The 227,500-nt window shown below is 29.5% G+C and overlaps 12 protein-coding genes across 12 annotated transcripts in view; 5 read left to right on the top strand and 7 right to left on the bottom strand.

Moving 5' to 3' along the window:
* LOC113367381 (glycerol-3-phosphate acyltransferase 1, mitochondrial-like) overlaps nucleotides 1-4,925 on the top strand; it is a 47,648-nt gene extending 42,723 nt beyond the window's left edge. Inside the window, exons 16-17 of the mRNA XM_026608993.1 lie at nucleotides 3,562-3,771; nucleotides 4,719-4,925. Coding sequence (XP_026464778.1) covers nucleotides 3,562-3,771; nucleotides 4,719-4,925 — 417 coding nt within the window. The remainder of the gene's footprint in view (nucleotides 1-3,561; nucleotides 3,772-4,718) is intronic.
* A 13,827-nt stretch (nucleotides 4,926-18,752) lies between these two features.
* On the top strand, nucleotides 18,753-31,802 carry LOC113367380 (extensin-1-like). Its single transcript, XM_026608992.1, has 5 exons — nucleotides 18,753-18,764; nucleotides 18,885-18,971; nucleotides 19,104-19,587; nucleotides 26,324-26,703; nucleotides 31,248-31,802. The coding sequence occupies exons 1-5, from the start codon at nucleotides 18,753-18,755 to the stop codon at nucleotides 31,800-31,802; spliced, it is 1,518 nt and encodes a 505-aa protein (XP_026464777.1).
* A 2,955-nt stretch (nucleotides 31,803-34,757) lies between these two features.
* LOC113367379 (cuticle protein 16.5-like) lies at nucleotides 34,758-35,406 on the bottom strand. Its single transcript, XM_026608991.1, has 2 exons — nucleotides 35,395-35,406; nucleotides 34,758-35,327 (listed from the first exon to the last, which is right to left on the bottom strand). Exons 1-2 carry the CDS (start codon nucleotides 35,404-35,406, stop codon nucleotides 34,758-34,760), a joined length of 582 nt encoding a protein of 193 aa, XP_026464776.1.
* A 3,811-nt stretch (nucleotides 35,407-39,217) lies between these two features.
* Nucleotides 39,218-39,880, bottom strand: LOC113367378 (cuticle protein 16.5-like). Its single transcript, XM_026608990.1, has 2 exons — nucleotides 39,869-39,880; nucleotides 39,218-39,787 (listed from the first exon to the last, which is right to left on the bottom strand). The coding sequence occupies exons 1-2, from the start codon at nucleotides 39,878-39,880 to the stop codon at nucleotides 39,218-39,220; spliced, it is 582 nt and encodes a 193-aa protein (XP_026464775.1).
* A 2,726-nt stretch (nucleotides 39,881-42,606) lies between these two features.
* LOC113367377 (cuticle protein 16.5-like) lies at nucleotides 42,607-43,272 on the top strand. Its single transcript, XM_026608988.1, has 2 exons — nucleotides 42,607-42,618; nucleotides 42,703-43,272. Exons 1-2 carry the CDS (start codon nucleotides 42,607-42,609, stop codon nucleotides 43,270-43,272), a joined length of 582 nt encoding a protein of 193 aa, XP_026464773.1.
* A 9,473-nt stretch (nucleotides 43,273-52,745) lies between these two features.
* Nucleotides 52,746-187,610, bottom strand: LOC113367957 (cuticle protein 21-like). The gene is made up of 3 exons (XM_026609527.1): nucleotides 187,579-187,610; nucleotides 97,647-97,672; nucleotides 52,746-53,417 (listed from the first exon to the last, which is right to left on the bottom strand). The coding sequence occupies exons 1-3, from the start codon at nucleotides 187,583-187,585 to the stop codon at nucleotides 52,758-52,760; spliced, it is 693 nt and encodes a 230-aa protein (XP_026465312.1). The 5' UTR covers nucleotides 187,586-187,610; the 3' UTR covers nucleotides 52,746-52,757.
* On the top strand, nucleotides 54,365-55,108 carry LOC113365791 (cuticle protein 21-like). Its single transcript, XM_026607333.1, has 2 exons — nucleotides 54,365-54,376; nucleotides 54,449-55,108. Exons 1-2 carry the CDS (start codon nucleotides 54,365-54,367, stop codon nucleotides 55,106-55,108), a joined length of 672 nt encoding a protein of 223 aa, XP_026463118.1.
* LOC113365790 lies at nucleotides 59,810-71,563 on the bottom strand. The gene is made up of 5 exons (XM_026607332.1): nucleotides 71,552-71,563; nucleotides 70,832-71,442; nucleotides 64,119-64,324; nucleotides 60,591-60,685; nucleotides 59,810-60,519 (listed from the first exon to the last, which is right to left on the bottom strand). Exons 1-5 carry the CDS (start codon nucleotides 71,561-71,563, stop codon nucleotides 59,827-59,829), a joined length of 1,617 nt encoding a protein of 538 aa, XP_026463117.1. The 3' UTR covers nucleotides 59,810-59,826.
* Nucleotides 67,755-68,724, top strand: LOC113367959 (cuticle protein 21-like). The gene is made up of 3 exons (XM_026609529.1): nucleotides 67,755-67,763; nucleotides 68,110-68,202; nucleotides 68,278-68,724. The coding sequence occupies exons 1-3, from the start codon at nucleotides 67,755-67,757 to the stop codon at nucleotides 68,722-68,724; spliced, it is 549 nt and encodes a 182-aa protein (XP_026465314.1).
* LOC113365788 (histidine-rich protein PFHRP-II-like) lies at nucleotides 76,400-81,936 on the bottom strand. The gene is made up of 3 exons (XM_026607331.1): nucleotides 81,909-81,936; nucleotides 80,904-81,722; nucleotides 76,400-77,041 (listed from the first exon to the last, which is right to left on the bottom strand). Exons 1-3 carry the CDS (start codon nucleotides 81,918-81,920, stop codon nucleotides 76,400-76,402), a joined length of 1,473 nt encoding a protein of 490 aa, XP_026463116.1. The 5' UTR covers nucleotides 81,921-81,936.
* Nucleotides 104,759-111,876, bottom strand: LOC113367958 (larval cuticle protein A2B-like). Its single transcript, XM_026609528.1, has 4 exons — nucleotides 111,865-111,876; nucleotides 111,666-111,709; nucleotides 110,960-111,455; nucleotides 104,759-104,776 (listed from the first exon to the last, which is right to left on the bottom strand). Exons 1-4 carry the CDS (start codon nucleotides 111,874-111,876, stop codon nucleotides 104,759-104,761), a joined length of 570 nt encoding a protein of 189 aa, XP_026465313.1.
* Nucleotides 144,027-146,625, bottom strand: LOC113367960. The gene is made up of 2 exons (XM_026609530.1): nucleotides 146,519-146,625; nucleotides 144,027-144,448 (listed from the first exon to the last, which is right to left on the bottom strand). Exons 1-2 carry the CDS (start codon nucleotides 146,528-146,530, stop codon nucleotides 144,068-144,070), a joined length of 393 nt encoding a protein of 130 aa, XP_026465315.1. The 5' UTR covers nucleotides 146,531-146,625; the 3' UTR covers nucleotides 144,027-144,067.
* Nucleotides 187,611-227,500: the final 39,890 nt, after the last annotated feature.

Genomic DNA, 227,500 nt, shown 5'->3' with positions numbered 1-227,500 from the left:
ACACACACATACATCCATTTTTTCTAAGGTATGCCAAAATGTTCAGAAACCTCTGAAACGTAAAGATATATAAAAATTTTCATTTTCGATTTTTTTGCGATTACTATAACTTGCCCTACGGGAAGTTAATTAAAAAAACATTTTTTTTCAAAAAAAAAAAAAAATTTAAAAATTTTTTTTAGAATTTTTTTTTTTGAAAAAATTTTTTTTTCAAGAAAAAGTAATTCTTTGTCCAATTTATAGTTTCTCAAAAATCTTATTTTTGCAAAGTAAAATTTTTTCAAAAATGTTAATCGTTTTTAAAAAAATAATAATTTTTGGTACGGGAAGTTCCAGCAATTTGCCTTAAGGCACGATGCCCTAATTGCCTTAAGACAGAATTCCACTTACAGCTAGTTTTTAGTTAGATTCAACAGTTTTTATTGTATAACCTACATAAAAGCTTGAACGTGGGTGAGTTAAAAAGAACCAATTAAACATTTACACTGAAGTGCAAACTATAAAAAATAGTAAAGAAAAAAGTAAATTAAGTTAAAAAAGCAATTTTACAAAAGTTAAATTAACTAAATAGTTATTCCAACTCTGCTGTTGAATATTTCTGACAAAATACCAGATCAACATTATATACAGTGTTATCTCTGAAAAAGTGTATCCATAAAACTTATATTTTGCACTGGTTAAATATTGTAGTTATATATATATTTATTATTTCGTAAAATCCTTCTAAAATTAGAAATAAGACTTTGGACGTGTTTGTCCCCTGGTCGTCGCATTTTACTCATTGTCAGTGCATGGGGTAAAAGGAACCAAGGCACAACTGTTTGAAAAACTGCAAACAACATATTCTACAAGGATAAATTAGCTGGAAATTTGAATGTACAAAATATGAAAGTTGTCATAGTCAAATAGGACGTTTGTGCCCGCCCTACCTTAAGTTATATTATTTGCATTAATTAAAAAATTTAAATGTTTCAGTCTATTTTAGGCTATGAGTTGTATAATAAATAACACAGTGCTTAAAATGGATTAAATATAAAATATATGTATTTTTCAAAAATTCTGTTTTGTTATATATTGTTATAGTATATTATATGCATATATATCGTTTTTATTATTTTTAGGCAATAATTAATACTTTGCATATAGATATATTTTTCCTTATCTAAAATTGAAAAAAAATATAAGTCATTAGTAGTCATTAGTTTATTTAGATATGTACCAAAACTGAATTATGAATTCCAAAAATACTTATTATTCCCTATTATAAGCTTAAGTCAAATTATACAATTAGATTAATTCGTCTAGATTTTCCCGAAAATATATTGAACGATGATATTGAAAATATTTCAAATCAAAATCATCATATGATAGTAAAATGGTTTATAAACGAAATAAATAATATAATGAAGCAACGAGATTGTTTGAACGAATTACATGATCATGGTCATTCGAGTGCGACTCAAACTACCAAAACATGGCCCAATTATGCACTAATTTATCCACAACAAGATGATTCATCAAATTTCCATAATTTAACCAATAACAAATAAAATATGTAATATCTGCTTACTTATTTCATTTCTCTACTTTTCGTCAGAAAATCAGTTACGGTACATTTCTGATTACTAAAATCAAACTGTATTTGCGTCATTGAGTAATAAGAAAGATATTTAGTTTAGCTAAAATTCCGTATTTAGACAGATGATTATGTGATTATTCTTGCGGATTTTGATGTGTTTTTAATGTTAGTGGAAACGTTGATTTATGAAAATCTGGTTTATAAAAGTACATCAATATACGTTAAATTTATTTCATTTTACAATGTTTCGATGTAAACCACAAATTATTTACATTGTTCAACTGTTACTGCTTAATGTTCAGTAAGTCTAATAAAAATTATAATATATTTTAAGTCGATTGCATTTAAACAAATAGAAATTAAATTTATATTTTTTTCAATTGTATCATTAACTCTAACAATATTTTTCAAATTCAAAGTTTGTGAAATTCGTGTCGATTAGTGTCATATATGGTTTACTTACTATTTAAACATTTGCATTAATTTAAAAGAATTTAAAATATTGATTTGCTTTAAAATAGAATTATTTAGTAATTAAATAATACTTTCCGAAGAGCACTGGATAACAGTCTTTAAACAGTTATTTTTATCTAGAAAATTTTGCAAATTAACAAAATTTAAAGTAAAGTTTTAATTTTATTTTTTTCAAAAGATTATCTGATTCGGAGGTCGTGTTCAAAGTAACAAGAGTTGGAAATTGTCCAGGTGAAAATAATTTGAGTATCAATGTTCCAGATATGCGCATAACTCAGGTAACAAACACAAAATTTATTTCTTTATTAGCCTCATAAATTATAGATGAAAATACGAGAACAGTATATATTACATTATAATGCACCTTATTATTACAAAGTAACTTATTAATATATGTATCAAACTAGTGGGGTGTGTGGCATCGTGCCTTAAGGCAAATTGCTGGAACTTCCCATACCGTAACAAAATGATCGAGGAATACTGAATGTTTTGAAATATTGTAACATTGTCTAATATTTATAAGAATTATATAAACTGAATTGCAAAGTTGAAATTATTTGTTTATAGTATATTAGAACTATAAGCAGAATTAACAATAAAATCTGAATTATTTTCGATATACAAAAAATTAAAAAAAAAAGTTGAAACAAAAATTTTTATTTCCAAAATCTATTATTCCGTTAAGACAAGCAGAAAGTTTTTTGAATCAATTAAATCGGACGCTTAGTTTTCTCAAAAACTGCCATTTTTTGTACATTTAGCTCCGTATCTTTGAAATGGCTGGGCCTGCCTTTGCCAAAAACTAATAACCACTTCTCCCAATCATTACTAATTGAATGTATTTTAGATCATTCAAATCGGATGCTCCGTTCTCTCAAAAACTCGATTTCTATTTTCTGCACTCTTTGCTCTTTATCTCCGTAACTGCTGGACCTGCTTTAGCCAAAAACTAATCAGCACATCTACTTATCAATAGAAATCGAATGCTTTTTGAACCATTCAAATCGGTTGATCCGTGCGCCCGAAAACGTGGACGAAAAATTGTATCCATACATACATACACACACACACATCCATTTTTTTCTGAAGTATGCCAAAATGTTCAGAAACCTTCAAAACTTCGAGAGATGTAAAAATTTTCAATTTCGATTTTCGGCCCATTACAATAACTTACCCTACGGGAAGTTAAAAATCTATTTTTACATGCTTGTTAATTTTATTTTTTACTGATCCTAATCTTGCATAATTGCTGTTAGATTAGCTTAACTATATTAAATACAGATTTTCATACAAAAATTAATTTTCCTATCCCACCCTCATACCACTTTCGATATGAATTATGAAACTAAAAATTCATATTGAGAAAAATAATAATAATACACAAAAATGTTCAAAGTTTCTACTTAAAGTTGTGCTTGTTTAATTAGAAATCCTTTGCATATTTTGTATTGTAGCAATGAGAATTGGTGTTATTAACAAATTAATAAATTTAATGAATTTCATTATAGATAGATAAGAACAGTTTTGTGATAAATGGAGAGATACAATTCATGGAAAATATTACAAAACCATCTTGGGTTGGAAAAGTATCAGTTCTTCGATGTCAAGATGCTACAAATATAAACAAATGTATACCTTTTATCGAAGAACTAAAGGAAAGAGATGTTTGCAAATTGTTGGAAGACGAGAAAGCTTTGTACTCAAAATTTATGAGAACGGTAAGCTTACATTAAATATATCTGGAAATTTAATTTCTTGTTTCCATACAGGGTAGGGTGGATCACAAAGGTCCATTTTGATTTCAAGTAATTATAGTAACAAAATCAAATGAACTACATCACAACACATAACAAGGATCAAACAAACGATTATCAAACTATGCCAGTAAAATTTCCAGTTAATTCCTAATCATAGAAATGCGTGTTTTTAATATTTCTCCTAAATTTTTTATCAGTTCTTTTTACCCCATAACCGGGGTAAAATCGGACAACCAGGAGCAAACAGATCCAATGTCTCATTTTTATTTTTAAGGGGATTTTTTGAAATAGTAGGTACATTATTGATTTATTAAAAAATATTTAACTAATGCAAAATATAAATTTCATGGGTACTTTTTTATAAATATTGCACCGTATATAAATACTTTTGTTATGGATTTTCAAACATTGCCGTGTATCTCCAGATAGAGACGTCGTAAGAATCAAGAGAGTGGCTGGTTTAAAAGTTTAGCGGAGAGTCGAATTTTCAATAAAAAATGACACAAATTTTCATTCATTTGTCGCTAAGTCATACCTAAAAAATTTTTTTTTTAATTTTCAAATTTTTTTCCATGCTATTTCCATACGAAGTTTGATTGAATTGCGCACTATCTGAGAGTTAATATTAAGAGCTAAAACTTCAGAGAATTGTTTTTCATCAATTTGGAACCATTTGAGCCCTTGGACCATTCTAATATATATACATAAAATAAGTGAAAAGATTTATGCAAGTTACATGAACGTAACGTGAAAATTAATGACCTGTCTAAAGACATACGACCTTTATTACGAAGATACGAGTTTTAGCTTAGTATATTTTAATTAATTTTATAATTATAACACATTTATATAGACTTGTAATTTGGTTATAAATACCTTTGTGTATAATATTAATATTTTTTGAATAGGTAAACCCACGTATAAAATGTCCAGTTTACGCAGGCACTTACCGAATAAAAGATAGTCCAGTATACTCGGATATCGCAAATTATATGCCTATGATCAGTACCAAAACTACATTTGTTTTGGTAAATGTTATATTATTTTACGAAAAGAGGCGTGTAATGTGTGTTCAAGCTCGAATCAGTGTTATACCAAGAAGAAATCATGGATAAAACATATAATAGCAGAGAAGAAAAGTGACTAGGCTTTTTGATAAAACATCAAATAGCCAATAAAAAGTAGGATAAGTTAAATTTGTTATTTGAACTTAATTTTAATTTTTATTTTCGTAGATAACAATCAATACACAGTTTGATCTTATAAGCTATTTTGCAAAATAAATGTATGCTTAAATAAAGAAATATTTTAAAGTCAGAGAGAGAAGTCTATGATTTTGGTAATTGAACTTTATCATTAACATCAACAACAGTCTTTAATATTCTTTACTATTTTGTCATCTTCGGTTGTAAATTTGTTTTAATTGTAATGGATTAAAATAAGCAAAACACAATTGTAATATTGTAATTATAAACATAAAGCTGACATTTTGTGATGTCATAACTAGAAACTTATGAACGTTCATAAGTTTCAAGCAATCTTCAAATATATCTATTAACTTTCCTTAAGGTAAGTTATAGTGATGGGCCAAAAATCGAAAATGAAAATTTTTGAAAATATATTTACGTTTCAGAGGTTTCTGAACAATTTGGCATACCTCAGAAAAAATGGATATGTGTGTGTGTTTTGTGTTTCCGCAATTTTTCGTCTACGTTTTAGGGCGCACGAATCAACCGATTTGAATGGTTCAAAAAATATTCGAATTCTATTGACAGTATAGAGAAATGTGCTGATTAGTTTTTGGCAAAGGCAGATCTAGCCGTTACGGAGTTACGGAGCAAAGAGTGCAAAAAATAGAAGTCGAGTTTTTGAGAGAACCGAATATCCGATTTGAATGATCCAAAAAACATTCAATTTGTAATGATTGAAAGGAGGGGTAATTAGTTTGTGAAAAAGGCAGGTCCAGCAATTTTGTAGATACAGAACTGAATGTACAAAAAATGGCAGTTTTTGAGAAAACTGAGCATCCGATTTGGATGATTAAAAAAACTTTCTGCTTGTGTTGACAAAACAATTGCTTTTGGATTTTTTTTTCAAATTTTTTTTTTCTGACCGTTTTTCATTAAAATATTACCAGCATGTAATTTTTTATTGATTATAAAATCAAAATTAACCAAATTCAGCATTTTCTGAAAAAAAATTATTATAAAAATTTTGACGTACATTTTATATTTTTGTCATATTTAAAATATTTTTAGCTCAAACATAACTGCCTACCTATAAATACACACAGAAAAATTTATTGCAAGTATATATATATACTTATTGCAAGTATATATATATATATATATATATTATATATATATATATATATATATATATATATTTATATATATATAATATGTATATCATGCTAGTGTATAGATGATTAATCAGAACTCATAAGAAGATTATCTCACAATCAGATCATTCCAGAAGAATTTTTAGGGTAGCTTATTATTCTATAAGACTATTATTTTAAGAATTGAAATATTGATTCAAGAAATCTTATCATATTGATGACCACGTAGAAAATAAGCCCCGTTAATATAGAGATAAAGTATATGTAAAAATAGTAAAGCTGATATTGAAGCATGAAATTGACCAACATTAAAAATCCGAATATTATTAACTTATATGCCTAATATTTACCTCTTAGTGTTGTTAATCTTAATAACTTTTACACAAGCTTTTATAAACTTTATTAATTCAGCTACTTATATTTATATAGTTTGTTACTATGATTTATATTATGAACTGGGTGTTAGTGACATTTTATTATTATTATCGGCTTATGGCAAAGTTTATGAACTTTATTAATAAAAATTTAGATTCAGCTATGTATTTAGGTAAATTTTCGAATTTTTATTTCGCTTTCACTTAAAACCAATCTATGCAATTTACAATTGATATCTCTCAATTAAGCTTATAATTTCCGTTATTATTAATTAAATTTAATTATTAATTTAAACATAGTATAAAGCCATTAACAATGATATGACAGTGAATAATGATAAATGTTTCAGATAATTTTTTGTTATGGTGAAATTTGAAAAAATTACGAGTCAAGTTATAAATTATAAGAAGTATGTAATACCTATATAATATACCATGCATAATACTATTACGCTCATGGAAAAGGTTAAAAGCAAAAAAAAACATACGGATTTTAGTACAGTGTTTTTTTAAAAATTGGTCTTAAATAAATCAAATAAATGAATTAAAAGTAAGAAAATGATTTTAGATCTACTATTCTTGAATACTACAGTGCAGCATCATGAAGAAATTTAAGAACATCAATCTCTGAAAATGTGTAGTACCTTAAATTAGTTTGCCCTCGACTCGTAAATGGTAAGGCCCTGCAAAACTTGTTTTTTGCAAGCAACTTAAGAAAAATGAACCTACCATGACCTTTAGTATCAATAAATTGTTTTTATGTCCGCAATACACAATAAAAATTATTTTTTGCTGCGAGTAATTATGTTTTATTGTGAAATCGTGGAGAAGCTCTTTAAAAGTCATTGTTTGACGTCGTATCTTATCAAGAAATCTGTTTCGATATCTGATTTACAATCAAGTATAATTAATGTGACCAAATCATTTTAAGCCAAAACCGGGACGGTAATTTTTGTTATGCTATTCCGGGACGAAAATAATATTATGATTTTAAAATAATAAATAATATTTAAGAATTCAATAAAAATTTGTATTTTTAACTGACAAATTATTTTTTGAACAAGAATGATAAAACTTCTTATCATTTATCGATTCTATGTTTTATTTTATATTATATTTTGGGATCTTTATGTTTTTCTCAGCGTTTAAACTTATTATGAAATTTTATTCAATTTTCTTCATAATTATTTAAAAATTAGCGCTTGTTCCGGGCAACCAAAAAGTTCATTTTCCTAATTTTTGTTAATTTTTATAAAATTGAAAATCTAAGTTACGAATTGCAGACTATTTTAACCCGCCTTTTTCATATAAGCATACTAGTTATACATAATATTTTCAGACATTTGAAATTAGCGTAGTTGTAATTTTATCATCAAGTTAGAGCAAAGTTTCAATTCAGTTCTATAGTTTTCGAAAACTCGGAACAATCCGGGACAATAGATCTAAATTTGGGACAAACACTGCTTTTAGAAAAACCCGAGACACAAGGTGGATTCAGGAACTGTCTCGGCCAAACCGGGACGTTTGGTCACTTTACGATTAGAATAATGCATACAACCAGATTTTTTTTCACAGAAATATGTAAAATTTTAAATTAGTCGATCATGATTACGCAAACCAAAACTTTGATACAAATTTTCAGAAGTGACGCACCTGCGCAGTTCTGTTTATTGCATAGACAATATCTATGACAATATATATAGACGCTTTACATGTCCAATGGAGACAAAAGAATATTTTAATATCATTTAAGATTCTATTAAAAAATTGAGCAAATGTTTATAAGTTGAGTTATATGTGAAACAGGGTTATTGCTTTTATTAAAACCATATGAAAAATGCATAGAATATGTAGAAAATTATGCTATTAATATAAGAGTCTACATTACACTTTACTTTTTCAGTAAACTTCATACGTATTGCGCTTTTCTGGAACTTAAATATTTTGATTCACGATAACTAATATGAAAAAAATATTTTTAAGCCAAAATGTAATATAATAGTAGGTAAGACACATTTCATAATATCATCTCATTACACAATTACTGATTCTAGTCAAATTTTCTGAAAAAAATCTGATTATGCAAATTGTTATGTCCTATTAAACTGTCGTATTTCTAAGAAACATTAAAGTTATTCTATAAAATAGAGCCTAAATTGCATAGAACTGAAATAATAAAATTATGTAATTTTGATTTTATCACGAATGCAATTGCAACTTTTCCATCAAAAACAAACAAAAAGTAGAGCTGGGCGCTTGTAAATTGTCTGAGGTCGTTTGACCTTCGTCTTACTTTCGATGATGAAGTTTTAATAACTATCACAACGACATGAAGAATAAGAAAACGTAAAAAACAACGGCAAGATTACAATTTTTATGTTACAGTCCATTACATGCTCAGATAAAATGATTTTAACTTTTCATATTGTTATGCGAACACAAATGTAGAGCCATATACTTGATCTTTCCAAGTGCGATATTGCGCACTGATATGAACTTGATGGACAGAGAAAAAATATGTTTTTGTTTAATATAGTAATCTTTAGACAATTTATTATATTTTCAAAGCCATCTATGTGAAAGTGCTTCCCGATTCTTGGAACGCTCTAAACGATCGAACAAGAATCTATAATATTAACCACAATAAACACCTTGATTGTTATTTATTAAACAAAGTTAAACTTTGCGTGTTCGCTCATTATAATATTTTTACGAAACAATTTACTTGAATTGCTAAAATCAGATATAAGGGCTCCTAGGCTTATTGTAACAGGGGTAAGTAGTGAAAAGCATTTTTCAATAGGATCTCAAACGATATTAAATTTTTTTTCTAATATTTTTAACATATAATTAATTGTCATGATATCATTAATGAACAGAACTGTGCAGGTCCGTTATTTTTGTCAGGTAATACGATATTGATCTATCATAAAATTTCGTTATTGCGTTATTATTATCGACTAATATTAAATATTATTTGTCTTATTTTGCTTCGAATTTATCAATCTTTGATAATGTGTAACAATTTTTGTGATTATAATCAACGTTTAGTATACTAAACTGTTAAAATAGTTATTGTGATTATTGTAAAATAATAGTTATTTTGATTTTTGTAAAATAATTACAACTGGAGTTAGTTGAAATAAAACTTTGAAACAAGAGAATTGTATAGGGGGAGGTCCCCTAGTGGCGGACACCTAAGGTTATTTATAAATAAATCAAACAATATTTTACGAAATGTTTATTAAATTATGATTTAAGTTAGATAACAAAGTTAGAAATCAAACTAAATTAACAAAACCGCAATCTCTGCTAAAAAATAATTAATATTATCAATCAAACATTGGTATCAAAAAAAAAAGATTTTAAACAGTTGCAATTAGTACCGGACATTTTAAAATAACCTGCATTGATCTGTAGCCATCTCCACACTTTGGAATGTCTGCACATGTGTGTTTGACGAATATTCTTAGATATTGCAAAAAAGTCACTATTCATCCACCCTTTTGGCTGGGCCACACCGATGCTGTCAGCTGGAACATGCATCATAAGATTTTCATTCTTTGACTAGGAAATACGAAAAATGGTAAATTCTCACAAAAAATATCGATATGTTTACTGTCCGGCACTAAGGGACGACTTAATGTTTGGTGCTAAGGAATAGATATTTTCGTTTTATATACCTTTACGATTCAAAAGTTTCTGAACATTTTGGCATACCTTAGAAAATTGATGTATTTATGTGTGTGTGCGGATACAAATTTCGTCGACGATTTCGCGAACACGGATTAACCGATTTGATTAATTCAAAAAACATTCGATTCCTACTAATAACGAAACGTGCTGATTAGTTTTTGGAAAAGACAGGTCTAGCAGTTTCGGAGATATTTCGGCCGTCTAGCCGTTTCGGGTCAAAAAGTACCGAAAATGGTATTTCAGTTTTTGAGAAAACGGAGCGTCCGATTTAAATAATTCACAAAACATTTTACTTGTATTGACGAAATGAACAACTGGTGAAATTTTTGTAAAGGCAGGTCCAGCGTCTCCGGAGATCCAATAAAAAGTGAAAAATAATGCCATTTGGCGGTCAAAACTGAACATTAGACATAAATATGTACATCGTATTATCAGATACCCTGTACAGATTATAATAATAAGTACAAATATTGTGTACATTTACATAGGTTCCGTATCAATGTTTGCACGTTAGACGACTACGCAGCGCTCACGAGCGTTGATATTTCGACTTCAAATCAGTGCGATTGCTTAAAACAAATCAAAATAAAAAAAAATTTCAATAAGGTCAAATTTTTCCAAAAATTTCAAAATTTCTCAAAAATCTAATTTTTTCAAAGCTTTTTTTTTTAATTTAGTTTTTGGTACGAAAAGTTTTAGCAATTTTCCTTAAGGCGCGATAAAAAGAATTACTTGTCAATTATCTTAAAAAATAAGCAAAGAATAAATTCTCAGTGGTATTATTTTCAATTTAGTACTTGTCTCGGTAGATGAACCCCAAACAAAGGGTGAGTTACAATACCACACTTTTTATAGAAAATGATAAATTGTGAAATAATGAACAATAGTTGTAGAACTATTTTTACTTGATTCAGTAGAGAAATAGTTCTAGCATTCATCCATCTTTACTTCGTAGAAAGATAATTAGTGGATCTCAACATATATAATTCAATAAAAAAACTGTTACAACAAGACCCTAGTTACCTTATTTTGAATATCAGGTGATATAAACCCTCTATACAATATTATTCCAGCATGAGAATTTATTTATAAAATTAGAAACAATCTTTTCGATTAATTTAAAAAACTCGTTTTTCAAGATAGAAATTGCAGTAAAATTAATTGACTGTATCTTTATTTAATCTATTAAATAGAAATTATTGCGCAAAGTTTGACCACTGACCTTACGCAGACATTTACGATTTCTACATAAATCAAAATCAATTTAAGTATAAACGGAAGAGGAAGTAAATCAATAAAATAAAGAAAAATGAAAGTATAAACACATGCCATATCTATAAGATAGATAATTATTAAATTTATCAAAGGTTGGTATAGAGAAATAAAATATGGCTGGATTTATTAAATAAATTTTAGTACAAATTAAAATTGAGTATAAAAATTTCAATTATCAATATTTTGTATTCCAATGTTAAGTTAATTTCACCGCCTATAATATATTAATACTATACCTTTTTTATCCTCCACAAAAGTTTTGCAAGTTTTACATCGGAAAATGCATCAATTATTATGCTTTCACTATTTTTTATTAACCATTTTAATTAATATGATTACGTATTTGAAAAGAAATATTATCATATTTAAAACGAAAGATATTTTTGTCGTCTCTAAATCTTGTAATTTAATCAATTGTTTTATGTTGTTTCAAATATACGGCATATAACGTATTCGCAAAATCATGAAAATTTATTAGAAGAAAACGTATAAAACAATACTTATTTTTGAAGAAAAAAACATAAAAAACATAATAAAATAGTATTAAATAACAACACAAAAGAAACATTAAAAAAATTACCTTATATTCTTTGTCAAAAATATCACAAACGTCTATATAATTAATACAATCGATGACAATTACTAAACGTCTTCAGGGATAAAACTCAGAAAAGCATTTTTATGAGCTATTTAAATTTCTTGTATTATAGTTTAACTATTAAAGGTACTTTCGATATTCACTATGTTTTTTAAAAATAATAAAGACATATTAATACGTTCATTGCTACGATAACATCAGAAAAAGTTTCACAAGAATCATGGTGAATTTATTTGATAATTTAGTTAAAAATTATATTAAGGAAATTAATGTATCAAATAAAACTTTTTTTCGCCAAAATTATTCGATAAATATTATTTTTCATGCTATACATATAGGAATGACCTTCTACCAAGCCACGTATGTCAGACATATAGAATAGGGTGGGGCACAAAGATTCAATTTGAGAAATGTGTTTTTTGCTGTTTATCAAAAAGGCAGGATAAAATAAGACGGCCAGCTTAAATGCCTTATTTTTATTTTTAAAGTAATTTTAATCTGGAATAAGAGCTAAGTTTTCATGAGTATAAATTTTTTACAGAGATAACATAGTATATAACCTTGATCTGGTGTTTCGTCAAAAATATTCATCAGCGGAATGAAATTGAAATAACTAATCATTTAATTTACGTAAAACTCTTGTAAAATTGTTTTTTTTTTAAACTTAACTTACTCTTTTATTCACTATTTTTTATTGTTTATACCTTTGCCTGAATAAAAGTTCAGTTGGTCCTTTTACGGCACACTTTTATAGAGGTTATATAAAAAAAAAACTGTTGAATCCGACTTGAAATTAACAATACATCTTATAAAGCAATTAAATAATTATTTCACCTTTGCCTGAATAAAAGTTTAGTTGGTCCTTTTACGGCACACTTTTATAGAGGTTATATAAAAAAAAATATTGAATTCAACATAAAATTAACAATACATCTTATAAAACAATTAAATAACGTAAACTTCAAAATTATATAAGGTCTCATAAACTAAACAACAATGCTCACTACCAAAAGAACTAATAACAAAAGAAAATACTTTTGTTATAGACTTTCAAACATTGTCGTTTATCTCCTGATAGCAACGTCACAAGGATCAAGGTAATAGCTGTTTATATATCTTCTTCTCTCAAATTTGAAATATTATCAAAAAGTTCTTAACTATTATTTACGTTGTTGAGATATCTCTAGTGGACTCTCGATATTTTTATATAATTTTATTAATGCTGATGCATCAATTAATTTTGCGAAAATCAAAAATAGCTCAGATTTAAAATCGATCACAAAAATATTGTTAATTAGCATTAAATTATACAAAATGCTTTTACTTTCGTTCGCTTGTAATATAATAACCGGATAATAGCTCGTGTCAGAATGTGATTGAGACGATTTGTCTGTCGGTAGCGCGATTTGAAACGCAGAAAAGAAAGAAGCGATTCGATTGAGACCTTTTCACACTGGTAAAACTTTATGATACATGATACATAAATACATAATATATTTATTTTACCATCAATGGCAAAGTTAATTAAAATCATGCCATATTTTATAAGCAAATTCCTTGAACAGCAATATTGGCTTATTGGCTACTTTTGCCAATTTTATTACCAAAATAGTAATTAATGATTCTTCTAAAGTATATATTGAAAATTTAAGATCTATAAAATAAACGTAGAAAAATATTCAGCCATAATGTGGGAAAATGTCTGTATATGCATATGCATATGCATATGCATATGCATATGCATATGGATATGCATATACATATATTTATAGAGTCATATACTCTATAAACCCCAGAAGAAACATCATCTTTCTGATATGTAAAAGTAATACAGTTATTCAAAAATAATTTGTTTTCTATTTTATATTTATATTTGATTTACCTCACTACCTGTCTGCCTGTCTACATTTATTTCCGCCTAATTGTTTACTTCTATACCAGTCTACCTGTCTAACTGCTTAAATTTGCATGAGTTTATCAGTCTACCTGCCTCCATTTCTACATTTTTCATGATTACCGTTCACTTATCTAACTGCTTATTTGTTTACAAATGTCAACCTGCTTACATGTCTACTTTTCTTTGTTTTTACTTTTTACCCGTTTACCTGTCTACCTGCCTATATGTCTACCTATTAACCAATTATTATATTTGTATATGATTCAATAATAATAATTTGTAAAGATCATATTTAACCAACAAATTTGTATTTTCTCTCTACATCTCCAAAACCGCAAGAACTTCCTTTACAACAAGGTAACTAATGCTTCATTTACTCAACACGAGTAGAATATATTTAGAATCATTTGAATCGGATGCTTAAATATCTTCAAAAATGTACAAGTACCTGGACTGTTTTTAAAATTGGTGCGGGAGAAGAATTGAGAAGATAAAATGAACAAATGAAATACCAAATGCATACTGAAGAGAATAAGAAAAATAGAATTTGATCATGAAATGGAAACTGCATCTAACCAACGTTGCAAAAAGAGTACCAGTTGTCCGATGTAGTTAAAGTTTAAATAGAAGTACTAGAAAGACTAAGAAAAAAAAATGCAGATGATTGTCGACTTACGCGAGAGGAGAAAATAAGGGACCTAAATGCCAAAGCACAGGACTGAGAAGTATGAAGGCAGAAGTTCAGAAATGTGAATAATAATAATAATAATTAAGAAGAGAGGGTAAGAAAATGAATAATATGTGGTGATTTGACATCATAGACCTGTTTTCGTGTACAACACTAAGAATTGTAATAATAATACATTTGACAAAAAATTCATATTAACTGGTAGTTCAAAGTTTAATTTTTGAATGATTTGACACTGGTTCATATTAATTGATCACTTAATAGATTTTTCCTAACTAATAAATTTAATTAATTAATAATATTAACTTGAATATAAAGCACACTATCTTATCTTAACTGCCTAAACAATATTTAAATAAATTTACTAAAATGATTAAACATATTTTTATAACATTTCGTTTAAGTTATTATAAATGCTTAAACATTTATCTATATAGGGCTTGCCCGTAAGTAAGCGGTTAAGAGCGACGGGACTCGTTTTAGAGGTCCCGGGTTCGATAATCCACTTAGAGCAGCCTGTTGTCAGGCAACAGTGACAACGATTTTCACTTGGAAATATAAATAGCAATATGTTACCAAGTGAAAATAGCCCTCACCCGGCATTGTTGCACCATACTTGCCCTATTACAGAGATTGTAATAAAAATTTATCATACAGAGATGTGACAACTGTTTGGGTTGCCATCTGTAATAAAACAAACGTAGTTCATCAGAACATAAGTTCTGATCGCTGTTCAAATAAAATTATAAAAAAAAATATCTATATATTTGAAGTGAGTAGTGAAAAAGATGCCTTATGATCAAGTTCGCATTCACACAGGCTCTGCACCAGTTACATCACCTGTTCGCCCGAGGGTTTGTTCCGTGACACATTTACCGAGCGCACCGTCCGCTGGGCGGGCCAAATCAAATATCAACTCTCATCTGAGCAACAATTGCTCCAAATCTGAGTAACCGTGACGCACTATGTCTTCCAAGGTCCACATAATTACAACGGTAGGTCAACGAATATTTCAATAATTCATTTATTTATTTATTCATATGCAAACCCAGGTTGATAGATACGAGTTATATGTACGATTTCTAACTTTTCTTATGGCATGTAAGATCGCTTAAGTAGGACCAAGTAGAACCAAAATTTTAAAATTGAACATTTTAGGTAATGTTACCTTTCGATAAAAAAACAATGTAAGAAAAAACACACAGCATAAAACAAATTGATATCATACAAAAAAAGTCTCATGTAAAACTTAAAGTTTATCTATAGTATTTTTTATTTACTTTGTATCTGGTATTTCATCTATTTACTCATTAATATATCAATTGCTAATATTTAAATTATATAAAACAAAAATTTTATCTACTCTGTTAGATTTGGATTTGTTTGCAGATAGGGTAGAGAGGGGTCTTAAAGATCCGCGAGTGAAAAGTTGACCACCTATATCTTAAAAACAAGTAAAGTTAAATGAAGCAAATTAGCTCCAATTTATATCAAATTATATCCATAAGTGTGTCATGACTTATACATAAATATAAAATTATCGATGTTTAATAAAATCGTCATTGAATTGCAAATTATGGCTAATCCGCCTAATTAGCGAAACCAAATTAATACAAAAATAAAAGCGTTGCAAACACAACCATGAAATTGAACAAAAAAATATTCATGGAAAAGCCCTCCAGTTTAGAGTTTTTTAACAACAGTATTTAAAAGTATAGGAAAAGATATATAGCCATCATCTAGATTTTTATGTTGTTGCTATTGGGAGAAAAATAGCAATCCCCAGTATTTACTTATGTTGTTAGTTTCTTTGTCTGTGAGCACTGTTGTTTAATTTACGAGACCTTAATTTAATTTTCAAGTTTATGTTATTTAATTGTTTTATAGATATATTGTTAGTTTCAAGTTAAATTTGACAGTTTTTATATAACCTCTATAAAAGCTTACACGTGGGTGGGAAAAAAAGACCAACTGAATCTATACACTGGTAAAGGTGTAGCAATAAAAAATAGTAAATAAAAAAGTAAATTAAGCTAAAGAAAGCTATTTTCTAAGAGACAAATTATATAAATAGTTATTCCAACTCTGCTGATAAATGTTTCGACAAAATACCTGATCAAGGTTATATACAGTGGAAACATTTATTAACTCTCTAATAAATGTTTTCATGAAATTTATATTTTGCATTGGTTGAATAATGTAGCTTTTAGTTCGTAAAATCCCTTTGAAATTGAAAGTCTCATTCTACCCGGCCTACGGAGTAAAAAGAACCAGATGACAAAAACAGCAAAAAACACATTCATCTACAATGATGAATTAGCTGGGAGTTTTACTGAACATAGTCAAATAGTTGTTTGTTTGACATGTGTTATTTGTTGTAATAATATTGCTTTGGTTTGCACAATATAATTGCTCAAAGTGAACTTGGATCTTTGTGCCCCGCCGTACTAATAATCATAACGCTTATATTATAAGATCATGGTGCTAATGGTAAGCTAGGCGGTTAATAAATAAGCTTTTCAAAATAAATTGATTTTTTACTCTATATAAATTATTGCAAGACTGACAAATTGAGAAACTATAGATGTTGCACGTAGTTATAATAATATATTTCCAAAAAATAATATTCCGAAAGGTGAGAATTGAAATTTGAACTCTATATATATATATACATATATATTTATATAAATATGTATATATATATATATATATATATTAATACATCCATAATAAAAGTAAGTTTTCGGAATTTCATTCATTCAGACAAGTAAATATTTAATTATAATGTAAATGCTTCGCCGCACTTGATAATTGATTTAAACGCTCGTTGTGAACAGGAAAAAGTTCAAAAAGTTCACAAGACCGATGGCATATGGGAAATAGTTTTAATTATATTTATAAAAACTGAATCTTACATAATATAATATATGTTGAAAATAATACATAAGGAATATATATTATTCTGTTGAAATAAAACAGTTGAGATAGACGGAATTATATATTGTATGCTTTATAGGACTTTCATTGAACTTTTTTTTATGAAGATAGAATATATTAATTTTGAAGATAGGTGTCTACAATATTTATTTGATGGATAAATTTCCTGAAAGCTTGATTCTTTGTGCACTTGTACCTATTGTTAATCGCGACGTATCAAGGCTCGACAATGTAATGAAATAACCTTAACTTTTTTGTTAAGCAACCTTCATTACTAAATGAAGAAATTGGAACTTTACCAGTACAAAAACCTAATATTATGTTATCTATAACAAAATCTATTAAACATTGCAAAAACAATTAAAATTCTAACAAACACAAATAATTGGGAAAGTATTTTAAAAAATTAGCATATTTTATTGAATAATTTGATAATAAATGGTCGCAGTAGTATTCTATTGATAGTTTTTGTTGTTTATCCTAAACACTTTGAGGAAAGTTCAACTATTATTAGTGTTTTAAGTATTTGTTTTTCTCGTGATCAAACTTTGGCTGGTATAAATAATAGAAAATTATTTTCGCATTAACAATTTTTCTGATGAAGATTGAAGTAACTTAGTTATTATTTATAAGAAAATATTTATTAGTTTATATTATTATCATTGAAATATTGTTAATATTATTTATAACGAATAAAAAAACAACTATTGAGTTGTTTTTCCGACAAGTCATTATGATTTACAATGTCTCTATTAAGGCTGACAACTGTAAATCAACAAATTTGCTAAATGTCCTTAACTAGACAGTTGTAAAAAATTGATATATTTTTAATTCAATAATTTATTTTCACTATTAAGTGATTATAAGCGACTTTAAATCAGTTTTTCAAAGTATTATTAAGTTAGCGATAATAAAAAAGTGGTTGATATAATATGTCATGCATCAGTATTGCCATAAAAATGCCATTAGCAAAGTCGTGATTTAAAAAAAAATGAAATATAATTTCGTAATATGCAGTGCTGATATTAATCCAGTACACGGTTACATATGACAACAGACTGTATGACTATAAAAGAGACGTATACCGTTACTCGATACGATTCTAAACCCGCGTCTCGTCCAGCACGCATCTCACCATGGCCTTCAAGGTACACGATCGAAAATATATTTAATTGTGATTCAAATAAAAATATTAATATACAAAAAACGATAATGAGAGGATTTAGTGACAGTGTTTTTGTGTTTGTTAGTAAATTGAAATATTTTCTTTCCAGCTATTCGTGTTCGCCGCTGTAGTGGCTATCGCTAAAGCCGGAGTAGTACCGGCTCCATACGCTGCGGCTCCTGTAGCATACGCCGCACCTGCACCTGCTCCCTTTGCCTACGCAGCTCCAGCCCAATTCGCTGCACCTATCGTAGCCAAAGCCGTAGCTCCAGTATCTTACGCCGCACCAGCCCACTATGCACCTGCTCCAGTATTGGCTAAGGCCGTAGCCCCTGTAGCTTATGCCGCTCCAGTTGCCAAAGCTGTAGTTAAAACTGTAGAATACGAAGCAGCCCCACAATACAGCTACGGATACTCCGTGCAAGACCCTTTGACCGGAGACTCCAAGAGCCAACACGAGACTCGCAATGGTGACGCCGTACAAGGATCTTACTCTGTTGTAGATGCCGATGGTACCAAACGTACTGTGGAATATACCGCTGATGATGTGCACGGATTCAACGCTGTCGTACACCGTGAACCCCTCCACGTGAAGGTCGCTGCTCCAGTTGTTGCCAAAGTTGCTGCCCCAGTTGTCGCCAAAGTTGCTGCTCCAGTAGCTTACGCTGCACCAGCCCACTATGCCGCTCCAGTTGTAGCTAAAGCCGTAGCTCCAGTTGCTTACGCTGCCCCAGCTCACTACCCCGCCCCAGCCCACTACGCCGCTGCCCCAGTCGTAGCCAAGGCTGTTGCACCAGTAGCATATGCTGCTGCTCCAGCTCATTATGCCGCCACTACCTACCACCACTAAATTATCATTCATAAATTCGACTCTAAATTATTAAAAAATTAAATAAAATTGTAAATATAAAATAAATTTAGTAAAAAAATTAAAATGTGAATTTCATTCATTTGCTATGCTCGAATTTAAAACTATTATAGTAGAACTATTTTATAAGTAGCATTCAATTATAAAAAAATATTAAAAATTAATAAAAAATCTGTTTAAAATTAAAATACCTTTAGCAACGCTTAATTAAATAAATTTTCGAAAAAATACAGATCCTCTCGAAATTGTTATTAAATTTTTTCTTATAATCTCATGTTTTGACACCAACCGCTCTTGCGTCTGGATTTCTTCTTCTACGCATTATTTAGATGTAGAATTAATGTTATGAAAGCTTCAGAATATTTCAGAAAAAAATAATAGATGCATTAAATTGATGGACTTGTTTGCCCATCAGTTTTTGCAACTTTTACAATATCTAAGAATTAAAAGTTATTCTTTAGAATTAGATAATAATCTGGATTTGCGAGTATTTAAAAGTAAAATAGTAATATATCTCGGCATTTTCATGAAAGAGCGATTTAGTTACATCATTAAATTAGCAAAAGATATGCCAAACAAATATTGTTAATATAATTTATGTTTAAAACAAAATTTTTAACAATATTTTAAACCGACCTGCTTAATATTATAATAGCTGTCCTGCAGGCCAACGTAATAAACAGAACTGTGCAGGTTTGTCATTTTTGAAACATAAAATATAATTTCGGTAACGTAATATAGACTATATTTGCTTTATTATTATCGACCAATTTTAAATATTATAAATATTACTTTGTTTTAAATTTATTAATATTTGATAATATGTGACAACTTTTGGGGTTAGTTGACACAGAATCTTGGAGCTAGTTGAAACAAAACCCTGGGGCTCGTTGTAATTATATACAGGTTCAAGTGAAAAAGATTGAATGCAATGAATAGTTATAGAAAATAGAAAAATAATGAACAACAGTTATGGACTTAGTTCTACTTGATTCGGTTAAAAGTTACTCCTACTATGAATTCTTATTTTGTAGAAGTATAATATAATCAGCGAATTTAAAGATATAATAATTTAAAATGAAAACTGTTTTTTTATTTATTGATATATTATTTTCATACATCAGTCAAATGAAAACTCACTTCCTTTCTTCTAACAATCCCTTTCTTCCTCAAGATTTGATTATTATATAAAACTAAAGATATATATTTCATATTATACGCGCAGTTAGAAGTTGCCCAAATAAAATTTAATTATAATTTATCCACAACAAAAATCATAAACGCTTCATTAAATACAACAAACATAATTATACAAAGTTAATAGAATGAATATCATATAATTGTTTCATATTTATCATAATTATTATTCTATAAATAGAATTGAATAACTTTGAGTGAGACAATCATCATTTGCATCTTATTGTTATTAAAAATGATCATCTCAAAATATGTCCTAATTAAATCCTCGATTTGTTACATATGATAAATGTTACTGCACTTGATGAAAATGATTTGTATTTTTATCATAGTTCACATTCAATTAACAAAATCATTTTTACAAAAAACCCAAGCAATGTTTTACAAGGTTTTAAGGAAGTTACCATATTAGGGACCGGTCTTAACATTTAAGTCACTCATTGAAGCGTATTTCACTTTGATAAAAGTATTTATTTCACTACAAAAGCAGCACATCAACTTTATGACATTGACAATGATTTATAATGCAAAAACTGGTAATTAAACTCACTTTGAGTATCAAGGATTCAATATGATTGACACAGAAGTAAAGAGTCAATTTTTTATATTGAAAAGTGATATCAACATTAAAAATAAATATCAGAAGCATTCCTTATTTCTCCCTAAAAGTGTAAAAAACAAATGCGCAAAAAATTTATATTCATTTAGTTTTAGAAGTTGCCAAGATATTTAAGAAAAAAAAAAGATATTTATTTGGATTTTTAAATCCCTAAACATATCAAATAATAAAAAAAATTAGGGTTGTATTCATATAGATACTATCAAATTGATACTATCAATCATCTTATATATATTCATTTAAGTATTTGAAGAAATATGCTTATACAGTTTATTCTTGAAATTACTTCACTATTTGAAAAATTATAAGTCTATGATTCATAATAAATTTTATATTATTTCAAAACTTGAGCAATATATAAATGTTAGGCAATACAAAATTTATTTCGAAGCCTATATCAGAATGTTATTGACCCTGAAATAATTTTATTATTGTTTTTATTGCACATTTATAACTAATTGGCAATTACAAAAATATATCTCTAAATTAAGCCGAAAAAAATATTTGAATAACTTCTCGTAAGGTAAGTTATTGAAATCGCAAAAAAATCTAAATTGAAAATTTTTGCATATACATATTCACGCTTTGAAGGTTTCTGAACTGTGTGACATACCTTCAAAAATGGATGTGTGTGTATGTATGTATGGATACAATTTTTTGTCTACGTTTTCAGGCGCACGGATCAACCGATTTGAATGCTTAATCAAATATTCGATTCTAAATAATAAACAATAAAAATTAAAATTAAAAATTTTTGCGTATACATAATCACGTTTTAAAGGTTTCTGAACTATGTGACATACTTTAATAAATGAATGTGTGTGTGTATGCATGTATGGATACATTTTTTTGTCCACGTTATCGGACGCACGGATCAACCGATTTGAATGGTTAAAAAAATATTCGATTCCTATTGATAGAAAGCTGTGCTGATTCGTTTTATGCAAAAACTTGCAGATTTTGAGAGTACTAAGCACCCAATTTAAATGATTCAAAAAACTATCTGCTTGTTTTGACGAAATAATTGCTTGGGGCAAGATTTTTTTTCTATTTTTTTAATAAAAAAAAATAAATTTTTCTAGCTAAAATTCTAGCTAAAGTTCTAAAGCTCTCTTAAACGCTTCGAACAAATAATTTTAAATTTGCAATTTAGTTTACATAATTCTTATAAATATTAGACAATGTCCTTTATTTTAAATCCGGTTGATTAGGTTTCGTCGTTTGTAGTTCAATTTATAATAAATATAAGGTATTTTGTCTATAAAATACGAATCATGGAAATTACAATATTTATAATAATATATTTGAAAACATTTAATATTCTTTAACATTTAATCGATTATGGTACGGAAAGTTCCAGCAATTGGCATTATGGCACGATGCCATACTTTACTAGTTTTCAAAATCTTCTGCATCATTTGTATATATTCAATTTTTAATTATAGCAAACCAAAACATCTGGCTTTTGGTTACCTGTATATGATAACGTCTACGACTATATTAAAAAAGTTAAATTTTTAATTAATTCAGAGAACTTACGCACACTTAACATAAAAAACTGTATGTGTTGTAAAACATTATATAGATATTTTTGTTATATTTTTGCTTACTACATCATCACTTTATACTAACGTAATTTTAATATTAAAACTATTTTTAAACTATCAAATTTTGCTCCCAATTCAACTCCCCGGCGTAGCAATCTTCTGGTATAAAAGCTTAATGAAATGAAGATCGCTGTTTTTATAGCCAACACAATAATTTCACACACATTATTGAAAATTGCTTGCAATTGATATTTCTTTAAATATTACAGGAAACAATTTCTATCCTCGTTTTTCGCACAACATACGTTTGGAGTTGCAAAATATTAGCTTAATTTCCTTTATATGTGTCTATTACATAAGTATCTGTTTCAATCAAAACGCAACCGTGTAATAAGTTGTATTTAAAATGTGCATGTCACCCACGATGATGTTTTTCTATCCACCAGGAACAAACAATCGACATTCGAATATCACGACAAACATTTATAGCCAAATTTCTTACAATGTATAGGTAAACGAAAGCGATATTAAAAAACATTTCTAGTACGTGATAAACATTGCAATGTGCTGAAACTATGACGGTTTTGGAATGCATTATACATAAACATTTATTTGGAGAATTAAATTTGATCTTATATATTAACGTAGGGGAGCTTGGGGCTATTTGAAACAGGGTAAACAGTAACAAGCGTTTTTCAATAGGATCTTAAACGATATTAAACTATTTTTTTGTTTCCATTGGACATGTAAACCTGCATAATATTATCCCACAGGCTGGCTTAATATACAGAACTGTGCAGGTCCGACATTTTCGGTAATAAAGTTTTGGTTTGCGTTATTATTTTGGAATGATACTAAATTCAATATTTCTTATATTTTTTTTAATTTATCAATCTTTGATGGCGTGCAACAATTTGTTGTAATTTCTAAATTATATAAATATAGTTATCTTGATTATTAAAAAGGACTCGAAGGAAAGATGGTAATTGAGGCTAACCATTGAAAACAGTTATAACGAGAAAAATTTTATACAGATTTAAGTTAAAAAGATTATATGGAATGTATAGTTTTCATATTACAGGATACGCTAGATCCTTTATTTGTATCAAGTGATTGTAGTTTACGTTGATTTATGATTAATTTTTGTATTGAGAATAACTTACAAACAAGTAATTTTTCCTAAAAATGAGTATGTATTATCAATCAATTACTACAGACATTATTGTTGTTTTTTGTCGTTACTGCTTTCTTCGGTAGATGTTGCAACTACCCTCAAACATGAGGTAACACCGCACCTTTTCCAGAAATTGATTAATTGTAAAATAATGAACAACAATTGTGAAATTATTTTTACTATAGTGATTTGGTAGAGTAATAGTTACATCAACTATCTAAATTTATTTCGTAGATCTTAAGATATATTAACTTAAAAAAAACTTTTACAACAAGCTTCTAAATTCCGTACTAATTAAATAAAATTCAGACAGAACACAAAAGGATGTAGACTTTATTTCTATAAATTATGTTGAAAATTCCAAAGTTAAGAACATAGCGATGCTATTCTGAAGTATTCCAATATATAAATACAAAAAAATAATTGAGTTGATATTAATTTTTTTTTAGCATTCGCATTTCTTGTTCAGAGCATTATTTTCCGAATATTTGAAGTTACACCTTGATTCATATGGTATTTAGGTACATCACTGTAATATAAGGTAACGAATGGCACAAAAGTTCAATTAGATTTTTAGTAATTATTCTTTCTAATCAAAATAAACTACATAAGAAAAAATAACACGTATCAAGCAAATAACTATCGAACTACAGTTCCATAAAATTACCAGTTAATTCCTAATCATCTAGAATTTGCCATCTGTCCTTTTATATGCCAAAAACTGGGTAAAAAGAAATAGCCATTGGGCAAACAAATAAAATGTTTTATTTTTCATATTAAAGAAATTTCACAAAATAATAGCCAAATTATTTAACCAATGCAATATATAAATTTCAGGAGCATATATTTACAAAGTATATAACATTAATATCCATTTCCATCTGAAGGGCTAGAATAACTATTAATTTAATTTATCTCTTTGCAAAATCGATTTCTTTAACAAAATTTGTGTTTTCATTTACTATTTTTTATTGTTTACACCTTTGCCAGGGTAGAAGTTCTGTTGGTCCTTGTAACCTATCCAAAAGTGAGCTATTATAAAGGTTATATAAAAACATCTGAATCTAATTTAAAATTAACTTTTATATTTCTTATAAAATAATTAAATAATGCATACTTGAAAATTATATCAAGGACTCGTAAACTAAACAACAGTGCTCACATCCGAAAAACTAACAACGCAAGAAAATACTTTTGTTCGAAAAAGGTGGTGACTGGTATTACATCTTTTGGGTGTATATGTGTAATCTGTGTAGGTATACGTAAATTATCAACGGCATTTTATAATAAACATATATAAATATTTATATATGTATATATATAATTTATATACGGTTATTTCCAAATAATTTACTATTTGAATTTTTGTATATGTGGGTTGATGTTGATGATCTATATAAACTATTCATAATAAAGAAATTATATTACATAAATTACATCTGGTGAGAAGAGTATTAAAAAGAAAGTTGTTAATGCAAATATATCTAGAGTAAAAAACAAAAATTAAAAAAATGTATATCAATACAGATACAATCTTGTTAATTTAAATTAACTATTTCACAAGTAGTTTTTTAGCAATGTCTCATACTCTTCACTATTCTGCGAACGTTTAAATTTTGTAGTGATTGTTCCGATGTATTGTTGCGTAAATACAACTGCACGCGCGGTTCATATAAAAGAGCTTGTTTTATCGTACAGAGTATAATCGAATTTCATCTTTCGTACAACAAACACCTCAACATGGCATTCAAGGTATATTATAAAATATATTTTAAATGAAAAAGTTTCTTAGCAAGAGAATCTACTGTAAAATTTATTTTGTCTAAAATTAATTATTTATTACAATAACAAATGTATAATTATAAAATTTACATTAATAAACATTTCTTATATTTCCAGCTTTTCGTATTCGCCGCCGTTGTGGCCATCGCCAGAGCCGGAGTCGTTGATTTGCCAGCAGCATCTTCTCACAGCTACTCTCACAGCTACACCGCACCCGCTGTGCACGCCTACGCCGCTGCTCCAGTCGTCGCAAAGACTTTAGCTGCTCCAGTAGCCTACGCCGCCCCCGCACACTACGCCGCACCAGCACACTACGCCGCACCAGCTCACTTCGACTACGCCACCACACACTACTCAGCACCAGTCGTCGCTAAAGCTGTTGCCCCAGTAGCTTATGCCCCAGCTCACTACGCCGCTGCTCCAGTTGTAGCTAAATCTGTAGCTCCATTGGCCTACGCCGCTCCAGCTTCATTCGCCTACGCTGCACCAGCTCACTACGCTGCTCCAGTTGTAGCCAAAACTTTATCTTACTCTGCACCAGCTCACTTTGACCACTACTCTTACGCTGCACCAGCCCCAGTAGTAGCCAAAGCCGTAGCCCCAGTTGCCTACGCCGCCCCAGCTCACTATGCCGCCCCAGTCGTAGCCAAGGCCGTAGCTCCAGTTGCCTACGCCGCACCAGCTCACTACGCCACTGCCCACTACGCAGCTCCAGCCCCAGTTGTAGCTAAAGCTGTAGCTCCTTTGGCATACGCCGCACCAGCTCACTACGCATCTTACCATCATTAAGTGCAATACGAAAACATCGCCATGTTTTGACTGTTATTATTTATAATAATTTTTTAAAACAAATAAATTTAATTTAAAGTTGAAAGATTTATTTAATTATTGTTATATTTTATTAACTGCACGAATAGTTCATATTCTCCAGAAAATCCAACACTCTAATTTTATATTTTCTCAAAATTGGAAAATGTATGGGTGTGTGTAAGTGTATGTGATAAGATTTTTGGCTCTTCGATGAAAATAGATAAAGACTCGTCTTGATTACTTTTGTGAGAAGAGCATTTCATATAATTAGCAAAAAGTGCAAAATATTTTGTCCAAATTTTCACAAAATACTTGAACCGATTTTAAAAAATTTAAAACACTATTCAAAAGGCATCTGTTGACAATCGTTTTGATTGATTGATTGTTCATTAACTTCCCGTAGGGTAAGTTATTGTAATCGTCCAATAATCGAAATTAAATTTTTTTGCATTTCTCGACGTTTTGAAGGTTTCTGAACATTTTGGTATACCTCAGAAAAAATGGATGTGTGTTTGTGTGTGTGTATGTATGTATGGATACAATTTGACGATTTGAATGGTTCAAAAAACATTCAATGCGTAATGACGGGAAACAGAAGTGATTAGTTTTCGGCAAAGACAGGTCCAGCGGTTTCGGAGATACAGAGCTAAATGTGCAAAAAATGGCAGTTTTTAAGAGAACGGAGCTTCCGATTTTAATAATTCAAGAAAGATTTTACTTGTATTGACAAGATGAAGAACTGATTAAATTTTTGGGAAAGCAGGTCTAGCGGTTATGGACTCTCAATAAAAATAAGTTAAAAATATGTCATTTTGAGGTCAAAAATGTTTATTGGATGTATATCAAATTATCAGATATTTTATAGAGATTTTATCAATGTGTACACATTTTGTGTGATTTTTTTTGGTTCCGTACCAAGATATTTAATTACGGTACGGGAAGTTCCATAAATTTGCCTCAAGGCACGATGCCATGCACCCCACTAGTTTATATTTTGAATTTTTTGAAAATTTTGAACGTTTTACTTATAAATATCTACATACATACACACATACATCCAATTTTTTTAATGTATGCCAAAATGTTCAGAAACATTTTCATTTCCGATTTTAGTTGCGATTGATATAACTTCTAGGTAAAACTACTAGTTAAAAATTATCTGTAGATCAAATGAGTAAAATGTGTACGAGTATAAATTAAGCTATAAATTAAGATTATTAAAACAAGCCAATGTAGATAATAATTTATCTACTAATGTAGTAATAGAACACATGTTTATTTACATAATATTATATAAATTTCGGAGAGTATGTGATGCTTTACAACCACAAAGTTTAGAGTTCAAATCAGTTGCATGCGTTTTGATGTCAAGCAGTAGTGATCTCTATTCTCACTAGAGAAATGTAGATCAAAAATATGTTTTCAAGTGAAAATACCCCTTCCTACCGCTCACACCAAAGAAATTTCATCAAATAAATAAGCCGAACAAAAGTTTCTGAATAATTGTTATCACATAACAAAAAAGATATAATTGATCCTTGATCTAGTAAAGTAAAAATAATATTTCAAAGAAAAAGTATTTTATGAATTTTATACTAATGATAATATTGACATTGACATTGATAACATTAATATTGATAATAATAGTGAACGGTTTTGTAATACAAAAGTTGTACACGAAATGTTAAAAAATTTGAGTTGATTAATCTTTGATAAAGTAATAATTGGTAAATCAAATTAATTACTAAAGTATTAATGAAGTCCTCTCACGAGTTTCATTTTTACCTCACTGTTATATAGAAAATCTGTAAATAGAACTCTACTTTTGAATACAACGAAATGGCGGCTAATTATAACCAATAAATAGTTCAGTAAAATTAGTTTAATGAAAGTTGCTGTATTGTAGAACTATTCGCATGAGAATATTCCAGAAAAGCTTTTTATGTGTTTATGAAGTTTGACTGCATTAATCATTGGTATTGATCAATTACACCTACACAAAAAATTCATATTCTCATCAAGCATCCCCAAATATATATTAATTTTCTTAAAATCTAGCTTTAAATTTTAGTCTATACTCTTTTTTAAAATGCAATTAATTGATTTAATACATTAATTAATTTAATGTATTTGTGTTCAATTTATCATAATTAGAATAATTGCTTATTGAAATACAATTATTAAAAATAAAATGAATACAACTTCTGTTTGAAACAAATTTTATGGGCATATATCTTATAAAGATCGCACTGGATACAACCTTTATATGGAACTTTGTCAGAAGAATCCATCATCAGACAATTCGCTACAAAATTTATAATATGGCTTGGTCGTCTGCTGGTAGCGAAATCGCACTATTTAAGACTACGGCAGATTACACAGCATTTTCCATCTACCATTAAATATTGTTGTTTAATCAAATCTAACCTTAGTTCTTTTGAGATATTGGTAGTGGAATTTCAAGCCTAACCTAACTTTACTCACACGTAGTATAGTATTGGTAGTGGAACCTTAAGCCCCGCTTTATCCCATAATTTTAGTATTTTTTCATATCAATATAAACGCCATTTAATTCAAATTACACTAATTATAGGGGACGTCCATTAATCACGCGATTGCCTTTTCAGCATTTTTGGACCTCTTTTCCCCTTGGTGATATTTAAAATTACCCCCCTCCCCCAGGAAACATCACGTGTATATTTAGCACTTAGGACAAATTTAGCATTTTTTTAAAATTCAGGTAAAAAATAAATACGCGTGATATCTTGCTAGACCCCCCTTCCCACTACGTGATTATTCGTGATTTTTTGTCAAACCTCCCTTTCCTCCTTTAAGCCTCATGTGATTAATGGACGCATCCTAACAAGTTCTATATATTTCATCATACATACTGCAACTATACTACATGTGCTGTATATTCAAATACAATACAGAAATACATGTTATAAATTCTGCAAAAGCTTTGCTCAAAATGTCAACAAATAACATATTTTGTATAAACTTACACAAATTCAAATATTTTTATCAGCATCTTATGAGAAAGTCTCCAATATTTTAGACCAAAATATTACTAGGTTAGGCCAGTTGGCTAATATAGTTGTTTTCAACTGTGGATTTTAGATTTCCCAGATTGTTTACGAGCTGTAGATGTGAAAAGAAATTGTACTTGTAACTAATTACTTATTGTTTGATTGTTCTAGTCAACAACACTTAAGTCAATAAATCAATATTTAAATCACCTTTATTTAGTGAATTGACGACTCTATTGCACTCTACATTGCAATTATCCAGTAGAAGGGAAAAACGCCGAGAGAGGCCGGCAAGTAAAAAGACGCGTAAAACTTGCAAGAAACATCAATAATCAATGTGTGTATATGTTTAAGTGCACATACATATTTATATGAATATTATTATGATAAACTATAAATTATATTTTTAATCCAAGGGATTTTTTTAAAATCCTCATATCTTAACAGCGATCAGTCTTATGAGCTGTTGGGTTGAATCTTAACCTGACTACTTATTTTTAGATGATAACCCAATGGTTAATCTATCCATATTTGATGATTCTATTATTAGAATTTATCTAATAGGACTGACTTATATTTAGCAATGCCGGGCAAGGGTTATTTACACTTGCAAACATATTGCTATTTACATTTCCAAGTGAAAATCGTTGTCACTACTGCTTGACAACAGGCTGCTAATAACTGCTTACCTATGGGCGAGCTCGAATCCGAAGAATAAATGGTAAAATCGAAAAGAATGAGTGAAATATGGTAACAAAATACGCCAAACAGATTTTACACTTATCATAATTACGATTAATAATCACAATCTATAAAAAGCTAAAAATGTAATTTTTTCTACTCATTCAATGTGTATGCAACTGCAACCATACGCAACTGCAACCTATATAATTTAAAACACTATTATCATGTTCAGTAATTGTACAATTTTTTTTAGTAAGTGTTTATTCAAAACAAATTTGTTTAAATAATACGAAATTTATGAGAAAAGGGACATTCCATATCACAAAAACGTAGAAACTATTTACAAATGAGAAATTAAATAAATAGTTTTTTGTAAAAAAGGGATTTATTTCAGTAAAAAATCATTATATATATATATATATATATATATATATATATATATATACGTTTACAATTAATATCCATATATACAATTAATGTAAGTTGATTGCTCCATATTAAAGTAATCAAAATTTCTTCAATACGCAATATCCGACGGCTCCAGTTTGGTCAAAAGCGATGTGTCATGTTACGTAAAAAAACGTTTTCATCGTAATATGAAACATATAAAAGCTTACGCACCTCGTTCACCGATACAATTCACACATTGTGCACCGACTGCTTAACACAAAAATGGCATTCAAAGTAAGAACAATATTATTAATATAGCCGCACTTAATATAATAGTTGAACTTATTAAATTTTTATTATTTTCAGCTTTTCTTATTCGCTGCTGTTCTAGCTGTCGCTAGAGCTGGATACTTGGGATCCGCAGGATTGTACTCATCCGCCTACGCCGCACCTGCCCTGCACAGCTACGCTGCCCACGCTCCTTTAGTGGCTAAGACTGTAGCTCCTTTGGCCTACGCCGCACCAGCCCTCCATAGCTACGCAGCACCAGCCCTGCACAGCTACGCAGCATTTGCTCCATTGGTGACCAAGACCGTAGCTCCTCTGTCTTACTCATCTCACTACGCACCATCTCACTACGGATACTCCCACTACGCTCCTGCTGCACACTATGCTGCTCCAGTTGTTGCCAAGGCCGTCGCTCCTTTGGCCTACTCAGCACCAGCTCACTTTGCACCTGCTCCTTATGTAGCCAAGTCTTACGCTGCACCTCTTTCCTACTCTGCACACTACGCCGAACCTGCTCTTTCTCACGTTTCTTATGCTGCTCCACTCCATTACTCCGCTCCAGCTCACTACGATGCCGCCCCTTTGCTGGCTAAATCATACGCACCTTTGCCATACTCCGCCCCAGCATGGTAAAGAACAATTTCCCAAAGCCATTAGAATGTGTTCAAAAAGACAAATAAATTGTTTCTATTATTAAGTAACCATATGTTTTTTTTTTTTTTTTTTTTTGTTTATGTTGCAAAAGTTTCAGAATGGAATCGCAAAAATACCTAGTGATTTGTTTTGGTTAATATATTTTTTTAATTGCAATTCAAAATTACAATTGATAATAATTATAATTAGTAAATTTGTTTTTCTAACCAAACAAAATAAGAAAATATAATATATTTGATGGAGATGATAATAATGAAAATTTCAAAAGTGGTTAAAAAAATAAGTATAAAATATTGAAAAAAAGTATTTAATACATTTGTTTTTATATAAAAATTAAATATTTCTGAATAAGGAAGTATTCTTTATCCCGATGCCCGATGGCCGATAAAATTTTATAAGATTTTTTTAAGAGAGATAAGAGAAAACAAAACTGGATGGTATCATGTTTATTAATTAGTGGTTCATGGCATCGTCTTAAGACAAATTGCTGGAACTTTCCGTACCGTAATAGAATATTCGAGGGATATTAAATTCTTTTAAATAGACTATTATAAATACTGTAACTGTCATCATTCGTATTTTATAGACAAAACATCGGAGCTTATAATTTTGATATCGACATGTTTATATGAAAAATAAATAAACAAATTGTAAACAAGCGGAATTATAATTAAAAGACCTTTATTCATATTTCCAAAAATTATATAAATTTATTTCAAATATATAAGAGAGCTGTAGAATTGTGGTTAGAATTAGAATTAAAATCCGAATCACGTTTTAGATATTTAAAAAAAATTGCGAATGAAAAAAATAAACTAGTGGGGTGCATGGCATTGTGCCTTAAGGCAAATTGCTGGAACTTCCCGTACCATTAAAATTCCAATTAAAAATCTTGCTACGGAATCCCAAAAAAATTACACAAAATGTTTACGTATTATTAAAATCTCTATATAATTTCTGATAATTTGATGTACATATGTCCAATAAACATTTTTGACCGCCAAATGACATTTTTAACTAATTTTTATTGAGAGTCCATAACCGCTAGACCTACCTTCGCCAAAAACTAATCCTTAATCCAGCACGTCTTCTTATCAATACAAATCGAATGTTTTTTGAATTATTCAAATCGGTTGATCGGTGTTCCCAAAATCGTCGACAAAAATTTGTATCCGCACACGCACACGCACACACATACACAGATAGACACACACACACATGCATCCATTTTCTCTAACCTTTGAAACGTAAAGATATATAAGAATTTTCATTTTTGATTTTTTTGCGATTACTATAACTTACCCTACGGAAAGTTAAAAAAACAAAAAAAAAGTTTGTCTTCTCCAAAAACTAATCGTTTCATTATAAGAGAAAAGTTTTTTGATTCATTTAAATCGGATGCTTCGTTCTCTATTCTTCAGCTCCTGTTTTTGCCAAAAACTGAATGTTTTTTGAATTATTCAATTCGGATGGTATGTTCTCTCAAAAACTTATGTTCTATTTTCTGTACTGTTTGCTCTTTATTCAAATTTTTGCTCTCCGAAACGGCTGGACATGTCTTTTGCCAAAAACTAATCAGCACCTATCAGTAAGAGTCAAATGAAAAATAAATGTTTTTGGAATTATTCAAATCGGTTGATCTTTGTGCCCGAAAACGTAGACAAAAAATTCTATCTATACATACACGCACACAAATCAACTTTTTTAAGGTCTGCCAAAATGTTCAGAGACCTTTAAAACGTGATGATATGCGAACATTTTCAGTTTCGATTTTTGGACGAATACAATAACTTACCATACGGGAAGTTAATAAATTTTGTTTTACATGATTAATTACCCAGAAAAACATAATAGAGGGAATATAAGAGCTTTATGTAACAGGGGTAAGTAGTAATAGGCGCTTTTCAATAGGGTCTTGAACAAAATTAAAATATTTTTGCGATTTAATTGGAAAACTGTGCTGGTCCCTCATTTTTGATGTCAATTTTGATATCAAAATGAGGGACATGCACTCAATATACAATTATACTAACATGAAATTTCGATTTGTATTATTATTATCGACTAAATTTTTGTTTTATTTTATACTAATTTTGATTTTAATGTCAGAATACATTAAAAACAAATTAATAAAAAAATGTTTTAATTCGCATATTAAATGATTTATACAAAAATAATTTTATTGAATATTCCTCTTTCCATCTAACTTTCGCAATTTTTGCACATTCCAAAACGTTTTAATGCTGTTCAAGAATTTTAGTTATCAATTCTCACAGGGTATTATTAAAGTAAGTCCTAAAAAAGTATCTGAACAGACGATTTATAGCTATAATTACAATCCTAATTTTAATGATAAGTAGTGATCAATCTAAGAGCGATGTTGAATGTCATTATTGCTTAAAAATTCAATTATGCCAATGTCACTTTGTTATAAAACTTGACTTTGACTGTGATTTAATGATTGAATAATCTCACAAATATTTTAAAGATTTTAGATCAAGGTAGAGACTTGTTCAATGAAAAATTTAATTTCAAAAGAAAGAAAATATTAAATTACAGTGCATGTTAAAGTTGTTATTTTTTGCACAAATATTGAAACCATATTTTAAATCATACTTATTGTGCATAAATATATTTTACTAAAATGTTTGTATTGAAAGTGTAGCAATTATTAATATCTAGTCATTTCACATAAAACTGCACTTTATGCATTTATTTTAGAAAGGATTTGAAATATTTTATACCACATAAGCAGTAAAAAATTTCACTCCTTCTGAAATGCATCTGGAATTTATTATCCAGCTGATAAAACTGTGTTTAAGTAAAGCATGACATAATAATTATAATAGTTTGTTTGTAAATAGTTAATAATAAAAAAATATTTTTATTGTAAATAATTTATTATTTAAATATTTAATTATTCAAAATAATTATTTACCATGATGGAGCAGAGTATGACAAAGGAGCGTAGGATTTAGCCAAAAGTGGGGCGGAGTAGTGAAGTGGAGCAGCGTAGGAAGCGTGGGAGAGAACTGGTGCGGAATAAGACAATGGAGCTACGGCTTTGGCAAGGAGTGGAGCAGGTGCGGCGTAGTGTGCGGAGTAGGAGAGTGGTGCGGCATATGACTTGGCTACGTATGAAGCAGGAGCAAAGTGAGCTGGTGCTGAGTAGGCCAAGGGAGCGACGGTCTTGGTCACCAATGGAGCAGAGTAGTGTGCAGCAGGAGCGTAGTGAGAGTAACCGTAGTGAGATGGTGCGTAGTGAGATGAGTAAGACAGAGGAGCTACGGTCTTGGTCACCAATGGAGCAGCTGCGTAGCTGTGCAGGGCTGGCGCAGTGTAGGCTGGTGCGGCGTAGGCCAAAGGAGCTACAGTCTTAGCCACTAAAGGAGCGTGGGCAGCGTAGCTGTGTAGGGCAGGTGCGGCGTAGGCAGATGAGTATAATCCTGCGGATCCTAGGTATCCTGCTCTGGCAACTGCCAATAAGGCGGTGAACACAACAAGCTAAAATATACAAAAATATTTGTGATTTAAATTATATTTAATTTATTTCCAAATCGTTAATATATACCTTGAATGCCATTTTGATTTATTGTTTGATTGATAACACACTACCACAAACTGTGAAGAACATCGAAAACGTCGGTCTTATATATGATGCCGATTGCGATATATTTGGTTTTACGCAACTGCACGCAAAAATCGATTTTTGGTAGGGGCAGTAGTATCCAAGTTGACATAATTTGTCATATAAATTATTTTACAGGAAGATTTAATACGCCAATTAAAATTAATATAATGTAAATAGATATGTTCAATGATGTTCCAGTTCACTTTCACAAAATGAATAGCGATAAAATAGATAATTCACTTTTGCCTCGACTGCTATATTTCCAATGACCACCAATTTATCTTAAATTTATATCATTTTTAAAAATGTTTTGAGGTTATTATTAACATTAACCTCTAAATTTTTGAGAAATTGCATTTTATTGCATTGTATTATCAAACGATACAAAATATTTATGAACCTATTAATTATGAATGATACAATTATAAATAATAAATATTATTTATAAAAGATATTTGCGGATAAATGAGAGTTTCGTATTCAAGGAATATATTATAAATTACATTGTATTCACTTTAAGTTTAAAATAGATAAGGTTACCGAATCTCTCCTTTTAAGAGCTTTTAGGTGGAAAATTTACACTTTTTATATAGTTATATTTTTTATATAGTTATATAATTACGTATATTTGCTCGTCCGTCTAATTGTTTCTTTCTTAGCTGGTCCATTATAATTGTTTTGACTAAAAAATTTGTATAAAAATCTAAATCCTATGATTGAATAATAATTGGAATAAGTAAGTAATAACTATACTGTATGTATCAATTACTTGTTGATACTGGCATAATATTTATATCAAAATCAACAAAGTAAAATATGAACTACGGCATCGTGCCTTAAGGCAAATTGCTAGAATTTCCCGCAGCGTAAGAAAATGTTCGAGGAATATTAAATGTTTTCGAATAAATCAGATTAATATAAGTATTGTAACACTGTCTAATATTTATAAAAATTATATAAACTGAATTGCAAAGTTAAAGTTATTTATTTAAAGTATATAAGTGAGCTTTAGAACTTTAGCCAGAATTAAAATTATCATCTGAATTATTTTAGATATATAAATAAAAAAAAATTTTTGAAAGAATTTTTTTTCAAAAGCAATTATTTTGTCAAAATAAGCAGAAAGTTTTTTGAATCATTCAAATCGGAAGCTTAGTTCTTTCAAAAACTGCCATTTGTTGTACATTTAGCTCTGTATCTTCGGAATGGGCGGTTCTGTCTTTGCCAAAAACTAATCACTTCTTCTTGCAATCATTACAAATAGAATGTTTTTTGGATCATTACGAGATACCCCGTTCTCTCAAAAAATCAATTTCTATATTCTGCACTCTTTGCTTTGTACCTCCGTAACGGCTGAACCTGCCTTTGCCAAAAACTAATCAGCACATCTATCAATATGAATCAAATGTTTTTGAACCATTCAAATCGGTTGATCCGTACGCCCGAAAACGTTGATGAAAAAATGCGGACACACATACACACAGACACAAACACATATCCATTTTTTCGAAGATATGTCAAAATGCTCAGAAACCTCTGAAACGTGAAGACTTGCAAAAAGTTCATTTTCGATTTGCGGCCCATTACAATAACTTACCCTCCTCCGAAGTTAAAAAAGTATATAAAAATTAGAACTATATCACCAGTCTATTTTTACAAATTGTTCTATATTATACTCTTTTGCAAATAAATACATGTGCAAAATGATTGACAGTCCTTTTATTGTATTTAATTAAGTTTGATAAAATGATTTTAAAAAAAGAAATTTTTACTTTCTGTATGACTGATAGAAAAAATATATAGAAGTAATGTATATTTATATAAATAAAATTCTTCTATATATAAAAAAAATTTGTACGGATCAAATAACTTTAGTTTTTCCAAATTTTCTTGAACAAGTAATGATTTTAAAAAGTTCCAAAAAAATTCTGCTGTGATTATAGTTCATCAAATAAACATAATTCTTTAAATTAGAAGAATGTGTTCGACAAAAATTTTATAGAAGAACTCATATACAGATAGGTTATTCTAGAGATAACTAATTTTGTAAAAGAATATCAAGGAAAAATTTTATGCCCGCTTGTACAAATTTAATAATTCAATTTATGTGTATCTATATAGATGATATACAAGAAAAATTAGTATAATCCGTGCATTATTTATTGTACACCTCTTTAAATATTTTGACTCAAATAGAATTATCATAAAAGGTAGAAATTAATAAGATTTTTTTTTTTTGCACAAATTACTAATATTGCATTTTACATTTTTTTATTCGGTACAGAATTTTGTGCCAAACTATTTTTTATAAACTTAAACACCCACAGAAAATCTACTGTTTTTTGTATTTTCTCTACACTAAACAAAAATTTAAAAACATAGTTTTCAGTAGAATTAAAAATTTTATCATGCACTGAATTGACACTGATATAGATTTTGGTAGCTCACAAAGTAAAACATTCATCCGAAGAAAATTTCTTCTTGAAAAATAATTTTTCGTGCATAAACTAAATGAATATATAATATAAAATTTATGTATTTATATTAATAATATATATTGTTTCAATATATCGATAAAATAAGATAAATGTAATAAAATGAGTAAGAAAACCAAAATTATCTAAATAAATGAAAATTAAGTCTTCGAAAAGAATAACTTTAACGCTATACATCTTTCTTTTATATTTTATGAATAAACTTTCATGCAAAAATTTCTTACATTATGATATTAAGATTCAGATGCGTTTTCATTTAGGCTATTGAACCGACGTTAACATTAAACTAGTGGGGCGCATGGCATCTAGCCTTAAGGCAAATTGCTGGAACTTTCCGTATCAAAAATTATTATTTTTTTAAAAACGAATAACATTTTTGAAAAAAATTTACTTCGAAAAAATTAGATTTTTGAGAAACTATAAATTGGACAAAAAATTACTTTTTTTTGAAAAAAATTAAAAAAAAAATGTTTGTTCAAATTTTTTTTTTTGAAAAAAAAATGTTTTCTTTATTTTGACATATTTTGGAAGATCTGAACTTTTTTTGAAAGTAACTGCATAGAGACAAAATATAAAGCGCGTAAGCGCCGCGTCGCTATCTAACGGATAAACATTGGTACGGAACCCATAGGAATGTAAACAAAATTTATACTTATTGTTAAAATCTCTTTAACATATCTGATAATTTGATGTGCATATATCTAATGATCATTTTTGACCGCCAAATGGCATTTTTATTTACATTTTTCGTTGGATCTCCGAAACCGCTAGACCTGCCCTCATGAAAATAGTTCTTTAGCTTGTCAATATAAGTAAAATGTTTTTTGAATTATTAAAATCGGACGCTCCGTTTTCTTAAGAACTGAGTTAACGTTTTCGGCACTTTTTGCCCCGTATCTTCGGAATGGCTAGACCTGCCTCCGCCAAAAACTAATCAGCACGTCTCCTTATCAATACATATCAAATGCTTTTTGAATTAATCAAATCGGTTGATCCGTATTCCCGAAATCGTCGACGAAAATTTGTATCCGAACACACACACACACGCGCACACACACACACATACTTCCATTCTGTCCAAGGTATGCAAGGTCCAAATGTTCAGAAACTTCTGAAACGTAAGATATATAAAAATTTTCATTTTCGATTTTTTTGCGATTACTACAACTTGCCCTACGGAAAGTTAATAACATTTTTATGTGTTTTGGTATAAATAATTTATTTAAATTAATTATCTAAACATGTTCATAAACTGGTATAATATTTATTTACCAAGCTGGAGCAGAGTATGACAAAGGAGCGTAGGATTTAGCCAAAAGTGGGGCGGAGTAGTGAAGTGGAGCAGCGTAGGAAGCGTGGGAGAGAACTGGTGCGGAATAAGACAATGGAGCTACGGCTTTGGCAAGGAGTGGAGCAGGTGCGGCGTAGTGTGCGGAGTAGGAGAGTGGTGCGGCATATGACTTGGCTACGTATGAAGCAGGAGCAAAGTGAGCTGGTGCTGAGTAGGCCAAGGGAGCGACGGTCTTGGTCACCAATGGAGCAGAGTAGTGTGCAGCAGGAGCGTAGTGAGAGTAACCGTAGTGAGATGGTGCGTAGTGAGATGAGTAAGACAGAGGAGCTACGGTCTTGGTCACCAATGGAGCAGCTGCGTAGCTGTGCAGGGCTGGCGCAGTGTAGGCTGGTGCGGCGTAGGCCAAAGGAGCTACAGTCTTAGCCACTAAAGGAGCGTGGGCAGCGTAGCTGTGTAGGGCAGGTGCGGCGTAGGCGGATGAGTACAATCCTGCGGATCCTAGGTATCCTGCTCTGGCAACTGCCAACAAGGCGGTGAATACGACCAACTAAAATTAACAAGTAAATTTGTGAATAAAAAAAGCAAATTTTTGGTTATGAATTACTTATTATATTTCTTTATATCTTACCTTGAATGCCATTTCGTTTCGTTTACTTGAGATATGCGACGAAGAAGTGTGCTGTGATGAACATCAAACACGTTTGTCTTATATATGTTACCGAGTGCGATATCGATCATAATTTACGCAATCACACGCAAAAATAGATATGGAAAGGGATATCGATTTTAAATTTATTAAATTTATCATTTGTTTTATATATATATATATATATATATATATATATATGTATATATATATATATATATAAAGTCGAAATAAACAAAATTAATATATATATTTATATATACATATATATATATATATATATATATATATATATATATATATATATATGTATGTATGTGTGTGTATGTACGTGTACAGTAATAAATTGAGATGTAAAATAAATTCCGAGTATTTTATTTTATATATATATATATATATATATATATATATATGTATGTGTGTGTATGTACGTGTACAGTAATGAATTGAGATGTAAAATAAATTCCGAATATTTTAGAAAATACAAGAAAAACTCAGTAGTAATTAATAATCAGTAGGAATTTTTAAGTAATAAGTTAATAAAATTTAATAAGTTTGCAAAAGATTTTATAAAGTAATATAGCATAACACAAACATATGATTAATTGCAAATATGAATTTTAATTATTTAGATGAAAGCAACATGCTTAAATTATATTTAGTAACTTTATTTAGTACAAAGAAATATTAACTTATAATAAATTATTTTTATTTTTAAGGATTCAAAAAATGAATGAAAGAAAAAATGATTCAAACAACTTTCTGCTTGTGTTAACGAAACAACTGCTCTTAAACAAAAACACTTTTTTCCTTTTTTTTAAATTTCAAAAAAACTATTTTTTTTTGAATATCGAAAATAATTCGGATTTTAATTTTAATTCTAACTAAAGTTTTGAAGCTCACTTATATACTTCAAATAGATAATTTTAACTTTGCAATTCCGTTTTTCATAATTCTTATAAATATTTGAGAATGTCCTCCATTTTAAATTTGATTGATTGAGTTTTGTTTATTTACTTTTCTGTGAACATATATAAGTTATAGTATTTATAATAATCTATTTGAAAACATTAAATATTCCTCGAATATTTCATTACGTCTCGTGGGTATAGTTGCATATATAATAAAAATGTCAGCAAATACTTCGAGTATAGATAATTAGTCATAATTGGACTGGACACCTACTGGGTTGCCATCCATTCAAGATTCATATAATAAGAAAAGTTAAAACAATGACTGTATGTCCTAAGTATGACAGATTGCAATTAAAACTAGTGGGGTGTGTGGCATCGTGCCTTAAGGCAAATTACTGGAACTTCCCGTACCGTAACGAAATGTTCCAGGAATACAGAATGTTTTCAAATAGATTATTATAAATATTGTAACATTGTCTAATATTTATAAGAATTATATAAACTGAATTATAAAGTTGAAATTATTTGTTTGAAGTACATTAGAACTATAGTCAGAATTAAAAATGAAATCTGACTTATTTTTGATATATACAAAAAATTAAAACAAAAAAAAATGTAAAAAAAGTTGAAACAAAATTTTTTTTTTCCAAAATCAATTATTTTGTTAAGACAAGCAGAAAGTTTTTTGAATCAATTGAATTGGACGCTTAGTTCTCTCAAAAACTGTCATTTTTTGTACATTTAGCTCCGTATCTTCAAAATGGCTGGGCCTGCATTTGCCAAAAACTAATAACAACTTCTCCCAATCATTACTTATTGAATGTTTTTTAGATCATTCAAATCGGATGCTCCGATTTTCGGCCCATTACAATAACTTACCCTACGGGAAGTTAATAAAAACAATGAAACGATCATAATAACTTACCCTACGAAGTTAAAAAAAATTTAAAAAAATCATTACGGTACGTGAAGTTTCAGTCATTTGCCTTATGGCACGATGCCTTACACCACTAGTTAGAAAAAATAATTGCAAAGATGTATTTCAATTTTAATAATTAATTAAGCATCTTCTATTATTATTCTTTATCGTTTATTTAATTCGTGCACTGCAGTAGAGTTGTATACGAAATACACTTGATATGTTACTTGGGTTTTGTCAAACCAAGAATAAAATAAATGCCTATGTTTAGCCACAAGTTCGATACGTTTTCTAAAAAGTGAATCAAATTTTCATATCGACTCGTTTCAAATAAATAAAATTAATCAAAATTGCTAAAAAAATACGTAAAATATTTTAATTTGATTAGTGTATATTTTGTTACTTATTATTAGGTTTCCATGATTTGAAGTGTTGGACAAAACATAAAAGAGTATCTGTATTTGCTACTAATAAAACAATCCCAGAATTTTTAAAATCTATAAATAAAAATTAAAAGTTCGCAATGAATTGTCTTTTATTTTGCAGAATTCTACGTCAAAACGTATGAAAAAATAAAGATGTTTTGAAAATCTTTAATTTTTACTTGATGTTACGCCCTCCAATAAATTAAGCATATATTTTAACATCAAATTTAAACACTCTCAACACACACACATATTATATATATATATATATATATATATATATATATATATTTAATCATATGTGAATGTAATGTCCATGTCCATGCCCCTTCCCTCAACAAATTTTGCGTGTTGCTGCGTAAAATATGATTCATTTCGTAGACGGTTATTAAAGTATAAAAGACCGTCATATTGAATACTCTTCACAATATCAATCTTCTTCTACAAACTCAAATATCTAAAATGGCATTCAAGGTAAATAATCAATAAAATCAATGTTACAATTATTAGATAACAACTCTTGCAATTAATCTATATTTTATTTATTTGTTTGTGCAGCTGGTCGTATTCACTGCCTTGTTGGCGGTTGCCAGAGCAGGATACCTAGGATCCGCAGGATTATACTCATCTGCCTACGCCGCACCCGCCCTGCACAGCTACGCTGCCCACGCTCCTTTAGTGGCTAAGACTGTAGCTCCTTTGGCCTACGCCGCACCAGCCTACACTGCGCCAGCCCTGCACAGCTACGCAGCTGCTCCATTGGTGACCAAGACCGTAGCTCCTCTGTCTTACTCATCTCACTACGCACCATCTCACTACGGTTACTCTCACTACGCTCCTGCTGCACACTACTCTGCTCCATTGGTGACCAAGACCGTCGCTCCCTTGGCCTACTCAGCACCAGCTCACTTTGCTCCTGCTTCATACGTAGCCAAGTCTTATGCCGCACCACTTTCCTACTCCGCACACTACGCCGCACCTGCTCCACTCCTTGCCAAAGCCGTAGCTCCATTGTCTTATTCCGCACCAGTTCTCTCCCACGCTTCCTACGCTGCTCCACTTCACTACTCCGCCCCACTTTTGGCTAAATCCTACGCTCCTTTGTCATACTCTGCCCCAGCTTGGTAAATAATACACCAGTTTATGAACATGTTTAGATAATTAATTTAAATAAATTATTTTACACCAACATAAAATACACTTTTATTTATTAAATGTACTAATTAGTTACTATTATTGCATTAAGAAGGCTGCATAAGATCATTCATACTATATTGTTGAATTTCAGTAACTTTTGAATAATGATAGCTTGAATAAATATAATTTTTTCAAGAATTATGACGTAAGTGTATTTAATAACTCCTTATAGATCCAAAATATTTTTATATTATTAACACAATTCACATGAGTGGAGTTATAAAATATTAATATTAATTTTATGTTAAACTAAACCACATTATTATTAGTCGTATCCTTGTGAATATATGTTTTTTGCCTTGTAAAATATTGATATATGGTGCATAAATATATTCTGACGAAATTGTAGAATCTTGACTATCAATGTTACCTTCAGTCAATGTCAATATATATGTGTGTATGTGTGTATGCATATATGAATTTATATACAAATTTCAAATATATGTATATGATTGAGTGATTGATAAATAAATCAATATCACATGGTAATAAAAATTTATAATAAATCACGAATAAAACGAATCAGCAGCATTGTCTTTTTTCATTTATAATTTTGACTTTTAAGTTTTTGCATTATGTACATGTCAATGAACATGGTACAAAATATAGGTATGATTCCAAAGACAAATTCAAGATAACTGTCAATAATATAATACAATATGATAACAATAAAAAATATGGTACTCACTCCTGATTTATATATTATATTATAATTATATATTATATTATATATAACTTCTGTAAAATTCTGTTATTTGAGATAAAATAAATCTACAGTAGTTGAAAACATACATTTTATGCAATCAAAACAGTTTTTTGAAAAAAACTTTTTTGGGGCCAATTCTGTGATAACGTGGCAGATAATATAGCGTTGTTATGGCAACGCTATCTCACCCTTCTTTCTTGGTACTAAAAACTGTAAAAATGCTGTCTATTTGCTGTACCATCAGGCGTATTTTACATATAAACAAACCTAGAAAGAAAGTTATCATAACCGAATTTTTGTAATGCGCATAATATAATACATACAGTTTTATGTGTGAAACGCCTGATCGCACAAAAAATAGATAGACATTTTCACCGTTTTTAGTACCAAGGAAAAAAAAGATGAGATAGCGTTGCCATAACAACGCTGTGTTACCGGCTATGTTATAAAATAATTCTTGAATTTTTAAAATCAATGTGGACATTTTGAAATGAATTATTATAACAATATACAAAGAGCAAGTTTTTTACTCTATTGATGAGTATTTGAGTTATAACTTTCAGTAAATTATTCTGTGAAAATTAGAATAAGATTTTAAGTGAACATTTGTTTTTTTAAATTATATTTTATTTAATATAGTATGTATTATTATCTATTAATTTAAGTTATGTACCATTAATATCTATAATTGTACAATTGTGTTGTATAAATATAAATATAAATATAAATATAAATATAAATATAAATATAAATATAAATATAAATATAAATATAAATATAAATATAAATATAAATATAAATATAATATAGATAATCTAAATATAATCTAAATATAAATATAAATCTCTATAAATCTCTCTAAATCTATATAAATCCCTCTCCCTCTCCCTCTCCCTTCTCTCCCTCTAAATCTCCCTCTCCCTCTCCCTCTCCCTCTCCCTCTCCCTCTCCCTCTCCCTCTCCCTCTCCCTCTCTTCTCCCTATCCCTCTCCCTCTCCCTCTCCCTCTCTAATCTAAATATAAATATAAATATAAATATAAATACATTTTTCAATCAGAATTGTTGTTACTAAAAAAAATTAAAAGAAAAAAACTAGACCAAATATTATGTGAATTAAGTCTTTAAAGTTCATCGTAAATACTACATATTCAAATTAGACTGAATTTGAATTTTGTCTTGCAAAAAATCGAGTTTGTCAAAATATTTTTTCATTGAATCTAAATGTTAATTACGAAGTGTCCAATAGTGTTTTTGCAGAATATTTGAATCATTGAGCAATATATTTGCTCTTGAATGCAATGTTTCTCAATTATAAAGTGACAGTTTCGTGATTTTTAATCACTTTTTTATTGTTAGTAGAAGCAAATTTTGAAAAGTCCAAAATTAAGTATGTATGTATCAATTAATGTGTTTCAAGATTGAGAAACACATTTTACATGTCTCGTACTCGTAATAGCTAGAATTTTTTTTAATGATATTTTATTATTATTAAGAAAGTACCATTCTGGCAGTCATTCCGCGATTTCGTCATCATTCCTTCGATTTGTGAAAATGTCAAAAAATTTTTTTTCATAACTTGCTCCCACAAGGCTCAAATTTTGAGGGTGTATTTTTTTAACTGTTCAGAAAGCATATGTAAAAAGCCAGCCCATTCTGGCGATTGCAAGGGTCTGCCAGTCGAGTGCATAATAATCACAACGCAAGGGTGTGGGCGCATTGCCATACATAATCGACTAATATCCTTGTATTTGAATAATTTATACGCCATTTTGAAGATCTATTTGAAAACATCCGATATAACAAACTTCAACTTTGTATCTCACCTTATGGCCGAGATATCATTGAAAATATTCCAAAGTGGCCCCTTTTTCAAACTCAATTTTTGTCGTAACCATAGAAGATATTAAAAAAAAATTACGTGATTCTACTCATATTGGCTTAGACCACATAATGTATATTAATATATGCTAAATAATTGTTCAATTACTGTTTTCGGACAGTGCGTTTTGTTTAATTACTTTATCATTAGCGTTATTTAAAAGCCTATTGTTTTTTCTTTTAGTACTGCAAATATTGTTCAAATCAAATTTGTGGAGCTCATTGAAAAATTGAACAAACCAGAGCCAGTATACCCGCGCGTAAAGCATCGCGCACTGCTTTCCGACCGAACGAATTCCATGCGGGCTACTATTAGCGTTATGCGCGGGTGTACTGGTTCAGGTTTGTACAATTTTTCAATATGTTCCACAAATTTGTTTTGAACAACATTTGCAGTACTAAAAGAAACTAGCTGTAAGTGGAATTCTGTCTTAAGGCAATTAAGGCATCGTGCCTTAAGGCAAATTGCTGGAACTTCCCGTACCAAAAATTATTATTTTTTTAACATTTTTGAAAAAATTTTACTTCGAAAAAATAAGATTTTTGAGAAACTATAAATTGAACAAAAAATTACTTTTTTTTGAAAAAAAAATTTAAAAAAAAAAAAAAAATTTTTAATTTTTTTTTTGAAAAAAAAAATTTTTTTCTTTATTTTGACATATTGTGGAAGATCTGAACTTTCTTTTCAAAGCAATCGTACTGCTTTAACTGCATAAAGACGAAATATCAAACCGCGTAAGCGCCGCGTCGACGTCTAACGCGTAAACATTGGTACGGAACCCATAGGAATGTAAACCAAAATTATACTTATTGTTAAAATATCTGATAATTTGATGTGCATATGTCTAATGATCATTTTTGACCGCCAAATGGCTCATTTTTTTACTTTTTCCTCCATATCTCCGAAACCGCTAGACCTACCTTCATGAAAATTTCATCGATTCTTCATCTTGTCAATACAAGTAAAATGTTTTTTGAATTATTCAAATCGGACGCTTCGTTCTCTTAAAAACTGAGTTACCGTTTTCGGCACTTTTTGCCCCGTATCTTTGGAACGGCTAGACCCGCCTTCGCCAAAAACTAATCAGCACGTCTCCTTATCAATACGAATCGAATGTTTTTTGAATTATTCAAATCGGTTGATCCGTGTTCCCGAAATCGTCGACGAAAATTTGTATCCGCACATACATACACACATACATACATACATACATACATACACACACACACACACACACACACATACATCCATTTTTTCTAAGGTATGCCAAAATGTTCAGAAACCTCTGAAACGTAAAGATATATAAAAATTTTCATTTTTGATTTTTTTGCGATTACTATAACTTGCCCTACGCGAAGTTAACAATAGGCTTTCTCCAATGTGTGTTTTTCTTGAATTTCCAATTCAAGAATACTTGGTAGCTTTATAGTCCCAAGTTTTAAATGACTTTAAACAATAATTTCGAATTTATTCAATTCATTAATATCGCCAAAGTTATTTTTTTGCCCAAATCTGAATCTTTATCAAGTTTTTTGAAGTGGATTTTAAACTATTTTGGCGCATCCTTTTTTGAAAAAAAAACGGACGAAAAGTCAAATTTTATCTCATATACTTATATTTACTTTTCGCTATTTGAGTCACAAAGACAGGCCTAGCCGTTTCACAGATACGAAGCAAAAAGAGCCAAATAAAAGAGCTTGTATTTTTTACTTTTTCGCTGGCGATATAATCTCATTCTTTCATATAATATCTGTCTTGCCTAAAAAATATTTTCCATTTAAATAACTTCTAAGATTTATAGAAACTACGAATAATATAGAAATAATTTCTAATCAATAAACTTACGTTTAGTACCCGGCACAAATGTTTAATTTGTTTTATAACTTTCAAGGAACAGGGTAAAATATTCTTCTGATTCAGGCATTTTTCATTAAATCAAGATATGTACTTTAAATGTAACTTTAAAATATTTATTTATCTATGCCGATATCCTTGTTGGTATCGGTAAGCATACAACGTTGATTTCGTACGCATACAACGACAGATACACGACGACTAATTACAATCGACCCGTATTGAAATGATTTCATTGAAAGCGAATGAAGTACAGTTCTGGCGTAACGCATTTCCGTTGCATTTGTACAAATTTATAGCCTAGTCGCGCCTAAAGAAGTTTTACTGCAAAAATAAACTAAAAATGAATGCGAAAAGACTTTAGGATAAAGTTTATTCATAATGAAATTTTATTATTTAAAAAACCAGCATTTTTGACGATTGAGTCAAATTGACTGCACCAGGTAAAATAGGTATACAACCAACCTCTGTCCTTGTAGTGTTGAAGACGCGCATTGTGTTTTTTTTTACGAGTCTAGAGAAATAAAGTCTATTACTACGTACTTTAATACATTCATTGTCATATATTTAAGAGTTTAAGTAGGCCTTATATATATATATATATATATATATATATATATATATGTTTGGGTAATATTGATAATAACAAATCATTAACCTTAAACCTACTTATTCTGACTGCCGCAGGTTACATGTAGCTTATTTGCACTCAAACAATATCGCAATCAATTTGTTATCAATAAATATCGCTTCGACAAAAGTGATTCGATACACATAGTGTCCCCACATTTTGTCAAATGCTCCATTTATGATGCAACAAAGGTGATCCCGTTTTAATGCGACACATGCATATTAATGTCTCTCATTGCAATATTCGGCGATATTTGGTTCTGCACATGTTCGATTTGGTAAACCAGTTTGCAGAACTTGCGCTCATTGTGGATCAGCGTCCACTTTCTCATTATATGCTAATACTGTTCGTGCGTGTGATCTGCGTGACGGGCGCGGCGCGGCGCTTTTACTTTTTATTCCATCGGCCGACCAGGGCCATCAAGGACCGGACGACGATCCAGATATCATGAATTCATGCATTTCGATATCCGTTCCACACAATCGTTATTTAAAATCGATTCAGATCAATCGTCTTGTAACATGTTATGTCACAATCTTCTGATCCGAATTCAGAATGAATTTTCAATTATTGGGTTACATTCATAATAGGGTTCTAAAAAAATTTTGTAATTTGTAGAAGGGTAGATGTATTGTTATTTCTAAGGCACGTTCAAAAATTTTTTTTATATGAATTCTAAAATAACTTAAACCCCAAAAAAATACACAAAATGTGTACTCATTATTATTAAAATTTCTATAAAATATCTGATAATTTGATGTACATATTCCAATAAACATTTTTGACCGCCAAATGGCATTTTTAAACATATTTTTATTAAAAGTCCATAATCGCTGGACCTGCTTTCCAAAAATTTAATCAGTTCTTCATCTTGCCAATACAAGTAAAATTTTTTTTGAATTATTAAAATCGGACTCTCCTTTCTCTTAAAAACTGAGTTACCGTTTTGGAACTTTTTGCCCCGTATCTTCGGAACGGCTGAACCTGCCTTCGCCATAAACTAATCAGAACGTCTCTTTATCAAAATAAATCGAATGTTTTTTTTAATTATTCAAATCGATTGATCGGTGTTTCTGAAATCGTCGACGAAAATTAATATCCGCACACACAAACACACATATACACACACACGTACACACACATACATCCATTTTTTTGAAGGTATGCCAAAATATACAGAAATTTTTGAAACGTAAAGATACATACATATTTTCATTTCCGATTTTTTGGTGATTACTATAACTTACCCTACGAGTAGTTAATTACAATAGATTATTTAACTTAATAATAACAATTCGAAATCTGCTGACGAATATTTTAGATAAAATACTAAATCAAGATTATAGGCAGCATGATCTTTGTAAAAAAAAGTTGCCCACAGAATTTGTATTTTGTAGTAGTTAAACAATGTAGTTATTATTTCGAAAAAATCCTTTGAATTTTAAAATAAGAACATTTTAAAATATCTGTCTGCGCCCTGGATGTTTTTTTTTACCCAGTCTATAGAGTAAAAAGGAATAGATAACAAAGTTTAAAAAAATAGCTACGAAAACATATTTCTATGATTATAAATTAATTGGAAATTTTACTGAACATAGTTCGATAGTTGTTTAATTGATCAGTGTTATTTGCTATGTTGTAGTTCATTTGGTTTAGAGTGTTATTACTGAAAATCAAATTGGACCTTTTTGCTCCGCTGTACTCTGTTTAATGCAATCCGAATTTTCTTTTTTTTTTTATTGAATTTTAAAAGTAAACTATTATAATTAGATAAAAAACAATCAGCTAATTTAAGTACCCTGTTTTCTCATAACGTTTTTTAATTATTGTTCTATATTAGTATTTTATTCAATATGGCAGAAACAATATAAAATGTAATATATGTTGTTCTTTTCATATTTGAACAGAAATCAGAATTGGGAGTCCTGTGAGCTATGGTTATCTCGTATTTATAATTACGTTGCATATTTTGAAGGCAACCATAAGATTTGATGTATAATATTTACATTATCATATTTTTTCTCATATTGCTAATTTAAAATATTATTAAAAGAACTGATTTCGTTTGGAAATTTATTTCCAAATATATATTCATGTAAAAATCTATGTCACTTTATCTTGACACCAAGATAGGTATTAAATCTGATATTCTGGTTGGCAAACCATAATCTCAAATTATGCTCTAGCTAAATAATGAGCAATGGGACAACCCTAATATTTTTCTGAATACAAAATTAACTATGTATAGCATCAGCATGAAGAAACCGAAAAACAAAAATATAATTCATATAACTATGTCATATAAATCTATGTCACTTTATCTTGACACCAAGATAGGTATTAAATCTGATATTCTGGTTGGCAAACCATAATCTCAAATTATGCTCTAGCTAAATAATGAGTAATGGGAAAACCCTAATATTTTTCTGAATACAAAATTAACTATGTATAGCTTCAGCATGAAGAAACCGAAAAACAAAAATATAATTCATATAACAAAAACAATATTCCTCTAGTCAAATTACTTTGTCCGCGAAGAATAGGATAATATAATACTATATATATATTAGGGCGGTCCTTAATATGGACATTTTCGAATTTCCTTGCTCCCAAGGTCTCGAATGGTTCCCAATTGATAAAAAACAATTCCCTCAAAGTCTTAGCTCTTAATAATGTAAATGTTTTTAGATATAATTTAGCGAACAAATGAATGAGTTTTATTTAAAATTTGTCGCTAAGTTCTACCTAAAATTTTTTTTGTTCAATTTTCAAAAAAAATTCCATGCTATTTTATCCATACGAAGTTTGATTGAATTGCGCACTATCTAAAAGTTAATATTAAGAGATAAAACTTTCAGAGAATTGTTTTTTATCAATTTGGAACCATTTGAGCCCTTGGAAGCAAGAAAATTCAAACATGTCCATATTAATGACCACCCTAATATATATATATATATATATATCTAACAACCCAATTTACAGAATATGAATCGGGTGAATAATATAAATCGTGTAACCCGTATGCAAATTTACTTTGAAACAAAAAATGTAGAGTAAAAAATTAGCACAAATAACGCTTTTGGTTGTTATACAGAATAGAGAAATGTAAAAGCACCTTGATGAATATGCTAATATTGCAAACAGCAAATAAGAAGTGGATATGTTCGATACCGAAGCGCACGATCAATTCGCAAGATGGCGATATTAAATTATAGCAATAAACAATGAGATTATTATTGATTTAAAATTTGGAACATAGGGATAAATTTAAAACGTTATGTGTAACCATTTTGCTAAGCGAGATAATGTAGTATATAATTAAATTCTTAGAAAGTAGATTTGTTTTCGCCAGAAAATCCGAAATATATAGGAGTAATACGGACAAAATGGTATTTATGAACATAATGACACATTGTTCTTATTTAAAAAATGGGCTGGTTTTATTAACGTTTTAACAACTTTATAATACTAAGAGAACCATAATTACAACCCTGGCAGATGTTAAGAGTATTTGTCACAGCCTTGTCACAGTAATCGGTTTAAACGTGTTTATATTTATAATTCTTTCAATTAAAATCAATTAACATATGCTACAGTACTAGTAATTTTGATCAATTTCAGTGCAATAATCAAGTTTTTGGTGAAATTTTGATTAGTTCTTCATTTTTTATTTAATTTTGGACAAAATGATATATTCAAACAATGGACAATATGTCATATATTACTATTACTCAAGTGTTAAGGGCCTAGAAAATGAATTAAAACCTATCAAAGGTGATTAAGCAAAAAACAGTTGCTAATGACAGACCAAAAAAGCAACCAGTAAAATAAAAAAAACTGCATTTATTGCAAAACCTTTCTTATCTGTTGTTAGCCCGGCAAATATTGATCAAGACGTGTGACGTGAACTTTTTGAATTCATGCTTCATGTACTAATCTCCGAAAAAGGACGAAATAATTTATTTGTGATCTTCTTTCTCAAAAATTAGCATCTGAAGAATATTCATATTATATATGTCATTTTGTCCCTGCAATACACAAAATGGTTTTTGTAATTGGTTGAATTTTTCCTTAATAAATATATTATTACAGTTCCTGCTTAATTAAAATAAGATCTTACCGGTAGTCAATGATAAAGGTGAGTAAAAAAATGTTGAGACTAGTTATAATATTATTGAATTGATAAATTTAATTGAAAAACCAATAACCATGTTGTTCGTATTTCCTCCTTATTTAAATTCCCTATAGAAAATAGATTAAATTGTAAGAAAACAACATATTCAATAAATAAATTTTATTCAGAGAGCATTTAGAATTTAACAGTTGTGTTCAGTTAAGAAATAGATCAGTGGTGGTAGTAGTGTGCTGGAGCAGCAGCGTAATGAACAGGTGCGGCGTAGGCGACTGGGGCGACAGCTTTAGCTACGACTGGAGCGGCATAGGTGACAGGAGCTACGGCCTTTGCAACAACTGGGGCGGCATAAGCAACGGGAGCAGCAACTTTAGCTACAACTGGAGCAACAACCTTAGCTACGAGAGGTTCACGACGTACTACGGCGTTGAATCCGTTGACGGCATCGGCGGTGTAATCCACGGTGCGTTTGTGTCCATCGGCATCGACAACTGAGTAGGAGCCTTGCACGGCATCTCCGTGGCGGGTTTCGTGTTGGCTCTTGGAGTCTCCGGTCAAAGGATCTTGCACAGAGTATCCGTAACTGTACTCAGCTGGGGCTTCGACGACAGTCTTGACGACAGGGGCGGCGTATGCAACGGGAGCTACGGCTTTTGCAACGACGGGTGCGGCATAGTGAGCTGGTGCGGCGTAGGCAACTGGAGCAGGTGCGGCGTAGGCAACTGGAGCAGGAGCGGCATAAGCTACTGGTGCTTTAACAACTGCTGGCGCAGCTGCGTAAGCCACTGGGGAAGAGTAACTGCTTGAGTAACTATGTACTTCAGGCAAAACTCCTGCGCGAGTGACTGCCAACACGGCGGCGAATGCAAAAAGCTGTAAATAAATTTAGAAATGTATAGACAATACATTTTTACTTAATTTGAATAAATAAAGTAAGTTTCATTAAGAAAATAATTTATACCCTGAATGCCATTGGAATAGTTGTTAGAAGAAATTCTAATGCAAGAATTAGATAAAATTCTATGCGACTGCGCTCTTATATACCAAACCTCTCATTCTGATGTTAATGAGATTGTGTAATATCGATCGGATCAATCAATGAACGACATATTCATTGTCATGTATTTGCACGGCTTACAGTTATGATCTTTGAAATATTTATTAACTTATTTATACATATATATATATATATATATATATATATATATATATGTATATGCCGTTGTATATATATATACATCGACGTTGTATCTCAAAGGATTTGGGGCATATTTCAATAGTTTTAATTAATATTGATTATAATACATATTTCTCTTATATTGAAAATAGATTTTATAATTCAGTCAGGTTATTAAATGAAATATTGGAGAAAATAAAGTTTTTGCCAATATTTGAAAATAATATTATAATTTTGGAACGTAATTTTTCAAAAATTACACACACACGTATATATATACATATAAATATATACATATATATATATATATATATATATATATATATATATAAAGAGGTTGTTTATTTTGCGTTGAGCCTATTTTGATATTTTTCATGAAAATACATTAATAATTAATATTTATAATTTTATTATAATTAATGAAATAAAATCATAATTTTTGATAATGTCTCATATATTTATTCAATTTTATCTTAGTTGTTTCAAGTTTGTGTTTCTATTATTAGTTTAGTTCATCTTTACTAGCATTTAAGAGATTGTATGTTCTATTATGAAATCATTGATAGGAGACATGATTTGCTATATATAAGCTCAGCACCGTATGATCAATTATCATTCCAAACGATTGTATCGATTTGATAATATGGCATTCAAGGTAGTCACATAAATATGAGTAGTAATTTTAAAATACATAAAATAATATGTCTAACTTTTAATATTGTTACAGCTTTTTGCATTCGCCGCCGTGTTGGCAGTCACTCGCGCAGGAGTTTTGCCTGAAGTACATAGTTACTCAAGCAGTTACTCTTCCCCAGTGGCTTACGCAGCTGCGCCAGCAGTTGTTAAAGCACCAGTAGCTTATGCCGCTCCTGCTCCAGTTGCCTACGCCGCACCTGCTCCAGTTGCCTACGCCGCACCAGCTCACTATGCCGCACCCGTCGTTGCAAAAGCCGTAGCTCCCGTTGCATACGCCGCCCCTGTCGTCAAGACTGTCGTCGAAGCCCCAGCTGAGTACAGTTACGGATACTCTGTGCAAGATCCTTTGACCGGAGACTCCAAGAGCCAACACGAAACCCGCCACGGAGATGCCGTGCAAGGCTCCTACTCAGTTGTCGATGCCGATGGACACAAACGCACCGTGGATTACACCGCCGATGCCGTCAACGGATTCAACGCCGTAGTACGTCGTGAACCTCTCGTAGCTAAGGTTGTTGCTCCAGTTGTAGCTAAAGTTGCTGCTCCCGTTGCTTATGCCGCCCCAGTTGTTGCAAAGGCCGTAGCTCCTGTCACCTACGGCGCTCCAGTCGTAGCTAAAGCTGTCGCCCCAGTCGCCTACGCCGCACCTGTTCATTACGCTGCTGCTCCAGCACACTACTACCACCACTGATATATTCCTTAACTCATGACAACTGTTAAATTTTAAATGTCCTCTAAATAAAATTTATTTATTGAACAGTTGATTTTATTTCATAAGATATTCATAGAACGTTAAATATTGTTCCCATAATAAGAATTTTACAAAGTTCCGTACTCGTATTACGATAAATTCTTTATATTAAAAACAACGGAAAATGTTTAATCTACATAATGCAAAATAGGTCGACATGTTTTTGTGGACGTAAAAAGTTAAGTCGTAATCAAATTTAATTATTTTCTCTTATTTTTTAAATATTGGCGCGAAAAGTTGATATTTATTTTGTGTTTCCTAAGTTAAAATGTCTATTTTCTAGTTTTTCCGGGTAAATTGGAACGGATTTCACAAAATAATAGCTACATTATTCAACCAATTCAAAATATATGGTTCATGCGTGCACTTTTTACACTTTAAATAACCTTGATCTGTTTTTTATCAAAAACATTTATCAGCAAAGTTGCAATAACAATTTATAAACAATAATAATTTATTTAATTTATCCCCTGTAAGCATTTTTTAACTAAATTTAATTCCTTATATGCTATTTTTTATTTTTTACACTTTACCCCACCCAGGTGTGAGCTTTTATAGAGGTTATATAGAAATAACTGTTGAATCTAACTTAAAATTAACAGCACAACTTGTAGAACATATGAATAAAGTATACTTCAAAATTATACTAAATTTGCGTGAACTGATCAACTCTCAACCCGAAAAAATATCAAGGACAAAAATGCTTTTGTCGTGGATTTTTAAACATTGCCAATTGTTTTCTGATAGCAACATCATAAGAATAAAAGTGGTGTCGAGTTTTCTTTTTCCCTCTACTTTCAAACATTTTTGTTGAAAAATTCTTAACTTTACTGGTTTTTGAGATATGGACCTTTTTACCAATGGGCCCTTAACCCCGCTCTTCCCTATGTATATGTATATATATACATAGTATATATAGATAGTATTGACCTTAACTGCCTTGAAAAAAATTAAAAAAAAAATATTTCACATTGTTTGGAAATTACGAGCTTTCCAGTTTCCAGAGCTTTGGTAAAATTATGAGCAATTTTCGGTTATTATGCTCAAATTTTAATATATTTGTTCATTTAATACTTTCGGTCGTTTGTCCACTCTCAGCCACCAAAGCCTTTTTACTAGGCTTGCAACAAATAGTGTATTCGGCAAAATGCTGAATACCAAATATTCGGCATGGTCCCGGGACTGAATACCGAATATTAGGTAATTATTTGGCAGGTTTTTGTCGCCTACTCCCATTTGTATTAAAGTAATTATTATAAGTAACTAGCAAACCCGACAAACTCCGTTTCGCCACCAGATAGTTTCGTGAGAAAGATGAAGAAATTTTTTGTTTGTTTTATATTTGAAAAGAAAAAATTTGATTTTATTACACAATAGTAATTTATTTATTTCGATTACAAAAATTAAGTGTTTGTTAGTTGAACTTCTCTAAGTGAATGAAAGTGAATCCGCCAATTATCCGTTTCATTGAATTGCTCTTTGGTAAACCTCATTTTTTGTTTTTTGGTCTGACGTTAACACAAACAAAGCGGATGGTTTCCCAATTTGTGAACAGGCAACGTAAAACTGCCCATGTAGAAAACAATGATTTTCTAAATAATCTATTTGAAATTTATCCCGCAAACACTAAGCGATTGGCCTTGCGACATGTTGATTGTCATTGCGAACGCAAGGCGAACTGGAAATTACAATCGTTTGAAGTCAAACGGAATCATTGGTATGTCACCAAATCGCCAGCAATTTTTGATTGAATGGTAAAATTCAGGGCGTGTACATCATTTTTATTTGTGGCAAGAATTGCTCGTTTACTTAACCAAGCATAATTCTGATAATTCTCACTAAAGTCATTACACGAATTTTTAATTATGGTGCGTGAAGTTCCAGCAATTGGCATTAAGGCACGATGCCATGCACCACTAATTTTCTTGGCTATAAACCTTGCGGAGCCCGAGACCTTTCCAACGAATGCAAAATTGTCGAAATCGGTTCATGCGTTCTAGAGTTATATCGTCAGGAAGGAAAACCCGACTTATTTTTATATATATAGAAGATTATTATATTACTAGCACTCTACATGTTTATTCAAGTTTTATGCCCAGACTTGCAACCACTATTTTGTTACTCCGTGTTATTTAGAAAATTTGGCACCATTTACACCAGTGTATCCCAACGTGGGGCGCACGCCCCACCGGGCGGCAATTTGTAATTTCAGGGGGGCAATTTGAAAATTTTGGTGATTTTAATGTAATGTAGTATAGTATCGGTAAAACATTTAATAAAAAAACGCTTCTTAGATTTAGAATAATATGGTGTCCCGGTTTGGCCGCGACGGTTTTAGTTTTCAACCATGCTTTTATTTCCATGTTTTTTCTGCCGGGTTGACTTGACTTTTCCTCATTACTTTATAATAAAATTACAACTACCCATTATAATCTGAAAATGATATATAAGCAATAAACTTTATGTAAATCTAACAACAACATTATGAAAGAGAATATTGCGGGATGCATCAATTCTTTGGGTTCCAGTTGCCCTTCATTAATTATTTTAAACTTCTATATTCCAATTTACGAAAATTACTAAAAAGTAGGTAAATCAAGTTTCTGACTGCTTGGCATAAATGCTTTAAGGTCAATGACAAGACTCGACTTGAAATATGCACAAGAAAAGTGATATTAAATACTAAAGTTAATTGCGAAGCTTTATGAGAACAGAGTTTTATATAAGGCTTTAAAAGCAGAAAAATTGTAAATATGATGTGAGTTTTTTAGTCACTGTCTGTAACTATAGCTAAAGATGGAATTAATTTAAAATAAACTAATTCTTATTGTATCCTTAAATAGTACAAGGTTGACACTACGCGCGGCTTATACTCTAATTGTTGGATTGCTTCAAATGATTCTTTAGGTTTGTTGAGGTTGAGGTAGTAATGTATAGTGAGAAATTTAGCTTTAATTTTTTGATCGGTTATGCAGAGTGTTTTTTGAAGGATGGGATATCAAAACAAACATTTCAGTCAAATTTTGAATTTTTATTTCTGCAAATGGTAAAACGATCATCCCAAAGAATAGGTGCTGTTTATGGTGTCGAAGCATTATAAAACAGCTATGTTAAAATTGGTTTTGAAAATATCATTCTGTTTTTTTTCCACTCAATGCTCCTCTGATTGTCCAGTTAAAGTTTTGGACCAACTAATTAAAGCAATAATCGATGGGGCTAATAGAAACAATTTGGCTATGTTTAAAAATTATTTGTGTTGGTGAAAATTATTTTTCACATCCACCAAATGTTCCTGGCCACAAACCATCTGATTTAAAACCCTTGAATTTAAAAAAAAATCATGATGGTGTCAAATTGTGTCTAATTTAGTTTTTGCTAATAAAAACTAGAAGTTTTATAAACTTGGGATAATGATGCTTCTTGGAAAATAACAAAAGGCCATCGATCAAAATGGTATACATAACAAAGTTGTTTAATTCCACGCAAAAATTGTCAACGATAACTATTAATTTCTAGAAAAATATGCGCACTTACTTAGTAGCCAATCTGATAACTAAAAAAGATTTAACAAAAAATATATATAAAATTAATATATAATTCGATTCTAAGTTAAGAAAATGTCAAGTAGATTCGTTAAGAAATGGCTTTATGAAGAAACTGAAACCAAATGCCCAAATGTAATCATATGTACAAAAATTTGCTATAATTTATTGAAAAAAAAAGCTTAGATTAGAATCTAATATAAAATCTTTGTTTTAGCTTAAGTATTGCATTAAATAAATGTCGAAAAAAACAGTAATAAAATTAGTTTGAAATTGGCTTATTCCGAAATTTTACTTATGACGTTTAATAACAATTTAATAGCGATTTCATCTTAAAAGTTATCATTCACATTTTTTCTGGGAAAAAAAATTGTATGGGGGGGCATAACGTTTTTATAACCCTCAAGGTGGGGCGGGGCCCAAAAAAGGTTGGGAATCACTGATTTACACTATTCCGCCGAAATCCGAATACTTGAATACCGCATGTAATAAAGAAATAAATGGTAATATCATTAAAAAGCGATTCTTCACCTATATAATGCATTTACAATTATTTCCTTCATAAATATTCAATACTTCTTTTCATAAAATGTAAACCTAAAATTGATATGATTTTCCCTAGTACATTTTAATCGCAATCGGTTCAAATGCTTACAAAGTTCGAACGAAAAATATTTCAACTGATTATATAAAGAATCATTTAATTACCTCTTATATAATAAAATAGAATATGAAGGAATAATTTTGTTATTTTTTGACATAAGTTCTTCTACTAAAAGTAGAAGTAAAATAAGCTGAATGTAATTTGAAGTGAATCAAAGAACATTTTAAATTCATTCAGAACCAACCCATTAAATACTCTTATTCACATTATAATTATTAGTATTATTCTGAGTGAACTTTTAAGTTGCAAAAAAGAAGCATCATTTATTTCCACAAGATTTTATTTTAGTCAAAATAATAATAATAAATTTTTACAAGTTCATAATTACTTAACAATTTAAAATGTTGACAGATGGTCTGAAACCATTAGGGGAACTTCACTGGCTGTACAATAAATAATTTTTATTCAGCATTAATTTAGAATTTAATGGTTGTTATTGGCTGAGAAGTATATTATAGGTGGTAGATGTGTGATGGAGCAGCACCGTTTTGAACAGACGCGGCGGCGTTAGCGACTGGGGTTACAGCTTTAGGTACGGCTGGAGCAGCATAGTTGACAGGAGCTGCGGCCTCTGTCGAAACGGGAGGAACAACTGGAACTGCAATTTTGGCTACAGCGACATTGGTTTGAATTTGATCAACCATTTTAGATTCAACTGGTGTAGGGTCTTTGGGTTCGAGGGGTTCACGATGTAATCCGGCGTTAATTGCATCGGCAGTGTAATCCACAGTGCGTTTGCGCCCATCGGCATCGACAACAGGGTAGGAGCCTTGCATGGTGTCTCCGCTGCGGGTAGCGTGTTGGCTCATAAATTCTCCTGTCAAAGGATCTTGTACAGAGTATCCGTACCCAGATGGGGCTTCAACTACGGTCTTGACGGGGACGGAGTATGAAACGGGTACAGCAGGTTTTGCAACGACGGTTGCGGTAGATGCAACAGGAGCCACGGCTTTTACATCGACGGGAGCAGCATAATGAGCAGGTACGGTGTAGGCAACTGGAGCAGGTGCGGCGTAGGCTGCTGAAGCAGGGGCGGCTTTAGCAATTGCTGGCGCAGCTCCATAGCCCGCAGGGGGTGTGTAACTCTGTACTTCAGGCAAAACTCCCGCTTGAGCGACAGCAAATACAGCGGCGCATACAAAGAGCTATAACATTATTGAATGTTAGAAACATTATGAATATCGTTAATTTACCACAATGTTTCTTTAATAACTACCTTGAATGCCATGTTTTCAAATTGATATAGTCGTTTGGAATGATAATTGATCTTGTTGCCAAGCAAAAGTATATCTAGCAAATCGTGTTTTCTAACTATGATTTATTGACAATTGATAACTAATCACTACATTATACATAAACAAAATATAAACTTTAATATTTACTAATATAATTATTTTGATTTCTACTATTTTGATAATGGCAAGAAAGTTACAGCTGATATTCTAAACCATATTCTGATATTCTGAAACAAAATAATAAACATTATATAAATACAAGTATATATGTATATAGACCCGTAGACGGTCTCAAAAGTAACATAAATGAATAAAAATGTGAAAATTAGAAAATGAAGTTAACTAAATAAAAGAACTTTTATTTTGTCATTTATATTTTTTAAACTATGTATCTACAAATGAATGTAGAATGCAAATGAGAATAGGATAAATAATAGAAATTATATTCATTTCAAACATCAAAATCAAATCAAAACCCTTGGACAAAATTTAACATAATCGTTTTTATTTACTCTAGCCAAGATGATATTATGTCCACATTAGGCAAACGGATAAATAGAACGTGCATTTAGAAAACTGTGTAATATACCGACTGAAGCTATAATTATGAACAATATTAAATATTTTGACGGGATTATCGGAACGACGTTGACAGGCACATTTGAATATGCCTTACATATTGTCAAATTATTTTAGCGTAAATAGTAGACAATTTATTTTTTGTATATTTTATGTTTATTGTAATCTAAATGATTAATATTAGATTAAACTATTTAATATGAACAAAAACTTACATGGTGTATGAAAATTTACATAATTTATTCCTAGGATTTTGTTTGAACTACTGAAAAAATAACATTTATGATATAATTTGAATAAAACAAAAGCAATACTTTGTAAATCCGCTGTAGCAAAGGCTACTGATCTACAAACTTACAATCTTTTTTTGTTTCATTTTCATTACAGCCTGTCGTACTAGGCAATTCGATAATTTGTTTTTGAAACTAGTTGGTATTAGTATTTTGCCTTTAGGCAAGTTACATGAATAAATAAAAACAATAAAAAATAAATTAATTTATGAGTGATTATAAGTATTCCGAGTGGATTAATTAAACAGAATTAGAAAGGAACGAACACGTTTACTCGGAGTATTTTCTAAAAGCAAATTTTCACAGATCAACAATTTTTGTAATTGAACCAGTTTCCGTAGGACTTTAATGGTTTAGTATGTTCATTAGGACCAAGTACTCTATCGTTATACCAAGTAGATCGTCTAATCGTCGAATTTTTTAAATTAAACTACTTTACTTTTACTACTACGATATATAACGCCAAAAAAAGTTAATTACAAGAAAGCGGCTCTGTAGATTTTCACCTAAAACTAATCAGTAATTAGTTCCCAACTAATATCTTTCAAACAGTTTTTGAATTTTTAAAATCGATTCGGTAAGCTTAAATGTGATCGAAAAGTTTAACACTTTTTTCAAATTACAAAGAAATGGCTCGACAAATCGTCGCACAAAACTCAGGAACGCTATTCCTCATCGAGATGCATCGAATGGCTTTTAAATTTTTGAAATCGGTTTAGGCGTTTTTTCAAAACATCAATTTACGGTAAAAAATCTCTTCACATATACGTACACATACACACACATACACACACACACATACACACACTCATACGTTTTCCAAATTTGGTCACATTCGATTCAGAATGACTTGAAACGTCGAGAAAACATAAAATTAGCGTGTTCGATTTTCGATGATAACAAACTTCTCCTTCGGGAAGTTAATTATATGGCTTTGTTCAATAGATGGCAACTACATACCTTACACACAGTAGTTGTGACTAATTAAGTATTTGTTGACATTTCTATAATTTATATGCAGAAATATAACTACGAGAGGTAATTTTCACTAGAGAATTGAGATTATATAGTTTATGCTAAGCCCATGAAACAATTTATTACAATCACACTAATAGGTAATAAAATATTATCAAAAATTGTAATAATAAAAAAATAAACATTAATTCAGTTCAACGGTATTCAGTAGAAATGATGGTTTATAAAAGTAATGACTATACATTAATTTATATTGAAAACATGATAATATATAAGAAAGTTTTAGTTTATGTATTGATTTATAAACTACGTTTTGCAATCTATTTTTCTTGTAATCATTTGTGAAGAAGCAGTGAATTTATAATCGCATTATATATTTTTTTAAATAAGTGACATTTAGTTGCATATCATCTGCAGCTCTTCAAATCTTAAGCTAGGAGCTTATTGTAATAGTGGTAAGTATTAACATACTTTTATCAATAGGATCTTGAACAATAATAAAATATTTTGTTGTATTGATTGGACATGTAAACCGTCCCGCAGGCGGACGCAATTTACAGTACTGTGCAAGTCCGTCATCTTTGGCATGTAATGAAGAATTATACTAACATAAAATTTCGGTTTGCGTTGTTATTATCGGTAAATTTTGAATTGTATATATCTTAATTTGCTTCGAATTTATCAATCTTTGATAATAAGTAACAATTTTTGTGATTGCTAAATTGTTTTAATAATTATCTAGATCAATGTAAAAAAATTATATCTGGGGTAGATGTAAGAAAATCCTAGCGCTAGTTGTAACATGCTAAATATGTCCCAAGTTATATCGTTCATTGCATTTGTTCCTGCATTACGTGCATATTTACTATATCTTTATTTCGTAGAAATAACGATGTTCACACGTTATTGTAACACGCTCCTAACCCCCATACAAATTTTACGAATCTATGTTTAATGCATTAACTCTTTATGTATGCGTTTGAACATATTCTGTATGATTTTTTTATATCTTGAATATGATCCAGTTATTGCAATAATATGTTACTTATTTTATTGATATGTTACCACGCCCAAAAATGTTGCATGGTGATTGTCTCCATGACATTGCGTAAAATTTCACGGACACACTTTCAGAGTATATAACCAGAGTGTGGATAACTTTGAATATAATTCACTTCTGTATTTCACGTACAACACTTCTTATAATGGCATTCAAAGTAAGCATTACCGGAAATTACATAATAATTTTTATTCTCTAAGATTTTGCTAATTTTTAAATATTTTTTCACAGTTATTCTTATTCGCTGCCGTAGCAGCTGTAGCCAGCGCCGGAGTTCTCCCCGCACCAGTTTCTCATGGATACTCTGCAGGATACGCCGCACCAGTGGCTTATGCCGCACCAGCGCATTACGCAGCTCCTGCTCCAGTCGCCTACGCCGCACCTGCCCACTACGCCAAAGCCGTAGCCCCCGTAGCATATGCCGCCCCCGTCGTAGCAAAGACCTTAGTGAAAACCGTAGAATACGAAGCACCAGCCCAATACAGCTACGGATACTCCGTGCAGGATCCTTTGACCGGAGACTCCAAGAGCCAGCACGAGACCCGCAACGGTGACGCCGTACAAGGATCATACTCCTTGGTCGATGCCGATGGTCACCAACGTACCGTCGACTACACCGCCGATGATGTGCACGGTTTCCAAGCTGTTGTCCGCCGTGAACCTCTGCACGTGAAGGTCGCTGCTCCAGTCGTAGCCAAAGTAGCTGCTCCAGTTGCCTACGCTGCACCAGCCCACTACGCTGCACCAGCACACTACGCCGCACCAGTCGTTGCCAAAACCGTAGCTTACGCCGCACCAGCTCACTACGCCGCTGCTCCAGTGCATTACGACTCATATCACCATTAAATATAAGACAACGAATTGCTTTATTTATTATTTACAATTTACCAAATGAATAAATAAATTATTTTTTAAATATGTTATTTATTATTTAGCTTTTAATTGATATTTTATTCTCAAAATTATATTAAACTAGCTGACCCGGCAAACGTTGTTTTGCTAAGTAAGGTATATTCTAAACAATTTCTAGAGAATCAAAAATATTAATATTTTAAGTGTACAAGAATGTGTTGTTTGAATGCTATATACAATGAGGTATTATAAAAAAATAAACCACATTAGTTTGTCTATATTGTGTCAATACAATCAAACTGGAAGCTTTATACACTTTCTATAGAAAACATGGTATAATCCAATCCAAGTCATTTTTGGTCTTTCGACTTATTGATTACGTTTCAAGTTATTCAGATTCTTTTTGGATTCTGGATTTTGTGTATAATTGTAAATAATACTATTGAGCTTATACAAAATTTTCAAATTTCTGCGAGGAGAGAGGAGAGAGAGAAAATGAATTAAGTATTCTTTCTTTGAACTGCTTTTTGAAAAGTTTCAAGTAACATTCGATGAATTGAAGTAAATTTAATAAAAAGTATATATGTAAAGGAATTTGACTTTGAGCAAATATAAACTATATTATGAAAAGCAAACCAATTATATCACAACAAATAACACATTTCAAACGAACAATTATTTGACTACATTCAGTAAAACTGCCAGCTACTTCATAATTGTAGAAATGTGTTTTTTTTTGCTGTCTTTCAAAAAATTGTTATCTAGACCTTTTTACCCCATAGACAGGGTAACTTGGAACGGCCAGGTGGGAAACAGGTTTAATGTCTTATTTTAATTTTAAAGGTATTTTACAAAATAATTACACTTATAAATAATGTTAAAAAACTATCAACGGAAGAAAATACTTTTATTATGGATTCTCAAAGATTACAGTTTATCTCCAGGTAGCAAAGTCATAAGAATCAAGGTTATAGCTGGTTATACATCTTTTTCCCCCTACTTTCAAATATTCTTGTTAAATAATGCTTAACTTTACTGGTTTTTGACATATCGGTGGCGGACCTTTTTAACCCTGGACCTTCACATATTACAATCTATTCTTCGATAAATTCTGGGAAATTATAACTGGGAAAATATTATACGACAAAATGCTCCTTTGATCGATACCAAATTTAGGTTCTGAATTTAAATAACATAAATAAAAAATAATAACTCAGTAAACGTTTTATAAATACCAATGAGTATATAATTATACAAATGAGATCATTTCGAGCACCGTGTTTGAGAAAAATATGCCAAAAAGTGCATTTTCATATTAACATTTCAAAAAAGTTGATATTTTGAGTCTCTAGTAACACTTGCAGCCCGTTTACTAACGTTTTTGTATATAAATAAAACTACAAACAAAACTCTTACCACATTTTAATCATAATTAAATAATATTCACGGAGATCATCCTATTAAATATAATTGAACATCATCTGTCAAAATCGTTTGACATTTCACGTATTTGCCACCGTCTATTGTTTTATTTAAATTGCGCTTCTACAAAAAATTTCAAATTAAAAATGTAAAGTTTCTACGCGATTTTGAAATATCTCACCTTTCCGACCATCTCTGGATTGGCACTAATTTTTCAAGACTAAGACTTGCCAAATCGGTTTATCCGTTTTCGAGTTTTACTCGGACATTAGAGCTCCATTTTTATATATAACATTATTATTGATTTATTTTAATTACTCGAATTTTGAATTGCGGTACGAAAAGTTCCAGCAATTTGCCTTAAGGCATGATGCCCTAATTGCCTTAAGACAGAAATCCACTTACAGGTAGTTTATTTTGTAACGATAAAAATATAAAAATATGAAATTATAGAGACAACATACGCCCGGTTAACAAGTTAATTTATAATAATTTTGTTTCATTGTTTCAAGTAGAATCGAGTAACTAAAATAAATGCTTGTTTTGAAACTACTATATTTCCCTTATAAGCTTTCAGAATAATTTAAATTTTTATACCCTATAAATGTGTCATGGGTACACGGAAGCAAATATGTATTATTTGTCATTAACCTGTAACAGTTTAAAAGACGGGAATAAAATACTGCAACCAATTTCACGTGTATGTAAAAAATACCTCTCTTTGAAATTAAGCTGTGTTTCAACAGCATTATTCCTTGTAAACATTTTAAAAATAAATTATCACTAAAGAATCATATAAATATACATATAAATAATGTAATTTTAAATTATAGAAATAATTCTAACTCTAAATTCTAGACCAATTTATGTTATAGTGTACTTATAGATCACACTGTATTATAATCACACTGTATAATAAAAAAAATTAGATGTCTGTTTCTCAAAACCAAATTAGTAGAGGTACAATTTATATGTGTTTACATCTTGCCAACTGTATGTGTCATTTAATTTCCTTCGCTTAAATTTGTATATTATCAGCTAATTTATTATTAGAAAAATGTGTATTTTTTGCTGTAACCTGGTCCTTTTGAAAAATTTGTAACCAGGTCCTTTAGTTTCCATAGCCGGGGTAAATTTGAACGGCCAGAATCAATCAGGACCAATGTCAAATTTTAATTTTAAAAGATTTTACAAAATTATAGCTAAATTATTCAACCAATGCAAAATATAATTTCATCGGCACATTTTTTACAGACATGACACTGTAATAACCTTAATCTGGTATTTCATCAAGCAAATCATCAGCAGGTCTGGAATACCTATTTATTTAATTTATCTCTTGTAAAATACCCTTTTTTACCTAAAACTACATTTTATCAGCAATTTTTCATTCCTAAACTTTTAAGCTATACTCCTTTGATTGAAAAATGTTATTTATATAATGTTCTTGCTTATATTTACTCAGAATTATCTTGTATTATCTGGTCGCTAATAATATAACATAATTAAAAAAAGTTGCATTATTTTAGGAAAGCATGTGAGTAGATATTAAGTAATAAACAGAGCAGAAAGAATGAAATAAATTAAAATAAGGAAAAAACTCATGCATATTTAGTGGATTTATTTTTCAAAAATTACTGAAAGGTTTTGAAAAATAAAAAAAACCTCTCAGATAAATAATAATAAAGAAATTTGCTGAAAATATTTTATGTTAATCCGTTTCTTTTTATCATTATAGTTTTGGGACAAATATAAAATAAAGTGTACCAAAGACTTGAGTATTACTCTATTTTATATATGATGACTTTTATTTTATATATCATTTACATCACTTGAATATCAAAAATTTCAATAAATGTTTTCGACAATAATGAATTAACATTGTGTAAAAGTTATTTTATTTATAGAATTATTTTAGAAATACCGAACAATATTTATTATCTTCATAAACCTAATGTTAAAGTTGCATGTTTGAAGTTTGAAAATTAGTGCAATTTGATAAAATTAGAAGAAGGTAAGTGTTATTCGTACATACATTTTAATAAATAATGCTCATGCATTAATCCACAAAAGTAAATTCATATTTTCACTTACACTGAACCGCAATCAATTATTGCTTAACATATCAACATTCACAATGAATGCATCGGCAGTATATAACCACAAAGCCGAACAGTTTCGGTATATTTTGTTTCTGTGCTTCATACAAGATACATCGGAAATGGCATTTGAAGTGGGTTGTGCTTAAAACTTATAGTTAAACTTAAATATTTAACTGCTCAAAGTGAAATGGATAATAATTTAATAAATCCTTTTTTGTAGTTATTCATATTCGCTGCCGTAGCAGCTGTAGCCAGCGCCGGAGTTCTCCCCGCACCAGTTTCTCATGGATACTCTGCAGGATACGCCGCACCAGTGGCTTATGCCGCACCAGCGCATTACGCAGCTCCTGCTCCAGTCGCCTACGCCGCACCTGCCCACTACGCCAAGGCCGTAGCCCCTGTAGCATACGCCGCCCCCGTCGTAGCAAAGACCTTAGTGAAAACCGTAGAATACGAAGCACCAGCCCAATACAGCTACGGATACTCCGTGCAGGATCCTTTGACCGGAGACTCCAAGAGCCAGCACGAGACCCGCAACGGTGATGCCGTACAAGGATCATACTCCTTGGTCGATGCCGATGGCCATCAACGTACCGTCGACTACACCGCCGATGACGTGCACGGTTTCCAAGCTGTTGTCCGCCGTGAACCCCTGCACGTGAAGGTCGCTGCTCCAGTCGTAGCCAAAGTAGCTGCTCCAGTTGCCTACGCTGCACCAGCACACTACGCTGCACCAGCACACTACGCCGCACCAGTCGTTGCCAAAACCGTAGCTTACGCCGCTCCAGCTCACTACGCCGCTGCTCCAGTGCATTACGACTCATACCACCATTAATGTTATGTAGTTTTTAACTGATTTGTACGCTTAATAAAATATTTATTAATGAAAAATATTCATGTTTTTTGAATACGTCATGAAGAAAACTTCGAATATATTTGAGTAATTCAAAGGAATAAAGATAGACATTGTTGCATATGGAACATTAGTCGATGTGCATGGTGCGTGCGTTCAAATGTGCTCATTATTTAAATATATCAGGATTTATAAAATACTAAGGTCACAAAACATTTTGTCGATATATCTTTAACGGTTGTTTTACGTTTGTGTTTTATATGATTTCTTAAAATTTCATATCATGTTTAGTGCAGCATAATACTTATATAGTCTTATATGACAAAGCATAGCTAAAGTGTATAAAACAAAGATTCTTAAACAAATCATTGATATTTTTTATAATGTGGTCCGTTAAAGTCGTATAAGTACTAGAAATAAATACATGACTGTTGTTGATTAGATTCACTAATTTTGTTCGATATTGCAATGCATTCTGAAATGCTTAGCATAAAAATAAAAAAAGATCTCAATTCTGACTAATCTCAATAATAACTAGATTTTGGTGCACGTCAAACCATCTATATATTTACAATTTTTTTATAAGATTTTAATGCCAAAGTCCTGAATCGATGATAAAATTCATGAAAAAGCTAGGAGTCGTACTGATTTAAAGTAGTTTGACCAATGATATTAGTTACATCTTTAGGACCGTTAATAAAGTTTATTAACGGTCCTAAAAATAATAATGAAGGTTATTAAGCTTGTTAAAGTTGTTGAAGATCAAAAAATTTTTAAATGCAATAGTTGAAAAGACGGTTAATTATCTTTCTCATTTTTTCGTCATATTCTAACCCAAGTTGAAAATTTCAAAGCCCATTCAAGGGTATCGTGTCGAATAATATTTTGGTGAAGATTGTTAAAGAAATTTCTTCTGAATTAACCATAGAAATTTCAGATCTAATATTAACATTAACCAACTTTGACAGTAGTCCAACCCTTAAATTTTTATCTTATGAATAGTTTCAATGTCAAAAAAGTTATAATCTGTTCGAAAAATACCGGTTATTTTATTATTCTAATAATGAACAATATTTATTTTATATAGTTAGAGTTACAGTTATAGAAATTATTTTTGATCAGATGAAGTGCATGTATTTTGTATTTTTATTACGATTCATAATATCTAGAAGAGTGTCAATAGGAGATTCGAATATGGATTTTACAATATAGTTTTTTTCAATATCATTCAAGAAATATATAACATTATCTTCTACTAATCTTTGACAATACTTTTAAAACACGTTTGATATTTAACTTTAAACAACAATCTGATACATTATGTGAAAGTAAAGATGTACTCTTACGATAGATGGACTCTTACGATATTAATTAGGAGAAGTTTACTATGCAGTTTCGGATACTTTCGGATAATAAAAAACTCAATTAAAAAAATTGAACATGAAGTACGAGTATTTTGTTTATTAATGAAAGGCTAGAATTTTTTTGCTTTTTGGCACAATTTGCTCAATAGAATAAATCACATAAAATCATCATCACATAAAATAAGTTAGTAAAATGTTTCAAAACCCTATTATTAATATTACACGTGCATTAGAAACATTTAATAATTTGCAACTAGTTTTGCAAATTTTTGGATGTTCTAAAATGTTTGGATAAAAATAAGAATTTAAAAATAGTTCGGTAGTGCGACAACAAAGGAAGATACGACACTTTGAATTTAAAATTTAAAATTTTAAATTAAATAACAATAAATTTAAATAAATTTAAAATCTTTCAAATAAATCTAAAATAGATGTCACGCTTTAGATTATATAAAATTAGCGTAAATTTTCTAATAATTTTAATAATAAACTGTTAAAACAGTTAAAAGGATACGGTGGAAAGCGCTAGAAAAAAAGGCATGCGGGCGCCGAGAACCCAAGAATCGACTTTATATATATACCCACATATATAAAATTATGTAGCTAAAGTTGAAGCAGATATCTGATACAGATTAAAAACAATACATTTATATTTGGTGTATATTTATTAAATAACTAAGTAAGCGTTGTATTTACAATAGTGAAAAAAAGTCTAGTGGTGGTATGAGTCGTAATGCACTGGTGCAGCGGCGTAATGAGCTGGAGCGGCGTAGTGAGCTGGAGCAGCGTAAGCTACGGTTTTGGCAACGGCTGGTGCGACGTAGTGTGCTGGTGCAGCGTAGTGGGCTGGTGCAGCGTAGGCAACTGGAGCAGCTACTTTGGCTACGACTGGAGCAGCGACCTTCACGTGCAGAGGTTCACGGCGGACAACGGCTTGGAAACCGTGCACGTCATCAGCGGTGTAGTCGACGGTACGTTGGTGGCCATCGGCATCGACCAAGGAGTATGATCCTTGTACGGCATCACCGTTGCGGGTCTCGTGCTGGCTCTTGGAGTCTCCGGTCAAAGGATCCTGCACGGAGTATCCGTAGCTGTATTGGGCTGGTGCTTCGTATTCTACGGTTTTCACTAAGGTCTTTGCTACAACGGGGGCGGCGTATGCTACGGCTTTGGCGTAGTGGGCGGGTGCGGCGTAGGCGACTGGAGCAGGGGCTGCGTAATGCGCTGGGGCGGCGTAAGCCACTGGTGCGGCGTATCCTGCAGAGTATCCATGAGAAACTGGTGCAGGGAGAACTCCGGCGCTGGCTACAGCTGCTACGGCAGCAAATACAAATAACTGTAAAAAATATTACACTAATAGAGTACAATCCTCGTTTTGCACTTGACTTTATTCACATTGCTAAATATAAACATATTTTTATTTAACATTTTTTAAATATTCTTACTTGGAATGCCATTTTGGAACTGTCCTGTACAAAACACTGTAAGTGAATATGATCAAACTGGGCCACAACGCGATTATATACTCTCAATGTAGAGCCCGTGATATTGAAATATGCGACAGAAACAATCACTAATAATACAATTGGGCGTGGCGTATTTCTGATATTTGATTTTTTTTATCTTAGAGACATAATAAATAAAAAAATAATTTTTGGACAGGTTTTTGATTAATAGATGACTGAAACTTTTGACAACAAGTTCAATATATGTGCCGAAATAATAGATTTTTATCTAGAACTTTAGCCTCTATATGTACAAATAATTAAATTCTGGTAGGCGCACGCTTTACCTTTATATAAATATACATAATTGTGAAAAAACTACCACTACAAAGTTAAAAATTATCATTCCAAGAAAAATAGATTTCTAGACAAAAACACATTATTAAAAATATTGTTTCAAACTGAAACAATTATAAATATCAATGTAAAATATTGATTTTTGCAGTTTTGTTAAGAAGTTTTTTTTTTATATATTTTGGTGTTTTGACCGCCAAAACTATTTCTAAAACATTTTTTTATTTAGTGTGTTTTTTCATAAATGTTTGCATCAATTTGAAATATTCAAATGTTGAATTGAAATATGAATGTTTTACATATTTTCATAATAAAGTATATTTTACACTTTTAGATGTTTGTTGATACAATATAAGATAAAAGGCCAGACCTTTTTTATCTTTTAAAACCATACATTTATTTTAAAATGATAAATTTAATTGAAAAAATCTCAATAGTTAATCTTTAATAGTTAATTTTATGGTTTTTCTAATTTTGTTTAGCAAATTGAATAAATAAAATATAATCAAACGAAACCTTCTTTGATTGAAAAAAAGATAATTTTTATAATACCGCTGACAAACAATTAAATCAAAATTATTTTTAAACTCAGGAATTTTGAACTATTGAAAATTATAATATCTTTACAAGAAATTTATCGTTTAAACCGATTCAGGACATTACATCAGTTATAACTAATAGAATAAATTTGAAAAACATTATATAATGATTCAAAACTTTTATGGTATGAAAAAAGAATGCATGTTCAGTTGGGAACCTCAAGTTAGATAAAAAGTAAACACTTATAAGTACTGCATTTTCACTTGAAATACTTAAATAATTTGTTTGAATTAGGAAAAATCTTAACATTGGTGCGGAATACAAATTAACTAAGAAACTTGGTGGAAATACAAATTATGTGTATTTATTTCAATAGAAATGTCTATTCATAATCCGATAATTTCATTTTCTGTTTCTGTATGATTTGCATTATAAGCCCTGCGGGAAGTAAAGACTGCGTAAAGTTAATACGTTACTCCAAAGAACAAAATATTTAGAAAATTCATTAACATTTGATTTGTTAACATTTGTTAACATCTTAGTTGTTGTGAAAAAATCCATAATAGATTTTTAAAATTTTGCGAATAGAATATTCATGTCACTATAAACGATTATATTTTAGTTGTGAAATACTGGTGGTAAGCACAATGATATATATGTTCTATTATCTTATTGATTTATATTATAATTGTCTTAAGCCAACAAAAAGTCTAGTCATAAAAATTTGCTAGCACCAAACTACCAGTCCCAGATTCGCTGGTTCGATTTTCGCTACCGCCAAAGCTCGACATCAGGCAGTTTTGATGATACCACTTGAGGTTATGGATCTCAAATATAGCTTCATTTGTATAATATTGATTTTTGTGAATATGTCAACAAATACTTCGAGTTGAGTTAATTAATATTGAAGATCTTTAGCACTACCATATCCTTGCACATATGAACAGTATTGGTGAATTCACTTATTAGAGTGATTCTCCAATTATCGATAAAATATTTATTACAATGATTTATACGTGGCTTTGTAAGTGTGTGTCTGTACATGTGTGAGTAAATGTTATAAGCCAAATAACTCATTGAACTCTGGGTGGCCATCCATTGAAAAATCTATATAATAAATGTCAAAACATTTACTGAATATCTTAGTACGACAGATTGTAATTAAAAAGTGTAAAAAAATCTAGGTTTGTTAAGTTACAATTAATAATATATTAATTTACTTCCCGTAGGGCAAATTATAGTAATCGCAAAAAAATCGAAATGATTGGAATGAGACGATGCGTCCAACTACCCTTCACTGCGACATGGATGTACATGTGTGTGTGTGTATGTGTGTGTGTGCGCGTGTATGTGCGTGTGTGTGTACGTGTGTGTGTGCGTGTGTGTGCGTGTGTGTGCGGATACAAATTTTCCCGAGTTCCCGACGATTTCGGGAACACCGATCAACCGATTTGAATAATTCAAAAAACATTTGATTCCTACTGATAAGGAGACTCGCTGATTAGTTTTGGCCAAAAATGGTAACTCAGTTTTTAAGAGAACATTTTACTTGTATTGACAAGATAAAGAATTGATCAAATTTATATGAAGACAGGTCTAGCGGTTTTTGAGATCTAATGAAAAAAGTAGAAAAAATGCCATTTGGCGGTCAAAAATGATCATTAGACATATGCACATCAAATTACCAGATATTTTATAGAGATTTTAACAATAAGTATAAATTTTGTTCACATTTCTATGAGTTCCCTACCAATGTTTATCCGTTAGACGGCGACGCGGCGCTTACGCGCTTCGACATTTTGTCTCTATGCAGTTAAAGCAGTACGATTGCTTTGAAAAAAAGTTCAGAATTTCCAAAATATGTCAAAATAAAAAAAACTTTGTTTTTTCAAAAAAAAGTAATTTTTTGTCAAATTATAGTTTCTCAAAAATCTAATTTTTTCGAAGTAAAATTTTTTCAAAAATGTTAATCGTTTTTAAAAATACAATAATTTTTGGTACGGAAAGTTCCAGCAATTTGCCTTAAGGCACTTAGCCATGCGCCCCACTAGTTTAAATTTACTTCTAACTAAAACTTTAGTTTGCAAAGATTATATATACATATAAAAGTTGTGTAGTTGTGACAAGTGGTTGTGGGCCTTGCACTTTTTGTGTAAAGATTAAACAGTTAAAAAAATCTAATGTAACAAAGACAAATTGCTAAAGACAAATGGAAATGGAAGCTGAATAGAAGAAATAAATATTACACAAAACTTTTGTGTTAACTTTGTTTTAAAAACTATGTGGTCAGAATGCGACGTGCCTTGGCGCTGTCGAGTATTCCGTTGCACTTCCTAGAATATCGCAGCCTCTGGCCTGTGTCATTCGCACAAGGGCTCATTTTTTTGTACCTAAATACTTCCTGTATGAACACTGTACCAAGTAATTTTAAGTTAGTCTTAGACAATGCAGCGGAATAGTCAACAAGTATATTCAATAACCGCTGTATTTGTAATAGTTTGAAGATATTAATATAGATTTATACCAATCACAGTGTTTTTATTCAGTAAGATTCAAATTTGGAACGGTTATCGTCAGATAACAATTATTTACTTACAGTCCGCTTTATTGTTAATTACTGATGGTAGCCAGCCCAACCACTATGTTTTGTTATATATTGTTATGTTATACACATAAGCTTTGTTTAAATGATTCTGTTGCGCCGTGTTACATATTTCTGATAATAAAAGTCGTTATAACCATTACGGTGTTTATACCTAATGGTTTTAACATATTTTTGTGCCTGCCGCAATCGTCCTTTGGGTGTGGACGATTGTGACGACAATCGCCCTTCTATTGTATTATTTGATTTTATCAATAATCAATCTTATTTCAGTATGTCCACATAGACAAATGTTCAAATCACCATTTAATTAACTTCCCGTAGGGTAAGTTATTGTAATGGGCCGAAAATCGGAATTGAAAATTTTTACATTTCTCGACGTTTTGAAGGTTTCTGAACGTTTTGGCATACCTCAGAAAAAATGGATGTGTGTGTGTGTGTGTGTGTATGTGTGTGTGTGTATGTATGTATGGATACAAATTTCCAGTCACGTTTTAGGGCGCACGGATCAACCGATTTGCATGGTTCAAAAAACATTCGATTCCTATTGATAGGGAAAAGAGCTGATTAGTTTTTGGCAAAGGCAAGTCCAGCCGTTTCGGAGATACGGAGCAAAGAGTGCAGAAAATAGAAATTGAATTTTTGAGAGAACGGAGTATCCGATTTGAATCATCTAAAAAACATTCAATTAGTAATGATTGGGAGAAGTGTTTATTAGTTTTTGGCAAAGGCAGGCCCAGCCATTTTGAAGATACGGAGCTAAATATGTAAAAAATGGCAGTTTTTGAGAGAACTAAGCGTCCGATTTAAATGATTCAAAGAACTTTTTGCTTGTCTTAACAAAATAATTGATTTTGGAAAAAAAAATTTTGTTCCAACTTTTTTTTTAATTTTTTTTTTTTTTTTAGTTTTTTGTATATCGAAAATATTTCAGATTTTATTTTTAATTCTGACTATAGTTCTAATATACTTTACAAATAATTTCAACTCTGCAATTCAGTTTGTATAATTCTTATAAATATTAGACAATGTTACAATATTTATAATAATCTATTTGAAAACATTCAGTATTCCTCGAACATTTCGTTACGGTACGGGAAGTTCCAGCAATTTGCCTTAAGGCACTATGCCACCCACCCCACTAGTTTTTTTTTCTCTCATCAAACTGGTAAATTAACAAATTTATAGCTGATATATATAAATAATTAGGTTTTTCAAATGTATTTTCAAATTCATAATTAATTATCCTGGTGATAGTTAAAGGGCATAATAAAACTAATGTATTTTTAATATTATTTTTCTTATTTTGTAAAAAATTTATAGAATAAATAAAGCGTTTTGTTGTCTTATATTTAATGGTGGTATGAGTCGTAATGCACTGGAGCAGCGGCGTAGTGAGCTGGAGCGGCGTAGTGAGCTGGGGCAGCGTAAGCTACGGTTTTGGCAACGACTGGTGCGGCGTAGTGTGCTGGTGCAGCGTAGTGGGCTGGTGCAGCGTAGGCAACTGGAGCAGCTACTTTGGCTACGACTGGAGCAGCGACCTTCACGTGCAGAGGTTCACGGCGGACAACGGCTTGGAAACCGTGCACGTCATCAGCGGTGTAGTCGACGGTACGTTGGTGGCCATCGGCATCGACCAAGGAGTATGATCCTTGTACGGCATCACCGTTGCGGGTCTCGTGCTGGCTCTTGGAGTCTCCGGTCAAAGGATCCTGCACGGAGTATCCGTAGCTGTATTGGGCTGGTGCTTCGTATTCTACGGTTTTTACTAAGGTCTTTGCGACAACGGGGGCGGCGTATGCTACGGGAGCTACGGGAGCTACGGCCTTGGCGTAGTGGGCGGGTGCAGCGTAGGCGACTGGAGCAGGGGCTGCGTAATGCGCTGGGGCGGCATAAGCCACTGGTGCGGCGTATCCTGCAGAGTATCCATGAGAAACTGGTGCAGGGAGAACTCCGGCGCTGGCTACAGCTGCTACGGCAGCGAATATGAATAACTGAAATAAATATCTTTATGTATATATCGTGAAAAATAGTATAATACACACACACACATATATATATATATATATATATATATATATATATATTCACATGTGCACTTACTTTGAATGCCATTTTATAAAGTGTCTTGCACAAAGCACAGAAGTGAATTGATATCAAACATGAGTTCCTCCAGTTTATATACTCTCTATATGTTGCCCGTGAATATTCAAACAATGTCACGGTTACATTGTTTCTCAGCGTATGTATCGGTAATTGAGATTACTGGTATCATAAGCATTGTAAAAAAATATGGTGTATTTATATTGATAATTACAATTAGTCAAAAAATTAAATATTAAAATGTTGTTATGCATGTAATGAATATTTAAATCGGTTGATATAGGTTATTTGAAATAAATATTTGTTTTAAATTTAATTAACATTTTCTTAAAATTATTTTTATGAATTTAATGATAAGTGAATAATTTCACTTGCATGTAATGTAATTCAGGAAAAATTATCAGTGATATATTCGAATAAAAATTACAAGCTAATAAATGATATATAAAAGAAATAGTACTTTTAGTAATTTGAAGTTAAAATGGTTTGTGCAAAGGAAATTTTCCAACTTGTAGACAGTTTAGACCAAAAGCAATTAGGGGGAACGTTTCTTTGACGAGTACCTCAAGAGGATTGTTAAATTATCAAAAAAATCTTCAATGTTGAATAAAGACTGTAATTTGTGGACATAAATTGAAGAATATAAAATATATTATAATGTCATATAAAAAATTTCATAAAATTGTAGTGGGTAAGGTGAAGAAATCACTAGTTTAATAATGTTAACGCGTAAGAATGATATGGTTGTATTATAAAAATTTGTATCATAAAGTAACTAACTTGTTGATAATATATATATATATATATATATATATATATATTATCATATAATTAAATAACAATAATTTAAATCAGAAGCAATTTTATAATGTTGTGTATAATGTTGCACTTCACGTACCATATAGTTCTTCAACATATTTCATTTTGAATTTTTCATATTTTGTGTACTAGTTTCATGATTATATGTATTAAATATAAATTTTCATTATTGTCTTTCAAATTTTATACAAATGTTTGCATATTTGATAGTTGCATCTTTTGAAATTTACATTATTTTCTAGAAAAGATGAAGTGCGTTTGCTCATAGTGAAAACTATGTTGAATGCCTCTATTTAGTTGTACGTAACTCAAAATTTCGTTGGTAATTAATTTATCAGAATCAAAAGTTTACCCGTATTCTAATGTGTAAATAAATGAGTAAGTAAAATTAATTAATAAATATTTATTCTACAATAATCAACAGGTAAAAATCTTGAAAGAAATTGGTTATAAATTTACTCGAGTCGTAGTACATTAGGAAAATTACATTGAAATAATCTTGTTATATTTATTTGATTTTTCCATTTCTAATGTGAATATTATTTGTTTATTATATTTGTTTTTGATGAATCATACAACATAGCTCATAGAAATATATTGAATTTGACTATTGCACATAAGTAATTTTTACAATTACTATTAGTAAATTTAGTTAAAAAATCATCTACGTATCATGAGACATTCAAATTATCTAAATATTGTATGTATGTAATATCATTTAATGCGTATAATTAAAATTTGAATCTAAAATCTAACAAATACCCCTTCAAATAAAAAGTATATGTTTATAATACGTCCATTATTTACTACCTGAAGAAAAAGCTCATACTATCATCAGAAAATACTATTTTTTAATTTTATGTTTTTTTGACGATCCATGTCATTCTGAATAATTTGACATCGAACTTGTAAAAGTACGTGTATGTATGTATGAGTATGTGTGTTTGTCAAGCCAAATTTTTTTGTCAAAAACGGCTGCACAGTTTCAAAAATTTAAAAGCTACTTGATAGGGCTTGATAAGAAATTGCGTGATTTAAACTTGCGAAAAAATCGGCGGAGCCAAAATTGCCAAATGTCTTGAAAAGATTTCAATGCTTTATATTATATTATATTAAACACAATTCGAAAAGTATCATCAAAAATCGGCGAAGCCAAAATTGCCAAATGTCCTGAAAAGATTTCAATGCTTTATATTATATTATATTAAACACAATTCGAAAAGTATCATTTGGAAATCAAATTGATTGTTCTTAAACGATTTTTATAAAACTTTGTATGCTGAGAGAGTATATAGGGTTAATAAATTTAAACCTGAAGAGACGTCCATTAATCACGTGGGGAAGGGGAAGTTTGAAAAAAAATCACAAAATACCACGTGGGTAAGGGAGGGCTATAGTAAGATATCATTTTTATGTTAGGGTTTTATGTTAGGGCTATAGTAAGATTTGTATGAATATTCATATATAGTATGATATCACGCGTATTTATTTTTATCTGATTTTTTTAAAAATTCCAAACATTTTCAAAAAAAAAAAAAAATTACAATTTTTCACGTAACTAAAAATGCACGTGTTGTTTGGTTGGGGAGAAGGGATAATTTTGAATATCACCGCGTATCACCAAAGAGAAATTAAGAATTTCTCTTTTTAGTTAATAAATTAAAATAAAAAAATCGATCACGTGATTAATGAACGCCCCCTAATATATGACAGGTTTGCAAAGAGCATTTATTAGAAAAAGTCATCAATGTTTGAAATAATGTGTCTTGTTAAAGTTACAAAATTCTATAGTCAAAATTTTAAATGTTTCTAAATCTTAATTCTTCTCGATTGAGTCGACTATTTACGTACATCGGAAAGTTCTTGCACTTGCCTCACTTACATCAAGTTTTATTCGCATCTCATTTTAAAGTTTAAAAAAAAACGCATCAAAATTGGTTTTAATTCAATCATAAAAATAATTATTATCACTGCCTTTCACATATTGTTTGATTGTAAATTACAATTCTCGCAGAATTTTCTAAATAACTTAATAAACTCATTAAGTTCATTATTATCTAGTATTTTTATAGTAAATGCTAAATCCGTTTCCGTTACTATCTGTTGTTGGAACAATTTCATTTTAATTGCAGTACTTAATAACATGCAATAGTAATTTAAAACATATTGCTCAAATTCGTTTTTTGTAGTTTAATAAGTTTTAAATAATACGCTTCTAAAATAGCTAATTAGCGCATATTAATGTCGCAACATACAACTAAAAATGGTCTTTTTAATAATATCATCACATTTAAACAAATTGCATCATTGTCATTTTCTACTATATAACATAATTTTTATTGTTTTTTTGTATGAATATTCATCTGTATCCGTATTTCTATGGATAGATTTACAATATTTTTTTCTATATTTCACCATAATATTTATGTCATTATATTCGTATCAAACGTATTTTTTATATTTGTGTCAGTTATATATTTTTCATTATTAGTATCCATTCAAAGTATTAAGATATTAAGTAACACTTTCTGAATTATAAAGTATGTAAATATATTGAAAAAAAGAGGGTTGTATGACCATTGACAAGTTACCCGTGTGATGATAACATAAAAAAGTAAGAAAGAATTGTTCTTAGCACAAAAATCAAATATTTGATAGTAATATTGAACAATAATATTTATAGTAGTAATGACTAATAATAAAATAACGATTAATAATGAACAAATAAAAAATAATAATTAAAGATAACTTAAAATTTATCTTGAATAATTAAATTAAATAATTAAAATTTGGATAATTTTTATGTAAATATAAATTATATAAATCTGAAGTAGAAATTAAATCATCAAATATTTTTTTCAATTTATTTTGTTTCTATATTTATTTACAATAATTATAAACTATTTTATGGCAAGTCAGGCTTTAGTGATGGTAGGTGGTGGTAGCGTAGTGAGCTGGGGCGGCATAGTGAGCTGGTGCGGCGTAGTGTGCAGGTGCAGCGTATGCTACAGGTGCTACGGCTTTGGCTACGACTGGAGCGGCGGCGTAGTGAGCAGTAGTGTAAGCTGGGGCAGCATAAGCTTTAGCTACGACAGGGGCGGCGTAGTGAGCTTGTGCGGCGTAGTGAGCTGGTGCGGCGTAAGCAACGGGGGCTACGGCTTTAGCTACAACTGGGGCAGCGTAGGCAACTGGAGCAGCAACTTTGGCAACAACTGGAGCAGCAACCTTCACGTGCAGAGGTTCACGGCGGACAACAGCTTGGAAACCGTGCACATCATCGGCGGTGTAGTCGACGGTACGTTGGTGGCCATCGGCATCGACCAAGGAGTATGATCCTTGTACGGCATCACCGTTGCGGGTCTCGTGCTGGCTCTTGGAGTCTCCGGTCAAAGGATCCTGCACGGAGTATCCGTAGCTGTATTGGGCTGGTGCTTCGTATTCTACGGTTTTCACTAAGGTCTTTGCTACAACGGGGGCGGCGTATGCTACGGGAGCTACGGCTTTGGCGTAGTGGGCAGGTGCGGCGTAGGCGACTGGAGCAGGTGCATAATGGGCAGATGCGGCGTAGGCTACTGGAGCAGGTGCGTAGTGTGCAGGTGCTGCGTATGCTACGGGTGCTACAGCCTTGGCGACTACAGGTGCAGCGGCGTAGTGTGCGGGAGCAGCGTATGCCTGGTATGCTGGAGCTGCGTATGTAGCGACTGGGGCTACACCAGCTTTAGCAATAGCCACCACAGCGGCGAATACGAAGAGCTATAGTTAACACAAATATAACTTTATTACATTATATTGATAAATTAAATTTAACACGTTGTATCGACCCATAATCCTGATTCTATAATTGCACTCTTATTTTTAATTTATAAAAAGCACTTTTCATTATTATTATTAAAATATAATAACTTTCATATTAATTTGTCACTTCATTTTTTGTCTTACCTTGAATGCCATGTTAAGATGTTTACAGTACGAGAAACAAAATACAAATCGTGTCGAGTAAAGTCGCATGTGTCTTTTATATGCGTTCAAATCTCGTTATGTTGTGAAATTATGCAACAACAATATATCGGCAAGGCGGCCTCTGCTCTGGTTTTCTTGTGTAATTATTAAACCTTTATTTGTATCATTTAAATATGAAGCAACAAAACACTTGACTCTGTGTTTATAATAATAACAAATCTAAGCGGGAAGAACACTGAGGGTATAAAGCATAAGATATTATATTTTACAGTTTATGTTGGATTTGATATCTTGGAATCAAACAGTGATTTCTAGTAATATTTATTATTTATCTTTATGACCTTCTATAATTTTTTATGTTCTTTCATATTTTTCAAAAAAATTATAATAATATTCTTATTCATCAAATAATTGAATTTTTTAAATAAATTACATTAGTTATGTCCGACATATTTTATGAATAGATCTATAAAAAAATTATCTTTTTCCATATATATATATATATATATATATATATATATTTAAAACAGTTATTAGCAGTACAATCCAAGCAGACTTCTGCGGTTTGATAATGAAAAGGACACAGCTTTCCAAAATAAATATGTTTAGATTTTATGTATCAATCCATGCGTTATATTAACTAACTACCTAGTAGCTTATATTATATCTAATGATTTTTGAATAAAATTGCTATAGATATAAAAAATGTCTTAGACCATAAAATATTCTTAAAAATTTTGAAACATCGGAATTCAATATTCAGACGTCTGTGCTGCTTTCGCGGCCAAATAAGTTTCTGCAATTGAACCTTTCTCAACAATATCAATGTGTGTAAAAGTGTAAACCGACTATAGTAATAACACCGCACTGAATTAATTAGAGATAAGTGAGTCACATTAAAACGCCTTATATCATCGCTGGCACATTCTTCGAACGCCGACGCGTCGTGCCGGTATCTAGAAATTATGAAAGGTGGTAGAGCGAGCGCTGATAGATAGATAATATTTGGATGGATCAACAATACGATATCTAGAACAATATTAGATCCATTAATTTGTTTGTAAACTGGTGGTGCATGGACTCGTCCCTTATGGCAAATTGTTGAAACTTAGAGTAGAGAAAATTAAAATGTTTAACAAGCTAACAAGCTAAGTAAACTTTGAACGAAACAAATTTTTCAGAATTTTGAATTTTTTCAAATTTTTGTTTATTGAATTTTCTTTTTTTTTAATTTTGAACTTTTTTCGAAGCAATCGCCCTGCGTAGCTGTTTTATCGAAGCGAGTAAGCGCCGTTCGCTGTCTAACAGATTAACATTGATAAGGATCTCATAGAATTTTAAACAAAATTTGTACTTATTAAAATCTAAATAAAATATCTGATTATTTGATGTGCATATGTCCAATGATCATTTATTTTTTTTACTCTATCTCCGGAACCACCAGACCTGCCTTTCCAAAAATGTAATCATTCATTCAACAAATAAAATATTGTTTGATTCATTCAAATCCGAAAATCCGTACTCTTAAAATTTGAATTACAATTTTTGGCACTTTTTGCCTCGTACTTTGTAACAGCTGGACCTGCCTATCCCAAAAACTAATCAGTGTGTCGCCTTATCAATACAAACCGAAGGTTTTTTGATTTATTCAGTTTTTGAGTTCCGAAAATTTGTATCCGAACACACATACAGGCGTACATCCATTTTTTCTGAGATAATCGATTTTTTTGCAATTACTATAAGTGGCGGAAGAGTTAAAAATAAATTCATCAAAAATAAAAATCTATGGAACGTTAAAAATTTCAAGAATAATTTCAAATACAAAATAAATTCAAAATTTTTAATGATGTCATATAAAAGAAATTTTTATAAATTTTCAATATTCTTGGAATATTATTACTTTTACTTTTAATTTTTATTATACCTGCAACGTAGAAATAAATGATTTATTGCTATTCATAATTTTATACAAACTAAGTGTAAGTGGTATTTCATCTTAAGGTAAGTTACAGAAACTTCTTGATATGTGTAACTATATAATTTTCATAATCAATATGAATTAAGCAACTCTTAAATTTATGACGATAAAATTTTGAAATCTAGACACTTTATATTATGAGTTATTTTATAATTAAACATAGTATTTTAGGCCTATAATATTTTAGGTTCGTTAAGACCCCAAACTATAAATTTTATCATCATAAAAATTTCAATAAAATTATATAGAAAAAGTCCAATGTTTAAGAAAAAACTAGTGAGGTGTATGGCATCGTACCTTAAGGCAAATTGCTGGAACTTTCCGTACCGTAACGAAATGTTCGAGGAATGCTGAATGTTTTCAAATAGATTATTATAAATACTGTAACATTGTCTAACATTTATAAGAAATATATAAACTGAATTGCAAAGTTGAAATTATTTGTTTAAACTATATTAGAGTATAGTCAGAATTAAAAATAAAATCTGAAATATTTTCAATACACAAAAAAAATTTTGTTTGAGAAAAAAAAATTTGAAAAAAAAAGTTGAAACAAAATTTTTTTTCCAAATTCAATTATTTTGTTAAGACAAGTAGAAAGTTCTTTGAATCACTTAAATCGGACGCTTAATTCTCTTAAAAACTGCCATTTTTTGCACATTTAGCTCTGAATCTTTGAAATGGCTGGGCCTGCCATTGCCAAAAACTAATCACCTCTTCTCGCAATCATTACAAATTTAATGTATTTTAGATCATTCTAATAGGATGCTCCGTTCTCTCTAAAACTCGATTTCTATTTTATGCACTCTTTGCTCTTTATCTCCGTAACTTCTGGACCTGCCTTTGCTAAAAACTAATCAGCAGATCTCCCTATCGAAAGGAATCAAAATTTTTTTGAACCATTCAAATCGGTTGATCTGTGCGGCCGAAAACGTGGACGAAAATTTGTATCCATACATACATACACACACACACATCCATTTTTTGTGAAGTATGCCAAAATGTTCAGAAACCTTCAAAACGCCGAGAAATGTAAAAATTTTCAATTTCGATTTTCGGCCCATTACAATAACTTACCCTACGGAAAGTTAATAATAGGTGTGATCTTCATCAAATACCAAACAATTTTTAAATTTTTAAAATAGATAAAGCGTGAACGAAATATTTATCTCTTAACTGCTAATTGTAATTATAGCCTCAGCAGAGAACTAATAATTCAAGGCCTCATCGAGTTTTATCATATGGCTTTTACATTTTTAAAATCGGTGCAGTCGCTTTCGAGAAAACATTGACTAATGGTTATATTTTGGCTCACATGCACACAAAAATATGCCAAACGATTCAAAATGCCTTCAAACTTTTAGAATGTTGTATCTAAAGGATATAACTAAAAATGTTTCTATGAAAATAGAGAAATTGAAATTTACTCATTGCATTGCATTGAGTAAATTTCCAGCACATTTCTTTCCAAACCAAAAATCCAACGGACGTGTGCTTGCAAAAGTGAAGCAAAATAGAAGATATTATCAATTGGCTAAGCACTGGCGAACATTATATTTTGCGAAAACGTCCCGCTTTGATTTGCTCCGAATGGGTTAAGTCGAACTTGGGGCAATCGCAATAGTAGATATTATCCGAAGCACAATCAGTAAAACGACGAATGACGCAAATTCTGTACTTTATATGTCATGTAGCAGTGCTGACGTATTATTTGGGTGTTGTAAAAGAGAATTACGAATTGGTAATAAATATTGTGGTCACAGCTTTGCAAAATAATTTGTGTATTTGGTTATGTGCTTGATTTATTCTTTTTTTGTTTTATTGTACTTAGCAAACTATACACACAGTACATTCAGCTAATTTATGGGTATATTTATTTGACAGCGTGAGAAGGATCGCTATCCTACGATAGCACCTTCTTAGATGCTATGTGTTTTGTTGTAGTAAATTATTGCAGATCCTTTTTTTTTATAGGCTTTGGCGCTAATTGTTTTGGATGATGACTTAGACGAGCTTTGTATCTGGAGCAGTAATGATTAATTTCTTCTTCTATAGTTTGAATTCTGAGATCTTGATGTATTAACCAGTTGGGGACATATTTTGGAGCATTTACGATTTCTTTCAACATTTTGTTTTGGAACCTCTGTAGAATATGTAGTATGTTTGATTTACTGGCCTCATAGTTGTAGACCGTAAGACCATATTGGTTTAATAATTGTCTTGTAAATATATTAGAAGTTTATTTTCTATTGATACTTGTGATTTCCAGCCCATTAACCAATTAAGTTTCCTACGTGTTAGTTCGAGCTGCTGGGGTTTCTTTAGTATATGATTCATTTTGTTGATATTAATATAAGCGTTTTAAGTAATTATTTATAATTACAAGATAAGTAAGTACCAAAACCATACTTTTATGTCTGTATAAAATGCAGACATGGAATAATTGGTAACAGGAGCGATTCGCATAGAAAAAGTACTGGGATCTCGTCTAGGTACTGGGAACAAAAATTCAAGAAAATGGTAATATGGAGTAGAAATTTGATTAAAATAAGATATAAGAAATAATGGCTGTTCGTAGAAGTATGTAGAATCAATATGCTGTAAAAATAGTGCATAGTTATGTAATGAAAATGTAAATGGGAAATGATCTAATTGAAAGTAAACAAATAAGGAATAAACAAGAGGACAATGTTTGTTTTGGAAAAGAGGAAAATATTTATTTGGAAGGTTGTCAATTTTAATAACAAAATAGCGACTGCGATACCCTGTCAATGCTGTAAACAGTAAAAAATAATAAATTAAGTTGAAAATTTAAGAGGTAAAATGAATGAACTAGTTATTCCAACTCTGCTGATAAATATTTCTGGTGAAATACCAGATCAAGATTATATACATGTTAATTACGATGTTATCTAAAAATGTCAGTGTTAAATAATGTAACTATTCCTTCTTAAAATCTTTCAAAATTAAAAATAAGACATTTGACCAGTTTATCCCCTGACCGGGGGTAAAATGACCAGAAAATAATTTTTGGAAAAACAGCAAAAAAACATATTTACACAATCATGAATTAGCTAGGTGTTTGAACATAATCAAATAGTTGCTTGTTTGGTATGTGTTATTTGTTGTAATATAATTGGATTGTTTTTTACAATAAAATTCAAATTCAAATTATAACTTTGACCCTACGCTATAACAAAACAATTTTGAATAAAAAAAATTTTTTTTGAGTTATTTATAGTTATTGCAATTTTAGAGGCATACTATATAGTAAGAGTATATTTTGGAGTTTTTAAATATTTCTATGTTTGAAGTAAAAGTAAGCTAAATATTTTAAAGATACTGATTTTTAACGACAAAATATAAAAAAATCATAATTAATACATTATCTAAAACAATTTACCTACAGATCTATTCCAGTTGCTCTATTTTACATACTATAAAGTTCTCGGTGAAAAAATTAGGATAAATATTTTCAAACCCTCAATGTTTAACAAAGAGTTTAAGAACAAATGAAACTGTTTAGTGAAATATAAATTTTAATATTAATAGATATTTATGATTTAACGGCAAATTTTATATTAGAACTCTATCAAAATTATTTTTCGAATACTATAAGAGTAATTGAAATTGCTACATATCTTGTAAATTATTAATAATTTACAAGATTTGTCGACAGCTTGAACATAATATACTCATGCTTTTTTCAATATGCTCTTTCTCTAGTATGGATTTTACTTTTAAATAAAATCGCATTCATCACGCATTACCCTAAAAGTGAAATATCTTAAACACTTTCTAAAAAAATCATATTACATTTGAACAACGAACTCTTGAACAAAAACAATCTTTGTTAGTTGTACTAGTTGTCCATTATAAGTTACAAATCATCATAATACATATACACAGGTGCTCATATCGACGTAAATTTATAATTATGTATTATTCAAGATATTACAAGATAATCGTGATCCATAATTTTTGTCTTGCCAAATAAGACACAGTTGGATATATCATGAATAAATAAATAATTAAAATTGGAACAAGTTAGACAATACTGTATAATACGAGCATAACCATAAAATTGTTGCGCGACAGAAATGTATGACAGGCAGTGATTTGTTAGTCGATTTGACAATTATTATAAATGTTTCTGTATTAAAATTATTTGAGATACTTCCGCAATTATTTCTTATCTATTCTTATCTAATTTGAAGTGACAATTTCAAATTATTTAGAATACTTAGTCTACAAAATTGTCTTGAGAACAAATTTATTTTAGAACAACGTAGATGCTTCTGCCCGCCTTTTAAACTTTTTGAGTAGAACAAAACAAAATAAAAGTTATTAAAAAATTTATAAACCATAAATATTAATTGAACGATAAACTAATTATAAAATATGTACCATAAATATTAGGAATTTCTATAATATGTTATCATAAATATGCAGATCGGTTTACATATCTTTCGTTAAAATCATTTTAAGTAATACGAATCGGATATTTCTAATATATTGTAGAAAAACCTTAGAGGAGTAGGAAAAGATGGGCTTGAAAGTCCGTGGGTACAAAGGTCCACTAAACGAATAAGAGTTAGGAATTTCTGACAATAATATTTGAAAGTAGAGGAAAAAAGATGTATAAGCAGCCATCGCTTTGATTTTTACAACTTGTAGTCTATCAGGAGATAAACGGCTATGTTTGAAAATCCATAACAAAAGTATTTCCTTCCGTTGTTATTTTTTTGCTCGTAATCACTGTTGTTTAGTTTACGAGACCTTAAGATAATTTATGGTATACAACATTTAATTGTTTTATAAGATGTATTGTTTTTTTATATTAGTTTCAACCTATTTTATTATATAACCTCAATAAAAGTTTACATATGAGTGGGGTGAAAAGAACCAACTAAAACTTGCTAATACTGTGGCAAAGGTGTAAACAATAATAAAATAGTAAATAAAGTTAAAATAAGTAATTTTAAAAGAAATAAATTAAATAAATAGTTATTCCAAATCTGCTGATGCATATTTTTGCTCAATACTAGATCAAGGTTATATATAGTGTTATCTCTGTAAAAAATGTTATCTTTGAAAAATACACATTTCTATAATTAGGAACTGAATGGAAATTTTATTTAACATAGTTTTATTGTTATTGGTTATGATGTAGTTACCTTAGTTTAGATATTCTTATTACTTCAAGTCAAATTGGACCTTTGTGCCCCGTCCTTCCCTATTTCAACCTTATAAAATACTCTAATTATAGTGAATTATATTTATTATACTAAGCAAAATAATAAAAGTTTTACATTTAATGTTTAGTCTGTCGAAATAGACAGAGTTTTAAAACAATTTTTCCTTGGGAGCAATATGGCTTGATGTTATCTAATTGCTGGTATACAGATTTTGATTAATATTATGTATCAAATTGGGAACTACATGCAATAAAAATATTATGAGAAAATAAAGCAATTCAACATAATTTATAAAATAAATAAAATATTAAAAAAACTCGTTTCTGATAAAATTATGTGCTATAATTGCATTAATTTTGAAGTAAAATAGTGGACCTATCATTGAATCCATTTCGTCCGTCGTGTTTGTCGCAAGTATAAATTGGAATAGAATTCTAAAAATATATAGGTCATATGAAACTAACAATTATTATATTGATAAAACAATATGCAATCCGGTTACTTAATGATAATAATTTAAAACAATTTGTCCATTGCATTAATCTTATGTTTTGAACATTTATATGTAACGCGGTTAAAAAGAATGCATGTAATTTATTATGATATCACAAAACCTTGATTCAGTAATTGTTCTGTATAATGCTCTACTTTTCGCAAAGTTCATGTACTCTTTATCATTCTCACAGCCATTATTATTCGGGTCTTAAAACAGATACCGGTTTTGAGATATATTTTTTTGCCTTCAAATGTTTCAAACTGAAATGCATTTGAACTTATATTATCGTATTTGCGAGAAAGCTGAACGACATTTCGATCTGATTATTGAGGTAGGTTCGATAATTTGGTGAAACTGTTTCTTGTCATCTGAATAATGATTAAAAACCATTCTCGATAATGGGATATAGTTTTTTATAATGTTATGTGGTGGTATCAGATATGTCAAGAATAAAATATGATATGTTGATTTGAAAATTCATTAATGCAAAATAAATTTATATGTAATGAACTTGCAGTAGGTATTGTTATATTTTCACGAATTTTCTTATTTTAAATTTTAAATAAATTAAATATTAATAAAGCTATCTGATTTTCTGAGAGCAACTTTCGGTTCATATAAATAATTCTCATTAATATTTAGATGTGCATTTTGATGTAGGTTCAACAATTTCGTAAGTTGTTTTGAATAATCTCATTATCAGTAAAAATTAACATCTAGTTTATCACAAATTATGTGCCGTACAATATTTAGATTTCCAAAACGATTTTGATAAAAATTAATAATAGCATTCAGTATGACTGAGAATGGATCAGCATCTATTTTTCATACCCCTAAATAAGGGTTGAACACCTTTGAGATTTTTTTTAGTATTTGAATATTTTATTATTGTACTTTCTGATAAGTAGTATTTAAAAACCACATGCAGTCCTAAATTTTTATTTTACAAGTATACAACCATTGCTGTTGAACTCTTAAGACAGAAGATTGAAAAACACAGCAAATAGATCTTTAATGAAGGATCATCTACTATGTCATTTTTTTTACTTAAGTATTACTTGAATTTGATTTTTTGTGAAACAGCTATAAAACAACAACATGTTCTGATTGCTGTTCAACAATGTTACAAAAAATTATTCTTCTACCACAAATCCCTATTTTGTAAGAGTAATTTTGGTAGTCGTCAATGAATGTTTTGATCGAGTTTCGATTAAGATTTTCTGAAAACTAGTGAACTCAATACTATACAAAACTATAGCAAAGCTGTAAATTTTTCACAGATAATTTGAAATCTTACTCCATTAGCTAAGCATTCCGCAACACAATTTAAAATTAATGTACAAATATTGCTTCGTAATTTAAAAATTAATGGAAATCGAGATAATAATATATCAAAACCTTAAATATCCAAATATGCAAATTAAATTTAAATTAAATCAGTTTCTGATTAGGCTGGCACTTGAAATGACTACTATTATGCCTCGAGAACATTTATTTGTGACATGCGTTGCAGTGGATAAAATTACACAAACCAAACCACCAATTGTTTGAATATATTCAGTAAAACTCGTAGCTGATTCATCATTTCAGATATATGTCTTTTTTTGCTATTTTTCAAAAAATTGTCACTTGGTCCTTTTTACCCCATAAGCGGGGTAAAATGGGACATCCAATGGGCAAACAGGTTTAATATTTTGTATCTAATTTTAAAGGGATTTTAAGAAATAACAGTAACAATTTTTATCCAATTCAAAATATAAATTTCATTAGTACTTTTTTACAGAGGTAACACCTTGATTTGGTATTTTGTCGAAAAAAATTAACTTTTAACTTACTTAACTGTTTTATTTAATATTTTTCATTATTCACACCTTTTCCAAGAAAAATGTTTATTTGGTCCTTTTTACCCCATTCACATGTAAGCTTTTATGAAGGCTATATAAAAAACAGTGGAATCTAACAAAATGAACAATACTTCTTATAAAATAATTAAACTAAGTAGTGCATCATGCCTTAAAGCAAATTGCCGCAATTTCCCGTACCAAAAATTAATTTTTTTTAATAAAATAGTTTTGAAATATTTTGAATACTTTGAATAAATTAAATTTCTGAGAATTTTGAATTTTTTGAAAAAAAAATATTTTTTATGGTTTGAAAACTGTTAAAAACTGTTAATTTGTTAAAAATTTGCCTTTTTATGGTTTTGCAAACTATTAAAGCGCGTAAGCACCGCGTCGCAGTCTTACTGGTAAAATTGGTACAGAACCCATATAAATATAAACAAAATTTGTACTTATTAAAATCTCTATAAAATATATGATAATTTAATGTGCCTAAGTCTAAGAATCATTTTTGACCTTTTTTTACTTTTTTTTATTGGATCTTCAAAAACGCTAGACCTGTCTTTCCAAAAATTCAATCAATTCTTCATTTTGTCAATACAAATAAAATGTTGTTTGTATCATTCACATCGGACGATCCGTTATCTCTAAAACTTGGCATTTTTTGCTCCGTATCATTGAAGCAGCTGAACCTGCCTCAGCCAAAAACTAATCATCCCCCTTATCAATACGAACCAATTGTTTCTTGAATTATTCAAATCGGTTAATCCGTGTACTCGAAATCGTCGACAAAAATTTGTATCCGCACACACACACTCATACGTTTATTTTTAAGGTCTGTCAATATACTTAAAAAATCATGTTAAGGTCTTGTAAACTAAACATCAGTGCTCACAACTAACAACTAAAAAAAATACTTTTGATATGGATTCTCAGACATTCATATCCCGATAGCGACGTCGTAGAAATCAAGGTGATAACTGATTTTCTTCTTTTTCCCCCTACTTTCAAATATCGTTGTTAAAAAATTCCGAACGTTACTTGTTATTGGGATATCGGTAAAGAAACTTTTTACCTGCGGACCTATAAACCCCGCTCTACCTTACATACTAACAACTAATCATTGAAACTGAAAACTATAATATTATGGCTAAACTTTATGAGAGTTCCACCTCAATGTTTTGGATAAAACCAAACAAACCAATAATTGATAATGCAATATAAATTGTAACAGGTTTCTAATTTGATATTAGCATACAGGCTTCGTTTTAATGTACTTTACTAGCTCTTAGGCTATAATAAAATGTCAATTATTCGTTATTTCTTAACCAAAAATTACCATATACATAAGCTACTGTAGAGACTGACTAATTATATAATAACGAAGCGCCAGGTTTTTATTTTAGATCAGAGTTCGTCTACACGATCTGTTACATGCGATAATTATGACACTGCTCTAGTATTTTTCGGAATTAATATTGCCGACTGTGAAACTGGTCCATTGCATAATTGTCATTAAAATATTTCAGTTTAAATTCTATGAGAGTTTTATTTACTTTTATATCTGTAACAGCGAAACAAACGCTCATGTTTTAAGGCGCTTAAAAACACGACCGGATAAATGTGTGAATTTTTTTCAGAAAGCGCAACGTAAATTTGATAAATGTCAGGTTTAGTCCGTGGGAATGTGCTTTTTGATTATATAAATGAACATAATTCATGTAAATTTTAAGATATTTAGGAAGCATTGGCAAACATGTTAATTAAAACACATCTTATTATGTTAGGTCATGAATTGACGTAATTTGCAGAATATTTAATTTTGAATATCAACATAATTTGTAAATAAATCAGAAACAGATAATTTTGTTTATGTTATTTTTAGTGATTTTAGATGTTTTTCTGAAATCTAATATATACGTATCATGGTGAATTTTTTTTCATTGTATTTAGTAACTTCCAGTAGTTAGTTATTGTAATCGTCCAAAAACCCAAATTAAACATTTTTACGTTTCAAAGGTTTCTGAACATTTTGGCACACCTTGGAAAAAATGGATGTGTGTATGTGTTTGTGTGTGTGAGTGTGTTCTGTGTGTCCGCAATTTTTTGTCCACGTTTTCGAGCGCACGAATCAGCCGATTTTAATGGTTCAAAAAACATGCGATTTCTATTGATAGAGAAATTTGCTAATTAGTTTTTGGCAAAGACAGGTCCAGCTGTTTCCGAGATACGGAGCAAAAAATGCAGAAAATAGAAATCGAGTTTTTGAGAGAACGGAGCATTCGATTAAAATGATTCAATAAACATCCAATTCGTAATGATGGGGAGAAGTGGTTATTATATGTTTTCAAAGGCAAGCCCAGCCATTTCAGAGATACAAAGCTAAATGTACAAAAAATGGCAGTTTTTGAGAGAACTAAGCATCCGATTTGAATGATTCAAAAAACTTTCATGTGTTAACGAAACAATTGTTTTAAAAAAAAATTTACAAAGTTTGGATTTACCTATATACTTTAAATAAATAACTTTAACTTTGCAATTCAGTTTATATAATTTTTATAAGTATACACTTAGGCAAATTCAATTAGAAAAGTCGATGAAAATACGAATTTGTACAAATGACGACAGATTCAAATAGCTAACAAGCCTATAATAAATGTTGGGATAAGTTATTCTTTGTTATATTTTTGAAAACCAAACTAAAAACTACTAGTATCTACGTGATTTTATTTATGACAAATTACATAATAATTATGTATTTTTAACTTAGTACTAAAACATACAACTTAGTAAAACACTAAAAGTATTTAATTATTGCAAGCTATGCTAAAAGTTGATTTAAACTATAGCAATATTTCATGTAGGAAATAAATATACATAATACCAACATATTGCTTCAAAACACTGGTTTATTCGTTTCATAATTTATCTACATGAGATATCAAATCAATTGTTTATAAAGTAAAAAAAAAACTCTTACTATGTTCAGTGATGTTATTTTTCATAATGATGATAGCACTATATAGATATAAGGAAAATAGATAAAGATAAAATAGTTGTTTATATATTTGTAGACCTAAACTAAGTCATTATGATTTTTTTTAATTCCTTTGTGATACTTTTGATCTATCAACTTCCTTGTCAGGCTATTAGTAGCCTTAGTCATCCTATTTTTATACTTCTGACTACGCCCTAATACATTATTTCTGATAGATCTCTAAAACTTGAGATAAAACATTTCTTCCAATAATGTAACATTAAGATGTTATCACAATAAATATTAAAATTTATGCGAACATATATGTACCTGAATTGTAACATCGCCCACATTTTATCTAAGCATATCTACAACAACAAAACTGGTGTTACACAATTTCATAACCAAATCGTATGATATCGATATCGTAGTCAATAATTTATATCTTGAGAATATCCAATATGCTAAGAAAATCCAACGTCATAAGAAAATCTAATGTCTTAAAAAAGTTTAATATTCTAATAATAATTAATATCTTAACTATATTGAATATCTTGAGACATTCTAATGTCATAATAATATTCAATATTATTATTGAATCCAATATTCTAAACAAATTAAATATCTTGAGAAAATGTAATATATTAAGAAAATATAATATCATAAGAAAATTCAATATCTCAAGAAAATTCAATATCTCAAGAAAACTCAATATCTCAAGAAAATGCAATATCTCATGATAATCCTATATCTCAAGAAAGTCCAATATCTCAATAAAATCCAATACCTCAAGTAAAACCAATATCTCTAGAAAATCCAATAAAATCCAATATCTCTAGAAAATCCAATATTCAATATCATAACAAAATTCAATTCTTACATCTTACAATTGGAAAAATTTTAAAACAAAATATAACATCTTTAAATAATTCAATATCTTAGGAAAATGCAATACCTTGAAAATTCTAATGTTTCAATAAAATCCAATTTTTTTAAAAAATACAAGATCAAAAAAACTGATGTATTTTAAGAATATTCAATACCGTGAGGTTTTTAGTGTAAGAAGGGGGTGACACAAAACACAAAATATCGTGTGAGGCAGGGAGGGCTACAGTAAGATATCACGTGTATTAATTTATTATGAGGATTTTTTTTAAAAAAATCCAAACATTTTCAAATAAAATCAAACATTTTACAATTTTTTCTCGTAAGTGAAAGTAGGTACATGCAAAGTTTAGGGGGGAAGGAGTGTAATTTTGATTATCACCACGTATCTCCAAGTGGGCAGGAGGTCGAAAAATCCTGAAAAAATTTATCACGTGATTAATGAACGCCTCCTATAGAAATTTAGCTGAAATATTTAATATCTTAAATTTTGAATTTAAGATATAAATTTTTATGAGGGGCGTTCATTAGAAAAAAATCAATATCTTAAGAAAATTCAAAACCTACAAAAAAAAAAAAACAATATTTTAAGTATTTTCGAAAATCAAATGTTTTCAATAAAATAAGAATATGGTATATATGGACAAAGTCACAAATGCACTGAAATCTTGCATATAAACTGAAATGTAAAGTTCATGCTTGTATTTCATAAAGGGAGCAGAACTTAAAAGTTCGCTCTATACAAATGGTACTGACTGATGGTAGTAAATAGCAATTAGTGCTACGAATCCATGCGAAAGCGGCATCTACTATCTATCAAGACTTTATCAGGAAGCGGAGTTCTTTAGCGGCCGCTATGAATGCAATCGTTCGGAATAGTTCTACGTACTTCCTATGTTGTACCGATCTCAATTCAAGGACAAAGAAATAGATTGTTAAAAAAACCCAAATGATCACTATACAATAAGTATGTATGTACTACGTACGTACAATTGCTTTTCATTCCTCGTCTCAGATCAAAATTATTGATAGGGTGCAGTCATAGATATGTCGTTTAACATAAAAAGTCAAGGATTTTTTTGTAAATATTCCTAATATGACGTAAACTGACGTGGTAGGATCATATTTGTGCAAAATTGGAAACTATAAAAAATTGAACTACTGAACTACGCTGGCTTTTGGGACGCAAATCAATTCTATCCCTTGATAATAAACTATTCATTCATAAGGTGGTTATCAAATCAATATGGACTTATGGCATGCAATTGTGGGGCCGAGATAATCAAGCATTGTGTAAATGCAACGTGCCCAGTCTAAAAATTTGCGACAGATTAATTTAGTCTTAAAATTTGAGACTAATGCTTCTTGGTTTATAAGAAACTTGGTTAACATAGATTTTATAGACAGAACAATAAAAATAAACAGTGTTCAACATTTTCAAAAACTGGAACATCATTCAATAGTCACTCAGCTTCTTGAGACACCAATTTCAAGAATACTGAAAAGGAATCCCAAACATAATATTGAAGATCTTTAGCACTACTACATCTTTGTAGAAATTAACAGAATTGGTGAATCACTCATTAAAGTGATTCTCCAACTATCGATATAAAAAAATTTATCACAATAATAAATATGTGTGTTTGAAAGTGTATGTGTGTGAATGAATAATATAAGCCAAATAGGTATTGAAAATAAAACAAATCTAAATTATATTTTAAATATTATATTTATCATGCAAAAATTTATTCAATCATCAAATTTTTTTGTCAATAAATATATAATTGATCCATTGTTTATTTGTATGAAAGAAATTATAGAATAATTTTTATGTATTTTAGAGTTGATGAAGTGCTAGTCATTTGCATGAAAGAAGTTACGGATAAATTTGTTGATTTTTTTTAATATAGGATGATAAGCAAAAAAAAGATTATAACTTGATGAATGAAATTATAAATTAATTTGTCTTCAGCTACGCAAAAAAAATAAACTTAAACACACGAAGACAAAAAAAAATAAGTATAATATTTAGTTCTAAAATCTTTGCAAATATAGCAGTAATAAATCTGCTATTTGTGTGAATGAGTCTAAATCAAAATTTCATAAAGATTTATAATATTGTATAAAAACATGTTTCTATTATTTTATTTGTTGTGTTTTCATTAGCTTTCGTATTTTTTCGTTAAATAAAAGTTTGACTGTAGCTGAAACGTAAAATTTTTAAACAACCTTATATAAAAAAATCTCAATTTTTTATGCATGCAACACTGTTTAAATAGATTACGAGAAAAGTCATTCCCATTCCAAATAAGGTTTGTATCAATATTTTTTAAAGCACTCACCAATATCTGCCATTGTGCCAGAGCATCTGAAACAAGAAAAAACACATTTTTGATAAACCTAAATTAACTCAAAAATAATAATATTATATATAAACATATGCAAATTGCAAAATAAAATATATGTGAAATCAAACAAAAAACGTACTATAATTAAATACTCTCAAAACTATACACTTTTTTAATCATTTAAATCCGAAATATAAGGTGAAATATAAAAGTGCGACGTTTATACAACCTTTTGGCAACAATGTGTATTAAATTGCAAGTATATCTGGAAACAAAATCATGTTTTAACAAGGCAATAACTAATAAAATATTCTTAACAAAAAGTGAATATTTCCTTTACGGGCATTGAAAGCATCCAATAAAAAGTCATCAGTATTATATCGTTGTTTTACTAATAACTTATAGGCTAACCGTAAGTTGTCACAACAAGCAATTGAATAATTATTGTTGTTAATAATATAATAAAACTAGAAGTGCATGGCATATCGTGCCTTAACGCAAATTGCTGGAACTTTTCGTACAAAAAATTAATTTTTTTAGAAGGCTTTTCATCTTTTTGAAAACTTGGACAAAATTAGATTTTCGAGAATTTAAAAAAAAAATGATTTTATTGAAAATCTTGAACTTTTTTCAAACCTATATTGTGCAGCGTAGCTGTTTTAGAGACAGTTTAACTGGTAAATGTTGCTACGGAACCCATAGAAATATAAACAGAATTTTTACTTATTATTAAAATTTTTATAAAATCTGATTATTTGATGTGCATATGTCTAATGATCATTTTTGACCGCAAAATGGCCTTTTCTACTTTGTTCATTGGATCTTCGAAACCGCTGGACCTGCTTTTGCAAAAATTTAGTCAGTTCTTTGTTTTGCCAATACAGATAAAATATTTGCTTTGCCAAAAACAAATCAGCATGTTACCGTCAATACGATTTGAATGTTATCAACTTCCCGTAGGGTAATTGATTAATCGCAAAAAAATCGAAAATGAAATTTACCTTTAAAAAAAATGGATGTGTGTTCGGGTACAAATTTTCGTCGACGATTTCGGAAACACGGTTTAATCGATTTCAATTATTCAAAAAACATTCGATTGCTGTTGATAAGGTGACGTGCTGACTAGTTTTTGGCATAGGCAGGTCTAACCGTTTCAAAGAAACGGGGCGAAAAGTACATTAACTCAGTTTTTAAGAGAGCGGAGCGTCCGATTTTAATTATCCAAAAATAATTTTACTTTTATTGACAAGATAAAGAATTGATCAAAATTTCATAAAAGCAGGTCCTGCGGTTTCGAAGATCTAGTGAAAAAAGTAAAAAAAAATGCCATTTGGCAGCCAAAAACAATCATTAGACATACGTACATCAAATTATCAGATATTTTATAGAGATTTTAACAATAAGTATAAATTTAGTTTACATTTCTATTGGTTCCGTGTCAATGTTTATTCGTTAGACGGCGACGCGGCACTTACGCGCTTTTTTGTTACGTCTCTATGCAAAGCAGTACCATTGCTTTGAAAAAAAGTTCAGAATTTCCAAAATATTTCAAAATAGAGAAAGTAAATTTTTGTGAAAAATTTATAGTTTCTCAAAAATCTATTTTTTTCAAAGTAATATTTCTTCAAAAATGGTAATCTTTTTTAAAAAAAAATTTTTGGACGCTAGTACGGGAAGTTTCAGCAATTTGCTTTAAGGCACGATGCCATGCGCCCTACTAGTTTTAAATTATTCAAATCGGTTGATCCGTGTTCACGAAATCGTCGTCGAAAATTTGTATCCGAAAACACACACATATACGCATCTATTTTCTCTAATTATAAGGTATGCCAAAATGTTTAGAAATCTTTGAAACGTAAATAAAGATATTAAAAATTTTCATTTTCGATTATTTTACGATTATCATAACCCCCCAGGGTAACTACGGGAAGTTAAGTATGATTAAAAAATTCAGCAATAATGTATATATTGAATTTTGTAACACTTAATATGTGTAGTAGGTACCTAATGTTTGAGAACCTGTACAGTTTAATCAGAGATGTAGATAGATACAAGATACAACATTGATTATATACGTGGTCGTGTGTCGCAGTCTGCTCATCTCTTCGCCAAGAACAAACTAACGGAGCGAAGTTGATTTAATTGGTTCCGGAGTTCTTCCGGTTTTGTCGTCGTGTGATCGTGTGCGCCGGGATGTTTCAATGCACCGAGGATCAGATATTGTTGACAAGAAGCTTGGTAAAACGATGTCTATTTGAGCAGAATAATATATAGAAATTCAAGTTTTTCGTGGTTCCTACATTTTTTTTAATTATCTCTTTTATTTACAACTGTCCAGTAAAGAACATTCAATATATTTGATGAATTTACAATAGTCGGCCGAAAAGGGACATTGTATACTACAAGGCATGTTGGAAAAAACAACTCAGTAGTGTTTTTTTTTCATTCGATATAAAACAATATTATTCGATTATAGACAATATTTTATTGATAATTATATAATTTTAACTATTTACTTATTAAATAATTTCTTATAAATAATGATTAAGTTATTATTTTTTATCAGGAGAGTTGATGGCATGTGGTTCCTACGTAATAATTTCATATTGTAGACATATTGATATTTTAGTTACTCATTATGTATTAAAAGTTACTCATTAAAAATATTACTTTTATTTCTAGTAATAAATTTTCAGTGTTACTCCGAAATTTAACACTACATTGGTCTTGTAGTGTTGAATTGGAAATCTTGTAAATTAGACTCGCTAATTTTGTTTTCTCAATATTTCAAAATGTTTTTATTAACTTCCCGTAGGGAACGTTATAGTAATGGGCCGAAAATTAAAAATGAAAATTTTTGCATATCTTCACGTTTCAGAGGTTTCTGAACATTTAGGCATACCTCAGAAAAAATGTATGTGTGTGTGTATATGTGAAAACAATTTTTTGTCAACGATTTCGGGCGTACGGATAGAAAGAGATCATTTGAAAAATTCAATAAGCAATCGATTCCAATTGATAGGGAGATGTGCTGATTAGTTTTTGGTAAAGGCAGGTCCAGCCGTTACAGATATACGGAGCAAAGATTGCAGAATATAGAAACCAGGATTTTAAGAAAACGGAGTATCCTATTTGAATGATCCAAAAACATTTTGCTTGTATTAGCAAAACAATTGTTTTTGGATTTTTTTATTATTTCAATTTTTTTGCAAAAAAAATTTCTTTATATATCGAACAAAATTCAGATTTCAATTTTAATTTAGGCTAAAGTTTTAAAGCTCACTTATATACTTCAAATAAATAACTTTAACTTTGTAATTTAGTCCATATAATTTTTATAAATATTAGAAAATGTTACAGTATTTATAATAACCCATTTGAAAACATTTGAAAAGTACGGGAAGTTCCAGCATATTGCCTTATGGCACAATGGCATACACCACTAGTTTTAATTAATTTAGGATAGCGATCTACACAATAAATATATTAATCTATAATTATAGACAATTTCAAAAGGTGGCGGGTAAAAATTAACTATGCTATCCTTTTCATTTTCATTAATGTCATGAAGTAATTCACTACAACTTTTTTTAATTTAGGTGATAAAGGATTAAGCAGATCAATTACCAGTTGATTTGAATGTTGACTTAGCCGCACCTTGCACCTGATGCAGAACTGGTTTATCTCTTCTCCAATATATGCATAATTTGTTCTAACAGCTAATTAGGCAAATTAGGGGCAATTATTATCTAAAAATTGTGTTCTGGAACAACTGCAAAATTGCAATATTTGATGTAGTAGACCACCACCTAGTTGTGAACCGTAGGATCATATTGGTCACAATTTCATTATAATCTTTAACCGATTTAAAATACTTTAAAATTGTTTGAAGAATATCAGTTGGAATTCGCTCTTATTAGTTTTTTGGTAAAGATTGACCGGTCTGCTTCTTCCTAATTAATTGTCGAGATTTTTTGTTGCGATTTTGTTGAATTTTTTTTATTGTCATAGAGTTCATTAATTATTGGTAGAGATCGACCGGCCTGCTTCTTCCTAATTAATTGCCGAGATTTTTTTTGCGATTTTATTGAAACTTTTTATTATGATAGAGTTCATGGTTTCACAGAACATTCAAAAATATTAGAAGCATAAGAAAAGTGATTTATTTATAAAAATTCTCCAGTTTTAGGAATATGGATCGTCACAATTTTAAAAGTTGATCAATCCCAGTTCGAATTGATAATGTCGATTACTTACAAATATGGTTTTTGACATAAAGCAAAATGCCTTTATTATAGTTATTATTAGTTATAAACTAGTTTCTCAGCTTCATAGTAAAGGCAATGCTGAAATTCAATATATTTAAGTTATCAATTTTTTTTTTAAATATTGAATTATATTTCGCGAATCAAAGATCAATTTATTTGTACATTATCACTTATAATTTAAAATATCATTTAAATAATTGTTCATTTTATTGACATTTAAAAAATTTTAAACCAGATTTAAACCTGTAAACAAACCAGTAATCGCTAAAGCAGGTTTTACTAACATTTATATTTAAATTTGTGTCATATGTTTTAGGATAATTTAGAGAAAATTACTAAATTAATAAATGAGTGTATGCCTGTGTATAAATAGGCAAACAATCATTACATTCTTATGTAAAATTTTTGTGAGAATATTGTATGAGGAATTCAATTTATTTCATTCATCATTGACTGACTTATTGTTATAATGAAATTTAATGTTTTATTGCATCAGATAAAGCAGTTATTCAATGTCAGTATTCACCTTACGCTACTATTTGAAAAAAATCTTGGCGTTTCTCCAAGAGTTTCAATGATACACTAAAAAGTTGAAATATCAAAAAGTAAATTTATTGAAAAAAAAACATGTAAGCAAAGAAAGAGTTAAACTTTAGATTTTAATATTTCTTTATTTCATAAATTCATTACAATAATAAATTCATTACTAATATAATTAAATTATTATTAGAATTGAAAATAATGCACAAGGTAATTTTTAGAAAATTTACCGATATGATTTCATAATCTTTTCAATTCAGATTTATTTGTTCTCACCCTAAGCTAGTGTATTTTTTTTCAAAAATCATGTCAATTTACAATATAAAAGTAGTATTTAAATTCATTAAATGTTTGCAGTGCGATGTACTAGGTTATCGTATAAAAACTTTTAGTTAAAGTCTCAAATTTAGATTTTCTTCTCAGTAATTGGCCGTATACTATGATATTCATATATAAATATATTTTCAACCAATAGGCAAAATGCAAAAAATAAAAAAAAATATAATTCATAATTGGTTTTGGATTAGAGTTTTCCATTTTTGCATTTGCCTAGATATAATTTAATCCTTTTGTCCTCCAAATGCTTATGCATTTTTGAAACTTCAACAAAACTTCCGCATTTTTGAAAAGCGTGTCATTTTCATATAGAGCTATTGTCAGCAATTTTATTACTTTAATCATTACGTTGAACCAAAATTTTTAAATATTATGTAAAACATTTTGCACTGTTTATACAAATGTCTTATGCCAACTCGAAAATTGATTGTCTTTTCTTTTCATTTAAATAAATTGTCTTAATAAAAAAAAATACTAAAAAAATTTATAACCATGACAATCATTTAAGGAATTTCATTTTTGAAACTTGTATTGATTGAAATTGAGTATACAGTATTCTTAATTTTACTTTCATTATGATTACAAATCACTGAGTTGTCATCAAGCACATTTCATTTCTTCCAATTTGAATGAGTAAAACAATTTAGTTCTACTGACGAAATCGAAATGATTTTTAATTACTCTCAAGGATGCATACATAATCAATATAATAAAATCTATATCATAAAATTATATTGGAATAAAGATAAAAATTTTAATCACTTATTGGAACAGAAACTCAATTATAAAAAAGTGCAGAGTCGCCAAGAACGAGTCGGAGCAGGAAATTGTTATTAAATTAAAAAAGTCTTATATTAATCTAAATCGAACAATAGTTATCGCAACGACCTTATGTAGCCATGACTTTTTTTTTTGATTGGGCGTTATAGATTCAAAATTCTATAATGGTGTTTACAACATATCAAATTATCAAAACCTATAAGAAAGAAAAAACAATTATCTAAGAGTAACAATAAGTTTTATTATTGTTTTTTTCAACTGTTACTACTACTAACTCTTAGGTTACTACGTATGTCTAAACATTTCGACGGCAGTAAAGAGCATTTACATTGAAAACGATTGAATCAAATAGGTATCTAGTACAACACCTACGGGTATAGAATATTAAGTGCTTTCTGCAGAACAAAAGATGACCAATAGTACTCTCTATGCCATTGAACTAATTTAACGTAATGAATTGGCACGAGCTTATTGAATCATAGATTGCAAAATGCAGAAATTCCACATCAATGAAAAGGAAGTTTAAAAATTATATGGACAAATAAAAATTACTAAAAGTATGTACTACGACTGCTAGTTCTACATGTTCTTATTAGAATAAGCTATTTTTAATTTTGAGAATCATAAGTGAAATTTGGTTAAACTCAAGTAATTATTGCTATTCATAAAAGTGTTGCTAAAAACTTATTCAGCAAAATCACACCACTTTTCTCAAAAAAATATTTCGAAAATTCTTCAGGAACAGTTAAAATTACATTTCAGGAAATATTAAAAACTTGGTTTCTCCAGATAGTTCCTGAAGAAGGACATATCACATATCTTAGTCTTAGTCCACCAAATTGTATTAGAAAATTGTCTGCTGAAAGCATATCATTTTTCTCAAAAAATATTTATTTAATTTATACTACGATTAGGAAATTCTACAGAAACTGCTAAAATTACATTTTTGGAATTGTTCAGAAATTATTAGAAACTTTGTTTCTCAAGATTTTTTGCGGTTCCTGAATTGAAGATGAATATAGTTCTTGTACATATCTATATCTTAGGCGTAGTCCACAAAACCATGCTAGAAAATTATCTACTAAAAGCATAAAAAAATTCTCAAAAATATATTTATTTAAGTTTTCATTCCACGTTTTGAAAATTTTTCAAGAACTGTTAAAACTACATTTCTAGAATTATTCAGGAACTATTAAAAACCTTTTTCTGAATTGTAGATAAAGATAGTCATATAGTCCTGAAGAAGGACATATCTTTTATCTTAGTCATAGTCCACAAAATCGTTCTAGAAAATTATCTACTAAAAGCATACCATTTTACTCAAAAATTACATTTTGGAAATTTTTCAGAAACTGTTAAAATTACATTGCAGGAATTGTTCAGAAATAATTAAAAGCTTGGTCTCTCAAGATAGTTTCTTAATTGAAGATGAAGATTGTTCCTGAAGATGGACATATCACATTTCTTAGTCTTAGGACACAAAATCATTCTAGAAAATTATTTGCTAGAAGCATACTATTATTCTCGAACAAATATTTATTTCATTCCTTAGGAACTGTTAAAGCTAATTTTAAGGAACTATTAAAAACTTGGTTTCTCAAGATACTTCATGAATTGAAGATGAAGATAGTTCCTTTAGTAGGGCACATCCCATATCTTCATTAAATTAAATAAATAATTTATAGAATAACTTACAATGGTTTTCTGTTCAGAAAATTGAAACCATACATAACCATCTAAAATCTCGATCTAATAGAAAATTTAACCGATGTTACATACATGTATAAAACTGCATAATATAAAATGATGAAACCAAAAAATGGTGAAAAGATTTACTAAGAAACTTATACATAATCAGAAGCACTTTATAGATAAATAAATATTTATTAATTTTTATTCACAATTGTGAATAATTAGTATTGACAAGCCTATACATATTTTTCTTTTACCATTTATAAACTTAAAATTTGATTGATAAAACTTCCGTGAATATGTGGTCAAATTTTACTGTCTAATCAATGCTACTTTCAAACAAACAAAGTATGTCTAAAAATCAATCAACTAAAATCTTTTAAATTGCTTGGTAGTTTTTTCATCTAATTATATATGATAAATTTTTGATCAATCTAATATCTAATATGATTATTGATATTAAAAATAACCAGAAAATTTGCAAATTAACAAATAATCAGAAAATTACTAATAAATAAAATAATCAAGTACATTGTATGTATATCTGTGTACATATACAATGATGATAAATATTAATTATAAAATGATACGGTAGTTATATTAGAGAAAATTCAAATTTAATATTTGCTATATTTGAGAATTTTAATAAATTGAAAGTGTTCCATATATTGTTCATACCGACATAAACAAAATTAACTTTTGAAATAGTATATACAAATAAAATAAAAAAAAATAAAAAAATATGATATATGACCAGATTGTGAAAATTCAGCAAAAACTTCCGCATTAGTTTGAATCAAATACCAATTTTTATTTTTTTTTATTTTGAGGTGATCATACGTCCCGGTTTGGCCTTGACAGTTCCGGATTTCCACCTTGTGTCCCGGATTTGGATCTTTTATCTCGGATTGTCCCGGGTTTTTGAAAAGTATCAACTTAATTGAATATTTGCAGGTACTTGAATATAAAAATCAGAATTAATTCCAATAACAATTATAAAATATAAAATTCTGCTTCGTGAAGTTAAGAAAACGTTGATGTGCAAATTTATGCAAAAGAGTGCACTAATTTACATTTCACAAAATGCACCATATATTTACAATTGCATCATTCCTTATATCATTTTGTTTTGTTTTAAAACAAATCGAAATTGATGTAACTCAAAATGAGAACTCCTTTGCAATCACTTTAAGGCGGCCTGGACAGCTGCAGATTAAATATTTCGCAAACATCTGCACATTCGACAAACGCGGATCATTAATAAAAATCACTCTTCAATTTGGCACATTGTTATAAACGCGCCTTACGATTACGATTAATTCGAAATTAACAAATCTTTGTCCGCGCAACCTTGCCATGCGGAATGTCCAATTCTCCAATAACGAAATTATGACACACGGGATCATGTACAGAACGGGTACAAAAAAGGCGAGAACCGACGTTGCCTTCAAGACAACATGTATTAGAAGATAGTTATCTCCTCGCGCATGTGTTACAGTTATACAATACGCACATACCTCACCGATCTTGGCAGAGATGGGGAACATTTTGGTGAAAACTATTTCCATCACCAGAAATCCAGGTTTGCCGCCCACTCAGTGCCCAATGATGCCAATAATAGTGAATCCAAGAGAATTAAAATTTTGTCACAAAATAGCAGAAATATAATGATAAACCAGATCAGAGAATAGTAATAAAAATTTTTTTTTTCAGAAGTATATTTAGACTTGATACACCCAAGTCAGAAAGGCATAACGTAGTGTACCATTTGAAGTGTTCCACGCTTGAAGTTTCGAATCCAAAAATGTTGATAGGAGTTTTACAAAAATAAAAATTTGCTAATTGATTTGTGTCTAATGATGACCTGATTATAATGACAAACATTTTTTTTTTGAAGAATATTTAGACTTTTTTGACCAAGACAAAAAAAGCTGCAGCAGTTTACCATTTGAAATGAACCAGGCTTGAAAAAGTCACTAATTCTGGATCTAAGTTATGTAATACTATTTTTATTTTCCATTAATAATTATATTCATTTCCTCTTAAAATAATATTTAGAATTGATTTGCCCAGGTCATAAAAGACAGAAGGTAGTGTATCATTAGGTAAAACAAATGTCAGGAGGTGTATTGTTTACTGGTATATTTACATTTCGAGTATGTAGGTCAGGCTATAATGATACAAGTACATTTATTATTCAGAGTCAAGTCAGAAAAGGCATAGGATAGTGTACCATTTGAGGTGATTTTTAAAGAGACTATTTCTCAATATATGAATTAATAAGTGATTTATTGTATAAATTATGCTTTTCTTGGCATTACTATATGGTGGGCTATAATTATTTTCGGAGCTCTATAATTTGATAAATATATTTCAATATTATAATAACCAACAGTAGGGTGAAGTCTCCAAGTGCTACTTGGAGACTTCCCTCTATGATTGATAATAGACTAGGGTAATTTACAAAACAAATTAGAACGTGACGCAATTGATTATTTTTATTAAAATTCCAGCAATACCCTTATATCGAGGTTACTACTAAATTATTTTTAGCTTTAAAATAAATTTAAAAGTTTAAATTTCATGTATTTTCTAGATATGTTCTAGAAAGTATTGAGATATATTCTAAAATCCCAAAAGTGAAAGTAGAATGTTGCATTTATAAAATTGCAATCAGCATTTTCTCTAAAGCTTTTTTAACTTTCCGAAAAGTTTAAGTTTGATACTGTTTTTCGAGAATAAATTGTAGCGAAACCAATATTGCAATCTAGAGGCGATTTTTTGCATTTAACTTGTTTGATAGCCAAAGTCATAAAAAAACTAAATCATTTTGGTTTTCTTGTTTCAGGCGACTTTCATTACCTAAATCATGTCAACCGTATTTTTCTTGAGGGACATTTCAAAGTCAAATTAGGGTGAAATGAGAGACAGTAAAATTTAAGTAAAATTTATGTTAAAATTATAGAAATAAAATGCACAAAACCTCACCTTGATCGAATTACTGGTTTCCCTAAATAATTCAATCTCAAAAAACTTAAAATTTAACTAGCTGTAAGTGGAATTCTGTCTTGAGGCATTTATGGCATTGTGCCTTAAGGCAAATTGCTGGAACTTCTCGTACCGTAACGAAATGTTCGAGGAATACTGAATGTTTTCAAATAGATTATTATAAATATTGTAACATTGTCTAATATTTATAAGAATTATATAAACTGAATTGCAGAGGTAGAATTAGAACTATAGTCAGAATTAAAAATAAAATCTGAAATATTTTCGATATACAAAAAAATAAAAAAATAAAATGGAAAAATTTTGTTATTCCAAAATCAATTATTTTGTTAAGACAAGCAGAAAGTTCTTTAAATCATTTAAATCGGACACTTAGTTCTCTCAAAAACTGCCATTTTTTACATATTTAGCTCCGTATCTTCAAAATGACTGGGCCTGCCTTTGCCAAAAATTAATAAACACTTCTCCCAATCATTACTAATTGAATGTTTTTAGACCATTCAAATCGGATACTCCGTTCTCTCTAAATTTCGATTTTTATTTTCTGCACTCTTTGCTCCGTATCTCCGAAACGGCTGGACCTGCCTTTGCCAAAAACTAATCAGCTCTTTTCCCTATCAATAGGAATCGAATGTTTTTTGAACCATTCGAATCGGTCGATCCGTGCGCCCTAAAACGTGACTGGAATTTTGTATCCATACATACACACACACACATCCATTTTTTCTGAGGTATGCCAAAATGTTCAGAAACCTTCAAAACGTCGAGAAATGTAAAAATTTTCAATTCCGATTTTCGGCCCATTACAATAACTTACCTTAACGGGAAGTTAATAAATAGTTTAATAGTTTGATAAATGTGGATTATTTATCGATAATTCATTAACTGTGGATTATTCAAAATTTTGGTTATAACCTGAGCAGTATTTATGAAACAAGCAAAGTACATGGTTATTAACTTCCCGTAGGGCAAGTTATAGTAATCGCAAAAAAATCGAAAATGAAAATTTTTATATATCTTTACGTTTCAGAGGTTTCTGAACATTTTGGCATACCTTAGAAAAAATGGATGTATGTATGTGTGTGTGTGTGTGTGTGTGTATGTATGTATGTATGTATGTGCGTGTGTGTATGTATGTGCGGATACAAATTTTCGTCGACGATTTCGGGAACACGGATCAACCGATTTGAATAATTCAAAAAGCATTCGATTCGTATTGATAAGGAGACGTGCTGATTAGTTTTTGGCGAAGGCAGGTCCAGCCGTTCCAAAGATACGGGGCAAAAAGTGCCGAAAACGGTAACTCAGTTTTTAAGAGAACGGAGCGTCCGATTTTAATAATTCAAAAAACATTTTACTTGTATTGACAAGATGAAGAATTGATCAAGTTTTCATGAAGGCAGGTCTAGCGGTTTCGGAGATCTAATGATAAAAGTAAAAAAAAATGCCAGTTGGCGGTCAAAAATGATCATTAGACATCAAATTATCAGATATTTTATAAAGATTTTAACAATAAGTATAATTTTTTTTTACATTTTTATGGGTTCCGTACCAATGCTTATCCGTTAGACGGCGGCGCGGCAGTTGCGCGCTTTGACATTTTGTCTCTATGCAGATAAAGCACTACGATTGCTTTGAAAAACAGTTCAGAATTTCCAAAGTATGTCAAAATGAAAAAAACATTTTTTCCAAAAAATTTTGTTTTCAAAAAAAAATTTTTTTTTTCAAAAAAAGTAATTTTTTGTCAAATTTATAGTTTCTCTCTAATTTTTGAAGTCAAATTATTTTTGGTACGGGAAGTTCCAGCAATTTGCCTTAAGGCACGATGCCTTAATTGACTTAAGACAGAATTCCACTTACAGCTAGTTGTAAAATATTATTGTATTTAATCAAGTAAAATTTATTACTAAAATTTGGGTAAAAATATTATGCACATCAAATTTGTTCTGTTTATTTTATATTCGTTACTCCAAAATGTTCGTCACACCGGTTACGCCAAATTGGTACGTGCATGGACGGCCTTACCGAAAAAAGTAACAGAACGCCCGATGAAATAATAATACTGAACCAGTCGGACACAAGTAAAAAAACGTGAAAGTGATTTTCGGTATCGTAATCCAAAACAATTCGAACAAAACGTGGCCAACGCGTGTTGAGTTCTGGCAGACATCAATGTAATAACTTTGATATTATTTCACATCTGTTGGCATGCTGACAAGGTCATTAACGAGCGTCGTTCAATTTATGTAATTAAATAAGTTAGTTAACCGCTTTTTTATGTAGGTTACACATATAATTCCGAGAAATTGTATAAGTTAGAGTAAAGAATGTGATAAATCACCTTATTATATGATTTCATGAATTTGATTTGATTTTACAGACAATGAACATCATGCATTAAAAAAAATGCCATGATTTTTTTGAATAAATACTGAAATGAAAGAAAGCATATTTCAACGCTTTTTTATGATAAATTAAAGAATATTATGTGTTATATACTTTTATTCTTTACAAATTTCATTCTAAGATCGTATGTCAAATCTAGTGATGGTAGGTAGTGGTGGCGTGATGGACGGGACTGGCGTAAGCTAAGGTTTTGGCAACAACTGGAGCAGCTGCGTAGTGAGCAGAGGCATAATGGACTGGAGCAGCGTAAGCTACTGGAGCAAAAGTTTTTGCTACAACTGGAGAAGCAGCAGCGTAGGTGGTGTATTGCACTGGAGCGGCATAGGATTTGGTTACTACTGGAGCAGCAGCGTAGGCTACTGGAGCAGCAGCGTATGATACTGGGGCGGAGTATGCAACTGGAGCTGGGGCAGCATAAGCTACTGGGGCGGCTACGGTCTTGGCTACCACTGGGGCGGCAACGACTGGAGTTGCTACTTTAGCTACAACTGGAGCAGCTACTTTAGCTACAACTGGTACAAGAGGTTCACGACGAACAACAGCGTTGAATCCGTTAACGGCGTCAGCGGTGTAGTCTACGGTACGTTTGTGGCCATCAGCATCGACTAAGGAGTATGATCCGGATACAGAGTCACCAAGACGGGTTTCGTGTTGGCTTTTTGAGTCTCCAGTCAGAGAATCTTGTACGGAGTATCCAAAACTGTATTCAGCTGGTCCATCAACTACGGTCTTGACAACTGGGGCAGCGGCGGCGTAGGTAACAGGTGCTACGGTTTTAGTGACAACTGGTGCAGCGGCGGCATAAGTGACTGGTGCTACAGCTTTAGCTACAACTGGGGTAGCATAGTGAGCAGGTGCGGCGTAGGCATATTGAGCAGGAGCAGCATATGCCAAATGAGCCTTGGCGACGACTGGAGCAGCGGCATAAGCTAATGGTGCTGAGTAGCTTGTGGAGTAGCTGTGTACTTCTGGAGCTGTCAATACTCCAGCACGTGCTACGGCCAATACGGCGGCGAAAACAAAAAGCTAAAAACAAACAACTTAATTTAATTCTGTGCGTAATTTATCAATCAATCAATTATAAAGATCTTAATTGATAACAAAAATCAATTTTTTCTCAAAATCAATTGTCATTAACTAAATTTAATAACAAATATTAATTTATCCACATATAAACCCACCTTGAATGCCATTGCTGTGATGTTTCTTGAATGAAGAACGAAATTTAATTCATGTCAACTTTGGGGCGAACAAGTCTTTTATATGCGAATCGCCAGTCCGATATCAGTGACATTACATATTAAATATTCATTATCAACAACCACACAAATATAGTTCATACACCATGTTCAAATTTGCATAATGTTCAACGGCTCCTTATAATCAATCTTAATAAAGAAGTCAATTAATACAATTTATATTGACCATATTTTATCTATCAATAAATTTTAAAATATCTGCATTAAAAAGATATGATTTTCAATAAAAATCAAATAACAAACTTTAAATCTTGCGAAATGATGAAATTTTTTCAATATATACAATCTGGAATTATTAAATGTGGCATCTTTTCTAAATAGAAAAGAATTGTTCGCAATTTTGTTTCAAACAAATTGTGTAACATGTAATTAATTTTGCTATTTTTAATAGAAATTATTCCAAATATTCGGAAAAGTTTTGCTCTTAAAAGTTTGTAGAACCATCTGCATTTCAATTACTATACTGCAAATATACAACTCTGGCCGTATTTCCATCGGCAAAACATAGTATTTAATCTTTTTGTGGAAACTCTTGATAAACCGATTTTTTGCATGTCGATTTAACCGATGTTCGATCATTGTAAATAATGTTTTACGACAAATTATCACACTGACTTGACATGAAGTATAATTAATTGCAATGAATTGAATGCGTATACGTATTGTAATATTGCTTCAGGTTTTCAGAAGACGTTTTTGGCTGTCTTAGCATATTATCATACCTAGGGTAGAATAATAATACCTGAAAGTTTCAATCGGTTCTATCGTATTGAAAATGATACTCATCCATTTAATACAGCCTTATATCTTTATAAATGTACTATACAGTTAAGATATGCCCGGAAAATTGCATTATTGAATGAAATTTCAGTATGAAAACTTTGAAAGCTTCACATTACACACTTACTTCTTTCTCATATTGAAAAATCATATCTGATCATAATTTAATTGATTAGAATTATGAATTAAAAATAGCATCAATTAAAAATAGTAAAATTATTTTTGATCAATTTTATTTTCAAGAAAAGCCCTGAAATTATTATATGGCGGACAAATAAATTTTGCAAGTAATCATTAATTATTATGAAAGTTGCATAATGTAAAAACGCAAATGATAATTTATTATTTTGAAAGAAGAAACAAGAATTATGTATTTATTAACTTCCAGTAAGGGAAGCTAGTAATGAGCCAAAAATCAAAAATGAAAAAGAGTGTCAGAGGTTTCTGAACATTTTAGCATACCTCAGAAAAAATAGATGTGTGTGTATGTGTGAAGACAATTTTTCGTCGGCGATTTCAGGCGTACGGATTATCCGATTTGAAGGGTTCGAAAAACATTCGATTCCTATTGAAGAGGAGACGTGTTGATTTGTTTTTGACAAAGATAGGTCCAGCGGCTTTGAAGATATGAAGCAAAACGTGCTCAAAATATCAGTTTTTAAGAGAACGGATCAACTGATTTGAATGATGCAAAAAACATTCGATTCGTAATGATGCGGAGAAGTAGTGATTAGATTTTGGCAAAAGCCGTTTCGGAGATATAGAGCCAAATGTGCAAAAAATTGTGGTTTTTGAAAGATCTAAGCATCCGATTTAAAAAAATGTCTGCTTGAAAAAATGACTATTTAAAAGAATGTCTGCTTGTTTTGACAAAACGATTGCTTTTGAGGGAATAATTTTTGTTTATTTTCTTTTTTTTAATTTTCAAAAAAAAATAATTTTAATAAATTTGGATTTTAATTCTAATTCTAGCTAAAGTTCTAAACATCACTTATATACTTGAAATAAATAACTTTAACTTTGCAATTCAGTTTATAATACTTATAAATATTAGACAATGTTTTTTATTTTAAATCCGATTGATTAAGTGTTGTTTATTTAATTTTTATATAATAATAAAAATGAAAGTTACATTATTTATAATAATCTATTTAACAACATTTTATTTTCTTCGATTCCATTAAGATTCAAGAAGTTCCAGCAATTTGCCTTAACCACTACACCACTAGTTTTTTTTTTCCAACAGCATATTACAGTTCCAACAGAATAATGGTCTTCTTTAACTTGGCGTGATAAATATTTATTGTGATAACTTTTACTAATAGCTATTTGAACCCATTGCCCTTTACTAATTGGAATAATATAGCTTTTTCCAATATTGCCTCAAAGACCTAATTCTACTAAGAAGTATTTGTTATCTATACTTTTAAGAAAAAATTTAAACTCGAAACCTTGTAGTTGCAAAGCCAAAGCCTTACCACTTGCACCGCTCCTCATATGAAAATCTAGGTATCATGATCTAAGTGAACTAATTCTAGCAATAAAACAATTGTATCATAAAAGTGGAAAAAAGCTTCGAACTTTTACCTTCTTGTCTTTTTGTATGGAAGAAATCGCAAATGTAATGTAACAACCATGAGATCGAAACGACCTTGAGATCCGCCTATGCCGCGGGCGATTATGATAAATGAAATACAAATTAGCGGTATATGAAACAGGTAGTACGTTTTTACTGCAGGAATATTTGTATTATATTCAAATAAGATCAAAAGCTGATCTATATAATTTTTAGATATTTCCTCTGATAATTACGCATTTCAAAATAAACTTTATAAGGTTACCGGGATCTATTAATCAATATGACAGTTTTTATGAAGGTCGACTTTTTTTTACAATTCAATGATCTTTTGTCCAAGTAATTTTATATGAATGTATCTGTAGGCAATCTATTTGAATCATGCTTCCTCGTTAAAAAAATTATTAAGAAAAGTTGACAGTATTTAATCATAGTGTTCAGTAAAATTAATAATTAGTTTATGAGTTCATTTAGATAATTTGTATCGGTAAATGAGATTGTTTGAATTATTGTTAATATAATTATTTATACTGGTTTTTGATATAAAATCAGCATTACTTCTAGTGCTACTTCCGTTTTAAAATATTTTTTAACATTAGTCTAGTTTTTAAAGTTGCAATATTTTTAACTTCCCATAGTTATGTCCCTTATATAAAATTCTTGATTTTTTTTAACATTTTTTTTAAATTTTAAATACATGCGAAAATTTTGGCACTTTTGAAAAAATCCTGAAAAAAATCATTTTTTAATTTCACGTAGGGTAGTTATAGTAATGGGCCGAAAATCGACGTTTTGAAGGTTTCTGAACATTTTGGCATACCTCATAAAAAATGGATGTGTGTGTGTATTTTGTATGTCCGCATTTTTTCGTCCACATTTTCGGGCGCAAGAATCAACTGTTTTGAATGGTTCAAAAAACATTTGATTCCTATTGATATGGAGATATGGTGATTAGTTTTTAACAAAAGTTAGTCCAGCCATTTTGGAGTTACGGAGCACAGAGTGCAGATACTAGAAACCGAGTTTTTAAGAGAACAGGTGCATTGAATTGCATATTTGAATTGATTAGTGAAGGTGATTAGTTTCTGGCAAAGGCAGGTTCAGCTGTTTCGGTGATACGAAGATAAATGTGCAAAAAATTGCAGTTTTCGAGAGAAATAAGCATCCGATTTGAAAAATTCAAAAAAAGAAATCTGCTCGTATTGACAAAACGATTGTTTTTGAAAAAAAATCAATTTTTTTTTTATCTGTAAAAAAATTTTTTTTTGAATATCGAAAATTATTCGAATTTTCAAAATTTTAATTTGGTAATTACGTTCCAGCAATTTGCTTTAAGGCACGATGCCACACACCACTAGTTAGGATTCCACACATGCTTTAGGATTCTTGATATCAAGCAGTAAGGATATCAATTTTCACTGATAAAAATGGCTTTCAAGTGAAGATCGCTTTTCCGCATAATAATGCGATAAAAATTGATTCAAAAATATTAATTTGAATTGAAATATATAAGAATATAAGCATCATGCGCAATCATAGTGATACCTAATAAAAAAATTACTATGTATTTTCAAAAAATGTCTCATGCCTTCGAAAAAAGACAGATTGCAATGTATATAAAAATATATTAAATTAACCATTCAAATGTATATTGTTAATTCAAAAAAATTTATTGACTTACCCTTAATCTACTTATTTATCATCTACTTGATTTTTTATAGAGAATAAACATTATTTTGTTAAAAGAACATAGGCCTAATCAAAGACTATGTGGCAATAGATTTGTTTTCCTACGGAAAGGTTTAGATTCAGTGCTGCCTCGGACATCCTGACATCAAGCAGTAATGATGTCGGTTCAATTTGAGTATATAGTATAAAGTAAAAGAAGTATTTTGCCAACATTGTTACAAATTACAGATAGTCAGTATATAGTTAAAAAAAGGTAGGTAAACCCAGTGTTTTCCAACCTTTTTTGCACCCCCTTCTCTAATAAAAAAATGTTGTTTTTCCTTAATTTTTTCAATTTAATTTAATTTTGTAAATACTTAACTGATATTACCCAGACTTCAAATAGGTTACTTCAATCAGGTTGGAAACCACTGGGTTAACCGTTGGGTTGCTAGATAAAAAGCTACGTAGTTAAGGAATATAATTTTATAGTACTATTATAGTACCAGTTAATACCAATAATACCATTTATAGTACAGTAAATTTATGATTACTGTTGAAGCAAAATGAGAACATTTTATATACAACAATAAACTAATGATCATGACAAATGGGTTTGACCCGCAATAATAACCACCAATTAGCATTAATTCGTTTCTTAAACACAATTAACGTTTTGCGTAATATTCACACGTACGGTGATAGTAATAAAGATAAAAAATATGAAAAATCCTGGGCAATCAATTTAGATATCAAAACGTCAACTTTGACACGTGATTGAGAACATTTATTACACTTGACCATGACATATTTTAATCCGGGTTCCTGTAAAGAATAACGTCGCAAAACAAATTGTTATTAATTTCGGCATTTCACACATTCTTCTTTTGTTTAACGATTTAGTCCTTCAATTAACAATTCTAAATGAGAAATTGTAATAAAAATATGAAATATATTGACTGTTATGATTTTTAATATTTTTTAGCTTTGGGCACAATAAACTTCCTATTGCGGAATATTCCAGGAAAGATGAAATATCTTACCTGGGATCTGTGGAATCAATGATGAAGGACTACTATGTAGTAAATGCTACATGTATGTAGAAGGTGTGATATCATATTTTTATGTTCTTAATCTGCAGGATACTTTATACTAACTAGTCAGTCCATAAGTACACATGATAGTATTTTATTATAGAATGCCAACTTCGAAATAGACGATTATTTTTATCTAATTTCTAACCTCATTTAAAAAAAATAAAATTTGTATTATTTAATTGATGAAACATCTTTATATTTCGGTTGTGTTAAATTGCAAATTTCGAATATTTTGAAGAAATTTCCATTAGGATTTTAAATTAACGTTACAAATTTCACGATAAGAGACGCCTACATTCAATAGAATTTTATTTTATTGGATTGGATCGAAGTATATAGGGCACCATATATTCTTTTTTTAGTCAACAATATCATAAAATTATTTGGGAGGAAGATTTCTTGTCTTACTAATCTTACTATCTAAGTTATGGCCACCTAAAATTTCTCCAGCAGTATATAGGTAATTATAGATATGAACTAAAAACTTGTTTTCAAGAAAATTATAAATAATACAACATCCTCAAATGAAAACAAGAATAAAAATTCAATAATACTTTTAAAATATACATCCCAAAGCAAAGTGAGATAATTTACACTCCGAAAAAATATATGAAAATTTTATATTTTCAGAACGTTTCATTCTGAATCTGGCCAAAATTGAAACATATATGTAAGTGTGTATAAAAGCAAAATTTAGTAGCTATTCACTTTGCTTGAATTTTTTGTAATTGACAAAAGCAAAATTTATCATCCACGTTTATGCCAAAAATCCTAAACCGATTTTATAAATTTAAAAACTATAGGAAAAATATATACCGTTCAGCCGGTGGATAAATTTGTTTAGCAATTCGACATTTGATAAAATGTTTCATGACTTTTTGTAATAGAGATTATAATCTTATAAAACATGCCAAAATATTATGGTCCCACGACAAGTCGTCTAACATTATAAATTGATCTAATTTTAAAATAATTGGCGCGATATTCTAACTCGAGTTTGTGCACCTTAATTATTATAATTGCATGTATTATAAATTTGTTTGGAAGAAATCATTAGAAAAATGTTTTGATTAGTTTTTATTGAAAGCGAAATCTTTATTTGCATATTTTAATCAAAGGATAAGTTTATCTAAATAGCTAAATCTCAATTTTTATTGATCAAGTAGATAATTTAGACGCATCTGGAATGTCATGCAAAAAAATGCACCAAAGGCAAATGCCATTTACTACTAACTCAAACCTGAAATTAAGAAGAAATGATTTAGTCAATTCATATGAATGACCTGATAAACTAGAATCTATATATCATATTCATTGAGAAAATGCATTTTATATGAGACTGTTATTGGTCAAACCAACATAAACATTTTACATAGGTCGCAAAATAGAATTCATAAAAATACTAGGGGCACCAAATTGGCTGGCCCACTAGGACTCCAATATTTTCACGGTAACATAAAAAATTAGCATCTATTAATAAGCCCCTTTAGATTTTGCAAAATAACATGTAATGTTGACTTATTATTACTTTCGAGTATCATTATCTCACTTATTTGCAATCCTATAGTGACTACTATAGTTCTTGTTTCCAATTATTAATTAATTAAATTAATTTAATAATTAAATAAATTATTTACAAGTTGTTGTTAATATATATACGAGTAAGTGACTAGCAAACTCGACGAACTCCGTTTCGCCACCAGATGGTTTCGTGAGAAAGATGAAGAAATTTTTTATTTGTTTCATATTTGAAAAGAAAAAAATTGATTTTATTACACAACAGTAATGAATTTATTTCGATTACAGAAATGAAGTGTTTTTTAGTTAAACTTCTCTAAGTAAATGAATGTGAATGCGCAAATTATCCGTTTCATTGAAGTGCTCTTTGTTAAACCACATTTTTGGTCTTTTGGTCTGACTTAAACACAAACAAAGTGTATGGTTTTCCAACTCGTGAACAGGCAACGTATGACTGCCCAAGTAAAAACAATGATTTTCTAAATAATCTATTTAAAATTTATCCTGCCAACACTAAGTGATTGGCCTTGCGACTTTTTATTAGGAACGCAAGAGAAAAGGAAATTGCAATCGTTTGAAGTCAAACGGAAGACCAATCGGAATCATTGGTATGTCATCAAATCGCCTTCAATTTTTGATTAAATGGTGAAATTTAGTGCGTGTACATCATTATTCTATGCGGCAAAAACTGTTCGTTGACTTAACCAAGCATAATTCTGATAATTCTCACTAATGTCATTACTCAAATTTTTAATCACGGTGCGTGAAGTTCCAGCAATTTGCATTAAGGCACGATGCCATGCACCAATTTTTTTAGCTATAAACCTTGCGGAGCCCGAGACCTTTCCAACGAATGCAATTGTCGAAATCGGTTCGTGCATTCTGGAGTTATATCATCAGAAAGGAAAACCCGACATATTTATATATATATATGTAGATAATCTAAGAATTTCAAAACCACTGATGATGACGTAGAAAGAAACGTTTTGAAAAATACATATAAAAGTAAAAATCTTTACTTTATTTTTTACTTGCTGTTACGCTCTCCAAGAAATTGATCATATATATATATATATATATATATATATATATTATATATATATATATATATATATATATATATATGACTTATGTAAATTAAATTTATATTTTTAACAAAATGTTTCACATTGACGAGTTTAATTAATTTTAATTTTATATTTTCACCTTCTATTCGTAGATACTACGTATTTAAAAATATACTGTAATATTGATTGTTCCATAAAAAGTTATTGATAATAATTAAAAATATAATTTTAATGCAAACGTTCCGTTGAAATGACAATAAAATTATTGCAATCATAAATTAATCTTTTTTGTTAATACGTGGTGAAAGGTTTTTACGAACGGTCGAAAAAAAATAATCTGCAGGATCTGTAACGAATGTATGTGATTGTGCAATATCATTTATTTTGTTCGGCGATTTAAAATTTTGTTCACGTAGGCACACGGTGAATATGGTATTAACAATTCGAATGCTTGGATTGCAGATCGTGATATTCGTATCGCAAGCGATCAAAAACAATTACAAATCTAACACAACGACAAAAATTATATTTGATTCTATGTCCGATACATTATTCACTAAAACTACTCACTAAATTATATGAATTATTCCGGAAAAATTCATGCTAAATTATTACTGCAACATTTCTGTTAACCGTAGAGTAAAAGAAATACCTCTCAATATCTCAATATGCAATATGATCTATATAAATTTTAAAAAACACATCATATACTATTTCAATTAATTTTATTTGATTCTATATCAGCTACATTATTCATTAAAACTACTCACTAATTTATATGAAGTATGGCGGAAAAATTCATTCACATACTGTTAAATGTATAGTAAAAGAAATACATCTCAATGTACAATATGATATGATATGTATGTAAATTTTAAACAACCCTTCATATATTATTTGATTTGTTTATTTATATTTGATACTATGTCAGCTACATTATTCATCAAAACTACTCAATAAATTAGTGGTGTATGGCATCATGCTTTAAGACAAATTGCTGGAACTTCCCGCACTGTAATAAAATATTCGAAAAATATTAAATGTTTTCAAATAGATTATTATAAATAGGGTAACTTTCATTATTTTTATTTTATAGATAAAATATTAGACATCGACGTTTATATATGTATTAGAGAAGAGTAAATTAACAAAACATGATCAATCGGATTCAAATTCAAGGACATTATCAAATATTTATAAAAATTATATAAACTGAATTGCAAAGTTAAAATTATTTATTTAAAGTATATAAATAAGCTTTAGAACTTTACCCAGAAATGAAATTAAAATCTGAATTATTTTCGATATACAAAAAAAAAATTGAAAGAAAAAATTTAAATATTGAAATAAAAATAATCCCAAAAGCAATAGTTTTGTCAATACAAGCAAAAAGGTGTTGAATCATTCAAATGGGATGCTTAGTTCTCGCAAAAACAGCCATTTTTTTTGTACATTTGGCTCAGTATCTTTGAAATGACTGGACCTGCCTTTTCCAAAAACTAATCACCATATTCACAAATTTTCCCCATCAAGTTGACTTTATATAGACGCTAATTGCTCATTAGAAGATTATATCTCAAAACATTTCATATAAATTTTATATACTTTGTACTCTTTACTTCATTGTATATGAATTTACTTTTTTATATTTTTGTCATATTTTGCTAAAGCATAAGAAATTTTATGTACATCATATTTAGTTCAGCATCACTTAGCATCTATTTCTGAAGATAAGGTTCTCTCGTTCAAAAACATTAATTATTATCAATAGAGTAGAGTGGTTCTTAAAGAACCGCGGGTTAAAAGTTCCATTACCGATATCTCAAAAACAAGTAAATTTAGGAATATTTTAATTGCAATATTTGAAAGTAGAGGTCAGAAGATATGTAACCAACAACCAACGCCTTAAATCAAACCACTTCGCTATCAGATCAGGAAATAATGTAAATGTTTGAAAATGTCTAACAAAAGTATTTTAAATTCATTGTTGGTTTGGTTTAGCTGTGAGCATTGTTATTTAGTTTACGAGACCTGAACATAATTATGCTACTTAATTGTTTTATACTATGCTATAGTTGTTGTATTATTATTTTAAGATTAGAAGTTTGCATGTGGTAGGGGTGAAAAGGACTAACTAAATCTTTGCTCTGCCAAGGATATAAAAAATAGCAAATAAGTATATTAAGTTTTAAAGGCAATTTTACAAGATGATTATTATACTAATAGTTACTTTAAATGTGCTGATGTATATTTCTGACAAAGTACCAGATAAAGGTTATATACAGCATCAACATTGTGAAAGAGTACCCATGAAATTTATATCTTGCATTGGTTGAATAATGTAGCTATTATTTTGTAAAATTCCTTTGAAATCTTATATATAAAAATGGAGCTGTCTTTCAAATGTCCAAGTAAAACTCGTAAACGGCTAAACCGATTTGGCCAGCCTTAGTCTTGAAAAATTCGTGCCAAACCAGAGAAAGTCTAAAAGGTGAGAAATTATTTCAAATCCGCGTAGAAACTTTACATTTTTAATTTGAAAATTTGTGTAGAAGCGTAATTTAAATAAAACAATGGACGGTGGCTTTACGTGAAATGTCAAACGTTTTTGACAGATGATAGTCAATTACGTTTAAAAGGATGTTTTGCGTGAATATTTAATTATGATGGATATTTAAACATCTCATTTATATAATTATATATTTATTGGTGTTTATAAAACATTTTCTAGGTTATATTGTTTTTTATTTATGTTATTTAAATTCAGAACCTAAATTTGGTATCAATCAATATTTGTTGAATAACATTTTGTTGAATTTTGTTGAATAACATTTTCCCAGTTAAAATTTCCCAGAATTAATCGAATCGAATAGATAGTAATATATGAAGGTCCTGGGTTAAAAAGGTCCACCACCGATGTGTCAAAAATCAGTAAAGTTAAGTATTGTTTAACAACAATATTTACAATAAAAAATGTATAACCAACTATAACCTTGATTCTCATGATTTTGCTGTCGGGTTATAAACGGTTATCTTTGAAAATCCATAATAAAAGACCAAAAAAGACTTGGATTGGATTATACTACGTTTTTTTATAGAAAGTGTATAAAACTTCCAGTTTGATTTTATTGACAAAATATAGACAAACTAATGGGGTTTATTGTTTTTATAATACTTCATTATATAGAGCATGCAAACAACACATCCTCATACACTTAAAGTATATTAATAAATTTGATTCTCTGAAAATTGTTAAGAATATACCTTACTTAGCAAAACAACGTTTGCTGGGTCAGCTAGTTTAAAATAAAATATTAGATCTGATTATTTCCTGGCTGTTCTATTTAACCCCGGCTAAGAAGCCAAAGAAAGCCATGACAAACTTTAGAAAAATATAAAAAACGCGTTTCTATATTTTGGAATTACCTGGGAATTCAATTGAACATAGTACAATAGTTATTTGTTATGATACGAGTTATGTTGACAGTTCACAATGAATTAATGATTAATAATTAATAACGGTGTATTTGTTTCTGTCATATAAAATAATTCACCAAAATATCAGTTTTGGGGCATTGGATAAAATCACAATTAGTTGTATGTTATCGTAAGTGAATTAATTATAACGGCGCTTTTTTAAGAATACTAATTATAAAATATTTATATATGCGATTATGAGCTTTGTTTATAAATGCATCTTTAAATATAAAATGCCTTTTAAATAAAAGTTGCAAGTTTATGTAATGCATGCATGATCTTCGCTCGAACAGATAATTAATTGCAAATAATATTTAAATAACTTTTCACTTCGCATATGAATTGATTGACATCGAATTTGAATTTATTATTGCCATATTCTAGGTGTTTCCCATTTTACAGAATTCATTATAATCAAATCCATCGAACAATATTCTAAAATAAATTATGTTAATCAATTCATATAATAACAACGCTAATTTATCTTTTAACAATGTTAAAATTTCTTAATTCGAAAACGGGATTAATTTATATACACACATATATACATTTAGATATACATATATATTAAAATATAAAAACATGATTATATTTGCAAACCACATCTCAATTACAATTCAAAATTTCAACATTAGCACGAGCGTTGCCGTAGGCAGTGTTTTAGTAATAAATTATAAATTGTTACAAATATATAAAAGGACACATCGCTAATCTCTATAAACTTCAAACGGATGCGAAAAAAACAAGACTCTGCTATTTGAAGCATTTTTAAAACCTTGGACACATAATGAATATTAAACTTTTACTGTTTGTAGGTTTACACATTTTTGGAATCTGGCAGATTCATTTATATAGTATGCAGGAGGAGTAAACCACTATTAATATTATGGATAGGATTTAGGTTTATATTTTGGGATCATCTCTAAATCTCTCTAAATGTAAATACATATAAATAGATATATGCATTACCCCAATAGATTTTATGTATAACCAACTCTGAACATTATGAAGCTTTTCAACGAAACCAGATGACAAACTATTTGAATTTAAGCAATTTATACTATTTACTAATAACCTTATGTTTACTATTCTGATGTTTTAATAAAATGTTGCATACTTATAGAGCTAATAATCAATGCAAATCTTCTCAATACCGTCCACATATAATTTTTAACTTCCCGTAGGGCAAATTATAGTAAACGCAAAAAAATCTAAAATGAAAATTTTTATATATCTTTACGTTTCAAAACCTTCTGAACATTTTGGCATACTTTAGAAAAAATGGATATAGGTGTGTGTGTACGTGTGTGTGTGTATGTGCGTGAATGTGTGTGTGCGGATACAAATTTTCGTCGACGATTTCGGGAACACGGGTGAAGCAATTTGAATAATTCAAAAAACATTCGATTCGTATTGATAAGGAGACGTGCTAAGGAAACATTTTACTTGTATTGACAGGTGAAGAATTGATCAAATTTTCATGAAGGCAGGTCTAGCGGTTTCGGAGATCTAATAAAAAAAGTAAAAAAAAATGCTATTTGGCGGTCAAAAATAATCAATAAACATATGCACATCAAATTATCAGATATTTTGTAGAGATTTTAACAATAAGTATAAATTTTGTTTACATTCCTATGGGTTCTATACCAATGTTTATCCGTTACGCGCTTTGACATATCGTCTCTATGCTGTTAAAGTAGAACGATTGCTTTGAAAAAAAGTTCAGAATTTCCAAAATATGTCAAAATAAAGAAAACAGTTTTTTTTTTCAAAAAAAGGCACGATACCATGCGCCCCACTAGTTACAAACTTTGATTAATCTTTATAAGAAAACTACTTGTCATAGATCTAGAATATTTTAAATGGTTTGTTGTGAGTATCAACTCTAACTACATGCAAAGTTTCATGAAAATCCCAGAACAATATACCTAAAATTCTCCTTGCAAGTCTGTACATTTCAAATATAGGTATATTTTGAATGAAGATTATTTTGTGCGCATTTTAAAACATATTTTGAAACCAAAAAGAGCCAAAATGATATAGTTATAATATTACCTTTTAGACTCTTTTACAATGAAACTGCCAAGTACAAACTTTTTTTAAAGAAATCCCGGAATGCTTGATAGATACTCAAGCGGATTTTTGGAATCCTATAAAATATTGGTGCATTATTTTTGCATTAGCTTAATATTGAAATTATAATAATAATAATAGAATAGTAAAAAGTGTTCTCAAAGTCGAACGTTTTTAAAAATTTCAAACTCATAGTTTAACAAAAAGTCTTATTTCTTTACTACTCGGGACAATTGTGGTCACTTTTTACCGAAGTCCTAGGATTGTTATCCATGATTACGATTCCAAAATTAATCGTAATAACCGAAAAATTGTCATAATTTTACCAAAGCTCTAGGTTGCACTTAAAAGCTCATAATTACCAAGCAACGTGAAATAATCTTTTTTAGCTTTCCGTAGGGTAAGTTATTGTAATGAGCCAAAAGTCGGAAATGAAAATTTTTGCAGAACTTCACGATTCAGAGATTTCTGAACACTTTGGCATACCTCAGAAAAAATGAATGTGTTTGTGTGTATGTGTGGAGACAATTTTTTGTTCAAAAAACATTCGAAGCCTATTGATGAGGAGATGTGCTGATTAGTTTTTGACGTAGAGAGGTCCAGCGGCTTCGGAGATATGGTGCAAAAAGTGTTAAAAATGACCAAATTGAATGATCCAAAAAACATTCGATTCGTAATGATAAGGAGAAGTGTTTATGAGATTTTGCCAAAAACAGATTCGGCTGTTTCGAAGATATTGAACTGAATATAGCAGTTTTTGAGAGAATTGAGCACCCGATCATTCAAATGATTTGAAAAACTTTCTGCTTGTTTTGACGAAATTGTTTCTGCGGACAGAATATTTTTTTAATTCATTTTTTTCTTAATTTTCAAAAGAATTTTTTTTTGAATTTTGAAAAATAATTCTGATTTCATCACTGTATATATTTATCACTTATATACTTCAGATAAATAATTTTAACTTTGCTATTCAGTTTATATAATACTTGAAAATATTAGACAATGATCTCCATTTCAAATCCGATTGAATAGGTTTTGTTTATTAACTTTTTACAAAATAAGAAATATAAATTCGAGTATTTTATTAAGGTTCGGTAAGTTCCAGCAATTTGCCTACCTATATAAAATTAGCTAACTGACCAGTAAAAAAAAAGTATTCCTTCAAACTAAAACAACAACAAAAATCAGATACCTACATATCACTATTTGTAGAGTTCAAAATTGTAGAAGTAAAAATTAAAATTATCATTTTCATTTCATTAAGCTCGTTATCACTCTCATAAAATTACATAATTAGAAATCTTAATTAAAACATATGTAGTTAATTAACAGATAGCGTTCCAATTAAGGCAAAATGTATTGTGGATTGCAACATTTAAAACAATATAGCAATTAGTTGGTGTAGGTGTCCCACCGACAATTTTTAATTCAAGTATGCATACGTAATTCTTTACACAAATATTTGAACAATCTCCACAATAAAATCAATTGGCAACAGTAGCCGCGCGACCTTCGTCGTAAAATGGCAGGTCCGCGAATGTTACGAAAAATGAATGCTCTAGTTGGACTAAATACGGAGCAATTAAACACAGACATATTAAAACGATTATGACCGATGGCGACATTACAAATCTCCGTCAAACAATATGCAATTCCAATTCTACCGGAGGTGACAAAAATATCAAAGCGGTTTAATAGATTTCTTCCTTATGGCAATTATTGAAAATGATAGTGTGAGCGCTAATGGCAATATAGTATACTATCTAGAGAGCTTTTTCATAAATATTTCTTGATTTATTTCACGGTTGTGCTTACAATGCTCATTAATATTTTAATTTAATTTGGTTCGCTAATTAGGCGGATTTAATTAAAAATCAATATTTTAACAATTCAATGATGATTTTATTAAACTTCAATATTTTTGAGATACTTTTTTGTTTTTTTAGTCTATATTAGAGTTAATTTGCTCTACTACCCTTATATTACAATTTTTGGTAGGGTTATTGAAGGATGGCAAAACGGGACAAAGAATTTCAGGGTTTTAGAGATAATTACAAGTTCCCATATATAATATATTAAGCAAAATAAATTTTTGTTTATAGATAGTTTATAGTTTATAGATTATTAGCTGTACCCAATCACGCGTTGCTGTATTATACATATAAATAAAAATCTAAGCAAAAATTGCGGTTCTGTTACAAAATATATCTTTCGGGATTAATTGTTGAGCTGTGTTAGATGCATCTTCGAGTGAAATATCCCATTCAGCATCGCAATATAAGCATTTGACTTTCAGTAATTATACTGTAAATCCAAACAACATATCACAGGACATTTCAAACAACCAACTATCGAAATATGTTCAGTATATTTCTCAGTTATTGCCTAAATATAAAAAATGTTTTTTGCTATTTTTCTAAAATTAGTTATCTAACCCCTTTTACGTCAAAGGGGACAAATACTTACAATCTCTCATTTTAAATTATAGGAAAGTTTTTGCCGGAAAATTCAGTTCGCAAAGATTTCAATAATTTTTGACGAAACTTGATAAGGATTTAAGGAGATGATCGCCTTAATTGTTTCGCCATCATGTGCATAATTAGGCTCGCCCGTAAGTAAAAATATCATTACGTATCATCTAGGGGGTCCATAGATCCCTAAAAATTCGATCACGTGATTATTGGAAGCCCTAAGAGCAACGAGATTTGATTCAGGGGTCCCGTGTTCAAATCCCGTTTCGAACAGCCTGTTGTCAAGCAGTAGTGACACAGGTTTTCACTTGAAAAAAACAGATAGCAATATGTTTCCAGGAGAAAATAGCCCTTAATCTGACATTGCTGCAATATCCTAATTAGAATGACGACTGGATGGTTGTTTTCTAAAAGCTTCAGAATAAAAATATAACTACATCTCAGATAGAGTAGGGACAATCAATGGAATGCCTACTAATAATAAAATAGTCTTACAATTAGTAATAAGCAGAGTTTTCAGTAATTTGTTTGAAATGTTTGTTTGAATTTTTGAAACGTTTTCAGTGATTGCTGTGAAAACTATGCGTATAAAAAAAGATGTGCAAAGTTATGCGTTATCCTCGATTTACCCAAAAGCTGATTTTAAAATTTAATGACTGTTCAAAAGGTATCAGTTGGAAAACGTGCTGATTAGATATTGGTAAAGATGAATAAATAAGGAATTCTTTGTTCAAAGAAACTTCTTTTACAATTTTAATGAATCTTTGTGTAAGGATATAGTTCATGGAGATTATCTTGATTTCACTATAGACCTAAAAATAGTGGTTTATTAAAAAATAAATTAATGAGTCGCATACGTCGCGTAAGTTTGGAAAATTTGAATCTACCTTGATTAGTTTTTAGTGTAAACTTTATTTTACAAATTAGCATTTAAAAATTTTGTCTAATCAGATAAATCTTAATTCTAACCGATTAAGTCAATTATTTGCACGTATTAGGTAGTAACTACAACTTTCTCTAAGGCCAAATGCGACTTAAAACCAGTTTAGATCATTTTTCAAAGGTTTCGTTTCAAATAAATTTTTATGTAGTATAACCTAATTGTGAGTAATAATCTAGATTTAGACTAATACAGAAATATTTCTGAGCAGATAACATAATAGTTAAAATAATAATCTAACAATCGCTATCACAATTACATAATTTATTTTATATAAATATAAAAAAATATTTTATATGATTAATAGTCTTTATTATATTCCATCATATTTCACTGCTTATTAGGATGGTCCTTAATATGAATATTTTCAAATTTCTTTGCTCTCAAAGGCTCAAGTGCTTCCAAATTGATAAAAAGCTCTTAAAGTTATAGCTTCTAATATTAACTTTAATATAGTCCGCACTGCAACTAAAGTTTTTTGGTTCTTCTTCCTAAGCAAATACTCATTTGTTTTGCTATGAAATGTTTGTTGCTATGAAATGATCAAAGTAAGCAAATACAATGATTTTCTTAAAATTTTGATTCACTTGTCGCTAAGTTATAAAATTCTGAACAAATGGAATTTTACCCACATATTTCCTTAAGAAACTTTGGCTGAAGTGCGGACCATCTTAAAGTTAATATTTAAAGCTAAAACTTTTTGATAATTTTTTTTTATCATTTTGGAAGCATTTGAGCCCTTGGGAGCAAAAAAATTCCAAAGTATTGTACCATCTAATATATACTCATATATTATTAATTGAAATATTATTCTGAATGCTGACTAGCTCTCCTTTTAATTCGTAACCCGCGCCAATTGCCATAAGGAAGAAAACTATTAATCCGATTAGATATTTTCAACACCTGCGGTAATTCGTATATTCAACGGCCGCTCATGGCGAATTATGGTCATCGACATACATTAAAATTAAATTAATACATTAAAATTAATTTATAAGGCAACTGGAGAGTGATTAATGGACTTCTGTAATTCCGTATGATATAACAATAGATTTGGTTATTTTGAGTTTATGGAATGTCTACTTTCTACAAAAGAGTTTGTAATAAAACAAAATATTTAAATAGCATTACGATAGAATACATAATGCTTTATTTTATCTGCGAAAGATTACTATGCATATGATGTAACGTAATTTGTCAACTGCATTCTTTGAAAGAATTTCAATGTATTTAAACAGTTTAGTGACTGTTACGTAGAATTAAAGTTCTAGTCATAATTCGTGCATTAGGAAAGGTACATACAAGTAACTTCTATATAGCACGGTGTGTTAACCCAAAAAACTGGTGTGTTATGCGAATCCGTGTTATATGGGACAAGAACTAGTACAAAAAAAGAGGTTACGTTCCAAGAATTAAAAAAAAACATGCTACGTATCATGATTTTTTAATAAATATTGTTTTATTGATTAATTTTTCTAAGGAAGTAATATACATTACATAAATATTATAATATAATTAAGTCATAATAGTTTAGTCAAGATATCCTAATCCTCTAAGCTGTTTTCTGTACTACCTGCAGATCTGTGCACTATTGTTTTGCAAAAAAAATAAATTTGCGATTTTTTACTTTTAGCGAAAACATACGTGGTCTGTTCAAAAAGTACCCGGAATTACTAATAATTAAATTTCGCGGGTCTGGAGTGTCTGATTGTCAAAATTTTTTTTTTTATTGTGTTGGTATACATGCCCCTAAAGTATGATGAAATTTTCAGCTATATTCACTGTTTACTTTGTCTGTGGTAGTCGCTAAAGGTTCGACGTGTTTTTCTGAGCTCGGCGATTTTTACAATGGAAGAATTGAAAAGTCAAAGAATTTGTATTAAATTTTGCGTAAAAAATGAAATAAAGTGTTGCAAAGTGCAAAAATTCACCAGATATGGCTCCGTGTGACTTTTTCCTATTCCCAAAGTTGAAGAGACCCATGAAAGGACGGCGGTTTTCCTCGATTGAAGAAAATCGCTGAGAGTGCTCAAGGACATATCAAAAAGTGAATATCAAGGGTGCTTCGAAAATTGGAAAAAACGCTGGCATAAGTGTATTATATCTGGGGGGGACTACTTTGAAGGGGACCACATTAATGTAGACGAATAAATAAATATTTTTTTGAAAAAACGAAAATTACGAAAACTTTTTGAACAGCCTATGTATTTATATATTTACCACAAGTTATCTTCATTAAAATTTTATGCTCATTTTATTTAAATGATCTTTGTTTAATACTAGTTGACTAATTGTTCGGATAAGCCTAGAATTTTTTCTATATAATGTAAGCGCTTTAATAATAAATTGAAGCTATTGAACGGCGATTTTACTATTTTGAGATTAAATAAAGTTTGATTTCCATAGATTTTACTATATTTTTTATTTTATGCGAACCCGTGCTTTAATGGTACCGTGTTATAAGGAAGATGGTCTCAATTTTTAAAGCGTGTTGGAGCGAATCCGTGTAATGCAGGGGTTACTTGTAAATATTAACTTTAAAGAAAACGAATTGAGACTGCTTAGATAAAAACCAGAGTGAATAATAAATATTCAATTGTATTATATAGGGGAGACCGGGTACAGTTGTGCCAGAGTATGGTAGTACGGGTCAGAACATGTAAATTATAGTGATTATGAGATAAGGTCCAAAGCGAGAAAGATGAGGCATGTTTGTAGTCAATAGTGAGTTTTTCTGTTTGATTTCTTTTAATAGTAACTGTTAACAATAACTAATATGTATCATTTTTCTAATCGTGCCTTAGAGCAAATTGCTGGAACGCCCCGTATCTTAATAAAATATTCGAGAAATATTAATTGCTTTCAAATAGATTATTATAAATACAGTAACTTTCATTATTCGTTTATATAGGCAAAATATAGGAGTTTTTAAATTGGACAATGACTTTTATAGAAATAATTTTACATAAAAAGTTATAAATAAATCTTGATCAAGCGAAAAAATATTCCAAAGCTAAAATGATTCACTTTAAGTATATATGTAATCTGTACAATTTTAGCTAGAATTAACTACTAAATTAAATTATTTTTTTTTAAAAAAGAAAATTGGTTTTAGAATTCTGAAACAAAATAAAAATTATCTTGGCTTTCCACAAAAACTAAACGTATTTTCACAAGCTAAATGTTTTTTGAATCGTTCGAATCGGATGCACTATTCTTTCAAAAACTTGATTATCATTTTTTGCATTGAATGCTTCGTATTTCGGAAATGGCTGGACCGACCTTTTCCAAAAACTAATCAGCACGAATCCCCATAAGTAGAAATCGAATGCTTTTTGAATCATTCATATCGGTTGAGCGGTCTTACCGCCGATAACACACATCAAATTTTTCTGAGATAGGTATATCAAAGTGCCAGAAACCTTTTGAATTATTTGAAACGTAAAAATATGCAAACATTTTCATTTTTCATTATTGGATGATTGCAATAAGTTACCCTATGGGAAGTTAATAATATGTTAACAATGTAGTATTATTAAAATACATACAAAATTTAAAACTATTGAGTGAGAAAATAGAAAACCGTCCAGAGCGTAGCATTATAGGAGAATATTTAATTTGGCAGGTCATAAGAAAACGAGAAGAAATTGAAAAAAAAATACAAAAATTATAAGCAACATTATTTAGACCATTATTTAAAAAAAAATGTGCAAATCTTTGCACAACTAGAAGAAGTAGAATAATAGTTATTCGATATGTAATATTTTCAAGACTATTTAACCAGGAATCTTTAAGTTCTAATTTTTTGTAAAAATCCCGAGTCTTTATATATCCTTCAAATATGTGATACATGCGTTACGATCATTATGAGCAATTAATTAAATTATATTTATTTTCTTGATTGTAAACTCATTAAATGAAGTAATAATAACTTTAGTCCAATGCCTGTAACATATGCACCTGGTTGAAAATTGTCATCATAACTTGAATCTATTATAGATATCAGTGATAGAGTAATACAATTAATAGTATTCAGTGTCACAACACTGCCAGCCAGACTAATTTAGTACCTCTATAATTTGGTTATATGAAGCCCGTATAATAAAGATTAATATGATAATTAATTTGGATTACTGCAAAGGTATCTTGTACCATTGCCCTTTAAAAGTTTTAATACCAAGGCGGACTTCATTGGTATCAGTGGATTTGCGGTAAATGTTGAATGCTGATACGACTTTGCTCTAAATTAGGTATAAAATGATTGAATAAGAAATTATTTGAAAGTGAACGATACATTTTGATTGAAACCTTTGTAAATATACTAAACTCCGCATTTATTTAATTTATCTAATAGCATAAGCTCTTATTTGGTAATATTTCTTAATATAAAAAAACCGATTAACTTTAGTAGTAAGGTGTACTCTAAATTTAACGACCTACATTAGTAGGTATCGAAAAACTAACTCTCTTCTAAGAATTTCATATAATAGCTGATTTAAAGCTAAAGAATGTTTATGATTACATGACACGTACAGTAATTACATGTTATTCTTGCAAGTTCTTAGAATTTCATTCTACAAAAATAATTTATTTTGAACAATAATTTTTATATTTAATATAAACTAAATATATAATAATAACATTATTGTTTCACCTGTGTATATGATTAACTGCCTACCTGTCTCCGTGTTTAATTGTGAACCTGTGTGTAGTCCACTTGTTTACCTGCCTACCTATCTATCAGCTAACTTGTCTATTAGCTTATCAGTCTACGAATCTATCTGTATATCTATTGTATCCATACATACACACATACATACATACTTTTTTTTAAAGGAATGCCATAATGTTGAAGAGGTCTTGAAACGTTAGTATATGCAAAAATTTTCACTTTCGATTTTTTGTGATTATTATAACTTAACTATACAAGTTAGAAATTTAAATAAAATTTCAAAGTTTAGGATAAACAACGTAATAGCTCATTATTTGCCTAAACAATAGTACCACAACATAGCCTACAATTTGTATAAATTTGATACAAATAATGCCAAAAAGTAATATACATAAAAATACTGAAAGAAATACTAAGTACAAGTTAATGTGAATATATCTTTTTGAATTGTATTAAATGAATGTTTTTATTACCATTACTTCATCTTCCAGGAATTCACTGCCAAATTATTGCTGAAATCTATTTCTGCTCCATTGCAAATAACATCAAGTGATAGCACATATGAAACGTATCCACATTTATTAGAACGCTGATCTAATGCAATATTTTTCGTATTTCTGCAGGGTTCTGGAAAATTCGATTACCTCATTGCACTGGCCGACCACGTCCAAACAATTTTATATAATTTGCGAAATGTAGGTAATGATCGTTACTGATATGATATAGATGTGCTAAGTTAAATATTTTCTAACTGCGATTACAAAAAATGTGTGAGCAAAATCCTGGTAGAGCAAACAATAAGCTTATATTTTATTATTAATAAATCATTAATAAAATTCACTATTTGGATAATATATCTAGAAGCAATTGTTAAGTATTATCATTTCAATTGTCAAGAATAACTATACCAAAAGATATGGTATTTTAGTATGTTTTTATTATTTAATATTTGCGACATTTTATAATGTCATTCGTTAATAAAAATATTAGTTTTGTAATATTTAATGCGTTTGTAGACACAATATATTATATTTGAATGTTATCGTAAGAAAAGTCTATCAGACAAGTTATTAAGTTGGAAAAAAATTAAAGATTTTCCTCAAGTATTAAATAACTGAATCACTGAAAATTTGATTTATAATATATTGTTCAGAACTATATAATATAAGTATACGGGCTGTCTCAGAACTTAATGTCAAGCCAAAAATTGATAATTTTACTCTTGAAAATTTTCGAATAAAAAATAAAAACCTAAAAATAATACGATAACGGCTAACGCATTTCACTCACATTCAGTTCAAATGTTTGTTACTCAAATTACAACTTCAACATTTGGTCTAATTGTGAGAAAAATCACTAGCAAAAATCAAGCTATTTTTATGTTTTTTTCTTGAATTTTTTCAATAATAAAATTATCAAGTATTTATCCATTTTAAAATCCTGATTTAAATGTTTCAACTTTTGATAAAACTTGCCAACATACTTTAGTACATATCTCAAAATAGGCCAATTTTAAATAATTTAAATTCATAGTTCAATAAGAAGTCTTCATCTTTTTAAACTTGGGGCAATTGGTGTTATTATGTTATACTGTACTTTTAGAAATGTTATTCATGATTATATCCCCAAAGTTTATATTAACAAAATTAATAAAAAATTAACTACAATAGCCGAAAAATTATCATCATTTCACCTACTACTATTACTATTTTATCTAGCTCTATTTTGCCCTTGAAAGCTCATATTCTCCCAACAACGTGGAACAATTATCTTCAAATTTTTTTCTATTTTTTTTTTCAGGACAGTTAAGATCAATACGTTTCGGCATAACGTTAAGTTCTGGGACACCCTGTATATAAATTTATTATTTATTTTTAAGTTTCATATTGCAACGTTTTATCTTTATCCAAAACCGAATACCAGATCATATATTAGAAAGCTCTATTTTTACGAATTTATGAATTTAGAAAATCTAAATTATACTCATTATCAGATCATCAACGTTTTAGGGCCTATGTGATTTGAAAAAAAGATTTAAAAAATCAACTTTTCTGTTCAATTTAATAAGCAAAATGCCCATACATTAAGAAAATTATACTATTTTATCTTTGATGCGACCTAAAATGTTTGTGTATAAATTTATGAGCTTTTTTAAAATAAAAGAAATTTTGTAAGAAAAAATTAGAGCCAATAAATTTACTTCTTGCTGTTGCGCGCCTGAAACAATACGTATACGAGAACGTTGATGTATATTCGCGCAATTCATTCTGGCATTATATTTTTGTTGTAATAATTTATTTTTATTTAAAACTTTGCTCTATCTATCTAATACATAACATATATAATATCTAATCACATTCTACAATGAAGCTGTGACCCTGTCTTTTTCACCCTATAGGCGGTTAAAATGCGACGGCCAGGGGGCACCAAGTCTTGATTTTAATTTCTAAGGGATTATACATTTTTGAGTTAATTTTTTACGGAGATAACGCTGTATATAACCTAATCTGTTATTTTGTTAGAAATATTCACCTGCACGCTTGAAATAAATATTTATTTAGTTTATCTCTTGTAAAATTGCATTTTTTTATTTATTTATTTTGCTATTTCTTTTGTTTACTTATTTGTCGATTCAGTTGGTCTCTCACACGTTTATAAAAAAATACACTTATAAAATAATTATATAATACACCTTATATCATAATATAAAAAAGGATATACTTAAAAAAAAGAGTGCGCGTAAGGTTCACATGCGATTGAAGTAAAACTTTTTTGCTATTTTACGAGATGACATTTAAGTAAAATAAATACATCATATAACAAATTTTGAATAATGTTTATTAGTAATATGTTAACACTCGTAATGCACACATTTTTTAATGCCAAACATTATACACAAAATAATTATATATTCATAATACCATTAAAAGTATTTACAATGTTTGTAAATAATAAATGTAATTAAAGTCACACTTGAGACATAATCGGTTTGTCATTGTAATTAGCATTTAGGACTTGAACCTTTATTAGAGAAATGAAGTAATTGCTGATTAATAAATTCTTTAATATTTGTTTACACAGTGAACTTATAACAATCTTGAAAAATTTTATTAACACTAACAATAAATAAACTGCATAGATGTCCATTATGAAGTATATCTGTATATAAATGATACACAGCTACACGAACTATTGTTGTGCTTGATCTCTTATTTAGAGTAATTAATCTGAATAGCAATTTATTCTTCATTATTTATAAAAATATGCAAATTTGTAATGCTTAATTGTCATCATGATCAAAAAACATATAGACTCCCTGTAAACTTCCAAAAGCGTCTGAGATATAATTCTGAAAAAGCATGATAGAATAAAGCTTTAATATTTTTTAATATCTATAAAAATGCAGAGAATTATTAACGTCTAAAAAAATATTGTTTTCACCATTTCATGTAATTAAAATTAACATACAAATTAACTGCTTGTTGTTTTTACTATTTCGCTGGCGATAAAGTCTCATTCTTTGAGCAGCTGTAATAACTATCTTGCCTATGAAAATAATATCAATTTTAATAACCTCAAAAATATATAGTAACTACCTTAGACAATATTAGAATACGATGTATTCATAGTAAACACGAATAATACAAATTACTTCCATAAACTTACATTTCTTACACGTCAGATTTTTCATTTGTTTTATTTATTTTCACGACCAATCACAATCGACCTTTATAGAAATATTCGATGATATCGAAAGCGAATGACGAATCATTGGCACTCAACTCGGCCGTAACGCTTTTTCCGTTGCATTTGTACGGATTTACACCCTATTCGCGCCTAAAGAAGTTTTACGTCAAACAATTATAAACAATCAGAAACTTTTAATATGCAGGATCCAAAATAAAATCGAAACATCAAATTTTTCGATGTTTTTGCCAAACTCTATATGAAAAATATATATTTCCTCGCCCGCCCCAAAAACGTTCCGTAACAGTTTACGTCAGCAAGTTTCGTAATAACACGGACCGTCTAATAGATAATAGAATAACTGCAGGGTTGAGTTGTAATATGACGCCCGTTCAGGAGTCATCATCCCCGTTTGACGCTCATAGTCGTCGCCAAAGTGAATTAGAGATCCCGTACGACATATGGGTTCCCTTAGGACCGCATCTCGCGTTGCCCCACAAGCTCGGGAATGATTCGAGGCTCCGGGCGAATCGCGAACATACTCGTAAACCCCAGTACGTCAAGTTTCCGGTTGCAAAACGTTTACTCTGCAACGCGCCAATTATGACCATAAATAAATTTGCATATTTTCAAATTTATAACCTAGAGCGACTGATAGATATTAGCACTTGTTGTGGATTCAATTGAATAATCAACGATGATGGTGTATACGCGTTGAATAAAAATTGAAAAATTACTAGTTTTGTTTCACAGTTTTTCTAGCGCAAGCGCTGTTTGCAAATTTAAAAAAACTGCGTCTCTGATTCGTTATGAGGCTATGCAAAAGTTACGAATACAAAAGTATAGTACATTTGTGTTATTCTAAAACGATTATAAAAAGTGATCAGTTTAATTCCTAGTAGATTTTTTTTATATATTTTTAACAGAAATCAGAACCTTACGTCCTATGAGCTGTTGGTTCTCCTTACTTCGTATTTTTTAGATGGTAACCCAATGGTTAATCCATCCATATTTGATGATTTTTGTTATTAGAATTAATCTGATAGGGCTGACTTTTTATTGGTGTAACAATGCCGGACAAGGGCTATTTTCACTTGAAAACATATTGCTATCTATATTTCCAAGTGAATATCGTTGTCACTGCTGCCTGACAACAGGCTGCTCGAAGTGAGTATCGAACCCGGGACCTCTGAAACAAGTTTCGTCGCTCTTAACCGCTTACCTACGGGCGAGCCCAATTCCTAGTAGATGCCCATGCTTTTGCATCAATAAAATAAGAATAAATATACTAAAATAAAATAAATCTATCACTATAATATAATCATAATAAGCACTATAATCATGATGTTTTATGTCGCTTGCTAATTTGTAGTGTGATTGTGTGATATAATGATCGTTGAACATTAAACCAAAATGCCAATTATTGGAATGATAATGAATTATGATATAATTCCACATTAATTAGTACGCTTGTAACAAAATAAATTTTTCAAAGCTGAATTTGCTGAAACACAAAAGGTAAAGTACTTTTTCTTTATGAAAATGAAAATGAAATGAAATATTTATCTTAATATTGTATTTAGGGCTTGACCGTGGTTAAAGGCTGGGCCATCTAGCTAATAGATTTTTCGATACGAGCCTAAGACAGCCTAATGCAGTAGTGGCATCGGCTTTTATTTAAAAATACAGATGGAAATATTTAGCTAAGTTTTCACTTAAATACATATTTCCATCTATATATTTTCAAATAAAAACCGATGTCACTACTACAACTGGCTGTCCGTTGGTAGAACCTCCGACATTTCCCCGGCATTGCTGCATCAAATTGAACCGAATAATAATATATATTCACTAGAGATATATGCTAACCGCTGGGCAGATCTTCTAAAAAAATTAAACTAGTTGAAAGTGACATTTAGCCAAGGCAAGATGCATGAACTTCCCGAATTGTGTTATAATTTATACAAATTTTGACTATAATATTTTTTCCATCTTCGATAATTTTTTAAAATTACTACTACTTCAAAACTTACCGTTGAGACGTAAAATTTCAGTATGTTCTTTAGGGCCGTGATATCTATCAAAATAAAAAAATCGGATTTTTTTTCAACAGTTAATTACGAAGAAACGACTCGGTCGATCTTTGTACAGAATTAATCACAACTCCCAAATAATATCTTTCAAATAGTTTTTGAATTTTAAAGAAACGGCTCAGCTGACCGTAACGTCAAAAAACGCTACACATTTTCTGAAACTTTGATGAATTTTTAAAAATTAAACGACTTGTCGCAGAACCGTAATGTTTTGGAAAACCAAGATATCTAACGTCAAAAAAATCATTAAAATCGTCGAAAAATACATGTACTTTTTCCAAATTTGGTCTCAATCTACTATGGCTTGAAACGTCAAAAAAACATAAAATTACTAAATCGGATTTTTTGATGAAAACAAACTTCTCCTTCGGGAAGTTAATAATTGAAGTTTATTATATATGTCTAAATTATATATACATCAAATAACGAGTACAAGTAACTAAATCTTATTATACCTACTACATTAAATTTTCTGTATTAAAATAAAAGTTTATTATAGTGATAATCCTTTCATAAGAATCAAATTGTAAAATAATTTATTTATCTAACTAGATTACCCGACAGACGTTGTTCTGTACCCATGTCTACAATTTTTAATATAATATACAAATATTTACTGTTTACCTAATTTTTTTTTAAATTACTCTTCATGCCAAAATGCATATATATTTACAATGTGAGCGATGTTAAATGTAGAACTGCTTTAAATAAAATGATGAGTCTCAATTTCCGCACTATATTGGAAATTGAAGTCTTTTAAACGGTATAAGATAACCATAACCATAACATAACACTGGTACTTCATGTTGGATGAAATTATTTTAATTTTTTATTATTTAAAATATCCAAAATTGTATCTTAAACTTCTAATCGATATCGTGAGGGCTGAATTTTATGTATTCATCTTTACTTTCCCAGTGAAAATTTTACGAATTTTAAAAATATTCGTGGAAAGATTAGTAAAAGATGCAAAAAAATTATATATTGAAATAAAAACTATATTGAAAATTTAATATCCGAATCTTGTGTTGGCGCCTCCTAAGGCGTACGCTCGTATTTTTCGATTTTTTCTCGCCGTATCCGTATCCTTGGACTTCAACGAACATTTTAAAAAAAGAATTGGCCAAATTGGTCCAGGCGTTGTTGAGATATGCGCTTACCAACACATTTTGCGATTCATTTTTATATATAAGATGTCTTCAACACCTTTATAACCATTAAATTTTACTAGTCTTATTATCTTCGAAGATTAAAACAAACTACATTGATGTTTGCACTGTAATTGATGTTTTTATCTAAGAACTAGCAAAAGTGCTGATATTAGCATACTGGTAGATAAGATAATTGGCAGATTTCAAGAAACACAGTGCACATACAAAACAAGAACATTTACACATTCACTTACATACATAAATTACAATGCTTAAGTAAGTTGTTTGAAAAAAATTCAAATAGAGAGAAAATGAAATAAAACTGATACACTTTAAATTGAATCTGCTGGCCAATTTTTTGAGACCCTTCATTATTGCAAAATTAAGCAGGAAAGTTAATAATTTATCAGGATGATCTTTTAGTTATTGAAATATAAATTGATATTCAAATAAATTTTATATTCAAATATTTTGCTATAATTTTGGTAGATCTCTTTTTAATCTGGAATTAAACCAATACATTTACGAGTGATTTCATTGACGATTAACTCGCATGCATGTGGTTAAAATTGATCAATTAATAAATAAAAATATAAAGTGTGTTCCTTTGTGCTTTCAAAATGTATGAGCAAGTTTCGTTTTAATAATAACCACAAAAGCTACCCCCATAGCTGTATAGTAGCTGCACGGTAGGTAGTGCGTATTAGCGTCTGATAATAGGAGACCGTATAACTTTGTCAGCGCATCATTTGAGTGAATTAATCATGAGCCAAGCCCCCCTTTTGAAGTTATTTACAAAGCTTTGTACATATTTACAAAACCAGCACTGTTATATGGCGCTTGAAACGTATACACAATTTTAAATTATTAGCTTTCGTGCCATTTGAATATAAATAAATAATCTACTCTAAAATCGTTCATTCATGTTGAAAATATTTTGTAAATATTATATGAGGTATTAAATTTTTAGGCTTTGGTGCTTTTATGCAAAATTCATTTGATTCCAGATGTAGGGTAGGACAAAGCACAAACGTTTAATTCATTAAATAAATAATTACTAATTATACTAATCATTACAGTCTAGACCAGATGAAACACATAATAACCAACACGTATCAAACAACTATCAAACTATGTCCAGTAAAATCCCCAGAAAGTTTATAGAAAAATGTTGTTTTTTTATTCTTTTGAATTTGTCATCTGTATTTTTACACCTATTATTTATAACTATTATATATTTATTCTGTATTTTTCACACCCTTATTTTTAATTTTAAAAGAATTTTACGAATTAATAGCTACATTTTTCAACCATGCAAAAATATTAACTACGTAAAAAAATAGTTTTGTCATGAATATTGATACTTAGCCGTTAATCTCCTGATAGCAACGCCATAAGAATCTAGGTGATGGCTGATTACACATCTTTTGCCTTCCACTTTAAAATAGTATCGTTAAAAACTTTCATTTCGTTATAGAAATGATGATGGGGGATCTTTTTACTTGCGGAGCTTTTTTGGCCATGCTCTACCTTACCAGATATATACAATATGTGATTTTGCATTCAAATTCCGGTGAAAAAAATTATATAGTATATTCAGTATTTTAAATATATCTTATTATTAGTGAATTTAAGAAATCAGTAAGATAGCTTACAAAGTTTGCGGGGCCGAGACCTGTGTCGATAAACAATTATATTTGAACGCACGGATACAAAAAAATATAAAATTTAGTGGATTTTAATATTCATTTTCACTATATGCAATTTTCGTGTAGTTAATATCTTTAGTCTAAAATGATTTATAACGGATTAAAAATATGATACATAACTAATTGAAAGAACTCAATTATATAAATATATATTATATTTCACTTTCACATTAATTAGAATATTAAATTTAATTTGAAATTACTAATGCAGTAGTAAATGTATAATTAAAGTATGTTGTATAACATTAGAGTATATTGTTAGGAACTAACTAGCCAATTTATGGTTAATAGATATCCATAAAATAATAGAATTTATAGAATGCAAATCATTTAATAACCGCAAGGTATTATTTAATAATGTATTATTTATATAAAGCCTATATAACAGTTTAAAAAAATTAACACGTTATATGTTTCAACTTGAAACTTTCAAGCAACTTAAATTATTATTAGTTGTTACTTCATGAATTATTTATTCGTAATAATTGTTATTACTATTAATACAATTACTTATATTAGATAAGAATATCATTATTGCATATACGTGCACCAATTTGTATATTGGTAGATCGTTATTTTATTTTAGAAGTAATATTTAGAATATGTATATTATAAGCAAAAATATACTATAGTAATAATGCGAATACACATAGATATATTTCAACATATATTAGTAGAGTACCTAATAATAACTAATAATAATTATAAACGAAGATAATGTACCACTTACGAGATAAGTAATGAAATTTAGTCTCACAAATATTTTTGAGTAATATTACATTTTAGCTTCTACATATATTTCATTTAATACGTGAAAAAATCTTATTATATTAACCAGTTAACTTTAAATGACGAATATACTCGTTATGACGAGAAGATTATTCTGAAGTTGTTTAGAATGATTTGAGGCTGTGACTACATAAAATAAGTAGTTGTAAGTGACATTTTACCTTGATAAGTTGCATGAACTTCCCGAAATGTTGATTTTTTTTATTATTATTTCTTTTATTTACAACTGACCAGTAAAGGACATTCAATAAATTTGATGAATTTACAATAGTCGGCCGAAAAGGGACATTGTATACTATAAGGGCATGTTGGAAAAAACAACGCAGTAGTTGTTTTTTCCATTCGATATAAAATTCACAATATTTTATTGATAATTATATAATTTTAACTATTTACTTATTAAAAAATTTCTTATAAATAATGATTAAGGTGTTTCCATTTTTTATCAGGATGGCTTATTTTTTATTGATGGCTTAAATCCAGTGGCACTTTTCTTTTCAATCTTCTTGGATAGTTCTCTGTTATTAGTGAGTTTGCTAATGAATTTGGGTGACTGTTTATCTTGTTTCTATACTTGTGTGCTGTTTTTGTAATCACTTCATTTATGGTAGATGTATTCGTGTCGACATGAATCGACCAGTTGGGAACATATTTTGGAGCTCCTAAGGCAATTTTCAAAAATTTGTTTTGAAATTTCTGTATTATTTCTATGTTAATCTTATGAGCACTGCCCCACAATTGTATACCGTAGCACCAAATTGGTTTGAATAAAGATTTATATAAAAATAGCTTATTGTATGAGCTTAGTTAGGAAATAATTAACTTAATTTATATGAATCAAAATTTATTGAAATTACATCTTGAACTATTTATTTTGAACATAGATTTGCTTTTCATCAAAAACTATCCTTGCTTTCTTACATTTACATGTATGATAATTTAATGTCTTTAGTTCATTTTTATTGTAATACAAAAGTAATTGAGCTTAATTCAATAAGGAAGTAAAATGTAGTAACAACATTTTTCAATTTTGTAAAAAAGATTATATTTTTCATCCGATATCTTATCAGCGCAACTAACTTTGTGATTGACAAACATAATCGTCATTAGCACAATTCGGAAGACACAAAACTGGAGCTCACTGTGCGATGTGAGCGGCACAGTTAACTGGTTAATTATATACAAATAAATCGGTATCTGACAATTCTATGTATGCGCATTGCAATTAAAAATAGTAAAATTCCTTTGCACTATCAATACACGTTCATTAATATATTACCTAAAAGTTTATTCACTTTACACATCACTGTCAACATTCCAAGTTTAAATAGCACACAATGTATCACTTTTCCAAAAATCAAATAGGATAACAAATCGGAAATATATATCTTCTCCTATAGATCCTCCTGCAGTTCGGAGCGCAAAATGTGTACACGTATCCGTATCCAGGTGCGTAAGGACCGGACGTTTGAAAATTGGGTCCGTACGAGGGCCTCATCCGTCTGTGATAAAATGTCCGAGGGTAATAATTGACCCCATAGGCGTCGTCAGGGACAGGATCATTTTCTCGAGTTGGGTAATATTGTGGAGTGCTTGAGTGATGACTTCTTCGAGTAGGCAAATAAGTATTTATTGGTTTTTCTGTAACTATGTATATGAAGGCATCTGGTTTCTTCGTTGATGATTCGTAAGGCAGAGGTGATGCGACTGATACTGTGATGATGGCGATCCATATGATCTTTAAAGAATGTGTGAAAATCGAAATAATATCAGACATATTTTTATGAAGCCATGCATATTTGTTCGAAAAGGAATATCATTGATCACGGTTCGCACGATTATACATTATAGTAGGTATATAATGATTTTACCGCTGTTTTTTTTTAAATTTAGGCATCGAGTATTTGATGAAGTAATTCAATCTTGATAATTTTTGTTTGTCATAGAGGTAAATGTTAAATTTATGTATATAAATGTAGATAATAAATACTCTATACAACTAGAGGAAACCAATAAAAAATATGAATAAAAACAATAATAAATTGTATAATACACTACAGCAAAGCATAATCAGAAATTAGTGCAAATATGCTCAGTATAAGAACTGGAAGATTCATTTAAATAGTTCAAGCAAAATTAAATGTAAGTATGTCCTCAATATGATCTACAAATGAAACAAAGCAATTAATTACAAAAATTACGATAGAGAAGAATGAAAGATCTTACACATTTGTATAATGAATAGGATTTAAAAAAGTACAAAATTTAGATAGAGAGCGATAAAACAGTTTTTAAATGGAAAAAAAAAATAATTAGGAAAATTTAGATGGAAAAGGTCAAAAAATCTTGCACATTTGTATACAAAATAGGGTCTACAAATAGAATAAAGTAAAAAATTTAATTTAAAAAAATTAAGGATCCTACACATTTGTATACAAATTAGAATCTACAAATAAGGTAATAAATTTAATTATAAAATTTGGATAGAAAAATATAAAGGATCTTACACATTTGAGTACTAAATAGAGTATAAAAGTAAAATAAAGTAATTTATTTTATTATGAAATTATAGATAAAGAAGTATTCAATATTGTTTACAAATAAAAAAGTAATAAAATTGATTTGAAAATTGACTATTGAAAAGTATAAAGTGTCTTACACATATGTATACTAAATAGAATCTGCAAATAGAATAAAGTGATAAATTTAATTGGAAAATTTCAGATAGTAAAAAATGGAGGATTTTACAGATATATAAACTAAATATGATCTACAAAGTAATAAAATTAATTTAAAAAAAATTGCATAGGAAAGGATGAGAGATGAGAGATTTTTACATTTGTATACTAATTAGGATCTACAAATATAAAAGTAATACATTTAATTGGAGAAAATTATATAGAAAAGGCTGAAAGATCTAAATGGGATCTCTAAATTAATAAAAAGTTATAAAATAAATTAGAAAAACTTAGATAAAACATAATAAAGAATCTTACACATTTATATACATTTAAATTGGATCTACAAGTAAAACAAAATACTACATTTATTTAGAAAAATTTAGATAGAAAAGTCTGAAGAATCTTAAACATTTGAATACTAAATGGGATCTGAAATAACACAAGTTATTGAATTTGATTACAAAAAAATAGATAGAAAAAATGAAGGATCTTGCACATCTGTAATTAAATAGGATCTACAAATAAAACAAAAACTAAACCTATTTAACAAAAATTATATAGAAAAGTATGGATGATTTTATTATTTCCAACGTTATTAACAAAATTAATTGGAAAAAGAGTCTTTACAAATATTTTATAATTGATATATCGATATCGATTGATATAAATGATTGTTATAAATCAATTGATTATTTTTCTTTACTTTTAATAACTCGTAACAAAACTTCAATATTACCATCTTGTATATCATATGAAATTAAAATTTCATATAACTACGGGTTTTTCTTTTTGGCTTTACTAATTTTCAATACAATAGTATTACCTCCTTTTCAAGTTGAATATATTATATTCGAATATTCGGATTAATGTTCAAAAGAAATTTTTTTGTAATATTTATAAATCACTTAGAATTTATGGATAACGTATAGAATTTTGCAAAACTAAAGCAATCAGGTTGCAGTTTATCGAATCTGTCAGATAAAAATATAGGAAACCGATGCAGTTATAAAAAAATATAAAAACCTTCATCAAAAATCATTTAGAAACTGTTTTTCTAAAGCTACTATGAAATATGACTATTATCTTTGACAAAAAAAAATACAATTCAACTATCGATTTATACTTACTTTAGAAAACATGATTAACGAAGAATTAAAGAAAATTAACCATTCACAAAATTGTTTTATTTATGCACCTATTAATTATGCACTAACTATAACACAAATAATATAACATGTGTGTATCACTTTCTGTTTATAATTGATTTAATAATAAAAATCAATAAACCAGTATGCCACAAATTGTTGACAAAGGTCAATACAGTTCAGGAATCTTATGTGATAATAATAATGCTTCGATGCAATTCTAAGAAAACTAAAAGCGAATGTCAATTCCTTAAAGTGATAATAAAAGTTGACAAGGTTAGGTAATAATATAATAATTAAATTTATATTAATTTAGTACTAATGCATTTTGTTGTATCGTATTAAGACTGTGTATACCTATAACTTGTGTATAATCTTAAATATATCTACTTTATGAGCCATATATTTTGTGAGTTCTAAATAATCTGTGATATATGAGCTAAAGGAATACTATATATTCCGTAACTGAAATCGAAAATCAAATTTAATTAAAAAAACATACTAGTATTGTATACGTGTCTATATACTTTTATATGTTATATTTTTTATAATTTTGAAGGGTCACTTGGTATTTATTAATTTAGTATACCTCCCAAATATATACTCTACAAAACTCACTATAAATTTTGTTCTTTGAGAGAAATTAGACATCATGAACATTTATTTTTGAAACTGAAACAGTTTAATGATTGATTTGTTGTCACTTTGTAAGATAAAATAAAATTTCAAACATATCTCGAAAATTCAAAATTATAAAATCATCAATATTTGAACCATGTGAAATATACATATAGACATTGTAACTAAATTTAATTATTCCTCATTTTCAAAAAAATAAATATTTAAGTGTAATATATCAATGTGAACTAAATATATGAAACAGATGATTTGAATATAAAAATATTCAAAAATTTAAAAATATTAAGTTGAAAAAAAAGTAGTCACCTCGATTCCGAGATCACCTTCAAACAGAATATGTAAATATATTTTGTATGTGAGTAACTCTAAAACATTAGTTCAAGACAAAGCAAATTCAATAAGCACCATTCAACCCTCGCTTGGGGTTCATATTACCCCTTTTAGGAGACAATTTATAACTACCGCAGAGGATTATGCTGTTTTATATGCATTTATATATCTATTAAGGGCTGCTTTATTTACGGCTCGAAATAGAAAAAGGGATGGTAATATTTGTACGCATTTTTGAAACCATAATATATGAAATTTTTGAAAAAATTCTGGGTGCATATTACATTTACATGCATATAGATTATAGAGAAAGCATTCTGTTTCTTAATCAAATGTATTTACTTAAAAATATTATAATCTGTTTCTCATCTTAGGTTTATTAGAGTTTTTACTCATTTTAGGTTTATTGACTACCAGTAACTTAATCTTATAATTAAGTAGGAACTATAATAACATATTTATTGAAAAACTAGTGGTGTATGCATCGTGCCTTAAATCAAGTTGCTGAAACTTCCCGTACCAATTATTATTTTTTTTTAAAAAAAAAATCCTCTTTATACTTTGAAAAAATTAGATTTTTAAGAAATTTTAAATTTTTGAAGATATATAAAAATTTTCAGTTTCGATTTTTTACGATTACTATATCTTACCCTACGGAAAGTTAAAAATGCAACTAATTACAAAAACAATTTTGTCTATATAAAAAAAAATAAAAAAATTAAATGGTAGTCTGTCCGAAGCCAAGTCCATAGTGTAAAAGCCACCACAAATCAATAATTCCTTTTCCCTTCCTCGTCCATAATTTCCACAACCTGTATTCCCACTTTTCTTTTTAATACTTTTTTATGTATTTTCCTTTCGACTTCTTGCGCCTCGACTTTCAGTTCCCTGTATTGTCTTTTCTCGCGTAAGTCATCAACAATCTGCATTCTTCTTCTTCCCATTCCTGTCAGTTCTTCTACTTTACCTTCAACAGCGACATGTAGGAGACACTCTTTTTGCAGAACAGGGTCCAATCCAGCTTTCTTTTCTTTTCAGGATCGTGCTCAGTAGAGTCGTTTTTGGACCACCCTTCTGAAGGCCTTCTCCATTTGTTATCTTATTTGTCTACTTTATCTTCTTCATTCGCCTCTAGCACCAAATTTCATAACATTCCAGGTAGTTTTTGTCGGCCATTCGTAGAGTCCATGTCTTTGATCCATACAGAGCTATGCTCCAGACATAGCATTATAGCTCGTCAGAAGTGTTCTCTTCTATGTGAATTCCGCCTTAGCTTTTGCGATCCTTGTCCGGATCTTTCTCCCAAGTAGAGAGTTAGGATGCTTCCCAAGTATTTGAAAAGATCCACTTCTTCCAAATCTCGATTTTCTATTGTTAACTTCAGAAATTCACATCGTTTTGGTATTCTCATCACTTTCGATTAGTCGATGTTGATTTCTTTTTCTATATAGTAAGTACAAAATGACGTATGATGTAAGGACATAGAAATAGATAGTTTGGTTCTCTTTGGGACATCAGCTCATAAAGCATGAGCCCAAAAGAACGAATTATAAACCATAACCAACCTTCCCCTGGCTCAAATCGGGAATAGACGTCTTTGCAATAAATGCAAGTATCTTCTTTTTTCCGGTAGATAATTCGGTCAGTTTTTAGAAGTAGTTAGAGTAAAAGTTAGAAGCCAATACCCTTTCACAGATATCATCGTTCTTGGCCTCTAATGAACAACCCTGCACTTCTTGCGAAATAAGTACTATTTCTTTAATTAATGTTATTTTGTCTACTGTTTAGGTATGTCCGAAATTTCTTACAAATTAGTACAAAATAAGTACTAAATAACACAACAAGTCCGGATTGATTTTGCTAATTTGGTCTTGCTTGCTTAAGAGAGGTATGTCCGAAAGTGAGCGAAAATAAATAAATAATCAAAATTTTACCGAACACCTGATTATTGCAATAAAATTGATCAAAATCACTAGCACTGGTACAGTTCATTGATTTAATTAAAAATATTTACAATTAACAATAAGTACCTAAGTCCCAAAAAAAACATGACAAAAATGTCTTGAAGATGCTTGTAAATTTCCCAAAAGGAAATATGGAAACTAATTTTGTACCATTCTTTTTGTGAAATTTCGGAAAATATTAGGATATACAGGTAGACAGAGAAAAAAATAAAACAGTAATAAAATTTATTTTTATATGTATAATTTTAATTCGCATGCTAATTAATCAATTTGATATCTACCATTAAACCATGGAAAAATTTCATTCATCAAAATAAATTATTGCATAAATTATTTCAAAACTATGTGTTACATATTTATTATTGCTAGCATTGAAATAAATAATCGAAGTAAGTCAAAATCATAAAACTTGCCGATAACAAAATGTCATATGGACTAGTTTTTATAGAGTTTTATGACACTCTGCATCCTAGATAGTTTTTATGAAAATTAACACTTTATCGCTCAGCACGACACCAAACTGGTGGATTACATGTTATTTGTAAACATCTGTGTATGTCCTGTATGCAACATATGTAGTTCAACCCTTTGGATTATTTTGCGAACTCTTTATTTTAGTGTCATATGTTTGCAGATTATGCGGGTTATTGAACCGCATGTCAAACAATGACATACTTATTCTGATATGAATATGATATGTACTTTGCTATTTTATAGAAAGATAGCGTTGCGAAATATAATTATAAAACTATACTTTTTGCTACATTTTTTATTCTCTATTTTATTTACAACATGTAAGGACATGTAGTAAATTTAGGGATTTTCCGATTGTCACCCGTAAAGGGACATTGTATACTATAGTGACATGTTGGAAAAACACTCAATAGTTGTTTTTCCATTCGTTATAAAGAATATTAAAAACTGATAATAATATAAACTTAACCATTTTCTTATGAATAATAATTAAATTATTTCATTCTTTATCAGAAAAATTGATGACTTAAATCAAGTGGCGATTTTCTCTTCAATCTACGTCGATAGTTTTCTGTTATTAAGGAGTTTGCTAAATAATATTAGTATTTGTAATCACATTATTTATTAAAATAATGTAATTTGTTTCAAATGTACTGTTAACATGTCTATTTTATAAGTTCCAAATTTCAGAAATGAATTTGATAATGTATGTAATAATTATTACCTGAAGGCAAACTGCTGAACTTTTTTAAGAAATAATTCATATCGATGGTGCACTTTTTGTCTTTTGTTTGAACATATTTGTAATGTTTTAATAATAAAAAGGTAAATTTCAATAATAACTAGCTGTAAGTGGAATTCTGTCTTGAGGCAATTATGGCATCGTGCCTTAAGGCAAATTGCTGGAACTTCCCGTACCGTAACGAAATGTTCGTGGAATACCAAATGTTTTCAAATAGATTATTCTAAATATTGTAACATTGTCATATTTATAAGAATTATATAAACTGTATTGCAGAGTTGAAATTATTTGTAAAGTATATTAGAACTATAGTCAGAATTAAACATAAAATCTGAAATATTTTCGATATACAAAAAACTAAAAAAAAAAAAAAAAAAAAAAAAAAAGAAAAAAAAAAAAAAAAATTGGGACAATTTTTTTTTTCCAAATCAATTATTTTGTTAAGACAAGCAGAAAGTTCTTTGAATCATTTAAATCGGACGCTTAGTTCTCTCAAAAATTGCCATTTTTTACATATTTAGCTCCGTATCTTCAAAATTGCTGGGTCTGCCTTTGCCAAAAACTAATAAACACTTCTCCCAATCATTACTAATTGAATGTTTTTTAGATCATTCAAATCGGATACTCCGTTCTCTCAAAAATTCGATTTCTATTTTCTGCACTCTTTGCTCCGTATCTCCGAAACGGCTGGACCTGCCTTTGCCAAAAACTAATCAGCTCTTTTCCCTATCAATAGGAATCGAATGTTTTTTGAACCATTCAAATCGGTTGATCCGTACGCCCGAAAACGTGGGCGAAAATTTGTATCCATACATACATACACACACACACACACACACACACACACACACACACACATCCATTTTTTCTGAGGTATGCCAAAACGTTCAGAAACCTTCAAAACGTCGAGAAATGTAAAAATTTTCAATTCCGATTTTCGGCCCATTACAATAACTTACCCTACGGGAAGTTAAAAATAATCAAATATGGATGGATTAAACATTGAGTTACCATCTGCCCAATAGCTTATATAACGTATGGTTCTTTTATTTTCAAATATGAGAATAAAGTTAAATAAATTAAAATATTTGTATGTTTTTTTTTAATTTTGTAAGAGTAAATATAAATATACATTAATATAAAGGAAGAAATAATAATGTTTTTTTTTCAAATTCGTATGTGCAAATATTATAATAATATTTTAAATAAATATATTTTAAAAATTTGGGTTCATGGTACTAAAATTTAGGTACGAAATTCTGGAAACAAAATTTAACGAATAATATTTGTCTGTCGCTTTTTAATATACAAAATACCTACAATTATCGCATACTCGTTTCTGGCAAATTTCGAGTTCGAATTGAAAAATTTCTATTAAAATATGAACGCATTATTTTTGTCTTCAGATAGATTAGCCTTTAATAATACTAACATTGGATTAAAAATACCAACATGTGGGAGTTTTTTTATTGAAAAAAAAATGTTTAAACGTTATATAAAGCATTTAATTTGAATAACAAAAATATGTAATAAATTAACAACATAAAAAGTTTTTAATAACACTATATGACTGCGTCATAGCTTCGATTTTTGCACCTGAACAAACTACTACAAATCATACCGCTCTGACATGAAATTCACATAAACTCCGCTTGCAGGTTCTTTAATTTCTTACTTGAAGAAACAAATAATTAAAAGACAAACTCTACTATCATTATTTAACAATTAAACCATTTTTCAAATATTTATATTATTTATAAATTCTTGATAATAGTATTTTGATATTAACTGCTTCGTCAATTTGATGTTTGTACTGTAATTGGCAATCGCACCTACTTAATGCAACCTGGCAGGATTTTTCGCTAACAAGGAAAAGGTTTACTTTTTTAAAATTTTGATGAAACCTATGTCAAACCAACCAGTTTAAAATAATATAGACCTATGAGAAGCGTTTCAATTACAAAAATTATTTAAAATTAAGAGAGCAGCGTTTCAAATAGATCAATTTTTGTCCCAATATATGGAGTGAGTTAATAATTGTAACAGCTAAACTATACTGATTGAGATATTGTCCAAAGGGGAAATGACAAAGTATGATTGTTCGAACAAGTTCCCATTATTGTATTGTCAGCACCCTACATTAACATAATCTATAGACCGAATCGCTTTTAAAGGGCCAAAAGTAAGTTTTTTGTTCAATATCTTTTAATTAACTGATACTTGTATTCAGATAGATCACTATAGATTCAGATTCAGATTTATCTGAATTTAGATGGATAGCTAGATGGAGAATTTATATTTCAGATTTATCAGATTATTGTATTTAGATTCAGATAGATGCAATAAGTTAAACATTAGTAGTTAATTATTAAAAATTGGTTTTGTTTTATGTGACATGTATATATTGTGACATGCATTCCCCACCCTTTAAGAAAAATTTTAACAGATCTAACTTAAATCTAGATTCTAAAGAAAAATCTAACTTAACTAAGACAAAATACGAAAGAGTAAAAGAAAAGAAAATTCAATTCTAGAAAATAAAAGATTTCACAAAAAATTCTTGTTTAATAAATTATGTTTTGTTATATATTTTGTCATAATATATTCATAAGCTTTGTTCAAATAATTATGTTCTGTTGTTTCACATATTTCTGACAATAAAAGTTGTTATAAACCTTTTTGGTATTTATAGCTATTGTTTTATACTCTATTTGTATGCCTACCTATGACTCCCGGGACGGTTGTGACACTCGCCCTTTTCGAGTAGGATTTGATTTTAAGTATATAATATATTGTATTTAGGGCCAGAATTTTAGTATTTTTTCTTAAATGTTCAAATTACTATTTAATTAACTTTTTTCCCAGCTAACTAGAAAGTTAACAAAATTATTGCTGATCATAAAATGAAGGGCACAGCCGCACCCAGTGTTTCCTACGTTTATTTTACAAAACATTAAATTTCGAATTATTTAAAAAAATTATAAAAGTTCTAAATTTTTGTAAATATATTTGTGTCAAACGCTGGTGTTCATAGCTATTGTTTTTTACCCTATTTTTATGCCTGACACAACCGTCCCTCGGGCGTTTGACACTCTCTTCTTTTCTGGTATGATTTGATTTTATGACTACTTTATTGTATTTATGGATAGTATTTTAGTAATTCCTACTTTTCTGTCAGCTAACTGGTGAATTAACAAAATTATTGCTGATCAAAAAATAAATGGCAGTGTTCTGTACAATTACTTATCATAACATAAAATTTTGAACTACTTGAAAAATTGATGCAAGTGCTCTTTTAAATTCGGATTAAAATGTTCACAATTCATAGAATACAACATATTCTACGAATACGAAGAAATTGCGTATTATAAATCTGACCGAATAAACAAAATTTACCTACATGGTTACTTGTTTATCTATGGGTTACTTCTTCTGGAAACAAGTATTCAACAAAATTGTCCGTACTGCAATGGAATACATTTAGTGTACTGTATTTTAACATATTATATTTATTATACCGTTAACTATACAATAGAAACAGAACTCTTGCGCATATTTGACAATAATTCATTTTTCTTATCCATTCCGTCAAAGGTCCGGCAAAATGTCCATGATGGGCGGACATGCCTCAAGCTCAAGACTTCTTGCGAGCGTGGCCCAAAAGACACCGATCCTAACAGGATCTTAACAACGAGAGGTGATCGATATGATTTTAACAAACTGTTCAATTGAAAGCTTGGATCAAACTCAAAAAATATCATAATACAATAACATATGTTCCACGAACTTCGAGCAATGTATTCCTTTGAACAAAACGATTACATATATGAAATGGATTAGTGTTATGCACGCGTTAAAGGTACATTCTGTCAAGAATTTTAGACATACACCAATAATAATTTAAAAATTATGAATAGCGAGTCTTAAAAAGGTTCACCACCGATAAAGTTAAGTTAGGATTTTTTATCAACAATATTTGAAAATAAGGGGAAAAATATGTATAATCAGCCATCATCTGATTCCTACGACGTTGCTAAACGGCAATGTTTGAAAATCCATAACAAAAGTAATTTCTTTAGTTGTGAGTACAGCGGTTTAGTTTATGAGACCTAAATATAATATTTAAGTATACGATATATAATTGTTTGCAAAGATTCTTATTTCTAAGTTAGATTTAACAGTTTTATTTCTAATAACTACTAGAATGTTTTTCATGTTGGCGTAAAAAGCACCAAATAAACCTTTATATTGGCGAGATGCAAAAAATAAACTAGTAAATAAAAATGTAAAATAAGTTAAAAAAGCAATTTAACGAAGATAGATAAATGTAATAGATATTTCAAATATGATGATGAATTCTTCTGACAAAGTTCCATATAAATATTGTATCCAAAGAGATCTTTATGAAAGAATATGCCCCTGAAAAATGTATTACAAACAAAATTTGAATTCACTTTGTTCGTAATAACTGTATTTCAATAAACAGTAAGTCTGATTATGATAAATTAAACAGAAATACCTGCAAAAGCAGATTTACGGTAATAGTATTAGTATAATATGTTGTTTATTATGTTTAAAAATACCTAATTTAATTTCAACCTAATAATTAAACAGCATCGAGCATCGCATTCATAAAATAATGTAACTATTATTTCATAAAGTCTCCTGTGAATTAAACATAAAATGGTGGATTTTTTTGGCGCCTGGCTATTCATTTTCATCTTGCCTATATGGTGCAAAAGAGCAGGTGATAAATTTTCGAAAAATATCAAAAAAAACATTTTTGCAATGATTAGTGAGTTGGGAATTTCACTGAATGTAGTTAGATAGTTGCTTGTTCGGTAGGTGTTATTTATCAAATTGGACTTTTGTGCCCCTTACTATTACATATTAAAAATGTTAAGGCAAATTGCTGGAACTTCCCGTACCATAACAAAATGTTCGAGAAATATTGAATGTTTTCAAATAGATTGTTATAAATATTGTAACATTGTCTAAGATTTATAAGAATTATATAAACTGAATTGCAAAGTTAAACATATTTGTTTAAAGTACATTAGAACTTTAGTCAGAATTACGATTAAAATCTGAATTATTTTCGAAATACAAAAAAAAATTTTTTTTGAAAAAAAAATTGAAAAAAAAAATTTGAGACAAAAAATTTTTATTTCTAAAATCAATTATTTTGTTAAAACAAGCAGAAAGTTCTTTGAATCATTCAAATCGGACGCTTAGTTCTCTCAAAAACTGCCATTTTTTGCACATTTAGCTGTAGGTATATCTCCGAAATGGTAATGGAATATCAAAAAAAAAAAAAAATTTTGCAATAATTAGTGAGTTGGGAATTTTACTGAACGTAATTGGATAGTTGCTTGTTTGATTCGTGTTATTTGTCGAATTGGGCATTTGTGCCCCTCACTATTACATATTAAAAATGTTACTTTGTAAGTTTTTCGCTGCATCCAAGCTGTAACGAAAATGTTACTTTGTAGGTTTTTTACTCCTCGCACATCTAAGCTATTTTGAAAATGTTACTTTGTAAGTTTTTATAGAAGCACCTACATTTAAGCTTTTATAGAAGTAATATTAAATTAGTTAATATTTAATACAATTATTACAAAATTAATTAATAGAAGTAATTAAATGTACCCTTAAACGTTATATTCAGGTATCATAAGCTAAATAAAAGAGCTCAGAACCAAAAAACTACCGACGAAAAAAAACTCTTGCATAAAGATTGATACATGGCCATGTCAATCTCTCAATTCTAACCTTTCATAAAATTCTAAGCTATACTTGTTTTTGATGGTAGATCCCTTTACTCACGAAGCTTAAGCTCCTCTCTTTTATAATTGTTTTATAATTGTAGTAAAAAGTAAAAATCTTGAAATTTTAATTTGCACTTAATACCATACATCACTATTTTTATAATAAAATAAATATTTCTAAGGTTCTTTCAGTATTTGCATTATTTCCATTCTGGTAAAATTGGAAAATAACGCAATAATATCATATTCCTTTATCATAAGAGTATGGCAACATCCCAGCATCGGAACGATTTCATTGTTCCGTTTAGTGCCGATGTAACATGAGATTCTTCATATAATAATGTCATTGACGAATCTTTTATTTCGCCACAGAACAACACATCAACACATCAATACATCGCACGAGGCACATTTTATTTGGCCCTTGTTCCGTTCGGTCATTCGGTCATCTCTCAACAGCGCACACTTCTTTTCTTCGCCTTATGTCAACATAGGAAGTTATTGTATTCGGCCACCCGCTCGGAACAATTTGGAAAAATATTTTGGTACCGTAGCTGGACGTGTGATGATCGACGTTATATATCTTATTGTTAGAATTCAAATAAAACTTTCTTTAAAGCAAATTTGTTAACATTATAATCAATATTCAATTACAGCAATACTCAAATTCATTTATTTTAGCAAAAACATTTTTTTTAAATGAAATATATATATAGTAGGTCTTCAAGGTCCGCGGTCCGCCGCCGATATCTCAAAAACAAACTGGTGGAGCATGGCACCGCGCCTTAAGGCGACTTCCCAAAACGAAATCTTAAATTTTAAAAAAATCTTTCAAAATAAATACTTCGAAGATTTACAGATTTACATCGCAATCTTACAGATAAACATTGTTACGGAACTCATAGAAGTATGAACAAAAATTCATATTTATTATTCAAAACTTTATAAAATATCTGATAATTTAATGTGCATATGTCTAATGATCATTTTCGACCGCCAAATGGCATTTTTTAAACATTTTTCACTCGATCTCTGAAACCGCTAAACCTGCCTTTGCAAAAATTTACGGTACTTCATTTTCTCAATACAAATACAATGTTTTTTTAACTTTACAAATCATTTTCCCGTATCTTTGAAACGGCTAGATTTGCCTTTGCCAAAAACAAATCAGCACGTCTTCTTATCAATACCAATATTAAAATCGGTTAATCTGTGTTCCTGAAAACGTCGACGAGAATTTGTATCCGCACACACACCTACATTCATATTTTCTAAAGTATGCCAAAATGTTCAGAAACCTTTAAAACGTAAAGATATATAAATGATTTCATCTTCGATTGTTCCAAATTGTTAGGATTTATTTTAACAACAATATTTGAAAGTAGAGGTTTGAAATGTATAACCAGTCATCAACTTCATTCTTACGACATCAGTAGAAATACGGCAATGTTTAATAATCTATAACAAAAGTATTTTCTTTTGTTATTAGTTTTTGCTTGTGAGCACTGTTGTTTAATTTACGATACCTTAATATAATTTTTAAGTATACGTTATTTTAAGATGCATTATTATTTTTGTGTTAAGTTCAACAGTTTTTTGTATACTTTCTATAAAAGTTTTCACGTCGGGGGCGGAATAAAAAGGACCAATTGAACCTTGGCAAAGGTGTATGCAATAAAAAATAGTAAATAAGAAATTGAATAAATTTAGAAACGGTTATTTTACATAGGATAAATTAAATTTATAGGTATTCAAACTCTGCTGGCAAATATTTCTGACAAAATACTAGATCTAGGTTATATACAGTGTAATCATTGTAAAAAATGTGAGATTTATATTTTGCATTGTTTGAATAATGTTACTATTATTTTGTAAAATCCCTTTAAAATTAAAAAGAAGACATTGTATCTGTTTGCCGTAACGTAAAAGTAAATTAACTCTGCTGAAGAATCTTTCTGATGAAATATCAGATTTACAGTATTATATTTGTAAAAAAGGTGCCTATTAAATGTATATTTTGCATTGGTTAAATAATGTTACTATTATATCGTAAAATTTCTTTAAATTTAAAAAGAAGACATTGGAGCTGTTTTACAAAACAATAAAAAGGTAGTTAAATAATAAAATAATTAATAATAGTAGTAGGGTAGTTAATTAATAAATAAAAAAGTAAGCTAAAATTATTGAAACTAAGCTGATGAATATTTTAGACGAAATACTAGATCAAGGATATACACAGTGTTATCTTTGTAAAAAAAATATGCTCATGAAATTTATATTTTGCATTGTTTAATTATTCTTGGTATTATTTTGTAAAATTCCTTTGAAATTAAAAATAAGACATTGGATCTGTTTTTGAAAAACTGAAAAAGAGCAAAAACATAGTTCTACAATGATGAATTGCCTGAAACTTTACTGAACATAGTAAGATAGTTGGTTGTTAGATGTGTTATTATTTATGGCAATTATAGTATAATTGCTAAATTATACTTAAATTAGATCTTTGTGTCCCACCCTGCCCTATCTACGGAATAGTAGAGAACTCTGAACTGATAGTAATAAACTGAAGTAATAATATAGAATTAATATCACGGTTTAGTAGAGTTGCACTGATATTCAAAACGGTTATAATTATTATCATATTAATAAACTGCAATGATCAAACTTAATCACTTTAGTAAAAAATATTATGGTAGATCAGAATGTACAGAAGTACCCTAAATTGTATAAGATGTAATATAGAATAATAAACTCACCGCAGAGATCAACAGTGATATTTTTAATTTATGATCGTGCAAATATTTATATACATTAGTAGAGAATCTTAAATAATTATTGATTTACTATACCGATTTTATTTTTTTTAAGGGAGAATCCTATAATGCAATAATAGTTAAAAGAGATATGAAATAATCATTCAAAATCATCATAAGTTCTTGCGGAAGCACAAAGTTTGATTCTTTCACTCTATAACATTAGAATTTAATAAGTTTAATAAATGAGCATACAGGTAAATTAATAAAGTAGTAGTTGACACCTGAACCGAAAGTTTTATTTTACTATCTGCTTCAGTTAGAAAATCTGTTTCAGTCTAAAAAAAATTAAACACACTCTTGAGAACAGTTGACTTTTTTACATATATCGAATAGAAGTGAGTAAATAAAAAACGCATCCACAATTTGAATATGTAAAAATTTTAGGTACTTTTTTAATTAAAAAAAACATAATTTGTCAAATTCGTCCAGAAGTCTGGCTGAATTAAATCATCAATCCCCATCCCCAGGGTTCCAGGAATCTTTTTATGTAACCAATAATTCTATTACATCTTTTTAAACGTTTCATTTCATCGAGGGTTTGGATTCGAACACTTATTAGACACAATAGATTGGTGTAACAAAAAAATAACACAAAAACACGATACGACGACGGATGAAAACGTATGTAATTTAATGCATTAGAAAAATGGCGACCTCGGCGGGATGGGCGTGTAACGATTTAAGTTTGCTTTTGTTATTACAAATAAATACAATAACATTTATTGCATCATTGTATTTCCTGGGAAAGCGAAGGGTGTCACACACCGTGATTCTGTAATATTACTGAATTATAATTTATATATAATTTTATATATAGGGTAGAGCAGGGCTTAAAGGTCCGCAGGTAAAAAGGTCTAGCGCCATTTTATCAACAACAAGTAAAGTTAAAATTTTTTAAAAACAATATTTGAAAGTCGGGCAAAAATGTGTAACCAGCCATTACCTCAATCAGGCTAATTCGCTGCCACAAAGTACGCAGACATATTGTCAATTTTGTAACACAAGAATTTTCCTTTGCCAGTCTTTTTGTTGAGCACGGCTGTTTAGTTTACGAAACCTAGATATATATTTTAAGTATACGATATTTAATTATTTATTAAAGTATATTGTTATTTATAAGGTAGGTTCAACAGTTTTTTTTTTTTAAATAAATTCTAGAATAGCTTACATATGGTTGGAGCATACAGGACCATATAATCCTTTATAATGACGAGAAGTAAGCAATTGAGAAAATTGTAAATCAAAATGTAAACTTAGTTAAATAAAGCAATTTCACGAGAGAAAAATTAAATTAATAGTCAATCCAACTATGATGATGAATTTTCCTGACAAAGTTCCATAGGAAAGTTGTATCCGGTGCCCATCTATAAATATAGAGGTATAAAATATGTATTCCAAATAGAAGTTGTATTTATCTCATTTGTAATTATTGTATAACAAAAAACGATAATTCTGATTGTAATAAATGAAACAAAAATAAATCAAAGGTCCATAGCATAGAGTTGATGAATTTCCTTTGTTTATTATTTTTTAAATACATATTTAAACTATGATTTTTAATTTTGTTATAAACCTAATAAATAACCAGCGCATTGATTGAATAATGTAGCTATTTTTCTATGAACTTTTAACATGTGATGAATCTTTTTGCCCCCAGGCAGTCCCTTTTTACGACGACTATAGGGGTGAAAAAGACCAGGTACTTCAATAATAATAATTAATCCTTATTTACTTATTGACAAATCAGGGGAAATAAAAGAAATCTTATTTGATATAAATTTTTGAAAACACTTATATTTTATGAAAACTAAAAAAAATGAATTTTTTTTAGAAAATTTTGATAATTTGAAAATTAAAAAAATTCTTGAAAGATTTTGAGACCCATTCATTTCGGTTGTTTCCAACTACTTTCAACTTTTTATTTGGATCTCCAAAACTGCTGTACTTGTCTTGCAAAATGCAAAAAAATAATCAAATCTTCATTACATCAATAAATGTGAAATATATTCTGAGTCATTCAAATTTGATGTTCCATTCTCTCAAAAACTTAATTGCCATTTTCTGCATTTTTTGCTCCGTATTTCCGAAATGGCCAGACCAACCTTTGCCAATAACTAATCAGTTTTTTAAATAATTTAAATCGGTTGATCCGCGCTCCCAAAAACATACAAGCACCTTCATTTTTTCATTTGCCAAAATGCTCAGAAATGTAAATTTAAACAAAAATTTTCATTTTCGATTTTTAGATGCTTACTATAACTTACCCTACTGTAAGTATAGTAAACTAATAAGCTCGAAGCTTTATCAAGTTTCATCAAATGGCTTTAAATTTTTTGATAATGGTGCAGCCGTTTTTTGAGAAAACGTCAGCGAAAATTTAAATTTTGGCTGTATGCAAATAGATACAAAATGACTTGAAATATAGCATTAACAGAACGGATTTTTTGACAAAAACAAATTTGTCCTTCAAAAAGTTAATAATGGCCAAAATATAACTACAATAAATTTTGCAACATCAATCTACTTTATGGTTAGTATATGGCAAATTTGATTTTTATTTACTTTGAATATTTCATTATTATTCTCAATTTTGGTAATTTTTCGTTTATTTTGGTACACAAAATCACACACACACATACCTAAATATTAGATGTTGACCTGTGTAGTAGCTGAGCCTAAAGAATAAATATTAATTTGTAAATATAAGAACACTGCATTATTTATACATTCAGTCATCAGACAACTCTGTGAAAGTCTCGACCTTTATTTCAAAATCTGTATGTTCTTCCTTTTATTGTTATAGTCTCAAAAGATCATGAAAAAAAATCTCAAAATATCCAGTGATAACATAATTGAATTACTCAAAACCGCAACAATTTGTTGAACACGACACAAGTTGTTACCCATGGTTTTCTATTGTATAAAAGCGATAAATATCTTGTTGATGCAATCCGACTATAATGACAATAAATATTTTTTGCGCCGAACATTAAACAGGCAATGTCGGATGCAACTCGATACGATGCACTCGTGTTCCGCTTCAGAAATGCATTTATTAACGTTTCCTTTTTTTGCTAAAATATTTTCAATAATCCACCACAAAACCGTATTTAAAAATGACACCTTTGCAAAAGCATTGTATTTTTGAAAATTATTAACTATGTTTTGACAAGACGTTTAGGCAGCTGACCACTTATTCACTTAGTTATTGTGTTGATTTTTTAAACTACTATAGTAATCCTATTGAGTACTGTAAATATTCTATTGTATTCGCACTTGGAATAATCAATAGCTTTTTTGGACTTGAGTAAGGAACTTTAAATCCCTAAGGCAACGATATTTATTAGCTTTGACCTATTTTTTAAATAAATCATCATTTGCAATTTTATATATTCACCCACTTTGTAATTTTTTTGTGTAACACACTTTTTAATATACCATAGTAAATAAATTAATTTATTTTCTACTAGTGTTCATATAACTCCACATTTGTATAAGTATGATATACTATACTTATTCAAATACTATAAGATAGAAAGATAGGAAAGTGAATTCATAATTTAGTATTCGTATTTATTATTCTGGTAAACATTTATAGCTCGACATATTTTCAAATATAATTTTTAGTAAATGTACCATTTGAATTTCCCTGGCTGTTTATAATTTAGAATTAAAAGTGATTTTTTGTTTCAATTTTGAAATTATTAAAAAAGTGTATAAATATATAAAAAAAATTCATCAAAATGTAGAATAAAATAAATTATAATTTAAATTATTAACTGTTTGAATGAAAAATCGAGTCTGAGACTTTTAAATCAGAAAATCATTAATACAGGTAACTTAAACAGAAATAGTATAGAGCGAAGCTTAAAAGTCCGCGGGTAAAAAGGGCCACTACCAATATCTCAAAAAAGAGAAGTTAAGAATTTTTCAACAATAATATTTGAAAGTAGAGGGATAATTATGTATAACCCATCATCGCTTTGATTCTTACGACGTTGCTATCAGGAGATAAACAGAAATGTTTGAAAATTCATAACAAAAGTATTTTATTTTGTTGTTAGTTTTTTGTATCTGAGCACTGTTGTTTAGTTTACGAGAGCTTAATATAATTTTTAAGTATACATTATGTAATTGTTTTATATGATGTCTAGTTATTTTTTAAATTAAACAGTTTTATTCAAATAACCTCTATAAAAGCGTACATGTGGGTGGGGTAAAAAGGACCAACTGAAATTTAACCCTGGCAAAGAAGTAAACAATAAAAAATAGTAAATAAAAAATGTAAATTAGGTTTAAAAAAAGCAATTTAACATTTTAAATAAATAGTTAATCCATCTCTGTTGATAAATATTTTTGATAAAGTACCAGATCATGATTATACACAGTGTTATCTCTATATGAATGATATTTATATTTTGCATTGGTTGAATAATGTAGATAAAATCCTTACAAAATTAAGAATAAGACTTTAGATTTGTTCGCCTCCTGTTTGTGTCATTTCACCCCGTCTATGGGTTATAAAAGTCCAGGTTACAAATTTTGAAAAATAGCAAAAAAACATATTTCTGCAATGATGAATAGCTGGGAGTTCTATTGAACATAGTCAAATAGTTGTTTGTTTGAAATGTGTTTGTTTGTTCTGATATAATTGGTTTGGTTTTCATAATGTATTTGCTCAAAGTCAGATTTGACTTTTGTGCCCCACTCTACCATATTAATAAATAATTTATAATTGTTGATTATGAATTAACTGTAACAAATAACCTTTATTTCAGAGCATCAAATTTTAGGTAAGAAATTTAAGTAAATATTGTTTTAAATGTTTTAAATAAAATCTCAATCACATGTATTATGTTATTGATATCACCTAAGAATAAATTAGACGATACTGAAAATTATATCGCAATTAGTGTAAATTTCATTATATATAGCGGATAAAAATTTCATTCGAGCATCTTTTAGTATATGAAAATATTTCTATATAAGTAGTATAAAGGCATAATGATGCTGCTTTTCACAACAGAAATTTTATCTCAATATAGACAGCGGCAAATAGCAATTTCACAGCGAAGATATATAATTTGAATCCGATGCAAATTGCTCGCTACATCCTTGTTCTCTCGCAAACTCCCGAGTCGCATCGTCTAACAAGACGTTGAAGCAGAAATGCTTTTAATATATTTATTTATGCAAAAGTCAAACATAAATACATCTCCGAATTATATGCAAATTCGCATTAGAGTCGCGTACCTCGGAATACAACAACCAATACCTCTGCAATTCGCACGAAAACCAGAACCGAACTTGCAGATAAAAAACAATGAAATTGTGTACTATAATAACATTACATACTTCATAAAAATCAAAACTTTAAATTACATTTTTGGTCTAGTACATATATTTAATAAACACAACATCCATTTAATAAAATCAAACACTTCTATAGAGACTAAAGAAAGTTTACACCAAAGAACTATACGCGCAGGTAAAAGATATTTTCGTATTATTATGTTTTAAGAAATATAATATGTAGTAAAAATTAAAATATCAAGATTAATTTCTAAAATAACATTGGCAATTATTAATTTTGTCAATCATTCCAAGCTACTAAAAATTTAACCATATAAATAAATGAGATTCATTTCAAAATGAGTAGCACATTTCTTTCATAACCTTATCTAATTTTTTACATAGATTAGAATTATGAATAATAATTTTTATTTAGTAGTTTTAATTTAATGGTTCAGTTTTTGTGTTTAAATGTCTGCAAAATGTAGATCGCCAATTTTTTAAAAGCCCTTAATACTTCATATGCAAAACAGTTAGATAAATAATTTGAATATAACCTGTATTATTTAAACATCACAAATAAACGATTAATTGTTTTCTTTGCAATGTACTGAACAATTTGAGCTAAATAATTATCAATTATTTTGATTGTATGATTCAAATGATTTTACAATCAAATTTCAATTCAATATTAATTTAAGATGTAATATTGTGATATGTTAACTTTTATTATATCCAACATACTCGTAATGAACTTATTGATTTCCACAGCATTATTAAATTCGCGATACCTTAATAATTTTATCAGATAAAAATAATTTATAAAAACTTTACTATTGAATAGATATTATGTATCATAATGATAAAGAGAACTTTTTGAATTAAGGGCTAATTTCATATTGTTTGTCGTCATATTTTTGAATACAAATTTAGTATATAAATTTGAATTTCGTTATTGAATGTAATAATTAAACTGCAAGATTCTTTAAAGCCTCTTAAAAATTGAAAATAGCTATCCCATTTTTCGCCGTCTATGAAGTAAAAAGGACCAGGTGACAAATTTTTCAAAAAATTCTGAATGATACTGAACGTAGCTTGTTAACTGTTTGTTTAGTCTGTGGTATTAGATGCAAATAATTGTATTTTATTATGTATGTTTTTATTAACATTCCGAAGGAAAATTTTATGTTTTTGCTAGAAAATTCGATTGTGTGTCTTTGTCTATGCGTTTAGTCACAAGTACACATGTCAGAAAATTTTTATAACTTGCCTTAAGACACTTAAGCCTAGTTGTTATCAATAGAACCAACCAATCGATACATTTGTTCAATATTTCTTTTCAACGTCACGTTAGTTTCTTATTATCGAGAATTGCAAGCAAAAAATAGTTGCTGATATTATAATGACAATTTATAATTAATTCATTAAAATATCATTATGTATATTAATATTATATTAGATATATTTGATATTGTATGCTTGCAAGTGAAAAAAATATTTATATACTTCATTATTGATGCATTTTTTGGAAAAATAAAAAATGTCTTTTGCACTAGTTTCATCACGTTTTTAAGCTTTTGCGTGGTGATAACACTAATTTTAAATTAGGTAAGGTTTGTTTTTAAGTGTTAAAGCGAATCCAAACTTTAACGTGTCATAAGGCGAATATCTGTAATTTTACAACCATGATATAGCAAATCCGTGTTATAGAAGTTCCGTGTTATATGGTAGATTACCTTATATCACACGAAGAATTTGATTATTTTTTAAAAAAGTTGCGATTATAAAACGGCAGTTCGCCCATGGGACTTGCTTGCCACAAAGTGCGATAGAGAATTCGTACACTCTTCCATGCTCCGAATTATGCATCCGGCGAGTGTTTCGCTCACACCACAGAACTTTCATGCAAATGCATTCGCACAAACAATCCTATACACACCTCCTAACTACCTAAAAGCTCCTATCTTGCTTAAGAGTAAACGAGAAGACCTGATAGCATCCTGCTCGGATCGAAAAAGATGTAAGATGCTTCCGAGCAAGATGGCGAGTAAACGAAGAGGGAGTGGCCGGCAAAAGCTCTCGATGTATTAAACTTCTCTCTCTCTCTCTCACGAGGGCTCGAAGCTCGGGGTGGTTCCATGAATAGCGGTATTTTGCGCGCGACTGAACCGTCCTTGTTTTGCCGCAAATAGATTTGTGTTATTGCGATCGATTTGTTGTTTGTTGAATAGCAATTATAGTTAAACAGAACGGGTTTGCAATGATTTTGAATACTTATTTATGTATTTTGAAATATTTGTTCAAATTATGAATATTATTTTCACAAATTGTATATAACAGTCTGTTGCAATAGTATAATAGATATTTTATTAGTAAATTGCACTATTGCGTACTTTAACATAACTATGGAATTATTAAGGTTGAAACAAAATTATATTGCATTATACCCGCTTTGTCCAAGTCCGGCATGAGGCATCATGATGTCAATTTTCTACTTAAGGTTATAGATTTTAATATAATTTCAAGTAAAAATCGTATTTCGTGGGCATAGCTGCAAAACATACACTTATAAAAACTGATATAATCGCTACACATAGCAAAATGTTTAACGGATGGGTTGCCTCTCATTAGGTTAAGTCTTATACAAACAAATCAGGACTATGTAATTCAAAGCAGTTCTGAATGAAATAATAAATAATTTAAAAATATACATTTTTCAATTAAACAAATAATAACTGAATACATGTAAGTAATACATGTAAGTATATACATTCAATAATTATAAGTTTTTTTATATAAATAAGTAACAACAATTGGTTATAATTACAACCTTATAATGGTGAGTAATCTGTTACTAAATATAATATAAAGTAATAATCATTTACTTTATGTTACATTCAGTAACTTAAAACAGATTTCTCTAAAAAAAAAATAACCACATCTAAATGCTCAGAAAATTTTCAGGAATATTTCGATTTTCATCTTAAAATATTATAATCGACATAAATTATCGACAAATTTCTGATTTTTGAAACTATACGGTAATTGAAATAAAAAACTCGCACAGAAATCTAAAATCAAAATTTTTCTGAATATTTTGGCATTCATTAAGAAACATGGATGTATTTATGTGTGTATGTGCTGATTAGTTTTTGGCAAAGTCAGGTCTAAGCACATCTACATGCCCACAGAACATCAAAGAGATTCAATATTCAACTTAAAATATGATAAACAAAATTATCGACAAATTTCTGATTTTTGAAATTATTCAATAATCAAAAATAAAAACTTGCAAAAAATCTAAAATAAAACTTTTTATATATCTTTACGTTCTAAAACTTTCTGAACATTTTGGCATTCATTAAAGAAAAGTCATTAAAGTTTTTGGCAAAGTCAGGTCCAGCCGTTTCGAAGATACGGAGCAAAAGCTGCTAAAAAAGGTAATTCAACTTTTGAGATAACGGAGCGTCCGATTTGAATAATTCAGAACACAATTTATTTGTATTGACGAGATGGAAAAATGATATTATTTTTGGGAATGCAGATCTAGAGGTTTCGGAGATCTAATAAAAAAGTATTAAAAATGCCGTTTTTCGGTCAGAAATAATCAGGCATATGCACATCAAATTATTATATGTTTTATAGAGATTTTTGTAATAAAAACAAATTTTGTTTACATTTCTATGGTTTCGGTACCATGCTCATTCGTCAAATTGCGATACGGCGCTTACGCGCTTTGATATGTCATCTTTATGCAGCGCGATTTCTTTGAAAAAAAAAAACATAAAAAAATTAAAATTTTTGAAAAGAGTCAATTTTTTTCAAAAATTTCAAAACTCTCAAAAATCTAATTTTTTTTAAAGTTTTCAAAAAAACTTTTAACTTAACGTTTTTAAAAAATTTAAATTACGGTACGGGAAGTTGCAGCAATTTGCACGACGCCATGCACCACTAGTTTACTACCATTTTGTTCTTGTCTTGTTGTTTTTAGCTAGTTAGTTTGAGACAGTTTAGTTTTGGTTTATTAATTATATTTTAATTATATTAAAGATATCCACATATATACTTTTAATTATATTAAATATTAACTCTGACGTATAAACATTATGTCGCACAAAACAATATAAATATAATTTCGTCGTCAAAATAAACATCGCACGCACTCAACAATAAACAGCATAAATTTTGAACAATTCCGTAAATTAACATAAACACAACCGGTATCGCTGTCTATCCCTCGCCTGTTATTTTTTTCTAATATTTGTACACCATGGGCGTAGACCGCGAATCGCTATACCATTGGCGCGCAAGTTTTCATCGTCGCCACCCACTTTTCTCGTTTGTGTACAACACACAGCGGACAAATATTATCAGAACACTAAATTTCTCTTCGCCCCGCGGCAGGAAGATCCCTAGATCGTAGAACGAAACGCGTGCGAAAGAGCAGTACCGTAGAACGGAGAGGCTGCTCGGTGGGAAAGCATGCTGGACTGTTTGCCAACACATATATACTGATTTCGGTTGTGGAAGGGATGCATGCTGCTCCTATTGTTATCAACGTGCACCGGTAGCCCCAAGGAACGTTACCGTTTTAGTCATACATCGTCTGCGATTTGATGCAGAAGCATCGAACATATTTTACTGTTATTACATACGTAATCTGTGTGATTTAAGTGACTTTTGAGTGAACTGTGCATGTGCATATAAAAAAAGTTTAGTTTTAAAATGTGCAGCAACGAAGGCGCCGCTAGTCCAGGCTTGACATATCCGATATCGACAATGGGAAAGTTGAATGAATCACCCCCGGCTCCAAATCCAATGCAACCCATGGCTGCAGCTAATGGTTTGTTACCATTTGACCATTATAGACTTCAATTGTATAACTACGCTGTTGCGGAGAGATTGCGATTTGCGCAATATCCCGCACCATTACCAATTTATCCAAGCCCTTACGGACCAAGACTGGCTTTGTCAATGTCGCTTTTTCATCAGCGAATGCTGCAACCTGAAGAACCAAAACCACAACACAGTTACATCGGTCTTATAGCTATGGCAATCTTAAGTTCACCGGAAACCAAACTAGTTCTGTCAGATATTTATCAGCACATACTAGACAACTACCCATATTTCCGAACACGAGGTCCGGGCTGGCGTAATTCTATTAGACACAATCTCTCATTAAACGATTGTTTTGTAAAAGCCGGTCGAAGTGCCAATGGAAAAGGTCACTACTGGGCGATACACCCGGCGAATGTAGAAGATTTTCGCAAAGGTGATTTTCGGCGACGGAAAGCACAACGTAAAGTAAGAAAGCACATGGGCTTAGCAGTCGACGAAGAAGGTAACGATAGTCCTAGTCCACCGCCGATATCACCTACTCCTGGTGCTCTTCCTGTTACCCCGAATAGTTTGTATGGCAGTGGAACTTGGCACAGGCCGACGGTAGGTCCTGCACCGACGGGTTATTCTGCGACGGGAAGTACACGCAAGCGGCAATTTGATGTCGCTTCTTTACTTGCACCTGATGAAGACAGACGAAAACAACTGCGGCAAAATGATAGCGATGAAGAACAACGCGAAGCGGAGGTTGATGTGGACGTGGTTAGTAGTGACCACGAAGGCGGACCACCATCACCTCCAACACCTGCTGACCATCAGCCGTGGACGGCTCTTGGACCATGGCCACCCGCTTTAGGAATCGATCCTCGACTTTTGGGAAGATATTACGGCCAATTGGCGGCGGCTCAAGCGCGTGTAGGACAAGCGAGTCCTACGGAAGGCTACCAAACTCCTCCATCCGATCCCTGAATTACGTGACTTATAATTCACACAATTATTAGCCAAACAATTGTAATCATAAGTGTTAAAATTTGATGTAATGAGTGTATGTAAAAATTACAGAAAATTGTGATGTGTACATCATCGTATGTGAGATTGAGTTTTATGATCATATGTAAAATTTTCATTATTTTGTTTTGAGAGTTTAAGACAATGTTCTAATTATTTGAAAATATTAAAGACGTTTTAGTCTTTTTATGTAATGTTAATTCTCAATATCAAAGATGATATTAAATGTTGGAGATATGTTTTTGCGTTCAGTCATTACCAGTATTATAATAAGAATTATTTTAAATATTTATACAATTCCGAGGAAAAACGTATTGTATTATGAAGATATAAAAATAAATTATTACCCTGAGTTTTTGTAAATAACTATGTAAATTATAAATGTATATACATTGTATTATAGTAGAAAATATATAGAATTATCAAATTATCAAAATAATTTACAAGTTTTATTTAATATTGTTTCCTGACTTTTAATTTCAGATTAAGTATTAACTATCAGTATTTAAAATAATAATGATTTTGTGCCAAATAACAGTTTCGAAGTGAAGTAGTAAGTTTTAAAATTTTTACCCACACAAAAGATTCAATTCTAAGATTTATTTTATTCCAAAAAATCTTTGTACACGTGTAATAAATATATTTATATCCAATAACTAATTACAAAAATATTTAAATAGATTTGGTGTGAAAAGTCGTCACTGAAATTTCAAAACTAAAATTATACTTTGTGTTTTGAAATTTGTTATTGTTTAAATAAAATATATAAGTATATTAGTACAAATAATATTAAATTTTTACAAGAAATTATTCTATTTTATTCAGCTCTTAAATACAAAATATAATCACAACTACGAAACTAATATAAGATGATTTGCAAATTATTTGAATTAATGGCCATATTGCATACCAAATGTTGCACTCCATCAGAAAGAGTTTCTCAATAAAGAGTTAAATCTATTCTCAATTACGATAATAACATTTAAGTATCAAAGTGATTTTCATTATTTGATATCGTATATTATAATGTCAAAAGTCCATAACGTATTCTTGTAAAATCCTTGAATATAATGAAATAATCGGTAATGAAAAAGCAAATTTTTAATTATAAATTAGTTATTAGTTATTAGTTATAAGTTTTTAGGATTTTAAACAATTTAGTACGTCTTTCCCGCTGCCATACTTTGATATCTTTGTCGGTTTGATTGAGAAAAATAATTAACAGAATATTTGAAGGATATATAACAACATGCTTTAATTATTTCAGAAAATTTGTAGTAATACATATTATAATTATTCATTAACATTTCTTGTAACAAAAGCCAGATTTTTAATTTTTTACTTGATGATGGTTTTTATAAATTACCAATTGCACGTTTCGTAAATATTTTTAAACAAAAATAACTTACGCAAACGTTTTATCATTAATCTTTGATAAACAGACAATATGTAAAATCAAGAGAAAAATATATAGAACTTTTATTTAAACATAATTACGGACTTCAATAGCATATTCAATATATTTTTCGGATTATTGATATTTTGAAAAAATAATTTATTTATAATCAATATAATGCAACAAAAAATTAAATCTCAATTTAAATCTAGTTTTATAAAAATGAGAACTTTAGTAGCAAATTCAACATATTTTTTGGGTTAATAGTATTCCGAAAAAAAATTTATAATCAGTATAATGTAAAAAATATTGATAGGAAAATATTGAGAATTTTTACAAAGCAATAGTTTATATTAAATTTAAAATATATTTGCTAAGTTTTTAACAATTTTTTATTGTAAAGTGATACTAACAATTAAGTGCAAAGCCTAATTAGTAAGACTAATTTGATAGAAAAAGTGTGTGAATTGTTAAAAAATTAATTAACTTAAGCGCATAAAGAAAATGAAAAAAAAATATTTATGAAATAAAAAAAGTGAAATATTCTAATTGCAGTTATTAATTCGATACTGAAAATTAATAAATCTATATTAGTCCATTATTGAAATTTCTAATTTACATTTTTCACAAAATGAGTAAGAAACATATTTGTATATCTTTTCCGTAGGTATGTAAAAGCTGCTTGATTTTTTATCTGTTAATGATTTTTATTGGATATTCCAGATAATTTAGATTTAAATAAGCAGTAACTTATGGGGAAATTTATCGTCCTAATAATTCTCATAATGTGCTTTTTAAGACCATTCAGTGTTGAAAAGTATTTATATTTTTTCCGCAAAATTTGCAAGGATTTAGATTGTTACTTTCTAATCTTCAGTTTAGTCAAACTTGTAGGTTGTAATCCGCATTAATTCTTAAAATACCAAAACAAAGTCTTTCAGAAGCTCGGATGAGTTTGCGTTTTAGAGCAAATTTTCTAAAGACAAGTTATTCATCGATAATTCTGGAAAACACGAAACCACAAAAATGATTCTGGTTTGTTTGCTTTGCAGGCGATAAATATATGCGTACTGAAAGTAACAAATATTTCTAGAAGAAGTTGTATGACTATTATGAATGAGAATATTTGTTGTAACATATACACACACCCTCACACATACAGACATATGTATAAATAAATTGCATGTAATTAACTTTTATAGTAAATTAATGAAATCTAAATGAGTAAAATATTAGATTGATTTATCAAATTAGTAGTTTTAAAAAATTAATAAAATGAAATTAATTCTGAAATAGAGTCAATACAAATTTGGTGTCAGTACAAAAACAAAATATATTATAAATCAAATGTAAATATTTTAACTTGATTGAAACTTAGTTAATTTTTAATATTTTTATAACAACTTGGATAATGTTTCAGCTCAAAAACATTTTCATCTTTGAGCTACCGTCTACCGTCTATTGAAAAGCATTTTCATACAAAATGTAATTGAAAAGAAGCAAAATAAAATTAAAAATTGTTAAGCAAGATATTCATTTCAAGATGAGTTTTATTATTGTTTATTTTAAATGAATTAACTAAAGAAGAGAATTGTATTCGCTAAAAAATCAGATCTGCTAATTTTATGTTTTCACGAACTTTCAAATCGTTTAATACCAATAAAAAAAGGTGCAAGTGTGTGTATGAATTTGTATGTGAAACAAATTGTCCTTTTATCGCCATTTAATTAAGAATGATTAAAAAAATATATAAATTATTTGATAAAATTCTAAAAGAACTTGCATTTTTTAGATTTCGGGTTTGTTTACAATTTGTGATAAATGAAAAAAATCAAAAAGTTTTTAATGGTAGAGTTCATATCGTAACGAATATTCTAAAATATTATAGAGATCAAGATATAAATGTTTAATAACGCTCTAAATTTCTAACTTCTATTGTCGATGTTGCCATATAATAGGGTAGATGGGGGTTTGAAGGTCGGTGGCTAAAAAGGTCCTCAATCATTTCAGAAATATAGAATTTTGAGTGATGCTACTTTAAAGTAGAAGGCATTAGATGTTCAAACAGCCATAACCTTAATTTTGGAACATCGCTATCATGTGGTAAAGGAAAATGTATCAATATTCATATCAAATATATTTTTTGGTGGTAGTTTTTATTTTAAAAAATTGGATAAAAAACTTTTTATAAAGAATACATTAAATTAATAGTTATTCGAAATCTGCTTATGAATATCTATTTCTGCTGATCATGATTGTATAATTGGTGAAATAATGTATCTATTATTTCGCAAAATTCCTTTAAAATAAAAAAAAGACGTTCGATCTGTTCGCCACATAGCTGTCTCTTCTTGCCCCGCCGCCAAGAACAAAAAAGGACGGATAACAAATTTCAGAAAAATAGTTATAAATCTTATTTCTGTAATAAGGAATTAACTAGGAATTTCACTGAACATAGTTTGATAGTTGTTTGTTTGATATGTGTTTTTTGTCGTGATGTTCTTCATTTGGAAATAGGTAGTATTATTACTGAAAGTTAAATTGGACCTTCGTGCCCCGCCCTACCTTATGAATAAATATTTTGCGTGCAATTCACTTCTATTGTAATTTCATGAAATTTGATTGTTAATGTGTAAATATTATTCTAATTTTAATTGAATAGTTTACTTATACAGTTTAATATTTATTAGTAAAATAACCAAGTCAAATCAGTCAAATTTAAAAATTCAAAATTTTTAAATGTTTGCAGAGGACAATTTTATTTAGCACGCATGCAAGAGTTTAAAAATGCGTACTGTGATTTACATATTGATTACGTGCCTTTTGAAAATATATGTTAATTTCATCGAATCAATTTTACCGATTTTACGACGAACATCCTGCTGAAGTATTAGTAAAATTTCCGATTAGAATAATTCTTTCCCGATCAGGTATTAATGTTGACCGCTTATCATCGTTAACACATGTGCAATATTCGAGATAAACTAACCGCAAACAAAGAATAACAACAATGGGTAATCCACTATTAGGAAAATACGTCAATTTGGAATATTCACACCCTTTAAAGGTATTCGGGCATTGTATTATTGTGTCGTGGGTCTCATAAAAGAATGGAACTGTGTTAAATCAATAACTCAGATCTAAAGCGCAAAATGGAGGCAGAACGGGTAAATCCCGGATGAATTCGCCAAACGACGGACGCATTATATAAAGCAGGTCACAAATATTCAGAAATACTGACAACAGTTTTATTCCTTAAAATAACAGTTTATTTAGAAAAATAAAACTTAACAGTGGTGCATAGCACAGTGCCATAAGGCAAATTGCAGGTGAGAGTAGAGTAAATTATTTTTTTTAAAAAAGCTGTAATTTTTTTTAAATACCTTGTAAAAATTTGATTTATGAGAATTTTGATATTTTTGAAAAAAAATTGACTTTCTTGAAAACATTGAATTTTTTTCTAAGCAATCACGATACGTTGCTGTTTTTGAGACGAAATATCGAAGCGCATAAGCGCCGCATGCATACGGATAAACGTCTGGATTACAAATCTGGTATGGATCCTATAGAAATGTAAACAAAATTTGTACTTATTATTGAAATCTCTGTAAAATATCTGATAATTTGATATGCATATGACTAATGATAATTTTTGACCTCCAAATTGCGTTTTTTTAATGTTTTTACTGAGCCTGCGAAACGTCTGGACATGCCTTCCCAAATAGTTTAAACAGTTCTTCATTCCTTCCATACAAGATAAATGTTTTTTGTATCATTTAAATCAGAATTAACGTTTTTGTTTTGAATCTTCGAAACATTTGAACCTACCTTCTCAAAAAACTAATAAGCACGTCTTCCCGTCAATAGGAATCAAAAGATTTTTGAATAATTCAAATCGGTTGATGCGAGTTTTTGAAATTGAGAGCAAAAAATTGTATCCGCACATACATGCATACATACACACCTAGACATACATACACACACATGCACACAAAGTAAATATAAAATTTAAAGATTTTCTCGTGGCTTTTAAAGATATTATCCTTACAAAATAAAATTCACGAAAAAAATAGCACTAAATATTTTATAATCTGCATACAGTATTATTTGTTTCTGGAAATATTTCTTTATTTTCTCTTTATTTAAATCTAGTTTAAGCGATGTTTGATCAAATACTAATATTGTTTTCTACTATTTTTTATTAAAACAAAATAATTTATGATTTGCATACAATATTATCTTTTATGTAAATATTCCGCTCTATTTATATTTCATTTAAATCGAGTTTAATCGATGTTTGATCAAATACTAATATTTTTCTCTACTATTTTTAATTAGAACAAAATAATTTATAATTTGCATATAATATTATCTTTTATGGAAATATTCCTTTATCTATATTTTACTTAAATCTAGTTTAAGCGATGTTTGATCAAATATTAATATTTTTCTCTACTATTTTTAATCAATATTTTTTATAAATATTTTTAAATCTAAACTTTTTTCATATATAAATTTATATAAACAATTCAGGTATAGATTCAGGTATAGTAATAAATAATTTGTTTAATAAATAAATTTAACTTATAAATTTAAATTATATTCTAGAATAGAATATTTGTAAGGTGATGTTAATCTCTTCTAAAGAGATTATATATTCTATATATATATATTAAATCTTTAAAATAAACGTAATGCATATTAATATTAGTACATAAATATTGCTAGTTTTGTAACATGTAAATTGATAGTGTAAACCTAAATTTGTAGACTAACATTTTATTATTTCATATAAGGTTAGTATAACAGCTCAACTAATAGACGTGTAAATAAAAAATTAAAAAAATCCTACCGTAAAATCATTTTATCCAAGGTTTTAAATATAAATATAAAACACATGTCTCGATCTGCTGTAATATCGATTATTAGGAAACGGCAAATGCTTCTATGTTCGATAAGCCGATCAGAAATTGTAATACCTGTTTCGAGATAGTTTAAGAAAGGAGAAAATGCGTTGGCATAAAACCGCAATACAAATAGTGTTTTGTTGCAATTGTTTGACACAATACAGTACTCACGAAGGTACGACTGGATAATAAGGTATTTTGAGGAAACCCAACACAAGATTCCGGAAGAGCAAATTATCCAATATTTATCATTTTTTGCAGACATTCACAACCTTTTTCTCAAAACACGTGAATAGAAATCTTTTCACATATAGCACAGCAAGCGGGTGGCAGGTTCAATCCACGTCACAAACAACCCTGATATCGAGCTGCAGCGATATCAATTTCTCAAGTGGAAATATAGATTTTAAAAAATATATAGTGAAGTAATCAAAAATGTACGAATCAACCGCTAAATTACCATCTAAGTAAGGAGAAGTTTTAACCAACCGATGGGATTTAAGGTTCTAATTGCTGTTGAAATATAACATTGCATTAGAAACTACGGGCTTTCAAGTTTAATTCCCGCGTCAGGCAACATGATATCAAACAGTAGTGATATCACATTAGCTAAAAATGTAATTATATATTTGATTTCAAGTAAGAATAACATTGTGGTGTTATTAAAAATATATCTATATTATATACCCCAAGCAAGAATTGCTTGCACTAAATTTTCGGTTGCTATTCGGTATTCGGCACATTTAGCACTTTTTTTGATATTCGGCCGAATGCCGAATATCAACATAATATTCATCAAAATACAAATAGTAGTTAAAATAAAATACTCGCCAAAACTATTTGTTTTTTTTGTATTTTGTGCGATAAATCTTACGACAGATCTTTGTTTGGAAATGTTTATGTCACATATTGAAAAGAGATAAATTCTTAATTCTATATAAAACAAAATAATCTTTAACAACTTTTGAGATTAAAAATTAACACGTTAAAAATGCATTATCTGAATATTTATCAAACAATATGTCACTGTTATATGTTTGTTATTTTTAATAGGAATCAATCAATGAATATTCATGTGTTTATGCCTATATACAATTAAGAATGAATCTCTATTCTTAAAAATTAGTAATATATCACATCATAATAGTGCATGAAATTTGACAAGCTAGAAAGCTACTAATAGTAAGAATTATGAAGTAGCTAACAATTATCATATGTATTTATTTTATAAATTCAGAAAAAGGTAAATAAAATAAGTAAAATGATTAAACAATTTTTCAAAATATTGAAATGAATTTTGAAAAATTTTGAATATTATATATATATATGCATGAATTACAGTACTTGGACCCCTTATTATTGAGTCAATGAAAGATATGTTACACACCACTTTAAAATATCGACAATTATTTACAACTATATTTCAGGGAGTATGCAATAAGATTTTGCAAAGGCTCAAGCGAGGTGAGAATTTTCGATGAGATTTGCAGAAATGTTTTGGGTTCTTTAAAGATTAACAAAGCATGTCATCGAAACAACAAAACAAATCCGACACATTAGCAAAAAAGTAACAAAAACAGCACTGTGACTTGTGGATCGAAGCGTGAAATCTCTCTCAGACTTACTTAAACGAGAATTCGCTTAGAAAACACTAAAAATCGGTGTGATGCAATGGCATCGCGCTAAGGCAAATTGAGGGAACTACCCGTAAATTTTTAAAAATTGAAATTTTTTTGAAAGCTTAATGAATTAGATTTTTGAAAAGTTAGACTTTTAAAAATGATTTTTTTTAAATTTTGAATATTTTTGTAATTTAATTTTTTTTGTTGAAAATCTGCGCTTTTTTTCAAAGCACTTACGCTGCGTAGCTGATTTAGTGATAAACTATATAGGGCCCACTTAAATAACTATATTGCTCCACGATTAATTTCTTCTTGGGTTTGAATGAATTAGATTTATAAAATTTTTGAAGAAATTATACATTTTTGAAATAATTGATTTTTTTTTGAATTTTGAATATTTTTGTTTTTTAATTATTATTTTTTTAAAATCTGGTGCTTTTTTCAAAGCAATTACGCTGCGTAGCAGATTTATAGACAAAATATCGAAGCGCGTAAGCGCCGCGTTGGAGTCAGTCTGTTTAACATTATAAATCCTGGTACGGAACCCATAGAAATAAAAACAAGATTTACATCGAACCGGTTGGTTCTGCCTTTGCTAAAAACAAATCAGCACATCTTCCCATCAATAGAAATCGAATGTTTTTTCAAATCGGTTAATTCGTGAACGAAACATTGTCACACACATACACATATTTTCATTTAGTTCTAAGGTATGCCAAAATGTTCAGAATGTTTTGAAACGTAAAATTTTATGAAAAATTTCATATTCGATTTTTTGCGATTACTGTAACTTGCTAAACATACCGCTCATCAATTTTTAGGTTCGATTTTTGAAATTAATGGTACTGGCTTATATTAAACAATTCAACTACTGTAATACTTTAGAAGAACAATTGTATAGAAATTATGGTTAAATGTAATTCTTGACTTGAAAAAATATTTTTTGTAAATATTTTTATTATTTTGGTACAAGGTGATTTCTCAAAAAGTAACACTTTTGGGAGAGATTTTTTGATAGCAATCATAAACGCAAATATTTTACCAGTTCACAATAATTGAATGCGAAGTTTTCAAAACTTCGGACATTAGATCTTCATCGTACATGGAAAGGTGTCATACATGCCTTAGAAATCTGATCCTGAACATATACTAATCGATAATTTTGAAGGGTTGTTTATTGTCTCTTTATCGAATAAAAAAATCTCATTTGTAGTTGTAAGTTGAGTTGTTTTTTATTCAAATTATCAATGATTTTTGTGTAAAACTTAAATAAATGCAGCCTGAATATAAGTTTACAATATATACTGAAAATATAATAACAGTATGCATATACTCGTACACTTATTATTTCTTTAAAATTATTGTTACAGAATGATTTTACTATTTGTAGGAATTTATGTTTCTCATCATTTACCTTGTGCTCGATAGTCTGATGTATTCATTTACAATGATTATAATCTCTCGATATAATAGAGCTATTGGCTTAAATTATGATTATTCCACCAATAGAGTTAATTAGTTATTATTGATTAGTTATGATACCTTCAAAGAACATAAAAACATTTTGTATTTGAAACAGTCATGCTCATGATCTTTGTATTTAGTAAATTTCCATTTGAAAAAATATTAATTTTCTTAGTTTATTTATAACCTTTCATATTAATAATTTAGAAAATAAAAAAAGAAGCGTCTTTCATTGCCGAAATCCTGTTTGAAATAAAAGTTATCAACAGAAAAAATATTTGAAAAGCTAATTATTCTTATATATTAGTATCTATAAATGCTTTTGTCAAAACATATTTCCATTAAAGCATTAGGCGAGAAAATTATGAGTATTCTAATTTATAACGCAATTACTTTTATATTTTTGTATAAAAAACAATACTGATTGGTAACAAATGCATTTAAATTTTAGTAATGCTTTAACCTTCCGTTCAAAAATATTGGTTTTTCTATCTTTTAGAAGTTCATTTTATTTATAATTTTCACATTATTATTCTTACAGCCTTTTATAATTATATATATTTTTACAATTTTTATGTCTTTTACATTATTGTTCTCAAAAATATAAAGAACGTGTATCTTTCTTAGCAATGTTAATATTATATAGACCAAATGAGTAATTTAATACACAAATAATGCTAAAAACAATTACTATATAATTATTGCAAAATTTCAATTGGACTTTGAGCAATTATATTGTGAAAACCAAAACAATTATAAAATATATCATACAAACAATTAACTGACTGTGTTCAGTAAAATTTTCCAGCTAATTCATCATACTAGAATTGTGTTTTTGTTGCTGTAAAAAATTGTAACATGTTTTTTTTTACACCATGGGCGAGGAGGAACACAGGTCCAATGTTTTATTTTAATTTTATAGTTTTTTTTAATAAATAATAGCTTCATTATTCATCCAATGCAAAATATGAATTTCATGTAAGCATTTTTATAGAGATAACACTGTAATTAACCTTGATCTGGTATTTCGTCAGAAATATTTATCACCAGAGTTGGAATAACTATTTATTTCATTTTTCTCTTATAAAATAACTTATTTTAAATTAATTTTTATTTTTTACACATTTACCAGGGTGAAAGCTCAGATGGTACTTTTTACCTCTCCCAGGTGTAAAATTTATAAAGGTTATATTAACAACTAACTCAAAATTAATATTTTACAGACACATTTTATATTATAAATTTTCCCTCTACTTCCAAATATTGTTTTTAAAATATTCTTAATTTTACTGTTTTTTGAGATGTCGGTGGTGGACCTTTCTACCCCCCGGACTTTTAAGCCACGCTCTATCCTATATAACAAAAAATCTTAAAAAATGCCTAATTATTAGGATAATTATTATAGCTGAAGCAATTATATTGAGAGCTCAAAATAAACTATTTACTAAAATCGTTCATAAATTTGAGAAGTTACTATTCTTTTTAATATATGGTGCAAAATTTCTCATATTTTGTTTGTTATAGTTTTCAAGGGTAAAATGAGTTTGCCAATACCAAATGCGGATTTAGGTCAAGTTATCTCGTTTTAGATATCTGTCGATAACATCGCATGTTCAATTTCTAAGAATTAGTATGAAACTTTGACTTACTTTAGACAATTTTTGAAAGCATATTTATATTTATCTGGTACCATTCCCACGATGTTTGTTATTTTAGACTCAGCCATCGAGAAAAGCGACATCATATTTACCTCGTACATGATAAAAAATTCTCAGAAAGTGGTTTTCAAAATTTTATACGCCCACACAATGTTTACTTATAAATTCACCTTGTCTAAAAAAACATGTACAAAAATAATAAATAGAATGATTCTTTGTTATAGACACTTTTAAATTTTAGATATGGTCGCGAAAATAATAATATTTAACCAATGCATTCATTAAAATTGAAATTTTTATTACATTTGTAAAACATATTCTATCTAATTTTATCTAATTTTGTTTCAGTACAAGAATTATAATGCATGATTTATAAGAAATTATTTATATCAGATTTTGATTTTTATTTTTTATCACAGTAAACCTTTGTAAGCATAATTTCACATATATAATGTTAAATACTAAAACTAAGAATACCAATATTATAAAACAAATAAACTGTTACATTTAAACAGGCTTTTTTATAGAATTTGTGACAATAGTTTGGCTTGTTAGAAAAAAACTTGGTTGATCTATTAATTATAAGTTGTAATATACACTATTATCCTCATAGTTAGAAATGTAATGTAATTACAAAAAGTTTGATCTTATTGGAATAACTATTATCAATAAAATTTCCAGGTAATTTCTAATTAGAGAAATTTTTTACTATTTTTCTAAAATTTGTCTCCTGTCCCTTTCTACCCCACAGGCGGGGTAAAATGGAACAACCAGGAGGCAACCAGATCCAAAGACTTATTTTTAATTTTAAGGGGATTTTACGAAATAATAACTACATTATTCAACCAATGCAAAATATAAATTTTATGACTACGTTTTTTTTTTACAAAGCTAACACTGTATATATCCTTGATCTGCTATCTTGTTAGCAATATTGATCAGAAGAGTTGGAATAACTACTAATTTATTTTTATTTTTGTAAAATTGCTTTTTTGCCTTAATTTACTTTTTTATTCACTATTTTCCATTTTTTACACCTTTGCCAGAGTAAAAGTTCAGTTGGTGCTTATTAACCCACCCACATGAAAGCTTTTTTATATAAAAAAGTTGTGAAAACAGTTTGTTGAATTTAACTTAAAAATAAGAATAAATTTTATAAAATGATTATAATAACGTTTAATTAAAAATTATATTAATGTTATGTGAACTGAACAACAGTGCTCACAACCAAAAAAACTAACAACGAAGGAAAATACTCTTGGATCAAGGTAATGGCTATACATCCTTTTCCATCTACTGTCAAATATTTTTGTTGAAATATTCTTAACTTTATTTGTTTTTGAAATATCAGCGGATCTTTAAGATCCGCTCTATCCTATTTCAATCTATTTATAATTTCATTAAAATAACAAAAATAAATACATATGCCGTAAAAGGTCCAGTGATTTGAGATGATTTTTAACATAATTTAAAGAAATAGAGTACTTTGCATGATATTTAAAGATAAATTGACAAACTGCTGGTTGATGTAGGTTTGCCCACACAGATATGTAAATATTTATTAATGTTTTATAATTAACAAATTTATTTTACTAATAATAAATAGCATACAAATGTATACAAATATAAAAAAAAATGTAATTGATTCTAAAAATCAAAGTATCTCTCTTGTTTTTACCTTTTAAAAATTTTAAATTTAAACCATAAGAATTTACCCCTTCAAAAAGTTTGAAAGCTCCTGATATATGAAACAGTCCCTACAGTGTGAGTCCATAAATAATTTCAGTCATTGTTATAACATTAACACTTTCGACAATAGATTTCCAAGAGATCAAATGTTTGGTTAAGGTTGCATAAATAGACCAACAGAGAGTAATAGACACCGAACAATGAGCCACAAGATTAAGAATAATATATAACGAAATACTCGAGTTTGTTCAAATGTTTTCTTGGTCGTGATACAAGAAACGCCTTTCACGGAAAATCTCTTCAACATGTAAATATGACTTATTGACAAACTCTAGAAAATACACTAACAAAGCTGCATGAAATAAGGGAACTGTCATATTTGTTTATATAGAAGTAGAAATTTGCATGGCACTCCAGTCATGTTGACATATACAAAATTCCCTTGAATCGCTCGTATCAAAATAAAAACTTTTTTAAAGTCTCTATTTCTTAGAAAAATTACAAGTTGAATATTACATATACATAATATGATCTTGTTTTTATCAAAACACATTTATCAAAATATAAATTATTTAGAATTATCTAGGATATTTTATTTGAATATGTTTAAATTTACTGAATATATTAAATGACTGGTTTCCTCTAATCATAAAATATTATGGTATATGAAATAATATTTGCTACAAATGTATTCTCTATATTTATTAAAAATAAAATAAAAATCTTTCAAGATAACTTTGTAAAAATATGTCAAAAAATGTTTATAATTTTTTTGGACAATGCTTCGATTATATTTTGTTTAACATTTTTACTAATTAGAATGCTGTTAGAAAAGCCCAATGATTATCTAGATTATTATCTTATTGTTAGTCTGATTATTATATACTTTTATTATGAAACAACCCAATGGTGGTCCTTTTTTGATGGCAATGATATTTTAAACTCTTGCCGTAATATCAAGAAATAATATTTGCACTTGAAAAACATAATTTTGATTCAATTGTTCAAGTGAGAATCAGTATCACTACTGCTTGATATTGGGTTACATGCCAAGCAAGATTTGAACTCAGAACCTTTGGGTTTAAAAAATTTAATTTTACAAAGGCGCCACGACTCTCTAATAATCTTTATTTGTAATAGGGTAGATCGAAGTCCCAAAGTCCGCGGGTAAAAAGGTCCCACGCCATTATTTCAAAAACAAGTAAAGTATAGATTTTTTTAACGCTATTATTTTAAAGTAGAAGGCAAAAGAAGTACAACGAACCATACACTTAACTTTTACGGCGATTCTATTAGGAGATAAACGGCCATGAATGAATTCATAACAAAAGTATTTTTTCTCGTTTGTAGTTTTTTCGGTTTTGAGCTCTTTAATTTAGTTTAGGATACTTGAGTATACTATTATGATTACAAAATGATTGTTTTACAAGATGTATTGTTATTTTTAAATTAGATTCCGCAGATTTTTTATATAACCTCAATAAAAGCTTATATGTTGGGCGTGGTGAAAAAGACCAACTAAACCTTAAAACTGACAATATTGCAAAATGTAAACGAGAAGGAAACGAGTAGTGCATGGCATCGTACCTTAAGGAAAATTGCTGGATCCTCTCGTATTTGAAAATTAATTTTAAATTTTTATTAAAGCTTTAAATTATTTTAAAAACTGAAAAAAGGTTTTATATTAACTGTATTTTCCAAACGGCTGCAACTGCCTTTTCCAAGCGCGAACCAGCATGTCTCCCCGGCAAAACGAATCGAATGTTTTTGGAGTTATTCAAATCGGTTGACTTGTGTTCACAAAATTGTTTTTCTAAAGTATGCCAAAATGTTCAGAAACCTTTGAAACGTGAAGATATATAAACATTTTGATTTTTGTTTTTTTTTGCGATTATTATAAAACTTGCTCTACGGGAAGTTAAAGTAAATTAAGTTAGAAAAGGGTATTACTAGTGATAAATTAAACTAGTAGTTATATCTACTTTACTGATTTACAAAGAAATTGCTAATGAAATGCCAGATCAAGGTTATGTACAGTGTGATCTTTGTAAAAAATTCACTTATGAAATCTGTGTTTCGCATTGGCGGAATAATAAATTTATCATTGGATATGATAATATTCCTTAAGATAAGATATATAAACATTTTGATTTTCGTCTTTTTTGCGATTATTATAACTTGCTCTACGGGAAGTTAAAAAAGTAAATTAAGTTAGAAAAGGGTATTACTAGTTATAATTAAAACTTATAGTTATTTCTACTGATTTACAAAGAAATTGCTGATAAATGCCAGATCAAGGTTATGCACAGTGTAATCTTTGTAAAAAAATCACCTATGAATTATAGGTGATAATCATAATCTGTGTTTCGCATTAGTGGAATAATGTAGCTATCATTTGGTACGATAATATTCCTTTGAAATTGAAAATAAAACATTAGATTTTTTTTCCACCTGGCTGGCCAAAAAGGACCAGACGACAATTTCAAAGAAAAGTAGCAAAAAAACATTTCTATAATTAGGAAGTAACTGTGAATTTTACTGAATATAGTTCTATATTTGATTTTTTGATACGTGTTATGTATGTGATATAGTTCATTTTCTTAAACAGTTTAATTACTACCAAATCTATTACAAAGTCAAATTGAACCTTTGTGCCTTGGGGTAGGTCGGTTATTATGTAGCGACCATCAACATCAAAATCAAAAGCTTTCGAAAAACATTGTTAAAATTGCTTGCAATTGTAGAGACGCTGAAAGAATTAGATGTGGATATTTCCTTCAGTTATCTTAATCTATCATTCTGTATTTAACTATATTAAAATTTATGGTATTCAATGGTATGCTAATTTTATATTGTGGTAATTGTTTTTTAGCCTTTGTTGATGATAAGGAACCCTCGATTCCCAAGAATCATCATGTACATTTCGACCTCATAAAATTCGAGGGTTTAACTCGTACAATTCACAACTAATGTTTAACACAACTTAATCCTCGCCGGTTTTTGGCCCGCGGCCATGTTGCCGCCAACTTTAAACATATTGAAACTCGTCGGACTAACAAAACTCTGATAGTAGGTAGTTGGTACAATAGTGAACTGACGCTCGCGCCCTGATTAAGTAACTAACGACTCTTGAAGGGCGAATGTGTTTAATAAGGGCTCGATTGTGTGGGTTTTTCGGAGGCATCGAAACGGAATAATCTGATTTCTTTCGTGTCGCCGTGTCCGAATAAACATACGCGACACATTGAAATTTCAAATCAGGCTTTTGCCGACTCTCCCACCAATGTCTGGATGGACAATAACAATTGAACATCCGGCACTCCACGGGTGTGAGCTCATTAAAGACACAAAATAACTTTGCACAATTCAGCGAGCAACATTAAATAAATAAAATCAGTGAGCAATATAGTGTAAATATTTTTGATATCACAGCGGGTGTAAATGTTTTATAAATAAAAAATGAGTTTGGTAGAAATATCTTCATTCTCAGCATTAATTAGAAATATTTGTTTTACTTTTTTATAATTGCAAACTGCCTGAAAAAACATTCAGTAATTTTATTGACAAATGTATAAGATACTATTTTAAAAGTCACTGTAAATTAGCAAAATGGTTGGAAAGAAGATACAGAAAAACTAATAAATCTAAATCACATATTAACCATGCTAACTAAATGTAACAAGTTTATTCATTTAAGTTTTCTGGAAATGTTTGAAAAAAAGCAAGTCTTTCGTAAGTTGATTCGAATGGTTTTCTAGTCTTATCTTGTACTTGGATGCAAGTCTTCCGATTTTCTATGTTATTCTATCTATATATTGGGATCTTGGTGGATGAGTCAATTCAGGACATACTTAGGTTCTTTTAATATTTTTTTTAAAAAATTATTTTGTGACCTTTGCAAAATGTTTATGTATAAATACCCGCACCCGCAGTAAACTGATAGTCCTAATATCGAGTACCAGTACCCGGCCCGCACAAAGTGTGTTAATTTTACTTGCGCTTGGTTTCAAGACGATATTGTATACCAGAATCTTATTGTAAGATGTTATATTGGACTTTGGACGCAACAGACAATGTAGTTTTCTGAAATCCTCTTCAAGATGTAATCGTTTTTTTAATATGTGATTTTAGGGTATGTCGTCTGTCAAAATAAAAGCCGAATTAAATTATTATTAAAATACTTAAATATAACTTTACGTGTCAAAAAGTCATCAAAAAGTTGCGGTTAGGTTTCATGCGTAAAACGCCTGTTCGCACAGCAAATACATAGCTGAAAGTCCTATCAACGAATATAGACTCTAAACATAGTTATATCAGAATATTTCTATATTATTCGAGAATTGTTTCCTCTGTGTCAGAAATTTGTGTACGGAGGTATTTTCAACACACCTTATATAAATAATGATAAAAATGATTGATTATAAAGAAACTTACCAATCATTGAAATCCCATATCTCCTCACACCTAAATTGTATCCACACCTGAAATTAAAAAACCATATAGAATTTAATAACGAATATATATTTATACCTACAAATTTAGAATAGTATTTAGATACTATTTTAATCATACAAGGTGTATTTTCTGAAAACCTAGCCCACTATTTCAAACAATGATTTTTTATAATTAAATCACTTGTCGTAGGCCTATAATATTTTAGCATGTTCATTTATTCGCTAGGAAGGAGAAGTTAAGTTTTTAGCTAGAAAACACAATTCTCTAATTTTATCTTTTCTCGACGTTCTAAGTCATTCTGAATGGTTTGACATTCAAGTCGAGCAGATACCTATGCGTATGTGTGCGATTGTAGATCAAAATTTGACCGAGTATTATCAGAAAAATTCAAAATATTTTGTCCACGTTTATGCTCGAAATCTGGAATCAATTTTGAAGATTTAAAAGCTGTTAAAAATATCAGGAATCGTACTAATGAGTTATTGGTTAAGATTGGCCGAGCGGTGTCTTCCTATTTAATTGTTAAAATTTTTTTAATCATTTTCATGAAAGTTTGCTAAAATATAGTTAATGATTGCCTACAAGTGGTTGAATTATAAAAATTCATCGAAGTTCGGAATAAATTCTTTCACAAAATGTATCTTGTATGATTAGGCGCTATATTCTGTTTTCAATCAATTTATTTATTTATTTATTTTAATTAACTTTAATTTTAATTACCAATAATGTATAATATTTAAACTATAGGTTGAAACTAACAAATTTGTATTATCTGCAAAAGTTTTTAGCATTATACGGCCCAACAAAAACTTGTTATACTATTGGTATACTAATCTGATTCATATACAATTTGTTCATTTTTAAATTACTTCAGAATATGTGTATTTAAAAAATCACTTATAATTATATATATATATATATATATATATATATAATTGATTTTTTAAATACACATATTCTGAAGTAATTTAAATATGAACAAATTGTATATGAATCAGATTACTTATTGATATGATGCAATGAAGTTGAAGCAATACTAGCAATGCCTTACACTAATAACAATAATAATAATAATAATAATAATAACGTGCAAATATCACAATACGACATTATTACATGAAGAAATAAATATTAATTTTCACATTTGACTTGTTGAATATAATAATATCAAATGAAAATATGACACAATACCGACGCGCCACGTGACTGAAATAACGTTACTAGCCTGCGGCGTTTGCTCTATAGTAGTAGTATATCTAATTTCATGGGAATAGGCACATTATTATATAAAAATTTGCGTTATATCAACACATCATCATATTAAAATAATATATTTGTTAACGTTTTAATTTCGGAGTAATTCGGAGTAAAATACTTGGTCTATTACAGAAATTGCATTAATTCATCGCACTGAGATAGGACAATTGTTTGGGTTGCCACCTGTAGAACCGGTTAGTATTAAGTCAAATCAGCACAACAGATTAAAGGTCAAAGTTAAAGACTCTTAAGTTCGATTACTGTTCAAAAAAAAAAAAACTAGTAGTGCATGTCATAGTGCCATAAAGCAAATTGCTGAAACTTTCCGTGTCCGTCTTGAAATATTCGAGAAAAATTAAATTCTTTAAAATGGATTATTATAAAAGCTGCAACTTTTATTATTGAAGTATATAAGTGTTAATAAATTTAGAATTTTGAAAAAAATTTTTTTTTGCTTTCGCAAAAAGTAATCGTTTCTTCACAAGCAAAATATATTTTGAATCATTCGAATCCTATGCTTTGTACTCTCAAAAACTCATTTTTTACACGTTTAACACATTATGTCTGAAAAGTCTGGGCCTGTCTTTGCCAAAAACTAATCACCTCTTCTTGTCATCAATGCGAATTGAATGTGCTTTGAATCATTCAAATCGGATGCCCTGTTCTTTCAAAAACTTTATTTCTATTTTTTGCACTCTTTGCTTGGTATCTCGGAAACTGCTGGATCAGCATTTCAGAAAGCAATCGATTGCTTTTTGAATTATTCAAATCGGTTGAGCGGTATTACCGAAAATGTCGATGAAAAATTTTATTCCCACTTACATAAACACACCCACACATACAGGCACATCAATTTTTTTTGAGGTACGCCAAAATGTTTAGAAACCTCTAAAACATGAAGATATGCAAATATTTTTATTTTTGATTTTTGGACGATGGCAATAGCTTACCGCGCGGGAAGTTAAACATGTTGAAAGTTAGGTATTATATTCTACTAATAGATCTGACAGTGTTCTTGTTGTTTTTATATATGAATTTAATAAATAACCAAATTAAGCTTAAGAATTTTTCTTGTTACCCCATGAGTCATTAATATAAAAATATAAATATAAAATAATCATGAATCGTGAATCGCGTCTCAAGCTGTGCCCGTCGTGTTAGAAATTTAACATTTGCTCCGTCGTCGTGGAGGCTTTTAAGGGCGCCTCCGATTCATTGTGTTTGGTCGTTTGGTAGCTTTGTGTTTGTACAATAATATTTACACTCGAACGACCACCGAGCCGTAAGCAATGATTGCATTTATTGTGAACTCCGACGAGTTTAACTTCTTTTTTGGTATTCGCTCTAATTGCACTTCTGAACGCTGACTGATTTCCAAGTGTATTGATACTTATGGATTTGTTGTTGATTACGAGTGGGTCTGTTCTCTTTTTTGAATCGCGTAATAATATTTTTTTAACGATTTGATCGATTTGTATTATGTAAGGCATAGCTTCTTTTCAAGAGAAATAGCGGGCATATGAAAAAATTATATGAAGTAGAACATATCTTTTTATTCAGAGGTTTTATAAACATCATTTAAAGAGTCTACAAAGTATAATAATGATTTCATACAAACCAAATCTTACCAAAAAAATGAGAATGGTATTATCCCCTATTATATAAACAATATTTAATACAACTCTACATAAGCCAACTTTTAGCCAAACTAATTTAAACATTTTGCAAAGATCACAAAATAAAATTGGAAAAAAAATACTAGAGGCGCCCAAGTGTGTCCCTAATTGTCTGATCCATCAGGACTCCAATGTGAGCATGGTAGCAGAAGAAATCAGAAGGAATTCATCTAGGTACAAAACCAGACTAGAAGATCATCCGAACCAACTCGCCAAAGACTTGCTTTCATCAAATATACTCAGAAGACTCAAAAGAAATAACCCTATAAATGTGTAAAATAACATAATGTAATGGTATTATTACAGTTCTGTAATTTTATGTTATCCATTTCCAAAATGACTACCTGGAATTTTAAAATCTTATTTTTACATATTTGTCACCAAAATTACTGAATGCCTTATTAGGCAGGTTGTAATTATATGAAAATAAAAAATATTACCCAGCATAAAGCAAAGCACTTTTCATCAAGTAGCTCTACTAAAACAAAACTTAAAAATAAACTTAGATTTGGAAATCTGATGATCAATTTTCATAAAAATTCTTCCTATCTAGTGAAAGAAATAAACTGTCCATAATAATGTTCTGGTTTGTATTATAATATAATGAAAGTTTACCTAAGCTCATTCACTGAAGTCATTGCCACACAATATTTAAATTATAATAATATTAATATTGCATACAAATTTATGTTCATAAGATGTAGATAGTCAACATATAACCTACTATAATTATTGTAGATGATCTCTACATATCAAATTAAAGATTGGACTTATTTTATTAAATTTATTTTATGAATAGTTGTCTATGAAAGTAATTAATAAGTACTTCATTGATTAAACAATTGTCATTATAATTGATTAAGCAATTAATATATTTTGTTTGTTAAGATATTACTCGTCATTATTTTAGAAAGGATAGAATTTGTAAAAATATAATTTAAAATTTTTCCTAGCCTAGTAGAGACGAAATATAGACGCGCGTAAGCGCCGGGTCGCAGTTTAACGGATAAACATTGGTACGGAACACATAGACATGTAAACAAAATTTGATATTATTATTAAAATCTCTATAGAATATCTGATGATCTAATCCGATAAATAGCGTTTTATTATACTGTTCGAACAGTTTGTGATATTTTAAAATCGATTCGGTAGTATGAGCTTAAATGTGGACGAAAAGTTTAACATTTTTTTTTCCAAATTACAAAGAAACGGCTTGGCATCATGCATTGAGATACATCAAAAGGCTTTTAAATTTCTGAAATCAGTTCAGGCGTTTTTGAGCAAACGTCGATGAAAGGTCTTGGCAAATGCCAATAAAACGAGACCAATTTTTGCAAACTTTGAAGAATTTTTGAAATAAAACGACTTGTCGTAGGGCCGTAATATTTTAGTATGATCTAGAAGACTATGATATCCATCACCAAAGAAAAAATTATGAAAATCGTTAAAAAAAAAAGTTCTTAACACTTTATTACAAGAAAACGGCCCGGCCGATCTTCACCAACAACTAATCAAATCGATTCCCAACCAATATCTTTCGAACAAAATCAATTCAAAATTGCGGGCTGAAACGTGGACGAAAAATTTTTCACTTTCCTGATATTTACAAGGAACCGGCTTGGCTGATCGTCGCGCAAAATTGATAAACGCTAGTCCTCATAGAGATACATCGAATGGCTTTTAAATTTTTGTAATCGGTCCAGTCGTTTTTGAAAAAACCTCGATTCACGCTAAAAAATCTGTTCACATACACGCACACACACACATACTTTTTCGAATGTTGGTCTCATTGGATTCAGAATGGCTTAAAACGTCGAGAAAACATAAAATTAGCGAATCTGATATTTTGATGAAAACATCAACTTCTTCGGGAAGTTAATTATTTCTTACAATTTAATTTGAATTTTTTTTAAGTTTAAAAAAATAGCATAAATACGCTGACTTTATGATTTCTCACTATTTATTTTACATACATATTTTTCATACCGTTTAAAACTATGGCATAAATGTTTTGAAACTATGAATATTAATTTGTGTATTCAAGCAGCACTGTTATGTCGATTGTCGAAGGCATAAGACAAATATAATAAATATGTATATATACAACTTTACACAGTGGTCCTCGTTTGAGCTTTCTTTGTAAATAGTGAACGATCTTACTATGATCCCTGACCTAATGCGCGGGCGTGAAATCTGGAACCCTTGAATCAACAAACGTGACGATGGTAATATGCGACACTCGAGCCCTGTGTGGGCCTACGGACATGAAATAGTGCTGAGAAGAAAGTTTTCAAAAATAGAAACAAAATATTATTGTATTATATGTATTGGAAAACATTACACTATTTGGCCTATAGGGTAAATTGTTTATTTTATGTATGTTCGTAAACCCTAAATTGTCCGAGTCATCAAGGATTTTGTAAAATATTTAAACAACGCTATTCCATTTATTATCCAGGGTTCTAATTATTCAGATTTTAGATATAAAATGTAGTGACTATGTAAATTTATACGATTGTTAATTAATACGTATATTTTAATTTTCTTTTATATAAAGTGTCATTCTCATTATTACTGTATCTTTGTGATATTGTAATACTGACATGTATAAAGCTTAATTTGCGGATGTAGACAAAAAACGATTGAAATCGGTTTGATATAGATACTAAATAACAAAACATTGCATTAAAAATGTTATAAGCTGTTATCATTAAATAGTTTTTATATACTGCAAATTCTACAATTATAAGTAAATTTATTTTGACATTCTTGAACAGATGGAGCGTCTCCGTGGCTCTGTAAGAGCTTTGGGACAACCCAAATTCCAGGTTTGATATCAACTTGGACAGCTTGACTTACACTTGAAAATACAAATCTAAAATATAATTATGAGCTCTATCCCACTAGCTTGGTTCAACAAAATCTATATGAAAATATATGAAATATCTATAAAACAACGAACATATTGTCTTCTGAAAAGCCTCGAAGTTTAAAAAGTATCATTAGAACAGCTCATATAGAACTCTGAAGTTCTGATTGCTGTTGAAAAACAAAAAAAAAACAAAAAACATTAAGACAAATGGTCAAAATCATTTATGCAAATGCATGTACTATAAGAATAAATATAACTCAACATCAGTGTAAAATAGATAATAAAATAAAAGAAAAAACTATAAAAAAATTCGACCAGGAACATAGTTCCAATGATTGGATTGGAAACCAATAAGCAATTCACAAACAATTTATAATTCATATTTTAAAAAATAGTAACATAAAAGAAACACCAGAACCATAAAGAATAAATTTAGATAATACCGATGTTATATCAATTTTGCTAAAAATTAATAATATTTTCATTAACTAATTCAGTGACTCATTTAATTTTTTTTCTTAACATGATGATTTTTTAACAGCGTTTGGTCGTTTATTTGATTGATTTCATAGAATTTACTAAAAATATGTAAAGCTATTTAATTAACTTCCCGAAGGAGAATTTTATGTTTTCATCAAGAAATCAGATTTGCTAATTTTATGTTTTCTTGATGTTTCAAGCCATTCTGAATCGAATGAGACCAAATTTTGAAAAAGCATGTGTGTGTGTGTGTATGTGAACAGATTTTTCGCCGTAAATCGACGTTTTTTCAAAAAACGGCTGGATCAATTTCAAAAATTTAAAAGTCATTCGATGTATCTCGGTGAGGGCTAGAGTTCATCAATTTCACGCGGCAATCAGCCAAACCGTTTCTTTGTAAATAGCAGAAAAGTGAAAATTTTTTTGTTCACGTTTAAGCCCGCAAGAAAGTACTAATTTTCTAATTAGTAAAATAAAAACACAATGTGTACTTGGGTGAGCAAAAACATTGATAAAATCATAATTTTTATCATTAAAAGTTTGAGAAATAACTCAAATTATAAGATGACGTCACGAATGATATTAATGTATGATTCTAGTTTGATTCTGATCTATCTAATTACGATCAAATTAAATGTGATTTGACCTTTGCGATCAAATATAACTGTATCGATATACCATGACCCCTTAAAATGTAGTCAGATTAATCGATTAAATGGATTTAGAAAAATATTAACTTCACCATTAGAAAAGCACGGCGTCTATCTCATATTGGGGATCTACTTCGGCACGCACGTACCTGTACTTCAGAATACGCAGGGAGCGGCTGACGAGAAAATGTTTGGATTCCAGTTTGCAGGCCACATTTGCTATTGGATTCCGGTTAGAGTTTATAACAAATTACAAAAATGCAATATGTTGATTAGTGGTTGTACTTATCGATTGATTTTACAGAAGTGCAAATTGAGTGATAAAAATTTTGCTATCATATCATGCTTCTCCGTGGATTAGTAGTTAAAGCTAGAGACAAGGGCTTCCAATAAGAAATTGCAGGTTCGACACCCACTTATGTCGACCAGCAGTGACAACGGATTTCAACTAAATATCTATATTTTTTCAATATATTATATAACATAGGGCAGGGCTTAAAGGACTGCGGATAAAAAGGTCACCACCGATATCTCAAAAACCTGTAAAGTTAAGAATTTTTCAACAACGATATTTGAAAGTAGAGAGAAAAAGATGTATAATCAGACACTATCTTGTTTCTCATGACGTTGCTATTAGTGAAAAATATCAATTTTTAAAAATCCATAACAAAAGCATTTTCTCACGTTGTTATTTGTTTTGATTCTAAGCACTGTTGTTTAGTTTTCCAGACCTTAATAAAAATTTTAAGTATACGTCATTTAATTGTTTTAAAAGATGTGTTGTTAATTTTATGTTAGATTTAACAGTTTTTTATATAACTTCTGTAAAAGCTTACATCTGGGTTGGGTAAAACGGACCAACTAAACCTTCATCCTGGCGAAGGTGTACAAAATAAAAAATTTCAAATTAAAAGATAAATTAGGTTAACATAACCAATTTTTCGAGAGAAAAATTAAATAAATAGTGAATATTTCTGACGGAATACCAGATCAAGTTTACTTACCAGTGTTGTATAAATTAATCAAATTTATGTTTTGCATTGTAATAATGTAGCTATTATTTTGTAAAAATTCTTTAAAATTAAAATCAAACATTGGACTTGTTTGCGCTCTGGCCTTACAAATTTACCACTCCTATGGGATAAAAAGAACCAAGTTGCACCTTTTTGAAAACCAGCGAAAACATTTTTAGAATGATGAGATTAGCTGAGATTTTTACTAAACAATTAAATTTATTTTAATAATAAATTCATCAAACCTTAGGATTGCCTTCTAGAGCCACATTATAACCAGATCATCATAAGAATCTTATAGGATTATTAAATTCTGCTTCAGATTTAAATCTAAAGAAAAAATCTAAAGAAAATCTAATTTTTTTTTCTGTTTAATTATTGAGATAAGATTTTTATTTTAAGTTAAGTTTTGCTTATATTCTTAACACTCATAATTTCGTTAGTTTTTTCTGTGATACTGAGAATACTGGTACCTACTGAATTAAGTTCAGAATATTTTTAAATCGAAAATGGAGAAAATGTATTTAATTCTTATACGAGTGCACTTGAGATTTGAAGAAATGAGCATACATTTTTCTCATTGTCAGTACAATTTATTTTTTTCGAATTTTTTTTGAAAAAACAAATTTAATTTTTAATTTTATATAATTTACTCTAATAATAAAATAAATTAAAAAAAAAATAGTTTCATTTGTCTGCCCATAAGAATATATGGAGCACGTACACTTATTTTTAATCCTCACAATCTGTGTAAATTGTACTGATATTTATGTATAAATACGAGTATAATGCATAAAATTATAAATAACTTGCGGTTTACGTGATTTGAGAAAATTGTGATTTTAAATTTAAATTTCCATTAGAATACAACCAAGTTTTTAGGTTTATCATTTATATAAAGCTTTTAAATCAAATATACAATTTTGTTTATAGTAATTAAAGTCCATTGTTAATTTTTCTTTCGTCTTCATTTAAAAACGAAAGATGTTAAAAAAATATTTTCATAACATGCAGCTGTGTTTTAAGGAAATATTTATTCATCTTTGTATTACGACTTGATCTGATGAGAAAGGATGAGATCAGTAGCGATGTAGCAAACAACTGAGAAGGTAAATACTTTCTGGTTTATTAATATTTACTTTAATGTGCGGGATGCACTTAAGAAGACTCGAAATTGACTCCACACCTACTCTACTGGTTCGTAATCAAACATATCAGTAATACACGAATATCAGTATGTTCATTCAGTATTGAAATAAATCCAATAAAATAACCCAAAAAAGACCTCGCACAGAATCAATTGTTGAAGTAATCCGAGTAAAATTATGTATCAGATATTTATTTTTAGTATGAAGATACGCAAAATATTTAGAGGTTTTACTAATTAAAATGTATTGTATTTTACAGGGTGTATTAGATCTTGACGTCAAGCCGAAACAAGGTGATAGTATTGACCTTAACTGTTCTAAAAAATTAGAAAAAAAATTTTTTTCACGTTGTTTGAAAATTATGAGCTTTTAAGTGCAACCCTGAGCTTTGGTCAAATTATGACCACTTTTCGTTAATTGTAGTTAATTATTACTAATTTTGTTTTTGGAACTATAACCGTGTAACTACCAACTTTGGAACCATAACATTTCTAGGACGACAATCTAAAACAATAACACAATAGTCCCAAGTTTTCAAGAATTAAGACTTTTTGTTAAACTATAATTTTTTTTTAATTGGTCGACTTTAAGAAATTCTCGAAAATGTACTAAAATGAGTTAACAAGCTTTATCAAAAGTTGGTGCATTTAATTAAGATTGTAAGATGGTAAGATACTTGAGTATATTATTATTGAAAAATTTCAAGTAAAAAATAACAACCTGACATGATTTTTGCTAGTACATTGGTTCTCAAAATAGACCAATTTGAAAAAATTAAATTCATAATAAAACAAAAAAGTCCTAATTCTTGAAAACTTTAGGTTATCGTGTTATTGTTTTTGATTTTGGTCCTAGAAATGTTATTTACGATTTTGGTTCGAAAATTTAAATTAGTAAAAAGAAACCATAATATACGTAAAGTGGTCATAATTTTACCAAAGCTCTAAGTTGCACTTAAAAGTTCATAATTTCCAAACAACGTGAGATATTTTTTTTAACTTCCCGAAGGAGAAGTTTAGGTTTTCATCAAAAAATCCGATTCGCTAATTTTGTATTTTCTCGACGTTTCAAGCCATTCTGAATCGAATGACACCAAATTTAGAAAAAGTATGTGTGTGTGTGTGTGTGTGCGAACAGATTTTTTGCCGTAAATCGACGTTTTCTCAAAAATGGGTGGACCGATTTCAAAAATTTAAAAGCTATTCGATGTATCTCGATCAGGACTAGCGTTTATCAATTTTGCGCGACGACCAAGCTGTTTCTTTGTAAATAGAAACAAAGTGAAATTTTTTTCGTCCACGTTTTAGCCCGCAGTTCTGAATCGATCTTGAAAATTCAAAAACTGTTCGAAAGATATTGATTGGGAATCGTGCTGATGAGTTGTTGTTGGTAGAGATCGGCCGGGCCGTTTTCTTGTAATAAAGTGTTGAAAAATATTTTTTTGACGATTTTTATTATTATTTTGTTAACGGTAGATACCATAGCTTCTAGATCATACCAAAATATTACGGCCCTACGACAACTCGTTTAGCTTGAAAAATTCGTCAAAGTTTGCAAAAATTAGTATCGTTTTTTTGACATTTGTCAAAATTAGATATTTTATCAACGTTTTCTCAAAAACGCCTGAACCGATTTCAGAAATTTAAAAACCATTTGATGCGTTTCAATGAGGACTATCGCTTGTCAGTTTTGTGCAAAGATCGGCCGAGCCATTCCATTGAAATTTGGAAAAAAGTGTTAAACTTTTGACTAAGTATTTTTGACGTTTGTTAAAATTAAAATTAGAAGATTTACGTGGTAAAAGGATAGAGTACTAGGTCTAAATAAACAAACTAAACCGTTAAAGTCCTACGGAAACTGGTTCAAATATAAAAATTATTGATTTTTGAGAATTTGCTTTTAGAAAATACTCCGAGTTAACTTTTTCAATTATGTGTAATAAATTCACTCGGAATAATTTTAATCACTCATAAATTGATTGATTTTTTATTTATTAGGTCAATTAATTACACATATCGGGAAGTTCATGTAACTTGCCTCAAGGCAAAATACCAATACCAACTAGTTTCTAATTTTTTTTTCAGAATATTAAATGTCAATACTATCACGGTTTAGAACATCTGTACATAAGAAACGATAAGTTCTAATTAGAAGAACCTCTAAACATTTTGCTTATCCTCTTAGTAAAAATTTCTATAATAGCAATATATCAAAATGGCATGGCTTTTCCTTTCATCAAATTGGTGCCTCTATATTTCGGGGCATAGTCAAAATGAAAATATTCACCCGTGAAAATGCTATCGTATAAAACATGCTAATATCGTTCAACTGTACAACGAAAAGCGTTGTTCCCAATTCTCAATGGTCGGAGCTTTTGTACACTGAGGCCAGTCGCCCCCAACGCAGTCCAGAGCTTTGAAGATCAGGGCACTCAAACTGTTCGGGAAATAGATGTCGATGAAATTTTTATTAAACTTACTTTATTTAGTCTACTTTGTTATGACTCTCTTTTCAAGTTTATCTATTATTATATAAAATTACAATATAAATGTTTGTGAATAAAATTTAAAGTAGTTACTATGATTGACTCGATATTTTTTGTAAAGATAAAATTAGTAAGTATACTTCAAATCTGATGCTAATTAATATTCAGATTTAAGTTATTGTAATTGTAGTTATTTAATAATAATTAATAATATTAATGGCTAATTTGTATCATTTTTATATGGGTTCTTTGCATTATCTCGATAAAAAGTACTAAGCATATATCGGCTAACAAGTTTTCTTGTAACTACCAGTAGCAAAAAATGTGTAATAGTATGTTAAATTTACATCAACTGTTGATTATTTTATTGGGTATGTACTTTTTATAGGAAAATATATTTATTTGTTCACAGCAAATAAACACGTACAAAATAAATTTTGGATGAACTGTTAATATTTTTCTATTTTTTTTTCAGGACACTTAATGTCAATACTATCACGATGTTGCACACCTGTACATAAGAATACTTAAAATTGTTTTATTTTTCTAATACATTTTTCGAATAGAGATGATAACTTTAGTCTATGAGCAATGATATTTCTTAACAACGAACTTTTTATATAACAACCTGACCATATGCCTATCTTTATTTGTAAAATGTATATATGAAGGGCTATTTGCTCTTGAAAACATTTCCAACAAAATTTTTATATAAAGATCGTTGTCACTATTGCTTAGGTTGTACAATGTGGGTATCGAACACAAAATCTGCTGGTTAAAAGTTCAAAGCTCTAACCACTGAGTCACGGAAAAACTCTTAATAAAATAAGTGTAAAGCTATTTACTAAAGTGTAAATAATACAGTGCTGTCTGTACCTTGCTGATGTTACTAAAGTACAACTATTAATTGCTGGTATATAATGTGATTTAATTGGATCATATTCTCATATGAACATTAGAAAAGTTATTTGGCACATGCTACAACATTGTAACAATAGAACCTAAATACTTAAAAATGCTTGAAAAGGGGATTTTTCAAAATAATAGCAATATTATTCAACTATATAAATATATAATATATTTTATTTTTCTAATAAATTTTTCGAACAGAAATGATAACTTTAGTCCATGAGTAATGATATTTCTTAACAACGAGTTCAGTTCAGATGGCCTTTTTTATACCAACCCACCCACATGCAAGAAAATACTATTGCATCTAAGTTAAAAATGACAATGACAATATTTCTTATACTATCAAATAACGCAGCGGTTTCTAACCTTTTTTGCATCGCGCCCCCCTGCAAATAAAAAAAAAATTGCTGCGCCCCCCCTTATTTTTTTTAACTGTTTAATTTTATAAATACTCAACTGATATTATCAGACTACAAAATAATATGCAATAATATGTAAAAATATTCATAAAAACTAAATATTTTTTGTTTATTTTTTAATAACGTTCCATAAATGTTGGGTTATTTTCGATAATAGTATTCTGGAAACAGCTGTACGCGCCCCCCTTAGGACAGCCTGGCGCCCCACTGAGGGGGCGCGCCCCACAGGTTGGAAGCCGCTGAAATAACGTATTCCTAAAGAACTAAACTCATAAACTAAACAACAGCGCTCAAAACAAAAAAAAAACAACAAAAAAATACTTTTGTTATGGATTTTCAAACAATTTCGTATATCTCCCGATAGCGATATTGTAAGGATCCAGGTGATGGCTGGTTATACATATTTTTTTCTGTACTTTCACAAATTTTTAAATTTACTTGTTTTTGAGATATCGGTGGTGGACCTTTTAAAAATGAACCGACAAGCCCCGCTCTACTCTATTTTACTACTCAAAAATTATTTTCTTTTTTTGGTCTCTAGAAGGTAAAGTTAGAACTTTCAGTGATATATATGATCGACTAATAAATATTTGCATTCTGTAAAAGTATATTGTTATTAATCTTTAAAAATTGCTTTTATCCATTGGACCTGTAGCCTGTAGCCTGTCATCGGCTGTTACTTATATTTTAATCCTTTTTTTTCTTTACAAAAGTTTAAGAACCTTCTAATGTGCCTGACTACTTCTCGGATCATTCGCCAGTGTACTGGCAGCGTTGATATGCTAACGTCGGGCTGTATTTACATTGAATTTCGCAATCACAAAGCGAGAATTACAGTGGCTCGGAACAGAACGTTGGCGCAGGTTGGATTGGGATTGGGATTGGGATTCCTATATTAAGGAAGCGCCGTTTAGTCGGCTTGCGTTCCATGAAAGCGTTTATTAACGAGCTAGAATTAGGTAGGCGCGTTTACGCTTGCAGCCGCTTTTGGAGTTATAGACAGGGTGGCCGAGGGTGAAGTCAGGATATTCGCGCTTTTGTAACTAGTTGTCATTAATATAACACCAACATTGGTTAGATAACAAAGCCATACATTTTTGAATACTAATGGAAACAAATTTGGCGACATAATTTAAAAGGTAAATAATCCATAACAAAGGTATTTTTTTTCGTTATTTTTTTTTTGGTTTTGAGTACTATTGTTTAGTTTTTAAAACCTTCTTTTAGGTATACGTTATTTAATTGTATAAGATGTATTGTCATTTTTAACTCAGATGCAATAGTATTTTAAATAACCTCTATGATTGCATGTGGATGGGATGAAAAGAGCTATCTGAACCTTTACGATGGCAAAAGTCTGAACAATGAAAAATATATATCAATCAATTTTATCACCGAAGTGGTGAGATATTATTGAAAGTTAAGTTTCATGATTTTGCCATTAAATCTTTTGTGAGTTGTAGCTAAAGGCCACACATTCAAGCACACTAAGCATGTAGTCAAAAATTGCATATTTTGTGAATTCATAAGATTAGTAGTACATAAAATTAACCTGGTAATCAGTACAACCAATATAATTTCTAAGCTAGAGGCTTTCATTAATCATGTGAGGCTTGTAGGCGGGGTGACAAAAAATCATGAAATCTCAGGTAAGCGAGGGGAAGGTCCAGTTATATATCAGGTGTATTAATTTTTTACCTCAAAATAAAAAAAAATATTATTGTTTTAATCCGAAAACTTTACAATTTTTTTCAGGTACTAAAAATACGTGAAATGCTTGTTGGAAAAGGGGGGTGATTATAAATATCACCACGTATCACCAAGGGAAAGAGGGGTTCCAAAAATCTTTAGAAATCAATCACGTGATTAATGGACGCCTTCCTAAGGCTAAGGTCAAAATATTTTCTGAAAATACATAGTATGCAAACAGTTTCAATTGGGCCATTGATGAGTATATTTGTCAATCACAGAGCAAGCTGGACTGCAAAGATGAAAAAGACATCTACATTTTACTTCTTTGTTGACATGAGCATACTCGTATATTATGTAAGTATTACACTGAATACAGATTGAATTCAATTAAATCTTATATATGTTAATTTAAGTAAGAATAATTTTTGATTAAAATCAAAAACTATTTTTGAAATTAACTGTAAAAAATGTTAACTAAATAATTAAATCTGAATTTTTAAGGATTAAGTCGATTATTTATACGTATTGGAAAATTCCTGTAACTTGCCTCAAGGTAAACTGCCACTCAATTATTTACTTATTTTATACCAAGATATTCTAAATATATTGACATTTCAGAAACTAATTTGATTTCTTCAAGAATTGCAGTTCAATACCAAACAGTTTCATTCGTATGACGAATATATTCGTCAATACAATATTTTGACACTTCTCCATGACGAATATACTAATCGATCACAGTAAACTACGGATCTCGTTAATCACAATTCACATTAAACTATTATCACAAAATCATCTTATATTATGTTGTGGATTTTATTTTAATTATTAGAATCTTGTTACCGACTATTTCTGGATACAACATAGATATAAAATATAAAACACATGATAAAAAATCAACCAGCCCAGTAATGTCCATAAGCTATATATTATATGAATTATGAATATAATCATACTGATGCATTATTGATGAACTGTTTATCAATTTTATTAAATACTTAATTTAAGAGTTATTTGAATCTATAATTAATAAAAATAAGACGTTTTTCAAATACACTGTAACTAATTTGAAAGACGCTGTAATTAGTTTGAAGCAAACCAGGTGTCGATTTTTTTTCAAATAGAATAATTAGGCATTGTCAAGTCACAAAATATATCTTTCAAAGCTTTTACTTCAAAATAGTTTAATTTGAAAAAATATACTTTTTCTTTTTGAGATAATGATAGTGCACCTTTTTACCCGCGAAATTTGGATTTATTTCACTTCTCTATAATTAATCAAATTCCAAATTGTTTTGTAGTCTAGAAGTATAAAAAAGATTAAATTATTTATCAATTTTTCTTCTCTCAGTTCTTTCCATAATATCCTGAAACTTTTCAAAATAGATACTCATTTTGTTTCTTAATGAGGTAATAATCTTCAATGTCACTTGAAACATAAAAAATAGTAAAGAAATATGTGCAACCATCATTAATGTCGGTGTTGTTCTAATTCTTTATTAAAATATCAATATTCAATATACATATAAGCCAAAGTCACCCCCCGTCTATAATGCCACCAGCCCGTTTAGAAGTCACTAGCGCGATTCCTCTCGATGCCTCTCGATGCGAGGGAATGAGATATGCGAATGCGCCCATTTGTAATAGACGCGAGGGATTAAGTCTTCCCTCGGCTCATCATGTACCCATGTACATGTTTAAAGATTAGTGGCTTTTTGATAACCGCTACGGGGTTCTTCATTAAATTATGCTCGACAAGGCGATGAACTCGAAATAAATGGCAGTGGATTATTGTATTATTTCAAATAATTTGAGAATGAAACATTTTCAAGTGAGATAAAAAAATGTAGTTCTTTTTTGTACGTATGAAATGTATTAAAATTTATTACAATTAGTTTTGGCAATATTTTGTTAAAATATTTTTTTTATCGTCATGGACTATGTTTGCGTTCATAGGTAAGCAGTTAAGAGTGACGAAACTTGATTCAGAGGTCTCGGGTTCGAGAATCGCTTAGAGCAGCCTGTTGTCAAGCAGTAGTGACAACGATTTTCGCTTGGTAATATAGATAGCAATAGTTTTCCAAGTAAAAATAGCCCTTGCCCGGCATTGCAGCACTAATAAAAGTCAACCCTGTTAGATATAATAATAAGGTCATCAAATATGGATGGAATAACCATTGGGTTACCATCTAAAAATACGTACTAAGGAGTTCAACAGCTTATAGGACGTAAAGTTCTGATTGCTGTTAATATATGAAAATTAAAAAAATTGACTATGCACGGGTATTCTTGTACTTGGTATTGTTCTTTTATCGTTAATATGTACACATGGTTCATTTTACAAAATTTCAAATTAAGATTTTTTTATTTTACCAGCAACCAGAACTGAATAGAAACAGATATTAAGGTACAATTAGCTAAACTGTTTATTTCGAAAATAAAGATTTGGCTTTCATTAAAAACCATTTTCAATTGATATCTTTGGATTAATACTTATAATAACTAATTGTATAAGTTAAAGCAATTTGTTTAACACATTTCATTTCATCATTTAGGTGTTTTGGAAATGTATTTTAAGTGTGAACGTGAACAGTAATCAGTAGCTACCAACGAAACATCACAGAAACTGCATATGCTTCAGCATAGATTCTGATTAGAATCTCTTGAGAAATCCATTTATGAAATCTGTTGTTATACATACATAGTTTCATTAAAATAGTTAAATTATATTTCAACATTCAATTACAAAGAACGGCTTGGCTAATATTTACTAAAAACTAATCAACGCAATTACCAATTAATATTTCTCGTACAAATTTTAAATATTCAAAATAGATTCAAGTTAAAACTTGGACAAAAATTTTACATTCATACTTGCACTCGTACTTTTTCGAAATTTTGGTCTCTCTAGATTCAGAATAGCTTGAAACATCGACAAAACATAAAATAAGCAAATCATAATTCGGGAAGGTAATGTATAAGCACTATAATGTTATGTACATATAAGCTTATGTTAAGTTAGTAAAATCATGTATAAAAATTTGTAAAAAGGCAAGAAATAAAAGGCTTATTTATTTATTTATTTTATTAATGTATAAGCAAACATGACTCATAGACAATCCATAGATAAACAGATATAAACTAAATAACCTGATAAATAAACAAAATAAAGATCTGAACTACTAGTAGTTGTAATGTTCATAGGGACACATTATTGGGAAAATTGTGAATGACACAAAATAGCAAAAATGAAAAAAAAATTATAAATTGTTATGTGAATGTTACTTCGATTAGTTTTAAAGAAGAGAGGGCTTGAACTCACGACCCTGTCCACGCAAGGCAGTGCATTCAACCGTTACGCCATGGAATACCTATTATTTAAAGTATAATGGAATATATAGATTTTTCTTGCATGAAAGTGTGAATTGATGAGTAAAATGCTTCACGGTCATATAATTTTACCAAACAATATACTGCTTTAAAAGATATTTTAAATGGATTGAACAATGTTGAAATATTCAAACATAAAATTATGTACTATCAAATTAACCAGAACAATTTAACATTCTAATTCAGTCAATAAGTTCAATCATTCGGGAAGTTTTTAATATGTTAAATATTTTAGTAATATTATGTATCTAATAACTAGTTTTGCTAAAATAATATTTTCTCATATCCTTAATCAGGACTTTCTCGTGGTTTAGTGGTTAGAGCTCTAGCTTTCTGGTCAATCGTGATGATACAATATTGGTTAAGCATCTCGTACAGCCTGTTAAGTAGTAGTAATAATAATAATGGTTTTTACTTGAAAATATAGATGATAATATTTTCTAAGTAAAATAGCTTTTTTGATATTGCTGCATCAAATTAAATATTAAATTTCGCTATTAGAGAAATTTTAATTATAAAATTTATCAAATAAATATAAGTCGTGGTTAAGAATAATGGCTAAAAATAATAATTGCCACATACAGGGTGCTTCAAAAAATGTATATATACTTTGAACTTCCATAGAAAATTTATTTACCGTTCTACAAAGTTAAATTTTAGGAAAATAGAATGCTGTCCAATGTAAATGAAACGTAAGTAACAAATGTTAATACTGTTCAAATTGGAGACCTACAGCATCAATCCAATTCTGAGTACGAGTCACCACCGATTCTGTACATCGTATCAAAACGTCCAATGAGATTTCTCTACACACTATTTTCTATGGAAGTTCAAAGTGTGTATACATTTTTTTGAAGCACCCTGTATTATATTATATAACTTTTAGTTCTGGTTGCAGTTTAAATTAAAAATTCTTAATTTGGGTACAGTTAGCTCAATCAATTCTTACTGATTAAGTAGATTATGTATTCATTCATATCGGGAAGTTCAACTTGCCTTAAGGCAAAACGCTACCGACAACTAGTGTAAATTTGCTCCATACCATCAATGTATTTTTGATTGCGCCAAACATAAATTTGATTTGATTTAGTCATGTTTCACCACAAATAATCCTCAGTATCATTAACATTCGTAAATAATAGCAGTAGAGTAAAATATCGAGACAACTTTCTCGGGTGACGCGTTCGTAGAAACTACGCGCAGTGGGTTGTGTAACGTTGTGAAATAACATACACGTACAAAAGTTTGCTAGCTGAGCGTATTATGTATGATTGCAATGCAAAATTTCACAAATAGCGATTCTGCTTTGTAATCTACGAAGCTACTTCTCTCCTCGACAGATATTTAAATGGCATTGCAATGAAATTAGTACACAATGCTAATGGAATATTATTGCTAATAACACAACATAAATATAAATAGAAATTGCGAACTTCAATCAATTCCATATCAATCGTATAATCAAATATTAAATAAGATTTCATTTTCTTACGGTTACGAAAATATCAATAGTTTGAACATTCCATCCGCGCATAGGTACATGACAATATTATAATAAATAATATTAATTCAATATAAGTACATATATAATAATAATTGGAGTTCCAGAACTAAACTTCAAATCAATTGAGAAACATACCTATAGTGTGAGAACGTTTTCATTTCTATTTCACACCTGCATTGTTTAATTTAATGGAAAGACAGTAAAATTTCTCTAAAAATCTCAAATTAACATTTTAGTATATCTTAAAAAAAATTGATGTATGTATGTATGTGTGTTTTATAATATACGCATATTTGGGTACAATTTTTCACCCACGATGTCGGGATGTCATTATCAACTAATTCAATAAAAAATGATTTAATAAGAAAATTTTCTCAACTCTTTATTTTGAAAATAAAGTTCGCTTTCATGAAAACGATTTTCAATTGATATTTTTGCAACATGCTTATAATATCTGTAATTGTATAAATGGACCAACTGATTTGAATGATTCAAAAATGCTGGCCAGTTTTTGGTAAAGGCAGGTCTAGCCGTTCCAGAGATATAAGCAAAAAGCACAAAAACAACCACGTTTTGAGAGAACGACACATCCGATTAGATTGACATAAAAATATTAGATTTTTATTGATTTAGTGAATAATTGATTACATTATTGCAAAGGCAAGTTCAGCGGATTTGGAAATACGAAAAACAGGTAGCTGTTTTTGAGAGAACGGCGCATCCGATTAGACTGATTTAAAAGGCATATTGTTGGTGATGACGTTGTTTGTTTGTTTATTATGTTTTTGGTCTTATAGATAAACATAGATAGAGCTCGTTGCTCAAATATAAGCTCTTATTTTAGAATAAATTTTAAAATACGACAAAATCTACAGTATTTATAATAATTATTTTAAAATATTTAAAATAATTGCTATTACGCATTGATAAATTTTTATTGATGATTTATTATTTTTATTTTGCAAATATTTAGTTACTGCACGGGAAAGGCACAATTCTATGCACCACTAATTCAATATTATATCAATTGCTTTACTAGAAAATGCATCTTCAATAATTACTTTATACAATTAATTGTTGCAATCGCAATCAATGCTTAAATTTATCATTTTGTTTTTCTTGCGTGATAAATATATTCATTATTTTCGCACTCAAGTTTGAAGTTGATTCAAATGTGATGATGCATTACCGATGCAAAGAAGTAGAATTATTTTTGTTATCGAATAGTTTTCGTGAAATAACTCTTCCAAACGCAAGAATTTCAGACCAATGTAAAATTCTAATTCATTTTTGTGAGAATCTATTATTGAATTAGCAATAAAAATGTTTAATAATTATAATAATTTTTTTCTAGATGTATTCAATATGTATTTCTATAAGCTATATAAAGTAAAATTTGTAGAGCGATAGGCGAGTATGCTACCTAAGATATTTCCTTTTTGCGTTGTACTATTATAAAATATCATTATCTATATACTATTATACATGTTGCGCTAATTTAAAATTGTATCACTAAAATTAAATCATACCTATATAATCAAATTGCATTGCATAAAAATGTAAAATAATAATCATCATATTTATAATAAAATTAAGTTTATTTAACAGGTTAATCGCCACCGTAAGATCAGAAAAATATTCACATAATAATAGCATTGAGCATTGAGCTTTTGTACCGGACAGTTGGTACATCCCGTACAGCGGGTAGCGAAGGCTTGAATCGGACTTATCTTTCACTTCCAAGAGTAAAGTCCGCGTTGTACCATGTATTATAAATAAGTAATAAACATAAACAACATAAACAAGTTGGCGAGGAATCAAATATTGTAATAAAAACTTGCGACAAATTCATAAATTATACTAACGAATCAGTGTTTTATACAGTCCACATTAATTACACATTTACTGCACATTAATTATAAATTTAATTTGAATATCTTTGCCAAACCTACATATTATTTTATAAACCGTTATGTAGAGAAATTTACATTCGTCTTTTACATTTACGCATTTTAATTTTACATTATAGAGTTTGTTATTAGTAAATAGTATGAAATTTAAAACCTTTACTGTATATTAGGGTTTATACAAAAACCGGCATTTTAGAAAATCGGTTTTCGAATTTCAATTTTACTAAATGACCGGTTTCAACCGGTTTTCGAATTTTATATAAAAATAAATTCTTGAAAATTCTCGAATATTTTGTAATTTATCCACAATTTTAGTGTAATTTAGAGTAGTATTTGAATTTATTTATTGTTCAATTTTATAGATAGTAAATAAAATTATTTTAATTTTAATTAGTAGAACTAAAAAATAATAGTTTATCTTGATTAAAAAACTTTGAAAATAATATCACATATAAGAATGAAAATATTTTTGTGATAGTGAAAGGAAAGTGTTCGAATAAATAAAAATAATACATTTTTAAATAAAAAAATTCATTAAATTAAAAAAAAATTAGATACGTGTTGATACATATTTGTTAATATCAATTTTAGTTTTAAAAACAATTAGCTAAACTCGATTATTGTCTGTTCCGAGCAATTTTAATTAATTAATTTTAAACATTCTAATTGTTTTTTTGTTTGATAAAATATGATTTCAAGAAACTGGGAACATCTATCGAATTGCTCACAAATGTTCTTGAAATAGAAAATACTCTCATAATTGCGACCAAATTATGTTTAATTATTTTTAAAGCCTGATATAATAATTCTAAGTTTTTTGTTCTTTAATTTGTGGCTTCTAAAACACTTTTTTTAAGTATGAGTAGAGGAAGTTACTTCAAGAAGTCACACTGATTAATATATACACTGGTATAAAAATCTAAATATATACAAATTCTGGGAACCATTGCAAACTGATAAAATATCAAATGCTCATGAACCGATATGATTTTAAGAATCAATACGCTTTCAACTATCTTTTATATTTGGCTATATTTGTCATTTTCCATTTATACAGTAAAAATCGACTTTTTTCACTAAAAAAACGGTTTTCGATTTCCATAATTTTCGCCAAAAACCGGTTTGTAAAACCGGTTTTTGAAAACCGACAAACTTTACTGTATATGCTGGTGTTTGAGTCAAATTGAAAATTTGCATCTTAGCTAGGGAGCTAATCGTGGATCTTCCATTTGATCTTCTGAAAAATATTGTTCAATAATATCATATCCACAGTTACAAAGGTTAAACTAAAACTGAACAGATACATATGACTGACATGATAATTTGCGTATTGATAAATGTACAAAAATATTTATTATACTTTGAATTTTCATAGTATCTGAAAGAACCCTACAATAGCGAGCTTACAATAACGATTTCTTAATTATGGAATTTCAAATACCATGTTTGCCTTGTAATGAAAAGGAAAAGCAGGAGTAACAATGAGAAACGACAAAAAGAAAATATCTTCGAAGACATAAAAATCTTTCATTTTTTTTGTTTGGTTAGCCTTTTCATTTTCTACCCCAAAACCTCTGTGCCCCACGCGGCCTAAAGAGGCGCAAAACGTTCGCCACGCACAAAACGACTGCGTCGCGGCACAAGCCACACCCGAGCGCCGCGGGGAAGCCGAACTGCACGAAACAATTAGGGAATAATTGCGATTTGATGCGCCAATTGAATACGTAATCACTTCTGTGTTTCGGCAGACTTTGCGTCGTGTTTGAGGCGAAAGTGGAGACAGAAATACAACGGCAGGGTCGGACGATGGAAACACTTCTAATGATGAAACTATAATAGAAATATGCAATATAAAATTTTTAAAATTCATTGTGATAAATAGCACAATATACGGATTTAAGAAAAAAAAATATTAATTACCAACTAGCTTAAGTTGTCCCCCTTAATGAGTACACTAGTATAGAGACATGAATTTTTTGTCATTTTTAATTATGGTAAAAAGGTAATTCATTTTTTCGCTATAATTTTTTTTATAATTTATTTATCAATGTTAAAGATACAGAAAAAGTTATAATTTTCTAGAGTTAGCAGTTGTAGAAGTGGGGCATCTCAAAAAATTGCGAGGTAATCATGCAACGCCAACATCTCTTTTTTAACACTTTCACGCCGTTTTTTTACTACTTCGAGTTTCTCGAATTTAAAAAAATTGAAATTGGGGGATGAGTCTGGTATATACCAGCAAGGTGTCTATAAAAAAGATTCTCTGAAAATTTCTAGTAAATCAGTCTAGTAGAACTCGAGAAAACGTAGACATTGTATTGACTATGAGTGCAATTCAACTAAAACAAAATCTCAAGTATGTATATAGTACATTATTATGGCTTGTGATTAACATTTATATTAAACTAAGTCAATTTATTAGGCTTGTGATTAGCATTTTTATTAAAATAAGTCTCTTCGCCTCTTTCAAAAATGTACTAGCAGCGGGGCTATAATGTCTAGTCCTCTTCCTAGTATACCATTTACAGCCTTAGTTGCACATACTATCTAATGTGTATAAATATTGAACAAATTATAAACAGGGTACGACTTAGGCTATGGTACAACTTAATCAGATTTACCTTTATATAGTTTATTATTCGATATTCGATATATAGTTTATTATTCTAAATCATATTTCTAAAGTATGGAAAGATGAAAATGGTAAAAACTTTGGTAATGACTGCAATAAATTCGATGAAAAATGGTCATTTTGTACTTCCCATAGGGCAAGTTATAGTAATCGCAAAAAACTTTACGTTTCAAGGGTTTCTGAACATTTTGGCATACCTTAGAAAAAATGGATGTAGGCGTGTGTGCATGCGTGTGTGTGTGCGGATACAATTTTTCGTCGACGATTTCGGGAGCACGGATCAACGAATATGAAATATTCAAAAGAACATTCGATTCGTATTGATAAGGAGACGTGCTGATTAGTTTTTGGCGAAGGCAGGTCTAGCCGTTCCAAAGATACGGGGCAAAACGTGCCAAAAACAGTAACTCTGTTTTTAAGAGAACGGTGCGCGTCCGATTTTACTAATACAAAAAACATTTTACTTGTATTGACAAGATGAAGAACTGACTAAATTTTTGGGAGGGCAAATGCAGCGGTCTCAATAAAAGTAAGTTAAAAATGCCTTTTGACGATCAAAAATGATCATTAGACATATGCACATCAAATTATCAGATATTTTATAGAGATTTACAAAATGTGTACCGCATTTTGCGTAAATTTAAACAAAAGTTCCTGCAATTTACCTTAAGGCACGATGCCATGCACCCCACTAGTTATGATATAAAGTATTAAATCTAAATTATTATTGTTTTCAAGTGATAGAGATACGACTAATACTTTGCTCTTAAAATTAATATCTCTGAATATTGCTCAAAACGCAAAAACAAACTTATATTAACACTTTCCCTACTAGAGCGTTTTCCACCGGAGTGTCACTGCTGTCCAGAACAGCGTGTCGCTCAGTAGCACTACTCAATCTCAATAAAATGTATTTAAAAGTTATAAGTGCCACTTCTAAAGATCTAAATTAAATCCTAAAGCAAATGCTGATACACAACATGGCGTTCATAGACGACATAAACAAGTAGTCGAGTAGATGTCGCCCAAAGACGACACTCGTGACCTAAGGGTTATGATTTCATCAATGCAGAAACGTAACTATTTTTGAATGAATAGGGCTTTTTATTAAATTTATACGCGCTAAGAAAATGTCTTTTTATAGGCAATCTGAACTAGATGTTTTATAAGCGATTGTAATTATAATTCTCCTTTGTTCCTAACCCTGGTAAAGCGACTGAATGCCTGTACTTCTAATTGTGATTATATTATACGTACTTAAAAACAAAATTTAAAACGCATCAGAAAATCCACAATCATTGCATTTCAAACGCATCCAACAATTTCTCATGATCAGTTTTTCTCAAGGCGGACATGAAAACGCATTGACGACATTCCATTGAATTCCCTGCTACAGAGTAGATGGCAGACACTTGAGAAAATCCTTAGTCGCGTGTGTCTCCAGCAAAGCCACGTCGGAGTCAACCGCACTTCTCTTACAAATGTACGATGTTCGATTATTGTGTACTCGCGGTATCCGTACCGGTTTAACTGGACCGCAAAAGCTTTGTCAAGTCGCCTTCGAGTGTTTGTGACATCAAGCTCGGCTATGCGTCTATGACAACGGCGCTAGTGGACTTTATTAGTAAAGGATTCATGGATTTATGACTTATTATCATGAAGTAAACATGAAGGTATAGTACCTTAAAAACATTTCGCAGAAATTTCCAGATGTGTAAACAAATATTTGATTGAAATTTGAACTTCAAAGCTGAGTTTTTTTCTTCGATCGCCTGCTACAATTTTAATAATCTGATATTCTTATGTATTTCGGATACAGGATTAAATTTACTCATTAGAAAAAATAAATTATCTTATTTGAATTAACCCTCCGTCGGTCGGCGTGGTCTGGCCAGACTTTTTTCGACTTCAATTTAAAAAAAAAAATAATACTTCTAGTAATCCTATCGACTTGAAATTTCTTGACTTTTCCTAAAATTTCATTAGCTGTCTATCAATGAAAAAATCAGAACAAAAAAATTTACAGAAGGATAATTATAAGGATATAAACTTTTTTATACTTCGAACGGTCGGAAAGGTCTGTCTAGACCACCTATACATTTTGTATAAAATATACGCTTTTTGATATATGTAAACCAGTATTTTGTCTTTTTTCATAGTATTTTCTATTCAAACTGCGTTGTATATATTCTTTGCTATGTGTTGTAACATGAATGTTAGTATTTTCATGACGAGAGTTCCTTAAAAACCTACCAAGCTTATTGGTAATCGCAAACACTGAAAATCGGATGAGTAATGCACACATTATCAACAATTTTTCTACATGTACTGCGTTCGAATTTTTTTTTTTTGGCAAAGCTGTAGTGAAATTATATTTTCACTTTGAGTTTTACAGCTCATTTCAAAGGCGACGCACCTCATTTCGTTTTCATTTGAATTTCACATTCATTTCAAAGGCGCCGAAAAAGAATAAATATTGTTTTTCATTGATATAAAACAGAAAAATTAACAAAAAAGCAACGATTTTTTTATATTTCTTGATTTTTTTATATAATCGTTAATATATAAGACACCAAAAACTAATTTATCCCATAGAAGTCCAGCCAGACCTTTTCGACCGTTCGAAGGTGAAAAAATATCTGACCGACGGAGGGTTAATTACAGTAAAATACAAGACTAAAACAAAATTAAACCTAACACTGGTATTATCACGTAATGCAATGATAATTTTAAGAAAAATTGTTATGATATTGGGATTGTTTGTTTAATGTTTGTTCAATATATCTTGAAATTATTCTGACGGTAAAAAATCATTTAAATATAGACTACCCTGCAAAAGTTTGGACTCACTTGGAAAATTCGTTTTTTTATCACTTTGTTTATCGTTCTCCCCAGACAGTTTAATGTATGTATTAATTAAGAAAAACATTTTAAGAATGATTTTTGAGCGTCCTAAGTGAGTCCAACCGATTTTCCTAAGAGAGTCTTAACTTTTACAAGGTAGTGTACGTTGCAACAGTATTTATAAAAGGTTTGAAAACTCTGACAATTTAATTCTTTTGAGAATTTTAACATTTTATACACTCCTCAAATTGTTAAAAACATTCGATTCGTAGTCATAGGAAGACGTGGTAATTAGTTTTTAGCAAAGGCAGGTTCAGCCGTTTTAAAAATACGCAACAAAAATTGCAAAATATTGCAATGCTTTCCCAAGAATTTGACCAGCATTTTATTTTGTCAATACAAACAAAATGATTTTCGAATCATTCAAATCGGAGAGATCTCTCAAAAACTGAATTTCCATTTTTGGCACTTTTTGCACCGTTTCTTCAAAATGGCTGGACCTGCCTTTGCGAAAAACTAATCAGCACATCTAATACATATCGAATCAGTTCTGAATTATCCAAATCGGTTGATCCATGTTCCCGAAATCGTCGACCAAAATTTGTATCTGCCCATACACACATACATATTTTTTTCCTAAGGTGTAATATAAAAAATTAAAAAAATATCTTCGATTTTTTTGCGATTACAATAACTTACCCCACGGGAAGTTACAAATGGCATTTAGGGGATCGCAAATGATCATTGGACATATGCACATCTAATTATTAGCTATTTAATAGAAATTTTAATAGTAAGTATAAATTTTGTTAGCATTTTTGGTTAACTTGACGTCAAGTTAACTAGCGACGCGGCGCTTACGCGCTTATATATTTTGTCTCTGCAACAGCTACGCAGCGCGATTAATGTGAAAGAATAAGTTAAAAATCTTCAGAATATTCAAAATATTGAAAAAATCAAATTTTTCAAAAAATAAAAAAAATCAAATTTCACAAATCTGTTTTTTCCAGTTTTTAAAAAATGTTAGTTTTTTTTAACAATTTTAATTTGTGGTACGAAATGTTCTAGCAATTTGCTTCAAGGAACAATGCCATGCATCACTAGTTTTCCGAAACGATTGTACTTTGCAGTAGTTACTCATATACAAGTAATAGCAGTCATAAATGAATGAAATAAAATATATAAAGCATTTATCATTTTTCTAAATTTAAGAATCTCTGGAGAAGGCAAAGATAGTGTGTCGCGCTTTTATGTTGGCGCGTTTGTGTACTCAATTTGTTGTGAAAAGCATTTGTACGCAAGCGGGCGCAGACTTGGATGCTACTCGTCTTGCGCATACGCTGAGATACCCATCGGAGGGGTTGCAAGAATCGGTGACATCGGGTTTGTTAGAGGCTCCTTATTATTCATACTTTAGAACAAAGTTATCAATTTCTATAAAAACTGCAGAAAATATATTTACAATTTTTTTTTTTCATGAAATGTTTGTTACAAGAAAATTTTTGGTATATTCTAGAGCAACTGCTTAAAATTTCCTGCTAATATATTATTTTGAATTTTAAATCTGTATTAATCTCGAGTTTCAAGTTTTGTATAGAATATTTTGAGGCCATGCCGGAGACGTTTAAACAAGTAATATAAAGTTTGAAATAATTTCCTTTGTCTCGAATTGGTTGATTATATGCATTACAATTTATTTATAATAATAATGTTTTTTAAATGTTCAGTAAAAATACAATACCTACTAATTAAAGTCAATTTACGAAGTCCCGTTGTGCTTATCACTCTACAATTTGAATTTTTACTTTTATATGTACATACATATTTTTACTGTATTTTTAAATTTTTACTTGTACAGATATTTTATCGAATTTATTGCGTTTCTAGTTCAATGTGTTTTTTAGTACATATGCTTATGTTGACCAAAGGTGAGATCATTTGCAATATAATTTTGAATTTTTCGAGAGATGCTCATGTTTTTCAACGAGTTTAATTGTCACGACACTACTCTGACAATTATTGAAAATACTCAAACAAAATGTAAGTTAATATTTTTTAATTTAATTATGTTAATATGCATTTTTATGTTAATGCATTGTAAGCATTGTAAAAGTAATATAACTTCATTATATTAATTAACCGCCCAGAAACGTATTGTTTTTGGAGCCTTATGGAACGTTTATCATAGATTATTTTTGAATTTTAAACCCCTCCTTTCTTCGTGGTGATATTTAAAAGTGACACCACCCCTCCCTCACCTAAGATCGCTTTATTTTAGTAACTAGAAAAAACGTTTTATTTTTTTAATTCAGATATTTAAAAGCCATTTGATGCATCTCGATGAGGAGGAGCCGTTTCTTTGTAATTTGGAAAAAAGTGTTAAACTTTTCGTCCACATTTTGAAAATTTGCTTCTAGAAAATACTCCGAGTTGACGTGTTCGTTCGTTTTCAAATATGTGTAATAAGACCACTCGGAATACCTATAATCAGTCATAAATTACTTAATTTTTTGATTGATTAAGTCGATTATTTACACATATCGGGAAGTTCATGTAACTTGCATCAAAGCAAATACCAATACCAATTACTTTTATAAAAATATTCAAACGTAAAAAATACATTTTTGACAAATTTACTAATCTAACCTACGTGCAATTTTTGATACTATTATCATAAAAATCTAAATATTTTTTTTTCACATAAAATTAAACAAACTTATGTGTTATGAAATATGCCAAACACACAGAGCTAGAGACCCGATCAGATCAATTATAAGTGTTAAATTTTATATAATTGTTAAAATGTATTTAATATGACATCAAACAATGAACAAAAATTAAATCTCCCTTTGGTAGTTGAGATAGTCTCTATTGTTTGATATGGATAAATCAGTACAGGATAAACCAGCTCGTTAGATTAATTACACAATAATATATAATGTTGGTAATATCGAAGAAAAAAATATTGCTTATAGTTAATTTCAATATTAAAAAAAATATATAGAAGAAAAGCTCACTCTCAAAAAAATTTAATAAAATTAAATTTAATGCAGAGGGTGGCTGGAAGGTCAGAGAAAGAAAAAGTCCACCATCATTAAATCAAAATCAAGTAAATTTGTAATTTTTTAAATTTAAACTATTTTTAACGGCATCTGTGAGGTAAACAGGACCAAATGACAAACATTTGTCAAATGATGCTTAAAAACAAATTTCTGCAATTATGAATTAGCTGGAGAATTTTATTGCACATTCGTAGTTAGATTAGTACATATTTATTTAGCACAATGGTATTTGGCGTGATTTAGCTCGTTTTATTTTCACAGTATAATTGCCTACCCTACAAGAATTTATAAATGTTTAATCAATAACTTTTATTATATGGATTATGATATGACAAATTAAAGCACTGGTCTACTAATATAAATCCTTTCCCTTGGTACAAATAACATAATCCGCATACGTATATATTTGATGTTTCAATAGAAATTCCGATTGATCGCGTTCTCTCTAGCTTCAGAATCGTAAAAGCATTAAATCAATAAAGTTTCGAGCGCTCCTGTACACAGTTGGATGTTTATTTTGCATATGTGCTGAATAGAGTAACAAACAGGTAAACCGGTAATGCACTTGCACTTCCAATCAATTACCTCCGCGCCGCTCCTGCGTTCTGCCCAGTTCTGCCGCCGCAACGCAAACAACTAACATCGAATGACCAGAGAAAATATACAGAGGCAGAAGGCTAATTGATATCATTATTTTCATTCATTTGCGAAACTAGTGGCGCTGGGAACTAAAATAAGTCATATTACCGTCTCAAAAACGAAACTAGTGGTGCGTGGCACCATGCTTTAAGGAAAATTGCTGGAACTTGCGGAACCGTAATGAAATAGTCGAAAAATTTTGAATGTTTTCATTATAAATACTACAACTTTTATTATTCGTATTTTATAGACAAAATATAAGAGCTTGGACATTGTACGACGACGTTTATATATTAAACATATACAAGAAAAGTAAAAAAACTGGTTGGTAATGGTATTTTGCCTTGAGGCAAGTTACATGAACTTGTTGATATGTGTAATTAGTCGACTTAATCAATAAAAACTAAATTAATTTATGAGCGATTAAAAGTATTCCGAGCGGATTTATTACACATAATTGAAACATAATGTATGCTAAAATGTTCAGGAGGTCTTGAAAAAGGATGATATGCAAAAAAAAAATTCATTTTTTGCGTTTACTATAACTTTACTATTAGTACGAAACTAATAAACAAAATTTGCAATTTGCAATGAATCTAAATCAATATTTAAAAACTTAATAATTTATTGAAAAAGTTTGTCTTTTAAAAATTTCTAAATATTTTGAAAAATAATACACCGACACAGAAATGCTACGCAATCATTGGTCAATCGAAATCTTTTGTTTAGGTTTTCAATATAATAACAATGTTATTCTTATTTAAACTGTTTTTAATATCATTTCAAATACTAATTTCAATTTGTTCTGTATTTTTTATAAACGCCGTGAAAACTAGTTTAAATAAACTTTTACGTCTTTTATAACTTTTAACTTATTAAAATCAGGAACCATTAATATTATTTTGAAGGATGATCAATGAGAATTTTTGTTGAAATATATATTGTAGCATGCAATTTATTATTATTAATTTATTGGTAATAAAACGAAGCATTGATATTATTTTAGATATGTATTTCTAGGCCATTAGGCTGAAATAAATAAATATAATAATAATGATATTATTTTAGATACACTTTTGATCCCTTTTAAATAGAATTTTCTGCATCAATCGTTCTTGTTGAAAATACGAAGAAGCAGTATCAGCTGTAATTCACACATGTTAAATATAATATATAAAAAAATGAATATTGATTTAATATTTAAAGATTTATAAAACAAAATATTATTATTATGAAAATAAATGTTTAGTGTACAAGGGTATGTTTGGGTAAGTTTTGTTATCTATACAATAACAAGATATGAATAATATTTCATAATTATGAAACAACTTCCTAGTTTGCGCAAACTTTCACATTATTAACTTCCCGAAGGAGAAGTTTATGTTTACATAAAAAAAATCCGATTTGCTAATTTTATGTTTTCTCGACGTTTCAAGCCATTCTGAGTCGGATGAGACCAAATTTGGAATAAAAATTGTGTGTGTGTGTGTGTGAACAGATTTTTTGCCGTAAATCGACGTTTTCTCAAAAACGGTTGGATCGATTTCAAAAAATTAAAAGCCATTCGATGCACCTCGATGAGGTTTTGTGCGATAATCGGCCAAGCCGTTTTTTTATGAATAGCAGAAAAGTGAATCGTTCTGAATCGATTTTGCAAAATTAAAATCCGTTTGGAAGATATCGGTTGGAATGGTGCTGATTAGTTTTTGGTAAAGATCGGCCGGGCCGTTTTCTTATAATGAAGTGATAAAAAAAAAATTCGACGATTTTTGATATTATTTTTTTGACGGTAGATACCATAGTCTTATAGACCATACTAAAATATTATGACCCTACGTCAACTCGTTTAACTTTAAAAAGTTAAAGTTTGTCAAAGTTTGCAAAAATTGGTACCGTTTTTTTTGGCAATTGTCAAAATTACACCTTTGTTTGACCTTTGATTTGAATTGATTTAAAAGCCATTTGATGTATCTCAATGAGGACTATCGTTTGTCAGTTTCGTGCGACGATCTGCCGAGCCGTCTCTTTGTAATTTGAAAAAAAAGTATCAAACATTTCGTCTACATTTAAGCTCATACTAGCGAATCGATTTTAAAAAAAATCAAAAACTTTTCGAAAGATATTAGTTGGGAATGATACTGATCAGTTTTATCAAGCCGTTTTCTTGTAATTAACTGTTGAAAAAAAAAATTAAGCCGATTTTTATGGAACTTTTTTTTGGCGATATATATATTATGGTCATATAGAACTTGAACACTGAAATATTACGGCCTTATGACAAGTAGTTTATTTTTAAAAATTCATCAAAGTTTGAGAAAATGAGTAGTTTTTTTGACGTTTGTTAAAATTAAAATTAGACGATTCACTTGGTATAACAATAGAGTATTTGGTCTTAATGAACATACTAAACCATTAAAGTCCTGAAGATTGGTTCAATTATAAAAATTGTTGACTTTTGATAATTTGTTCTTAGAAAATACTCCGAGTTAACGTGATCATTCGTGTTCAATGATGTGTAATAAATCCACTCGAAATACTCTTAATCACTCATAAATTATATTTTATTGATTAAGTCGTTTAACAATTCGGGAAGTTCATGTAACTTTCCTCAAGGCAAAATACCTATACTAACTAGTTTAATAATTTTTATCATTGTTAACTATATTTAACCTAATTTTGATTGATGTCATTACTTATATTGAACTTCCTTCATATTCATAATTTCCACATGCTTTGTTCACAGTTATATTCAACAATAAATATGTTCTGTATTATACATCTTGATGCTTGATATCGATTGCATTGACAAAGATCTGTCATCTGAAGAGTTTCATTTTGATTAAGGTCGATATGATGATCTTCGATTCCCGAAAAACATTTTAAAAAAATTATCTTCATCAAACACTTGTATAAACAACCCTATCGTGAAAACACAAAACATTTGTCTGATATTCAGATATCGTGAGTGCATTGTGTCTCAATAAAGTATGTCTAAAATGCATCTTGATTCGATAACATATAAAATAAAAATCAACATGAAAAAATACGATGGTTTTGCTGCAAGTCATCTAGCGTGTTTGTCGGCATAAAAAGTTTTCCTTTAAGGCTATAATCAGTAAAAGGGTTCGCGTTTTAAAAACATGTCGAACGATTCTAAATGCCCAATGCAAAAAGCTGGCTTTTAAATTTAATTATAGCTTTTACAGTGGTTTGGTGTATATACATATTTTCAATAGTATAATCTACATTATTCAAAATAGTTTGATGGTGGTTATATATTTATGCTAAGTACCAACTATATCCAACGTTTTAAGTATAGACAAAAACTTAAAAAATATCCTGAACGAATTAATTTTTAATGTTTTTTCATACAATTCATTCTTGTTAGCAAGCAAACACGTGCAGGTGAAAAATTTAGTGTTTGATACATTTTGGTTAGTGGAAAAAAAGAAAATTTAAGTAAAACGGTTAAAAAAGTGTTGAACATTTTACATAGCTTTAATGTTAGTTTTAGAATTGAAAAAAAGTGACGTGCAAAGCTTTTATATCATATGTCAAACATGTTTTAACAAAATATTTGGAACAATTATGTTTGATCATAACAAACTTATTCTAAATAAAATAACTTATAAAATTTTCAGCATACATCGTGCAAATCATGAAAGCATAGCTAAAATATTTGATTAAGAAATAAAAGTTGTATATTTGGCTTCAAATGATTTTGAAATTAATATCAATATAAAGATGGTTTTAAAATATATCAATTAAGTCAAATCACAATAATAAAAGTTTATAAAGTAAGCAAGATATAAAATTTGAATATACACCTATAAATATAGCCACAGAAGAAAAGATGACATTAAAAGATTCTAATGATAGGAATTTTGAGAAATCTGTTTATATTTTTCTTACGAAGTTCAATGTATGTAAATTCGTTTATAAAGCGCAAGAAATTTATCATGTGATGAAACAAACATCGATTTCCATGTCAACTTAAGAAAAATAACCCATACAGTCTATATTTACGTTATAAGGCACATTCTAAATTCTACTTTTTTTTCAATCATAAAATTAACCAAGCAAGCAAAATACCATGAATAATCCAAGTTGTAATAAGGCTTCATTTAAACACGAGTAATCAATTGATTTTGTATTCGATAGAATGGTAATTTTAAGAGCTTTATGTTTGTTTTAAGAATAGATCCATTGGTAGGTCTGGATGGTTCAAAAAATCTTCTGACCAATATATCTAAAAAGCATGTAAAGTTAGTAGTCATTTAAGCTTAAATTAGGTAAGAATATCGGAATTCGAGATACCCAACTGTAAGTCTGTAAATACTTGTACTTGTATTGACCTCCTACCATATGTAGGTTTTGAGACAACTTTAGGGTGTCAATATACAAGTATTTACAGACTTACAGCTGGGTATCTCGAATTCCGACGTAAACTTACTGTAATGACTCGATTATTAGGAATTTTATTTAACAACAATATTTCAAAGTAGAGGGGAACAGTGTTATCAGTAATCGTGTTGAATCAAGCAACATCGCTATCAGGAGATAAAAAGCCACTCTTGAAAATCTATGGAAAAAGTATTTTCTTTCGTTATTGTTTTTTTGTCGTTGTTTAGTTTACGAGACCTTAATATATAATATGTAGTATTAATTTTATGCTAAAAAATATGCCCCTGAAATTTATATTTTGCTGTGGTTGAATATTGTAGCTAATACTTCAAAAAATCTCTCTAAAATAAAAAAGAAGCAGGTAACAGATTTTTGAAAAATAGAAATAAAAATCAAAACATATTTCTACCATAATGAATTAGCTGGGAGTTTTACTGAACATAGTGGGAAGGTTGTTTGTTTAATATGTGGTATTTAATGTAATGAATTCGTTTGGTTTTCATAATATAATTGCTCAAAGTCAAATTGGACCTTTGTGCCCCGCTATACCCAATTGCTTTCATTATTCCAATATGATTCTTGTTAATCATATACAGATGAGAGATTTTACTGCTATTTAATGAATGATATCTTCATATTACAAGCATTTCGATCGTTCGTATAAACATAATGGATAATCATCCAGAACTGTTTGTAACTTGTAATGATCACTAATCTTCAATCTCGATCTGTATCATTTGACTTTTGCTTCGTCTAGCCGCTAGCGCATGCGTATACGTGTGATTATAATCCGCCTCATCATCCTATTAAGTCCCTAATGACTTTACACTTCACAGTTACAATAATATTTACTGTCGAATAATAAAACCGTCGAAAACAATACAATTCAAAATCAAACAATGAATTCTCAAAATTCTTGACCGGCGCAACCTCGGGCGGCAGATGGTCTTCAGCGATAGCCGGCGTGTGTTGCCCGGAGCGACTTCAAAGCAACGCGGAGGTTGAGGTTATCCAAGTGCAGTTCGGAGAAGCCGATGATGTGACTTTCTTTGTTCTTTAGTAGTCAGAACTAAATCATATGAAAATTTCTTTATTTAATCCCTTAACACTTTTACCTAAAGGTGTCTATATTTTACACATTTCAAAGATTTTTGGATATCAGCTTAACTCATTAGTCTAGTCATTCCATATGTTAATAAGCATAAGCGACGATTTAAGGAGCTTGTTCGGGTGCTTTTTCGACAAATTCCGACTTAACCAATGGCACTAAAAATCATGAAAAGGTGTAAAATATAGAGAAAGGTGAATAATCCATTTTCGAAAGAGTTTTCATGCTGAACCGTTTGACACCAAAATTAGGGGAAGTTTGTTTGTGTATCATTGTATGTTGTGCCGTTTCTCTACGATTAGCAGATGAGTGCAATAACTTTCATCCACGTTTCTATCTAAAATCCTAAATCTATTTTAAAAATTCAGAAACTATTCGAAGATACTATTTTGGGTATTATGCAGATTAGTTTCCGGTAGGAATAAAATCGGCTGTTTCTCATTATTTAATTGCTATAAAAAAATCTAACCTTTTTTGATAGATCTTATGATGATAGAGTACGTGGTCTTAACATTTCAAAATATTATGGTCAAGTAGTTTAGTTAAAAAAATGCAACAAAATTTGGAATAAAAGGAAGCGTCAAAATTTCAACATTATGGGGCCGAATCTGCTATAACATGGACCACTGTTACGTAGCGTTTTTTTTTATATAGAACGGTACTAAAAATTACGTTAATATGCTACATCCAAAGATGCATTTATGATAAGATTCTTTTTTTGACGTTTGTACGTTTTCTAGGTAAGGTTCACTATTAATAACGCCTGAATACACAACAACCACATTGCATTGTAACAGATTTTAGTACTAATCTATATGAAAAACGCTATTAACATAGCCTTACCATAACATTGCCATATATCGTGGCAATTTTGGTTTTTATTTTGCTTTTACTTTACTAGTTATTCATTAGGTTTGTTATAGTCTCATCTACGAAAACGTTCGCTATTGAGCTCTTGCTCGAAAAAATATTCTTGTTTTGCAAAAAAAAAGGTGTTTAGCTATGATTTATTATGCGATTAAAAATGTTTTTGTTGTTTGTAAGAAAGCTACTGAAGAGATATTACTTTCTAAACTTATCTTATATTACATATTATATTCTAACATCAAAACTGCACTCAGATATATACATTTACGAGGTAAAATTAATGAAGCAAACATATTTTTAAAACGGTCCAAATGTGCATTATCATACCACTTGATAAGTTTATTTTCTGTTGATTATTGAATTAACGTTAATAAAATAAAATATCTAGTGTTTTCAGTTTTATTGTAAAATTTTTGAAATATGAATTCAATATTGTACTTGAGCATCTAACATTTAAATCATCTCTTTACAGGTCCATGTTATAATCTCTTTTCTTAGCATCATCATAAAAAATGCTCATATCATCTTTTTGGCAGGTCAAAAGAAAAAAAACAAATTGTAACATACAATCCTGAATGTAAATCTTTTCTCATTAGAATCTCAGATTATTAGACGTAAAAGTGTTCACATTTTATACAAACTTGAGGATCAGAAAACAACTGAAAGGAGTTAAGCGAAACTTCTCCTATAAGACTTCATTGAACTTATTGATTTTTTTTAAAAAATGCCAATTATTTTAAACACACTGGTAAGTTTTCTAATTATATTATTATAACAATAAGAACGTTTCGATATCAAATACTATATTCGTCTAAATTGTAGATAAACATTCATGAAAAGGTATTAATTGTATTACAAACGAGCCGTCACTCCGACTCAATAATCAGATTTTGAAGAACTCTTGCGCGTGGACGGCTTTATGGGCGATCATTGTTGTCCGAATAAATATAAATGTAATTGTTGCCAGTTATTCGAGATTTAACCCGTGGTGGTCCAAAACATTACACAATTTATGATCATGACCATATTTTTAATAATATGATGCATATAAACATTTGCCAATTTATTATACAAACAAAAAATTATGAGTAATAGTACTTCGCAACGGAAATATATTACCTACAAAGAAGTCAGTAGTTTAAAAATAAGACTAAGCTAGTTGGTATTGGTATTTTGCCTTAAAGCAAATTACATGAACTTCCCGATATGTGTAAATAATCGACTTGATTCATGAAAAATAAATTAATTTATGAGTGGTTAAAAGTATTCGAAGTGGATTTATTACATATTATTGAAAATCGAACACGTTAGCTTGGTCGGAGTATTTTCTAAAAGCAAATTTTCAAAAATCAATAATTATTATAATTGAATCAGTTTTCGTAGGACTTCAATGGTTTAGTATGTTCATTAAGACCAGGCACTTTTTCGCTATTTTTAAAATTGAACTACTTGTCGTAAGACTGTAATATTACAGTAAGTTCTATAAGACCATGATATATATCGCCAAGAAAATTCCATGAAAATTGGATTAATTTGTTACAGTTAATTACCAGATAAGGCTCGGTAGATTTTCACCTAAAACTAATCAGTATAATTTCCTCTATCTTTTAGCTTTTGATTTTTTTAATCTTAACAGCTTTTGATTTTTTAAAATCGATTGGTTAGTATGAAGATAAATGTGGACGAAAAGTTTAACACTTTTTTGAGAAAAGATAATCCACACCAAAATACATCGATTGGCTATTAAATTTTTGAAATCGGTTCAATCGTTTTCAAGCAAACGTCGATAAAAGTCGATGAGAGTTTTGACAAACGCCAAAAAAAGATACTAATTTTTGCAAACATTGACGAATTTTTAAAATTAAACGACTTGTCGTAGGACCGTAATATTAGTATGATCTATAAAACTATGGTATCTACAGTCAAAAAAACATTCATAAAAATCGTCGGTTTTTAATTTGAAAATCGATTTAGAATTGCGGGCTAAAACGTGGACGAAAAATTTTTCACTTCTTTTCGACTGATGAACGCTAGTCCTCATCGAGATACATCGAATGGCTTTTAAATTTTTGAAATCGATGCAGCCGTTTATGAGTAAAGGTCAATTTACGGCAAAAAATGTGTTCACATATACTTTGTCCAAATTTGGTCTTATTCGATTCAGAATGGCTTGAAACGTTGAGAAAACAAAATTATCGAATCGGATTTTTTTATGAAAGCATAAACTTCTCTATCGGGAAGTTTATAAAATTGTTATTTTTATGTTAATATGTATTATGCAAACAAGAGTAAAAAAATGTCAATCTCGCAAAAATAACATTCAATTATTCACTAAATAATTGAGCGATACGATCACACCATAAGACATATCCTAAACACCCCTTCTTAGCACATAAACGTAAATAATCCATGTTTCTTCAAAATATATCGGTACCAACATTTGTGTAAAGAAACATCTGAGACGTCTGCTTTTATAATATTATTATATAAATACGAGCGCGGTCGCGTTCACTTTGTGCTGCGAAATGATGTTCTCGCCGCCCCATTTATATAACATGATAAGAACTTTAAGAAAAGTAATATTTGAGTAATATTTTCAATCACGATGCCCGTATTACATTCTATTCATTGGCTATTCTGAGCAGATTAGGAAGCTCTACGAGGCGATAGGGGGCTTACTGGAAGCCACACGCTGGAACCGACTACTATTGAAAGATGCAATGCAAATATACCACCAGGAATATGTTCCTGCACAGCAATTATGCAATTCTGCACGGAGGATTAAAGGAAAGCGTGGGTATCGAAGGGTATACCAATTGGCATATTATTTATTCATTCAAATAAACATCATAATTGATATATACGCAAAACTGTTATATATGCATATCTAATAATATATATAATTAAATTAAAAATGGTTACCACTGGGTTGCA

Source organism: Ctenocephalides felis, unplaced genomic scaffold (assembly GCF_003426905.1).
Source record: "Ctenocephalides felis isolate EL2017-DRISC unplaced genomic scaffold, ASM342690v1 CF-g0.4_SCAFFOLD_01170, whole genome shotgun sequence".
Taxonomy (NCBI): domain Eukaryota; kingdom Metazoa; phylum Arthropoda; class Insecta; order Siphonaptera; family Pulicidae; genus Ctenocephalides; species Ctenocephalides felis.
Note: the sequence above shows the minus strand (reverse complement) of the source record. Positions and strands in the feature narration are given on the sequence as shown.

What these genes read in the sequence shown, in the direction of transcription:
- LOC113367380 (XM_026608992.1), top strand. An exon ending in TGTTGCACCAGTAGCATATG is followed by an intron (nt 19,588 to 26,323) that starts CTGCTGCTCCAG and finishes CCACACACTACT; the next exon opens with CAGCACCAGTCGTCGCTAAA. An exon ending in CCCCAGTTGTAGCTAAAGCT is followed by an intron (nt 26,704 to 31,247) that starts GTAGCTCCTTTG and finishes TATTATTTTCAG; the next exon opens with CTTTTCTTATTCGCTGCTGT.
- LOC113367959 (XM_026609529.1), top strand. An exon ending in CTGCAGGATACGCCGCACCA is followed by an intron (nt 68,203 to 68,277) that starts GTGGCTTATGCC and finishes CACTACGCCAAG; the next exon opens with GCCGTAGCCCCTGTAGCATA.
- LOC113365790 (XM_026607332.1), bottom strand. An exon ending in GCACCAGTGCATTACGACTC is followed by an intron (nt 64,325 to 70,831) that starts ATACCACCACTA and finishes GCACTGGAGCAG; the next exon opens with CGGCGTAGTGAGCTGGTGCG. An exon ending in CATCGGCGGTGTAGTCGACG is followed by an intron (nt 60,686 to 64,118) that starts GTACGTTGGTGA and finishes AATAAATCATAG; the next exon opens with TTAGAAAACACGATTTGCTA.
- LOC113365788 (XM_026607331.1), bottom strand. An exon ending in CTCACTACGCTACCACCACC is followed by an intron (nt 77,042 to 80,903) that starts TACCATCACTAA and finishes TATTTATTTCAG; the next exon opens with TTATTCATATTCGCTGCCGT.
- LOC113367958 (XM_026609528.1), bottom strand. An exon ending in GCCGTAGCACGTGCTGGAGT is followed by an intron (nt 111,456 to 111,665) that starts ATTGACAGCTCC and finishes TGTCACTAAAAC; the next exon opens with CGTAGCACCTGTTACCTACG.
- LOC113367957 (XM_026609527.1), bottom strand. An exon ending in TGGCACAATGGCAGATATTG is followed by an intron (nt 53,418 to 97,646) that starts GTGAGTGCTTTA and finishes ATTTATTTACAG; the next exon opens with CTTTTTGCATTCGCCGCCGT.